The following is a 288358-nucleotide window of genomic DNA, read 5'->3' as shown; positions in this document are numbered from 1 at the left end:
ATGTTTGCCCATAGAGGATGTAGGAGTTGACTGTCACAATTAATCCAGAGATGCATTTGTAACTGCAATATAATAGGGTACATGAAATCTTGCCTAGAGCCAATACGTCTTTAGGCTGGAACTCAATAATGATGCGCCTATAAAAAATGTTCCAGCTCTTACCAAAAACTCTGGCAAGCTGAGGGGCTCTTTTCACAGCCAGCCCTCTGGGTTCTCCAGTGACTCAATGTATCCCTGCTACACCCCAGCTCATTAAGCTGCTGGGTTATACAGACAGACATTAATTACTCAGAATTAAGTGCCTGCTTGTAAATGCTTATTTTGGATAATTCAGAAGGTTATTTTAAAGAAGTACCATTAACTGCCTAGCAATTTTGACTTGTGTTCAAAAAGCTTAACTTGGGAAGGCCAGTCCCTCCAGTTGGATGACAATTCAGTAAAAAGACATCACACTTGACTCAACTGGTTTGCTTTCCAGTCTTCCTGGCTCTCTTCTCTGGAGGATCCTTAGCATCTGAGAAGACTGTGTCTCCAAAGATTCATTTACTTGCCTATATCAGCACCCCTAAAAAAATGTCTGAATAAATACCTGAATCACTCTCCCACTGGCTGCTGTGTTGTTGGCACAGCTTTTCTAAGCAGCCACATTATGGTAGTTACAATAGAAAGCTTACTTAAAAAGCAAGATAAAGTATATGAAACTCTGTCCATACACTGCCCATCAGCACAGCTACTTGCTTTGATACCAGCAGGCTTTTCAAGACCATGGAGATTTAGGTGCTTGAGCACAACGTTTTTAAACCATCAAATTTATATATTATTTTAATTTTTTGCCCAAAAGGTACATTTTTAAAATTAATATCTGCATCCAATTTAAAATTTTCCTATTAGATGGTTCCTCCCCTACATCCACCCCTTGCCAAGATATTGACATTAAGAGTAGTATCTGGGAATTAAATCATAAAATCCACATATCACAATAAAGATCTTAATCACCTTGATGAGATGATGGTTTCCAAGACCAGGAGACTCTACTGTAAACCTGGCAATGGCTATATGCACTACAGCATTACAATCACAGAGCTCTTGTCTTGGGAGTTCCGTGGTGGTCTAGTTGTTAGGATTCAGCACTTTCATTCCCATGGCATGGGTTCAATCCCTGGTGGGGAAACTGAGATTCTTCAAGCTGCATGGGGCAGCCAAAAAATAAACAATAAATAAATAAATAAAATGTTCTTACCTTCCCACTTTACTTTTGACATTTTGCTTTTTGTACCTCAGTTTATGCCTCTTTAAGATGGTAACAACTCGATCTCATAGGATTGTTTGGGGTATCAATGAAAGGATGCGCTTAGCATAAGGTCTAGTTCATAACAGGCACTCAATAACTGTTAGGAATTATTGCTATCCATTGAAAAAATAAGTATTCACATTAAACACCAATGTGTACCTTGTACTATGAATGAAAAGGGCATAAATCATGAAATTTCAGAACACAAGAGATAAAGAAAGGCATCTAGTGGAGAGGGGAAATCCAGACAATGAACAAGGAACTGGAAACCAGAATGATGTCAGACTTTCTCAACCATGACCAGTGAAGCTATAAAAAAATGGAAGAATGTCTTAAAAATTTGGAAAGAAAAAGTGATTTTCAACTTGGAATTCTGTGTAGAAACAATCTAATTATCCAGGGTGATAGGAAAATGATACATTAGTATCAATATCCTCAGAGAGAAAACACAAGATAATGCATTTGTAAAACAAAAATAGGATGCCATGAAAAGGGATGAATGTGAAAAAAGATAAAGAGAGAAAGAATTCTTGAAAAACTTTTAAGAAAGTTAATATAATAATTCAAAAATAAGGTCTAAAATATACAGTCAAGAAAATATCTCAAAAATAGGGGAAATAATAAGTTAAAATTAATGACAATAGAAGATAAAAGAAAAGTAGCCAAGTCAGAAAAAAACATCCGACTAATAGTAGCTCCAAAGAAACAGAAGATAGAAAAGGAGGGAAATAAAATTATCAAGCAAAAATTACAGCTTCTCAGAACTGAAAGACATGAGTTTCCAGATGAGAACATTCTATCCTGTGCTTTACTATGGGTGACCAAAAAAAAAAAAATTCTATGAATGAAGAATGTATATAATCAGAAAAATTCAGAAGCATTGCAAGAAAAAAAAACCAAATGACATACAATTGCAAATCAAAATGATGTCAGATAACCTAATATAACTACTGGAGACAGGAAAATAGAATAATGGAATGATGGATGTTTAGGTGCATAACTGGCCTGTCCATCTAGTATAAGAAGAGGCACATGTTCAGAGCTATGGGTGAAATTTTTTATTTCTTTCACACCTTTTTAGATATACCTACCAAGGATTCATTCCAGCAAAAGAATGCATGGTCCAGTTAAAAAAAAAAATGGAATGAGATTTGTAATTCAGGAGATAGGAATTCCATTATAATTTAATGACAAAGAAAAGTCCTATTTTGACAGATGAAGAAATTCCAAGAATAGAGCAGTGAAGCAGGCCCAGTATTAAAGGTAAATGGGATCAAAAGGGTAGATGATTTCAGGAGACTTGGGGGAACTGAAAAGGAAAGTGAAATTGACATTATGATTGTTTGAGCTTTTGTAAATAAAATTAAAAGGCAGCTGGCAGATCTATTGAAACATTTGGGAAAAATTAGATAGACACATAGAAAACCAAGCAAATGAAAACTAAAACAACCTAACTTTAGATTATGATTTCTAAATGCTGCTGCTGCTGCAGTCAATCTGAATGCAAACCTATTCAAACCTGGCAACAAAGCCTATGTTCTTTGGATGAGAAGTGAAAGTGTTAGTTGCTCAGTCGTGCCAACTCTTGGTGACCCCATGGACTGTAGCCTGCCAGGCTCCTCTGTCAATGGAATTTTCCATCAAGAATACTGGTGTAGGTTGCCATGCCCTCTTCCAAGGGAATCTTCCCAATCCAGGGATCAAACCCGTGTCTCCTGCATCTCCTGAATTGCAGGCAGATTCTTTACTGCTGAGTCACTAGGGAAACCCTATAATTTCTAAATACCATTCCCCAATAAGAGGAACCAAAACCCTTGGAGAAATGGCTGATTCTAGGGCAAAGTGGATAAATACAAGACGACACTGGATCATCTTATAGTGCCAAAAAGTGGGGAAGTGCTCAAAAAACATAAGCATGGAAGCACGTCAAAGGGATGCAGGAGTCAACCTGGAAGATATCCCAATAGCCAAAGCTGGAACAATTTGAGCAAGAAAATAAATAACCTAATATAGAATGATAATCCAAAGTATAAAATAGAAGTCCATGGACTCATACTGACATAAATAAGTGACTGAGTAAATACATGAAAGAGAAGAGAAGAAATCCAAACAGTTTATATAAATATAGTTCTCCCTTCCAGGAGGTGAAGAGTAGTTATATCCTTCCATGGGTGTAAACCAGGCTTTGTGATTTGCTTACAAAAAATAGAATGTTGGGGAGGGGGACAATAACTTTACCCTGGAAAATGCTGGTGAACACTACCTTGGCCAGGTGGTTAATATTAGCACCACCAGTGATGACTCATGTTGATAGCATGAATCCGCTGATATGACGATGAAAAGGGCATTCATCGCTGTATCTGTTCTTCCCAAAACACTATAACCCCAATCTAATCATTAAAAAAAAATCAAACAAACCCATGTTGAGAGGCATTTTACAAAACACTCAACTAGTACAACTCAAAATTCTCAAGATCGTGAAAAGCAAGGAAAAACTAAGAAACTGTGACAGACCAGATGAGACTAAGGAGATGTGGCACTGAATACAATATGGCACCCTGAATGGAATTCTGAAACCGAAAAAAAGACCGCCGTCTCTGGGATTCTCCAGGCAAGAACACTGGAGTGGGTTGCCATTTCCTCCTCCAATGCATGAAAGTGAAAAGTGAAAGTGAAGTCGCTCAGTAGTGTCCGACTCTTAGCGACCCCATGGACTTCAGCCTACCAGGCTCCTCCGTCCATGGGATTTTCCAGGCGAGAGTACTGGAGTGGGGTGCCATTGCCTTCTCCCCAGTGAAAAAATGAATGAAATCCTAATAAAGTTTGAAGTTTACTTCATAGCAATATACCAACATTGGTTTCTCTGTTCTGATAATGTATCATGATAATGTAAGATGACATTATATTATGGAAGGTATACAGAAATACTCTTTACTATCTTTGTGACTTTTCTGGAAATCTAAAATTATTCTAAAATTAAAAGCTGACTTTTTAAAAAAGTACTCATTAACTGTAGGAAAGCAAACAGTTATACAAAAAGAAAATATTATCCATACTAGCTGGCTGTGCAGTAAATTATACTTGTATTGTTCATGATAAAAAAAAAATCCAAACACTGATTTAACTGAAAATTGTGAGATCACTATTATAGAAGGATGGAAGGAAAAAAGCAGAGGAGGTGTGTGAAAGAAATTTCAGTTCAATTTACCATAGGGAGTCCATATGTAATACAATATTGATAAACTACAAGATAGTGCTGTACACATAGTATTTTCAAATACGGAGGTAAATACCAGTAGAAGTTGGACCATAAAGAAAGCTGAGCGCCAAAGAACTAATGCTTTCGAACTGTGGTGCTAGAGAAGACTCTTGAGAGTCCCTTGGACTGCAAGGAGATCCAACCAGTCTATTCTGAAGGAGATCAGCCCTGGGATTTCTTTGGAAGGAATGATGCTAAAGCTGAAACTCCAGTACTTTGGCCACCTCATGTGAAGAGTTGACTCACTGGAAAAGTCTCTGATGCTGGAGGAATTGGGGGCAGGAGGAGAAGGGGACGACAGAGGATGAGATGGCTGGATGGGCATCACTGACTCGATGGACGTGAGTCTGGGTGAACTCCAGGAGTTGGTGATGGACAGGGAGGCCTGGCGTGCTGCAATTCATGGGGTTGCAAAGAGTCGGACACGACTGAGTGACTGATATGATCTGATCTGATACTTCAATAAAAGGTAAAATAAAAATTAAAGTGAGATTTATACTATAAATAAGAAAACTACCTAGATTTTTCCCCCTCATGGAATAGAGAGAAAGTAGATTCAAGAAAGAAAATTATTTTCAAGTTTATACAAGCAGTATCTAGAGAGAAGACACCCCACCTGTGAAAACACTCCTGTGTCCTGTAGTATCTCTACTTTATGCCTAGTGTTTTTCTCCCATAGTAGGTCCACAGATTTTTTTAACCAAAGAAGTGAGTGTATGAGTTATAAGGGGAGCTCCCACTATGTGCTAGTCACTAAATATACATCACCTCATTTAAATTCAAAGAAAACTGCAAGGCAAATGCTATTTCCACTTTGCCAATTATGAGATTGATGTTTAGAGGTTAAGTATTTCGCTTATTGTCACACAGTTAGTAAATGGCAAATATGATCTAGACCCAGTCCTCTCTGGCAGTAAAGCCAAGTTCCTTAATTGCCTTTCCCACCCCACTTCCTGTAAGCCCCAAGGAAAGAACAAGTAAAGGATCAGAATGATGAGCAAGCAGCTTGTCCGGAGTCTTTTTGGAGAACTCAGACCAGAAATAACCAGAAGGAAACAGCAGGGTATTCATAATTTATCAAAATAAAATGGTGTAAAAGAGCAAGACACACAAGAAATCATATGGTGACCTGCTGAGCAGCAGAATAAGAGTGAAAGGGACATGGTTAATGATTCAAATGCTTGGTAACAAGCTGTGATGGCTTCATTCATGTTTTAACCATGACTCTTCTAAAGTTAACAATGAGACTGAAGTTAGACCACCTAATTCAAATTTCAACTCTGCCACCTTAGGTAAAATACTGAACTATATGTGCCTTGGTTTCTTCATTTGTTAAATTAGGAAAGTAACTGTAAATTCCTCATAGCATTATAGTGAGGATTAAATGAGATAATCCATTAAATGCATAAGACTGTGCCTACCACATAAAGAGCTCAATACATACTGCTCTAATTGGTTCTTAGTTGACTAGTCATAAAATAAAGTTGGTGCACTCTTCCAGCTTGGCCTAGGACATCTTTGTGGTGTTGCTAACTGGTTGGAAACAGAAGATGCTGCCATTGTATTTTCATGGAGTTAGGCGTTTATTTTCTAGCTGTCCCCCAGCAAACCCTGGTTCTTCCCACAAAGCTAATCTCCCTCTTCAGTAAAATGAATGAGAACAACAGGCCATTATTGCCCTGCCCCACATCTAAACACAAACTCTGTTACATTCCTTTCATTCATTTTTCATCCTTTTGATTGATCAAAACATTTTATAGCCACTTACCATAAGCAAGGAACTCAGCAAGTCCTGTGACAGATATAAAGATATAAAGTTTGGTCTTTATTACCTCTTGCCTGGGCTCTTGCAAAGCATCATTACTTATCTCCTGCCTCCTGTGTCTTACCTGTCTAATCCAATTTATATAGAGCTTTACATAACTCATTTTAAAGTGTACAATTTGAATCATGTCGTTTTCAGTTCAAATATATTTTGTGAATGTCTCTTCTTTCCCAACTGAAAATCAAACTCACAAACTTGTCATTTACAGTCTTCTAGCACCTGACCTAAATCCACAATTCTTATCTCTTTATAGTTTTACTACATAACTCACACATCCCTAAATTGCGCTGCCTCCAAGGATCCCACACTTTACCTGAAATTCCTCCAGCCATTCCTACCTCATGAAATACCATGTATCCTTAAAAATTAGCTCAAAAGACCACTTTCCCCTTATAAGCTACATTCATCTCATCCATCTATTCTACCAACAAACCTATGTTGAGCATTTGCCATGTTCCATGTACTACACTAAGTGCAAGGGACACACAAGTGAATAAGGTAATACTACTGCCTTAAGAAGCTCACAGTCTAGTGAGGGGAGACAAAATACAGTCAAGTAAGAGTGATCTAAATAGAAAATATTTACACAGTGAAATGAACCACAGAGTGGTTCACACAGGTCAGTGTGACCTGCTGGGTTCAGCTCTAGTTTCAAAGAAGATTCAGCATTTGGGTTAAGTGTTGAATAAGCAAGTGTTTACAAGACAAGCAAGGTGATAACAAGGAGAGCATGGTGGTGCAAGATGGTGAGGAGAGCTTGAGTCTAAGAACAGGGCATGTACCTGCATGGCAGCCTCAAAGACTCTGAGTGGGTGGGTTCAGCGTGGAAAGTAAGAGACAAGCGGAAGAGAAGACAGGGCTGGTCTTAATGTGCCACACTAAGGACACAAGATGTTTTTTCTGGGGTCCATGGGAACCATTAAAAAGCTTAAACAAAGAGGTTATATAATAAGATTTCAATTTTAAAACATATGTCACTCTCTGGCATCCGGATTAAGGATAAATTAGAGAGGGGATGATGATGGAGGAAGGGAGACATGGTGGAATTCCATCCCCATGTTCCAGTGAGAGATGAGAAAGGCTAAACTGAGGCAGTGGCAATGGGCACACAGTGCAATGAACAAATTGAGAAATGGTGAAGGAAGGAGAATGGAGAAGATTTGGTCAGAGTCAGTACACAAAAGACTCAGGAAACAGAAGTGGAGGATGACTCTGAAAGTCACCCTCTTCCAGAGCTCTGTCCTCTAAGTGGAAAGGGAGCATCTGCTACACAAGAAAAAAAAAATGTAAGAAAAAAATGAGTAACGGGTGTCTATTTTTGAGGAAGAAGTTTTCACATATTGAGGGATGGGAAAATCATTCTGGTTTATACATGATTGAAAGTGAAAAAGTGAAAGTGTAAGTCACTCAGTCGTGTCTGACTCTTTGTCACCCCATGAACTATACAGTCCATGGAATTCTCCAGGCCAGAATACTGGAGTGAGTAGCCTTTCCCTTCTCCAGAGGATCTTCCCAACCCGGGGATAGAACCCAGGTCTCCTGCATTACAGGCAGATTCTTTACCAGCTGAGCCACAAGGGAAGCCCAAGAATACTGGAGTAGGTAGCCTATCCCTTCTCAAGGGGATCTTCCCGACCCAGCAATCGAACCAGGGTCTCCTGTATTGCAGGCAGATTCTTTTACCAACTGAGCTATGAGGGAAGCCCTTATACATAATTAACTGCAACTTTTTGCTAACTAGAACAGCCTGTTTTGTGACCTATTAAACATGCTTTGTACATCTGCTTTAACCATTAAAGAAAACAATGCATTTAAAAATCAAGGTGGAGTAACCATGGTTCAGGCATCCAAAATGGAGTTGGGTGACCACTAGGGATGTGGTTTCAGACACATTCCTGTATTACTGAGAACTTGACTTTTCTGAACTCTATCAGATTCAGGGATAACACCAAGTTCTCAAAGGAGCATCTACTGCCAGCTGCCAGCTGCAACCTCATGACCTTAAGATCTCCTCTTCTAACTGTGCAGTCATCCTGGACCACAACCTGTCCTTGTTTAACAAGCACCCTTAATTCTTGCCAAATTCAATCCTAATTCTTGAAAAATAAGTTAAGTAATTTTGACAGTTTTGCCTGTATAAGCCTCCCATATTTTGTAATCTGGTAAAACACAATCCAAGTGCTTTTTGAATCTGTGTCTCCCAGGCTAAGTCCTCAGTCTGTCTCAAGTAAAACTCTTTTCCATTTCTACTATAGATTGTTTGTTATTTCCATTGACAGTAGTGATACGTTTTTGTGATTGAGAAGAAGAATTTCAGTGACTTCTTCAATCCAGAGCATCCATTTCAAGGTAGTTTTCTGCATCCAATTACACAGAAGAGGGAAAATGTTTAAATCTCTAAAACATTTAACTTCTACCTCTCCAAATATCCTGTTTAATATATGCATACCTTAATGGAGGAGACTGTGCCCTATTCATTTTGGAGTCCTTATGTTACCTCATGAATAATTCTCACTCCAAACAAAATGGGCCTAAAAATTCTGAATTACAAAAACATCATAAAAAAACCAACAAGGACTTACTATATAGCTAGCACAGGGAACTCTACTCAGTGTTATGTGGCAGCCTGGATGGGAGGGGAGTTTGGAGGAATGAATACATGTACATGTATGGCTAAGTCCTTTTTCTTTCCACCTGAAACTATCACAACATTGTTAATTAGCTATACTCCAATACAAAATTTAAAAAAAAAAGTTTTTTTAAGTTTCCTAATTTACTTTTTCAAACGCACTGAGTAGTTAAAAATTCTTTTATTTAGTTGTAGGTACCACAATTGCCTATGTCAATGAATTTGAGGCAAAGTTAAGTGCCAAATATTGTTTGAGAACCTACTATGTGTCAAATAATTTCACCAAGTGCAAATATACCATAAGGCACCACATTCCTCTGAGATAGATTTTTGTTGTTCAGTCACTAGTCACATCTGCCTCTTTGTGACCCATGGACTGCAGCATGCCAGGATTCCCTGTCCTCCACTATCTCCTGGAGTTTGCTCAGACTCAAGTCCTTCAGTCTTTCCTGGCATCAGGCAGTTGGCTCTTTACATCAGGTGGCCAAAGTATTGAAGCATCAGAATCTGTCCTTCCAATGAATAGTCAGGACTGATTTCATTTAGGATTGACTAGTTCGAGCTCCTTGAAGTCCAAGGGACTCTCAAGAGTCTTCTCCAGCACATAAGGTTTAAAAAAGAACTTGCCCAAGATCCAATAACTTATGGTAGAATATGAATGCAAAACTATTAAACCTGGCGCCAGGGCCTATGTTCTTTGGGTGAGAAGTGAAAGAATTAGTCGCTCAGCCATGTTCGACGTTTTGTGAGCCCATGGACTAGAGCCCACCAGGCTCCTCTGTCCATGGAATTCTCCAGGAAAAAATACTGGAGTCAGTAGCTATTCCCTTCTCCAGGGGATCTTCCTGACGCAGGGATGGAAACCAGGTCTCCTGCACTGCAAGCAGATTCTTTACCATCTGAGCCATCAGGGAAGCCTTATGTTCCTTGGGTAGCCTACCCCATTTCTGAAGCATCAAAAGCAGAGCAACAAAAAAGAGAGTTCAAAGGCCCCTACTGAACAGCATGGCAATGTAAATCAGGTGCAGATCAGAAAACACAAGGATTTTGATCACAGAACATTTAGACAGAAGCGGGTTATCACTGGTTGAGATATGAGATAAATACTGAAAAGTAGTGTATTTTGCCAGGAAATAATATTTGCAGCATAAGAAGATGAAATATTAGTACCCAGAAAAACATCTACTTCTGTGTCATTGACTATGCCAAAGCCTTTGACTGTGTGGATCACAACAAACTGGAAAATTCTTCAAGAGATGGGAATACCAGACCACCTTACCTGCCTCCTGAGAAACCTGTATGCAAGATAAGAAGCAACAGTTAGAACCGAACATGTAACAACAGACTGGTTCAAAATTGGGAAAGGGTATGTCAAGGCTGTATATTGTCACCCTGCTTATTTAATTTACGTGCAGAATACATAATGCAAAATGGTGGGCTGGATGAAGCACAAGTTGGAATCAAGATCGCCAGGAGAAATATCAACAACCTCAGATATGCAGATGATACCACCCTTATGGCAGAAATCAGAGAGGAATGAAAGAGTCTCTTGATGAAGATGAAAGAGGAGAGTGAAAAAGCTGGCTTAAAACTCAACATTCAAAAAACTAAGATCATGACATCTGGTCCCATCACTTCATGGCATATAGATAGGGAAACAATGAAAGACTTGATTTTCTTGGGCTCCAAAATCACTGCAGATGGTGACTACAGCCATGAAATTAAGAGATACTTGCCCTTGGAAGAAAAGCTATGACAAACCTGGTCAGCAAATTAAAAAGCAGACATATTACTTTGCCAATAAAGGTCCATATAGTCAAAGCTATGGTTTTTCTAGTAGTCATGTATGGATGTGAGAGTTGGACCAAAAAGAAGGCTGAGCACGAGAGAACTGATACTTTCGAACTATGGTGTTGGAGAAGACTCTTGAGAGTCCCTTGGACAGCAGTGGCCACAGGACTGGAAAAGGTCAGTTTTCATTCCAATCCCAAAGAAAAGCAATGCCAAAGAATGCTCAAACTACCACACAATTGCACTCATCTCATATGCTGACAAAGTAATGCTTAAAATTCTCCAAGCCAGACTTCAACAGTACATGAACTTTGAACTTCCAGATGTTCAAGCTGGATTTAGAAAAAGCAGAGGAACTAGAAATCAAATTGCCAACATCCGATGGATCATCAAAAAGACAAGAGAGTTCCAGAAAAACATCTACTTCTGCTTTACTGACTATGCCAAAGCCTTTGTCTGCGTGGATCACAACAAACTGTGGAAAATTCTTAAAGAGATGAGACAACCAGACCACCTGACCTGCCTACTGAGAAATCTGTATGCAGGTCAAGAAGCAACAGTTAGAACTGGACGTGGAACAACAGACTGACTCCAAATCAGGAAAGGAGTACGTCAAGGCTGTATATTGTCATCCTGCTTATTTAACTTATAGCAGAGTACATCATGTGAAATGCTGGGCTGGATGAAGCACAAGATAGAATCAAGATTTCCAGGAGAAATATCAATATTAAAAGATGCTTGCTCCTTGGAAGAAAAGCTATAACCAACCTAGACAGCATATTAAAAAGCAGAGACATTACTTTGCCAACAAAGGTCTGTCTAGTCAAAGCTATGGTTTTTCCAGTAGTCATGTATGGATGTGAGAATTGGACTATAAAAGAAAGCTGAGTGCCAAAGAATTGATGCTTTTGAACTGCGGTGCTGGAGAAGACTCTCTCGAGAGTCCCTTGGACTGCAAGGAAATCCAACCAGTCCATCCTAAAGGAAATCAGTCCTGAATATTCATTGGAAGGACTGATGCTGAAGCTGAAACTCCAATACTTTGGTCACCTCATGTGAAGAACTGACTCATTTGAAAAACCCTGATGCTGGGAAAAATTGAAGGCAGGAGGAGAAGGGGATGACAGAGGATAGATTGGTTTGATGGGATCACTCATTCAATGGAAATGAGTTTGAGTAAGCTCTGGTGGTTGGTGATGGACAGGGAAGCCTAGCATACTGCAATCCATGGGGTCGAAAAGAGTTGGACATGACTGAGCAACTGAACTGGACCGCAAGGAGATCAAATCAGTCAATTCTAAAGGAAATCAAGCCTGAATATTCATTTAGAAGGACTGATACTGAAGCTCCAATACTTTGGCCACCTGATATGAAGAGCAGACTCATTGGAAAAGACCCTGATGCTGGGAAAGATAGAAGGCAGGAGAAGAATGGGACAACAGAGGGCCAGATGGTTAGATGGCATCACTGACTCAATAGACATGAGTTTGAGCAAGCTCTGGGAGATGGTGAAGGACAGGGAAGCCTGGCATGCTGCAGTCCATGGGGTCACAAAGAGTCCAGCATAACAGAGCAACTGAACAACAGAATATTCAAAGAACTAAAAGAAAAAGATTGTTGAGTCATTAAAAAATGGGTAGAAGAGCATGAGTCAGACTTTTACAGAACACAAAACACAAATGACCCTTAAATATATAAAGATCCTCAACCTCATCAATCATAAATATATGCAAATTAAAATATCTCAGTGGTATCTAACTTTACATCCACTAGATTAACAAAAATTTGAATAATTTGAATCACAAAGAGATGGCTAGGATGTAAAAGAATTCTCACTAGCACAGGGAGTATAATTTGGTGCACACTTGGACAAAGTTTGACATTACCTAGTGAATCTAAGCTTTCTTACATTTTGTGACTAGAAATTTGACTCCTATACTTTGAACATATCCAAGAGAGAAATTCTTGTATATGTGTGTACTAAGATATATGTCCAAAGCAACAATGTGCAAAATAACAAAAAGAAAAAATATGGAAATAATAAAGTGGATAAATAAACTGTGGCACTTTGATAAAAATGGAGCACTCTATAATACTGGAAATAAATTACCCACAACATTAACATGGATGAATCTCAAAAACAAAATTTTAGAGTAAGAGAATAAGTCACAAAGAATATACACAGAATGACACAGGTCATATACAGTTTTAAAACAGGCAAAACTATAGAATCTGCCTCTTAGAGATCCATATATAGGTGATATAATTATAAACACATGAAAATATTAACACAAAATTCAATATAGTGACTTTCTGGAGTGTGATTGGGGATGGCTGTAGGAGACTTTTAATCACTGATAATGTTCTAGGTTTTAAACTAAGCGGTGAACACAAGATGTTTGCTTTATCATTATTCTTTAAGAGGTACATATATAGCATAGACATTTATACTATAATTTATTCACAATGAAAATTTTAAGCAATTATACGCTTAAACCAAAGATATGACAACTGCACATTTTCACAAAGAATTCCTGTCGGCTCTTTACCAACATGTGACCCAGCATAAGTGGGCTCCAGGAAGCAGGTCTCCTGCAGGTGCCAGCAGGGAAGGCAGAGAGCGTTCATGGCAATTGTCCATGGTGATTAGGATCCTGTGAAGAGAGGGCTGCTTCCCAGAGCTAAAATTTCTCCACACCTGTCTGCTGGAATCTCAAATCTGAGACAGCACACAAGGAGCCAAAGTTAAATACTTCAGTGACCAGTGATCAGAATCTATGATGTGATCATGGGAGAAAATAAGCCAAGGCAGTGGCCTGGAGAATCCAAGTGGAATGATCAAAACCTGTGCACTCTCCACCCATCTTCTCTTTCAACTTGCTTTTAAACCACTCAAGGGCCAAGTCTGTCATCTCCTTTAACACCCCGGGTAGCTTTCAAGTAAAGATATACTGTGGCTGTCCATCAATGGGATAGGTTACTTGAGAAATACAGAAGGTCACTCCTAAAAAAGAATGGTCCACATTGGCACGTAACTCACTCCCCAGCCAGCAGCCTCGATCAGTCCCCAAATGTGGTTATTTTTATTTTATTTTTAATTGGAGGATAACTGCTTTACAATATTGCATTTGTTTCTACCATACATCAACATGAATCAGTCATAGATACACATATGTCCCCTCCCTCTTGAACCTCCTTCCTGCCTCCTATCCCATCTCACCCCTCTAGGTTGTCACTTGCAAGGTATTTTATAAAGTTCTTTTTACAAGTCATATACACATGCAAATGTACAAAAATAAGTCCTTAATTTAAAAGTTATATCTTTCATTTTACTGAAACAGGATTGTTCATTAGATCAGCACTGGGTTCACTGGCATTACACAGAATAACAGTGCTTCCCAGAAAAGAATGTTTTGGTCTCTTCAGTTCAGTTGCTCAGTCGTGTCTGACTCTTTGTGACCCCATGAATCGCAGCATGCCAGGCCTCCCTGTCCATCACCAACTCCCGGAGTTTAGCCAAACTCATGTCCATTGAGTCGGTGATGCCATCTAGGCATCGCATCCTCTGTCGTACACTTCTCCTCCTGCCCTCAACCCCTCCCAGCATCAGGGTCTTTTCCAATGAGTCAATTCTTCCCATGAGGTGGCCAAAGTATTGGAGCCTCAGCTTCAGCATCAGTCCTTCCAATGAACACCCAGGGCTGATCTCCTTTAGAATGGACTGGTTGGATCTCCTTGCAGTCCAAGGGACTCTCAAGAGTCTTCTCCAACACCACAGTTCAAAAGCATCAATTTTTCAGCACTCAGCTTTCTTCACAGTCCAACTCTCACATCCATACATGACCACAGGAAAAACCATAGCCTTGACTAGACAGACTTTTGTTGACAAAGTGATGTCTCTGCTTTTCATTATGCTATCTAGGTTGGTCATAACTTTCCTTCCAAGGAGCAAGCATCTTTTAATTTCATGGCTGTAATCACCATCTGCAGTGATTTTGGAGCCCCCCCAAAATAAATTCAGCCACTGTGTCCACTGTTTCCCCATCTATTTGCCATGAAGTGATGGGACCAGATGCCATGATCTTAGTTTCCTGAATGTTTAGCTTTAAGCCAACTTTTCACTCTCCTCTTTCACTTTCATCAAGAGGCTTTTTAGTTCCTCTTGACTTTCAGCCAAAAGGGTGGTGTCATCTGCATATCTGAGGTTATTGATATTTCTCCCAGGAATCTTGATTCCAGCTCATGCTTCTTCCAGCCCAGCGTTTCTCATGATGTACTCTGCATATAAGTTAAATAAGCAGGGTGACATTATACACCCTTGACGTACTCCTTTTCATATTTAGAATCAGTTTGTTTTTCCATGTCCAGTACTAACTATTGCTTCCTGACCTGCTTATAGGTTTCTCAAGAGGCAGGTCAGGTGGTCTGGTTTTCCCATCTCTTTCAGAATTTTCCACAGTTTACTGTGATCCACACAGTCAAAGGATTTGGCATAGGCAATAAAGCAGAAATAGATGCTTTTCTGGAACTCTCTTGCTTTTTCGATCCAGCAGTTGTTGGCAATTTGATCTCTGGTTCCTCTGCCTTTTCTAAAACCAGCTTGAACGTCAGGAAGTTCACGGTTCACATATTGCTGAAGCCTGGCTTGGAGAATTTTGAGCATTACTTTACTAGCGTGTGAGATGAGTGCAATTGTGTGGTAGTTTGAGCATTCTTTGGCATTGCCTTTCTTTGGGATTGGAATGAAAACTGACCTTTTCCAGTCCTGTGGCCACTGCTGAGTTTTCCAACTTTGCTGGCATATTGAGTGCAGCACTTTCACAGCATCATCTTTCAGGATTTGGAATAGCTCAACTGGAATTCCATCACCTCCACTAGCTTTGTTTGTAGTGATGCTTTCTAAGGCCCACTTGACTTCACATTCCAGGATGCCTGGCTCTAGGTCAGTGATCACACCATCAGGATTATCTGGGTTGTGAAGATCTTTTTTGTACAGTTCTTCTGTGTATTCTTGCCATCTCTTCTTAATATCTTCTGCTTCTGTTAGGTCCATACCATTTCTGTCCTTTATCGAGCCCATCTGTGCATGAAATGTTCCCTTGGTATCTCTAATTTTCTTGAAGAGATCTCTAGTCTTTCCCATTCTGTTGTTTCCCTCTATTTCTTTGCATTGATCTCTGAGGAAGGCTTTCTTATCTCTCCTTGCTATTCTTTGGAACTCTGCATTCAGATGCTTATATCTTTCCTTTTCGCCTTTGCTTTTCGCTTCTCTTCTTTTCACAGCTATTTGTAAGGCCTCCTCAGGCAGCCATTTTGCTTTTTTGCATTTCTTTTCCATGGGGATGGTCTTGATCCCTATCTCCTGTACAATGTCATGAACCTCCATCCATAGTTCATCAGGCACTCTATCTATCAGATCTAGGCCCTTAAATCTATTTCTCACTTCCACTGTATAATCATGAGGGATTTGATTTAGGTCATACCTGAATGGTCTAGTGGTTTTGCCTACTTTCTTCAATTTAAGTCTGATTTGGTAATAAGAAGCTCATGATCTGAGCCACAGTCAGCTCCTGGTCTTGTTTTTGCTGACTGTATAGAGCTTCTCCATCTTTGGCTGCAAAGAATATAATCAATCTGATTTCAGTGTTGACCATCTGGTGATGTCCATGTGTAGAGTCTTCTCTTGTGTTGTTGGAAGAGGGTGTTTGCTATGACCAGTGTGTTCTCTTGGCAAAACTCTATTAGCCTTTGCCCTGCTCATTCCATACTCCAAGGCCAAATTTGCCTGTTACTCCAGGTGTTTCCTGACTTCCTACTTTTGCATTCCAATCCCCTAAAATTTGTTCTATTAATGTTAGGTAAAGATTGTGCTTTAGGCTCCAAAATCAATTCCATCTTGGGTGCATTTTCTAAAAGTCCACAAACAACTGAAGGATAGTAAGTTAAAAAAAAAAAAAAAAGAGGTCTAGTGTTGGATTCCGGAGAAGGCAATAGCATGCCACTCCAGTACTCTTGCCTAGAAAATCCCATGGATGGAGGAGCCTGGTGGGCTGCAGTCCATGGGTCGTGAAGAGTCGGACACGACTGAAGCAACTTAGCAGCAGCAGCAGCATTGGATTCAGAAGATCTGAGGCTGAATGCAGGTCTGCCTCTCCTCAACTGTGCTGTTACCTTGAACAGGTCTCATTTCTCTAGGCCTTAGCTTCCAAAACAACTGATCTTAAAGAGTTGGCTAACTCTCTGAAATGGCTGCTGGGAGAACCAAGTAAGAATTATATGAAATTACTTTGTAAACTGTTAAATACTGTGTAAATGTAAGAGTTGTAATTATAAGCCTAGAAAGCATGAAAAAAGCATGAAAAAGTTTTTAATAACAGATAAGGCTTTGCGGTTAAAGATCTTTATATCCACTTTCCAAACCTACTAGCTGACCCCAGATAAATAACATAATCTCTTTAAACTTTGGTTTCTTTAGCTGTAAGATTGAATTAGTAATAGTACATACTCTTGGTGCTACAATAAAGAACTAAATAAGATAATTGAGGTGGCACAGTGGTAAAGAATCTGTCTGCCAAGGCAGGAGACTCGAGATGTGGGTTTGATCCCGGGTTGGCAAGACCCCCTGGAGAAGAGAATGCCTACCCAGTCCAGTATTCTGACTGGAGAATCCCATGCACAGAGGAGCCTGGCAGGCTACAGTCCATGGGTAACAGAGTTGGACACAACTGAGCACAGCATACACACACACACACATACACACACACACACACACACACACACACATGTAATAATTAAATCTATTCCTGAAAATAATGAGTGCAAAATAAATGTTTATTGCTATTATGTGTAATTAAAGTCCTCTTTTTTGTGGTTTCACCCACACAAATTAGGCATTCTCTTTTCCTAGGATCATGAGTTCATTCATGAAATCACTAAAAATTGTATTCTTTTTAAAATTGTAAAACCAATAGCCATGAACACACACACATGTATATAGCCATATCCAAAATCACTTCAACAAACAGCTACATTTTTGAGCCTTTGCATCAGATGCCAGGCACTTTACTAAACATTTTACAGACATTAGTTCTTTTAGTCTTCACAACAAGCCTACCAAGGGGTTACTATTGCCAAGTTTTAGAGAAGAAAGCTAGCCTCAGGGAGGTTATGGAATTTGCCTGCAATCACACAGCAAGTCAGAGATGAAGTCAAAATTTCAACTTAAGTGTCTTGTCTGACTGCTAGTCCCATGATAGTCTTTTCTTTCATCCTCTAGTCTTTTCCATCCTTTCTTCCTTTTCTTTCATTGTTCAAAGTTTTACTATAACAGTTATCTACCTCAAATGCAAATCATTTAGTTTATACTGATTAATGCTAGCAAAATCAGCTTATCTTGAATCTTTTCTGCTGTTAACTACATGTGAAACATTGTACAAAATAAAGATTGAGGGTGGAGTAGTGGAAGGTACAAACTATTGAATGTAAGATAAGCCATAAGGATGTATTGTACAGCACAGGGAATACAGCCAATATTCTGTGATAACTGTAAAAGGAGGACAGCCTTGTATAAAACTTACCAGGCATACACACTGAGGAAACCAGAATTGAAAGAGACACCTGTACCCCAATGTTCATCGCAGCACACAGAGAAATGCAAATCAAAACCACAGTGAGGTACCATCTCATGCTGGTCAGAATGGCTGCTATCAAAAACTCTACAAACAATAAATGCTGCAGAAAGTATGGAGAAAAGGGAACCCTCTTACACTGTTGGTGGGAGTGCAAACTAGTACAGCCACTATGGAGAACAGTGTGGAGATTCCTTTAAAAACTGGAAATAGAACTGCCATATGACCCAGCAAGCCCACTGCTGGGCATACACACTGAGGAAACCAGAATTTAAAGAGACATGTGTACCCCAGTGTTCATCGCAGCACTGTTTCTAATAGCCAGGACATGGAAGCAATCTAGATGTCCATCAGCAGATGAATGGATAAGGAAGCTGTGGTACATATATACAATGGAATATTACTCAGCCATTAAAAAAATTCATTTGAATCAGTTCTAATGAGGTGGATGAAACTGGAGCCTATTATACAGAGTGAAGTCAGTCAGAAAGAAAAACACCAATACAGTATACTACAGCATATATAACACATATATGGAGAAGGCAATGGCAACCCACTCCAGTACTCTTGCCTGGAAAATCCCATGGACAGAGGAGCCTGGTGGGCTGCAGTCCATGGGGTCGCTAGGAGTCGGACACGACTGAGCAACTTCACTTTCACTTTTCACTTTCATGCATTGGAGAAGGAAATGGCAAGCCACTCCAGTATTCTTGCCTGGAGAATCCCAGGGACGGGGGAGCCTGGTGGACTGCCGTCTATGGGGTCGCACAGTCGGACACGACTGAAGCGACTTAGCAGCAGCAGCAGCAACGCATATATATGGAATTTAGAAAGATGGTAACAATGACCCTGTATGCGAGACAACAAAAGAGACACAGATGTATAGAACATAGAACAGTATTTTGGACTCTGTGGGAGAAGGCGAGGGTGGGATGATTTGAGAGAATAGTATTGAAACATGTATATTATCATATGTGAAACAGATTGCCAGTCCAGGTTCAATGCATGAGACAGGGTGCTCAGGGCTGGTGCACTGGGATTACCCTGAGGGATGGGATGGGGAAGGGGTGGGAGGGGGGTTCAGGATGAGGAACACATGTACACCCATGGCTGATTCATGTCAATGTACGGCAAAAACCACTACAATATTGTAAAATAATTAGCCTCCAATTAAAATAAATAAATAAAAAACTCATTGTGGTAAACATTTTCACAGTACATAGGTGTATCAAATCATGTTGCATACCTTAAACTCACGCAATGTATATGTCAATTATATCTCAATAAAACTGGAAAAAATAATATCACCAAAAAACAAAATTGTATAAAACTTTATTGTTGTTGGGGCTTTCCTGGTGACTCAGATGGTAAAGAATCTGCCAGCAATGCAAGAGACCCGGGTTCAATCCCTGGATTGGGAAGATGCCCTGGAGAAGGGAATGGCAACCCCCTCCAGTACTCTTGCCTGGGAAATCTCATGGACAGAGGACCCTGGTGGGCTACAGCCATGGGGGTAGAGAGTCAAACACAACTGAGTTACTAACACTTTCACTTTATTATTGTTAGAAGATATTATTAAAGTAGATTGAGTAGGTACAAATATATGTTGTGCTGCTCTGACTGCTCACTCTTTGGGGACTTTTTTCCTGTTGTGATACTCATTGATATTTCTATGTAGGGGCAAAGAGTTGCCTTTACTGTACTGCAACTTCATCAGCTCTGGGCCTATATAGAAATAGCTAAGTCACCCCTGACTCTGACTTCATGTATTGGGAACAGAACTTTTAGAATTTACAATCATTCACCTTTGAAGTATCAATCAAATATTGATTGAACACCACTCTTGAGCAAGGGGTTGTACCAAGTACTAAAGATAAAAACGTACTTAGTGAAGTAAGCCAAACAGAGAAAGACAAATATCATATGATATTGCTTACATGTAGAATCTAAAAAAATGATACAAGTGACCTTATTTACAAAACAGTAATAGCCCCACAGACAGAAAACAAAGGAGAAGGTGGAGAGGGATAAATTAGGAATTTGGGATTAACATATATACATTACTATATATAAAATAGATAACCAACAAGGACCTACTATATAGCACAGGGAACTCTACTCAATATTACAGAATAACCTATAAGGGAAAAGAATCTGAGAAAAATATATATTATATATAACTGACTTTGCTATACACCCGAAACTAACACAAGATTGTAAATTCAACTATAATTCAATAAAAAATGAACATAATTAAAATTGATGAATAAAAGTTGAAAAAAAAATTAAAGCAGGCCCTGTGTTTGGCAAGACAATAGAGTAGAATCTGACTTCTCACACTGTGATGAACAGAGTCTTAAGAAGAAGCATTCAGCCAAGATCTGAGGTATACAAAATTTCAATATAAATATGAGAGTAGCAGAGGGGTATCTTTATTTTTTAAGAGTTTGTTTCAGTAATGAATAGAAATGCTTTGAGTTTACCCTGAGGAAAACAGCCTCTGAAATCATAATGCAGCCATGGAAGGACTTATATGATGAAAAGAGGCCACGGATAAGAATCCCATCATTCCTCCACTCTTGTCTCATAAGCAGTGAACATGGCTGACTCGCTAGTCTCTTTGTTCTCTTCAGTCGGCCCAAAGGCAGGTAACAACACTATTACTCTCATCTTTTACCAGTGACAGTATCTTAAAACACTTCAAATCATGAGTGCACATATTCTTATCACATATTTGATTATAGCAGTCATAACAAAGATGTTGGAAAATATATGCAGGTACCAGTCAAAGTTATTTAATAAGAGTCTCTCTGGACTTTACTGGTGGTCCAGTGGTTAAGAATTTGCCTGCCAGTCTTCAGGATACAGATTTGATCCCTGATCTGGAAGGTTCCATGTGCCATGGGGCAACTAAGCCCTGCGCCATGACTGAGCCCACCTTTAGAGCCACGAACCATGACCGCTGAAGCCCGTCTGCCCTAGAGCCTGTGCTCAACAAGAGAACCCACCACAGTTAGAAGCCTACGTACCACAATGAAGAGCAGCCCTGACTATCTGCAAATAGAGAAAGCCCATGCACAGCAACCAAAAAAAGGTAAATAAGGCCAATGACCATGTTTTCAAAAAACAGAAACAAAAAGCCTCTCTCATATGTAAAGACACTAATTCATTTTGTTGATTGAGTTTGATGGGACCAGGGACATGCGAGTAGGTGTTTATGAAGGACTTATCCTTGATGGCTGTCCTTGAGGATTTCCTTGAAAATGTTTCTCTCTTCATATGAGACCTTTGGTTGCAATCCACCAATGGATCAACATTAAATATGCTGGCAGAGAAACTGAATGACTCCAGAAGAAGTGGAAATGTGTTATCTGAATTTATTAGAAATGTAAGAGTAATGTGGTAATAGGCACTCTCACTTCAGCCACAAGCAGTCAAAAAGAACAAAGTCTCTAATTTACACATCAGATACTGGCCATAAATATGGAGAACAGGCTTAATCAGAATGATAGGTAAGATGCTCTCAACTGGGCACCTCAAGACTCTGGCTCTGCAATGTACTGAATGTGTCCCTGCAAAATTCAATTGCTAAAACCTTAACTGCACTGTGATGGTATATGGGGGTGGGGCCTTTGGGGGTATTTGGGTGGAGCCCTCATGAGTGGGATTAGTGCCCTTATAAAAAGAAGCCAGAGAGTTCGCTCTTTCCACCATGTAAGAATACAGCAAGAAGCTGAATATCTGTAAACTCATCAGAACTTGACCATATAGGCACCATGTTCTTGGATTTGCAGCCTCCAGAACAGTGACAAATAAGTTTCTGTTGTTTATAAGCCCCTCTGTCTATGATGCTTTTGTTATAACAGCTCAAACTGATCAAAACAGGGCCCTACTGGAGAAATATGAAAGAAATATTTAGATAATCAACATAATAATTCCATTATAAAAAAGTAGTATATACATTTCAGAAGTAATTAAAACAGTGTGTAGAAATTTGGGCACAAGGGAAAATCAGATACAGATCCTATCCTCAAACAATCTATGACCAAATAAGAAAAGATAAAATATGTAAATAAATAACTATAATGCAAAATAGAAGCTTAAAAGTAACTCAAATAATGATAGAGTTAGATTCTGTGGGATTTCAGAAGATGAAAAATTCCTTAAAGTTAGAGAAATCAAAGTGAGATTTATGAGAGAAAGAATATTTGGATGACAGGATTTGATACATGGAGAAGAAAGGAAAGATAAAAAAGAAAGCAAAGGTACAGAGATGTTTTTTCAAAATTTTTAAAGACTTTTTTTTAAATGTGGGCCATTTTTAAAGCCTTTATTGAATTTGTTACAATTTTGCTTCTATTTATTATTTTTTAGCCAGGAGGAATGTGGGAATCTTAGCTCCCCTGCTGCTGCTGCTGCTGCTGCTGCTAAGTCGCTTCAGTCATGTCTGACTCTGTGCGACCCCATAGACGGCAGCCCACCAGGCTCCCCCGTCCCTGGGATTCTCCAGGCAAGAACATTGGAGTGGGTTGCCATTTCCGTCTCCAATGCATGAAAGTGAAAAGTGAAAGTGAAGTCACTCAGTCGTGTCTGACTCTTAGCGACGCCATGGACTGCAGCCCACCAGGCTCCTCCGTCCATGGGATTTTCCAGGCAAGAGTACTGGAGTGGGGTGCCATCACCTTCTCCGTTAGCTCCCCTACTAGGGATCAAATCCTCTCTGCCTGCATTGGAAAGCAAAGTCTTAACCACTGGACCACCAGGGAAGTCCCCAGAAGATGGTTTTAATACAGCAAACTAGCTCTTCGACTAGATTAGAAGACAAAGATGAACCTACTTGCAGGGCAGGAATAGAGATGCAGACATAGAGGACAGACTTGCAGACACAGCAGAGGAAGGAGAGGGTGGGACAAGTTGAGAGAGTAGCACTGACATATATACTTACCATGTGTAAAACGCAGCTCATAGGAAGCGGCTGTATAGCACAGGGAGCTCAGCTCCGACTGCGACTGCGTAAAGGGATAAAATTAGGGCGGGGTGGGAGGGAGACTCAAGAGGGAGTGGATATTGGTATACTAATGGCTGTTTCACATAGTTGTACAGCAGAAACCAACACAACAGGGTAAAGCAATTATCCTCCAATTTAAAAATGAAAAAGAATATAAAGCATCAGGGCAAAAAGTTAAGAGAACTAAATCACACAGAATGTTAAGGCTACTCACAACAGGGCCTGAAGCAGACCTCCCCCAGCTCCCCTTTTAGTCTTCCTCTGTTTCCAACAGGGCTCTTTCCAGAAAGTTCCCATTTATGGCTCCCCACTCAATGCCATGGCTTTATTTAAATCAGACCTGACACCCAACACCTCTCTCCTTTCTTCCCCAAGACATTTCCCTTCCAGCCTTGACAGGATGCACGGCCACAGTGCAGACTGAGCACCAAGCTCCCACTTTTGCAGACCTTCCTGTGAGACGTGTGGTGTGGCAGCTTGCCAGGCCCTGATCACTTAGCCCGGGGAGCCTGCCATAGGGGAGTTCCTCTGACTGCAGAATGAGCCTCCATGCTCCCTCTCCAAAGGCACTGAGAGGGCATCGGCGCTAAATTGTACCTGACATTTAATTCCAGCTTTGGGCAGTTTCGTGTGAAACTTGACTTCAGCGAGACATTGATCAGCCTGCAGCCCTTCATGAGCTTTGACACAATCAATTTTCTCCAACGGATTGGACGATCATTAGCTGCCTCACAGAAAGGCCTGGGTCACGCACAGCTTTCCGCAGGCCACAGAACTGCACGCCGGGAGGAAATGATGAAAAATTGCTGTTGGCAAGTGACTGCCCCTTTCCTCACAGAACACAACCAACAAGCGTTATGAAGAGACCTACCTTCAGTCTCCTCACCTCAGAAATCTGGGTCTCTGAGAGACTTAAGGAAATCAGTTAATTTAGGAACTAAAGACAAAGTTGGGTGAGACTCTGCTTGAGATGTCCTTTACAATCATGCCTTATTGTCTTAAATATCCTTAATTCACTCACCCCATCTTTACTTAACTAGAACTGTCTGGACGGGAAACAAAAAATAAGGCTCTTGATTAACGTGGGTCCAGATAATTTATTTGCTTCTCTGGGGGCTCAGCGGTAAAGAATTTACCTGCAATTCAGGAGACACGAGTTCAATCTCTGGGTCTGAAGATCCCCTGTAGAAGGAAATGGCAACCCACTCCAGTATTCTTACCTGGGAAATCCTACAGACAGAGCGGCCTGGCAGGCCATGAGGTCACAAGAGTTGGACATGACTTAGTGACTAAACCACCATCACCGTATAACTTATTGTGGTGTTTAAGACAATGGATCAACAACAAGCACTTATCAGGTACTTGGAAACATTGCGAAGGCAAAACAGTGTTTTCAAGCCACTAACTCCCACCTTTATATGCAGAATTGCCCTGCTAACAAGACAGTATAGAATGACTCCCTGTATTAGATGATTCATAATATACAAACAGGCTTGCTTCTCCAAAAACATGAACTGCAGTATCAGAAATCATGTCAACATTTGCTCCCACCTCTGTGCCCAGTGGTCAGCTAGTACCTTCCACAAGATCAGCACTCATTAAAAAAAGGAAAAGAAAGTTGAATAAATGAATGCATAATTCAGGTGCCACATTTCTGATACTGAAGTATTTCCTGTGGTGAAAGCATTACTAAAAGTGTTTCTAGAAAGTTCCCATTAAAAGCATAAATACAAGCTTATTTGCACACTTGTATAAATTAACACAGCCTAGCTTGTATTCAATAAGTATTTCCTGAGTGACTGAACCTTGTTTATTCAGTCATTTTGGAAAGTGAAGTAAGACAGGCAAATTTGAAGGTGAAGGAGCAGTCTTAAAGCATTGCTGCATCTGTGTCTGTGGGGACACAGGTAGGAGCTGTAGGAAGCTGAGATTTCTGGAGCAACTGGAAGCTTTATAACTACACAGGAATCCCCTGCCCTCCACCCACACCTTGAAAAGCTGTTAATTACGGTGTTTCTTGAGCATGTCTCCTGTTCTTCCCTACCTAAACCCACAGGTCCTTCTGCATTCTCATGAGGAGATGCAGTTTTCATTCCTTTGAATGAGGAAGGTCTAGGGGGCCTGAACCAAATGGACTTTGGATTACCTCCTCAAGGAAAGCTGGCAGCATCTAAAGTGAGTAAGTGAAAGTTGCTCATTTGTGTTTGACTCTTTGCAATCCCATAGACTGTAGCCTGCCAGGCTCCTCTGTCCATGGGATTCTCCAGGCAAGAATACTGAAGTGGGTTGCCATTCCCTTCTCCAGGGGATGTTCCCGACCCAGGGATTGAACCCATGTCTCCTGAGTTGCTGGCAGATTCTTTACAGTCTGAACCACCAGGGAAGTCCATCATCTAAGGCAGAATCAGTTTGCCAGAAACTGGCAGATGGTACAAGACAGGCCAGGCTCAGCACTGCCAGGCACTCGGAACTCAAGGTCTGGAACATACTAGGCATTTAGTAGATATTCAATAAAGTTTGCTGAGGGAATTAACCTCATTTCATTAGGTATTTTAAAGTGCATTTTATTACTTGTAGAACAGATGTTCTCATACATCTTAAAGCAGCATGTCAGAGGGGGGAGAGTTTTAATTTTAGAATTAAAGACATATTATATATTCCAATACTGGCTCTGCCTGTCCTATCCTTAACTTATTTTGCCTCAGTTTCCTCAGCTATAAAGTGGGTATGTCTTCCTGGCAGAGTTTTTCTAGGGATTAAATAAGGAAATAAACATGAAAGCTCCGTGGAAAATTAATTTAGGGGATAAAAGAAATGTAAGTTTTCATTAATATATAAACAATATAGCTTAACAGTACAAATAATTTGTATTTGAAGTTTAAATGATATGGTTGGCACATTATTTTACATATGCTGCTGGAAAACCCTAATTAGCCTAATAAGCAAACCGCTTAAAGAAAAGAGGCACAGTAATAGTTTGGACAAGATTTCAGCTGATCCATTCTCAGCATTCTCAGAAAAAGTCACTGGGCTTCTTCAAGATTCAGTTCCTCTACCTCCTAAAATTGGTAATACCTGTCTCATTTATCTCACGTATAATAGTGAGAGTCGATTCAGATGGTAGATAGGAATACACTTTGAAAAGCATTAAGAACAATAAAAATGTAAGGCACCTTTTGTGTTTTCCCTTAAAAAATACAGAACTTTCTCTGACATGATCCAATGGAAAAAACCATGTTTCCTCCTTTGATGTAAGTCTTCCCTGAATATGGATTCTGGCTTAGGAATTGACTGCCTCTGAACACAGTTTCCCTTTTAATTTAGGATGACTAGGAAGTGTGTTCATCAATATGGAAAACTTCAGCCATAGGTATTGGTCAGCGTTTATTCAAAATACTCAATGGAATGGAAATAAACATCCCTGGTTTCCATGGTCTTTCCCAGGTCACCACCCAGGTACAATGTGTCCCTTGGAAAGAAACAAACTCACCAACCATGGGTCACTTTGTCTATCGAGCCAATGACACCAGCAACTGTAGAAAGCCTCCAATTTCTAGGAGCTTAATACAGCTAAAGATTATTTCTGACTTATATTACAATCCAGTGCAAGATGGTTCAGGCATGGATCAATGGTTAGATGGGGGAAGGGAGAATATGGAAAAGGCATGTCAAATACTCATCATGTCAGCCCTATAAGTGACAAGTATCACTTCCCATGACCCATAGGCTACACTAGACTCACAGCCAACTAACAAGAGACTGGACAATGCAGAGGTGCAAGAGATAGCAGTGAGTATGAGTAGTCTCCATGGAGTCCATCATTAAGAGCCCTAGTCCTAGTTCAGCAACCCTTTTCTGATCCTGTAGACCTAACTGCAGCACAATCCACCAAGATGGAAGCACTCGGTAATGTCATTCTTCATTAAGATGGGATGGGATGGATGCAATGGGAAGTGATGAGGTAGGCTGGGTAGACTGAATCCTTACAAATCCTCAACAGTGCCTGCAAAGTATCTGGCTTATAACAAATGAACAGTATGTATTCGTTGATAAACACAACAAAAGAATGACAAGAGAGAGTGACTATCCAAGAAAGGTGTCTCTCTCACCAAACATGGCCTTAAGTTGTGTGGCAGGCCAGGATTGTGAAAGAATCAATGAGGCTGAAGAATAGAATGAGGTGAATCAGTGATCTTTTTTTCTTCTTTTCTATCTTAATTTGGCTCCACAATCTCTAAGCAGGTATGAACTATTTTCTTCACTCCACTCCTAAATTTTCCAGTGGTCTCCTCTCTCACTGTCTGCTTTCCTCTTCAGCTCCAATTTTCTCTCTCATATCCTCCTCCTTGCTTTGCTTCCCCTTTCCTAGTACCAAGCTGCATAAGGACTGGAGAAGATGTGGTCAAAATTTGAAACGTGGTTCAGTTCAGTCGCTCAGTCATGCCCGACTCTTTGCAACCCCATGAATTGCAGAACGCCAGGCCTCCCTGTCCATCACCAACTCCCAGAGTTTACCCAAACTCATGTCCATCGAGTCGGTAATGCCATCCAGCCATTTCATCCTCTGTCATCCCCTTCTCCTCCTGCCCCCAATCCCTCCCAGCATCAGGGTCTTTTCCAATAAGTCAACTCTTCACATCAGGTGGCCAAAGTATTGGAGTTTCAGCTTCAACATCAGTCCTTACAATGAACACCCAGGGCTGATCTCCTTTAGGATGGACTGGTTGGATCTCCTTGAAGTCCAAGGGACTCTGAAGAGTCTTCTTCAACACCACTGTTCAAAAGCATCAATTCTTCAGCGCTCAGCTTTCTTCACAGTCCAACTCTCACATCCATACATGACCACAGGAAAAACCATAGCCTTGACTAGATGGACCTTTGTTGGCAAAGTAATGTCTCTACTTTTGAATATGCTATCTAGGTTGGTCATAACTTTCCTTCCAAGGAGTAAGCATCTTTTAGTTTCATGGCTGCAATCACCATCTGCAGTGATTTTGGAGCCCCAAAAATAATGTCTGACACTGTTTCCACTGTTTCCCCATCTATTCCAATGAAGTGATGGGACTGGATGCCATGATCTTCATTTTCTGAATGTTGAGCTTTAAGCCAACTTTTTCACTCTCCTCTTTCACTTTCATCAAGAGGCTTTTGAGTTCCTCTTCACTTTCTGCCATAAGGGTGGTGTCATCTGCATATCTGAGGTTATTGATATTTCTCCGGGCAATCTTGATTCCAGCTTGTGCTTCTTCAAGCCCAGCGTTTCTCACATGGTTAATGTTGGACAAATGGGCAAAACTGAAAGTAAGATCAGTCATTAAAGAGAATGTCAGGTCTAAAAGGGAATCTAAAGATTGTAGGATTCATAACAAGTAGTACAGATAACAAGTTCCTATTCAATAATTATGATTAGAATCTTATTCATTCATATTATTTCCTGATGATATTGATTTTTTATTAGATTCTGTGCTAAAAAGTGGTGATGTAGACCAGTTCTCTTTTTATATATGTGAAAAGAATGAGCCATAAAAGAGAAGGTAGCTTAGCCAAGGTTGTATAGATAGTGAGTACTCAGGATGGTCTGGAACTGCACTGCTCAATGTAGTAGCCACTAATTACATGTTGTATTGAACATGTGAAGTGCAACTAGTCCAAACTAGTAAAATACACACTGAGTTTCAAAGACTCAGTATAAGAGGAACATAAAATATCTCAATAACATTTTGTTCTGATTACATGTTAAAATAATATATTTTATTACACTGAGTTAAAGTATTATTATTAAAAGTAATATAACCTGTCCATTTATTTTTAATGGAACTCCTGTTCATTTATTTTTAATGGAACTCCTGTTCATTTATTTTTAATGGAACTCATAGAAAATTTAAAATACATTTGTGCCTCAAAATACATTTCTATTGCACAGTACTGAACTAGAATGCAGGCCTTTTGCCTTCATGGAAGTTCTTTTCATACCACTATACTAATTTCCTTTGCTGTGTCTACCTGATTATTTTCTTGAGCACCAGTAACAGTTTGGTCAGTACTCCATCGTGTTTTTCAACTTTAAATCAAAAGAAACATAAGAAAAGAGTCTCATCATTCTGCTTTATTCCAAATATGAACATGGTCTTCTACAAACAGACAGTTATTTATCTGTACTCCTGTCATTCTACTGTTGTCTAGCTAAGAAACAGGTGGCCTTAGGGAATAATTTCCAGGTTTTAATTTGCCCCTTGTACCACAGATTCAGCTAGGCCTAGTGTTTGCTAGCAATCACATGCTCCGGGAGATGGTGAAAGTGAAAGTGAAAGCCAAGTCGCTCAGTCGTATCCGACTCTTTGCGACCCCATGGACTGTAGCCCACCATGCTCCTCTGTCTATGGGATTTTCCAGGCAATAGTACTGGAGTGGATTGCCTTTTCCTTCTCCAGGGGATCTTCCCAACCCAGGGATCGAACCTGGGTCTCCCACATTGTAGACAGACGCTTAACCATCTGATGGTACGGGACAGGAAAGCCTGGCATGCTGCAGTCCATGGCATCACAAAGAGTCTGACATGACCGAGCGACTGAACAAGTGTTTTCTAATTCAGTGAGAACCCTGTGGAAGAAAGGACCCAGAAAAGGCCAAGGTTGCCCACCACTCCTCATCCGTTGGGGAATTTGTTGTTATTGACACAAAGAAATAATTGCTAGTCCAACTATTCAATCTTCTATCCAGTCACCAGCTGATTTTTGTATCTTGAGTTTTTATCTTTTTTGAGTTATTTCTAAATAGGAATTAAAATAGGAAAGAACTCATAGGGATTGGAATTGGTGCTTTCTATTCCACTGTGAACTCAGAGAGGAAAATCTAAAGAGAAAAATAACCCTAAAAGGAAGCAGAGGAGAAAAGCAGAAGAGATTACAACCTCTTGTCTTGTCTCCCTTTTCTTGGCCTCTTGTTCTTTTTTATTCTGGCTTCATTCTCTCATTTATTTTGTTTGGCATGTTTGTCATTATAGTTTGGACAATAGAAAGAAAAAGTATCCATTGATACAGCCAACAAACAGAAGCTATCTAGTGTGCAAAGATAGGCCACTTGCCTGCTTTAGCCAATAGGATATAGTCTTTCAATCAGACAGAATCTGATTGGCCTACCAAAGGTGAAAGGCCAGGTGTTGTGTGGTGTTCTGTAGGGGAAAGAAACTGACCTCATAGAGCTAGCTCTGCAACATCACCATCCTATGACATATTCAAGTGTTTCATCCAGCTATGTATTCAGAAGAAAGTGAGAAGGCCATCTTCTTAAGATTACTTCTGTACACACTGTCCTTGGAACTTAAGCTCAGTCAGAGATACTTGATTAATGACTGGACTTTTTACTTTTATTAATTTTCATCTCATCGATGCTTGCTATAATCCTTTAATAGGAGCTTCTCTTTGGCAATGTCATGGATTAGAGGTTTAGTTGCCACCAAAGACTATTAATATCCTTAGTAAACCCTGCCCTTCTGAGTTCCTACACTGCAGGTAGGAACTCAGAAAATTTTTCTTTAATTTATTTAACTTTTGGCCATGCCAGAATATCCAGGATCTTAGTTCTCTGATCAGGAATCAACTCATGCCCCCTGCATTTGAAATGCAGAGTATTAACCACTGGACCACCAGGTAAATCCCTGAAGGTGTCTTTTGAATGACCTTATCAACTACTCTTGAGTGGCCCTATGACTTTTGCAATAACTTCAAATGGAAATATTTTTCTTAAGACATATGTTCTGGAGTTTGCAAAGAAAGTCAGTGTGTGTTACCTAAGTAAGCATTTTTCACTCCTTGTGTTCAGCAGAAACACAAATGTTGTTCACTTAGCAACCACCTCTTCCCTTGACCCAAGAAATAAGGAATAGAGGTGATTTTGGAAAAATAAAGATAGCATGTTCCAAACTCAACTTTTACTGCTACTCAGAAAGACTCTAGATTCTAAGATCAGATCAGATCAGTCGCTCAGTCGTGTCCAACTCTTTGCAACCCCATGAATCAAAGCACGCCAGGCCTCCCTGTCCATCATCAACTCCCAGAGTTAACTCAGACTCACGTCCATCGAGTCAGTGATGCCATCCAGCCATCTCATCCTCTGTCATCCCCTTCTCCTCCTGCCCCAATCCCTCCCAGCATCAGAGTCTTTTCCAATGAGTCAACTCTTCGCATGAGGTGGCCAAAGTATTGGAGTTTCAGCTTTAGCATCATTCCTTCCAAAGAAATCCCAGGGCTGATCTCCTTCAGAATGGACTGGTTGGATCTCCTTGCAGTCCAAGGGACTCTCAAGAGTCTTCTCCAACACCACAGTTCGAAAGCATCAATTCTTCGGCGCTCAGCCTTCTTCACAGTCCAACTCTCACATTCATACATGACCACAGGAAAAACCATAGCCTTGACTAGATGGACCTTTGTTGGCAAAGTAATGTCTCTGCTTTTGAATATGCTATCTAGGTTGGTCATGACTTTCCTTCCAAGAAGTAAGTGTCTTTTAATTTCATGGCTGCAGTCACCATCTGCAGTGATTTTGGAGCCCCCCAAAATAAAGTCTGACACTGTTTCCACTGTTTCCCCATCTATTTCCCATGAAGTGGTGGGACCGGATGCCATGATCTTCGTTTTCTGAATGTTGAGCTTTAAGCCAACTTTTTCACTCTCCTCTTTCACTTTCATCAAGAGGCTTTTGAGTTCCTCTTGGTGATGGACAGGGAGGCCTGGCGTGCTGCAATTCATGGGGTCGCAAAGAGTCGGACACGACTGAGCGACTGATCTGATCTGATCTGACCACTTTCTGCCATGAGGGTGGTGTCATCTGCATATCTGAGGTTGTTGATACTTCTCCCAGGAATCTTGATTCCAGCTTGTGTTTCTTCCAGTCCAGTGTTTCTCATGATGTACTCTGCATATAAGTTAAATAAACAGGGTGACAATATACAGCCTTGATGAACTCCTTTTCCCATTTGGAACCAGTCTGTTGTTCCATGTCCAGTTCTAACTGTTGCTTCCTGACCTGCATACAGATTTCTCAAGAGGCAGATCAGGTGGTCTGGTATTCCCATCTCTTTCAGAATTTTCCACAGTTTATTGTGATCCACATAGTCAAAGGCTTTGGCATAGTCAATAAAGCAGAAATAGATGTTTTTCTGGAACTCTCTTGCTTTTTGCATGATCCAGCGGATGTTGGCAATTTGATCTCTGGTTCCTCTGCCTTTTCTAAAACCAGCTTGAACATCAGGAAGTTCACGGTTCACATATTGCTGAAGCCTGGCTTGGAGAATTTTGAGCATTACTTTACTAGCGTGTGAGATGAGTGCAATTGTGCGGTAGTTTGAGCATTCTTTGGCATTGCCTTTCTTTGGGATTGGAATGAAAACTGACCTTTTCCAGTCCTGTGGCCACTGCTGAGTTTTCCAAATTTGCTGGCATATTGAGTGCAGCACTTTCTAAGCACAAACCTAAATCCTGATTCCCCATCCCCTTTTTCCCTCACCCCCCCCAAAAAAGAGCAGAGGAGATCCTTCCCAAATGGCTACCAAAGTCAGGTCATAAAAACAAAAGCTGTCACTTGGGTCCCTCACCTCACCCTCCCACTTCTGCATGCCTTCTAGGGTGATCATCAACCACGTTTTGGTCCCCAGCAGATTCTCCTGCACATTCTGCCATGTGACTCCCAAGTGCATTTGCTCAGAATCACTACTGTATCACTTTAATTCAAATAACTTTATCCCTTCTTTACTCTGAATGAAAACAAGGAAGGAGGTGGGAGGCGGGTGGAGGGAGCAAGGGTGTGATTGGTGAGTAAAGCAGATGTTGTGTTACGGTGTGACTGCCTCAAAAACAGAAGAGAAAGGAAGAGGGAAGAATTAGTAATGAACCCCAGTAAATCAATTTGCTGAATTAGTAGACAAGGTCAGGAGTAAGTCTTGATTTTATAGAAAGTATAAAGCAAAGATGTAAACCCACCTTTAGGAAATGATACTACAGTCTCATCCCCTATATTAGTACTGTGCTGCTGCTGCTGCTGCTAAGTCGCTTCAGTCGTGTCTGACTCTGTGCGACCCCATAGACGGCAGCCCATCAGGCTCCCCAGTCCCTGGGATTCTCCAGGCAAGAACACTGGAGTGGGCTGCCATTTCCTTCTCCAATGCATGAAAGTGAAAAGTGAAAGTGAGGTCTCTCAGTCGTGTACGACTCTTAGTGACCCCATGGACTGCAGCCTACCAGTCTCTTCCATCCACAGGATTTTCCCGGCAAGAGTACTGGAGTGGGTTGCCATTGCCTTCTCCTATTAGTACTATATTACCATGTAAATATTACTCTAAAAACTTACAGGCTCAAAAACAACATTTGTTATTTCATAGTTTCTTTGGATCAGAAATGTGGGCACAGCTCAGAAGGGTACATCTGGCTCAAATTCTTTCATGAGGTTGCAGTCATAGGCCAGGGTTGTGGTCTCATCTGAAGGTCTGGCTGTGAAGGATCACATGGTTGCTGGCAGCACATGATCTCTCACTCCAGGGATTCTCCTAGTTCCAGTGGCTGTGCAGAATAGAATACCAGAAAATAATACTGAACTTGTCCAAATACCCTCAAGAACACCTGGCCTATGGTGTGGGGAGTTTGCTGTAACTGAAACAAAAAAATACTGACTGGTCCAATGACTCGGTCTTCTCCCCAGTCCCAATCTGCTTTTTATATGATCTTTATATTGAGGTCTCTCCACAGGAATGTCCGATAACATGCCAACTGGCTTTTCCCAGGGTGAGTAATCTGAAAGATGGCAAAAGAGTATTCCTAAAATAGAAGCCACAGTCTTTTTGCAACTTAATATTAGAAGGCTATAAAAGGCTCTAAAAGAAGGGTGCAACTTACAAGTTATATCCCATAACTTTTGCCATGTTCCATTCAATAGAAATATATCAGTTAGCCCAGGTCACATTCAGGAAGAGAGAATTACAAGAGCCTGAACATTAAGGATAATTAAGACCATCTTGGAGGCTGCCTTACATCCTCTATCTAAGTTCATGTTAATTTAAAGATTTTGGTTTTCGCATGGATTTACAGAATGCGTTGGGCTTCCCTGGTGGTTCAGATAATAAAGAATCTGCCTGCAATGCAGAAGACCTGGATTCTATCCCTGGGTTGAGAAGATCCCCTGGAGAAGGGAATGGCTAGTGTTTTGCCAAAAGTTTTCACTTTTGACTCAAGTTCAAAGGATTTGTTAACAAAATAAGCCACTCGTTATATCCAAAGAAATAATCAGATTTTTATTAGGGAATTATCTAGCTTACTTTCAACATACTAACATTAAAAGAAAAGAGAAACAGAAAGATCAGAAACTACATCACCAAATTGAGTTTTGACCAATACCCAGACCTGTGCAGCACTGGAAAGTCCTATGTCACAACACATGTGGAGTCCCAGTTGGGAAAGGGTCCCAGGCAATGCATCTGCTCCATGGGTGAGACTTTAAAAATTGCATTTTGGGGTTCCCACTTATAATACTAGAATGGTTGCAAATTGATATTATCATCAGTCTGTGACCAAATTGCAGCTCTGGTTTCATGTTAACACTGTTTTGTTGCATAAAACTTGGAATGTAGTTAACCCTGGGGCTTGGCTGGTCAGGCCCCCTCCAGGGGCTCAACAATCTCAAGATTTCTCCCCCATCTTATCTATGGTGCTGCAAATCTTGCACACAATGCAGGCAGTCACTCACAGGTACTCACAGTCAGGGCAGTATCCAGGCAGGTTAGAAGCAAGGTCAGAGACCTGCTCTGCTTTGTCTCTGAAGCCTAAACTAGATGATTCATTTAATTTCCCTAACAGCTACCCACTCCAGTATTCTTGCCTGAAGAATTCCATGGACAGAGGAGCCTGGCAGGTTACAGCCCATGGGGTCGCAAAGAGCTGGACATGACTGAACGACTAACACTTTCACTTTTCACAGAATGTGTTTCTTAAAGTTTTATAGATCAGTTAGAGGAAGGTATAAAGAAAGACTTCTTCATGATTATCTAGCCAAAACCATCTGGACTGAAAGCAATATTGTTGAATTAGAATGTTTCAACAATTTGGTCAAAACTACATCCTAGTTACTGGAGAAGTAAAAATCTGAAAGCAAATGAAAATAGAAACTTCCCAAATACTGAAAGGCAGATGAAAATTCCAAAGAATTCATAAGGAATTACAAGAAAAACTTTTCATGATATACCAAAATAAACCATATCTTGGAACTAAATATGGGCTATTAGTATTCCAACAGAATATCATATTGGTCAGCTTACTTCATAAGAAATTGCATTTGGCAAAATTTCAATCAGCTAAATCACCCTATCTCGTTAGAGAAAAACAGTGTAACTCATTCTAAAGCAAGCTTGTTGCCAGCATTTTATATCAAGATTTTCAGGATAGGTACCTACCACTGTGAGGCTGGAAGATGGTGCTAAGTAACAAATTATGCCCAAACCTAGGATTTAAAACAACAAAAATAACTTAGCATTGCTCATAGCTTCTATGGATTATGAATCTAGAAAGGATTCAGCTAGCAACTCTTACTTAGGGTCTCTCATGCATTTGCAGTCAGATGTCAGCTGGGGCTTCAGTCATCTGAGAGCTGGAGCTGGGGCTGGAGACACTTTCTAAGTGTCTTAAATACATGGTTGCCAAGTAGGTCCTGGTGGTTGGTGAGGACCTCAGTTTCTCTCTGCTCACAACATGTTCATGAGCTGCATGCATGCATCATGGTATAACAGTTCAGTTTCCCCAAGGTGAGAGATAGAAGACATCAAGGTGGAGGCTGCGGTGCCTTCTGTGACCTGACCTCTGGAAGTCATGTACTTTTACTTTTACCATAATCTATTGGTCAGTCAGAGCCAGCTCTGATTCAGAGTGGGAGGGCAGGACACAAGACTGTGAATTCTAGATGTGGGTCATTAACAGACTGGTTCCAAATAGGGAAAGGAGTACATCAAGGCTGTATATTGTCACTCTGCTTATTTAACTTATATGCAGAGTACATCATGAGAAACACTGGGTTGGATGAAGCACAAGCTGGAATCAAGATTGCCAGGAGAAATATCAATAACCTCAGATATGCCGATAACACCACCCTTATGACAGAAAGTAAAGAAGAACTAAAGAGCCTCTTGATGAGAGTGAAAGAGGAGTGAAAAAGTAGGCTTAAAACTCAACATTCAGAAAACTAAGACCATGGCATCTGGTCCCATTACTTCATGGAAAATAGATGGGGAAACAGTGGAAAAGGTGGCAGACTTTATTTTGAGGAGCTCCAAAATCACTTAAGATGGTGGCTGACTGAAGCCATGAAATTAAAAGACACTTACTCCTTGGAAGGAAAGTTATGACCAACCTAGACATCATATTAAAAAGCATAGATATTATTTTGCCAACAAAGCTCCATCTAGTCAAAGCTATGCTTTTGCCAGTAGTCATGTATGGATGTGAGAGTTGGAATAAAGAAAGCTGAGTGCCAAAAAATTAGTGCTTTTGAACTGTGGTGTTGGAGAAGAGTCTTTAGAGTCCCTTGGACTGCAGGGAGATCCAACCAGTCCATCCTAAAGAAAATCAGTCTTGACTATTCATTAGAAGGACTGATGCTGAAGCTGAAATTCCAATACTTTGGCCACCTGATGCAAAGAATTGACTCATTGGAAAAGACCCTGATGCTGGGAAAGATTGAAGGCAGGATGAGAATGGGATGACAGAAGATGAGATGGTTGGATGGCATCACCAATTCAATGGACATGAATTTGAGTAAGCTCCGGGAGTTGGTGATGGACAGGGAGGCCTGGCATGCTGCAGTCCATGGGGTTGCAAAGAGTCGGACATGAATGAGCGACTGAACTGTAGGTCCGCAAGCATATAAATAAAGAAGATGGGCCACACCCAGCCAGTTTTCTACAGATCCTTCTCTCTGTCTCCTTACAGAGATAAATACTGGCCCTTTCTTAGCTTCAGTGGACCCTAAGTCAGGGTGAGTTCAGGCCTTTACATCCACATGGAAACTGAAGTAGACTTTATGGGAAGTGTGAGTCTTAAGAGCTGCCTGGTGGAATATCAAGAACGTAAGGGAGGGTTCTTTGCTAGTAAAATATACTAAGGACTCTGCTTGGGAATAGAGCTAAATGCCTCTAGAAACAGGCAAAATGCTGTTACACATTTAGAGGAAAATCTAAAAGTGCATGCACCCCAGGGAGAGGTAACATGCTGGTCTAAATTTGTGTCAAGGTGTGAATGATTGGTGACAGATCTCTTCCTGAGAAGAAACTTTCATAGTGGTTGGACAACAAATAGAAAATGGAAAGACTCTACCAAAAAATATGGGAGAGGCTTCCAGGGAAGTGAAAGTCAAATCACTGACATCACCATTTTTCCAGGACCTACACTTATCCCACAGCAATTCAAAGAGAGAATTACAGAAACTAAGATAGAGCAGCCAAAGAATAGTAATGGGCACTAAAATAGAGTGCAGTTAGGAACTAGTCATTGAGGGAAGTGTAATTTTTTAGGAACTATAACTTATTTTTGCCTTTTGACAAATGGTCTTTCCATGCATGTAGCTCTGCTGTGTTAGACCTTTAAAGGCTCTTATATAAGGTGTCATTATTAGGAGCAAGATTGAGATAGAAGAGACGGCATAGAGTTCTGTGGAGATGCAGTCATAAAACCGCACTTGGACCAGAAATAAATGATCGTTGCCATACTTTTGCCGGTCCTTCACACCACCTGGAATTGTCTCAAATGGGCAGAAAAAAGTATACCAATGTTGGCCTATATTCCCACAAATGACTAAGAGCTGGCTGGCTGTGGAAAGAGTGTTTTTAGGTCAAATCCCATGACAATGAGCTTCAAGTAGTGTGGAGGACTGCTCGAATGCTTCCAGGGTTCTGCAATTTGGTTGTACCAAATATGGCTCAAAAATCACTCCCAAATACCTGAAAACCATTCCAAGGAAACAGGCCCTATTTGAAGTAATTATGACTTAAGATATACAGCTTACAGACTATAATTTTTAAAAATTTGGATATTGTGATACCTAACTCCCTTGCCATGGCTTCCTTTTTCCTGCCAGAACCAACTATGCCACCACATTCTCTCTTTCTGCTAGAAAAAAAAAAGACTTCCATCTCTCTTTTCCCTGTTAGCCATGGCCACAGATATCATTTTTGTCATTACCAGTGAGTACTCTCATGGACAATATTGTCCACGTATTTCACCATGCAACTAAATTTTCATTTTTTTTGGCTTTAGAGGAAAATCCACTGGAACAATTAGAAATTCTACACACACCAAAAAAAGAAAGAAAAGTTGCTAATTGGAATACTAGCCTAGATAAGAGAGCTTTCCTCAGTGGAGCCCTACTTAAAAGAGACACTATTTGTGAAATATTTGTCTCTGGCAAGAGATCCCAGAATGCAGAACTCAATGTGTAGAATTTAAAATGATGTGTCTTTGCCTTCTTCTTTCAACTAGACTTTAAAGGATTGTATCTGTCTTGTTCACTACTGTGTCTTGATAAGTAACAAAGTGCCTAAGATATGGTAAATACTCAATAAATGTTTCTGAAATGAATAAATGTGGATAAATAATGAATGCATCAATGGGTCAGTAAAATGTTTTAAGATTCTTCCTTTTAACTGTGACCTGCTAGCCCACAAATTCTCTGGAAAAATATATTTTTCCAAACCCTAGAATCCAGCTCTATGACCAAGACTTGTCTGGCTTTCCAGCACTCTTTCCTCCATCCTCACTAGCTGGCCCTGGTTTCCAGACACCAGGACATCTCCTTTATCCCTTCCCAACCTCTTTCTATTTCCTACTGATCCCCAAAGATAAGACAAACACTGTTCTAACTCCAATTTCAGAGCAAAACTAAAACACATTCAAGAGAAAACAGCACCCAGGAAAAAATACCTATTTGCCTTGCTATGCTCCCCTTCAAACCTTAATTTCAATCATTCATGTGTTCATGGACTAGTTCATTCATTCTTCTCACAAATATTATATGTCAATTATACCTAAACTTCAAAAATAGAAATGCCTCAATAAACATACAAATAAACAAAATTTAAACACTGAGTTACTTTTCAGCACTATTAGCAATACTGATACAAAGATACTTCCAGGAGTTACAATTCAGTAATCAAAAATCTGGCAAAAGAGAATTTATTCCTAGCGCTGATGTGCCAAGTTACTCCTAGTGCTGAATCCCATTTCACTGATGATGATTATAGGGAAACCAACATTACTGAGCCTCTCCTGTGTGCCAGGCACTGTACTGGACACTTTTCACATGTCATAAAATATCATTATTATGGAGCATGGATGATGTCCTTGGATACTGTTTTATTACACTGAGTCTGCATGTCCAGGAGAGTCCTCCAGCTCCCCACACTTCCAGAGTCCCCTGGTTGCTGTGAAGCCAATAAGTGAGTCATAGCTAATACAAGCAACTGTAGCTATCCAGTCACAGATGTCACAGATCTTGCTTGTATTTACAGAAGTCTGATCCCACCAGGATAAACACTGGTTTGGGGTATTATTTAATGTTATAAGATTTGTTGTTGTTCAGCTGTGAAGTCGTGCCCGACTCTTTGCAACCCCGTGGACTGCAGCATGCCAGGCTTCCTTGTCCTTCTCTATCTCCCAGAGTTTGCTCAAACTCATGTCCATTGAGTCAGTAATGCTATCCAACCATCTCATCCTCTGTCTCCCCCTTCTCCTCCTGCCCTCTATCTTTCCCAGCATCAAGGTATTTTCCAATGAGTCAGCTCTTCGCATCAGGTGACCAAAGCATTGGAGCTTCAGCTTCAGCATCAGTTCTTCCAATGACGGTTGATTTCCTTTAGGATTGATTGGTTTGATCTCCTGGCTGTCCAAGGGACTCTCAACAGTCTTCCTGCATTACACCCAGGCTTTACAAGAAATCTGACTGCAAGTTAGTCACAGTGGATAACTGAGTATCTGAGAATGAACATTTTGGGATAAGTCTTTGACTTTATTAAACTTTGACCAAAGGAGCATATCCATATCTCTTTTTTTTGTTTGTTTATTTGTTATTTTTGCCTGTTCCTCCCTTCCCTCACATCTCTTTTTCTTTTCTCATTTGAGCCTCTGCCTTCCTCTTCTTCCTCCTCTGCCTTATCCTCAGGTCCCTCTCCCCATCTCTGAATGTGAATGGTTGTTTTCATGACTCTTGTGTTTGGGAACATTCAACAGAGTTCACCATCCAACATGCCTCTAGGTCTGAAGACCTCCTTTGGAGCGTCAGGAAAGTCAAGGTGGTTTTCCAGGTGTGTAAGTCCTAGTGTGTGCCAATGTAATGCACCAAATCACCTGGGGAAAGAGTATAAGATTTTCCAGTGTCCAGATGAGCCAATGAAATATGCTTTAAATTCCTGAAATATAGATTGACTACATTTTGTGAAAAGATTCTCTGTTATAACTGAAACCTGGCAGAAGGGGGAGCAACCGGAGGGGACTTTCTCCTCTCTGCCTTGAAACCCCCCAGGGGAAATAAGGTTTCACTTTTAAGCACGTCTGGTTGCCAGTGAATTCAGTATGATTGAACTTCACACTTTAGATTCCACGAAATTTCCTTTAAAAATAAAACTCTTGAAATTTGACCTTTTATAGCCATAAAATTCCACACTATTTAACACATTTACCAGCACCTGAAATGATGAGTGTACATCTTGATTCATTTTAGGATAATAAGTATCTGATAAAACAGGCCCCTTAGGGGCATCTCTGAGGTTTTATAATTAACTTGAGCTGTCATCAGTGCATTATCTCTGTTATCTTACTGATTAATTATGCTTGTTACACAGCCAAAGCGAATGTGGGTAAAATGGTGAAAGTGAAAATATTCTTTTTGAATAGGTGAACAGGCCTGAAACAGACACAGAAAGTCTAAACGCTAAATGTCAGAGTCAGAGATGGCTTATCTTTCAACTGCCCCTCTAAATTGGCATTATTTCACAAAATCTTCCATTTCCCACAACCCTCTCTTTCAAAAGCATAAATCAATAAATGTGATGTGTTGGAAGACTGCGCCATTATATGGATGTCTATCTATACTAAATAAAATCATAATTTCCCAATATTTCAGAATTTCAAAATATTCTTGTTTGTAACCCAACCAAGCCCTGATGTACAAGTACTAACAAAATCATAAGGCATGCCTATTGTATCGGATTCAAGAACTGAGACGATTATCCAGATAATTCATTGTATAATACTATCATCAGCAATAGATTCTGGCTCCTAAGCTCCTCTTCTGCTAAAGGTAATACTGTATTTGGACGACAATGATGACCCACACAACCCCAATCACATTCTACTTATTTGTGCCTAGGCGATCATAAATGCTAAGGATTTCCTTACTTCTAGTCTTCATATGAATATAAAACTGTACAAGGAAATGCACCCAAATATTAGTGACAGTTAACTATGAATAGTGGTATAAAGAGTTATTTATTTTTTTAAATAAAAATAAAGTCTTCAAGTTTTTTTGACTAGAATAATGGATCACCTTTCAAATAAGTAGGACAGGTTGACAAAAGACAAAAAAGAAAATAGACTGAAAAGACCACAATAATTGTAGGCCCCAGAGCTCTCATTTAATTGGCTTTTCTCCATCTAGATGAGTTTCAGTTCCCTAGAATTTGTCTACAGTGCTCTGTCTTCACCCATGATGAAGGACTCCCAAGTCTTCATATCACAGCCCTGAACTCTACCCCTCATCTTTCATTAGTCACCTCTTCTAAGTACTGACTGCATGGAATCTCCCTCTAAATTGCTTCTGGACTCACATACTTTCTCAATGACAGTAAATGTAGGTAGCTAAAATCCTCTCTTCTCCATCTCCTACCTGTGTATGCCATAAGGTCCTGAACATAAGACCTTGATCATTTGCACTTATTTGACTCCCACTGATTGAAAGACTTGGCAGATTCTAGTCTGGCAACAATATATTTAAACTCTGTCTCTTGAAACCATAGAGGAAATAGGATACAGAATTCATTCCATGTCTGCAAGTGCTAGGAAACAGCATTAAGCAGCTGCTGCATTCCACCTCAAATGTAGACACATGTAGTAAAAGGTAGAATGAGTCTAACAATGAGAGTTTATACTTGAGCATGGTGGAAATTTTAAAGTGCTTTAAGATCTTCCAGGATGGAAATATGCAGCTTTTAATACCCTCTAATTAAAACACATAGGCTTTGCTGGATTTGAACATTCTTCTTAATGGCCATACCTACTAGCTAAATGAAGCAGACGGACAGAAGGAAAGTGACAAACAGCTTCAGCAAGGCGTTGGATTGCAAAAAAAGACCTGTTTGGTTGACTCAAGTTTTTTTTTTTTAATCAACCTATTTTGATACTGAGTAGATGGAGATCAGCCCTGGGTGTTCTTTGGAAGGAATGATGCTAAAGCTGAAACTCCAGTTCTTTGGCCACCTCATGCGAAGTGTTGACTCACTGGAAAAGATTCTGATGCTGGGAGGGATTGATGGCAGGAGGAAAAGGGGATGACAGAGGATGAGATGGCTGGATGGCATCACCGACTCGATGGATGTGAGTTTGAGTGAACTCCGGGAGTTGGTGATGGACAGGAAGGCCTGGCATGCTGCGATTCATGGGGTCGCAAAGAGTCGCACACAACTGAGCGACTGAACTGAATGGAACTGAACTGAGATGTATCTATTCTGGAAGAAAATGGAAACTAATGTTTTCTGAGGTTGGCTAAAGATTCCTTAGGACTTGATGAGAGGATGTGGAGGTCGCAACTGTGTGGCTACTGGGGACCAACCAGTAAATAATATTTATTGGGAGAATACCTGAGAGTAAAATCATCTTCCTTTTTTTTATTCATTTTGGGCACCATGGAATGAATAAGAATATATGAGACAATCTCTATTTTCTCCCCAAATGCTTTCCATCTTTTGTCTGAAACAGCCAATATGAATTTTTCCAATATCTCAGAACATTAATAGATCTTAGAAGAAGTTACTATGGGACATTATTTTTAAAAAAGCAAGGGAATTCCAAAAAACACTGACATCTGCTTCATTGATTGTGCTAAAGCCTTTGACTGTGTGGATCACGACAAACTGGAAAATTCTTAAAAAGATGGGGATACCAGACCACCGTATCTATCTCCTGAGAAACCTGTACATAGGACAAGAAGCAACAGTAGAACTGGACATGGAGAAATCCACTGGTTCAAAATTGGGAAAGGAGTAGATCGAGGCTGCATATTGTTACCCTGCTTATTTAACTTATATGCAGAATACGTTGTGCAAAATTCTGGGCTGGATGACTTACAAGCTGGAATCAAGATTGCCAGGAGACATATCAACAATCTCAGATAAACAGAGGATACCACCTAGTGGCAGAAAGCTAAGAGGAACTAAAGAGCCTCTTGATGAAGGTGAATGAGGAGAGTGAAAAAGCTGGCTTAAAACTCAACAATCAAAAAACTAAGATCATGGCATATGGTCCCATTACTTTGTGGCAAACAGGGAAGCAGTGAGAGATTTTATTTCCTTAGGATCCAAAATCACTGTGCATGGTGGCTGCAACCATGAAATTAAAAGGTGCTTGCTCCTTGGAAAGAAAGCCATGACAAATCTAGAGAGCGTATTAAAAAGCAGAGACATCACTTTGCTGACAAATTCCATGTAGTCAAAGCTATAGTTTTTCTAGTAGTCATGTACCCATGTGAGAGTTGGACCATAAAAAAGAGTGAGCACTGAAGAATTGATGCCTTCAAACTGTGGTGCTGGAGAAGACTCTTGAGACTCCCTTGGACAGCAAAGAGATCAACTAGTCAATCCTAAAGGAAATCAACCCTGAGTATTCATTGGAAGGACTGATGCTGAAGCTCCAATACTTTGGCCACCTGATGCGAAGGGCTGACCCATTGGTAAAGGCCCTGATGCTGGGACAGATTGAAAGCAGGATGAGGAGGAGTTGGATGGCATCACCAACTCACTGGACATGAGTTAGAACAAACTCCAGGAGATAGTGAAGAACAGGGAAGCCTGGCATGCTGTAGTCCATGTGGTCACAGAGTCGAACATTACTTAGTGACTGAACAACAATGGAACATTAATCAATAAGCCTATGAAACTAGAACTAACTTCTAAATTTAAATGCCGTAATAGGTACATCTTGGACAGGCTTAAAAATTCTGATCATTAGCCTGTGGACTATAGCAGGATTGTAGACCTGCTGACTGCACCACACTGTGAAGACAATCCCAATAAAATATTGATATATAAAGCTGCCTTTGGTGAAACTGAAATAAAATGCTTAGGTTTTATTTAACATCAGAAGTAAATCTTGAATTCATAATAATAGCATCAAGCGTTATAAAAAAATGTAAATTTTATCTAAGAGCAACCCTCAGTCTACCTGGAGGCCTTTCAAATAATACTATTATACAAGAATCATGGATCTAAGGGAAGGCAGGCAGAATGAAAAACCTGGAAAAATATCTATGTTGAACCTTACCTGGGTCATCTCACCTCAATCAGATTTTCTATACATGAACATCAAGGTCTACATATTTATATACTAAGCATCTGTATTCTACCTGTAAAGGGTGATTCAGAAAAAATAAATGGCCCTCTGGCCTCAAGTTGTACGTTTTGATTATGTAGATCCATTGCCACATTTGAAGGAAATAACACAACTCAGTATCTGACAGGGTGTAAAAGTAGCTCTTTTATGATTGTTCAGGGTTGGAGCAAATATCAACCTCTTATTTTAAAAAAAAAGTTTTATGATAAAATTAAACCCTGCAATTTTTGTCTTTTAAAAAGCTCTTCTTAATGGTTCCAATTTCAAGTATTTATTAGATTATAAATAGTGTCAACAGAAATAACTTTTCTTTCCCCATAAAGGAAACTCAGGAAAGAAGAAGGCCTCTCAGGAACCTAAAATTTACAAAGGACAAGCATCCACTTCTGAAAATATTATTTGAGCTTTAGAACTTTATACATAGAATTTCTCTCAGATATATTTTCTTAAAAGCCATGTCTCCACAGTAAAAAGAGGAAAGCCAACAGTAAGAGCAACTAGGGTTCATTATGATTTCAGGAGGATTTCTGGTCCGCACTGAGGTGCTGACGGTGACCACTGCTCTGAGTGCTAAGTCGTTCAGTCATGTCTGACTCTTAGCAACCCTATGGGCTATAGCCCAGTAGCCTCCTCTGTCCATGGGGATTCTCCAGGCAAGAATACTAGAGTGGGTTGCAATTTCCTCCTCCAGGGGATCTTCCCCATTCAGGGACAGAATCCACATTTCTTATGTCTCCTGCATTGGCAGGCAGGTTCTTTACCACCAGAGCCACTTGGAAAGCATTGCTCAAATTCCTACAAAAATTAAATAAACTTCCACTGGACAGATGTAAACCCCATTTAGGCGGAAAAGCATTAAGAGAAAGCTCCCAGCAAAACACTAACTGGATAAACTTTTATTTCTGATGCCACAGCCAGGATGACATCTGAAGGGTTTATACAATAGGAAAAAAAGAAAAAGATTTCCTAATTATTGACACAGAATATACTGGACAACACTAGGCCAGACAGATATGTATACAACCTTCCCACTTGTAGAAAATAATATTTGAATTAACAAAACGCATTTGCACATACCAACATTACTGCAATTTTGATGAGATAGAGCCCTCATGTATGTTGAATGTATATACCTTGATTTCAGTTTCCAATAAAGTTATAATGTTTCAACCAGAAGAAAAAAACTATCTTTTTTTCATACATCTCTTTCACCCATTCTTACTAGAGCTCCTTTAAAGTTCTGCCTAGATGACATGATCCTCTATATAGAAAACCCTAAAGACTCCACCAGAAAATTACTAGAACTAATCAATGACTACAGTAAAGTTTCAGGATATAAAATCAACACACAGAAATCCCTTGCATTCCTATACACTAATAATGAGAAAACAGAAAGAGAAATTAAGGAAACAATTCCATTCACCATTGCAATGGAAAGAATAAAATACTTAGGAATATATCTACCTAAAGAAACTAAAGACCTATATATAGAAAACTATAAAACACTGGTGAAAGAAATCAAAGAGGACACTAATAGATGGAGAAATATACCATGTTCATGGATTGGAAGAATCAATATAGTGAAAATGAGTATACTACCCAAAGCAATTTATAGATTCAATGCAATCCCTATCAAGCTACCAACAGTATTCTTCACAGAGCTAGAACAAATAATTTCACAATTTGTATGGAAATACAAAAAACCTCGAATAGCCAAAGCAATCTTGAGAAAGAAGAATGGAACTGGAGGAATCAACCTACCTGACTTCAGGCTCTACTACAAAGCCACAGTTATCAAGACAGTATGGTACTGGCACAAAGACAGAAATATAGATCAATGGAACAAAATAGAAAGCCCAGAGATAAATCCACGCACATATGGACACCTTATCTTTGACAAAGGAGGCAAGAATATACAATGGATTAAAGACAATCTCTTTAACAAGTGGTGCTGGGAAATCTGGTCAACCACTTGTAAAAGAATGAAACTAGAACACTTTCTAACACCATACACAAAAATAAACTCAAAATGGATTAAAGATCTCAACGTAAGACCAGAAACTATAAAACTCCTAGAGGAGAACATAGGCAAAACACTCTCTGACATACATCACAGCAGGATCCTCTATGACCCACCTCCCAGAATATTGGAAATAAAAGCAAAAATAAACAAATGGGACCTAATTAAACTTAAAAGCTTCTGCACATCAAAGGAAACTATTAGCAAGGTGAAAAGACAGCCTTCAGAATGGGAGAGAATAATAGCAAATGAAGCAACTGACAAACAACTAATCTCAAAAATATACAAGCAACTCCTACAGCTCAACTCCAGAAAAATAAATGACCCAATCAAAAAATGGGCCAAAGAACTAAATAGACATTTCTCCAAAGAAGACATACAGATGGCTAACAAGCACATGAAAAGATGCTCAACACCATTCATTATCAGAGAAATGCAAATCAAAACCATTATGAGGTACCATTTCACACCAGTCAGAATGGCTGTGATCTGAAAGTCTATAAGTAATAAATGCTGGAGAGGGTGTGGAGAAAAGGGAACCCTCTTACACTGTTGGTGGGGATGCAAACTAGTACAGCCACTATGGAGAACAGTGTGGAGATTCCTTAAAAACTGGAAATAGAACTGCCTTATGATCCAGCAATCCCACTGCTGGGCATACACACTGAGGAAACCAGAAGGGAAAGAGACACGTGTACCCCAGTGTTCATTGCAGCACTGTTTATAATAGCCAGGACCTGGAAGCAACCTAGATGTCCATCAGTAGATCAATGGATAAGAAAGCTGTGGTACATATACACAATGGGTATTACTCAGCCATTAAAAAGAATACATTTGAATCAGTTCTAATGAGGTGGATGAAACTGGAGCCTATTATACAGAGTGAAGTAAGCCAGAAAGAAAAACACCAATACAGTATACTAATGCATATATATAGAATTTAGAAAGATGGTAACAATAACCCTGTGTACGAGACAGCAAAAGAGACACTGATGTATAGAACAGTCTTATGGACTCTGTGGGAGAGGGAGAGGGTGGGAAGATTTGGGAGAATGGCATTGAAACATGTAAAATATCATGTATGAAACGAGTTGCCAGTCCAGGTTCGATGCACGATACTGGATGCTTGGGGCTAGTGCACTGGGACGACCCAGAGGGATGGTATGGGGAGGGAGGAGGGAGGAGGGTTCAGGATGGGGAACACGGGTATACCTGTGGTGGATTCATTTTGATATTTGGCAAAACTAATACAATTTTGTAAAGTTTAAAAATAAAATAAAATTTAAAAAAAAGAAAATGAAAAAATAAATAAAGTTCTGCCTATTTAATGGCCTAAATTTAATATCTCATTATTATTTGAATTTGTGTTTCTCTACTAGTAAATTTTAGCATCATTTTACTGGCTTGTAGCCATTTGAATTTACTCATAGTTATTAGAATTTTTAATTGTGTAAAGTGGAAGCATAAAAAAGTTAAAAAAATTAATGTTACATTGTAATGTAAGCAATGTACCCACTCTCCAGATTTAACACTTTGATATTTTGCCTATTTGCTACAGTTTTTTAAATAAATAAAATTTTCAAATATGGTTGATGAATTTCCTCCCCTACTACATCCTATTCTTTCCTTTTCTTCTAAAAAAAATAACCAATATTCTGGAGCTAGTGTACATTCTTCTCAGTATTTTCATACTTTTACCTAAAATATATTAATCCAAATTTGCATTTTTAGTTGCTCTACTGGTCTGGACATTAGACCTTCTATTACTACTTTTTATCCAGTTCAGTTCAGTTGCTCAGCTGTGTCTGACTCTTTGTGACCCCATGAATCGCAGCACGCCAGGCCTCCCTGTCCATCACCAACTACTGGAGTTCACTCAGACTCATGTCCATCGAGTCAGTGATGCCATCCAGACATCTCATCCTCTGTCGTCCCCTTCTCCTCCTGCCCCCAATCCCTCCCAGCATCAGAGTCTTTTCCAATGAGTCAACTCTTCACATGAGGTGGCCAAAGTACTGGAGTTTCAGCTTTAGCATCATTCCTTCCAAAGAAATCCCAGGGCTGATCTCCCTCAGAATAGACTGGTTGGATTTCCTTGCAGTCCAAGGGACTCTCAAGAGTCTTCTCCAACACCACAGTTCAAAAGCATCAATTCTTCGGCACTCAGCTTTCTTCAGGTACCTTCTAATTTCAACATGTGTATTTAACATAAAATTTAAAGCAATATTAAAGAATCAATATTCTGTCCTTCAGAAAAATGCAGGACCCTGAGTTCATTAACTATGATACCTACCTCCCATATTCTGTGATTTTTAAAAATCTACCTGTTCATTGATTACTTGGCATTCTGTTCCTTCTTACAGCTTTCTCCTTCTTTTGAGTCCCTTCCTTCTGCAAAATGGCCTTTCAGTGAAATATATGAATTGACAATACTCTTGAATAAGAGTTTACAAATCTAGGCTGATGGGACTTCTGACTTAGCTCTTTATGGGTTTTACTCTGTTGACTTTATCTAATTTTTCCTTTAGACAGCTTCTTTAGTCTCTTGTTACATTTAACTGTCTTTTTTTTATTCTTCGTAATACAGTTTGTTTGACTATAAAGTTTAAATATATTTTTCTTAGTCTTGCTCAAGTACATTTTTAACAGATATTCAGAATTTTTCTTCTGAAAAAAACCTTTGTAATTACTTATTTTTGAATATTACCTGTCCTTTAGTCTCTCAGTTTTCCACCTCTGTAGCTTCTGTTAGATATATATTATCCTTTTATTTCTAACCTCCATGTTTCTTACTCTTGTTCATATTTTCTATGCTTTTGTGTATCTATGCCACATTCTAGGCAATCACCTCATCTCTTCTGTTACAGGGATTTGCATTTCAGCCCTTCCCTTTCATGGGTCTACAACTGCTTCTAGTTTCTTGGACCTATACCTGAGTCTAATATCCCTCTGTACTTCCAGTAAAGACAGTCATGTCAATATATACAAAGTAGAGAAACTCAGATGGTGACAAGTGTCAAAATCATGTCAAGTAGAGTGTTTATTTGTCTGAAAGATAGCTTTATTTTATCCTCACTCTTAAATCTTTTACTAGGTAAAAAAAAAAAAAAAGACTCGAGGTGTACATTTTTTCCTCCTCAGATTCTTGAAGAGTTTGGCACAGAGAAAAGACTAAATGTGGATAATATATATTCTTTTTAAATAGCTGAAGATTTCTCCTACAGAATAATTATCAAACTCTCCATGTCACCTTGCAATACAGAACTATGGTATAAGACATCTGCTAAAAGGAAAGGACTTCTGGTTTACATAGGGAGGAATCTTCCAGCATTCAGACTGCCAAAGATGGTGTGGACACTCTCCAAAGATACTAAGATCCCCATCGTTGGAGAGGCTTTCAAGTATAAAGAGGACAACCAAAGCAGACAAACATTTGGCAAGAATGTTGCAGAAGGGATTTAAGTATCATATGACGGCTGAAATGATTGGTGTCCTAGGTTTCTTCCAGAACTGAGAACCTCTAATTCCTTTCCATGACTTAGATACAATTCCATAGTATTTGCTCTTATTGAGTGGTTCAATATTTATTAATTTGGTGAAGATCTCTATATTACTCAGATCCCCAATCTCAGTGCCTTATAAAAACAAACATTTCTTTCTTTGCTCACATTACACAAGATTTGCAGTTTGGCTGTGGTTCTGCCAGACTGTGCTGAAAATAGCTCAATTTAGGCAGCTCTGTGTGTCTTCACATTCCGAGACCAGGCTGAAGAATCAGTCATTAACTGGAGCTGTTCTCAGAATGGAGGGCAAAAACTCAAAAGGGGTGGGAAGAGCGGAGCCAAACCTTGGCTTGGAGTGCCTTGTGTCATCTACTTATATTCCATTGGCCAAAGCAAGTCATATGGCCAGACCCAAAGTCAATGAGAGTGGGAAATAGGCAACTACAAGAAAGCTTAACAAGGACAGAAAAGAGGCAGTGGTGTGTTGAAGCCAGCTTATACTGACTTGCAAGAGCCAATATTTTAATTTCAGGAATTTGGCCGACTGGTTGTTAAATCACCAGTATTTTGAAATCAACCATGATGGAAATATTTACACCATGAAAGTTGTAAAATGCTACAAATCAGACTTCTGTCTGCCCTAAGAGCCACTTGTTAAACACTTACCAGCACACCACTAGAAGGAACCAATAGTGGTAAACAAAACTGTCTACCATTATTTCCTCAGCAACCAGGGCCTCTAGGAGGCCAACAGTAGCACTGAACGAATAACACATAAAAATCCTTCAAGGTGTGTCTCTTCTCCGTAGCAGGAGGTCATAGTACTGGTTTTCTTGGCTCACTGGAAAGAAATCAGTGTCCTGTAACCCTCTTAAATCACCTTCTGGCACAATAAGCTGAAGCAAAACCAAGAAGGTAAAAACCCACTTACCCCACCCTATCTTTAATGAGCTCAGTTTAGGGTCTTCTGTTTCCTTGGCAACATACCTGACACTAAAACTACTTCCAGTTCCCACTTTTCTTAGCTGCTTTGAGTGTTTCCAGTAAAATACTTCCATGCCTTTCCGCTCTCTTGGCATACTCTATGGCTGTCACCCCACATGAGCTTTTGGGATGGTTTCCAGGCTGGGCCCCTCACTTTAGCACATAGTCCCTTCCTTAAACTGGGCTCTAATTGAGTCCAACATTTTCTTTCCTGCAGTGTGGGCTGGATAGTGCTAAATGCTGTCACTTAAGGAACCCCAGGTGCAAAGGGTGGACTTCTCCCACCCCACCCTGTCATCTGTCCACCTCCCACACTCACCAATTGACCTATACTGTCAAGAATTCCTAAGCCAGTGTGTGAAGTGGGAGTATTTGTGGATTCCCTCTGGAGACTGTCCCATCCTAAGGATGATGAAAGGATTAAGGAGAAACCAACTTGAAAGGATACCAATAGGTTTCGGCAGAACTGCCTCCAGAAAACACCAAAGCTGTGTTTCTGCACAAAATCCATGGCCATTTGCCCCCTTTGTCCTTCCTCTATTGCTCCCAATTTCCCTCTCTTGCCTCCACCCTGCCCCCGCCCTCGTCCCAGAGGGCTGGTTCCAATTGCAGAGCCATTCCCGCAGCAATCTCTGGCAACTGGAGTGAAAGGTGCCGACAAAGAGGCCCTCTCCACAGCTCCCTTTTCACAAGAAGCATGTATCCAATTAAAGGATTTTAATTAAAATGCTTTCTGTAGCATCCTGTTTCTACTCACTGTTATAAATTAAACTTGACATTCTCTGATTTAACAGGTGGGTGAGATTATTCTGAAAGCTGCCAGATGAGAGGAAATAGAAGGGAGGCTGAAGCAAGCTGTGTGCCTGGGAGCATGAGCATGTGCGTGAGAGTGTGTGCACAAGTGCGTGCTTGTATACAAGTGCGTGATTATGTGTGCATGTGTCTGTCTTTAAATTGATATTAAAGTGTTTGATTTTGAATGGAAAAGTCATGATATGACAAGGAGACACCAAAAGAAAGCAGAACCTCAACGGAAAAATTAGAACCTCATGCAATATCCTGAAAATCTCAGTCAGCCCTCCCCATTTGCACATTTCTCATGATGACATCTTTTCTAAGCATCAGCTCAGAAAGACCCATAACTCCATTTGTTGATTTCCATAATGATGTTTTAATCTATGCTACTTTATGCAAGGGGATAGGAGGGAGGGAGATTCAGCACTAGTATGACAGGTTTCAGCCATTACAAGTTTCACTTACAAGGTGCTTTATAGTCAGTCCCCAAATTAATGCTTCAAGGAGTTAGCATGGGCTATGCATTGTACCTTTGGAATAATCTGGCCACTTCTAGGGCCTCCTATGTTCCAAAAAAAGTAGTTTGCTCTCTAACCCTATACAGGAAGTGTGCTATCTAAACACATGTTGTTGCCCACATCATTCTCCCTGCCTGCCTGAACCACTTCTCCCCAAAATCACTTTTTCCTTCCAGATTCTGCCCCATCTCCACTCCCCCATGACATTCTTCTTGACCACTCCAGCCATGCTTTCTGCTTTAAATACCTAGCACATTCAATCATTTACTCAACAGGATCAAGAAATGTTGTAGGTGCTGAAGGTATATCAGTGAACAATAAGAAACTAAACCAACGTAAAATTTGTTCAGTGGGGAATATATGCTGGGCTTCCCTGGTGGCTCAGAAGTATAGACCCTGCCTGCCAATACAAGAGACCCAGGTTTGATCCTGGAGATGCCCTGGAGAAAGAAATGTCAACCCACTCCAGTATTCTTGCTGGAATGGTCCCATGGACAGAGGAGCCTCATGAGCTACAGTCCATAGGGTCACAAAGTGACCTGGACATGACTGCTGGACATGCTTGAGCACACACAGATACATGCTAGGAAGAGATATGGAACAAGTTTAAGTGGGCAGAGTGTTGTTTCTGTTTTACCTAATTCTGTTGTCATTATTTAAAGTTTTTAAGTGTACATCCTATTTCTACAATTGGGTTGTAATTTCCTTGAAGATGGGAATTATGTCTAATACTTAAGCATCATATTCAAAATATTTAACACAACTATAGCAGAGGTACTCTTCAGTCAGAGTGGACCTCAACCATCCTACTCTGGCCAGCACCCCTACTAAACTTCCTTGTATCCTCCAGGCTACATTATTGCTCAATATATTTTGGTCAACATATTGACTTCATAATAGCATTTGTTTCCTCATATTATCTAAATGGTACACCAGTGGCCTGAAAGAGTTAATTAATTTCAGAGTCTAGCTTATTTTTATGAAGAATATGAAGGTTAGGCATTCCTCAAGCAAGGCCAGGCAGTTACTATTGCTGGGTGAATTTCCTTGTCAATCTTGACAATTCATCAGAATTCCTGCCCACTTAGGAAAGATTTTCAAAGAAAAACAGGTCTTCCAAAGTCTCTTATCTGGAAAAGTCCTAAAATTCCAGCTTTACCATTTGAGTGCCTAAGGGAAAGGTGCTCTTACTGTATGTTAGAAAGATAATCGACTTTGGATTTAAATAAATCAGGGTTCAAATCCTGGTTGTTTGTCTTAGATACCCAGCCTGGGTTAATTAACTTTTCTGAGGCTTGGTAACTGTAATTGTAAAATAGAAAGCATAATACCAAGCTAGTAGTGTTGTCTTGGAAATTAAATGAAACAAAGTTATAAAAGTGCATAGTACCTTCCTGATATGAAATTGATGTTTGTATTGAATGGTAGCTATTTTGTGGTTGTTCTCATTCAGTTCAGTTCAGTTCAGTGGCTCAGTCGTGTCCAACTCTTTGTGACCCCATGAATTGCAGCACGCCAGGCCTCCCATCCATCACCAATTCCCGGAGTTCACTCAAACTCACGTCCATTGAGTCGGTAATGCCATTCAGCCATCTCATCCTCTGTCATCCCCTTCTCCTCCTGCCCCAATCCCTCCCAGTATCAGAGTCTTTTCCAATGAGTCAATTCTTCGCATGAGGTGGCCAAAGTACTGGAGTTTCAGCTTTAGCATCATTCCTTCCAAAGAACACCCAGGGCTGATCTCCTTTAGAATGGACTGGTTGGACCTCCTTGCAGTCCAAGGGACTCTCAAGAGTCTTCTCCAACACCACAATTCAAAAGCATCAATTCTTTGGCACTCAGCTTTCTTCATAGTCCAACTCTCACATCCATACATGACCACTGGACACACCATAGCCTTGACTAGACGAACCTTTGTTGGCAAAGTAATGTCTCTGCTTTTGAATATGCTATCTAGGTTGGTCATAACTTTCCTTCCAAGGAGTAAGCGTCTTTTAATTTCATGGCTGCAGTCACCATCTGCAGTGATTTTGGAGCCCCCCAAAATAAAGTCTGACACTGTTTCCACTGTTTCCCCATTTATTTCCCATGAAGTAATGGGACCAGATGCCATGATCTTTGTTTTCTGAATGTTGGCTATTATCATATAAAAGAGTACAACCCCACATGTGGTCAGATGGTAAATAATACATATAGACTCACCTTCACACATCTGTGGATACCTATATATGACTTATTTTCTCCAAAAGCTCAGAGCTCCAATTTTACTTAGCTTCCACCACCCCTTATGCAGCAAAGAGAAGAGATATCTACACCTCAAAAATACAGCATCCCTCAATAACGCAAGGTCTTTGAGAACATGCAGCTCAACTTCCCTTTCTCTGTATCTTCTTCCCATCACATGTCTATGTCATTCCTGGTGTAAGGCTCCACCTACAATATGAAATACAACATGGAGCTGAAGAGCAGGAGAAGAATAATTGACATGATTGAAGGACCTATGGAGTGAGTGATCAGATGAGCTGCTAAGACTTTTGAACAAGACTGAACAAGAACATGCTAGGATCTACTGAATCATATCTGTTCATCTGGTGAACACACCCTTTTACAGGAGACAACTGCCTCAAGCTGGAAAGAGGCAAACCTAGAGGAAATAAATAAATGTCAACTTCCACCATAGATTCTATGATTATGGAACTTATTACTCCCAAGAAGGGATGCAAGATGAAACTATAAATGGCTGCAAAAATGAGTGAGAAAAACCCATAAAAGACTGACCTATCTTAGAGTATGTTAAAGGAAATGGGAACCCGTAAGGTGTAGTGGCAACAATCAGCAAGCATTTACTAAAGCCAGGACTTGGGCTAAGTGTAGATGGAGAAGCAAAGAAGTAAAGACAAAGTCTCAGGCTGAAGAGATTATAAAATAAAAGTGAGATGTGCCCACACTTGGCCACAGGCAACTTAGAATATGATCAGCAATAAAACGCTCTGGACAATTAAAAGGGAGAGTGCTGTGCCTTTTCATTTGAAGGCTTCAGAAAAAGGTAGCATTCCACACTGAAGAAGGGGTGGAATCTGTGCAGTTAGAAATTAGAGACAGGGCCATTGAAAGGAGAGAGGAAAGATTGAAGTGAGATCGATACTCAGTGTAAGGGGGCCCAACTGCTTTTCTACTGCTAGGCCCATTCCTCCTCACCCACCCCATTGGTGGGGACAAGGGTGAGGAAATGAAGGAAAAGTTAAGACAAAGACAAGAAAGGTAAATCCTGAAAGATGACACTGTGAAAGTGCTGCACTCAATATGCCAGCAAATTTGGAAAACTCAGCAGTGGCCACAGGACTGGAAAAGGTCAGTTTTCATTCCAATCCCAAAGAAAGGCAATGCCAAAGAATGCTCAAGGTACCACACAAATGCACTCATTTCACACACTAGTAAAGTAATGCTTAAAATTCTCCAAGCTAGGCTTCAGCAATACATAAACTGTGAACTTCCAGATGTTCAAGCTGCTTTTAGAAAAGGCAGAGGAACAAGAGATCAAATTGCCAACATCCGATGGATCATCAAAAAAGCAAGAGAGTCCCAGAAAAACATCTATTTCTGCTTTATTGACTATGCCAAAGCCTTTGACTGTGTGGATCACAATAAACTGTGGAAAATTCTGAAAGAGATGGGAATACCAGACTACCTGACTGGCCTCTTGAGAAACTTATATGCAGGTCAGGAAGCAACAGTTAGAACAGGACATGGAACAACAGACTGGTTCCAAATAGGAAAAGGAATACGCCAAGGCTGTATATTGTCACCCTGCTTATTTAACTTAAATGCAGAGTCAGATCAGATCAGTCGCTCAGTCGTGTCCAACTCTTTGAGACCCCATGATTTGCAGCACGCCAGGCCTCCCTGTCCATCACCAACTCCCGGAGTTCACTGAGACTCACCATGAGAAACACTGGGCTGGAGGAAGCACAAGCTGGAATCAAGATTGCTGGGAGAAGTATCAATAACCTCAGATATGCAGATGACACCACCCTTATGGCTGAAAGTGAAGAAGAACTAGAGAGCCTCTTGATGAAAGTGAAAGAGGAGAGTGAAAAAGTTGGCTTAAAGCTCAACATTCAGAAAACAAAAATCATGACATCTGGTCCCATCACTTCATGGCAAATAGGTGGGGAAACAGTGGAAACAGAGGCTGACTTTATTTTTCTGGGCTTCAAAATCACTGCAGATGGTGATTGCAGCCATGAAATTAAAAGATGCTTACTCCTTGGAAGAAAAGTTATGACCAACCTAGAAAGCTTATTTAAAAAGCAGAGACATTACTTTGCCAACAAAGGTCTGTCTAGTCAAGGCTATGGTGTGTCCAGTGGTCATGTATGGATGTGAAAGTTGGACTAAAAAGAAAGCTGAGTGCTGAAGAGTCGATGCTTTTGAACTGTGGTGTTGGAGAAGACTCTTCAGAGTCCTTTGGACTGCAAGGAGATCCAACCAGTCCATTCTAAAGGAGATCAGTCCTTGGTGTTCATTGGAAGGACTGATGTTGAAGCTGAAACTCCAGTACTTTGGCCACCTGATGTAAAGAGCTGACTCATTTGAAAAGACCCTGATGCTGGGAAAGATTGAGGGCAGGAGGAGAAGGGGACGAGAGAAGATGAGATGGTTGGATGGCATCACCAACTCAATGGACTTGGGTTTGGGTGGGCCCTGGGAGTTGGTGATGGACAGGGAGGCCTGGCGTGCTGTGGTTCATGGGGTTGCAAAGAGTCGGACATGACTGAGCAACTGAACTGAACTGAACTGAACTGTATAATCATAAGGGATTTGATTTAGGTCATACCTGAATGGTCTAGTGGTTTCCCTACTTCAGTTTAAGTCTGAATTTTGCAATAAGGCATTCATGATCTGAGCCACAGTCAGCTCCCTGTCTTGTTTTTGCTGTGTAGAGCTTCTCCGTCTTCAGCTGCAAAGAATATAATCAATCTGATTTCGGTATTGACCATCTAGTGTTGTCCATGTGTAGAGCTTTCTCTTGTGTTGTTGAAAGAGGGTTTTCTATGACCAATGTGTTCTCTTGGCAAAACTCTGTTAGCCTTTGCCCTGCTTCATTTTGTACTCCAAGGCCAAATTTGCCTGTTACTCCCAGTATCTCTTGACTTCCTACTTTTGCATTAAAAAAGCAGAGACATTTACTTTTCCAACAAAGGTCTGTCTAGTCAAAGCTATGGTTTTTCCAGTAGTCATGTATGGATGTGAGATTTGGACCATAAAGAAAGCTGAGTGCTGAAGAATTGATGCTTTTGAACTGTGGTGTTTGAGAAGACTCTTGAGAGTCCTTTGGACTGCAAGGAGATCAAACCAGTCAATCCTAAGGGAAATCAGTCCTTAATATGCATTGGAAGGACTGATGCTGAAGCTGAAACTCCAATACTTTGATCACCTGATGCAAAGAACTGACCCATTGGAAAAGGCCCTGATGCTGGCAAAGATTGAAGGCAGGAAGAGAAGGGGACGACAGAGGATGAAATTGGTGGATGGCATCACCAACTCAATGGACATGAGTTTGAGCAATCTCTGGGAGCTGGTGATGGACAGGGAGGCCTGGCGTGCTGCGGTTCATGGGGTCACAAAGAGTTGGACATGACTGAGCTACTGAACTGAACTGACACTATTGATAAACCTTCTTGGTGAAAGGGAAGTTGAAAATGAACTAAATTATCCTGAAGGGACCCTCTTTTCTTCTTTTCAGTCAATTCAGTTCAGTCAGTTCAGTCGCTCAGTCATGTCCAACTCTTTGCTTTACCAAGGAATAAAATACAGTTTCTTAGTGTATATGTATATGAAAGGTGTGGTCCAATCTTTCTGTTTTAACTTTAAGGTAGTCCCATAGTCTCTTGTACATTTAACTGATGATCCTTTCACAGCAGATGAGTAAACATTTCTTACTAGGCCTGAACTCTACTGCTGAATCCTGATATTCTGAGTCTAGGTTTCTATTCTTTGCTGTCAGTATTTACACTGCAAGAATTTTATGGGTAATCACTGAGTCCCCTCTTGAAGAATCACAAGCAGATTTTATACCCTTCTTACTCAATGCCGAAAGAATGGACGGAGTGTCATACATAATCCCTCAACAAATTCATCTTTTACTAATGGATCAGACATGGACTCTCTCATAAGCAGACTTCTTCCTGGAATGAAAAGCATGGTGCATCTCGGGAGAGTTCTTGGGAAAGTTCATTTCTTTCGGTGCTTTGGAGGAAAATGTTTTGACCCATAAATAGATTTCACTCCAGGGACTTAAAGGGTGGATGACTTGCATGACCATCTATGCTTTAAAACTTGGTTTCAGGGTTTACAACAATAGCATTCTAAAGTATTCTTCTATATATCCCATACAGTCTCCTATATATCCCATATAGTCTTTTACATATGCTTCTGAGAGGTAATCCATGTGAAGGTGGTGGTTAAATGGAAAGGGAGTGAAAATAAGTTGAAAGATGATGTTGGGAAATCGTTTGTGGAGTTAAATGTGGCATTTGGGGTAAATTTAGAGCTCTTCCAAGAAGAGGGTTGGAAATGTTTACCAGCCTTTCTCATGTCACCCATCATTTGCCCTCTCTCAATGAACCATGATCTGTTTCTGTAGAGTGTATAGCATGGATTATAAGTATATGTTTACCTGTGTGTTTATCTGTTCAATGTTCAGTCCTCATATAGCCGCTGATCCTGTCCCACGTGCTTTACAATGTTGGTTACTCTTTAGTTTAATAGTTGCTTAGTTTCTTCCTGTTTGTGTGGCCATACACTAAGCCCCTCAGAAATGGGAGTTCATTGTGTGAGTGTATTGGGGGCCAGTGAGTTGGGCAGGGAGTTAATTCCTTTCAGGCAAGAGTTAGTTGTCAAATAAATTAACGCACTTCTTGAGCTGGTAGAGATTCTAGATGTCATCTTCTTTAACCTCCCCACCCCTTCTACTTCATAGACATATAACCTTCTTGTCATTTACCATTCTTTAGTTCAGTTCAGTTCAGTACCTCAGTTTTGTCCGACTCTTTACAAGCCCATGAACCGCAGCACACCAGGCCTCCCTGTCCATCACCAACTCTCGGAGTTCACTCAGACTCACGTCCATTGAGTCGGTGATGTCATCCAGCCATCTCATCTTCTGTCGTCCCCTTTTCCTCCTGCCCCCAACCCCTCCCAGCATCAGAGTCTTTTCCAATGAGTCAACTCCTCACATGAGGTGGCCAAAGTATTGGAGTCTCAGCTTCAACATCAGTCCTTCCAATGAAGACCAAGGACTGATCTCCTTTAGGATGGACTGGTTGGATCTCCTTGCAGTCCAGGGGACTTCTCCAACACTATAGTTCAAAAGCATTGGCTCTTTGGCACTCAGCTTTCTTTATAGTCCAACTCTCATACCCATACATGACCACTGGAAAAACCATAGCCTTGACTAGACAGACCTTTGTTGGCAAAGTAATGTCTCTGCTTTTTAATAAGCTGTCTAGGTTGGTCATAACTTTCCTTCCAAGGAGTAAGCATCTTTTAATTTCATGGCTGCAGTCACCATCTGCAGTGATTTTGAAGCCCAGAAAAATAAAGTCAGCCTCTGTTTCCACTGTTTTCATCTATTTGCCATGAAGTGACGGGACCAGATGCCATAATCTTAGTTTTCTGAATGTTGAGCTTTAAGCCAACTTTTTCACTCTCCTCTTTCACTTTCATCAAGAGGCTTTTTAGTTCCTCTTCACTTTTTGCCATAAGGGTGGTGTAATCTGCATATCTGAGGTTATTGATACTTCTCTCAGCAATCTTGATTCCAGCTTGTGCTTCCTCCAGCCCAGGGTTTCTCATGATGTATTCTGCATAGAAGTTAAATAAACAGGGTGACAGTATACAGCCTTGACGTACTCCTTTCCCTATTTGGAACCAGTCTGTTGTTTCATGTCCAGTTCTACCTGTTGCCTCCTGACCTGCATATAGGTTTCTCAAGAGGCAGGTCAGGTGGTCTGGTATTCCTATCTCCTTCAGAATTTTCCACAGTTTATTGTGATCCACACAGTCAAAGGCTTTGGCATAGTCAATAAAGCAGAAATAGATGTTTTTCTGGGACTTTCTTGCTTTTTCGATGATCCATCGGATGTTGGCAATTTGATCTCTGGTTCCTCTGCCTTTTCTAAAAGCAGCTTGAACATCAGGAAGTTCACAGTTCACGTATGGCTGAAGCCTGGCTTGGAGAATTTTGAGCATTACTTTACCAGCATGTGAGATGAGTGCAATTGTGTGGTAGCTTGAGCATTCTTTGGCATTGCCTTTCTTTGGGATTGGAATAAAAACTGACCTTTTCCAGTTATACAGTGGAAGTGACAAATAAATTCAAGGGATTAGATCAGATAGACAGAGTACCTGAAAACCAATGGACAAAGGTTCGTGACATTGTACAGGAGGCAGTGATCAAAACCATCCCCAAGAAAAAGAAATGCAAAAAGGCAAAATGGTTGCCTGAGGAAGCCTTACAAATAGCTGAGAAAAGAAGAGAAGCTATAGGCAAAGGAGAAAAGGAAAGATACACCCTTTTGAATGCAGAGTTCCAAATAATAGCAAGTAGAGATAAGAAAGCCTTCCTCAGTGATCAATGCAAAGAAATAGAGGAAAACAATAGAATGTGAAAGACTAGAGATCTCTTCAAGAAAATTAGAAATACCAGGGGAACATTTCATGCAAAGATGGGCACAATAAAGGACAGAAATGGTGTAGACCTAACAGATGCAGAAGATATTGAGAAGAGGTGGCAAGAATACACAGAAGAACTATACAAAAAAGATCATGACACAGATAACCACAATGGTGTGATCACTCACCTTGAGACATACATCCTGGAATAGGAAGTCAAGTGGGCCTTAGAAAACATCACTACAAACAAAGCTAGTGGAGGTGATGGAATCCCAGTTGAGCTGTTTCAAATCCTAAAAGATGATTTTGTTAAAGTGCTGCACTCAATATGCCAGCAAATTTGGAAAGCTCAGTAGTGGCCACAGGACTGGAAAAGGTCATTTTCATTCCAATCCCAAAGAAAGGCAATGCCAAAGAATGTTCAGACTACCACACAACTGCACTCATCTCACACGCTAGCAAAGTAATGCTCAAAATTCTCTAAGCAAGGTTTCAATAATATGTGAACCATGAACATCCAGATCTTCAAGCTGGTTTTAGAAAAGGCAGAGGAACCAGAGGTCAAATTGCCAACACCTGCTGGATCATAGAAAAAGCAAGAGAGTTCCAGAAAAACATCTACTTCTGCTTTATTGACTTTGACTGTGTGAATCACAACAAACTGTAGAAAACTCTTAAAGATATGGGAATACCAGACCACCTGACCTGCCTCCTGAGAAATCTGTGGTTAGGTCAATAAGCAACAATTAGAATCGGACATGGAACAACAGACTGGTTACATATTGGGAAAGGAGGACATCAAGGCTGTATATTGTCACCCTGCTTATTTAACTTATATGCAGAGTATATCTTGCAAAATGCCAGGCTGGATGAAGCACAAACTGGAATCAAGACTGCCAGGAGAAATATCAATAACCTCAGATACTCAGATGACACCACCCTTATGGCAGAAAGTGAAGAACTAAAGAGCCTCTTGATGAAAGTAAAAGAGGAGAGTGAAAAAGTAGACTTAAAACTCAACATTCAAAAAACTAAGACCATCACATCCAGTCCCATCACTTCATTGAAAATAGATAGGGCAACGATGGAAACAGTGAACCAACAACAGTGTGGTTTGTCTATAATTTTAACAACTGGTGTGTTTCAGACTTAGAACATCAGCCGATTCTTACTCTGGGACACCTGCTGATAGCATCCCAGGAACACAGAAGATAACAGCAATCCTTCCCTCTGCTGGTCCTCTTGCTACCACACAGGTAGGGTGACTAATGGTCCCAGCCCTGGGATTGCCCCAGTTTTAGCACTGGAGATTCCACACTTGCGGAAAGTCCTCTGTCCCGGGGAAGCCAGAGCTGGCCGTCCTGTCAGACCACACCAAGTCCAGTACTGACACACCACTGAGGGGTGCGTCAGGACTGGGGAGTGGCATGGAAACGGTAAAGGAAACGATGTACTAGACTGACTTTGCTCCATCACCATCTTTAAGGGCCTAGGTCTTCACTGAGGAAAACCTTTAGTCCGGTTTTTATTTGGGACTAAAAGGTATGAACATTATAAAACAGGAACAATATTCAAAACTTTTCCTTTACTCTGGATAAATCAGCATGTTCCTGACAAGAAACCATAAAACAAAGGTCTCATCCTTTACTTTAGCTGTACTAGCCCTCGTAGTGAAATAGTGAAATATTGAAAACGTTTTTGAGATAGTTTGAATTTCTGTTTCATGAATAGCAGAAAGTGAAAACACAATTCATCAACTGTTCATTGAATTTTATTAAATGGAGAGACATTGAAGAATAATCTGAACTGGTTACAGAAAGCAAAGTTACCAGTTACTGAGCTTCTATCTTATAATCAAGAATGGTTTGAAAACTGGGAAGAATGCCATTAGGAAGGAAATTTATTCTGAGATGGAGACAAGGTAATGAAAGGTAATTCATGTTTTTCATTCCTCAATATTTCCCATGGATTGGCTACATCAAAATCACTTGGAAAATGTGTGGCACAGATTACGACACCAATTCTAATAGACACTGGTTTAGGTCTGGATGGACCAGGGAATCTCATTTTAATAAGCTCTCTAGGTGAATCTGATGAGCAGCTAGTTTTAGAACATTGACTTAGACAATTAAAATAGTTTAGTGGTTTAAAGTGGCATAAATTGGCAAATTCACATCGGTTATTCTCTAAGGTATATCATCAAGAGGCAATGGAACTCAATGATTATGAGACTGGGATATAATATCTCTGGGATATATATATATACATACATACTATCTCTGGGATATATATCTCTCAGGATATAACAGATCCTAATAATCTAGGATATAATCCTGACTCTGAACCTGTTAGCTCCACGAACTTAGAAAAGTAAATAAGCTCTTCTGTTCCTCAATTTCCCATATAAAAAATAGAGGCATTATTAGTCACTTCCCAGAGTTGTTGTGAGGTTTAAATAAGTAAATGCATGTCATACTCTTCAAAAATCTCATGTCACATAGTAAGTGCTCAATATATGGGTGTAGTTTAACAGTTATTTTGGCTGTACTGGGTCTTCATTGCTTTGCGTGGGCTTTTTCTAGGTGGGCAAGTGGGGGCCACTCTTCACTGCTGTGCACAGGCTTCTCACTGCGGTGGCTTCTCCTGTTGTGACGCGCTGGCTCTAGGGCATGCAGGCTTCATGGGCGCTAGAGCACGGACTCTGTAGTTGTGGTACACTGGTTTAGCTGCTCCACGGTATGTGGAATCTTCCCAGACTAGAGATCAAACCCACGTTCCCTGCATTAGCAGGCAGATTCTTATCCACTGTATCACCAGGGAAGTACCTAGGCATAGTTCTTATTAATGCTGAAAAAGCCAGCAGATGAGAGTTCAGAATCAGCATCAGTGATTCTATGTGCATTCATGATAGAAGAAAAGTGGAGGAAGACTAAAGATAACTATACCAACTAATCTTCAGAAAGAGCAAAACAATGCTTTTGAGAAACTCAAATGGCTTCTAAAATTCTAGAGCAGATGTGTGCATTAGATTATGAGTACCTACAGGAAAAAAAATCACTAGAAGCTACTGTAGGTTCATTCACAATACATAATGCATGGACTTCAGACATTTCAGTTGTCATTAGCAGCTGTTCTTTTATTTTTATTTCAGGAAGTCTTCTCTAATGTCTTCATGGGCATGGTGAGTTGGAGCTCAGATGAGAAGTGTCTAGAGGTAAACATATTCAGAACGAACTCTTAATCCCTCTTTACCATCTAACCTAACTCTACCCCAGTCTTCCCCATTGCAGAAACGATAACCACCATCTATGCAGAAACCTGGGAATCACCTTGCTCTCTTATCCCACACAGACATGCATGCAGTTGATCAAATAACTCCCATAAATCCTACTTCTAAATAGTATCTTGAATCTATCCACCTGTCTTTAACATCACTGCTACCATCATGGTGCAGCTCACCATCCTCTCTCATCTAGAAGTTCAACATAACCACCTAATTTGCCTCCTTATTTCCACTCCTGTCCCTACCAGGCATTCTCCATGCAGCAGCCAGAGTGGACTATAAAATGTATATTTCATCACACTCCCCAGCTTAAAACTCTGCAATCCTTTCCCATTGCACTTAGAACACTGTCTAAATTCCCTGCCATGGTCTATGAAGCCCTGTATAACATGTCTGTCTTTTACCCTCATCCCCAAGTACTTCTCCAACAGAGGTTCCTGCCACTCCTCCTCCATCATACACACTAGCCTTCTTTCAGCTCCTCAGCACATACAACTCACTCCAGAGTTCCTGAGCTTGCTTGTCCCTCATTCTTCATGCTCTTCCCCCAGCTTTTCCCATGGCTGGTCTCTCCTCATTTCTTGGGTCTCTGTTTAAGCATCTCTTCATAGAGAAGACTGTCTTCACTATGTCTAAAATGTGGCCCTCCATTACTGTACATAGATGCACTCTACTTAGCTCTACATGTGCTAACACGCACGCACACATGTGCTCAGTCGTGTCCAACTCTTTGCAATCCCATGGACTGTAGCCCACCATATTTTTCTTGCTTGAAATTCCAAAGCAAGATAAACAAATCCCTTAATGAAAGAGGTAAATTCATAGCCAAGTAAACATCCATAACCAAAGATTTGACTAATGTTTTTACTTTTAATAATATAATTATGTGGAGGGTTTACTATACATCCTTAGAGTACAATTGCAAGCATTAAGGGGAAGCAGCTGAGATGTCCCTGAAATTTCAGCACAGTTGCCTTTTACTCATCCTAAGATCACATTTGTGAATGCTATTTAATTTGAATCTTCTCTCCTTGGACTTCCCTGGTGGCTCAGACCATAAAGAATCTACCTGCAATGCAGGAGACCCGGTTCAATCGCTGGATTGGAAGATCCCCTAGAGAAGGGAATGTCTACCCACTCCAGTATTCTTGCCCAGAAAATCCCATGGAAGAGAAGCCTAGTGGACAAAAGGCCATAGGGTTGCAAAGAGTCAGACACAACAAGCGACTAACACTTTCACTTTTTTCAAGGTCTAATTTGTGAACATTATTTAATTCGAATCTTCTCTCCACTCTGATCCTGCACAATGCTTGGCCAGATCCACAGTTAATTAAACCAGCCACCAGTGGAATGTACTGAAGTGAATAAAACATCATGGAGCAGAATAAGCTAATGCAACCAACACTTAATGATCTGTGTTGGGGGTGGGTGAGGCCAAAGTGGGTAGTTCAGTTGAATAAAATCGCCCATGCTAGGGATCCATTACTTTGTCTCTAAGTTACTCCCCCCAACAAAACCTACATGAGTTGCTGGCAAGGAGCCAGAAGGTCTGATGAGCGTTCCACACCCACTCATTCCTTCCCATTTCCGGGTCTCTGGTGGAGGTGCTAATGAGCAGTAAAAAGGCCAGAAGGTGATGAGGAGGATGAGGAAAGAGAGCCTGGATTATCCACGACCGGTATAACCAGTCCCTGAAGATTTGACAACTAGATTCTCAGAATCCTCTTTCCACCCAAAGGCCTGTGAGAAATTCAGAGAAGATGGGTAAGTACCAGGAGTTGAGACACTGCCTTGTTTTGAGTGTGCAAACATTGACACAGGTTCCATAAAATGTGCTTTGTGGGGGATACAAGATAGATACTAAGTGCTTGTCAATGGGAGCTCTCTAACTGTGGAATGTCTTACAGCTCATTCAGTCACAAAAGCTAGTATGATACACTTGGGGCTAAAATTTCTGGAAACAATTTCACTTCACCACTCCCATGGCTTAATGCTATAGTCATCTTCTTCAGAGAAGTAGTTTGGCAAAGTACAACACAATGAAGGGTAAAATAAAGTCTCCAAAGGGGACAAAAGCATTAGTTTGTAGAATCTGCAAATTTCCAGGAGGTAAATATAGAATTTCAAACTACCAATAGGATGTCACTAAAGACAGGGTTGGAAAGAGGTGGGCAGAATCCATAGTCGTGAATTGGAATGAGCTGGCTTCATCATATCACTGACACACACATGGATTTTAGGAGTCGAACAGTAAACTCCAATGCCTGTTCTGCCCCTTCCTGCCTATGTGACCTTGGACAAGTTAGTTAATCTCTCTGAGCCTCAGATTCCTCATCTTTTAAACAAAGGTAATGAAAATAAAACACTTAGTTTAAAATACAAATCTAAATTAAAATGTTGAACATATGATAAAGTGAAGTCTCTCAGTCGTGTCTGACTCTTTGCGACCCTGTGGACTGTAGCCCACCAGGCTCTTCCGTCCATGGGATTCTCCAGGCAAGAATACTAGAGTACGTTGTCATTTCCTTCTCCAGGGGATCTTCCTGACCTGGGGATCGAACTTAGGTCTCCTGCATTGCAGGCAGACTCTTTAACCTCTGAGCTACAAGGGAAGCCCGTTGAACATATGATAGACACTCATTAAATGCAATGCAGGAGATGCCAGAGATGTGGGTTCAATCCCTGGGTCAGGAAGATCCCCTGGAGGAGGAAATGGCAACTCATTCCAGTATTCTTGCCTGGAAAATCCCATGGACAGAGAAGACTGGTGAGCTATAGTCCGTGGGGTCACAGAGAGTTGGACACAACTGAGCAGCTGACCACACACACATAGACACACACAAAAGTGAGTGTTACTGATTATTAACTTCAGCTAAAAGAGCCATAATTATTATAGAAAACCAATGAGTAACCAATAGTTCCTGAACTAGAAATATTCACATAACAAAGTCCAAAAAAGTCACTGTTTAGGCACAAGGGCCACTAGACTCCAACCATTTTTCTTGAGAAGGAATTGAAGAAAGAAGAAAAATTATAACTCTTTACTAGAGATGTAGCTTGAATTTTTACAGCAAGAAATGTTCATGTTTTAAATGTATAGTTACTTTTAATGTTTTAAGAAAAGCTATGGAGAGAAAATTCCAGAAGCAATGCTTTCTGAGTAACAGAAATAAGCACTGAACTTTAACACTGTCAAAGCTGAAAATGATATACAGCTTACTTATTGTGATTCTTTAATATAGACCCAGGTAAAATTCCTAGGAAAATCTTACTGAAAACTGTGAACTTGGACAGAGGAATACAATAAAGAGGTAGCTTCAGTGGAATCCCTGGAATGAATTTTTACAGATGAAAAGGGGAGAGACACTCCACTGTAAATTGTAAAAAATAAAAATAAAAAGTAATGATCACAAAGCAAACTAAAAACAAAATTCAGTTTGAAAAAGTGTCAAGATAGTGCTGAGTGAAATATGTTAACCTTCACAAATCACAGCTGACAGATATCCAGGCTTATATAACTAAATCACAAAGTTTAGAAAATGATTGTAGAGTATTTGAGGATGTTTTACAAAAAGAATGAATCAGGATGATGAATTTCAGTGACAGAGCAGTGTGATTAGTTAACAGTTTACATTTCACAGTTTCACCAGTCCAGGTATCTATGAACAGACATTTCATAGCCAACAGTACAGAGGTTTCTCAAAAAACTAAAAATAGAGTTGCCATATGATCCTGCAAACACACTCCTGGGGATATATCCAGAGGAAACCATAATTCAAAAAGATACATGTACTCCAGTGTTTATAGCAGCAGTATTTACAATAGCCAAGACATGGGAACAAGGTAAATGTCCATCAACAGATGAATGGATAAAGAAGATGTGCTGTGTATATATATATATATAATGGGATATTACTCAGCTATAAAGAAGAATGAGATAATGCCATTTGCAGCAACATAGATGGACCTAGAGATTGTCATGCTAAGTGAAATCAAAAAGACAAATACCATGTGAAATTACTTGTATGTGGAATCTAAAATATGAAACAAATGAACTTATCCATGAAACAGACTCATATACATAGAAAACAGACTGTAGTTTCCAAGGGGGAGAGGAGTTAGCAGAGGGATGGATTGGGAGTTTGGGATTAGTAGACACAAACTATTATATATAGAATGGATAAACATCAAGGTCCTACTGTATACCACAGGGAGCTATATTCAATATCCTGTTATAAACCAGAATGGAAAATAATGTGAAAAAGAATGTGTGTGTGTATGGATATATATACATGTATATGTGTATGGATATATATATATATATGAATCACTCTGATGTACAGTAGAAATTAACATAACATTGTAAATCAACTATACTTCAATAAAATAATTTCAAACAAACAGAAGAACCTTGACATTTTACAATGGGGAAATCAAATCATCTACTGACTTGTATATGAATCACTGAAGGCTGACCTGGGGCCACAGGTATGTATGATGCGCATGCAATCTCAAGGGTACCCCAGGATGAGTCTAAACACCACCATTACCCAACTCCTTCATGAAGTCCTGAGTCGCAGCAGATCCCTCTAGATCAGAGCTGGAGGCAATTCCACCAGTATGGTGTTTGGACATTCTTTGTCTTACATCTTGGGAACAATGGCATTATTTTTCAAGACACGGGTAGCTGTATAGTCCCCAGCACCTTGACTGGAAACCTGGACAGGAAGCCACAGCAGTGGAAACTTTTCAGACCTGGCTTAGTAAAGTACTTCAAGACAGAGTTCAATGGCAAGGGAGGCTGCAAGGAGTGGTGGAAACTCAGACTCAAGCTGATCCAGGGTGTTGAAATATATCTACGTGTATATGATGGCTAGTTTAAGAAAAGCCAAGATATGGAAGTCTGAATTGATTTAAAAGATAAATCAGGATCCAATTATCCTTGTCACAAATGGAATCTTTCTCTATAAAACTATTCAGAATAGAATTATTTTATTTATCCCATTCTTTGCTACTGTTAAAAATATACTTGATTCACAAAAACCAGATAGAATCACCTTTCACTGAACTTTCCTTTTCTATAAAATATAGTGAAGCTGTATTTAAATGAGTTTAAATAAACAAAAATTGAATTTGTTTAACATTCTGTTTAGATAATATTTTGAGCTAGGGGCTCAACACTTTTTACAAATATGAAGTTCCATTCTAGTTCAAATTGATTCATTAAGAGTGTTTTTATTTCTTCAGTGTACATATGTGTGTGTTGGGGGTTTTATTATCATTATTATTGTTGGAGAGGCTTCAATTCAGTTCAAGGTTCAAAATGAGATTCATAATTCAGCCAGAGCTTCCCAGTTTAGTTCAGTTGGAGCCCATGTATCTGTGTGTTGTGCATATGGATGTGTAAGTGTCAAATATGTGCAAGGACACATATATACACAGTTAGAACAGGACATGGAACAACAGACTGGTTCCAAATAGGAAAAGGAGTCTGTCAAGGCTGTATATTGTCACCCTGTTTATTTAACTTATATGCAGAGTACATCATGAGAAATGCTGGGATGGAAGAAGCACAAGCTGGAATCAAGATTGCCCGGAGAAATATCAATAATATCAGATACGCAGATGACACCACCCTTATGGCAGAAAGTGAAGAGGAACTCAAAAGCCTCTTGATGAAAGTGAAAAAGGAGAGTGAAAAAGTTGGCTTAAAGCTCAACATTCAGAAAACGAAGATCATGGCATCTGGTCCCATCACTTCATGGGAAATAGATGGGGAAACAGTGGAAACAGTGTCAGACTTTATTTTGGGGGGCTCAAAAATCACTGCAGATGGTGACTGCAGCCATGAAATTAAAAGACGCTTACTCCTTGGAAGGAAAGTTATGGCCAGCCTAGACAGCATATTCAAAAGCAGAGACATTACTTTGCCAACAAAGGTCTGTCTAGTCAAGGCTATGGTTTTTCCAGTGGTCATGTATGGATGTGAGAGTTGGACTGTGAAGAAAGCTGAGCACTGAAGAATTGAGGCTTTTGAACTGTTGTATTGGAGAAGACTCTTGAGAGTCCCTTGGACTGCAAGGAGATCCAACCAGTCCATTCTGAAGGAGATCAGCCCTGGGATTTCTTTGGAAAGAATGATGCTAAAGCTGAAACTCCAATACTTTGGCCACCTCATGCGGAGAGTTGACTCATTGGAAAAGACTCTGATGCTGGGAGGGATTGGGGGCAGGAGGAGAAGGGGACGACAGAGGATGAGATGGCTGGATGGCATCACTGACTCGATGGACATGAGTCTGAGTGAACTCCAGGAGTTGGTGATGGACAGGGAGGCCTGGCGTGCTGCGATTCATGGGGTCGCAAAGAGTCGGACACGACTGAGAGACTGAACTGAACTGACTTTATTTAAGCTCATTTCACCCTGTCACTAAGCACTTAGCTGTTGGTTGTTTAACGAGACCTCTAGCTGCACAGGAAAGCCTGGAGCTTTATAAAAAGTAAAACAGTGCCCTGTGGCTGTGATGGAAGGCCACTAGAGGCAGCAGCCTAGGATGAATGCCTCGTGGATGACTGCCTCCTGGGACGGCACTCACCTCACACAGTGTTCAGGCAGTGTACCACTAACTGCTGATCTGGCCCCGGTTGCAACCTCTTCCGGGGCTCTCATATCTACTTGGAAGAGGAAAGACAGAGGAATCAGTTCTATAAAATTAGTCCATTGAATAGCTCTCTGAACATTCATTAATATCATGAAAGTGAAAAGCGAAAGTGTTAGTCACTCAGTTGTGTCCAGCTCTTTGTGACCCCATGGACTGTAGCCTGTCAGGCTCCTCTGTCCATGGAATTCTCCAGGCAAGTACACTGGAGTGGGTTGCCATTCCCTTCTCCAGGACATCTTCCTGTCCCAGAGATGGAACTCAATATTATAAGCCAGGCTCTATTTTAGGCTCTAATGATCAAGCATTAAATAAGACAGATACATTTCCTTCTGTAATGGAGCTCACAGAGCTATTCACTGAGATACTGACCTCCTGAATTCTGAATTATAATAATTTTCAACAATGGGGTGAGATAAGTTATCTATATGTCATATATATATATATTTAAATTTGTGTTTCATATCAGATCAGATCAGTCGCTTAGTCGTGTCTGACTCTTTGTGACCCCATGAATCACAGCACGCCAGGCCTCCCTGTTCATCACCAACTCCTGGAGTTCACTCAGACTCACATCCATCGAGTCAGTGATGCCATCCAGCCATCTCATCCTCTGTCGTCCCCTTCTCCTCCTGCCCCCAATCCCTCCCAGCATCAGAGTCTTTTCCAATGAGTCAACTCTTCACATGAGGTGGTTTGTGAAAGATAAAGATAAAGCTACTATTTAGGGAGCACAGTTTAAAGCTTACCTCTCTCCAGTTAGAAGTCCATAAATGGCCACCTTACTGGATGCTCACTATTAAATGAGATGATTTCAAAAAAAGAAGGACCCTGAAATGCAGATGATCCCTGGGAGGTGTTTAGGTCTATGCTACTTTTATGTCAAGTGTAAGACATGACTTCAAGAGTTATTGTATGTGGAGAGAGGATCAAGATGGTGGAGCAGGAAGACCATGAGTTCACCTCCTCCCATAGGCACAGCAAAATTACAACTACTTACAGAGCAACTATCTCCAAGAATGACACAAAAACAAGCAGGAAATATTCACCACAAATAATGGCATAAAGGAGCCATAATGAAATGGGTAAGAGTGACAAAGACAGGGGGTAGTCAGGACCCACACCCCCAGGTTAGTGACTTACAAGTGCGAGGGATATCAAAACCACAGAGTTACTCCCTGAGGAGTGAGGGGTGTGAACCCCACATTGGGCTTCCCAACCAAGGAGTCCTGCATCAGAAGATAAGTTCTCAAAATATCTGGCTCTGAAAATCAAGACTCTAATCTCAAAGGGCATGGGCAAAATGCTCTGAATCCCAATGTAAAGGTAGTAGTTTAAGAGGTGCCTGAGCCACACCTAACTACTGAAGTAAGAGAGCCTCTTGAAGAGGCAGGAGGCAATTGAGACTCCTCAGGGGAACTGAGAGACTGGCAGCAGCCACTCATAATCTCATTCTACTGTGCTGGTACTTGCACCGGCAGGCACCATTTTGGAATCTTGAACCCACTAATCTATTTGCACAAGGGCCCTGCCCTGCCCACCAGCATACCCACAGCGACACCAGGGGCCTGCTCTGCTCAACAACACTCCTGTAGCAACAGCATGAGGCAAGGTGGGGAGGCCAGTTCCTCCTACCAGCACACCCACAGTAGTCCATCCTGCCCCAACAGAAGAGCACGTGCAGCCCACATTGGTGACATCCTTGAAGCATATAGCTCTGGTGGCCTGAGGACATCTGCTAGGACATCTGCTCTAAGATTGAGACAAGTAACAGACCTACCTAATACATAGAGAATTAGGCAAAAAGAGGAGGCAGAGGAGTATATTCCAAGTGAAGGAACAAGACCAAAACCTCAGAAAAAGAACTAAATGGAATGGAGATAAGCAATCTACCTAATTAACAGTCCAAGGTAATGATAATAAATATGTTTACTGAACTCAGGAGAAGAATGGATGAACACAGTGAGAACTTGAACAAAGAGTTAGGAAGTATAAAAAGGAACCAATCAGAGCTGAAGAACACAGCAACTCAAGTGAAAAATACACTAGGAGTAACCAACAGCAGATTAGGTGATAGAGACGAACAGTTTAGCAATCTGGAAGAAAGAATAGTGGAAATCACCTAAGCTGAACAGAAAAAAGAAAATAAAAACTAATAAAGATAGTTTAAGGGACCTCTGGACAACATCAAGCATAGTAACATTTGCATTATAGGATCCCAGAAAGAGTAAAGAGAGAGAAAAGGGCAGAGAATTTTTTCAGAGAAATAATAGTTGAAAAATTCCCTAACCTAAGAAAGGAAACAGAAACCCAGGTTCAGGAATCACAAAACATCCCAAACAAAGTGAACTCAGAGAACCACACAAAGTCACATTGTAATTTTAATGGCAAAAATTAAATATAAAGAGAAAACCTCAAAAGTAAAAAGAGAAAAGCAACTAGTTGCATACAAGGGAATTGCCACAAGAGTATTACCTGACTTTTCAGCAGACACTTTGCAAGCCAGAAGGGAGTGGTATGATATATTTAAAGTGATGAAATTTAAAATATACAAACAAAAATACACTACCAAGCAAAGTTATCATTCAGAATTTAAAGGGAGATAATGAGTTTACAAATAAGCAAAAGCTTAAGAAGTTTTGGCCTTATAAGAAATGTTAAAGAGACTTCTCTAAGCAGAAAAGAAAAAGTCACAACTAGAAATATAAAAATTATAAAATGAAAACACTCATTGATAAAGACAAACATATAATAAAGGTAGTGGATCAACCACTTATAAAGCCAGTAGGAGGGTTAAAACACAAAAGAAGTAAAAAAAAATCATCTGTATCTACAATAAGCAGTTAAGCAAGTGAAAGTGAAGTCACTCAGTCGTGTCCAACTCTTCGTGACCCCATGGACTGCAGCCTACCAGTTAAAGTATACACAAAATAAAAAGATGTAAAATATGATGTCAAAAATATAAAATATGGAGGGAGAGTAAAAATGTAGGACTATAGGAAAGGAAAGGAAAAGGGAAAGTGTTAGCCACTCAGTAGGGCTATGGTTTCTTATAAATGAACCTCATGGAAATCACAAACCAAAAATCCATAATCAATACATCAAAAGGATCCTACATCATGATGAAGTGGATTTATCTTAGGGATACAAGTATAGCTTAATATCCACAAAATAATCAATGTGACACAGTATCAACAAACTGAAGAATAAAAACCATGTGATCATCTCAACATATGCAGAAAGAGCTTTTGACAAAATTCAACATCCATTTATAATAAAAACTCTCAAAAAAGTGAGTATAGAGAGAATATACCTGAATATAACGAAAACCATGTATGATAAATCCACAGCTAACATACTCAACAGTGAAAAGCTGAAACATTTCCTCTAAAATCAGGAAAAAAAAAAACAAGAATTCCCACTCTCTTTACTTTTATTCATTATAGTATTGGAATTCCTAGCCACAGTCATCAAATAAGAAAAAAGAAATAAAAGGAATCCAAATTGGAAAGGAAGAAGTAAGACTATCACTGTTAGCAGATTACATGATATTATATATAGAAAATCCTAAAGACGACACCATAAAAACTAGTAGAACTAATAAATGAACTCAGTAAAGTTGCAGGATGCAAAATTAACATACAGAAATCTGTTCTGTTACTTACTATACACTCATAACCGAGGTCAGGGGTGGCGACGAGAGGAGTTACCCCGCGTCCAAGGTCAGGGGCGGCAGCCGGGAGGAGCTGCCCCATGCCCCTAAGCCCAAGGCCAGGGGCGGCGGTGGGGAGGAGCAACCGCTCCACCGAGGCCAGGGGCAGTGGCCGGGAGGACCAACCCCACGTCCAAGGAGCCGTGGCTGTGCGGGTGCAGGAGGGCCTAGAGGAGCTATCCCACATTGAAGGTCAGGAAGGGCGGCAGTGAGGAGATACCCCTCATCCAAGGTAAGGAGCAATGGCTGCACTTTGCTGGAGCAGCCGTAAAGAGATACCCCACGCCCAAGGTAAGAGAAACCCAAGTAAGACGGTAGGTGTTGCAAGAGGGCATCAGAGGGTAAACACACTGAAACCATACTCACAGAAATCTAGTCAATCTAATCACACTAGGACCACAGCCTTGTCTAACTCAATGAAACTAAGCCTTGCCCGTGGGGCTACCCAAGACAGGCAGGTCATGGTGGAGAGATCTGACAGAATGTGGTCCACTGGAGAAGGGAATGGCGAACCACTTCAGTATTCTTGCCTTGAGAACCCCATGAACAGTATGAAAAGGCAAAATGATAGGATACTGAAAGAGGAACTCCCCAGGTCAGTAGGTGCCCAATATGCTACTGGAGATCAGTGGAGAAATAACTCCAGAAAGAATGAAGGGATGGAGTCAAAGCAAAAACAATACCCAGCTGTGGAAGTGACTGGTGATAGAAGCAAGGTCCGATGCTGTAAAGAGCAATATTGCATAGGAACCTGGAATGTCAGGTCCATGAATCAAGGCAAATTGGAAGTGGTCAAACAAGAGATGGCAAGAGTGAATGTCGACATTCTAGGAATCAGCGAACTGAAATGAACTGGAATGGGTGAATTTAACTCAGATGACCATTATATCTACTACTGCGGGCAGGAATCCCTCAGAAGAAATGGAGTGGCCATCATGGTCAACAAGAGTCCGAAATGCAGTACTTGGATGCAATCTCAAAAACGACAGAATGATCTCTGTTCGTTTCCAAGGCAAACCATTCAATATCGCAGTAATCCAAGTCTATGCCCCAACCAGTAACGCTGAAGAAGCTGACGTTGAACGGTTCTATGAAGACCTACAAGACCTTTTAGAACTAACACCCAAAAAAGATGTCCTTTTCATTATAGGGGACTGGAATGCAAAAGTAGGAAGTCAAGAAACACCTGGAGTAACAGGCAAATTTGGCCTTGGAATATGGAATGAAGCAGGGCAAAGACTAATAGAGTTTTGCCAAGAAAACGCACTGGTCATAACAAACACCCTCTTCCAACAACACAAGAGAAGACTCTATGCATGGACATCACCAGATGGTCAACACTGAAATCAGATTGATTATATTCTTTGCAGCCAAAGATGGAGAAGCTCTATACAGTCAGCAAAAACAAGACCAGGAGCTGACTGTGGCTCAGACCATGAACTCCTTATTGCCAAATTCAGACTGAAATGGAAGAAAGTAGGGAAAACCACTAGACCATTCAGGTATGACCTAAATCAAATCCCTTATGATTATACAGTGGAAGTGAGAAATAGATTTAAGGGCCTAGATCTGATAGAGTGCCTGATGAACTATGGAATGAGGTTCGTGACATTGTACAGGAGACAGGGATCAAGACCATTCCCATAGAACAGAAAGGCAAAAAAGCAAAATGGCTGCCTGGGGAGGCCTTACAAATAGCTGTGAAAAGAAGAGAAGCAAAAAGCAAAGGAGAAAAGGAAAGATATAAGCATCTGAATGCAGAGTTCCAAAGAATAGCAAGAAGAGACAAGAAAGCCTTCTTCAGCGATCAATGCAAAGAAATAGAGGAAAACAACAGAATGGGAAAGACTAGGGATCTCTTCAAGAAAATCAGAGATACCAAGGGAACATTTCATGCAAAGATGGGCTCGATAAAGGACAGAAATGGTATGGACCTAACAGAAGCAGAAGATATTAAGAAGAGATGGCAAGAATACACAGAAGAACTATACAAAAAAGATCTTCACGACCCAGATAATCACGATGGTGTGATCACTAACCTAGAGCCAGACATCCTGGAATGTGAAGTCAAGTGGGCCTTAGAAAGTATCATTATGAACAAAGCTAGTGGAGGTGATGGAATTCTGGTTGAGCTATTCCAAATCCTGAAAGATGATGCTGTGAAAGTGCTACACTCAATATGCCAGCAAATTTGGAAAACTCAGCAGTGGCCACAGGACTGGAAGAGGTCAGTTTTCATTCCAATCCCAAAGAAAGGCAATGCCAAAGAATGCTCAAACTACTGCACAACTGCACTCATCTCACACGCTAGTAAAGTAATGCTCAAAATTCTCCAAGCCAGGCTTCAGCAATATGTGAACCGTGAACTTCCTGATGTTCAAGCTGGTTTTAGAAAAGGCAGAGGAACCAGAGATCAAATTGCCAACATCCTCTGGATCATGGAAAAAGCAAGAGAGTTCCAGAAAAACATCTATTTCTGCTTTTATTGACTATGCCAAAGCCTTGGACTGTGTGGATCACAATAAACTGTGGAAAATTCTGAAAGAGATGGGAATACCAGACCACCTGACCTGCCTCTTCAGAAATCTGTATGCAGGTCAGGAAGCAACAGTTAGAACTGGACATGGAACAACAGACTGGTTCCAAATGGGAAAAGGAGTTCGTCAAGGCTGTATATTGTCATCCTGCTTATTTAACTTATATGCAGAGTACATCATGAGAAACACTGGACTGGAAGAAACACAAACTGGAATCAAGATTGCCGGGAGAAATCTCAATAATCTCAGATATGCAGATGACACCACCCTTATGGCAGAAAGTGAAGAGGAACTCAAAAGCCTCTTGATGAAAGTGAAAGAGGAGAGTGAAAAAGTTGGCTTAAAGCTCAACATTCAGAAAACTAAGATCATGGCATCCGGTCCCACCACTTCATGGGAAATAGATGGGGAAACAGTGGATACAGTATCAGACTTCATTTTTCTGGGCTCCAAAATCACTACAGATGGTGACTGCAGCCATGAAATTAAAAGACGCTTACTCCTTGGAAGGAAAGTTATGACCAACCTAGATAGCATATTCAAAAGCAGAGCCATTACTTTGCCAACAAAAGTCCGTCTAGTCAAGGCTATGGTTTTTCCTGTGGTCATGTATGGATGTGAGAGTTGGACTGTGAAGAAGGCTGAGCACCGAAGAATTGATGCTTTTGAACTGTGGTGTTGGAGAAGGCTCTTGAGAGTCTCTTGGACTGCAAGGAGATCCAACCAGTCCATCCCAAAGGAGATCAGTCCTGGGTGTTCATTGGAAAGACTGATGCTGAAGCTGAGAAACTCCAATACTTTGGCCACCTCATGCGAAGAGTTGACTCATTGGAAAAGACCCTGATGCTGGGAGGGATTGGGGGCAGGAGGAGAAGGGGACGACAGAGGATGAGATGGCTGGATGGCATCACTGACTCGATGGACATGAGTCTGAGTGAACTCCGGGAGTTGGTGATGGACAGGGAGGCCTGGCATGCTGCGATTCATGGGGTCGCAAAGAGTCGGATATGACTGAGCAACTGATCTGATCTGAACAAAAAGAGAAACCATGAAACAATCTCATTTATACATGTACCAAAAAGAATAAATGCATAGCAATAAATTTAACCAAGGAGATGAAAAACCTGCACTCTAAAAACTATAAGTCATTGATGAAAGAAATTAAAAACCACATAAATAAATAAAATATATACCATGTTCGTGGACTGAAAGAATTAATACTATTAAAATGTTCCTACTTCCCAAGGCAATCTATAAAGTCAATGCATTCCCAATTAAAGTACCAAAGGAATTCTTCACAGAATTAACAAGTAATCCTAAAATTCGTATGGAACCACAAAGGAACTCAAAGAGCCAAAGCAATCTTGGTAAGTGATGGTATCATGCTCTTAATTTTAAACACTACTGTAAGCCTATAATAATCAAAACAATATGCATAGATCCATGGAACAGAATATATAGCCTAGAAATAAAAACAGACTTCTAGTCAATTATTCTATGACAAAAGAGGCAAGAATATACAACAGGGGAAAAACAATCTCTGCAATAAATGATACTGGAAAAGCTGGACCGCTCCATGCAGAAGAATAAAACTGTTACAGACTAAAATGTAAGACCTGAAACCATAAAATGCCTAGAAGAAAACAGAGTCAGCATACTCTCTGATAACACTCTCAACAGTATGTTTTTGAATCTGCCTCCTCAGTCTAGAGAAACAAAAGCAAAAATCAACAAATGGGACTACACCAAATTTAAAAGCTTTTGTGCATTGAAGAAAACCATCAACACACAATGAAAAGACAACGTACTGAATAGGAAGAGATATTTGCAAACTATATATCCAGTGAGGGGTTAGTAACCAAAATATATTAAAAAAATCATACAGCTCAACACACACACACACACAGACACACACACACATACAAAGCAACTAGATTTTTTCAAAAGGACAGAGGACCTGAGTAGACATTTTTCCAAAGAAGACAGATGGCCAAGAGACACATGAAAGGGTGTACAAAATTACTAATTATCAGGGAAATGGAAATCAAAACCAAAATGAGATATCAACCTCACACCTGGAATGGCTGTCATTAAAAAGGCAGCAAGTAAGCTTTGACAAGAATGTGGAGAAAAAATAATTCTCATGCACTCTTGGTAGTTATAAATTATTGCAACCACTATGGAAAACAGTATTGAAGTTTCTCCAAAAATTAAAATAGAACTACCACATAAACCAAAACTTCCACTTCTGGGTACACATCCAAAGAAAACAAAAAGATGAATTCAAAAAGTATGTATGTACCTCTGTCTTCATTGCAGCATTATTTACAATAGTCAAGATACTGAAGCAACCCAAGTGTCCATTGATTCATGAATGAATAAAACACATGTAGGGGCTGCAGTCCATGCAGTTGCTAGGAGTTTTACATGACTAAGCGACTTCACTTTCACTTTTCACTTTCATGCATTGGAGAAGGAAATGGCAACCCACTCCAGTATTCTTGCCTGGAGAATCCAGGGACGGGGGAGCCTGGTAGGCTGCCATCTGTGGGGTTGCAGAGAGTCAGACACTACTGAAGCAACTTAGCAGCAGCAGCAGCATTTATATGCGATGGAATGTTCAGATAAGATCAGATCAGTCGTTCAGTCGTGTCCAACTCTTTGCGACCCCATGAATCGCAGCACGCTAGGTCTCCCTGTCCATCACCAACTCCTGGAGTTCACCCAGACTCATGTCCATCGAGTCAGTGATGCCATCCAGACATCTCATCCTCTGTCGTCCCCTTCTCCTCCTGCCCCCAATCCCTCCCAGCATCAGAGTCTTTTCCAATGAGTCAACTCTTCGCATGAGGTGGCCAAAGTACTGGAGTTTCAGCTTTAGCATAATTCCTTCCAAAGAAATCCCAGGGCTGATCTCCTTCAGAATAGACTGGTTGGATCTCCTTGCAGTCCAAGGGACTCTCAAGAGTCTTCTCCAACACCACAGTTCAAAAGCATCAAAGGAGTAAGTCAAGGCTGTATATTGTCACCCTGCTTATTTAATTTATATGCAGACTACATCATGAGAAATTCTGGGCTGGATGAAGCGCAAGCTGGAATCAAGATTGCTGGGAGAAATATCAATAACCTCAGATATGCAGATGACACCACCCTTATGGCAAAAAGTGAAGAACTAAAGAGCCTCTTGATGAAAGTGAAGGAGGAGAGAGAAAAAGCTCAACATTCAGAAAACTAAGATCATGACATCTGGTCCCATTACTTCATGGCAAATAGATGGGGAAACAGTGGAAACAGCAACAGACTTTATTTTTCTGGGCTCCAAAATCACTGCAGATGGTGACTGTAGCCATGAAATTAAAAGATGCTTACTTCTTGGAAGAAAAGCTATGAACAACCCAGACAGCATATTAAAAAGCAGAGACATTACTTTGTGAACAAAGGTCCATCTAGTCAAGGCTATGGTTTTGCCAGCAGTCATGTATGGATTTGAGAGTTGGACAACCTAGATGTCCATCAGCAGATGAATGGATAAGAAAGCTGTGGTACATATACACAATGGAGTATTACTCAGCCATTAAAAAGAATACATTTGAATCAGTTCTAATGAGGTGGATGAAACTGGAGCCTATTATACAGAGTGAAGTAAGCCAGAAAGAAAAACACCAATACAGTATACTAACGCATATATATGGAATTTAGAAAGATGGTAACAATAACCCTGTATACGAGACAGCAAAAGAGACACTGATGTATAGAACAGTCTTTTGGACTCTGTGGAAGAGGGAGAAGGTGGGATGATTTGGGAGAATGGCATTGAAACATGTATAATATCATATATGAAACGAGTTGCCAGTCCAGGTTCGATGCACGATACTGGATGCTTGGGGTTGGTGCACTGGGACGACCCAGAGGGATGGTATGGGGAGGGAGGAGGGAGGAGGGCTCAGGATGGGGAACACATGTATACCTGTGGCGGATTCATTTTGATATATGGCAAAACCAAAACAATATTGTAAAGTTAAAAAATAAAATAAAATTTTTTAAAAAAATGCATCAATTCTTTGGCGCTCAGCCTTCTTCACAGTCCAACTCTCACATCCATACATGACCACTGGAAAAACCATAGCCTTGACTAGATGAACCTTTGTTGGCAAAGTAATGTCTCTGCTTTTGAATATGCTATCTAGGTTGGTCATAACTTTCCTTCCAAGGAGTAAGCGTCTTTTAACGAATGAAGTTTTGCCATTCATAACAACTGGATGGATCTAGAGAGTATTATCCTAAGTGAAATAAGCGACAAAGAAGGCAAATAGCACATGATCTCCCTTACATGTGGAATCTAATAAACAAAAAACAAAGAAAAATGAAAATAGATTCATAGATACAGAGAACTAATGGGTGGTTCCAGGAGGCGAGAAGGGTTGAGGGTTGGGTAAAATAGATGAAGAGGGTAAGAGGTACAAACTTCCAGTAATAAAATAATCATGAGGATGTGATATGCAGTCTAAGAAATATGGTCCATAATACTGTAATGACTTTGTATGCAGAGAGATGGTTACTAGACTTATCGTGGTGGTCACCTGGTAATGGAGTTAAATGCTGATCACTGTGCTGTGCACCTGAAACTAATATAATATTATACATAAACCATATTGCAAAAAAAATAATCAAGGGAATTACAAGTACAAAATTGGGGACAGTGGTTACTTCTGGAAACAAGATAAGGAAATGGAATAGAGAAGGACGATATAGGTAGATACAAATGAAATAGTACAAAATAAACAAGATAAGAAGTAGTAGTCAGATATTGAGATGCTTGAAATTAAGATTCTGAGGGGAATAAGATTCTTAGTAAAGACAGGAACATGTGGGTATGATCATGAGAGTCAATGGCTGAGGTAAGATGGAGTATGAGATGTTTGGAGGAGAGGAGGTCAAGGAGCTGAAAGGCCAGTGTACTGGAAGATTCAGCAAGATAAGATGTTGAAATTGTCAAGGATATAATGAGCATAGTAATGGAGAAAGAGACTGGGAGCCAGGAATGAGGAGAAGTGATGCTGGGTCAGTAGATGGTTGCCCAGAGGAAAGTGGCTGATGATATCGTCCAAGCTTGAGTTTCAAATCTGGATGCTTTTATGGAGGAATGTGGGACAGTGGTTTGGGACCAGCAATAAGAAGGAGAATATTTATCCTGCTCCAGGCCATGCGGTACCAGGAATGTGGGAGAGAAATCAGCCACCCTGAGAGAGGACCACGAAGGGAGTAATATCCTTAGGGAACAGTTAAACAAGAGGGTACAACAGAGGGACATTAGGAAGCAGTGGATTTTCCATTTATACACTGAGTTCCAGAGACACAAGGGGAATAGCTTTGAAAAAAAAGGTATTGTGTGTTAAAATCTGTTAAAAGAACCTGTGTGAGTAAGTAGCACAGTAGATTTGGGGATAAAAGTAACTTTTACTTTATTATAAATTTGTTTTTTCTCATTCTGTGACTCAAAAATATTTATTGGGCCATTTCTCTGAGGTATCTCAGGCACTGCTATCTCAGGCTTTATTACAAATGTGTTTATTACCTGAAATTGTCCTGAGAATTACCCTGTAACACAGAAAAGCAATTATTATTATTATTATTATTGTGTGTGTGTGTGTGCTCAGTCAGGTCCAACTCCTTGAGGCCCCATAGACTGAAGCCTGCCAGGCTCCTCTGTCCATGGGATTCTCCATTCAAGAATACTGGAGTGGGTTGCCATTTCCTACTCCAAGGGATCTTCCCGACCCAGAAAACAAACCCGCATCCCTTACACCTCCTACATTTGCAAGTAGTATTAGATCATTATTATTCCTATCCTGAGTACTAAGGCTCAGAAAGGTTCAGAATGCCTTCTCAATAACAACAGAGCTGAGGAGCAGTGCAGGCAACTTGGGCAGGGGATATAAGCACAGATTCTGGAGTTCTACTGCTTGGGATCAAATCCTGTCCCTGCTGTGTGGCCTTAGGCCAGTGATAACATCTCTGCGCCTTGGTTTCCTCATTGGAAAATAGAGAAGATGATGGTTCCTTCCTCATACACTGTTGTGAGCATTAAATCACATATTTCAAATCAGACATTTAGAATGGTGTTTGGCAGATGGAAAGAACTTAATCAGGCTTTGTCATTACCATCAAACTCAGTCTTCTGTTGTCAACACCCCTCTCTGCTGTCTCTGTCCATAACTCCAATCTGATTGCAGTTTTCAGTGCCTTCATTCCCTCAGATCAGAAGCATTTATATTTCAAACTCTCAAATTCCTCTGGAAATTCGGAGTAGGCTAATCAAAACCATTATGACAAAAACCTTAAGACCAGTGACCATGACCAATACAGTCTAACAAGTTTTTCACTTTCCAAAGGAGAAAAAAAAAGTTATATTTTCTGAGTCCATCCATCTTCCCTCATGGATTCATTTTGATATTTGGCAAAACTAATACAATTATGTAAAGTTTAAAAATAAAATTAAATTAAAAAAAAGATAAGCAAAGCCAACAACAACAAAAAAATAATAAACTACTTGGGATTCCGGTAAACATGATATTCTTTTCATTGAAGCACTAATTATTTTCTTTGTATAGTAGAGGTAAAATTTGACCACAGAATTGATATATGCTTTAATATTCAATAGACAAGGGTCCCTTGGGGATTTTTTTTTTTTTTTAAGTTTTAGTTCGGTTGACAAGAACTTCTGTGATTTCTGTTTTTACCAAGTGACCCCTTAGCTCGCAATCAGTTCATCAGCACACATTTCCTGAACACTTATCTTATGCTGAGCCCTACAGTAAATCCTGGAGATTGAAAGATAAAAGTTCCTAACATCATGGTCAGAGGGAAATTGGAGAGGCAGCCACCCTCTGAGTGGGTATCCACATGTGCCTATGAGTTACCTTGTTTGCAGAAATCTGATTTGGAAAAAACATTTGAAAATTGCATGCTGAGCTCACTATCCCCAATGCTTTAAGCAAGTTGAAGGTGCAAAGAAAACTGATCGATCTCATAGGTACAATGACCTCCATGGCTAGCACAGAAAATATTGGATCCATTCTACATTCAGAGTCATGAAATTGGGGAGAGGGGGAGTCCTGCAGTCTCATGCCCAGAATGGAAAGATGCTTTGGCGAGGTGGGGAATCCCATGAGGTTGGCAGAATGTTCCCCTGTGGGGCTCTCAGTCTCAAAACTCATGTTTTCTTGGCAAAATAGCAACTTCCTGCTTCAAAGTAAATAGGATTTAAAGGCTTATGGAAATGGTTCTGAAAGGCACTTGGCTATCCAAAACATTTTTTGCAAAATAACATCTCGATAAGTTAAGTGTGAAAGAATCAGAAACAGATGGATTAAGTTCTACACAGAATGCCCAGGGTTTACCAATTAATCAACAAAAAAAAGGAAGAAGGGAAAACGTGTTTGCCCATTGAAGGGGGATTTGGGGTGTTCTGGCAAACACCTAGCGTTGTCAAGTCCTTTCTTTTCTACACACCACCACTATGGAGACTTCCACGAAATTAAGTTTATGTGCTGGTGTATGCTGCCGCCTCCTCCAAAACATAAACCATGATACAGTCGGATGACTCTTAGCTGTTTGGCCACCTGATGCAAAGAGGTGACTCATTGGGGAAGACCCTGATGCTGGGAAAGATTGAGGGCAGGAGGAGAAGAGGATGACAAAGGATGAGATGGATGGCATCTTCGACTCAATAGACGTGAATCTGAGCAAACTCCAGGAGATAGTGAAGGACAGGGAAGCCTGGTGTGCTGCAGTCCATGGGGTCACAAAGAGTCAGACACAACTAAGCAACTAAACAACAACCTAGTGTGGTAAGCCCCCTCTATACAAATCTTCAAGGTGCAAACTTTCAAAGATGCGAACACGAATCTGGTTCTAAAGGAATGTCAAGCTCTGAGCCCTCAGTGTCAGATGTGAGTGAACTTGCAACTTGCCCTCCGTCTCCTATGGTCGATGGTCCTTCTGCTCTGCCATCTCCTTCCCCCTCTTCTTCCTCCAGTCCTCCACTCTTCTTGCCTGTCCACTCGATGCTAGCCCCTATATGCCAGCTGTTGTACTGTACTTTTCAAGATACTATACCATAAGATTAAAAATGTTTCTTTATTTTTTGTGTTTGCTTTTATGTATTGTGTGACAAGTATTATAAACCTATTACATTACAGTACTATATAAATGATTGTGTTAGCTGTGTACCTAGGCTAACTCTGTTGGGCTTAAGGACAAATTGGACTTACAGATGTGCTCTCAGAACAAGACTCATTTGTATGTAGGGGTCTTACTGGATGTGCTCCATGGACCACAGGCTCCATGAGACTCAAGCCTCCATGCCCTTGCTCACATCATCCTCCAGCCAAGGAGGGCCTTCCCCGCTCACGGCCTTCAAGGCACACCTCCAGGGCCAACTTCTTCAAGACATTTTCTTTGACCTTCTTTCATCCAGGTCTCCCACACAGCCTGACAACTACGATTCCAATTGGGTAGCTCCAGACATCTGGCACTAAAGAGAAATCCCTGCTGCTGCTGCTAAGTCGCTTCAGTCATGTCCGACACTGTGCGACCCCATAGACAGCAGCCCACCAGGCTCACCCATCCCTGGGATTCTCCAGGCAAGAATACTGGAGTGGGTTGCCATTTCCTTCTCCAATGCATGAAAGTGAAAAATGAAAGTGAAGTCGCTCAGTCATGTCTGACTCTTAGCGACCCCATGGACTGCAGCCTACCAGGCTCCTCCGTCCATGGGATTTTCCAGGCAAGAGTACTGGAGTGGGGTGCCATTGTCTTCTCCAAAAGAGAAATCCCAGTTGCCCACAAACCAGAGAAAGAGCAAAGGCCAATGAACACTTCTGAGAACTAAGCCTGCACTTCAGTAGTACGCCAGTGCGCAATTTCAAGGCACATCAGTAACACTTGATTCTATGAAAATGGCGCTCTCTATTGTTAGTGGGTGTTGGTCACTCAGCATGTCCAACTCTTTGCAACCCCATGGACTGTAGCCTGCCAGGCTCCTCTGTCCATGGAATTCTCCAGGCAAAAATATTGGAGTGAGTAGCCATTCCCCTCTCCTGGGGATCCTCCCGAGCCAGGATCGAACCCAGGTCTCCTGCACTGTAGGCAGATTCTTTACCATCTGAGCCACCAGAGAAGCCCTCTTTATAGCTAGCAAAATACAATTGCACGATCCCTCCTGAGTGTGTGCAGAAAGGCAGCTTTACTGTACTCATTCAGGGCCTTACTTCCTTGCACTTAGCCATGTACATTGATGGTCATGCTACTCAGGACACAGCTGGAACTGGAGTACACACTGTGGTTGGAAGTAGAGGGAAAAGTAGGACCCAATAGTTCCAATGGGAAAAACCAAGATTGGAATGGCCCATACATTGGTCCAGATTGAACATGGGCCAGTATTTCCTAGGGCTTCTCTGATGGCTCAGCAGATAAAGAATCCACCTGCAAAGCAGGAGACACTGGAGACACAGGTTCAATTCCTTGTCAGGAAGATCCCCTGGAAAGAGGAAATGGCAACCCACTCCAGTATTCTTGCCTAAAAGAATCCCATGGACAGAGAAACCTGGCAGGCTACCATCTGCTAAGTCACTTCAGTCATGCCCGACTCTGTGTGACACCGTAGACGGCAGCCCACCAGGTTCCCCTGTCCCTGGGATTCTCCAGGCAGGAACACTGGAGTGGGTTGCCATTTCCTTCTCCAGTGCATGAAAGCAAAAAGTGAAAGGGAAGTCGATCAGTCATGTCCGACTCTTTGTGACCCCGTGGACTGCAGCCTACCAGGCTCCTCCATCCATGGGATTTTCCAGGCAAGAGTACTGGAGTGGGGTGCCATCACCTTCTCCGAGGCTACCATCCACAGGGTCACAAAGAGTCTGAAATGACTGAGCAACTAAGCACAAGCAAGCAGCATTTCCTAGGGTCTATTCTGTAAGTTCTATTCTATTCACTTCTATTGAAGTGTTATGCAAAAGTAAGATTCTTGGACTTGCCTGGTGGTCCAGCGGTTGAGAATTTGCCTCCAGTGTAAGTCTGATCCCTGCTCCAGGAAGATTCTACATGCCACAGGGCAACTAAGCCCGTGCACCACAACTACTGAGTGCACACTCTAGAGCCTGTAAGCCACGACTATGGAGCCCACATGCCACAACTCCTGAAACATGAGTCCCCTACACCATGCTCTGCAACAAGAGAAGCCACTGCCACGCGAAGCCTGCACGCTGCAACTAGAGAGGAGTCCTTGCCCGTCACAACTAGAGAAAGCCTGAGCACAGTAACGAAGACTCAATGCAGCCAAAATAAATAAAATTTTTGAAAGATTCTTTTGTCAAATTAATTTGGAATTTCGCCAAGATTTCTTAGGGTATGTAATACACTATTTTCCATCATAAACTTCCAAAGTAGAAGTACAGAGAGAATTCTGTAGTGTTTCCCAAACTTATTTCACCAAGGAACCCATTTTTGTAAAATGTGGTTGTGGCTTTCTGAGAACCACATAAAACAAGGAAAAAAGCTATGGTTTCCTGCCCTTTTTACAATATCCCATCTCTGTCTGACTGCCTCATTTCAGTCCCATAACAGTTACTCTGCACCAAGTGTCCCTAATGTGAGGCTCATGGATGGGTTACAGGAAGTTTGTGAATGCCCTGAAATTGCATGCAAAATTGTATTTGTATATATATTCTTAGGAGGATCTTCAGGCTTGAAGAGAAGGCCAAGACCCCAAAGTAAGATAATTCTTTCCAGAGTCCCTCTTCAACATCTTGGTACAGTGCAAGAGGCTGGGGCGAGGAGTTCCTTTCATGCTCAGGTGAATGAGTGTACAGTAAAAACAAAACAAAACTCAAGAACATAAATGTTTATCTTAATATTATTACCCCCTCATCTGTAACGATGTTCCTAATTTGGTCCAGAGTCCTTTCCTAGGTAAAATGTGGAATTTCTACTCCAAAAGTCCCAGTTTAGTGTTTAACCTCATAATGAGTATTCTGATTTCCAAGGCCCTCTCCTCACCCTCTGCTGTTCCACCAATAGGCAGGCTGGCAAGGACATGGATGGCAAATTCATCCAAGGGGCCCCAGATGCCTTCAGGCATCACAGAAAAAGGCCCTATTGTACAGGAAAAGGATCCAAGAAAAAATGAGGGAGTTCAAAAGATCAAGATGCATTTTCATTGATCTTGGACTTGTAAGAGCCACACCATCAATCACAGTCGTTTAAAAATTCCTATTAATGGTGCAGAGAGCTGGAGCTCCCATATGGTTTGTCTTTGTAACATTTGGTTTGGGCATCTCTTTAGAAATCAGCATGAGAATCTGTCAGTGTCAGATTCAGCCCCGTGCCTGCCGCCTCACTTGAAGCAGCAATGTAAGGGAGGGAAGGAAGAATGTGGGCTTAATTAGCTGCGTTAAGACAATGGATACCGGGGGCTCCAAGAAGGAGCTGGAAGACTAAGAATATCTTGTTCCTGGGAAAAGACAGAAAGCTGAAGCAAGATTCAGCCAGGCCAAGGAGAAGGTCCTAGGATGTGTTCTGAAATGATGGTGAGGAATCAGCATGTCTGGAAAGGAATTCTGCTCTGTCCCATGCACTGCAGGTACCAGGGTCAGGGCTGGACATGATGCTCCTGGTAGCTCAGTGTGTATTTGAGGGGCTGGGATGAATCAACAGGAACTGAGAGAGCATCCGAAGGCATAGTACAAAGGGCAAAGGTCTTCCTTTCTTGCTCCCTCTCCTGACTTCATTAAAGTAGTGCAACACACACAGGCTTGACACAGGGAAAGTTCAGCCATGGTCCGTCCAAAACGGAAGCCTCTAGTCTCTCCTGAGTGGAAGACTTGATGCAGCTAGTCTCAAGTTGAGATGTGCTGTACATGTAACTGCTGCTGCTAAATCGCTTCAGTTGTGTCTGACTGTGTGACCCCATAGATGGGGGCCGACCAGGCTCCCCCGTCCCTGGGATTCTTCAGGCAAAAACACTGGAGTGGGTTGCCATTGCCTTCTCCAATGCATGAAAGTGAAAAGTGAAAGTGAAGTTGCTCAGTCGTGTCCGACTCTTAGGGACACCATGGACTACAGCCTACCAGGCCCCTCTGTCCATTTGATTTTCCAGGCAAGAGTACTGGAGTGGGGTGCCAGTGCCTTCACCAGCTGTACATGTAAAACACACATTAAATTCAAAGATTGTAATAATTTTATATTGATTACATGTTTAAATGATAATTTTGTTTTCATTTTTCGGCCTGATTTTTTTAAGCAGCTGTATGAAAGTGAAAGTGGAGAGTGAAAAAGTTGGCTTAAAGCTCAACATTCAGAAAACGAAGATCATGGCATGCGGTCCCACCACTTCTTGGGAAATAGATGGGGAAACAGTGGAAACAGTGTCAGACTTTATTTTTCTGGGCTCCAAAATCACTGCAGATGGTGACTGCAGCCATGAAATTAAAAGACGCTTACTCCTTGAAAGGAAAGTTATTACCAACCTAGATAGCATGTTCAAAAGCAGAGACATTACTTTGCCAACAAAGGTTCATCTAGTCAAGGCCATGGTTTTTCCTGTGGTCATGTATGGATGTGAGAGTTGGACTGTGAAGAAAGCTGAGCACTGAAGAATTGATGTTTTTGAACTGTGGTGTTGGAGAAGACTCTTGAGAGTCCCTTGGACTGCAAGGAGATCCAACCAGTCCATTCTGAAGGAGATCAGCCCTGGGATTTCTTTGGAAGGAATGATGCTAAAGCTGAAACTCCAGTACTTTGGCCACCTCATGCGAAGAGTTGACTCATTGGAAAAGACTCTGATGCTGGGAGGGATTGGGGGCAGGAGGAGAAGGGGACGACAGAGGATGAGATGTCTGGATGGCATCACTGACTCGATGGACATGAGTCTGAGTGAACTCTGGGAGTTGGTGATGGACAGGGAGGCCTGGCATGCTGCAATTCATAGGGTCACAAAGAGTTGGACATGACTGAGCGACTGATCTGATCTGATCTGATTGAGGTATAAATGATATACAAAAATTGCACATATTTAATGGGCACAATTTGATGAGTTTGGACACATGCATACTACCATGTACCATCACCACAATCAAGGTAAGAAATGTACTTATCACCACCAAAAGCTTCCTCACAGCCCTTCATGGCATTGTTGCTTGCTTTCTTTGTGGTAAGAACACTTAACATGAGATCTATCATCCTAATGAAAAGTGTTAAGAGCATGGTGCATGCATGCATGCTAAGTCGCTTCAGCTGTGTCCAGCTCTTTGTAGCCCTATGAACCATAGCCCACCAGGCTCCTCTGTCCATGGGATTCTCTAGGCAAGAATACTGGAGTGGGTTGCCGAGCCCTCCTCCAGGGCTTCTTCCCAGCCCAGGGATTGAATCCGTGTCTCTTACGTCTCCTGTATTGGCAAGCAGGTTTTTTACCACTTGTGCCAACTGGGAAGCCTTAAGAGCACAGTACACATTGTAAACTATAGGCACAATGTCATAGAATAGATCTCTGAAACTTATTCATCCTGTATAAATAACTGACATAGGTTAAATAAAATATATTACTGAAGTTAATTTACCCTTCTGACTTTTTTAATGAAGCTACTAAAACTTTTAAAATTATATATGTACATCCCATTATCTTTCTGTTCGAAAACGCTTTTTCATGGCATAGCTATGTTAGTTTCCTAGAGCTACCATGACAAAGTATCACAAACAATGTGGCTTAAAACAAAAGAACTGCTTCTGACACTTCTGAAGGCCAGAAATCTGAAATCAAGGTGTCATCAAGCTCGCTCCCTTCTTCAGGGCTCTGAGGGAGAGTCCTGTCTCATGGCTCTCTTAGCTCTTGGTGGTTGCTGACCACCCCTCGCATTTCTTCACTTGTGCATGCATGATTCTAACCTTTGTCTCCATTGTCACATGGTCTTCCTAGTGTGTCTCTCAGTCTGTGTCTTTTTCTTTTATAAGGATGCTAGCCATATTTAGGACCTACCCACACCAGGATGGCTTCATCTTAACTTACTAGTTACGTTTGCAAAGGTTCTATTTCCAAACAAAGTCACATTCCAAGAATCCATGAAGAACATGGGTTTTGGAGACACAATCCAATATAAAGGCTTTTGTTGCTGTTCACTCACTCAGTCATGTCCAATTCTTATAACCCCATGGACTGTAATCTGCCAGGCTCCTCTGTTCATGGGATTTCCCAGGAAGAAGACTAGAGTGGGTTGCCATTCCTTCCACAAGGGGGTCTTCCCAACCCAGGGATCAAAAATATGTCTCCTGCATCTCCTGCATTGGCAGATGGATTATTTATCACTTAGCCACTTGGGAATCCCAGTATAAAGGCTAAATTTGTTCTTTTAAGGAAACAGGAGCCCATGCCCTCCCTCCATGGAGAACACTCAATTTCTCATCATGGCGTGCTGAGGTATACCTACCACGTCCCATTCCAAACTCATGCTGTGAACCCCAAAAGAACTGCTGTCTGATGAAAAGCTTGCTAAGGTAAAACACACTTAAGACAGGAAATTAGGAGAGCTGGATTCTAGCCCTAACCTTATCACTAACCATCACAGTGGTCATCAGCAGAGATGCTAAACTCCTCTGAGCCTCAGAATTTCCCTATTTCAGAAATGGAAATACAGGCCCCTACACTTCCAAATTCACAAAATAGCTGTGATAATCATGTTGGATAATTGTGAAAGTTCTTCTAAAAGTACTAGATGTGGTACACATATACAATGAAATATTACTCAGCCATTAAAAAGGAATGAAATTGGGCCATTGTGGTGATGTGGATGGACCTAGAGTCCATCATACAGGGTGAAGTAAGTTGGAAAGACAAAAACAAGTATATATTAATGCATATGTATAAAATCTGGAAAGATGGTACAGATGAGGCTGTTTGCAGGACAGGAATAGACATATATAGAGAACAGAAATGGAGACACAGTGGGGGAAGGGGAGGGTGGGAGAAACTTAGAGAGGACTGATATATATACACTATCATATGCAGAATAGATAGCTAGTGGGAAACTGCCATACAGCACAAAGAGGTCTGTTTAGTGCTCTGTGATGAACTAGAGGGGTAGGATGGGGGAGTGGGAGGAAGACTCAAGAGGGAGGGGATGTGTGTGTGTATATATATATATATATATATATATATATATATAGCTGATTCACTTTGCTGTGTAGCTGAAACTAACATAATGTTGTAAAGCAATTATACTCCAATTAAAAAAATTACTAGTAACCTATATGTACATAGCTCAGTTGGTAAAGAATCCTCCTGCAATGCAGGAGACCCTGGTTTGATTCCTGGCTCAGGAAGATCCCTGGAGAAGGGATAGGCTACCCACTCCAGTATTCTTGGGCTTCCCTTGTGGCTCAGCTGGTAAAGAATCTGCCTGCGATGCAGGAGACCTAGGTTCCATCCCTGGGTTGGGAAGATCCCCTGGAGAAGGGAAAGGCTACCCACTCCAGTATTCTGGCCTGGAGAATTCCATGGACTGTATAGTCCATGGGGTCACAAAGAGTCAGACATGACTGAACGACTTTCACTTTCACTTATATGTAAATGTAAGCCTTTGTTACAGGCTACCCACTCTGGTCCTTTTTCTATAACTTTGAGAGAAACAGGAGAATCAGTCTGAATGCTGGGGGATCCAGGATGTCTCACCCTCAAGCACAGTTGGAGATGGCATCCTGAAAAATCTTCCCTACAGAATCATCCCTTTTGATCCATTCTTCCTACTACAGCTAGAGAGTTATTCACAGTTTTTAAAAAATTTTAATCATGTTACTTACTCCCTGCTTAAAAGCTTTAATATATATATATATATATATATATATATATATATTTTTTTTTTTTTTTTTCCCCCTAGAGGAGGGAATGGCAACCCACTCCAGTATTCTTGCCTGGGAAATCCCATGGACAGAGGAGCTTGGTGGGCTACAGCTCATAGAGTCACACAGAGTCAGACACGACTGAGCTCATATATACACATATTTAAATAATGAGTTGCCTAATTCTGATGCAGAGAGAGGAGTTTGGGATGGTCTTCTGCTAGCCTCCCTCTGATTGAGGCACTAGGATTGGAATCAGGCAAAATAAACAGAAGATCTCAGTTGATGAAAGATTTGAAAAACTGTCTGATGTGGGAAGGAGGAAATGAGCACCATGCTACCTGGAATACATGCTGCCATTCAGAAGAGACCCAGGACAGCCAAGCCAACTGTGAACCAGGCCCAATCATCTGGACAAGGAGCAGCCCCTTTTGCAAGACCAGGTTCCAATGGCCCATCAGAGAGAAGAGGCCCAGAGGAAGCCTGAATTAGAAACACTTGCTGTTTCTCATTAGGCCTAAGAAAGTTATTTATTTTGTTTTTCCCAGACTGTTTTATTTGGCAGATCCTGGGTGAAATGGCATCCTCTTTTCCCAGGGTCCTTGAAGCTGCTTATTTGTTTTTGCAATTGGCCGTTTTACAAGTAGGGGTCACGGGCACTCACATGGAGACCTGATGCCACTGGTGAGCATGTTACTTTGCAGAAATACAGGGCTTGGGTAGGGTCAGCTGAATGGCAGGAAGACCTGGTCCCAGAATGGCAACGCATTTCCCACCCACATTATTGGTGGCTACTGTTTGCAGCTCCGCCAAGGAGCCTTCCAAAGCCCTCCTCCCTCACTGAGCACTGAAAATCTCCAAGTCAACTGAGAATTTGCTGTTGGTGCCTCCTATATCTCTGGCAACAGTCTCTATCAATACCACCTTCTTCTTAAAAATCCCAATCCTGCAGAGCCATCCCAACCAGCCTGTTCCATGAGAAGCTAAGCCTATGCCATCCAAGTAGGGTGACGAGATGTCTCCAGCTTACCTGGGACAGTTCTAATTTATACTTGCTATGCAGATATACTAATACCCTGGCTTTTCTCTCTCAAAACTTTCAATAATAAGGTTCCTTAAACTAAAAATAGAACTGCCATATGATCCAGCAAACCCACTCCTGGGTTATGAAGAAGTAAAGTGAAGTGAAGTCGCTCAGTCGTGTCCGACTCTTTGCAACCCCATGGACTGTAGCCTACCAAGTTCCTCCGTCCATGGGATTCTCCAGGCAAGAATACTGGAGTGGGTTGCCATTTCCTTCTTTAGGGGATCTTCCCGATCCAGGGATTGAACCCAGGTCTCTTGCATTGTAGGCAGATGCTTTACCATCTGAGCCACCAGGGGAGTCCTGGGTTATACCCAGAAAAAAACATAATTCAAAAAGATATAGGCACCCCAATGTTTATTCCAGCACTATTTACAACAGCCAAGACAGGGAAGCAACCTAAATGTCCATCAACAGAGTAACAGATAAAGATGTGCTATATACATATACAATGGAAAATTACTCAGTCATAAAATCAGATGAAATAATGCCATTTGCAGCAACATGGATGAACATAGAGATTATCATATTAAGTGAAGTAAGTCTGAGAAAGATAAATATCATACGATATTACTCATGTGTAGAATCTAATTTTTAAAAAATGATACAAGTAAACATATTTACAAGATGGAAACAGACTTACAGATATCGAAACAAACTTATGGTCACCAAAGAGGAGATGTGGTAGGGGAGGGATAAATCAGTAGCATGGGATTAACATACACACACTACTATATATAAGGCAAAGATCTACTGTATAGCACAGGGAACTCTACTCAATATTTTGTGATAACCTATATGAGAAAAGAATCAATATATGTATATGTAAAACTGAATCACTTTGATGTACACCTGAAATGAATACAACATTGTAAATCAACTATATTCCAATAAATTTTTTAAAAAATACACCAAATTTTCAAGTACGTATTTAATATTTTAAAATATTTCATGTAAACGAAATTATATACCTTTAAATATTGTCAAAAAACCTTTCAAAATTGTTCTGGCTTGGATGAAAAGTTATAGGGACATTCTGTTTCCCATGTATGTTTTCTAAAGAGTGTTCTTTTGAATGATTATACCAGGAGATATCTAGAGCAATAAGTTTCCTTATGCAGTAAGTTTGGAAAACACACACACCTTGTTTTAGCCACAGTTTACATTAGCAAATTAAGGGCTCTGATCACTGACTAAAGATTTTTGTTTCATTTTGTTTAACCTAATGTTCCCAATTTATTTATTCAACCACAGCCCTGATTTTTAATAAACACCTAATAACAGTTTCTTGGAAAGCAGTTCGGAAAATGCTTTCCTGAAGTATTAGAGACCCAATCACTGATCCTCTCAGGTACCAAATTTCAAAGAGATCCCTCAGAGAGAATCATACATCATCTGAAGGGGAGAAGGTGTCCTTTGCAAATTATTCACATGTTCATAATCATAGTTTTAGAACTAAAAATCAGGCAATGTGATCTGACACATAGTCTAAAAATGAGACAAGAGATGTGAAATCAGGACAGACCTAAACAAATAAGAGTCTTCTAAATACAACCTTCCCTCCATTCTCCCTTACAGTTGGCCTCAGCCCCTCACCAGAAGCCTGGGGGCTGGTGCCACTAACCTAATCCCAGATTACTTCTGAAATTCTCCCAGGGCAATCATGAGGTTCCCCTGCTCCTCCCAGAGCATTGCCTCCTATGCTTCACAGATATGAGCCACTCAGAAGCCAAGTGCATAGGCTGTGGGAGCTTACGGATTCTTGCAGAGGCCTCTCCCCATGAGGTTATAACAGCGTCCTCTCTGATTCATGGGATAAAGATATAAAGGACCAGAGCTAGCCAACAAAAGACAGCCTACCTACTCTGTAATAGTTGCCATGGAAACAAACCCACTCTCACTATACTTCTGACAAACCTGGGTGTCTAAAAACAAGCCTTAAAAAAATAAATAAATAAAATAAAAACAAGCCTTACCCTATAAGGCTTAAGGATAAGCCTATAACCTTATCCCCTTGTGCAGTGCCCAGAACATGGAAGGCATCTGCAAACACTACAAACTGAAGACACAGACTAATAAAGTAAACATCTGTTTTCTTAGCCAAAAATATAGGATTTTTGTCATAATTTTTTTATTTCTCCACTTAGAAGATCTATGCTAACAAAATGTTCATGGCTTTGAAAAAAATTTTCCCATTTGTTATAACTTGATCATAGTCCTATATATTGCTTTTAATATTCCTCTGAAATCATAAACAATACTTAGGTGATAGGCCACCTTTTGTAAAATGACTTCTCCCTGACCCTCACAGAGAGAGTGAAATAAAATAGACTGAGTATTGGATATAATTAGTGAATGATATAAAAAACTAATCCAGAAGTGGGCCTCTGGCAATCTATAATCTATGATGATCTGTAGAATTATTTGGTGACATTGGCTTACCTTATCCTGGTTCCCAAGACATAGGTCCCTTTTGATCTTTGGGGGAGTTTTTCTTCTCACACAACCTGGACACTAAATCATATACCACCCAGAAGAATTTTATAGAGCTGGATACTCCTGGCTCTATCAAGCCATGCTGACTGCATCCTGGCCTCCTCGATATTGAGAACTAAATCCAAAGAATGAACTCTTTTGTTGGCCAATTTTCTCTGGAAATTTCCAGGAAGAATATTGGATATAGCCAAACAGTTGAAAAATAAAGCCAGCATGACTTTATTAAATAGATAAGAATTGTTTCTCTGTGAAAAGTGAAGGCTCAGGAGAGTCTGCTCTTTGTTATACAAAAATGATGTCTAGGGACTTCCCTAGCTGACCAGTGGTTAAGAATCTGCCTTGCAATATAAGGGACACCAGTTGGATTTCTGGAGCAACTAAACCCGTGAGTCACAACTACTGAGCCAGCGCTCTGGAGCCCGAGAGCCACAACTACTGAGCCCACGTGCTGCAACTACTGAAGTCTGCAAGCCTAGAGCCCACGCACCACAGCAAGAGAAGCCACCGCAATGAGAAGCCTGCACACCACAACAAAGATCAGCCCCACTCGCCACAACCAGAGACAGCCTGAGTGTAGCAATGAAGACCCGCCACAGCTAAACAAACAAATAAATCTTTAAAAAAAGAAAGAAATGATATCTACATTTCCACTGAAGCCAAAATAAGAATAAGTTGGAGTAGGAAACAGTTTGGTTCTGTGGAAGGATGTTGGGAGAAAGACTTTGGATATGGGATGCTTCATTTATTCTCTTCTTGCCAATCCATCACTTAATCAAAATTTACTATGGTGTGGATACTGCAGTCTCCAAGCTTCTGGAGACCAGAGAGAACTCCAGTTCTTTAGATACACACCCACCAGTTGGGAAGACAGCATGCAAATGAATGATGAACACGTGTGAGTTAGTACTGAGAAGGGAATGAGAGCCCAGAGGATGGAGCAAGCAATTGACACACTCTCAAAAGAGTAGTTCTTTCCATGGACAAAGGGGATCAGAGCATTCCCAGCCAATTAAATGTTCTCCACAAAAGTAAATAAGTATAAAACAGGATAGCATTCATTAGCACAAAGAGCAAATAAAGAAGTGGCGAGAGATGAGGCTGGTGCTAGATTGCCCAAAGGCACAGGAGTGGACCACTAAGGTACTCCGCTATTCAGTAACTGCAAGATTCATGACTATTTTCCACCAAGCTGTCACCAGCTTTTGTGCCATGGAATGATGTAGTAGCTCTTGTTAACCATGTCAAAAGCTCAAAGTGGAAGGTCAAACCAAAGCCAGAATGAGGACAATGCTGATGGATTTCCCTGCACAGTTTAAGAGGATCCGTATGCTCACTAAAAACTAACCAAGGGCCAAGATCATGTGCATGTATACTTCAGGTTGCTTTACTAGAGGGCTTCCCACATGGTACAATGGTAAAGAATCCACCTGCCAATGCAGGAGACACGGGAGACGCAGGTTTGATCCCTGGGTCGGGAAGATCCCCTGGAGGAGGAAATGGCCCCACTCCAGTATTCTTACCTAGAAAATCCCATGAACAGGGGAGCCTGATAGGCTGCAGTCCATGGCGTTGCAATAGTGACTGAGCACGCATCATTGGAGAAGGGATAGGCTACCCACTCCAGTATTCTTGGGCTTCCCTTATGGCTCAGCTGGTAAAGAATCTGCCTGAAATGTGGGAGACCTGGGTATGATCCCTGGGGTGGGAAGATCCCCTGGAGAAGGGAAAGGCTACCCACTCCAGTATTCTGGCCTGGAGAATTCCATGGACTGTATAGTCCATGGGATTGCCGAGTTGGACACGACTGATCGACCTTTCCTTTCACGCATGCCTAACAAAGAGGATCATCTAGGTTTTTCCTGAAAAGTGGATATTTGACCCAAACAAAGATGCCCCCAACCACATAGGAAATCATATGGTGATTTGCCTGCCTTAATGTTTCATAATCATGCATTCTACATCCAGGCACCCATAATGAGGCTGCTTGAATCTAAGGCCTCCACAGAACAATATTGCCATCCATCTGGTTAAGCAAAGTGGGTGTGAGTTTCTGCTGTCGCAGACTTAGTATTTGGGCCATACTTGAAGAAAGCAGCACTGTTCTCAAGAGAGCAGACTGCCCCCAAAACAGAGCCCAGAACTAACTGAGCAGGTACAACTTTATAGCTCAGTGGGGAAAAGAACAGGGCCTGTGCTTTTCCATGAGCTATGCCTTAGGACAGAGGCCCCCAGTGCCTTCAGAAGAAGCTGAGGTATCCAGAGCCAGAAATACTGGAGCTGGTAAGAAACTGCTACAGACCTCATGCTCACTGGCTCATGCTTTGTTATAAACGTTACTGAGTCCCTTTGGCTCAGCAGCCTCTGTTTTTGTTTGAAATATAGTGACTTCCCCTAAAGATCTCCAGAGGTCATTTTTTTTTTAATTAGAGAATAATTACTTTACAATATTGCAATTATTTTTGCCATACATGAATCAGCATTAGGTCACTTCTGGGGCATTGAGAATACCAGGGTTTAAAGCTTTCTTTTCCATATCACCTCTCCAAACAACTAACTTTTTGACGTATTCTTCTAGAAAATTTCCTACAAGCTCAATATGATTGCCCCTGTATTGATATTTCACCTGCCAGGTTGGCTCTGTGAGTTCCACACTCAGAAAGGATCACACTTGGTTAAATGCTCTGCTATTCCATGCTGAAATTCTCAATACACTTTCCACAAGGAGACCCACATTTCCATTTTGCACTGAACCCTGCATATTATGTAATGGCCCTGACTGCAAAATGGAAATATTAATCTTTGGCTTTGGAATAACATTTTTTACATTTTCAAAGTGTGTTCATATCTCTTGTCCCATAGGATCCTCACAATTAAGTAGCCAAAAGAGAAGAGAAAGTGGTAAAGAAGATGTAACCTTGAAGACAAGAGAGATCTAGGTTCAAATCTAGGCTCTGCCATAATCCTGGGCTAGTGATTCCATTTCTCTGATCTTCAGCTTCCTCTTCTGTAAAAGAGCAGTACTACCTGCCATGTTACAGTTGATGTGATTATTATGCAAATCAATGAATGAGAAAGTGCCTGGCCCATGGTAGACACTGAATAAGGCCTTTCCCTCTTCTACGCCTTTTTTCCATCCCCTGACTCTCCCAATTTGTGAGATATAAGGATTGAAACTGAGAGGTTTAAATGATCTGCCAAGTACAGAAGTCAAGCTGGGATTAAATGTACACTGATTTAATTAGGAGAATGCCTGTGTGAGTTAAAATGGAGAAGGAGCCAAAAAAATAAAAGAGAGAGCTGTCAGGCCAGGAGGCAAGTCTGATTCTGAGTTAAAGGAAGAACAACAGAAAGTTGGGCAAAAGTTTCCTAGACTCCTATGTCATTTAAGAAAGATTCATCAAGGCCACTGGGGAGTTCTGACGCTAGCTAGAGTCAACCATTAGCAGAATCCCACATCTCCCAGGCATGGTCTTGCCTTAGTATCCTAGCAACACCATCTTTGAATGGAGCAGCTCATGGGAGGCACAGCCTTGTATCAAACAGGCTGTGGATTTCAGGGAGCAGCATTTAGGTCCTTGGTCAATTGTTCTGCCTGTATTTGGAAAGCTGTGAGCTGAACCTTGGGCTTCCCAGGTGGTGCTACTGGTAAAGAATCCACCTGCCAATGCAGGAAACATAAGAGATGCAGGTTTGATCCCTGGGTTGGGAAGATCCCTTGGAGGAGGGCATGGCAATCCACTCCAGTATTCTTGCCTGGAGAACTGCATGGACAGAGGAGCCTCATGGGCTATAGTCCACAGGGTCTCAAAGAGTCAGACACGATGGAGGTGACTTAGCAGAGAGCAGCACAGAGCAGCATTTTCAAGGCTACAATGTCACAGTTCACTGAGTTGATGCCAAAGCAAGATACACCTGACTCTTTCCTGCAAGGAATTCAGCTAGCCCAGCATCTTTGGAAAATGTGAAGGAAGTTGTTCTTGAGCCATTGCTTTCTCAAAGAGCAGGACAGCTTTCTTTTTTTTTTTCTTTTCTTTTTTTAAAATTTATTTATTTTAATTAGAGGCTAATTATTTTACAATATTGTATTGATTTTGCCATACATCAACATGAATCCGCCATGGGTGTACACGTGTTCCCAATCCTGAACCCCCCTCCCACCTCCCTCCCCATACCATCCCTCTGGGTCATCCCAGTGCACCAACCCCAAGCATCCTGTATCCTGCATCAAACCTGGACTGGCTATTCATTTCTTATATGATATTATACATGTTTCAATGCCATTCTCCCAAATCATCAACCCCCTCTCTCTCCCACAGAGTCCAAAAGACTGTTCTATACATCTGTGTCTCTTTTGCTGTCTCACATATAGGGTTATCATTACCATCTTTCTAAATTCCATATATATGCATTAGTATACTGTATTGGTGTTTTTCTTGCTGGCTTACTTCACTCTGTATAATAGGCTCCAGTTTCAACCACCTCATTAGAACTGATTTAAATGTATTCTTTTTAATGGCTGAGTAATACTCCATTATGTATATGTACCACAGCTTTCTTATCCATTCATCTACTGATGAACATCTAGGTTGCTTCCATGTCCTAGCTATTATAAACAGTGCTGCGATGAACATTGGGGTACACGTGTCTCTTTCAATTCTGGTTTCCTCAGTGTGTATGCCCGGCAGTGGGATTGCTGGGTCATATGGCAGTTCTATTTCCGGTTTTTTAAGGAATCTCCACACTGTTCTCCATAGTGGCTGTACTAGTTTGCATTCCCACCAACAGTGTAAGAGGGTTCCCTTTTCTCCACACCCTCTCAAGCATTTATTGCTTGTAGACTTTTGGATCGCAGCCATTCTGACTGGCGTGAAATGGTACCTCATTGTGGTTTTGATTTGCATTTCTCTGATAATAAGTGATGTTGAGCATCTTTTCATGTATTTGTTAGCCATCTGTATGTCTTCTTTGGAGAAATGTCTATTTAGTTCTTTGGCCCATTTTTTGATTGGGTCGCTTATTTTTCTGGAATTGAGCTGCAGGAGTTGCTTGTATATTTTTGAGATTAGTTATTTGTCAGTTGCTTAATTTGCTATTATTTTCTCCCATTCTGAAGGCTGTCTTTTCACCTTGCTTATAGTTTCTTTTGTTTTGCAGAAGCTTTTAATTAGATCCCATTTGTTTATTTTTGCTTTTATTTCCAATATTTTGGGAGGTAGGTCATAGAGGATCCTGCTGTGATTTATGTCAGAGAGTGTTTTGCCTATGTTCTCCTCTAAGAGTTTTGTAGTTTCTGGTCTTATGTTTAGATCTTTAATCCATTTTGAGTTTATTTTTGTGTATGGTGTTAGAAAGTGTTTCAATTTCATTCTTTTACAAGTGGTTGACCAGTTTTCCCAGCACCACTTGTTAAAGAGATTGTCTTTTCTCCACTGTATATTCTTGCCTCCTTTGTCAAAGATAAGGTGTCCATAGGTGCATGGGTTTATCTCTGGGCTTTCTATTTTGATCCACTGATCTATACTTCTGTCCTTGTGCCAGTACCATACTATCTTGATGACTGTGGCTTTGTAGTAGAGCCTGAAGTCAGGAAGGTTGATTCCTCCAGTTCCATTCTTCTTTCTCAAGATTGCTTTGGCTATTCAAGGTTTATTGTATTTCCATACAAATTGTGAAATTATTTGTTCTAGCTCTGTGAAAAATACCATTGGTAACTTGATAGGGATTGCATTGAATCTATAGATTGCTTTGGGTAATATACTCATTTTCACTATATTGATTCTTCCAATCAATGAACATAGTATATTTCTCCATCTATTAGTGTCCTCTTTGATTTCTTTCACCAGTGTTTTATAGATTTCTGTTAGAGTTGGCAATCCTGCCTGCTCTTAGACACAGAGAGCCTGTTGGCTGAGGATGCCTTTGTCCTGTCTCTCTGAGGAAGTGAAACATTTCCACAAAATTCTTCTGGGACTTCTCAACACAACTATGGGGTTTTGGAGCCCAGGAGAGGAGATTTATTCAGTCATAGAGACATAATTCCATTCAGGGTCATTCAGGGGAAATTGCTCAAAAATTATCTTTTGGCTCTAATGGTCCATGAAATAATTTTACAGAAAGAAGTAGAAAGAAAGAAATAAAGAAGGAAATAGAGGTGAGGGAGGAGGAAAGAAACTTCTTACTTACAAGGAACATTCACCTAAATCACTATGTTGACCCATCACTCTGTGAAGTAGGTGAAGACAGATCAAGTGATCTTATTATTCTCATTTTAGAAATGTGGAAATTGAGATTCAGAAAGGTTAAACCACTTGCCCAAATTTCCATAGCTCATAAAATGCAGAGCTAGAACTCTAGCCCTGCCTTCTGCCCTCCTCCAGAAAGACTGGGTCTACACAACACCAATAAAGGCCTTCAAGTGAATCATAGAAAATATTAGTCATTTCAGCAAAACATTATTCTGGCAGCTCAACACCATCCCCCAGTCCCACACACTCCCTCCCAAGCTTTCTTAGGGCTCTAGAGCCCAGGATATATAATCACAGCTACCTTTCGTGGGAGGGAGAAGGGAAGATGATAAGAAAGCAGTCAAACTTCATTAATCCAGAGTAAGCAGATGGTGGGCAGAGGAGAAGATGGAGGAGGAGAGAGTCAGACGTCTACACCTAAATGGGCAAGAATCCAAATACAGGAATGTATTCAAATTCAATTCACTTTGACTTTCTTGTTTTCACCTAAGTGAAGTTTTAGTAGAAATTCTTCAAAGATTTGCCCTAAGGAACAAGAGTTATTTATAGTTCATGTTTCTGATTCACTCAACTGTTCCTAATTCAGAATTTCTCATGCTGACAACAGGGCCTGAAATTTAGTTTTTATTTCTAGCATACATTGAAAAAGATGATCTAACAAATTAGTGAGGGGGCATAACAAGAATATGGGGAAATTTGCTATTAACTCACTTTAATGAAAATTAAAAATTATTTACTCATTTAGAATCACTGATTTATTTATCAAAAAAGGAAAACACATCTTAAGTTAGGCTTGTTCACTAAAAACAGATATAAAAAGAGGTAAGATTTAATCAGGTTGAAAATAATAGAATAAAACCAAATACTTTTTAAAAACATTCTTTTATTCATTCTTAATTCATAATACAGACCAACTTTCTTATATTCTACTTCCTTTTTACCAACACCCTTACAACTTCATACATACACACCCTGCTCTGTTAATTTAAAGAAATTTTACTGTGCTTGCATGGTAAATTTGTAGAAGCCTGTTTCTATCCATAATGCCAGTGAGAAAATGAAGGCCCATGCTGGAAATTTAATAATAAAAAAAAGCATCATGTCTTTTATCCCCCCACAAAATCATAGAACAAAGTTTCTACCCAATTTGGGAGGCCCCGTAACAATATCCTTCAAAAGTACTACTGTCTTCATAGGAACTCTCTGGGGACAAAGACCTCTTAGCAATGCCAGAAATTGTGACTTTTTCAAATGACTCCAACTTCTAGAAAATTATTTCTTTTAAGTCAAATAAACTCTTCAATTATTTGAAGATATTTATCCTAGCATCCATTCATCTTTTCCCTTCCAAGTTGCACATAAACAGTTCTGTCAAACTCACACGAATCCATGAAGAGATTGGTCCCTTTTCTCTAAAATATTAAATTTGTCTTGAATCTTCTTTAAGTGTAATACCGAGCTCTGAACTGTTACACCACTGAATGTCTTTCCCTTCTTTAAAATGGGATTAATAACAGTATCTACCTCATAGATATGTGTTCAATAGGAAAATAAATGATCCAGACTCTTAGGGCTTACCTGCATCTGTGTTCTGTCCATCCTCCAGGGCACACAGCTGGAGTATACATTCCAATTTCCCTTGAAATTAGAGGAGGCAGGTCACTGAGTTCAGGCAATGAAACATGGGCAGCAACAATGAGTACAACTTTCAGATCTGTTCTATTTCACCCCCAAAATTTCTTGCAGGTGATTTTCCTTTTATTTTGCCATCTGCCTGTTGAATGAAGAGAATTCCAAGGAGCTAGAGGAGGATGGAACCACAGGATAAATAGAGCCTGAGTCTCAGCACGACTGTATCCCTTCATCCCCAGCTCTCCTCCCTGACCCACAAAGGAGTGTAAGGTAAACAAGAATAAAATTGTATGATATTAAGTCCCTGAGATTTTAGCATTGTTTCAGCCATTAGTCTAATTCTTCTGTGTATACTAGACTAATTCATTCATGTAAAACCGCATGTTAGGTACAGAAGAAGTGTGCAATAAATATGAGCTACTGTTACCATAACAGCACTTTTATCAATACTAATATTGCAGTTACCCCTACTACAGACCGAATCTGAGTGAATCTACTAATTTATGAATCACAGCATGTTGTTGTTGTTTAGTTGCTAAGTCATGTCCGACTCAGAGAAGGCGATGGCACCCCACTCCAGTACTCTTGCCTAGAAAATCCCATGGACGGAGGAGCCTGATAGGCTGCAGTCCATGGGGTCTCGAAGAGTCGGACATGATTGAGTGACTTCACTTTCACTTTTCATTTTCATGCATTGGAGAAGGAAATGGCAACCCACTCCAGTGTTCTTGCCTGGAGAATCCCAGGGACGGGGGAGCCTGGTGGGCTGCCGTCTACGGGGTCGCACAGAGTAGGACATGACTGAAGCGACTTAGCAGCAGCAGCATGTCCGACTCTTTGAGACACCCATGGACTTTGGCCCACAGGGCTCCTCTGTCCATGGGATTTCCCAGGCAAGAATACTAGAGTGGGTTGCCATTTCCTTCTCCAGGGGATCTTCCCAACCTAGAGATTGAACCCACATCTCCTGCTTGGCAGACAGATTCTTTACCACTGGGCCACCTGGGAAGTAAATCACAGTATACTCTGACTTAAAATGAAATTTTAGACAACTCTTAAAAGAAAGATCCATATCTTTTTTGCATGTGCTTCTTTCCAACATAGTCCTCCCCTTTTTTTGTATTTTCAAGATGTGAAAATTTTCAAATTTTAAACTAAAAATAAATATGCATCTCTGATAGTTTTGCTGATCTTCCTTACCAGTCCATTTTGAAGATGAGCAATATATTTTTGAATCTTGATCATTTCATTCAATGTGTTATTGATATTTTCCTCTTTCAGTTTTTATATGTGCTTTGAATTTTTATGACATATAATCTGTTTTCATCCAAATTGCTGCTAAAGATGTCAATGAGGATAAGACCAAGTAAAGAACCCTGTGGCATAACCTTAGTGGTTCCCTCAAGAATTGTTCCCTCATCCACAATATTTGAGTTCTATAAGCCTGGCTGTACTATCATTCAATTGAAGCCTCACCATCTTGTCCACAAAATATCTTGAAATCTTTGTCAAATGTCACATCAATAGTGTGATTTGCTAATCCACAGCATTTACCTAATTGATTAATTTAAAATTTTGAGACAAAAGTTAAAGTGGAATTTACTTGGAATGACTTTTTTCTTAACAGTTTTGGGCTGACTTCTAGTAATCATTGCTATCTTTTCTAACCATCTAATTAATATATTATAGAATTTTGCCTGGATTTGACACTAAGTCTATAGCATTGAATCTCTCTTTCAACCACTCTTTCAAAATAATGATGCTTGCCCCTTGCCCTTCTCCAATTTTTCTAGGACCTCTCTCAGTATTTGTGAATTTTTAACCATTACCAACAAGAGTTTCCCCATCTCATGTATAAATTCTCCTGGTACCCAGGGTATGACTCATCTTGATCTAAAGAACTGAACTTACTGATGTCTGAAACCCCACTCCCCTGGTCACAAAAAGCTCTTGCAGCTACCAAATACTGTAACCATGACTACAAATAATTCCAGAGATAGGTCAGGAAACTCTATCTTACTTAGGAGTACCTTCAGGCTGAGAAACCTGCATGCTCACTCAGTTATGCACTCGGAGTGTGCAATGTGCCAGGCATTTAACACACATGCTTCATTTAATCCCAACCATGAAAACTGAGGTTCAGAAAAGAAAGCTGACCAAGGTTACACAACACAAGTAAGGCTGAGTCAAGAGTCAAACCCAAGTCTGTCCAACTCCAGAACCTATGTTCCATCCACTGAACCATGCCTACTTTCTCACTAGGACTCTAATTCGCTCTTCCCACCTATCTTGGCCTTCAATTTCCTTTTAATTACATCTGTTCTATACTTTACAGTTGAGACACTTCTCCTTGGTGAAGAAAATGAGAACTTGTCAGAAACTGAGGTGCTGGGACTTCCCTGGTGGTCCAGTGATTAAGAATCTGCCTGCCAATGCAGGGAACACAAGTTCAATCCCTAGTCCAGGAAGATCTCATGTTCTGTGGAGCAACTAAGCCCATGGACCACAACTACTGAGCCTGTGTGCCTAGAGCCTTTGCTCTGCAGCAAGAGAAGCCACCACAATAAAAACCCTTGCCCTGTGGTACATATACACAATGGAGTATTATTCAGCCATTAAAAAGAATACATTTGAATCAGTTCTAATGAGGTGGATGAAACTGGAGCCTATTATACAGAGTGAAGTAAGCCAGAAAGAAAAACACCAATACAGTATACTAACGCATATATATGGAATTGAGAAAGATGGTAACAATAACCCTGTGTACGAGACAGCAAAAGAGACACTGATGTATAGAACAGTCTTATGGACTCTGTGGGAGAGGGAGAGGGTGGGAAGATTTGGGAGAATGGCATTGAAACATGTAAAATATCATGTATGAAACGAGTTGCCAGTCCAGGTTCGATGCGTGATACTGGATGCTTGGGGCTGGTGCACTGGGACGACCCAGAGGGATGGAATGGGGAGGGAGGAGGGAGGAGGGTTCAGGATGGGGAACACATGTATACCTGTGGTGGATTCATTTTGATATTTGGCAAAACTAATACAATTATGTAAAGTTTAAAAATAAAATAAAATTAAAAAAAAAAAACAAAAAAAAAAAGAAAGCAATGGGAAATTCCTCACTAAATGCATAAATAAATTAATTCATCTACTTGTAAAAAAAAAAAAAAAACTCTTGCCCTATAATAAAGAGAATCCCCAGCTTCCCACACCTAGAGAGAAACCGCACATAGCAACGAAGACCCAGTGCAGCCCAAAAAAGGATAAAAAGAAACAAACTTGAGTGCTTTGCTCCCTTCTATATCTGCCATTAATTCTAAGCATTCTCCAAATGAGTGTGTTCTAACAAAAGGAGCTTTATCCTTTTTTTTTTTTTTTTTTCACAAACTTCTTATTCTACATGTTCATCCCCCATTAAAATCCTTTTGTGTTGGTAATATTTGGTTCCTCAGGGTCCTTGGGATATGCCTTCTTATCAGAAGTGAAAAAATTTTATACCAATCCTGTTCTTTGAACCCCATCCTCCCATGCCCTTCTTTCTATGTAGTCCTGGTCTTCAAGTGGAAGGACATCTCAGTCCCCACCCTCCTTCAAGTGCATTCTGTACCCACTTGGACTACTTATAAGCTAAAAACATAGGTGTCAATGAACGATTCTTTAGTATCAGCCAATGAACATGCCAAGTCTCCCCTTGGGTGTATGTATGCTCACTCATTCAGTGATGTCTGACTTTTTGCTACCTTATAGACTATAGTCCACCAGGCTCCTCTGTCCATGGGATTCTCTAGACAAGAATTCTGAAGTGGTTTGCCATTTCCTCCTCCAGGTGATCTTCCCAATCCAGGAATCGAACCTGTATCTCCTGCATTAGCAGGCAGATTCTTTACCACTGAGCCACCTGGGAAGCCCAAGCCTCCCTTTACCTGGAGGCATTTTCAGTTTTGAAAGTGACTGATAAAGCCAGGGACAGTGGTTCCAGGCAGAACTTCTGGAATGAGAATCTTCGTTAACGGGAAGCCAAGTCCTGGCTTTACTACTTACTACCTTTGTGAGCTTGAACAATTCACTTAATTTCTCTGAACCTCAGTTTATCTATCTGGAGAAGAGGGGTAATAATTCTGCTAGGGTAAATGTCGCCTCTTATCATTGAGTGAATCTTAATGTTAGCATTTTTGCCCTCTAGGTAAATGAAAGAATAAATATTTGAGAGTTGGGAGGCCCAAAGTTTGCCACTAATTCATACTGTGTGAGTGGTTAGCTCATCTGCTTAGCCATGAGTAGCCACAGAACACCTGGGTTGTCAATGTCATCACATCCTAGCCAGAGGCCTGCAGTTACAGGCTAGGGAAGAAGACCAGAGGAAGACTGTCAAATTGGAGCGCTCACAACCCTACTGAAGATGGCAGCCCTGTCTGGCCCCCACATGAAACTGTGGTCTTGGTGGTGCCAAATCTTTGCTTTTCCCCCCAAAGATACCAGAAGTTCAGAATTTTATGACAAACCTCCCAATTTTTAAATGTTGGCAAATTATTTATTTTTACTATTTAGCATTCTACATGTTTACTGACAACATACCAGAAGTTTGCAACCTCTGGCCAAAAGCCTGAAGTTAGAAGCCCCACTCCCGTAGTTACAGAAAGCACTTGTAGCTATCACATGCTGTAACCATGGCTACAAATAATCCCAGAGATACGTCAGGAAACTTTATCTTATTTATGGAGCACCTCCAGACTGGGAAACCTGCGTGTCTACTCAGCTATGTGCTAGAGTCACCCTTTTTTTGCCACAGATATTAATTTACCACAAGACTACTCTTGTCAGATCCCCCAGCATCTCCAGGTCAAATTCCTGGCCCATCCCAAGATTCCAGGCACTCACCGGTGATCTTATTTATGGTGTCAATTACTAATGGTGCTGAGATTAAGAACCTGGTGAAACAGATGCCAGGCAGGCTGTTGCTAAAATTGTCTATGTATGGTTAGAGGCAGGGAGAACCTGTCCTATTCTGTGCATCTGTGGAAGAGAGGGGGAGGTTTTTGGAGCCAGAACCTAATTTGTTCATAGTCAGGTTAACTGAAGCCCACAAGACAACCCTTTTGGGGAAACCAGGGCTGGTGGCAGCTGTTGGGTGAGCCTTGCTCATTTGAGGATTATGAGAGATCTGGAGAAGTCTTGATAAATCACTAAGAGTCTATCTTTGGAATATACAATAGATTTTCCAGCAGATTCAACCCATAAAGGCTAGAACCTGGGTTTTCTAAGATTTAATGCATACAAGTGGCCAAAATATATATTTTTAAATTTTTATTTAAACTTTGTCTGGATTTTCAAAACAAATGTATAAAATAAAAGCAATCTTAATGTTTATCTGTAGAGAACTGGTTAAAAATTATAGTGCATCATGCTATAAAGTAGTACAAAGCCAACTATAGGATAAATAAAATTAATTTTAAAGAGCTATCTATAGAATATTATCTATGGTACTATCACTTTTTCATTAAAAACAAGTAAAGGAAGGAAATAAAATCCATGAGAATGTATCAGTTCAGTTCAGTTGCTCAGTTGTGTCCGACTCTTTGCGACCCCATGAATTGCAGCACACCAGGGCTCCCTGTCCATCACCAACTATATAAGTGTGAGTAAATATATGACTGTATGGGCTGAACAGGCTTAGGAAAATCTAGTAAGATATATACTAAAGAATTAACAATAGTGTGCTATATTTTCATTGAATATTTGTTGGCATTTTATTTCATTGAAACAAGAAGTCACTTTGTAAATTTTAAAAAGTGAATATGTAAAGAAAATACTTAATCCTTATCAAATCAAGTCAACTCATAATTAATTTAGCACCTATTGTGACTCCAATATTTGCTACATATCAAGAATAATATGAGAAAAATTCCTATCCTTGAGTATTATAGTCCACGAGGGGAATATATACATATAGAGAAGTAGGTTGATAATAGATGTTGATAAACACTCCAGGGTCTAAATCCAGGCATCTTCACTACCAAACTCCTTAAGCTTTGGAGTTTTATATTTCTTAGTGTCATGACTGTGAAGAAAGGACATTGCAACAGAAACTAATGAAGAAACATTTAGAAGTACTTGAGCAGAGATGAGACACCCGTTTTCCTTTCTGTGCAAGTGAGATTTTTCAGCTTATTGTTGATCTATCTTTTCACTTATTAAGTGGAATCTGTTCCAAAGATGGATCATGAATGAGACCCAGCTACCTTCCACAGAACATCAGAAATGCCAGAAATCTTCCAAACCACCTCTTGTGACACTTCTATTTTAAAGACAAGAAAAAGGGGCCTAGAAAGGCCTGAGGACTGTAATAGAGCTGATTGAAGACAGGATTGGAACATAAAATTTCTACTGCTTCAGCCTACCCACATTATGCTCATTCCCATGAATGACTCAGTAAGACATCAAAGTAGAATTCTTCAGTACCCCAGTTTACCAGGCAGGTGCTCCCACCAATTGCAGTCTGACCTAGGCAAGATTCTCACTAGTTCAAAATTTCCTAGATCAACTTTAATGGAGCAGGCAGGAAAGCCATCCTAATCATGTCTTTTTTAAAACAGTTTTTGCTCAATGTTATTTTCTATCAGGAAGACAAATGGACAAACACCAGCATAACCAGCATGTCTCAGGTGCCTGCCTTCTCTGGTGGCTCAACCAGTAAGGAATCGGCCTGCAATGCAGGTGACCTGGGTTTGATCCCTGGGTTGGGAAGACCCCGTGGAAAAGGACATGGCTACCCACTCCAGTACTCTTGCCTGGGAAATCCCATGACAGAGGAGACCAGCAGGCTACAGTCCATGGGGTTACAAGAGTCGGAGACGACTTAGCGACTAAATCACCACCACGACCCTACAAGTAGAACTTTTGATTACATTATCTTTTCTCAGAAATACATGATTATCTCCATTTCACAGAACCAAAGACTCAAATCCAGGCCTTTAAAAATATGTCTAGGGTATGTTCCTTGTATGTTGTCTGCCCTTGTATAGCAGAAAAAGCCCTGGATATGGCCCAAAGACTGTAGCAAAACACACTAATAAAAGTCTCTGCTTCTGTGGGGGAGAGTCAACTGAAATCAAATAAGAGTACATTTCATTCTGTCATCTCCTGACCTATAAAAGTGAGTTAGAAGACTGGACTCCTGGAGAGTTGTTGCCTCTGGGCTCTACAAAAGTCTCTGTTCACTTCTCATTGTTGCAGATTTCTGAATCTTGTCTTCAGGCCAGCTTCCTTCTCTCTTGTAATCACAACAGCACTCCATTCTGTACTTGGACAGTCTATGAAATCTGTCTTCTCTTAGAACAGATGATAGAGCTCAGGTTTCAAAATTCAATAAATCTTGTCCTGTGAGATTCTTGAAGTGGGCATTCAGGAAAGCAGAAGCCAAAAATAGATGTTCTTCAATTAAGCCTACAATGAAGGTGTTAGTTACTCAGTTGTGTCCGACTCCTTGAGATCCCATGGACTGTTGCCCGCCAAGGCTCCACTGTCCTTGGAATTCTTCAGGCAAGAATACTCAAGTGGGTAGCCATTCCCTTCTCCGGCGGATCTTCCAGAACCAAGGGGTCAAACCTGGGTCTCCTGTATTGCAGGCAGATTCTTTACCATCTGAGTCACCAGGGATATGTGTGCTATGTGTATTAGCAAGTAACTCTAAGGGTTGCTCTGTCACACTCCCACTTCCTCCTTAATGTCTCCTAGTTCTGATCAGGGTTAAAGCAGTGGAAGAAAAAAGATGGCTTTTTGTGCAGCAGCATGTCCCGTTGGAGCTTGTGTGCTGCAGTACAACTCCTTACAAAGCAGCATTTTCCCTGAGAGAATGAGCTGGAGTGAATGTACCCCCTACTACTGGTTCTTCTTTATTTCTTGAGACAGAAAGGACTATGTCATTCAAAGTATAAAACGCACCTAAAAAAATATTCTTCGGTGAAGCCCAATGGAATTAAGGTGTGACATCCCCAAGAACAGCCAAGTCACAAAAGAGCTAGTCATGCTCACGGCCAAGTTAAATAACGCATAATTTTGGATCTCTGGGTCCTGCTAGCACTCTTTGAGTGTGGGCTTAGGAAATGCCTGAACTGAACAGGCTGGACGGCTCCTGTTGAATCGTGCTCGCCTTGGCCCTGGCGTGGGTAACTCTCCTGTGATTTGGCTTCCCCCACACATATCACACCTTCCCACAAGTGACCTTTTCACTTAGTGCTCAGCTTTTCTGTGGTGGCTTAAGTGCCTGCACACATTTGCGTCATCAGGTTCATGCTGTGAAGATGACGTGGCGGCTGTCCATGGTGTGGCTCTCCAGATAGGTTAGAGTGCTGCTAGGGTTCCTGCAATCCTTTCTGGGATAAACATGGACATGGCGTGACGATGTTTGCCTGACGTGTCTCCATGATGCTGCTTCCTGTAGCGCCTTCTGCTGGCTAGCACTCTATATTTAATTTATCAAACTGAGTTTCCACAGATCTAATGGCACCTGGTTCCTTGAGCTTTAAATCTTCAGCCAAGTTTTGGGATTTCCAAATATTCCACATCTGCTGATACAAAATTTCCCAGAATCCCACTTGCATACTGCACCATGTATCAGTGGGCTTCTGCACTTCCTTGGAGCATCAATACAGCCATCTTGACTACAATCACTGGTCTTCAGCTTATCCTACATCTGTGTGAAGCAGTCTAGCTTTTAACCACCTATTAGTACCCAAAGGATGTCTTCCCTGAACTCTGAATTGACCCAGCTACTTCTCTTCTGTGCTCCTGCTGCAGCCACCTTTGTCTCTACAATCTCATTCCTATAAAACACGACACTAATTGCTTCTGTTTATGGTCTGTATCCATACTAGACTGTGAAGCCCTAAATTGTAAGGACTATATATTAACAATGGGATTCACTGGTAAAGAATCCACCTGCCAATGCAAGAGACATGGGTTTGATCCCCGGGCCAGGAAGATCCCCTTGAGAAGGAAATGGCGACCCACTCAAGTATTCTTGCCTGGGAAACCACATAGAAAGGAGGAGCCTGGTGGGCTATAGTCCATGGGGTCACAAAAGAGTCAGATTTAGGAACTAAACAAGAACAACAATATATTACCAACATCTAGCACCATGTCCTGCACAAAACAGATTTTCAGGACATGTTGATGAGCCATTGCAGGCTTAATTGAATGAGTTTAGATGAAAATTATTTCCAGGCCTGTGAATTAATTATATTTCAGAAGCATTTTTTGTAGCACTTTGTCATGAAATGTTACATATGGCTTATGTTTACACATGGAAGGACACACATCCAACTACAGTTACCACAGAAAGACTAACTAGTTTAACACTCAGAGGATAACTGTATTTAGCAGGTCTTGCAGAGGCCACATGCAGGGGGATGACTGACTTCCCCTACACTCTCACCTTATAGGAGGCAAGAAATTAGCAGCTACTTTGGATTGGTCTATAACCCAGTATCCTCTGACAGTATCTTCCTTAAATCCTCCTGAAAGGCTCTGCTGGGATTCATATATGTTATGAAATCCAACTGTCTGTTATGACATATGGATGCCTCACCCTCTGCATCGGCTTTCCAGCCTCATCCTCACAAGCGTGTTGGTGTTCCTGTCCTAGATACAGACTGAGAACCCCAGAGATAATCTTTCCCAATCACAACACCTTCAGTTTGCTTGAGGATAGTCCTGTTCAGCTACATAATAGAGAATGTCCTCAGATGATTAAGTCTCTAGGAATCTTGCATCCTGGAGGTTTGTATTTAAAAAAAAAAACAACAAGTCTTTCCAACTGTGATCCTCTGGCTTTTGCCCTGATTGTTTCAACTAGGGCCTCAGTCTTCTCTAATTCTGAACAGTTAAGGAAGCCCTTCTCAGGCCATGTTTCAGAAGAATTAACCCATGTTAGAGTGAGGCTTGGAGAGCTCTAAGGAAAAGATGCATATATTGCAAAGAAACAAAACCAGAATTTAGGGAAAAGGCTCTATTGATGAAGCATGAAACACTCCCTAGAACAAAACATTCTAGAAATAGGAAATGGAACCTTCATGTTTCTGGGACCCACTTCTGGATGAAGGGATTGTTGTACCAGCTCTCCTTGGAACAGACAGCTAACTGGTGAGCAGACCAAGACGGTGGTTGGCTTATTCTACTGGGTGCCTTGCTTTCTGAGCTTCCTTTCTGAGGGTCATCACTAGCCACACTCTGAGACAAAAGTGTGGGTGTTATCATGGGGTTACACAAAACCTAGTTCTAGAAACTTAGTTTGGAAGCCATGCAAAAAAATTTTACTGGATCTTTGGCAACTGCACAGAACATTACACAACAAGGCTTTCTGTGCTCCTACTTAGGGATAGAAAGGGTCATTCCACAGGCCTACAGAACTGCAGGCTGAAGAGATTGGGGGAGAATGGATACATATATATGTATGGATGAGTCCCTTTGCTATTCACCTGAAACTATCACAGCATTGTTAATTGGCTATACCTGAATACAAAATAAAAAGTTCAAATAAAAAAATACTGTGATCCTGAAACTCTCAAGATGGCTTCCATACCTGTGTCTATTTCATGTTGTCTCAGCCTATGAAAAGTGATGTCATCAACTAGGAATAATGATGTCATCAACTGGGGGTGCTCACCTGGGCCCTACTTGCTGTGAGAAGCCCCCACAGGCTTTTCCTCTCCAAAGCCAATGTTGTGACTGAACCACAATAATAAGAACCACTCTTGTGGTCCTTATTATGATTGCAAGATGCACCTTAGCAACAGCCACTGGGGAACTTTGACAAAACAAGGTTTCTTCCCAAGTCCTGAAAAGTACATGGCATGCCCAGAGCCACACAAACAGGTCATGAATAGAAAGAGTGTGGACCTTGGGTTCTGCCTCTGTTGGAATTGAAGGTGGGGTGCATAACGTTTTGTGGATTCACCAGCTACTGGTGAAATTAAAACTTAAGAGCAGGAATTAAGGTGTTAGAAGGTCGAAGCATGGTTACTCAAGCCCTCAGTTATCTAGGTGACTGAGGGCTTTCTAAAAGGGGAAATTTATGTGTGGGGTGGGCTTTAGCTATGTAGGTGGCAATACATTTGTTGAGGATGGATGCCTTTGAAGTGGATGCCTTAGTAATCAAAAGCATATACTGAGGTAAGTCACTTCAGGTGTGTCTGACTCTTTGTGACCCTATGGACAGTAGCCCACCAGGCTCTGCTGTCCATTGAATTCTCCAGATAAGTATACTAGAGTAGGTTGCCATTTTTTACTCCAGGGGATCTTCTTGACCCAGGGATCAAACCCATGTCACTTTCATCTCCTGCATTGGAAGCACTTTACCACTAGTGCTTCCTGGGAACATTAAAACCAAAAAAGTTAATCCTTAGGTACTCACACTACAGTGTCAAATGTGGCATCTTTTTGGATGAAACCGAGTAAGAGGCTGTTCCTAGGTATCCCATGCTCTTCATTTGTAAGAATTAATATTGTTAAAATGGCCATACTACCCAAAGCAATGCACAGATTTAATGCTATCCCTGTCAAACAACATTTTTCACAGAACTAGAATAATCCTAAAACTTATTTGAAACCATAAATGACACAGAAATTACAAAGAAATCTTAATAAAAAAGAAGTCTGGGCATAACTCTCCCATACTTCAGACAATACAGTGAAGCTACAGTAATCAAAACAGCATGGTAGTGGCACAAAAACAGATATGTGGATCAATGGAACAGAAAAAAAGAGCCTAGAAATAAACCCACACACCTATGATCAATTAATCTTCAACAAAGGAGGCAAGAATATACAATGGAGGAAAGACAGTCTCTTCAGCAAGTGGTTTGGGAAAGCTGGATAGCCATATGTAAATCAACAGAACATACCCTCTTGCAAAAATATACAAAAAATGGCTTAAAGACTTAAATATAAGACATGACACCATAAAGCATAAGCAAAGAATTTTCTGGCATAAATTGTAGCAATGTTTTTTTTGGTCAGTCTCCCAAGGCAAAAGAAATAAAAAACAAACAAACGGGACCTACTTAGAAGCTTCTGCACAGCAAAGGCAACCATAAACAAGATGGAAAGACAACCTACAGAATGGGAGAAAATATTTGCAAATGATGCAACCAAAAAGTGCTTAATTTCTAAAATATATAAAAAGCTCATATAGTTCAACAATAAAAAGCCAATAAACTATTCAAAAAGTGGGCAGAAGACCTACATAGACACTTCTCCAAAGAAGACATACAGATGACCAATAGGCATATGAAAAGATTCTCAACATTGCTAGTTATTAGAAAAATGCAAGTCAAAACTACAGAGAGATATCATCTCACACCAGTCAGAATGGCCACTATTAAAAAGTCCACAAAGAATAAATGCTGGAGAGGATGTGGAGAAAAGGGAACCCTCCCTGGTGGCTCAGACAGTAAAGAATCCACCTGCAATGCAGGAGATCTAGGTTTGATCTCTGGGTTGGGAAGACCCCCTGGAGGAGAGCATGGGAACCCACTTCAGTATTCTTCCCTGGAGAATCGCATGGGCAGAGGAACCTAGCAGGCTACAGTCCAAGGGGTCGCAAAGAGTAAACACAACTGAGCACAGCACAGCAGGCATCATGGGCTTCCCTGGTGACTTGGATGGTGAAGAATCCACCAGCAATGTGGGAGTCCTGGGTTTGATCCCTGGGTTGGGAAGATCTGCTGAAGAAGGGAACAGCTACTCCAGTATTCTGGCTTGGAGAATTCCATGGACAGAGGAGTCTAGCAGGATACAGTCTAAGGGGTTGCAAAGAGTTGGAACAACTGAGCGACCTTCATTTTCACTTCCTACACTGCTGATGGGAATGTAAGTTGGTGCTGCCACTATGGAGCACAGTAGGGAAGCCCTTTAAATTAAAAAGTAGAGCTACCATATGACCTAGCAATACCACTTCTGGGCATATAATCAGAAAAAAATGAAAACTCTGATTTAAAGATACATTCACCCCAATGTTCATAGCAGCACTATTTATAATAGCCAAGGCAAGGAAGCAACCTAAATGTCCATCAACAGATGAATGGATAAAGAAGATGTGGTATGTGTGTGTGCATACATGGAAAGTCATGAAAGAATGATATTCTGCCATTTGCAGCAATATGGATGGACTTGAAACCTAGAAATTATCATACTAAGTGAAGTAAGAAAGCTAAAGACAAATACGATATCATTTACATGTGGAATCTAAAGTATGACACAAATGAATGTATTTTCAGATATAGACCCACAGACGTAGAAAACAGATTTATGGCTACCAAAAGAAAAAGGGGGGGGGGTGGATAAGTGAGGAGTTCAGCTCAGTTCAGTCGCTCAGTCGTGTCCGACTCTTTGTGACCTTGTGGATTGCAGCAGTCCAGGCTTCCCTGTCCGTCACCAACTCCTGGAGTTTACTCAATCTCATGTCCATTGCGTCAGTGATGCCATCCAACCATCTCATCCTCTGTTGTCCCCTTCTCCTCCTGCCCCCAATCTTTCCCAGCATCAGGGTCTTTTCAAATGAGTCAGTTCTTCACATCAGGTGGCCAAAGTATTGGAGTTTCAACTTCAACATCAGTCCTTCCAATGAGGAGTTAAGGATTAGTAGATATAATCTACTATATATGAAAGAGATAAACAAGGTCCTACTGTATAGCACAGGGAACTATATTTAAAATCTTATAATAAAGTATAATGGAAAAATCTGAAAAAGCATGTATACATGCACACACATATATAACTGAATCACTTTGCTGTATATCAGAAATTCATACAACATTGTAAATCAATTATACTTCAGTAAAAAAAAAAGAAAAAAGAGGCTATTCCATCTATTAAGTTTTCTAGAGCAGGGAACATGACTTATCTATTAATATAGCATTCTCAGCATTTTGCTGAGTAAATAAATATAAAAACAAATGAATGCAAAAGCCTGCTGTAACTAACATATTAAAGAATAGTGAAGGCTTTGAATGGGACTGATTGAGTGTGCCCTTGGACAAGATTCTTAGCCTCTGTATATTTTCTCTTACCTGCAATATGGGCATAATAATGATAGTAACTATCTTAGAAGATTGCTGTTGATAATTAAACAAGATGATGTATGTAAACCACTTAGCTGGCATGTAATAAGCACTTGATAAATATTTATTGTTTTATAGTTATTACCACTTGAGAAAATCTCATCTGCAATTTTGTAAACCCTCAAGATATTTTAGGAGAGTGGAAGGAACTCCTAAAACATATATCTTACTGATGAACTGAACCCTAATGGGGTAAAGCCAACCACTGCAGGTTGTTTTGCAAAACAGTCAAGCTGGGACTAGAAGCTAGCCTTACTCTTACCTGCTGGTTTCATAGGAAAAGCAGATCTTAGGAAATAAGCCTAGATCGGCTCACGGACTTGCAGAGACTCCTAATTCATACCTAACACACGTTTCCTTTCCTTTCTCGGTGCTCAACTAGACTATATATCCCAGCTTCTCCTGCTGTTAGGTGTGGTTAGAGTTCTAACCAAAAATGGAGAAGGAGTCAGGTAACCAGTTTCAAGCCTGGCTTGTAAATATCTCCTATGTTCAAGTTTCCATTACTCCTCCATCTGCTGCCTGAATGGAGAACTACCAAGCTACATGCTGAAGATAGTGAAGTCTGGTCGGAGCCTGGTTCTCAGAATCATTGCTTGGAGAAGAGCCATATAACCAGGAAGCCCATGTAGACTGTGAAGTGAGTGAGAAATAAATATTAATTTAACATGTGGGGGGTTATCTGTTACATCATCTAGAGACAGCTTAGGGGGGAATTTACATGCCCATGGGTGGGAGAAGGATGTGCAGTGTGGCAAGACATGGACAACTCCAAGACTCCTCTTCATGGAGTCCAGGAACTTCTCCTGGAATTAGAATTGTATGAAGGTTGACCTGGCCATTCTTTGGCAACCCACTTCATTTTGGCTTCATTGAATGAAAGTACTAACAAGGACTCAAAATCTCTTTGGTTTTCTGTGCCTATACTGGACTTACAATGAAAGTGAAAGTCACTCAGTTGATTTTGACTCTTTACAACCCCATGGACTATACAATCCATGAAATTCTCCAGGCCAGAATACTGGAGTGGATAACCATTTCCTTCTCCAGGGGATCTTCCCAACCCAGGGATTGAACCCAGGTCTCCCGCCTTGCAGACAGATTCCTTACCAGCTGAGCCAACAGGGCTTGCAATAAAGTTCAACAAAAGCAAACAGTATGAGTATGCAGCATCTGAAGTAGGAAATGTTGTTAGGTTGGCCCATGAAAGATAAGTGCTCTGAACAGCCATAGGGATGGAAAGTTTCCCCTCTTGCTTTCTGAGTTCTTTAGCTGATTTAATAATTAAATTAACATAAGACAGATTAACAGGGCTTCTCAGGTGGCACTAGTGGTAAAGAACCTGCCTGCCAATGCAGGAGATATAAGAGAAACAGTTTCGATCCCTGGGACAGGAAGATCCCCCGGAGGATGGCAAGGCAACCCACTCCAGTATCCTTGCCTGGAGAAACCCATGGATAGAGGAGCCTGAGGGCTATAGTCCACAAGGTTGCAAAGAGTCAGACATGACTGAAGCAACTTAGCTCACACATATGCAAGACAGATTAACAGAAGGAAAATAAATTTAATTCTGTCTCTGTGTGTGTGCTCGTTTGTCTCTGACTCTTTTGAGGTCCCATGGCCTTTAGCCCGCCAGGCTCCTCTGTCCATTGAAATTTTCCAGGCAAGAATACTGGTGTGCATTAGCCACTTCCTTCTCCAGGGGATCTTCCCCACCCAGGGATCAAACCAGCGTCTCCTGAGTCTCCTGCACTGGCAGGCAGATTGTTTTACCACTGAGCCACCTCTGTAAAGAAGCCCCCAGAGATATGAAACTAAGAGCAAGTAGGGCAATTGAGGCCTTAGGAACCTTCCTGAGCTAAGGGATGTACTAGGAGCCTGGGGCTTCAAAGGGGAGGAGGGCAATTCATAGGAAGTTAAGAGCAGATGATGCTTGGTGGTTAGAAGTTTGCATGGAGCACAAGCAATCAGATAAAAAGGTGTCTCTCATAATAGGATTTTTTTTTTCCTGGTCCATTTCCTCTGCCCCCCTCCCCCATCTAAACTCATGTAGGTATTTAAAGGAGAGGTAAAAGCTTTTCTCCAATCCGTAGGGCCTTGATTGCCTTCAGCTGAAAATAATCCACACACCAAAGTGGCATATTTTGGGGTAGCATATTCTGCTCCCCTTCACAGTGCAATGAGCTAAGAAGGAAAACATGATGAATGTTTTCTCAGCCTTAAGAAGCAAGATTCACCTTTCACCATCCGTATGGCACAGCATGCACAGCTGGAGAAAGCAACAGGCTAGTGCAGAGCTGGACACAAGGAGTGTGGCAGCTGCACCTATCCCTGGGGACTTGGTGGGAGCGGGTTAGACCAATGGGGTGGGAAGGTTGGGAGGATATAACATGACTCTTCAATCACCCCCTAGTCCCCACTGGTCCTTTCCAAGGTGAAGGTTCCCACTGAGACACTGGAGGGAATCCTGAATTGCCCAAGTTAGAATGTTGGGCTGCACCCTGCAGTCCTGGAAGCTCTACACTTGCCCACCTTCAATGGTTTAGCAGGGGTCCCCAACCTCAAGGCCACAAACTGGTACCTCCCGTCTGATCAGTGGCGGTGTTAGATTAGAAATTAAGTGCACAATAAATGTAATGTGTTTGAGGGTTTCCCTGGTGTCTCAGGGGTAAAGAATATGCCTGCCAATTCAGGAGAAAGGGTTTTGATTCTTGGTCCCAGAGGATCCCACATGCAGTGGAGCAACTAAGCCCGTGTGCCACAACTACTGAGTCTGTGCTCTAGAGCCCGTGAACCACAACTACTGAGCCCACATGCGAGAACTACTGAAGCCCGCAGGCCCTGGAGCCAATGCTCCACCACAAGAGAAGCCACCAGAATGACAGCCTTGCACGCAGCAACTAGAGAGTAGCCCTCACTCGCCACAACTGGAGAAAAGCCCAAGCAGCAAGAAGACCCAACACAGCCAAAAATAAATTAATTAATTAATAAAATTTTAAAAATAAATGCAATACACTTGGATCATCCCGAAACTGAGGTCATTGTGAAACCTCAGTTCAGTTCCATTGTTCAGTCGTGTCCGACTCTTTGAGACCCCTTGGACTGCAGCACACCAGGCCTGAAACCTGGCCCGTGGAAAAACTGTCTTCCACAAAACTGGCCCCTGGTGCCAAAAAGGTTGGGGGCTGCTGGTTTAATGGACAGCGGGGATCTTACATGTCTGAAGCAAGATCCTGGAATGACACCCTGCCGTGTGCAGCCCGTGGTGAGTAGATCCTGGTGGCAGGCTTCACTCCCAGCAGCGTAAGGGGGCAATTACCAGTTACAGGAGGAATTGAGGTCAGGTGGGCTTCTAATTTACCAGGGAAACCAGCAGAGGGGCACATACCTCAATGCCCCTTTGATAAGCATAGTGGAGAATTCCGATCTAAAGCTTGAGCAATCCTTAGCTGGGGCCTGGCATGAGTATGTAGGGAAGTCAGTCTGTGAGTAGGGTGTAGCTGAAGCAGGCACTGGTTGAGCTGGGGTTGTCCAGAGAGCAAGAGAACAGCCATCTTGAGTGGCCTGACCATCCACAGAGCTAGAACAACTCATATCAGAAAAGGGAGTCCAAGGTCACGGTACTGGGGGCAGCAGGGAGAACATAGGACTTGTGATTTTTGAGATCTGACTTAAGACAGCAACAATCCTCTCCCCCAGTCCCATCACCGTAACTCATAGTCCCATAGAGATTACTTGTCTTTGCTGCACTGCCTCCCACCATCCTCATTTCTCCTCAGTTTATATGGCTTCTATGAATTCTTCAAAGGACTATTCAAGCTCCACCTTCTCCAGGAACACCTCTCTTTATTATTAACCTTATAAATCTAATTTGGGGAAAAACATACTAATGGAAAGGTCTTTGTTGGAGCCCTCTCTTTGTTGCATACAAGCTCTGTTCATTTTGTGCGCATTGCTGCTGCTGCTGCTAAGTCACTTCAGTCGTGTCCGAATCTGTGTGACCCCATAGACGGCAGCCCACCAGGCTCCCCCGTCCCTGGGATTCTCCAGGCAAGAACACTGGAGTGGGTTTGTGCACATTACTAAACCTCTATTAGTTTCAGTTTCCCCATCTGTAAAACTGGGATTTAAATACAAATCCTAGAGGATCGTTGCAAGGATTATAGGATAACCTTGCATAATGTGTAACATATAACAAAGACTCACTAAAAATTTGCTTCATTCTAAAATTCTGCCATGCATCTGGTCTCTACCACCACCAATTTAATGGTTTCATTGTTGACTGCTTTATATGCATATATCTTGACTCCTCAACCAGGCTGAAATCTTTTTGAAAGTATAAGTTTTCAATATCTATCACACAGAATAGTTCTGAGAAAACTAGAATACTAAGCTGTATTTAGTATTTTTTCTTATTTATTGTTGTTCATTATTAATCTGTTATTAATTAATTGGTTGCTTGAGCATTTATTTTAACCTTTTAATAAAGTCAGAGAGAAGGAATGACTCTCCTCCTCCACCAAGGAAGTCGTGAAAATAAAACTTTATTGGGACCATGTAGAAGATAGATTCAAATTTGAGGAGTCAGTAAATGGCCCCAGTTTCAGAAGGTCAGCAGCAGGGCATTGGTAAATAAGCATCAGTGCCATTAACACAAAGCCTTTGGAAAAGGACAACAATGCCTGGCTTCAGCTAACACAAAACTAGCAAAGCACATCTTCCAGTGAGGACATGGCTGCCTTGGCAGAAGTAGGAGTAAGTAAACTCTAAAATAAGTCTTCATTTGTACGAACTCAAATGTAGCCCTCTTAGTAATGTTCATTCATGCTAAGTCGCTTCAGTGGTGTCTAACTCTGTGCGACCCTATGGACAGAGGAGCCTGGAGGGCTACTCTCCATGGGGATTCTCTGGGCAAGAATACAGGAGTGGGTTGCCTTGCCCTCCTCCAGGGGATCTTCCTGACCCAGGGATCGAACCCCGGTCTCTTATGTTTCCTGCACTGGGAGGCAGGTTCTTTACCACTAGTGTCCCCTGTGAAGCCCCAGCCCTATTAGTAACCCTGTTTTCAGGGGTTATTAAGGATGAATGTACCTTCATCCTCATTCCCCAATCATTCTTTATCATCTTTTTATTTTAAATTTCCTCAAAATGATGTTTGCCATCTGAAATTACATTATTAATTTGCTAGCATATTCTATGTCACTCTCACACCAGATCATGGGCTCCCTGAAGACAGGATCAAGTTTAATTGTTCATTTCTATGTCCAAATAATCAAGTTCTACCTCTGCAGTGAAAACAATCCCAATTTCACCTTCTTACACTGAAAATCTTCATTGAGTTTTGACAGACTTTTTCTTTAATTTGCTTCACATGTGCATGACTCCCTGAAAAGTGAACACTTTCAGGGACAAAACTATGACATGTATTTTTTTTTTAATTTTATTTTATTTTTAAACTTTACATAACTGTATTAGTTTTGCCAAATGACATGTATTTTTTTTAAGTCCTCTATTATATGTAATGGATTCTGTCAAGCTAGAATCTAAAGTAAATTTTCCTTACTCTGTCACAGAACGCTGTGTGAAAAACAATAAATCTTTAATTTGGGTCCTATTAATTTGGAGTGAATTCAGCCATGTAACCATTTTGCACTATTGAAAAAGTTGGTTTGGCCAATAAATTCAACAATAAGAATGACTATGTATTAGGATTCATACTGGGCCTTGAGAATCAAAGGGGAGCAAGACAGCCTTTTCTCAAAAACATGAGCATCTTAACTCAAAGGGTAAGCTTTCAATAGCCCTTTGTATGCAGTCATTGTGCCAATTAAAACAAGCTTTCATCATTTCATTAAAAATAACTGCGTAGAATATATTCTTGACAACCCTTATCCAGTTTGTGTTGAAAGTTTTTTATTACTTTCTCAGTTACAGAGAGAAATATATGCCAACTCAAGTGTATATGCCAATTCAAGTGTAACCAACTTCAGTTCAGTTCAGTCGCTCAGTCGTGTCTGACTCTTTGCGACCCCATGAATCGCAGCACGCCAGGCCTCCCTGTCCATCACCAACTCACAGAGTTCACTCAAACGCATGTCCATTGAGTTGGTGATACCATCCAGCCATCTCATCCTCTGTCATCACCTTTTCCTCCTGCCCCTAATCCCTCCCAGCATCAGAGTCTTTTCCAATGAGTCAACTCTTCACAAGAGGTGGCCAAAGTACTGGAGTTTCAGCTTCAGCATCATTCCTTCCAAAGAAATCCCAGGGCTGATCTCCTTCAGAATGGACTGGTTGGATCTCCTTGTAGTCCAAAGGACTCTCAAGAGTCTTCTCCAACACCACAGTTCAAAAGCATCAATTCTTCAGCGCTCAGCTTTCTTCACAGTCCAACTCTCACATCCATACATGACCACTGGAAAAAACATAGCCTTGACTAGATGAACCTTTGTTGGCAAAGTAATGTCTCTGCTTTTCAATATGCTATCTAGGTTGGTCATAACTTTCCTTCCAAGGAGTAAGCGTCTTTTAATTTCATGGCTGCAGTCACCATCTGCAGTGATTTTGGAGCCCAAAAAAATAAACTCTGACACTGTTTCCACTGTTTCCCCATCTATTTCCCATGAAGTGATGGGACCAGATGCCATGATCTTCGTTTTCTGAATGTTGAGCTTTAAGCCAACTTTTTCACTCTCCACTTTCACTTTCATCAAGAGGCTTTTTAGTTCCTCTTCACTTTCTGCCATAAGGGTGGTGTCATCTGCATATCTGAGGTTATTGATATTCCTCCTGGCAATCTTGATTCCAGCTTGTGCTTCTTCCAGCCCAGCGTTTCTCATGATATACTCTGCATAGAAGTTAAATAAGCAAGGTGACAATATACAGCCTTGACGTACTCCTTTTCCTATTTGGAACCAGTCTGTTGTTCCATGTCCAGTTCTAACTATTGCTTCCTGACCTGCATATAGGTTTCTCAAGAGGCAAGTCAGGTGGTCTGGTATTCCCATCTCTTGAAGAATTTTCCACAGTTTATTGTGATCCACACGTCAAAAGCTTTGGCATAGGCAATAAAGCAGAAATAGATGTTTTTCTGGAACTCTCTTGCTATTTCGATGATCCAGCAGATGTTGGCAATTTGATCCAAGTAACCAACTTTGACTGTTCTAATTTATCCAAATTATAGATATTTTCAGTACTTAATACTCTTGCATGATTATTGCTCTTTAATAAGAAAGAAATAAGGTAAGAAATTGTTTTTACTATTGAATGAAAATATGGAGCTTCAATGTCATTTGTTGCTCAGTATATTATGCTTTCCTATTACTTAAAACCTCAAACACTGGTAGACCAGTGAACAATATTTAGTATGCTGCTAACTCACTAGGAAATAACAATAAGTTTCATATATTGTTGTTCTTGGTCTACCACTGTGAAACCAAGGGTTGACTGCTAGATTTTCAAATAGGAGTGTCTTCTTATATTTTGAGATGTCACCCAGAGAGCTTACAATCCATGAAGATAGTCAATCAGCTACTGTCCTGGCTATGTTAGCAATGATCTGAAGGCTAATTGGGTTTCACAGTGGTAAAGAACCAGCCTGCCAACACAAGAGACAGAGGCAGGTTTGATTGCTGGGTCAGGAAGATCCCCTGGAGCAGAAAATGGCAACCCACTCCAGTATTCTTGCCTGGAAAATTTCAATGGACAAAGGAGCCTGGCAGGCTACACTCCACAGGGTCACAAAAGAGTCAGACACAACTGAGCTGATGGCTAATGGAGTTAACTGGCCACTCTTTGAAATTATTCATTAAACCAAAGCCAAGACTAAAGTTTTTTTTTCCCAACCCAAGCTCCATTTCCACTGCAAGAGTGTGGTGGTCCAGCAATTTCAGCCCCACGAAATCAAGCTTTGGTGAAATGGATCCGTGAGCATCCAGTGTAACTGTCCACTGGGAGACAGTCTGAGGTAGGTGCAAGAGCAGGAGATTTTAAGTCCTGAAGGGCTGATGCCGAAGCTGAAGCTCCAATCCTTTGGTCACCTGCTGTGAAGACCCGCCTCATTGGAAAAGACCCTGAAGCTGGGAAAGAGTGAAGGCGGGAGGAGAAGGGGACAACACAGGATGAGATGGTTGGATGGCATCACTGACATGATGGACATGAGTTTGAGTAAGCTCTGGGAGTTGGTGATGGACAGGGAAGCCTGGCGTGCTGCAGTCCATGGGATTGCAAAGAGTCAGACCCAACTGAGTGACTGGACTGAACTGAACTATGGCTTCCCAGTGACATTTCTGTATGGACAGAACCCAACCTTCAAAATCCTAGCCTTCCATTTTTAAAACAACAGTTTCTGCCCTGTTCACCTCTCCTGGTTATTGTGAGGCTCCAATGAAATGATGCGTAAATGCTTACAAATGGAATAGCCCTGGGCATGTTATTAGTCTCTAAAAAGTCATTTGATGCCTAACAACTCAAAATCACTCCTCTTGTGCCAGAGGAGCACATTCAAGAGGAAGGATATACATTTATGATTAAACATCCTAAGTAAATCCTGCCTCAGAGAAACTCTGGCCCCAACCCCTCAGAATTCTTTCCTGATGGTCCCCGTGCATTCTGAGTCTGCTGGGGCTCCAGCAGAAAAGCATAATGCTAATTACACAGACCCTGAGGTCAAACTGCGAGCTTAATCACTTGCCTGAGGGCCTTGGTCAAAGACTTTAACTTTTTTAAGTTGGTTTCCAAATCTATAATATGATCATAAAAAAATACCCACTACAGAATTGTGGGAGGATTGGATGAGGTATCTACGTAAAGACACATGGTGTAATATCTGGCACTTGGCTACAATGAGGATTGCTATTAGACTCACGGGTTTTGTTTTTTAAAAAATGGCATATAGATATATTCTTGTTTCTACAACTTTTCATGAAATAGATTATATTTTTTTATTTTAAAAATTTTATTTTTAATTAGAAGATAATTGCTTTACAATGTTGTGTTGGTTTCTGCTGTACAATGTGAACCAGCTATAATTATACATATACCCCCTCCCTCTTGAGTCTCCCTCCCACCCCTCCAGTCCCACCTCTCTAGGTCCTCACAGAGCACAGGGTTGAGCTCCCTGTGTCCTACAGCAGCTGACTCACAGGTTTTTGCAGCTAACATGAAACCAGGTATCCCACTACAGTCCTGGCTTCATGTCCTAGTTTTCTCTCCATCGGGCTGTATAATCTGGATAAATCAGTCCCTATGAAGCTTAGTTACTGATCATTAAATGAGGATGGTAATACAGACTTCGTGTGTTCTGAACAAGATCATGTTAAGTAGTAGAGATGAGAATGCTGTGCTTATTATGCACAGCACAATTCAAAGGCATGGGCTGCTGCTTGCTTATTCCATATGAACGGATACGCAGAAAACAATTGCAAAGATTTTATTTAGCGGCTTTCTGTGCTTGGCACTTAGAAACAGAGTTCCGTGCATAAGGGCAAATTTTTATACACCTTTTCTTCATACATATTTTACATACCCTTTTTATTGCCCCCTTTTTTAATATTCATAATATTGGATTCCCCACTAGGCACATAAATACATTTATCTACAACACCTCAAAACCAAAAAAATCTTAGTAATATCTGAATTCTTTTACTTGGTACTATCTTCATTTCCACACCACTTAAAAAGTTTAGCTGGCACCAAACTTCACTTTTCTTATCATTAAAGGATTTGAAGGGGAAGGTAAAGATGAAAGGAAAAATCCAAAACTTCAAAATTGCAACGAACTATTTGATTAAAAAAAAAAAAGTGGCAATCTAAGAGCAGATGGAAGGATGTATTATAGAAGGCCCATTCTCAATTCTCTGGAAGGTGACAGGATTCCTCCTGCCACAGGGGAAATGGGGAAAACAATCCAGGTCAGGCATCTGGATCTGGCATTCAGAAGGCCAGATCTCCCTGTGTTGCCTCTGTTCTTGGTATCATCTGTTGAGGTTATAAAACCCTTCCTTTCTCACACTCCTTCTGTTTCCCTTCCCCTGCCAGGCTGCGTGCTCTGGAATCGGCACTTCCTGTGTGGTGCCCCTCTCTTCTGGCTCACAGTGGTCAGAACTGTGGGACTGAGACTCATGCCCTGCCTGAGTGCTTCTCACCCGTGCCCTGACCATGCATAGTGTCCCAGAGAGGTATACTCAACAACTCCATGGTTCTTTCCATAACCTGGGGGGCAGGGGTGAGGACCAAACCCATTTCCTCAGTGAATTTAAACTCTCATCACTGCTCTCACTTCCTCATTCAGTCTTATTCTCCACCTCTCTCTTGCTCTATTCTTTCCCCTTCTCTCTCTTTCAGCTGCTCTTACTCCCTCTTTCCACGGGCACCACTGGGAACATCAATGCTAGCATACAAATCGAAGAGAGCCGAAGTTCAAAGGCCATCTTTTTCAGGAAGCCAAGTCTGGTTGTAGTACTGATGTCTTTCCACCCTCATTGATGGGAACGGGTTTCAGGATACATGGTTCATTCCAGAAAAAGGGTAAGCTGCAGGAAAGAAATGTTGGCAGGCAGCTACTGCTGACCCAGTCCGCCTACTGCTGTACATAGACAAATTTTTGGTGAAAGCACCCATGCTGGGCTTCCCTCCACAGAGTTCACCCAGTTCCGAGTCACTGTGCATGTATGTTTGTGTATGGATGAGTTTGTGTATGAATATATTTATGTACGTGTGTATGTATGCATGCACATATGTATGTGTGTATGTAAAGGTAGGTATGTATCTGTGTGTGGGTAACTTTTCATGGCTGCTACATGCTAGCATCTCCCTTAACATTATAAAACGATTATTCAGTTTCTTCAAAGGCCACTCTGAGTAGACAGACGATGCTAAGATTTGGGAAGGCAGGAGAATGGCCACTGAGTCAGAGATGATTCCACTGCAAGTATTCCTTCAGTGGCTTTAAGTGTCTCTTGTTGTTGTTGGGTATGTGCTTTCCTCCTCCAAAAGTAATAATAATAATAATACACAGTTCCTGTTTTTCAAAGGCGTTGGGCTCCCATAGAGGAGGATCTGCCCCCTGGAGACTCTGGATGTGCCTCGGCTGCTGTTGGCTCCGTGGTGCTGGGACTGGCCACTAAACCATGTGAACAGACATCTGGGAGGAGGAGCCTGGGACCGCCCCATACTGCCGGCCGTCACAGGTGTTAGTCGCCTGCTGATTATTGGGGGAAGGGCTAATCATGTGCATGCCGTGCTCCATCCCCGTAGGCAGGTACTGCCGCTCTCCAAAGGCCCCATTGGAAGGAGAAGAACAGAGTAAAGTGCTTTGAGAGGCGCTCAGTTTTTCTGGGCTTGCAGCTAGCCTAGGGGAAGTAGGGAAATTGTATCCATACAGATTATAAGGATTGTGGAGAGAGAAGGCATTGTAGGAGCTCTGCTGCATATGGCTGCCCCCGAACATGTGTGGTGATGAGGAGCTGGAAGCTGCATTGCCTGCCTGCATGACATACTGAAACTGGGAAGTAGGGAAGGACCCCAGCTGGCCACCATAGGCTTCCATCTTGCTGTTGCTAGGCAACGAGGGAGGCGTTGGTATTCCTGAGATCAGGGATGGAGTCCTCTGAGGCATGAAGGTTTCAGAGGGCTGAGCAGCCGAAGTGGTGCCACTCTGGAGCCTGTTGTAGCCACTGTCACTCAGCCCTGGGTAGCTCTGCAAGGCAGCCATGTTGCTTCGGGCACACGGTGGATAATCGGAGAGGTTTAGATTACACAGCTGGCTCTCTCGGCAGCCCACGTTGAAAGTGTTGGGGGCCAGATGAAACGTTGGAGGAGAACAGGATGGAGATAAAAGATGAGAAGAAGCTGAAGGGGATGGTGTCCCAGTGCTGGAGGTGGTTGGGGAAGTGCCTGTGCTGCCCCCTGAAAAATAAAACATAAATTCTTTGGAGACATGAGAATCACCTGAAAGGCTTGTTAGAACACAGATCACTGATTCCACCCCCAGAATTCTCATTCTGTAGATCTGAGACAGGCTTCCCTGGTAGCTCAGTGGTAGAGAATCCACCTGCCAATGCAGGAGACTCAGCGATGACCCAGGGTTCAATCTGTGGGTCAGAAAGATCATCTGGAATGGGAAATGGCAACGGCTTCAGTATTTTTGCCTGAAAATCCCACGGACAGAGGAGACTGGTGGGCTACAGTCCATGGGGTTGCAGAGTCAGACATGAATTAGCGACTGAACAAAAACAAGGTCTGGGACAGAGCCTGAGGATTTGCAGCAAGTTGTCAAGTGACCCTTGAGGCTGCCAGTCCAGGGACCACTCTTTGGTTAGATGATATCCAGGACCATTTTATCTCCTAAAATCCCTGAATTTTATTTGAGAGAGCTGCTCTAATACCGCAGATGTTAGAATTGCATTGGTGGCTGATGCACAGATAGACAAAGGGCCAGTTCAACCCAATCTACTTCAAATGTGTTCTCAGGTAGTTTGAACGTGAAAGTGTTAGTTGCTCAGTCGTGTCCAACTCTTGGCGATCCTATGGACTGTAGCCCACCAGCCTCCTCTGTCCATTGGGATTTTCCAAGCAAGAATACTGGAGTGGGTTGCCATTTCCTTCTCCAGGGGATCTTCCCACCCAACCCAGGGATCAAACCTGGGTGTCCTACATTACAGGCGAATTCTTTACCATCTGAGCCACGAGGGAAGCCCTCAAGTAGTTTAAGAAGATCAAAAATGACCTTTCTGAGCCTCCCCTTTACCAGACTGTGAAGAGCAGTGCTGCACCCACTTCCTGTCCCATCTACTGGAAGCTGAAGGCAGTGATGAGTGTCAGGACTGCTGAGCCTTTCAGGTGAACTCCAGAAGGAGCAGCCACTTTGTCTTCCATTGGGACTCTCCCCTCATGGAATTTCTCTTTCAGGGCAAGGTTGGGACTTGCCCAGAATTGTTGAGAGCTGTGATTCCCCAAGGAGCACTGTACCCTTTAGGCCATCCACAACTCATGCAGGGACTCCTGGTAACTTGAGCTGCTATACAAGAGTAAAGGAACTTTAACATGGAAAGGAGCAGAAATAAGGTTTTTGTCAGTGAGGGAAAAATGTGAACAAAACTAGCAGGATTCTAGAGATAATGGGATCCAAAGAAGCCAGCCACAATGTACAAATGAAGAAGGTCCACATATGCAAGTTGAGAGGCAGATACCTCAAAGAGAAACCCAAAGCTAATTTTTAGCACAGGGGGTAAAAAAGTCTTAGCCTACCTTCACAAGTATTACAGTAGTTTTGGCTGTAGAAGCATAAATTTAGCTCTTGTTAATAGTTTTTTCAAAGTTAATTTTTTACAAAGCCCAACCAACATCTCTTGCTTGGTCAAAAGAATTTCCCTAGGTAGAACTGGATTTAGATATCAATAGCTCCTGATTGTAGAATCATTTCAGGAAATTCTCCTTTTTGTTTCTTGTTTAAATCTTAAATTCTCTTTGATGTTGTTCAGTCACTAAGTCATATCTGACTTTTTGTGACCCCATTGACTTCAGCACACCAGGCTTCCCTGTCCTTCACTATCTCCTGGAGTTTGCTCAAACTCATATCCATGGAGTTGGTGATGCCATTCAACTATCTCATCCCCTGACTTCCCATTTCTCCTCCTGCCCTCAACCTTTCCCAGCAACAGGAAAATTCCCTTAAGAGAGGTAAAAAGATGTTTATTCCACAAATTGAGATAAGACCAACACTGTAAATACCTCTAAGAGAAGTAAGCCAGAGCTGACCACAGAAAGAAGGGCATCAAACCTGATTCTAGGTTCACTGGCCTCCATCCAGCTCCCATCCATGGGCAGGGCAAGCTACGTCTTAAATCTCCTCACCTGTGAAACAAGGGCTCGAACTGATAGGCTTCAGTTTCTGTCCTTCTCAGAATTATATTTATGTCTGGCGGATTACATTTCTGTTAAAGTGTGAATTGCTAGTAACAAGTACTTTCCCAGGAGTCATTTAAACACAATGAAGTTCTTGAAGGGGAAACGAGGATGAGCGAGAACACACTTATTAATTTTGTGCCACTGAGTGGCCCAGCCTACGGACCCTTACATGAAGCTCAGGGATTCATTTTCTGCAAGCATGTGGTTCCTCTCTGAGGCATCCTACATTTTTTTCTCCCTCTTCCACCCTAACTACCAGGCACGTCAGTGAAATAAGTGCTATGGCACAAATGGAGAAACTCGACTCCAGCTGTAAAGAGATCTGCGTTTTATGGGATGTGTATCTGGTCTCCTCTCTTTGAAAGTCCATCCTGGCTCTTCCAGATCTGATGTTTATGTGGTCCTGGAAGAGACCCCCTGTTCAGCATGCCGTATCATCCCGTCATAGGTATTCGCTCCACCAGGCCAAGCTTGAGCCCTGCAGCAGGAAGTGCAAGATGGAGCAGATGACTTTTTATAACTCTAAATGCTTTTCTTGGAGGGCCCATGATGGAACGAATGGTACTGATTTAAGGCCTCAATTGGTTTCACTAGAAAAAAATAAGAAGGGAACTATTAACAAGTTACAGGGATCTCTGCCGAGCAGATGAGAGGCACATGTTAAAAAGTTTGTAGTCAGCTTGCTCTGGCTTTTAAATGACACTCACTGGAAATGAGGCTTGGTGGCCTGCTGAGCTTCAAGGGGTGAGAGCCCCCATACAAACTAGTGTTTGAAGGGGGAGAGCAAGGCTGTCTGAGAGAAGGTCACGTTGTTTCTATCCACTTTGAAGAAATGCTCTTATGTACTTAAAATAGTCAATAAAGATAACAGCTATTATTTCAAAGTCCACACAAAAGAGAGAAGACTATGGCATTTGTTGTGCCGAGAAGCAAACCAAGATATTGAGAAGTCTTTACTCTCTTATGCTCTAACAGCTTGTCAGCTGTTAAACAAGATTGGGAGTGCCAGCCAAGTGCTAAATAAGCATAAGGAGGCAAGCTGCCCTCCCTGTGCATTTCAACACTTAGCTTCCTAGAGGCCTCTCAACCCAGAAGAGCCAGGGCCGAGTGGGAGGCCAGGCCTCTCTGATACACAGCAGTCAGAGCTGTCTCTCAAAGGAAATCATGCCTCGCTTTCCTGTGTAGCCTTGTCTTTGTCCCCATCTGCTCTGTACAGGCAGGTCTGGAATGCTCTAAGAGTGTTGATTTAAACATTATTTAATGGATGAACAGGGGCTATAGAGTCAAACAAACCCAGTTCTAATCCCAGTGGTCTTTCTAATGATGGGACCTTGGCAAGTGGGCTTCTCCATATAGATGGAATTTTGAATATCAACATTGTAAGCATGTACAGAGAAATGGATGAAATAATATATTATCCTCTTGAAAAGCAAGATCAAACAGTCAATCCTAAAGGAAATCAACCCTGAATTGGAAGGACTGATGCTGAAGATGAAGTTCCAATACTTTGGCCACCTGATGTTGAAGAGCTGACTCATTGGAAAAGATCCTGATGCTGGGAAAGATTGGGTCCTAGTGGGGATGGCTGTTGTGGGTTGGCCCCTGTTCATGGAGCTGAGCATCCTGGCCACTCTACGCTGTAGGAGGCATTATGTCACAGCGAACTGCCCAGATGTAACAGGCTTTTGGAGTCTTTAAGGCTGTGAATGGTGGAGCACTGGACACCCACCGGGTCCATATCCCAAAGGCTAAATCAACTGTTTCCTCTCTGAACTATCTGCCCCTTCCCTCTCACTCCCCCCTTGGGATGGAAATAAGATGCCCCATGTCTCCATCTCTCCTCAGATCAGATCCAGCAAAGTGAAATTGAATACAAACAATTTAGGTAAGTGGGTGTCCTTCTCACTGTCCTCAGAGATCTTAATCCTTCCGAAGTGTGAAGTCACTCAGTCGTGTCCCAAACTTTGCGGCCCCATGGACTGTATGTAGCCTACCAGGCTCCTCTGTCCATGGAATTCTCCAAGTAGCCATTCCCTTCTGCAGGGGATCGTCCCAACCCAGGAATCACATCTAGGTATCCTGCCTTACAAATGGATTCTTTACCATTTGAACCACTAGGGGCCCCACTTCTGAGAGATGATTAAAATGTAATGCTGTAAGTAGCTAAAAGTTCTCCAGCATTTCAGGACCAATCCTCCACCACCCCACTTCCCTGCAGGCTATTCGACCCACAACCCAAAGTGAGGAGGTACTCAAAATTCACTCCAATGTTAACTTGCTCCAACGTTCAAGGCCAACAGCCAAAATAACCAAAAAGAATACATGTTTAGCAGTGATTCCATACAAGGGCAATAACCTAGAATATACTTGTGTAGCATGAAGACAAGTTAAATGTGACCATGAAAATCCTGAATACCAAACCTGCTGACTTTTGCATCTTTAGATTGATCACTTCCAGATTGTAACATGGAGACTTTCACAAACAGTGTCCTTGTGGGTTTATTTTGTTGTGCTTCCCCCAAAATTGAAAAACAGTGAAACAAAACCCCATCTGGGCTAGTGAAGAATAAATTTCCATATAATTACTTGGTTCCATGAGCCAGGCTCTTCTCTCATATAACTCAATGGCATCTGTCCCTGAGGAGTGCCGATCCACCAGGTGCCCTTGAGCAGCCTTCTTCAAGGCTTTCAAACAGGTAAGAGGTAGAACGTCAGAATCCTATGGATGAATGCCAGAGAATAAACCCAGAGGCCATAAAGCTTAATGATCAGACCCCTGTTTATCCCAACTAAGGAATAACCCTTAGTTGAAATGAGCACTCTTCTCAAAACAGAAATATAAACATTATAGTGTTAATGGGAATTATGTGGTTTCAATCCTAGAAAGAGTCTTTATGAGTCTTTTCAATCCTAGAAAGAGTGCATCTCCCATAAAGTTTAAAGATATACATTGTTTCAAACCTATTCCTTTTAAAACAGTTTTAGATTCACCCAATTCTCATTTTTCACATTGGTTCTCTGTGTTCTGAGTCTCTCTGCTTCTTCAATGCCCCTATTTCATACCTACCACATTCCCCACCACGTTCATACCTACCACAGAATGTTCAAACTACCACACAATTGCACTCATTTCACATGCTGCTGCTGCTGCTAAGTTGCTTCAGTCGTGTCCGACTCTTAGCGACCCCATGGACTGCAGCCTACCAGGCTCCTCCGTCCATGGGATTTTCCAGGCAAGAGTACTGGAGTGGGTTGCCATTGCCTTCTCCGATTTCACATGCTAGCAAAGTAATGCTCAAAATTCTCCAACGTCATAGAAAAAGCAAGAGAATTCCAGAAAAACATCTACTTCTGCTTTGTTGACTATGCCAAAGCCTTTGACTGTGTGGATCACAATAAACTGTGGAAAATTCTTAAAGAGATGGGAATACCAGAACACCTTACCTACCTCCTGAGAAACCTGTATGCAGGTCAAGAAGCAACACTTAGAACCGGACATAGGACAACAGACTGGTTCCAAATTGAGAAAGGAGTACATCAAGGCCATATACTGTCACCCTGTTTATTTAAATTATATGCAGAGGATATTGTGCAAAATGCCAACTGGATGAAGCACAAGCTTGAATTAAGATTGTCAGGAGAAATATCAATAACCTCAGATATGCAGATGATACCACCCTTACAGCAGAAAGCTAAGAGGAACTAAAGAGCCTCTTGATGAGGGTGAAAGAGGAGAGTGAAAAAGCTGGCTTAAAACTCAGCATTCAAAAAAATTAAGATAATGGCATTCAGACCCATCACTTCATGGCAAATAGATGGAGAAACAATGGAAACAGTGACAGACTTTATTTTCTTTGGCTCCAAAATCATTGCAGGTGGCAAATGTAGCCATGAAATTAAAAGAAGCTTGATCCTTGGAATAAAAGCTATGACAAACCTAGACAGAGACATCAATTTGCCAACAAAGGTTCGTATAGTCAAAGCTATGGTTTTTCCAGTAGTCGTGTATGGATGTGAGAGTTGGACCATAAAGAAGGCTGAGTGCCCAAGAACGGATACTTTTGAACTGTGGTGTTGGAGAAGACTCTTGAGAGTCCCTTGGACTGCAAGGAGATCCAACCAGTCAATCCTAAAGGAAATCAGTCCTGAATATTCATTGGAAGGACTGATGCTGAAGCTGAAGCTCCAATACTTTGGCCACCTGATGCAAAGAGCCAACTTATTAGAAAAGACCCTGATGCTGGGAAAAATTGAAGGCAGGAGGAGAAGGGGACAACAGAAGATGAGATGCTTGGATGGCATCACCGACTCAATGGACATGAGTTCGAGCAAACTCTGGGAGATGGTGAAGGACAGAAAAGTCTTGCGTGCTGCGTGCTGGGGTCGCAAAGAGTCAGACATGACTGAGGGAACAACAATAACCATATTCCCTAGGTGGCACACTCCCATTTTTTCACTTTCCATTAACTTGCTTATTTTCTCTGATACTTGTTTTACTGCCTTCTCTGCTGCAGTTTACATCTGCTATTACTGTCATTTGGAATCCTGCCTCGTTCCTGGCAACAGCATCCACTTTTCCCTCTGAGAAACACTCCCTCTCCCACTCACCCTTCACCCATACCTCCAAGGAAGGGATGTGACTCAGGCCTGGATGAGCTAAGCAACCCATCCCTGCCACAGTAATTAATTCAGAGGCAACTCAGTTAGAGTCAATGAAACTCAGTGAGATTGTGCTAGAAATCTTAAAGAGAGATACATGACCTTTCCCATCTAATTTAAACCTAAAAAGATGCAGGTCCAGGAATGCTGGCAGCTAGGTCACCACCATGGGGAGCCTGAGGATGAAGTCTGGTGAGAGATGATAATGACTTGGAGTAGAGTAGTAACAAGGGAGATTAGAGATGTGAGCAGATTCAAGAACTTGGTAATGGCTGGATATGGTGGGGACAGGGAGGCCTGTAGTGCTGCAGTCCATGGGGCTGCAGAGTCAGACATGACTGAGAGACTGAGCTGAACTGAACTGGATATGGTGGGTAAGGAGGGAGGGAACTGTCTCAGATGGCTAACGGGCAGCAGCGTCCTTCCCCCAGGAGAGGGCGCCAAGTCTGTGAGGCGAATCATGGGCTCCGTTTTGGATGTATTGAGCATAAGGGACTATAGGACAAAACAGAATATGTACCCAATAACCACTTGCCCTGGGGCTTCCCAGATGGCTCAGTGGAACAGAACCCACTTGCCAGGGCAGGAGATGCAAGAGACTGGGGTTCCATCCTAGGGTCAGGAAGATCCCTTAGAGGAGGAAATGGCAACCCACTCTAGTATTCTTGCCTGTAAAACTCCATGGACAGAGGAACCCAGCAGGCTATAGTTCACAGTGTCGGGAAGAGTCAGACATGACTGAGCAACTAAGCACCAGAAGCACGAGCAGCTATTTGCTCTATGGATTGAATTGAGACACTCTCCAGTACTCGTCAAGAACTCCTCTCGGACATTATTTCTTACCTCAGGGATAAATGAGATCAGCATAAACTGGCTATCTTTGAAACATTGTAATGATCAAAGACCTCTGTCCACTGAACTTTCCTCCATTCCCAATCTCTTTACTAGTATGAATTTTCTCAGTATTTGATCTCTTTCACTGACCAACCTCTAATCAACACAAATTAACTGGTAAAAATAAGGACCTACTAGAGTTAACGCTCAAGTTGTTGACAACCCCAACAGAGCCCTTCACGAGCCTAACTTTTAACTGCCTGATAAACACTAAAAAACGCAAAGGTGCTGAAATCCATCTAGTGATGTCTGCCACCAGTTGAGGGGAAGGGAGTTTTCTGTTGATGGCAGGTCTCCTTACATTCGCAGATGGAGACGTATGACCAGCTTTGGAGCCACTGGTCCTGGATGGTTCCTTTTCACATAACCGTTGTCAGATCACTTGGAGACTCCACTCACAAAAACCCTCTCAGTATTGGTCATACAAGTAGCTCCATTGCGTATATTATCAGAACAACCTCATCACAACAACAGGATTAAACTTGGCTATAACTGACCTGGGCTCTTATTTCTTTTTACTTCTTTGTCTGTGTTGCCTCCACTTCCATAAGCACAACTTACTTGGTTAGTTTTCTTTGTCCCTGCCACAAGCAGTGTTTAGGCAGAAGCCATTCCTGAAATATAATTTCTATCTCCAGACTATCCAAAAGTATAAACTCCCTTGCTGATTGTGAAGATGTCTGAAAATAAAACCATACACTTGACTTCATAAAAATGAAATATGGATTTATTATTTATAGAGCTAATGCTCAAGTTGTTGACAATTAACCATCAAATGGATTAATAAACTGTGTGTGTGTGCGTGTGTGTGTGTGTGTGTATGGTAAGTAAGAAGGAAGAAAGTCTGGTGGAAAGGAAAGTGCCCAGTGAAGCAGGAGATCCACTGAGTCCTCAACTCAGTTCTGCCAGCACTTAACTGCAGATACATTCCTAGGCTGCTCTATGCCTCTGTTTATTTTTGTGTTCAAGTCAAAGGACAATGACTCCCATGCATTCTTCTCCATAAGAGGAAACAACTATTTAGAGCATCCATTCGATGTATTTTTTAAAATAGAAGGATTCGGATTTTTTTAAAACTGTGGTTAATTCACCTAAGCACATTCCTTGAAATGTTATCAACAGATGGGTCTTAATGAAAGAGAAATTTAACTGACAACAAGATGGAAGAGCACCCTTCACTTCATCTAAGCAGAATGGCTGATCCAGCCTCCAGCAGCAGCACCACCACAAAACTGTCCCAGGGCTAAGTGTTTGACATCCAGATATTCATGTGCTTGAAGCAATGAGGTAATGTGGACACCTGGGTGAGTCGATCACTGCTTGGATCTTTAGTCGGGTGCCAACATTCCCAATAGTCTCTTCACCAAAAGGGAGTTAGCACAAAACCTGTCTGCCATTGAAGCTTCCACTAGAAACTCACCACTCTTTACTTCTAAGACACAAAACAGTGTAACACAGACAGCTATGTCTCTTTTGTTCATTTTATGACTGATACTGTCCAGAGTTACTGGAAACCTCAGTTTTTAAAGGAAGAGGGAATGAGTATTGTTACTTTTACATCCTTTGTTAATGTCAAGAAACCCAAGCCACGTATTTTTAATAATGAGAATCTGGATCAAGTTCAATGTATAGTTCAAAAATATATTCCAATTAAACTATTGAATAGAGTCTTGGCTTTTCCTCTAGCACCATCTCACCACCATATGTATCCAATAATTCTATGCTCATTTCCCCCCATCAGTATAAAAAGAGACTCAATAAACAAGTGTGACATCTTGCTCTGCAAGTTCAGTTTCTCTTAAACCATTGTTTCCCATGTGTCAATAATAAGTCTTCAGATGGATAAATTTTCAACAGAAGCATCATGAACCCTGCTATGCTGCACTCCTTAGCAATGCAGGTTCCCTTTCAGCTTCCCCATTCCTATTGCACCTGCCCAGCGGTTCTACATGCTGGCGATATGTGGGTAGCCACCCCCAAACATTACTCCACATCGGTATCCATGCCCACATCCGGAGACTGTGCTCCAAGATTTAACTGGATGGTGACCCTGCCTGCCTGAGCCATAGTGCCACCAAGCGATCTCATTCACTATTCATTAAGCACTTCCTGGGTGCCAGGCCCTGGGGTAGATCTTGGGGACACAGCAATGAACACAATGTTACCACCCATGCCTGCTCTCAGGAACTGGCACCCCTACCACCCTTCTCATACCAGCCTTCATGATACAAACTCCTGCTCAGCTAGGGCTTGGAAAGTCAATGAGCAAAGAAAAGGCAGATAAGCAAGGAGACACCTCAGAAATAAAGAGGATCAAGTAAGTGTCTCTGCATGGCAGCTTCATTTATAAAGCATGTTTATGTAAATGCCCTCACAAACACACACACACAAAATCATCACTCTTCGGGATAATTACTTTTCTTTGAGATGAGGAAATGGATTCAGAAGTAACTTGCCCAAGGTTATATAGACAGTTTAGTGGCCATCAAGATGAAGGCCCAAATTTCCCAACTTCCACAAACCTCTGCCACAGAAGGGCCATGAAGGCATCAAAGCATCAGCAACACCCTGAATATATATTGACAGCATCAGAAGGAGCAAGATGCTGCCAACAAATGGCTTCCATTTCTCCTCCATTTATTCAGAAAGGAAATAAAAGGACTACCCTGGCAGTCCAGTGGTTAAGACTCTGAACTTCCAATGTCAGGGGTGTGGGCTTGATCCCACATGCCATATAGCATGGCCAAAAATAAAATAGGCCTCCTTGTTCTCTCATAGTAAAAAAGCAATATAAAATAAAGCAAGAAAAATTTTTTTAAAGAGATGGATATTCTGGACCACTTGCCTCCCCAGATCCCTATGAAGATGAATGGTCTAATCATGTTATGAATAAATTATCAGAACAGCAACATTTTCTGTCTCTGGTGTGCTTTCTTCTCTGGTATTGATATGAGGGACATAGGGGGTGAAGACAATGACAACAATGATGATGATGACGAGAATGGCAGAAAGCACATACTGAGGGCTTCATTTGATCCTTCCATGAATTCTATTACAATCTCCCATTATGCAGATAAGAACACTAAATGTCAGAAAGGATGAGGGACTTGATCAGTGTCACCAAGCTAGCAAAGAACAGTGATAAGAGCCTAACTCAAGCTGTCTGACTCCAGAACCTATGCTTTTAATCACTATCTCATGTTAAAGCCTGAGGGAGTTCAGTAATTCACATCATAAAACTTAATTCAGTGTGCAGACTGCTAGAACCTCCCTGAGAAGGGGGTGAAATATAATATGTTATCAAGTCCTAGAAGGGATTCCTATATCACTGAGCCATATTTTAAAAACTAGGACTCTATTAATAGCAACTATTTGATAGAATGAGTTCAAACTAATTTTGATCACTGTCACTTCAAGACAAGAGGAGGCTGGAGAAGAAGACTCATTAAGCATCTGACATTTGGGAAACTTTCACTTGGGTACCCGGTGAATGGGTGCTGCCCCCAGGAGAGCCAGTGGTTGGACTGAAAAGGTGAAATCAGCCCATGAGCCTGTTCACGTGGCCACAGGCTTCCCAACCTGAGAAGAGAAGGGAGATTAGAAATCGGATGAAAAGCACAAAGCAGTGGAAGAAAAGTCTACTCTGCCCATCCACTTGAGATGGGTGAGGCTCCACACCAGCAACAGGAGAAGGCACAAGTGAGAAGATTCAGAGGGGCTTGCAGCAGCCCCCGCCTCACTGTCAGACTTGAGTGATTCATTCCCACTGTCCGAGGCTAAGTTGTTTCTTATCTACAAACTAGAATAAGAAAACAGATAAGGCTGCCATGAGTAATAAATGAAATTATTATTATCTCCCAGTCTCCACCCCTGGTGGCTCCCTGGTGGTTCAGTTGGTAAAGAATCTGCCTGCAGTGCAGGAGACCCAGGTTTGATCCCCTGGAGAAGGAAATGGCACTCCACTCCAGTATTCTTGCCTGGAAAACCCCACGGACAGAGAAGCCTGGTGGGCTACAGTCCATGGTGTCACAGAGAGTCGGACATGACTGAGTGACTAACACTTTCACTTTCCAAATCCTAAGGGCTACATGAATGCTTAGTGATAGAAACAATCATCTTACCACCATTGTGATCATGAACATAACCTTGCTTAGGGAAAAGGGAGAGGGATCTGGAGGTGCCAGGTAAAACACTGCCTCTGAAACCAGCTTATCTGTACAATCGGTGATGCTCTGGTTATTTACGGAGCTATCTGGTACTCTTCGTTCCAGGAGAGTCCATGTAACTCGTGGCTTGGCTTGGGGCCAGCTGTGCTATATTCAGTTCAGCTCCCACTCCCTCCCCCACACAGTCTCTAAGCAGAGGCCTTGCCCGGGGCTTTACCTTGCTGCTTTTGCATGGTGGTGAAATCTTCAAAGGTGAGTGTGCGCACAGGGGGTCTCCAGAATGCATAAGTCTCCATGATGGCTTCCAGTCCCGTTCTACAGAGAGAAGAGCCAGCAAGTTGTTAAATAATCCCCAGAAATTCATTGACTTAAAAAAAAAAAATCCTGAGGTGGTTTGGTGACAATCAGTATATGCATAAGAACTGAGCGGTATCATCGCTGGGATAAACTGGTCTGGAAGAGCACAGGTACAGATGTTGCTAGACTACAGGAGAAAGAAGAAATTAACCCAATTCAGATTATCTGCAAACGAGTTATAGCTATGATAGAATTTCACTCTGACCTTTCTTCAGAGAAGGTTTAGCCTGCATGAAAAATACACGTTAAATGTTAAAGGTCAAGGCCCCTGGATGTCATGAACAGATCCGAGCAGAGAGCAGCAGTGACCATTTCCCTACAAGACAATGTCATCAACACTACCACAGTGCACCGATACAGTCCGCCCCAGAGTCAACTCCGCCACCAGCTATGTGGAGTCAATGAAACCGTCATATTGCTGTGCCTTTAAAGGCTTCTTAAATCAACCGAGACAGGCAGGGTAATAGAAATAGAAGGAGAGATAAGTGATCAAATACACTTGAATTTCTGCTGCATCAGGAAATGCCTACTTGAAGGCACAACAAGTGTTTTGGTCCCTAAAATTATACCTCAAACAAAAGGACCAGTACATTTCTGCAAATATTTATCTGCATTCTGTAATATAATAACCAAAGTGGTCTTTGAGAGTCATATACTTGGGACTTCAGGAACAGCCAATATTTTTATAATATATTACTTTAAGGCTTCTGCTTCATTGATACTGGAAATTCCATTAACTGAACTGTGTGCACACTGCCTAGTTTATCCTTCAATAAATTCTGTTATATATATGTATATATCTTTAGGGCTTCCCTGGTGGCTTAGTGGTGAAGAAGCTACCTGCCAATGCAGGAGACAGGGGCTCAATCTCTGGGTCAGGAAGATCCCTTGGAGAAGGAAATGGCAACCCACTCTAGTATTCTTGCCTGGGAAATCCTAGAGACAGAAGGAGTTTGGTGGGCTATAGTCAACGGGGTCAAAAAAAGTCAGACACGACCTAGCAACTAAACAACAACAATTTATGAGATTGATAGACATTGTTTCAACATAATTATCTAGGTTATCTGGATAATCTTAAGTATATTACTGCTGATATTCCATAGCCTCAAAAGAGAATATTGGTTGGTGCTTTGTTTACAGCTTTGAAACACAGCTTCTGATTATTCACTCTTTAAAACTAATTGTTTCACTTCCAGCTACATGGAGGCAGGGGAAATTCTGGCAGAAGGTAGAAGAAGAAAGTTAAAGAAGAGTAGGGAGCATAAATCCTTTCATTGCAAAGTCACTGGAAAGGAACACAGTGTCCCTTCCTGGAAAAGATACGCTTTCCTCTTGAGATGAAATTTACGCTGCCTGTCCTCCCTAGGTAATACATATCCAGCATTCTCTTCAGTCCGGCACAGCAAGAATAATGTGAGAAGTTTTATTTTAAGTGGGAACAAATATCCTTCCCTAAAAATGATTACAACATCCCCTGAGGTTCTTCTCTGATGAGCTGCTGATACACTGATTGACTCTTTGTGTTGTAAAATTTCCTCTCTGAACTGGCCATACTTGCACAGTTAACTTTCTAAAGTCTTCCCTGGAATCTTGGAGGCTTTAAATACACCAATGTTGGCAAATCAAACTCTGTATTTTTAGAAGAGGTTGAGAGGAGAGGGTGTTGCATGGTGTTTATTAGCTGTTAATCTGTTAAAAGTAGGAATAGAAGACATCTCCACATAGTCACCGTACATTAATGCTGAATACAGTACATGAAACTATTTGTGGAGAGAAACAGTCCAGGCAATTAGGGAGTTCAGAATAATAAGGGGATAGACAGATAAAGCCATGCTGAGCCTTGATGAACATAAAAAATAGACAGGCCAGGCTTAGCTCTTACTGCCTTGTTTTGGAATGTTGGGGGCTCACCAGAACATCTTAGGATTCTCTTTAATGGCATGAGAGGCTCACTGAAAATGGCCAAAGTCTCTATTGTTTCACCTCCTATTCCATTCTTCCCAGCAACATGTACCAATGATGGGGACAAAATATTAGTTCAAGGACAAAGAACAGTTCCTTCTCACTTCATAATAAAGTGATAGAACACTGTGCAGAAGTCACAATACACTGATTTTACTGCCAATGTTATATTTGTTAAAGGAATAAAAAATGAACATTAATCTTATTTACATAACAGGCAAAAAGGGCAAAGGTATTAATAATTTTATTTAAGTAGTTAACTTTAAAAAGGATAGCAGACATTCATCCATTATCCAAATCTAAAATCTCCTCCCTATGTTACCATCTATTAGATGGAGAGTTATCTAGCCTTGGTTTGAGTATTTCCCAAGGAAAATATATAGTTTTGTGACAGATCTATTAGAAAGTTCTTTCTGACCTTGAGCTGAAATCTCTGATGTAACCTTTTCTTGTTAAAAAAATAAACATTTTTAGTTTAAAAAAAAAAGCATTTTAAATTTTGGAATACTTATAGATTTATAGAAGTATCAAATGTAATGCAGAAAATTGCAGTGTAACTGATGTAACTTTTACCCTCTGGTTCCATTGTTGTTGTTATTGTTGTTGTTTAGTCACTAAGTCCATCCGACTCTTCTGCGACCCCATGAACTGCAACCCACCAGGCTCTTCTGTCTATGGGATTCTCTGGGCAAGAATACAGGAGTGGGTTGCCATTCCTTTCTCCAAGGGATCTTCCTGACCCAGGGATGGAACCGGCATATCCTGCATTAGCAGGCAGATTCTTTACCACTGAGCCACCTGGGAAGCCCCTGGTCCTATTGTGCTGTATGCTAAGTCATTTCAGTCGTCTCCAATTCTTTGTGACCCTATGGACCACAGCCTGCCAGGCTCCTCTGTCCATGGGACACTTCAGGCAAGAATACTGCCAATGAGTAAACAGAAAGAGTGCCAGACACCTTCCATATCCTCATCAGGAAAAGCTTCCTTAGCTCTTAACATAATGTACGACATGCCACATATAGACATGCCCGTGGTCCATCTAGTCCAGGTGTCTGTCACAGGAGGGTTTTCTGGTGGTGAATTTGGGGTTGGGCATGACAACCAAAAACTAACAGCTAAGTCCATACATTTCTGACCACACTTTACTAATGCTCTGTGGATCTATCTCTTATAGATTCATCCTAGACCTTACTGAATCTTATTTATATATTCAGATTGGGTCTCTTTTTTAAAAAAATCAATCCTGTTTACTATGAGCTTCCCTGGTGGATCAGATGGTAAAGAATCCACCTGAAATGTGGGAGACCTAGGTTCAATCCCTGGGTCAGGAAGATTCCCTGGCGGAAGAAGGCATGGCAACCCACTCCAATATTCTTGCCTGGAGAATCTCCATGGACAGAGGAGCCTGGTGGGCTACGGTCCATGGGGTCACAAAGAGATGGATCTGACTAAGCACAAGCATAGTTATTGTTTACTATATGCCACATCATATCTGTCTTCAGACTTCACTAAGCTTTATTGTATAGATCAAATTGTTCAAAAGCACTATTTTTTTTCTTTATCAGGATTTGGTAAAGTGCCACAGCAAGGTAAGTATTAGCTAATTTACTTTCCACCATATTTTTAAAATTTATTTTTGGCTGCCCTGAGTCTTCGTTGCAGCACATTTGCTTGCTCTGGTTGTGGAAAGCAGGGGCTACGCTTCCACTGCGGTGTGTGAGGCTTCTCACTGTGGTGGCTTCTCGTGTCAGGGAGCATGGGCTCTAGGGCTTGTGGGCCTCAGTCGCTGTGGCACATGGACTTAGTTGCCCCTCGGCATGTGGGATCTGCCCCAATCAGGGATCGAACCCATGTCCTCTGCATTGGCAGGCGGATTCTCAACCACTGGATCACCAGGGAAGTCCCACAACCATGCTTTTCTATGTCCAATACTTAGCACAATGCCTTTTACATGGCAAGATTTCAATTTATATATATTAAATTAATAAATGAAGGAATCATTTTTATTACTTATTTAATATTTATTACTATTTTTATTACTGAGTCACTATTTCCCAAACTTTAATCAGCATTCATTTTTCCAAGCCTAAAACAGGAAAACAACTTGATATCCCATCAAGACTCTGAAGACAGAAAGAATTCTCTAGTACTAGAGACGGGAATTGCATCTATGTATGGCTGTTTGTGTCTTTCTTGACTCAGGTCCCAGAGAGGTTTCAGTTTTTCTTTGGTTTCTTCTGTTCTGGTCATGGAATTTCTAACCTTCAACAGAGTCTGAGTCCCCTAGCACAGGCCAGTCATTTCTACCCTCATCTTCTCTTATAAGAATCCTTGCCAACTACCCATTAACATCTTCAGCCACTTGGATATCTATTCAAAGTTTATACTAAGCAATGACATGTTGTTTACTTATTCATCATCATTATATCCCAGTTTTTAAAACTTCATCTCAAAGGTTTTAAAAGTGAATTCATTCTCTAATAGATAAAAAAAAATAGTCTTAGGTAACCTACATGTCATTAACATGTTCCACATGGTGGGCCTCAGAGGGTCTGCTAAACACTAGAGACCTGATGTCATCTCTGAAGCTTCCAATCAAAGATGATCAAATTGGCCAGTGTCCCCGTCTTGCTTACTTTCCCCTCTTTGCTCCAGTGACAACAGAGACCATATCTAAACCCACTTTGTTCAGTCATTTGGCTGTAATCATCTCTCTGATTTCCAGGCCTCTCCTCTTTAGACATTTCCGTCTGCTCACTGGCCAAGCCAACAGCACACACTGAAGAGGAGGGAGAAAGGGAAAGCAAAGAAGCAAGTCAATGAGCTCTTCTGTAAATTGATGATGCCTTGAGATCAACTGATTTGGAAAAACAGCCAAAGTGAAAAGAAATAGTCTTCCAATCTTCTCATTCCAAAAAAAAAAAAAAAGGTGAGACCATCCCTTTGCTGCTGCTGCTGCTAAGTCGCTTCAGTCGTGTCCGACTCTGTGTGACCCCATAGACGGCAGCCCACCAGGCCCCGCTGTCCCTGGGATTCTCCAGGCAAGAATACTGGAGTGGGTTGGCATTTCCTTCTCCAATGCATGAACGTGAAAAGTGAAAGTGAAGTCGCTCGGTCATGTCTGACTCTTAGCGACCCCATGGACTGCAGCCTACAAGGCTCCTCCGTCCATGGGATTTTCCAATCAAGAGTACTGGAGTGGGGTGCCATTGCCTTCTCCGCCATCCCTTTGAGGTTTATCAAATATTTGATGATTATAATAATTACAACTACATTCATAACCTGTCAGATAACACATCTATGCATAGTTTCTGTTTTTTATTTATCTTCAGATAGAAAATTATTTTTTATGTTTCTTTCATTTATTTTCTTGGTAATTCTGACATCTTACTCTTTGCTGGTGATTCCATTAACAAGGGGAACTTATGCTAGGGATTGTTAAGATAACTGATTAGCTCTCAATAGAAGACAGTCAAGGACTAACGGAAGTCTACTGAGGTGGGGTCTTGAAGTCAAAAAGAGGTTATTCAATCAGGAAAACAATTATGTGCTAGTTTCAAGAGATATAAAGGCAAAAAACACCCCCAGGGTCTTTACTCTTAAGGAGAATTCTGCTCAATAAAAAGATAATGACCTGTAAATTACTGATTTCTGAACTGTGTGACACATGCTATACTGGAGATATGCAGAAGATGCCATGAGGCACTGAGCACGATGTCTTGAATACACCTGGAAAACGCAAGTGCAGGGGGCTGTTCCATAAAAGGCCAGTTATTTAAGCTTAATATTATAGGGCACTCAGTAGTTTTTCACACAGATAAGAGGAAGAAAGAGCTTTCACAGTAGAGTTAATAGTATATGCACAGACTTGGAGGCATGGAAAAGAAGATGTATTCTAGGAACTGAAAATAGTTCAGGGTGACTGGAGTTCCAAGTGCAAGATGAGGAGGGTGGAGGATGTGGGGGCCAGACACCATGAGTATTTATTCCATGTTAGGTTCTTGGGTTATATCCCATGGTCAATACTGAGCTTCAGAACTCTTTTCCTTTCTCCTCCTGTTCCAACATTTGAAAAGACACAAAACTAGAATGTTCTGTTTTCTCAAGTCTAATTACCACATGTCAACTTTCTAATCCTTTTTCTTAGACTGTCCTTGGTCCACTGTGGTCAGGTCCACATGTCCTTCTCCTTCACTAGACCTGGAATCTTCTCCTACATTAAGATTCCTCAGGGTATTTGTTCCCCAGGGATAGTCTTAAAGACCTCCCAATGAAAGTCTGCAAATTGGCAAAGAAGCCATCATTCAAAACTAGGAATAAAACTACCATATGACCCAGCAATTCCACTACTGGGCATATACCCTGAGGAAACCATAATTGAAAAAGACATATGTACCTGAATGTTTATTGCAGCAGTGTTTACAACAGCCAGGACATGGAAGCAACCTAGATGTCCATTGACAGATGAATGGATAAAGAAGTTGTGGTACATACATACAATGGAATATTACTCAGCCATAAAAAGGAATGCTTTTGAGTCAGTTCCAATGAGGTGGACAAACCTAGAGCCTGTTGCACAGAGTGAAGTAAGAGAAAGACAAATATCATATATTAACGCATATATATGGAATCTAGAAAGACAGTACTGACAATCCTATTTGCAGGTCAGCAAAGGAGACACAGACATAAAGAACAGACTTTCGGACATGGGGAAGGGGGTGGCGCAGGGTAGGGGGAAAGAAGAAGGTGGGATGATTTGAGAGAGTAGCACTGAAACATATACATTACCTTATGTAAAACAGATAAAAAGTGGGAGTTTGATGTATGACACAGGGAACCCAAAGCCAGGGCTCTGTGACAACCTAGAGGGGTGGGATGGGGAGGGAAGCGGGAGGGAGGTTCAAGAGGGAGGGGAATTATGTATACCTATGGCTGATTCAGAGAAGGCAATGGCACCCCACTCCAGTATTCTTGCCTGGAGAATCCCATGGATGGAGGAGCCTGGTAGGCTGCCATCTGTGGGGTCGCACAGAGTCAGACACGACTGAAGCGACTTAGCAGCAGCAGCAGCATGGCTGATTCATGTTGATATATGGCAGAAACCAACACAATATTGTTAAGTAATTATCCTCTAATTAAAATTTTTTTAAAAAACCTCGGCTTTAGGTGTGCAATAAATACATCTACCTGATGAACTGATACTTTACAATGGTTTGAAAGAACAGGTGTCCAGTGGACAGATGATTAGAGTTGAGTTAAAACTGTTCCTTACCCAGGGATTTCCAACATGGGAGTGCTGTAACCACTTGGAGTCTGAATAAGTAGAGTAATGCTAAATTACACAAGGCACAGATTAGCTTACTGGTTAAAAGCACAAGGTCAGGAGCCAGGCTGTTGACCAGGGTTCCAGCTGCAACCCTGCCACTTAACTGGCGCAACCTTGCCAAGTTATATAACCTCACACTCCTAAAGCTCCCTACCTGTAAACTGGAGACACTATTACTCCATCTTAATTGGTACTTAATAAATGCATACTGATCAGGACTAAATATTTCAACACAAGAGAGAAAATACAATAAAAGCATGATGACCACTGGTCTAACTCAAGTAACAGAAATCCCACCATCTGCTCAGGTTGTGATATGAAACAAGAGAAAACATTCTTATTTAATTGGAATACAAAGCTTTGTCAGCCCTCTGGTTCTGGATCGAATGTGGAAGGATCCGTACGTTTCCTAATTTCGTTTCTCATTCTCTCCTCTAAGAACCAAAAAAACGTGTCCCTCAAGCCTCTGTAGGCCTCATTATCTTGCAGATATTTCAGACTCCAATATGTTAGCCATTAAACAGACGTCACTCTGTTAGATGACACCATCGCTGGGCAAGAGCCATAGATAATAAAACAACTGCCAACTTTCTCTGGCAAACCCACATGGCCAAGAGGACAATAGGGGGAAAGATTCATGACACAGGAGGGAGAACAAATAACAAGGCAGAGAAAAATGTTAAACACTGGCTGAAGGACCGTAAGCCTGGGGACGTGAAAACCAGCTATGGCCTGGATGAACAGGAGGAGTCTGGAAGGATGCTGCTGCCAGAGTCCACTATGAAGCCAGCTACCTTCAGCTGCAGATGCAGCAACGCCTACCAGGGAGTCCAGCACTGATCACTTCCATAGATCTGTTGAATGACACCCGGGCCAGGGATAACAAAAAGAGTATACAAAATCTCCAGGGGCTAGTGAGATTGCCAGGAATGAGCAGGATGAGACTGGCTGGAAAAATACAGCCAAGGGCTCAAGGGAGAACAAACAAAAACTATAGAAATTTAAAGTGAGGGAAACACTTGGAAAGTCCTGCCGATTGAAAGGAAGACAAGCGGTCAGCTCTTTGGCTCTAAGCTTACCTTCAGGAGTGACAAGGAATCAGAGGTGGACAGGGGCAAGTGTGTCTGCTGACCGGCAAGTGATGCCTGTCGGAGGAGTGTGACACGATTCTCTGGATGCTGTTACCGGCAGATTTGCCAGCTCTAAAAGCAGCTACCTCACTGTACTCAGTCTTACCATCAGTAAAATGGGAAACTCAATCAGCTCCGAGGTAAAAGTAGAAAACTTGGACCATGGATACTAAATGAAATGATTACTACTACTATTTATATACTACGATTTGAATGCCTAGAAATAAATATACAAGGTTGAACTGCATGAAATAGCTAATATCTCACCATTTTGACCTACAACTAAGGAAATTTCATATGTTCAGCTGAACAGATAGATACGTGTGTACACAGTATTCGAGATACTTGGTTATACTAGAGAACTCAACTAACAGATTTTAACTGAGACCCACATGCACCTTAACTCCCAAAGAAAAGTTTCTTTCAGAGGATGTGGCCTTGGGGCTAACCTTTTCCCCTTTTTCCTCCTGTTAATTTTCAGCACTCTAATTCCTCATCTCACAGTCCTCTTTCTTGCCAGGAAATGGCTTTCCATTCAGTGAACATGGCCTTGGGACAGCAGCTGCTTAACTGGGGGGACCACAAAAAAACTTTACTCCCAAATACTTTCCCCACCACCAGTAGAGATTCCTTCCTTTGCATTAAGTCTCAGCCTCGTTAAGCATCCTCTTCCAGTAAACAGACACATCCATTCCTGTAAGGCAGTCAATGGTTCCATTTTTAGATCACCGTCCCCCAACACATGTAAGGGACACTAGGCACCAGGAAACACTACCACCAGTCACATTCCCAGAAAGCAGCAGTGCTTGCTGGAAACACTCTGAGAATTAGCTCAGACTCAGTACAGGCCCTATTGTGTTTTTAGTGAGGGGCAACCTATTAAACTCAACGTTAAAAAATATTAAGATCATGGCATCTGGTCCCATCACTTCATGGAAAATAGAAGGGGAAAAAGGGAAAGCAGTGACAGATTTTCTCTTCTTAGGCTCCAAAATCAGTATGGACTGTAGTCATGAAATTAGAAGATGGCTTGCTTCTTGGAAGGAAAGCCATGACAAACCTAGACAGCAAATTAAAAAGCAGAGACATCGCTTTGCTGACTAAGGTCCATACTGTCAAAGCTATGGTCTTTTCAGTAGTCACGTGACTACTGAATGGATGTGAGAGTTGGACAGTAAAGAAGGCTGAGCACTGAAGAATTGATGCTTTACAATTATGGTGCTGGAAAGACTCTTCAGAGTCCCTTGGACAGCAAGGAGATCAAACCAGTCAATACTAAAGGAAATCAACCCTGAGTACTCATTGGAAGGACTGATGCTGAAGCCATACTTTAGCCACCTGACACAAAGAGCTGACTCATTGGAAAAGACCCTGATGCTGGGAAAGACTGAAGGCAAAAGGAGAAGAAGGTGGCAGAGGATGAGAAGGTCTGATAGCATGACCGATTTAATAGACGTGAACTTGGACAAACTCTGAGAGAAAGTGAGGGACAGGGAGGCCTGGCATGCTGCAGTCCACAGGGTCACAAAGAATTAGATAAAACTTAGTGACTGAACAACAGTGCAGGCCCTATTGTGTTTTTAGTGAGAGGCAACCTATTAAAGCTACTTTCCCCTGAAAACCAAGCTCCCCATAATATAGGGCCTGCCACTGGCCCTCTCTGACAGTCCCTGCCTTGTGGAATTTGAGTGTCCTGGTTTAAGCCTCCAAGGGCAAACTCCATCGAGACAAAGACACCCTCCCAAAAAAACTGCAACAACTCCCTGGGCTGCAGAAGGGCAACTCCCAGGGGGACCTGTCATGGAAGCACAACAGTGACTCTTGGAGCACCATGCCAGCAAGGGGCATCTGGAGGAAACCACGTCACCTGGGACAAGCCCCCTGTAGTTGTCGTAGACTGTACGGAAGCTGGGAGTATAGGCAAAGGCCAAGGTCAGAGACAGGATGAAGGCTGCTAACAGAGGAGAACCCAGGGTCACACAGTTCACACCACTTCTAAAACAAGTTCACAGAACCTTCATTCCATCGACAGGTCATAATTTTAATCCTCTCCTCTTTGTGTATGTGTTTGCTTTGGAGGAAGTCCCTGGGAACTATATAGATGTTCCCAAACTAACTGAGGCTTTCTGTAAAATCTTATAAAATCCTAACAGGAACAAGGTTTTCACTTTAGATGTTGGCTGAGACCTGCAGAGTCCTCTTTCCTGCTGCTCCTCTGTCTGTCCCCTTTCAAGTGCAAGGTCTCTGCCGTAGCAATGCTCCCTCTAGCTGCGCACATGGGCTCTCCAGGCACGTGGACACATAAGACCTCCCAGGCTGCTTCTCGACTATGAGACTCAGTGCAAAGACTCCTGTTTCTCTTCAGCCTCCTGACCTTTGTCTTTGCTTTGGACAGAGATGCCCACTGGGGTGGTCATCGCCAAAGATGTAATTTTGATCTCTCAGTTTGCTCCTGAATGACCTTTCTCAACCAAAACTTACTCTGCTTGGGCTCATCTTCTGGGAGCCCATCTTCCCTGAGGCTCACACCTCTGGAACTTGCTGGATATTCTCCTTCTTCAGGGAGCCAGGCAGCCCAGACATGCCCTCACTGTACAGGGCCAGTTCAAATGGCCTGAACATTGCTAATCTACAATTAAGCTAAATCAGTGTCTTACCGCAGCAGTCCATCTCAGATTTGAATTAAAATTGCCCTTAGTCTTTCCTACAAAGACTATTTATAGATTCACTCTTTATTCCATTCTTAGCGCCCAAAACCAGCTCCCCACTGTTGTTCTACCTGACTCACCCCTGGTTGGCTTAAGGCTTTCTTACTCCAGAGATCCCAATTTTTAACTTCTCTGCCTCTCATCAACTCTGTTTAATGTCTTGTAACTAAAGGAACAATTATTATTTTACTCTATATACCTGGCACTACAGGGGGAAAAATATAAGAATAAGAACCTGAAAAAGGTAGAGCCCCATCTGCAAGGAGCTTCATTCTAGCAGGGAACAAACAGAGCCCAGGAGCACAGATCACAAGACAAAACTTAACTCAAGCTAAGGGCATCTGTTTTCCCTCAGCAACAAGAAGGTGTTACTGCCTCCTCCTTATGAGGAATCGCCCAGAGGGGATGCTGGATATTGCACCCTGGGCTGGGCCTGCTAAAGGTAAACGCATATTGATGCTTCCACCCAAAGCTGTGTTTGGGCTACAGAATTTCTGAGAAATCTAGAAGGAAGAACAACAGAAATAAACAGTCTCCCTCCCATTGCAGAGACAATGCCTGGAAGCAAAATCTGTCAGTGTTTTCACTGCAAAAGGACTAGATGTCTACTACTCTTCTCCATAACATGAACACACACACACACACACACACACACACACACACACTTTGGTAGACACTTCTATTCAGGGACATAATTACATGGGAATGAAAAGTAGGAGCTCCATAAGTAAAGGTCAAAGGGCAGTGACCTTCTCACACTGTAGCGTGTGAATGATGCTTCCTAAAGAAGCAGGAGGAACCACTATGGGCTCTGATGATGTCACAGGGCTGACACAGTGAACTCACTGGGATTCCCACTGGGGTTCTGGAACGCCCAACGGTTATCACCCCTTGTCCTCATTTGAACTCAGAATAAATTTCTGAGAAAGACCTAGGAGCCTGATGCCATGGAGACCAAAACGCCTGTTTTACTATTGATAAAAGTATTTGAAGATGACGGCACAGGTACGAAGGCTGAAAGAGTGTGCTGGAACCCCCTGAAATGAGTTGACTTCCTGCAGGCCTCCTCTGCTGGGCTTACCATGCAATGGGAAGAGCCCCAGATTGCATACTCTCTGCAGGCAAGCAGTCCTAAAGAGTTCCAGACTCAGCAATCACATCCATCACCCTGGTTCCCACTGAGGGGAAGGAGAAAGTGATGGGGCTACAAGCCACGAATACTTGTCATAGACCTCTCCTTTCATTCAAATAAGAATGGGAGGACTTCCCTGGTGGCGGCAATGGATAAGAATCTGCCTGCCAATGCGGAAGTCACGGGCTCCACCCCTAGCCCAGAACGATCCCACATGCCACGGAGGAACTAAGCCCATGTGCCACAACTACTAAAGCCCGCGTGCTCTAGGGCCGGTGAGCCACAACTCCTGAAGCTCTCATGGCTACAGCCTGTGCTCCACAGCAAGAAAGACCACCTCAGCGAGAAGCCCGTGCACCGCAAGGAAGAGTAGCCCCGCTCTCCGCAACTAGAGAGAGCCCTTGCAAAGCAGTGAAGACCCAGGGCAGCCAAAGATAAATAAATAAGGATGGGAAATAAGTGTCTTCACAAGAGCTGCCTCAAGTGCTTCTCAAGCCTCAGAGGACGCTGCTGTCACCCTAGCCACGCTCTGTCACCCCAGCACTGGACTGAGAGGTTTATGAGCCTAGGGAGACTCATGAGAGGCTTTTCAAGAGAGTGCAGTGGCAGCTGCGTCCTCCCATCTTTCCTCGTACACGCCCCTCTGGAACCTCAGGATCACACTGGGATTGATGGAGATCGACAAACCTGAACGTGTTTTGGTTTGAGGTCTGGCAATTTCTGTAATTCCACAGTATTCCACAAATGTTTTGTGTTCTACAAAACCAAAAGACACTGGCCAAGCACTTTCCCTCCTAATTTTTAAGCCCATGTGTCTTTAAAGGAAATGTAATCCATATGTTTCGGGTACATTTCTATGCAACTCATCAAACCATGCACGTCTGTATGAGTCATCTGATGTCTAAAATTCATGGGGAAAATCATAGATTCTTAAGAACTCTGTTAGCACAGGAAAGGCCATCAATGAGCCACTGATTAGAAGGTGATGAACTAACTGGATTCTGGTGTTGGCATAGACCACCAGTTCCTGGAGATTTATAAATAATCCTCTATATCCTCACCCATCAATTTTCCCATCTGCCAAACAGCGTTAATAATTCTTGCTGTCATGCTGCAGGCAGCCAGTAAGAATTAAAGTGTGGTTAACAGGCAATTTTGAGCTTCTTAAAGAGAAAATACAGGGACTCCTGTATTTGCCCCAACAAGTTTATTTTAGTCTAGCTTCCCAGGGAGCTGGAGGATAAGAATGGCTTCTACCTTCGCTAATTCATCCCAGTTCCTTCATGACACAGATGACTTCACTTTCATCATATCACAGTTTCAGTTGCTAGGGATGTTCAGCTTGACCTCCTGTCCTCTACTAGGGACCCCTTATTTACAGGAATATGGGCAGTAAATAGGGTTTCTTTAGTGGCTCAGTCAGTAAAGAATCTGCCTGCAATGCAGGAGACAAGGGTTCAATCCCTGGGTTGTGGAGATCCTCTGGAGACGGGGCGTGGCAACCCACTCCAGGATTCTTGCCTGGAGAATCCCATGGACTGAGAAGCCTGGTGGGCTACAGTCCATAGGGCTACAAAGAGTCGGACACAACTGAAGTGGCTGAGCGCATGCACTCACGCACACACACACAGAGGAGGTAAATGACAAAGTCATGGTGAATAACCTGCATAGACAGCCAGAGAATACTGGTTGATTTATTTGGCAAAGGGAAAGTTCTGGCTACTTGAGTAGGATCTTGAAGTAGAAGAATGATTTTTAGAGAAAGAGCTCTATTCTCCATATCTGTTGAATATAAAATAAGCAAGATTAAACTGCTAGCATGATAAAGCTTGAAGTGCACAGACTTTGATGTGAGGTGGACTTGGGTTATCTTCCCTACTCCCAGATTTACTGTGTGACATTAGAAAAGCTGCTTAAGCTCTCTGAGCCTGTTTCTTCATTGGTAACAAACAGGTTGCCTTAAAGATTAGAACGGAGAAGGCAATGGCACCCCACTTCAGTACTCTTGCCTGGAAAATCCCATGGACGGAGGAGCCTGGTAGGCTGCAGTCCATGGGGTCGCGAAGAGTCGGACACGACTGAACGACTTGGCTTTCATTTTTCACTTTCATGCATTGGAGAAGGAAATGGCAACCCACTCCAGTGTTCTTGCCTGGAGAATCCCAGGGATGGGGGAGCCTGGTGGGCTGCTGTCTCTGGGGTCGCACAGAGTCTGACACGACTGAAGCGACTTAGCAGCAGCAGCAGCAAAAATTAGAAAGAATATAAGTAAAAAGTCTGGAACACAGTAGTGTTCAATAACAGATAACTTCTATAATTACTGATATTACTGAAAACAGCCTGCAGGTTTTAATACGACATAATAAAGAATTTCCATGCTATCAGAAATTAATAAATAAGACACTCACATGGGCTAATGAGGATCTCTAGTTCTATTTTCCTGGCATTCTTACAAGGAAGAGCAGTCCATCACTCAGGACAAACATTTGTCTGTCCTAAGCAGTAAGATATTCACCAGCCTTAAGGCAGACACAGGCCATGGCCAAATGATGTGTCAAGGTCCTTTCTAGCCTAGTGAGGAGACAGGAGACCCTCAGGACTTGAACTGAGCTGTTATCGCAATTTTCTAACCAGAGATATATGCTTCATGACACAAGGTCTTAATCTCAAGATTAAAGTGTGCCTCCAATTCCCAGTGCAAGCTCCAGTCCTGGTCAATACACCCTCTCTGTTCTAATTTTCTCTTCTAAGTCATGCCTCTGAAAAACAAGGAATCCAATGGGAAGACAAAACAAAGGGAAAAAGGGGAAAAAAAGAAAGCATTCTTTGGAATGCCAAGAAAATAAACATGAAATGCTGCTGAAGATACAGAAGGAAAGAAAGTAATTGGATAACTAAAGTCACTAGGATTGGTCTCTGGAGACAGATGGTGATGTCTAGAGAAGAAATTCTTAACTTTTTGGTCACAGATATTTTTTGAAAATTTGAAGAAAGCTATGGACCTCTCCCTAGAAAAATGCACACCTGGTCATTCACTCACAACTTTTCCTTCACTATCTGGTAACTCACAAAACCCATGAAATATACATGGACCCCAAATAAACACCTTAAACACCACAGAGGCTTATTTATGAAAGGCCAGCTTCTATTTTGAGCTCCTCTTCACTAACAAGGTTCTCAATAAGCCCAGAAGGCAGAGGCCCAAAAAGGAGGCAACAGGAAACATCTTACAAGCATGTTCTTGACTTGACCATTGGGCACGGAATAGAAACCATTCTTCATTAGCTACATTTTGAAAACAAAGGCCTTTGTCTTATTTTAAAGACTCATTAACAGGAAGGCATTTTCCTTAGGCTATTCCACTAACTGGGCTTCCCAGGTTTCACTAGTGGTAAAGAAGCCAGCCACCTGCCAATGCAGGAGACACAAGAGACAAGAGTTCAATCCCTGGATGGGGAAGATCCCCTGGAGGAGAGCGTGGCAACTCACTCTAGTATTCTTGCCTGGAGAATCTCAGGGACAGAGGAGCATGGCGACAGAGTGCTACAGTCTGTGGGGTCACAGTCAGACACGACTGAACACAAGCACAAATTACAAACAAAGAACTGAATAATTCAACCTTTGGGAGGCAGCTTTTTGATTCCTGAACAACTACCCATTTCTCTTGGCCTGCATCTGTCTAACGTGCAAATGTTCTCCAAAAAGCAGGAGCCAGAGCCACCAATGGGGTGTGGGGAAAATAAAGCCACATAGAAAAGAAAGGTCAGTGAGTCTTATCCAGTTTGCTCACCTGTTTCTTCCAGAATCTCTGAATCCTTTAGCAAAAGGGTTTCGGTCAATTTTTAATCTGGTGATCTGGAAACAAACAAAAAAGGATGAACTGTATTTATATTAACTGATTTCTTTTTTGGTTGCTCCTAGAAAGTTAACAAAAATCACACGGTGAACAACAGCTGTTATTTTTATTTAACTTCCTTTTAGTTTGAGATTTAGATTGAAGTTGACATAGGACTTGGGCCTGGCACACAGATGTCTGACCCACCTGACCCACTTCTTCCTAAAAACCAAGGTCTTCCCAGTATGTGACTCTGTAAACTCTCTTCTGCTCACCTTCCTTGCCCCCAAATGGTGATAAATCATTTGCCCAGACAAACAAAGGTATCCAAATGGAAAACCGGACAATGGTCAGATACAAGACACACAAGAAGTACCTGAAAAGTGCTTGTTAAATGAATGAGTAAATGAATGAGTGAGCAAGTGAGTGAAGAATGAATGAATGGATTCAGTCAATCCAATCAGGGGCAATTAGACTACCAGACAACCTGCCTCAGCCTGACAGAACCAAATAATTGCCTGCATTTCCTGTTCCACTTAAGCTGTGCCTTTTTTGCCTTTGTGTATTGCTCATCTGATATGACCTAAAATGATCTTGTAGACAACACAAAAAAGTAGCTAGACTTTTGTCAAGGCTGCACCCAAAGAAAAATCCAGAAATGGAGGACGGGATGAGGCAGGATGCAGGGCATCTACTCAGTCTCTTAAGTCCCATAAGTTAATCAAAAGAAACAAAGAAGCAGCTTCATAAGGCTGAGCAAATCCAGTGCAAACAATTGTAACCCAAGTTGGATGGGTCTTTAGGAGTCATCTGGTTCAACCACCACTCAGCACAAGATTCCCCCTCAACTGCATTCTATCTTCATCCCCTCCCATTCTGCCTCGGTGCATAATACCCTATTGCCTTCAGACCAGAACAGGCCTGACCAACAAATTCCATCTGCGCTCTTGTGTTTCTGCCTTTAATCTTTGTCATGGGAGGCATTTTGATATCTTCTGTCTGAACCGGATGGTAATGACTCACTACATTCAAACAACAGAGACTTAGAGGTGGGGCCTAGAAAGCTCAGGAAAGGAGGAAAGTCATCCTCAATGGTAATTCTAGAATTAAGGAAATTTCATTTTTAAGATCATCTTCCCATTTCTTTTTTTTACCTTTTTAAAATTCATTTATTTTGTAAAATGAATTTTAAAATTAATTCATTTATTTTTTAACTGGAGGATAATTTCTTTACAATGTTGTGTTGGTTTCAGCTTTACAACAACACGAATCAGTCACAGTTATATATATATATATATATATATCCCCTCCCTCTTGAGCCTCCTGTCCCCTTCCCATCCCACCCCTCTAGGTGGTCAAAAAATGAATTTGAGTCAGTTGAACTGAGGTGGATGAACCTAGAGCCTCTTATACAGACTGAAGTAAGTCAGAAAGAGAAATACAAATACTGTATAGTAATGCATATATATATATGGAATCTAGAAAAATAGTACTGATGAGCCCATCTGTAGGGAAGGAATGGAGATGCAGACATAGGGAACAGACTTAGGGACATCTTCCCATTTCTGATCACAGCAGAACTTATCACTAGGACGTCTGAACAGTGTTTCTTACATTGCAAATCTTTCCAGGTCCCTCTTCTGTCTCCCTTTGTCACAACAGAATTTCCTAAAGCCACAGTCTGAAGGTCTTTAAAATACAATGTGAGATTCTGAAAAAGAGACTCTGCCTTGAAAGTACCAAAGTTTATTTTTTTCCCCCTAAACATTCCTTGCTTCGGAGTGGCACACTAATAATGTAGCACTAATAATGAAGCAAAAGCAATTTCACATCTATTTTATAGACCAGAGCAGGAGCCCAGAGCTTGGGCTTTCTAAAGTCTAGTGTCTGCCCTGCGAGTACTGTATTGACTTTTAAGACTGTCACTGCTTTTCTGTTTTTGACTTAAAATCAGTTTTCTTCCTCCATACTACATAGCAATAAACCACACACCATATTTTCTTTTCAAGTTGGAGTTATAATATTTTATATTCTCTTTCAAGTTGGCTTATCCTGTCCGACTCATTTACGATAGCAGCTTGTGATATATGATTGCGCTGCTGTGTTTTGGGGGCACAGACCCCTGTAAATATAATGACATTCTATTTAATGGGCCTGGGAAAAACGGTTGAAAACCTGTTTCCCACAGTTCCCTGTATCTCAGGCCAAGGAGTCTGCATGGAGATTTAATAGACAAATACCACCAAATGTTAGGAAATACAACACTTTTCTACTTGTTTCAGTTTTTAATGTGGGATTTAGAGAGTTTTATGAAGAGAGTGATGGTGCTACTCCTTATTCATTTATTATCAAGGGTTTTCCAGGTGGTGCAGTGGTAAAGAATCCGCCTGCCAACGCAGGAGCTGCGAGAGACACAGGTTTGATCCCTGGGTCAGGAAGATCCCCTGGAGAAGGAAATGGCAACCCACTCCAGTGTTATTGCCTGGGAAATCCCATGGACAAAGGAGTCTGATGGGCTACAGTCCACGGGGCTACAAAGAATCAGACACGAGTGAGCATACACATTGCATTACATTTGTGTGCAAAACCATGTGACCGGTTGCAATTGCAGAGTGGTGGACAGTCAGTACTGTGTATCATCTGTGTCTTCCCCAATAAAGCTTATCTTCAAGGAGAAAAAAGAAGATATATATATGTATTAATAATTACAACAAAAAACAAAAAGTTATAAGGTTTCGAATAAAGGCAAAGTGCCATAAGAGCTTAGAGGAAGTAATAATTGCTTCAAGCTAGCAGAAGGGCTCCCAGGTTTCACCTTAGAGGAAGCATGTAAGCCAAGCTGGGAAGGATGCATGGGATTTTAATGAAATCTGCAAAAAGGGGAGAAAGGAACAAGGGAAGCATTTAAGAATAAAGCTCTTACGTAAGTCATAGAACTGAAGTGGGAAAGAACGAAGCATTTGCTTTGGCTGCATTGGTCTCAGTTGCATCATGTGAGATCTTTGTGGCGGTGTGCGGACTTTCTAGTCGTGCATACACCTAGTTGCTCTGTGGCATGTGGGATCATAGTTCCTTGATTGGGAACCAAACCTACATCCCCTGTACTGGAAGGCAGATTCTCAACCAGCAGACCACCAGAGAAGTTCCAGAATGAAACATTTGTAAGAATCACTGAAGAGTCTGATGTAACCGGAGCACAAGGTACAAGAAGAGAACGTGAGAGAGAAAACTGAGAGGTTGACCTCAGGCCACATCATGAAAAGCCTTTACTACCCTGCAGACATTTAGTTACCCTGTAGGCAGAAGAGAGCAATATTAGATATCCACACCAATGTATGACCCCGATTAATGCTTATGCCAACAATTTTGGCTATGGGTGAGTTTCCCAGGTGGTTCAGAGATAAAGAATCTGCCTGCCAACTCAGGATATGTGGGTTCTATCCCTGGGTCAGGAAGATCCCCTGGGGGAGGAAATGGCAACCCACTCCAGTATTCTTGCCTGGAGAATCTCATGGACAAAGGAGCTTGAAGGGGTCGCAAACATTCAGACACGACTGAGCATGCGCACACACACAAATATCAAGGGTAACATGGACAGTATTTTGGAGGAGTAAATCAATGTATTCACAACATCGATAATCCCATAGTTCCCATATCAAGAGCCACCTGGTAGATTCAGTATAGTGGATGCTAAGTCACTTCAGTTGTGTCTGACTCTCTGAGACCATATGGACCATATAGCCCACCAGGCTTCTCTGTCCATGGGATTCTCCAGGCAAGAGTACTGGAGTAAGTTGCCATTTCCTTCTCCAGATTCAGTATAGAAAGGGATGCAAATGACAGCTTGCTGTCCTACATAAGGAAAGATGTGACATGAGATGAATTTTCATCAGGTAGAAAAAGAAGTAAAAAAAACCCTCCCTTTCTACTCCAGTGGGACATGAGAAAAGAGGTGACAGACAAAAGAAAAGCAAGTAGTTAGGTTTACATGTGCTTTTGCTCTCTACTCAAACTAAAATCCAGGGGCAGGGCTGGGGAGACTCAGAGGCACCCTGGCAGGTCACCTCCATACACACACGGGGTGGCTGCACCAGCACAAATACAGAAGAGGCCTGAGTTAGGATTCCCGAGCCTTCCATGGCCCTTCTGCAGTGGGTCAGGGTCTCAGAGGAGAAGGCAGGGTGACCTTGACGCAGAGGTGCTGCAGTCCAGACAAGAGCCAGAGGACCTAGATGAAACCTGAGGTGGAGCCGAGCTATCCAGGGAAGCCCGGGAGGTCTGACTGAGGCAGGAACACAAAAGCACAAGTTGAACAGTCTCCTGTTGGTAGAGCATATCAACACAAGGAACCCAAGGACCAGCCCAGACCTGGCCCCAGGCCACACCCCCCGGCAGAGGCCAGTGAGGACCAGAGGACAGCACAGGGACCCCCAAGCAACCACAAAGAGGACTCATAAACCCCAGTGCACCCATCCCTGCCCATGCACTGTACATCTGGAGTAGCAGGGGAGGCTCGTTTGAATACTTCATGATCAGCCATACCCTTAATGGTGTTTATTTATTATGATCAAATAGGACTGCCGACCTCTGCCTTCCCATCTTAGTTAGACCAGGTCACTGTCGTCTTTTGACTAAACTACTCTAAATACCCTTCAAACTAATCTCTCCTCTTCCACTCTTGTGTGCTAAGTCACCTCAGTCATGTCTGACTCTTTGCAACCCTATGGACTGTAGCCCGCTAGGCTCCTCTGTGCATGGGAATTCCCTAGGCAAAAATACTGGAGTGAGTTGCCATGCCCTCCTCCAAGGGATCTTCCTGACCCAGGGATTGAACCTACATCTCTTATGTCCCTGTCCAATCTCTTCTCTTCCCTTAGCAACCAAAGTCATCTTTGTTAACACATAGTCAGACCATGTCATTCTTTCAGTGCTTACCACTGGACTCAGAATTCAATCCAAGCTCTGCCTGGCCTTGCAGGGTCAGCATGCCCTGGCTCCTGCCTGCCTCTCCATCCCTCCCCATTGTTCCCTAACTCTGGTCCACAGGCTCCAGGCAAACTGAGCTGCTCTCAGAGTTGGAACGTGTCAAGCTCTTTCCCTGCTCAGACCCCTCACATGCATTCTGTGCTGTGCTTAGTCGTTCCAGTTGTGTCCAACTCTTTGCAACCCCATGGACTATAGCCCATCAGGCTCCTCTGTCCATGGGATTCTGGCAAGAATACTGGAGTGGATTGCCATTGCCACTCCATTCTCCAGGGGATCTTCCCAACCCAGGAACTGTACCCGGGTTTCCCTAATTTCAGGCAGATTCCTTACCATCTGAGCTACCAGGGAAACCCATTCTACCCCCAGACTAAAATGTTTTCTTCTCTACTTTTCATATAACTGCCTCCTCACCCTAAGTCTCAATCCAAATGTTAACCTCCTGAGAGAGGTCTTCCTTGATTACCCCTCCAATATAGGGTTCTTCTGCCACTCTCTTAACTACACTTTCTTTATTTTTCCCAAATTATATATAATTTATTTGGGTTTTTTTCCACATAAATCAATTATTTAAAAGGGATATTGAAGAATTGATAAATTCTCTTATATTTTTCTCATAGCTAGTTTATCTCCCATCGATCGTAGTGGTAAATCAAAATTTGCACTTAGCCTAACATTATAATATGCAGGTTACAATTAAATAAAATGAAATTTATTTTCAACAATATTAAAGATATATTTTATTATTTACAACAGCATCCATAAAGATTTGGGAGGAAAATATATATCTATATATTATAGATAGATATATGTAAATATAGATGTGGGTTCAATCCCTGGTTAGGAAGATCCCCTGGAGGAGGAAATGGCAACCCACTCCAGTATTCTTGCCTGGATAATCCCATGGACAGAGGAGCCTGGTGGTCTACAGTCTACAGGGTCGCAAAGAGTCAGACATGATTGAGCGTGCATACAGCCACAGCCAGCCAAGATGACATGCTATTTGTGTTCAATGAATGCATAGAGTGAGGGAGTGAATGAATTTCATTCATTGGTGAAACAGAAATCACCAGTCCCAAAGCCATAATAAACCTTAGAGAATATAGACCAAACAACTCCCCCAATCCTATTTGCTTTCACTATAGGGATTACAGACAAAAATCTTAAATGCCTTTCCCATCAGAACAAGGTCTATTAGTAACTTCCATTGTAACTAAAGCTATTCTACAGCAGTTGTGTTCAAACTTGGTCCAATGATAATGAGGCAATGTGGAAAATACAGGGGTTATGGAAGCATTTTTCTTCACTGATTTTCTTTCCATAACCTTATACTGATTTGTGTAGTCTGAGTTATTGAAGACAATGGCACATAAGGGGGTGGTTATGGCTTGCCACTATTCATTTTAATCATTTTCCCTCACTGTTTTGCCTAGTAACATAGATGTAGTTAATAAATCAGGTATACCTCACCATGCACAGTGCAGACATAAAGAACACAACCTACAAAGAAAATCTGAATATCCTCAGTATAATTTCACCAGACCAAGGCTCAAAGGGACTTCCCTCATTAACATACTCTTATTTTTTTTACCAGATTGCTTGAAAAAGTATTCCATAAGGATAAAAAAATTTTAATCCAATATGAACAAAAATTCTATACTAATTTGATTGCAAAGTTAAGGCAAAACTGGCTCAGTAGTTTGGGGTATAATGAGTGGCTCAGAATCCTATTGGATTTGCTTACACAAGCCTGGCCTGGCTGTGGTTTCATGTAGCCAATTCTCATCAAGAAATAAGACTGTGTGACCTGAGGAAGACAGGGCTGTGCCATTTTGAAATCTAGTTTCCTATTTGGAGGGGAAAAAAAAAATCAAGGTTTAGCAGTCTTTTTCCCTTAGAGAGGACAAAGACTCTGCTATGGAAATTTCCTGCTAATTCCATGAGGACATATATTGGCATTAGCTTCTTCCAAGAAAAAGCATTAAGGGTAGAATCATCTTTATTCCCACTTCTACCCTCTTGTCCTTCTCGATGAGAGTCTGGGCATCGTGTACTTTTCTCTCTGCCATGGGCCTGCCAAGTTGGCGCTCCAAGAGCAAATAACAGCAATAATAACTTCAGTATGTTAGCAGCCCTGGGAGTCTATGTGTCAGTCAGCAAGGGTGAGTAGAGAGAATGGGCAAGAAAAGCATCAATTATTTCATGAGAAAAGAAACTCTTTCTTCACATGCCACTCCTATTTTTATGCAAAGAAGCAGAATCACAGATACTTCAGGAACCTGGTAGTAGAGGTATGTTGTCATGTTCTAAGCATATAGTCAGCGCTGCATGGACTATAAATAGCTTAGAATTATGGAGATGGAAGAGTCTTTCCTTCTAATTAGTGGTTTCAGTTTTAGGGCATCCCCGGTGGCACAGTAGGTAAAGAATCTGCCTGCAATACAGGAGACATGGGTTCGACCCCTGGGCTGGGAAGATCCCCTGGAGGAGAAAATGGCAACCCACTCCAGTATTCTTGCCTGGGTAATCCATGGACAGAGGAGTCTGGTGGGCTACAGTCCATGGGGTTGCAGGAGTCGGACATGACTTAGTGACAAAACCACTGGCACCATGGAGATGGAAGGGTCCTTCCTCCTAATTAGTGGTTTCAGGGCTTCAAAATGCCACAGGCTAATTCCAAAACCTCCCCTTCCACCATGTGAAGGATCAATATTGATATTGCAATTTTTTATTCTACCAAATAAAGAGAATTAATAGCTCCCCACTATCTCTTCCTGCCATCACTATTTCTTAAAATAAATGACATTTTAATAACACATTGAAGCCCCAAAAGACAAAATAACTTGCTCAAAGTGACACAGGGAAGCTAGTGGAAAACGTAGGACTAAAATCCAGGTCTGCAAATGTCTAGCCCTTTGCTGTATGTGGAGCAATGCACTGCCTTTCCCTAGGACGGCTGGACAACAGTTCACTTCAATTCCATCCCCTCCACTCTCCTTCCTGCTGTGTGCTCCTCCGGACAAGTCCCTGAGAACAATGAGAATCTATCCCTGACTCTTTGCTCTTTCCTTACTCATAGCCCTCCCTAACCCTTCCCTTAAAAAAAAAATATGAAGTAAACAACTTTGCTTTAAGGTATTATTTGTTCTCAATCTAGAAGGCTGAGGAAATAAAACCACAGTAATCACTGAATGCAGCTCACAAAAGAGAACAGTTTATGCTACCCAGCATCTTCATGACAAGTTTGAAAACTATTGGTACATAACAGATCTGCCTTATAGGATGCAGCCCTCTAGATTCCTGGGGGAGAGACCCAAGGTTAGTTTGCTTTATTAGAAGGCACTGTGTTATATTAAATCATATCTACACAGCCAAAGGGAATGTTAAACAATCATGCTTATTGATTTATCCAGGGAATGGAGGCTTGTTAAACAGGCAAAAGCCGTTATCTGGATTTTAAAATGGGTGGAATTGAGTATGACTCATCTATTTCGAATGTCAGCACATCATGAATTCACCAACGTGACATGAGAACAGAGAGATCAAAGTAGTTACCTATTGAATATAATTCCTTCAAGAGCCCATGTACCTCCTCCAGTCCCCAAGAATCCTCTTTCTCCTTAATAAGAAATTTATTCTTTAAAATTGCCTCTATTCCCCCATTATCTTTCATGCCTGTGCAGACCCAGGCATTTAGCAATATAGGCTGACTACTATTAATTAGATGCCAGGTTTATGTCAGTGACAGTACATGTCCCCTCATCTAGTCCTAATAAGGTCAGGACACTTTCAGGCCAGGAAACACAAGATGAGAGGAAAACACAAATTGTTTGACCTTGCTCAAGGTCACACAATTTGCCAATAAAAAGGTAGAAACCAAACAGATAGGTTTACTACCAAATCCCATGATCTTAGTCATAACATCCTACCCCCGCCAAACTACCATTGCCCCTATTCAAGTCCATACGTGGGCTACCCTGGTGCCTCAGTTGGTAAAGAATCTGCCTGCAATACAGGAGACTCAGGTTTGATTCCTGGGTTGGGGAAATCCCCTGGAGAAGGGAATGACTACCAATTCCAGCATTCTGACCTGGAGAATTCCATGGACAGAGGAGTGAGGCAGGCTACAGTCCATGGGGTCACAAAGAGTCAGAAACGACTGAGCAAAGTTCACTTTCTCTTTCAAGTGCAGATATAGGCAAAATATTTATATGAGTAGAATGTACTCAGATGCTGGAACATTGTCTATGAAATGCAGAGGAACTGAACGAGATTTCATGCTCATGCTTGGTTTTCTTTCATTGTCTAGTGAGTTGTCGAGTTTTAGCTTTAGCTTGGGTTACAGTACTGACTCTCCTGGCCTCTAGAATGGATCTCCGTGAGGCAGTGGAAGGGTCATTCAACAGTGTTCTACTTTGCTCTACAAGCTACATTCTAGAGTCATATTTATTGCCACGTCTCTCCACCTGCACGAGAAAGTAATAACTAAAATGATGGCTGGTGTAGTCTTGGAAAAAGTTCAATTATTCAAAGAACTTCTATTTCCCCTCTTCTGTAATACAATTAATCCCAAAGTCCCAACTGCTCCAAAAGTCATGTTGATACTGCTGCTCTATCTTGTATCAGAGCTTAAGAAATCTCGATTATTAAAGTTTTTTGTAAGAACCCTCCATGGCCTCTGCAATTTTACTATCTGAGGGGTTTGAGAGAGTTTAAACAATTTTAAATAGCGCTCATCGCAAAGTAAAGCCCTTCTGCTGCTGCTGCTGCTGCTAAGTCGCTTCAGTCATGTCCGACTCTGTGCGACCCCATAGACAGAAGCTCACCAGGCTCCCCCTGGGATTCTCCAGGCAAGAACACTGGAGTGGGTTGCCATTTCCTTCTCCTTCTACTTGAGATCAAATACAGCATCTAAGAGGAAAGTCTGAAGTTGGGAACACTTTACAGCTGCTGAGAAAGTGCAACAACCATATAGTACTTAACCTTTGTCTGACTAAGGGATTGTTGTGTATCAAATTCCTCTAAGATAAAAAGTATCCAAGGAATCTTACCAGGATGTACTATGAAAGGTAGAAAAAGTTTCTATATGAACTGAAGATTGTGTAACATACCTTCACCTGCCTGGCACATAGTAAGCCCTCAATAAATATTTAGGGAATGAAGCTTTCCTATTTCTTTCTTTGTTAGAGCACAGTGCCCAATATAAAAGGTATTGAGTTCTATAGTATAAGTCCATTTTGCTCCAAGCAGGCCCAAAACAAAAGTATGCAGAGTTTCAAGTAAAATAAACAAGCAAAAAAATCTTTGTTTTGGAAAAGAATTCACTGCAGGATCCTATTAATTAGACAATTTACCAAAATGTGAAATACCATCTAACTTACAAAATGAGGTTCATATGTAACTTTTAGAGAACTGCATAAAGTGAGACAACTTGTAAATCCATCAAGTCATTCTCTTAAAAAAAAAAAAAAAAAAAAGAATGTTTTTTAGAAATGCCCACAGTAATCCTAGACTTGGCCTCTCTCTTCCTCTCCCCCACCAACTAGCTAATTTCTATGTGTGTTTCAACAACAGAAAAAGCTTCAGTTCTTCCAGGAAAACTTCCCTCATTTCCCACACCAAAGAAAAACAAACAAATAAACAAACCAAACCAATACAAAAAAACACCCTGTCCACTTCTCTGTTATTCCACTGTATTATCATTATATATTTATGTATCTTTCACTCAACTTAAACTCTTCTTTGCTTAGGGAGAAATGAGATTAAGAAATGAGTCTTAATCTGCTAAGCTTAGACTATTATAAGTTCTCAATAAATATTAACAATGAATGAATATATTACTGACATCAAATCATACAGATCTTAGGGTGTGGCTGGTGAGCACAAGCCAACTTTGTCTGAAAGTATAAATGGAAGTGGTGAGTCTGACATAGAGTCTGAGAGACTTGATGACTTTGATGTAGCCTGATGGAGGGCTCCCCGGAGAGGATAAAAGGGAAAGAATGAATCAAACCTCAGGAATTTCAAGTGATGAGGAACATTTGCCAGGATGTAGTAGAGATCATGAAACATGGGTACAAGTACAGAGAGACCTGAAAATGACTTAGGTTTGGTCCTCTTGGTCAAAGATCTTGTCTCTGATCTAAATCTAGACTCTGACAGCTGCTACCAGGCATTACCGCCTTGTCATCACCAGGGCTGTCTGCGGGCCACCAGCCTGGTGGCTCTCACTCCAGCATTTCAGTGCCATGGAGAAGGACTAAGCAGTTCTTACAGAAGGATGAATAAACTCCATTAAAGGCAGCTGCAGCAGGCGACTCTCAAAGGCAGCCTCGTACCTGCTGGTTCTGATAGGCTGTGACGGTAGTGAACACTGTCTCAGGAAAGTTGAATGTCTTCACTCCATCCCCAGCAGGGACGGGTTTGGTGGGTGAAAGATCACTGCTGAAATCCTTGCGAATCACGTGTACTCGAGGCTGGTATTTGTGCATAGAGTGAAGAATGATCTGAAATGAGAAGGGGACACATTACTCCAGGGTTGCCTCTAAGATCCCTACGTCTTTTCTAGTTCTTATGCAAACAAATTACAGGATAAAAGCATTATAGGAAAACACAGATTGGAGGTGAGACGTACAGGAAACTGGAAAGCAGTGTACTTGCCCATGGCTGGAAGGACTAAGTGACTGGAGCATCACATCACACAGAACCCTGTAGCAGAGGATCTCAATCATAGGTGGTGAGTGCAATGTGTCTTCTTCATTTGGATAAATACTGAGCGAATTGGTTCTGATACCAGTAGACTCCACTCCACTAAAAGGTCTCAGAACCCCTGCTGTGTGACTGCTGTTCCTTCCTGCTTCACATTTTCAGGATGGGCTCCTCTGTCTTTAAATTTTACAAGCCATTATTTGAACTTTGTTATTGATTTTATGGACATTCTCTCATGTTATGGGAGAGCTAAGGGTATATGGGTGTTCTCTCTTCCTCAGAAAGTTACCATTTCCCTAAAGATAGGAGCCATGATTTTAGTTTCTTCAGTCTTCATGCATAGCATCCCGTGTGGATTCTGGCATTCAGTGAAAATTCAGTGTGTTAACCGCCAAAATTAAATCAGGGGCACCAATTACACCTGGCCAGCGGACGGGGGAGCCTGGTGGGCTGCCATCTATAGGGTCGCACAGTCGGACACGACTGAAGTGATTTAGCAGCAGCAGCAGCAGCCTTAAGACCTAGACTTCTCTTATAAATTCATAAATTTCTTGACCAATCAGCCAGAAATGCCCCTACAACAGTTTCTCTGAGTTTATTGCCCTCAGAGGATAATATGAATTATATGGTACGAATAATAAGAATTATTCTACTAAACGATATGATTTATTTCAGCATTTTGAAATGTGTCCTGTGTTTCTGTCTGAATTCTCCTGACTTGACAGTGAGTTCCTGGAGCACAAGAACTCTGTCTGATAAACACAATCTGATACATAACAGACAGTTGCTAAATGTTAGATGTGTAATAAATGTAATTTCACAAGAGGAAAAAAAAAAACTTTCATGCTTGCTTAATTACTTAAAATGACTCAAAATAGCATAGAGATTCTTTTTTACCCATTTGAAACAGCCTGGGACTAGTCAGTTCTAGAGGAAAAAAAAGGGAAAGAGGAAGATAGAGGAGATGGGGTTATTTGACTCACATGTCCTTGATCATCCAATTCATTGTTGGTCAGCTTGAGTTTGTCAAAACTGACCACCTGTCTCATCCAAGTATCTCCAGAAGCTAGAGAATCAGGGTGTATATAAACTCTTGGGGGCACGGGGGAATCAGCGTTGCCAGCCACCATCCACTTGGAGCTGTGATACACATATCTGAGACAGAGAGGGAGAGAGGAGAATTCAGAGACAGATGCAGGGGAGGAGCAGAGACCCAGGAAACAATTAGGGACAGGAGGGAGGAGACACAAATGAGGAAAAAATGGAGGAGGGAGGATTAAACAGAGAATACAAAGGAGCAAAAGGGAAGGGTGGATAACCAGGGAAAATGAAATAGAGATGGAAATGGGAAACAAGATGGGTGGGGGAGGGCAGAAAAGTGTTGTGGTTAATGATCAAAGCCGCAGCTCTCACAAGGAAAACATTCTCACAGTTCCTTTTCTTTCTTCTTCCTCTCCTTGCCTTGCACCCCTGTGTGCACACAGGCATCCTGAACCCACGTGTTTAGCTATGGAAAAGGTATTTTACTGCAACCTTTCACCTTTCAAATGCAAACCATATAATCCATTGGCCACTTGCTCGGGGTTTGGTTCCTTATTAAAAACATCTTCCATATTGTCCTATAAAACACAGCCATGTGCAGAGACCCTCCAAGCCTCTCACTTGTTAACCATTTCTTAGCTAAGACTCTGAGTTTTGAAGCATTTTGATGAAAACTTAGTTTTGAACATCCACATTATTTTCCCACAAAGTCACTGGAATGAGACTAGGTTAATCAAAGAAAACTAACTGGGAAGTCCTGGTGTTTCTGGGAATGGCTGCACTAAGACCGCGGTCTCCATTTTCACTGAAATGAAGGAAGTTTTTAAAGAAAGGAGCATCTCCCCTACTAAGTCCAACATCAAGACCACTTTTTTCTTAACCAGCACTCCCTCTAACATACAAGTAATGAACTTCTCTATTCACCTCTAATCTCCAAATTCATGGGCTTAGGGCCAAGTTCTGAAATATCTCAAAAATGAGCCATGACTCACTGATTTGATTGAGAACTCAGGAGATCAATTAAGCCACAACCTGTTTCCGACAAGAACTATATGTGAGACATGTGGAGACTATGCTGCCTTTTAATGGCTCTGAGGAAGGTTATTTAGCAAACTTGTTCATAATCCATATTAATTACCAATAATTCCCCTAAATAGATATTCTTCTGAGGCCTTACCCAATTCTCCCATTCTTCCCCTCCATCAACAACAGGATAATCCACCATGTATATAATTGAATATACTGTATAAATGCACTTCTCTGACCACTTTTCAAAATAAATCATCTCAGCTCACTTAGTATTTCATAAACCAAATCATTCAATACATTAATCACTTTCAATGTTAACTGAATTAGTTTTAGACTTAAGATCCATTTGATTTTTGCTACCCTGGCATACACTACACAATCCCACTTTAAAAAAAATTATTTATTTTTGTTTTTTTGGCTGTGCCATGCAGCATGCAGAATCTTAGTTCCCTGACCAGATATGCCCCCTGCAGAGGAAGCTTAGAGTCTGAACCACTGGTCTGCCAGGGAAGTCCCTATATAATCCCAGTCTTTACAGAAATGTTAGGAGGATCCAGACCAAACCATTACTGGTTCTGACTCCCTGCCTCTCTCCTGTCTGATGTTCTGCCACAGGCCATTGGCATATCCTCTATCCTTGTTCCCCACTCAGTACATTGTACAGTTCAGTTCAGTTCAGTCGCTCAGTCATGTCCGACTCTTTGCGACCCCATGAATCGCAGCAGCACACCAGGCCTCCCTGTCCATCACCAACTCCTGGAGTTTACTCAGACTCACATCCATCGAGTCAGTGATGCCATCCAGCCATCTCATCCTCTGTCGTCCCCTTCTCCTCCTGCCCCCAATCCCTCCCAGCATCAGAGTCTTTTCCAGTGAGTCAGCTCTTTGCAGTGTACTGTTAAAATGTGTCATCTAATGAGTTTACAGAACATCCTGGGTGCTGGTGATGCCCACAATTCCACATGCCAGTCATCATTACCTGTATCTTTTATTGTCCACAGGTACAATGTCCATTGCTATGTAGTACTGCTGGTGTGGATCCAGGCCGGTGATTTTCACTCTCATGGCAGGAAACATCCTCCTGTGATGGGAAACAAGGCAGGAAGCTCAGCAATCAGAGGGGAAGAAGTAGCAAGAGTAAACACTTGATGAGTCTCTTCTTAAAAGGAAGCACGTCGAAATCCCATATCCTTTAATTCTCAAAGTTGGCTGTTTTTTTTTTCAATTTGAAAATTATCACTATCAAATATCCTGAGGATTTATACTGCTGAAATAACACCTCTTCTGAACTTAAATTGAACTGTTTGATTATTCATACACTCAAAGATCTTATACCATACCATGCTTTACATTAATCTTTAATGTGAGATAGATGGAGAGACAAGAGATAGATAAAATGCATGTATATACATTCCCTATTAGACTGTAACATTCTTCTTCTCTTTTTTTTGGCTGCACCATGCAGCTTGCAGGATCTTAGTTCCTCAAACAGAGATTGAATTAGGCCACCTGAGTGTTCTTGCCTTGAGAATCCCAGGGACGGGGGAGCCTGGTGGGCTGCCATCTATGGGGTCGCACAGAGTTGGGCACGACTGAAGCGACTTAGCAGCAGCAGCAGCAGTGGAAGCATCTCCTAACCACTGGACAGCCATGGAATTCCCTAAAACATCTTTAAATATACTTACACTTTTATACTTAATACACTTGAATAACTTATATTCTTATTCCCTAAGTAGCTTATCACAGTTAATTGCAGTGATCATGAAATACTTTTCGATTGTCTACTTGAAAATGATCACTCTAAAAATAATATCTCAAGAAAAGAAGAAAAGAAGGAAGGTGCTACCAGTTCTCAAACAAAGGACCACCAACGTTTTTTTTTTTTTTTTAACACATAAAACTGTAGAAAAATTTCTGCAAGTTCTCAGGCTGTCAACGTGTGTGTCAGAGGAAGGACCCTGTGGAATAAGAAGCAAATACCAAATGAATTCTAGTGGCCTCTGGGCAATACCTTGTTTCCACCACAATGGCTTGTTAAACTTGCCAAAGCAAGCGAGGTCAGGATATGGCACTTTACAACTACTCTCATAAGTGAAGAGGAGGAGAGGGAGCAGCCCCAAAGAGGTATTGAGTTTCAAGGAGACTAAAATAAAATTTGCCATTCTTCTTTAACCATAAGAAAGAAGAAAAACATCAGGCTATTTTGCATGTCATTCATTTAGGAGCCAGACATAAAAAGTGTTCAGTTTTTTAAAAAATGTGGATTGCCCTGAATGTGCTCTAGGGTACTTGTACACAAAATGCTGCATTAAGTTTAACCATCTGGGGCCAGTTAGTTGAACTGGGCAGAGCACGGTGCTAATGAGGTCAAGGTCACAGGCTTGATCCACATATGGCCTAATTGGCTTTGCTCCATTTCACAGCCATAGACCATACCCTGACCCCAGACAGTCATCTCACAAATGTGCATTGGTTGTTTACATGAGGGGCTTTCTGTGCTAGTCACACACTCTACTACTCATCAAAAATTACTCAGAAAACAAAAGTCCTCTGGTTATAGGTTGGTGACATCATAACCTTGTTTGAGGTTAAAGCACAAGAGTGACCATAGATCTTCAATAGCGATGGTGGCTGTTTCTTAAATATTTGCAAAGAATAATGTCAGTATTACCAATTCTTCTTCTTCACTTTATAACTTTCAGAAGCTTCTATTGGTATTTCAGTTTTAGATTTTCTTTCTCTATTCTTAAAGTTTAATTAGAGTGTCTTCTATTTTAGTATTATGGCAAGCTAATGAAATTTTATTGTGGGCTGCTCATAATGACTAAATCTATCATTCACTGTAGGTGAGGCACTTTGATTCACATTAACTCTTGCCAAAAATTTGGGAACCTTGGTATATACATGTACATATAGATCATTAATTCCCTTCTTAATAACAGTGACTTATGATTGCCCTGTCTATATAAATGTTTGGAGAACATCTTTCTGGGGGTGGAAAAATCCTCTCTCTTACTACCTGAGATAAGAAAATGTGGTTTCTGTCAGCCAGCAACAGAGGGCTACACTACACTAAAAGAGATGAATTTATTTCCTGATGACTTCAAGAAAAAGGGTCAGATGGTTTTAAATTCAATACCTGTTTTGTCCAAAACATTTATATGACCTTGAGTGGAGATGCTACCTGTCTTTTTCCAGTTCTTTAGAACTTAAGTTCTAAAATGAATGAGCTATATGGCTCTGGATAAGTCATTTAAATTCACCATCTATAAAACAAAGGAAAAGAACTAAACAATACTTACAGTGACTCCTGCTTTCAATTCTATGCTGATATTTGAATTCTCTCATTAAAATCTTACCAAAGTTGCTTTTTCTTTTTGTCAGTATTTTAGCACAGAATATCAAGCAACGTCATAACACCCAAGGAAAAATTAATCTTTCATATTCACAAAATGAGATGAGTTTAGTTTTCATTTTATGCCTAAATTTAGGTCAATTTTTTTGACTTCCAAACCCATTAATCCCTACAAACACCTCTGTCCATGGTGCTGACCATGCAGGTTCTGTTGGTGCACTCAAAGATTGAGGGTTCTGTAGACTACAGTAGTTCTGAATCAACAAGTTTACAGTTTGGAATGTGAAAAGAAGTAGATGGTGACTAAGGTCTGAGAGGGGAAAAAGAACAGAGAGGCATACATAACTAATACAATGGAAACTGAAATTAAAACTGAAATGGACACTACATAGGAAGAAAAATGAAGTGACAAGGAAAGAATCAATTTCTGGGATGGGGAGGGAATGAAGAAAATTTACAGAAGAGAAAGACTTCTTTGCATGTTTCTCAGTGGTTCCAGAATTACTTGAGCAGAGTTACTGACAATAACATTAATAGCTGAGGCACTTCAACACGGAAGCAACAAGTACAGTTTCTAAACCTAAACAAAGGGATATGAATAAAGAACAAACTGCACGTCTGTGCTCAGAATGCCTGGATATATTCAGGTTGTTGTTGTTTAGTCACTGAGTCATGTCTGACTCTTTTGTGACCCCATGGACTGTAGCCCACCATGGCTACATGGCTCCTCTATCCATGGGGTTTCCCAGGCAAGAATACTGGAATGGGCTGCCATTTTCTTCTCCAAGGGATCTTCCTGACCCAGGGAGTAAACCCACATCTCCTATAAGGGCAGGTGGGTTCTTTAGGCAGGTTCTTTAGCACTGAGCCACCTGGGAAGCCCATATATTCAGACCAAAGTGAATTTGTGAAGGTAGAGATACAGAAAAGAAAACAATGCAGAATAAATCATGAAATGACATCACAGGAGAGTTGTCAAGGAAGTGTTCGAATAAACTGAATTCACTGATGTGTAGGGAACAGGGAATGATATCAGGAACAAATGTGATTAAAATACACAGACATAATGTTAATAGTAGTAAGTATACTGCCCCCCAAAGAAAACTGGAAAATCTGATAGACAATAAAAGTAGTATTTCCCCTCTCACCAAACTAATGCCCTTAACAAACACTAAGAAAAAGAATAAAAATATCTTCCTTGAATTGCTGTTTCTGTCCAAGTCATAATATCTCAAAATGTAGAATGAAACTCACGCAACAAAAAGAGATGGCTTTTGAAAGTAATTCTGAATAAACGGTGAAGTCTTACTGTATAGCACAGGGAACTATATTCAATACCCTGTGATAAACCATAATGGAAAAGAATATTTAAAAGAATGTGTATATATATGTGTGTGTGTGTGTGTGAATATACTGAATTACTTTGCTGTACAGCAGAAATTAACACATTGTAAATCAACTATACTTCAGTTTCTAAAAAATAATTCTGAAAGGTATTGTGAAAGTAATTCTCCTTCAATTACTCAAATTGCTCCTCCAAATAAAGTTTTTTTTTTAATGACTTTATTCTCTAATAAAACTTAAAGAAGGAAGGGGGTTTACAGGGGAGGGTGAAACTGAATAAGACTTCTGGTTCATTTTAAGATCATCTTTTTGTAACATCTTAATGAGAGGTTTCTCTAAATGCATATTCAAGTGAACTGCTGCTGCTGCTGCTAAGTCGCTTCAGTTGTGTCTGACTCTGTGCGACCCCATAGACGGCAGCCCACCAGGCTCCCCCATCTCTGGGATTCTCCAGGCAAGAACACTGGAGTGGGTTGCCATTGCATGAAAGTGAAAAGGGAAAGTGAAGTCGCTCAGTCGTGTCCGACTCTTCGAGACCCCATGGACTGCAGCCCACCAGGCTCCTCCATCCATGGGATTTTCCAGGCAAGAGTACTGGAGTGGGGTGCCTAGACCCAGTCAAAGCATGCTTTTGCTTTAAATGTCCATGGTTTACGATCAGTGAGATGAGTCTTTTTGGTCTCTGTGATGTGAGACTACGTCGATTGACTCTGTAAATATGAAACCACTATAACTGTTTTAATTTCAATGAACTATTCTTATACACTAAAAAATTCAGTACAGATTTATTTTCATTTGAATTCAAAGGGCAGAACAGACATAAATACTTAAGACAATTGTTTTGGTGCCAAACAGATTTGTGTAGAATTCTGAGCTGTCCTTTACTACCTGTGTGGCCTTAGTCAAGTTAATTAACCTCTTCCAGCTTTTGCATCCTCATCTATATATGGGATTATCATATCCTCCCTCAAAGGACTCCTGTGAAGTTTAAATAATGTAATACATGTTGAATATCTAGCACAAAACAGATACCTAACTCTGAACATATGTAAAGATACCAATAAAGAAGTAGCTTAATTAACGGGGTTTATTTCAAGAAATGCTGTGTTTTTAAAACTTTTATCATCCTACATAAATTGTTTTGAAAGAGTTTTCAGTAGGTCCCATTAAAGTGATAATTTAAAGCCAACAGTAAAACACAATGAATCAATCAGCAGAGTTCCAAAAATGCACTCACCAAGCCCAAATTTTACCAAAAACAAAATTCTTACAAAAATATCTGGCTGATTTAAATGCCTTAGAAGATGCAAGCTTTTTCTCTTGAAAACACTGGTTGATGAAGTAACACTAGCTTTGGAGATCTATTGTTTGACTGTTAGGTACCATGGATCTCTAGTACTGGCTGGAACACATTTGCAAGCAGAAAATGTTTGTGAGGGTAGAGGTGATTTAGGTTTGAGTGATTCTTGGAGGAAAATAGCAAAATCCAATAAACACAAAAAAAGCATTTTATTAAGATATCCAGATGCTGAAAAGTGAATGGGAGTGGCTTTGGCTTCACCAAGGCCACCTACCGCAAATAAATAGAAAGAAAAATGTAACAGCTCCTAAGTTTGTTCTCCTGGTCTTCGAATCTGGCTATTAAAGGAATTGTCCTCACCTGCCTGCTTTGGTGATAATCATCTCAGTTCCAATGTCATGGAACCTCTTCCAGAGGTCAGCACATTGTAGCTCCACCTGAATCTCTTCCATGGAAGACATGGTGGCAGGCACAGGGCCTGCAGCACCAGGGCCCAGGTCAGCGTGAGTGTCAAAGGAGCAGGAAGTCCGCTCAGTGAGCACCTCGGAGTCGGAACCTGTGCTCTGCTCGGAATCTGCAAAATAAATAATTGAGCCTTAGGTGAGAAACTGCTGACTCCCCCCATGCCCCTGGCCTCAGAAAGATGGAGGCAGGGTGGGGGGCACGATGGGGTGGGGAGAAGGGTAACAAAAGGAGGCTTAAAGCTGGGAAGCTTCAGTGCACAGTACTCAGGGTATTTTTTGTGTGCGTGGTTTGTTTTTGTGATTTACGATCTTCTTTCGGGTTTCATGTTTCCAACATGACATCTGGCATTTTAGTAAGTTCTAGCAACAGCTGAAGAAAATTGGTCCACAATAGGCAATAGAAAGAGTGTGAATGTCACCATGTTGAAGGGAATAAAACCAAACTGGGGCAACAAAATAAACAAAGGCCAAATTTTAAGAAAGAATCATCATCACAGACTCCAGCTGCAAACCCAGATTAGACTTTTCAACTTCGGGGAAAAGATTCCATGCTAACAGCAATGTATTCTTTAATTCCATACCACACAGTATCACTGTCCATCAGTCAGTTACTTTTAAACACAGCAACTTTTCCTCCATTTATATATCCTGGTCATCACAAGTAATGAAAAGCTGTTAGGGATCTTCAGAAACACCTTGTTGTATATTTGAGTAAATGGCTTTCCCTAAAGCCCAATCAGGCCATTTTGGATTAAAAAAAAAAAAAAAAAAAAAACAGTCTGTTGTGAGGCAAGGATGTAAGCATATGGAAAAGGTTACCCCAAGAAGGCAGTTAAAACAAAGGGAATAAATGAGTTTAGGAGACACCTTGATTGGTTTCTAAAGTATGGGTAGAGGGGAGGGCTGATGCAAACAGGAAGGTAGGATTGAGAACAACCAAATAAAAAGCTGGCATGCTGGGCCAGATGGTCCTTTCCTCCTGTGTCTTCTATTCTCAAAGAAGAGGTCGGGTTGGGGGTGGGGGAGTAGGGAGGATGCAGACCAAAGAGAATGCTAGAGGCAGATCTGTAATTTCTCAGAATTTACTTTTAGAAGAATTGTATCTCCTAATATTTTCCAAACTTGGAGTAGCTAGTAGTTTATGTCAAATGATACTGCAAACCAAGCCTAAGAACCTATTTCTTCCACTCACCCTTAACATCTAGGATTCTGATTTCTACCCCCTAATTAAATACATACATAAAGAAAGGTTAAAAACAACAATGTCTTACTCTGACAACTGGCTTTTCAATGCTGTCAAAGGTCAGGACCTCTTGGGCACCAGTCCTTGACATTAACATGACGGAAGAAGGCCGGGACACAATGCCAGACCATCTCGCGGCCATCCTCACTAACTGGAGCAGGTTTCCAGGCCTGTGAACAACGCCTCTCACGACACCTTTAATTTTCTTTCCTTCCAGTCCTAAAGTGTTCCTCTCTCAAGCCCAGGCAGCATTTCTAGCAAGAATCTATCACAGCTTTGCAAGCCCATGGGAAGCCAAGTGTCGTTTTTCTCCATCCTCCCCAATTCCTCACCCTCACTGCTGAAGACATTCAACACACCGCAGAACTGAACCAAGCTCCCAAACAACAGGGAAGCCTCTGCCCATAATCTTTAGTTTATCCACAATCACTGATCCAGTCATCATCTTCATCAAAAACATTAAAAAGTTGTATAGCCAGATTTTCCATGTCTAAGCATATCATTTTATACCTTGGACTAAACAGAAGCTAATGTTGGTCTCTTCCAAGTATAGAAAAACAGAGCTACTCATCTAAGGTGAGAGCTGTAGTTGAGCGACAAATCTCTATCCCAGCCTGATTCAGTCTGCCTTTCAGCAGAGCCATGACATCATCACACACACTCCAAACAATAGTAATCCAACCCCCTGAGGTCTGGATTCCCAAATCCCATTTTGTTTCTGTGATACGCCAAGAGCTCCTTGCTTATCACTAAAACTGTGACTTTTTCAAGATCTTCTCAAAGCAAGATTTTTAAAAAACAGTCTTGTCCTACTTTTGGGAGCAAAGTACTATGAAATCTCCCTATCATAGCATGCTATGATTGTGAAACAATTGGAAATAAACAACCTAAGTAGAGCCCGGCAAACATTTTTGACACATGATTTCTCTAGCATGTGTTTAGGAAGGAGGAAACAAAGGAAAGATACTGCTGCACTAAGTGATCAATTTCTAAAGGTAGCCAAATTGAGGTAGGGATTAGAATGGGAATGGTGGCTGCAGAGTAAGGAAGTAAAAGTCTCTGCTCTTAACTCCCTTCATCATCTGGAATAAAATAGGTATTCAGAATGTAACATTAAATGGACTAATGAATAATCCTGGGCAAATTATTTAGCCACATTGGACCTATTTCTTCATAGTACAATTAGAAGGACTGAACTGAAAACTTTCATAATCTCTTCTACCTCTAGTGGTTTGAAGAATGTAAGAATCCTTCTTAAGGCAACTTTCAGGATTAACCCAAGCTACCTCAATTAGAAGCATCATTTTTTTTAAATTCTACTTCAAAACTTCAGGAAAAAGTCCAAAACACATGTAAATAAGTCAAAAGAGATAAGCTTTTTTAAAGATCATTATACAAATTGCTTAATTGGGACTTTAGTTCTAAGTACTCAGTGGCCAACTATTTCCAATAGATTGTTAGCTGTTCAATGTTTGTTTGTTTTTTTAGATAAAACACTAAAACCATGATTCATGAAAGAAAAATTTGATAAGTTGGACTTGAAAAAAAATTGCAGAAGCATCAAATTATAAACTGTCTGGGCAAGATAATGAAAAGAGGAAAAGACTGAGGATCCAAATTCACATTATCATAGGAGTTGAAGAATTGAGTATTCTGTTTATAGTTTCAATCAAATCCATCAATAAGCACCTATCAGCATGTGGCCCTATACAAGGTACCATGTAGATAATTTGAAACAGAATCCAGACCTTGAGAAATTTCCCAGTTAGTGTTGATTAATTACGTGTTTATTAAGTGCTTATTATGTGCCCGGCACTGTGCTAGATTCTGGAAAATAGTGAAGTATACAATGGATCTCTTTACAGAACAAGTAGAAACTGGAAATGTTCATAAATAATCAGAGACCGAGATAAATACTACCATGCAGTTCTCCATACCATTACATATTTTTCTGTATGTCACATAGGAATTCAGGGAAGAAAGAGATCTAAGAAGGCTGGAACATTCCATGGTTACTAAGAAAGGAATGGACAAGATGTGGAGGCAGAGGCACTATTTTCCCATGAAGAGGATTTTCAGAAACAGTTGTTTTCCTGGAAATACTCTGTGCTCCTGAAGTCTCACTCCCTCACAAAATAAAGCCCAAATGACTTCTACATACAGAATGCAGGTACCAGCTCACATTTTCAATCACACGAACGCAGCATGTAATTTTCTATCCTTGGTTGTTTAACTGTCACAGGTTGGAAACAAAATTAATATTATAGCTTATATAGTTTGTTTTTTCATAAAGGAACATGTATGTTTTATTATAGAAACTATAGATGATCAAAAAGAAAGAAAAAAACAAATCACTTTTAATCTCATCATGTAGAAATAAACACTTTTGTGAGTGTAGCATTCTCGGGTATTTTCTGCAACTTTTATTTACCAACTTCATCTTTCTAAAAGATTAATTTACATTTATAGATATTAACTGACACATAACCTAATGTTAGTTTCACATGTACAACATAAAGATTCAATGTATGTATATACTGTGAAATAATCATCACAATAGATCTAGTTAACATCCTTCACCACACCTAGTGATCTTTGTGTGTGCAATCAGTGTTTTTAAAATCTCTCTTCCTAGCAGGTTCAAATATACAGTACAATATTATTAATTATAGTCACCATGCTGTACACTATATCCTCAGGACATATCTATTTTCATAACTAGAAATTTGCACCTTCTGACCATTTTACCAATTTCACCTCCCCTCCAGCTCCTGACTCTGGTAACCAACCAATTTGTTCTTTATAGCTAAGAGTTTGGGAGAAGGAAATGGCAACCCACCCACTCCAGTACTCTTGCCTGGAGAATCCCATGGATGGAGCAGCCTGGTAGGCAACAGTCCACGGGGTCACAAAGAGTCGGACACGACTGAGCGACTTCACTTTCACTTTTCACTTTTCACTTACATGCACTGGAGAAGGAAATGGCAACCCACTCCAGTGTTCTTGCCTGGAGAATCCCAGGGACGGGGGAGCCTGGTGGGCTGCCGTCTATGGGGTTGCACAGAGTCGGACACGACTGAAGCGACTTAGCAGCAGCAGCAACTAAGAGTTTAGGGTTTTTTGTTTGTTTTGTGCTTTTTGCTTTTTAGATTCCACACATAAATGAGATCATGCAATATCTACCTTTCTCTATTTGATTTATCTCACTTAACATAATGCCCTCAAGATCCATCTGTGGTGCTGTAACATAATAACAGTTATTAAAAATTACATTTTCAGTTATTAAAAAATCAACAGAGCTTTCCTTTTTATGTCTGAATAATATTCAATTGTGTGTGTGTGTGTGTGTGTGTATATATATATATATATCAATCACTGATTCTATATAGTTGGTTTTTAACTCCTAGAGCAGTGAGGGCTACCTGTGACATTAACTACTCTACAGTACCCTTAGAATTGTCATCTCAGAGTCCAGATCAACAGTCGAGGTAAAAATAAAATTTATTCCTTTGTAAAGTACATTTCCAAATCATAGTTACATAAAATATTTAGGCTAGCCAGATAAATTATTTCATCTGCTAATCAGAATGTACACTCAAGTTACCTAAGTGCATAGTGAGTACGTTATTTCAATTAAGTCAGGTCCTCCATTCAGAAATATAATGTCTTTTGAAGATCAGAAAATACTTCTGTGTTTTCAAGGTTCTTTCATTCTTGGCAATTTATGACTTCCTGCCTTCAAAAAATAACCATTAGGAACTCATTTGAATGACCTGGATAGATGTTTTGGCTATCAGATGTCTCTTGTGAACAATATTGTAATGAGGGAAGTTTTAGGAAGTCAGGAACATAAATGAAAAGTTACACATAACTAAGGAAGTTAAAAGAGAAAACTTTGGGAACCTGCACTAAGCTAGTTACAAGTCACTGGAGAACAGCATGTGACTCAGAGTCAAACCAACATATCTATTGCTTTCCAAAAGAGAATCTAACCATCAGTTCATAGGGTCACTCATTTTCTATCTCTGACCTATTTTGTATAGACAAGCTGGATACTGTAACACTAAGTTCTCAGAGAAAGCTCAGTTTAGCTTAGAGAGATTCCAGTTCTCAATTGATGCAAAACATAGCAATAATAGTTTCTTTCTAATAGTTTCTAATAGATAGTATTAATATACTATCTAATATATGGCATATTATGTTTATGTCAATTTTGTGGATGAGGAAATTAAGAAAAACTAAAAACAACATGGCCTATGAAGTTGGTCTTCGGCTTCCTGAATCAATGATCAGGTCTCCCCAAGATCATACTACATTCATCCTTGGCCAAAGCAGTCAGCAATTCTGTAACACCCTTCAACTGTTTGGCTGGCCATCCTTACAACTGAAATGGCTTAAATGTTTGATCTCGGCCAAATCACATAACTGGGCTTCCCTGGTGGCTCAGTGGTAAAGAATCTGCCTGCCAATGCAGGAGACACAAGTTCGATCCCTGGGTCAGGAAGATCCCTTGGAGAAGGAAATGGCAACCCACTGTAGTATTCTTGCCTGGAAAATCCCATGGACAGAGGAGCCTGGAGGGCTACAGTCCATGGGAAGGCAAAAGAGTTAGACATAACTTAGCGACTGAATAACAACAAGAAGTCACATATCTATTCTGGTCCCTATTTTCCTTAATCTTTATAGCACAGCACATGAGCATATAATTAGGGATACTATAAAGTCCCCTTTAAGTTTAATGTTTAATAAAGGATTTGTAGTACAGCTTAAAGAACACCAAGTCTAACAGCAGCAACCCAACCATGATAAACTGATTCAGTTGACATGTATAGGAAAAGCCTGTATTATGTGTTCTTTGACTTAATTTCAAAATTAGATATTATGAAAACATATTTCATGGGCTTCCCTGGTAGCTCAGCGGTAAAGAACCTGCTTGCAAGTCAGAAGGCGTGAGTTCAATCCCTGGGTCGGGAAGATCTTCTGGAGGAGGGCATGGCAACCCACTCCAGTATTCTTGCCTGGAGAATTCCATGGACAGAGAAGCCTGGTGGGCTACAGTCCATAGAGTGGCAAAGAGTCAGACATGACTGAAGCGACTTAGCATGCACACACTGACCAAACATATATCAGAGTCTGCCAGGTGAATTTCATCTCCACTTCACTAATAATTTTAAGTAATCATTTATTACTACAGTTAACAAGGCATATTTACTTTTGGGGCTTGAAAAACCAAGAGTAGGGTCTTGTAAAGCCACCTCATTTTGCAGTACCTCAGTTTCCTTATCTTTACTATCTCCTTATTTTACTATTAGAGTCAAGGGAAAGATACCTTCCTTCTCAAAAACTACATTTATATCTTTATGATAAAAACAGAATCTAATGTTATCAGCAGAATAACTTTGGACAGTGAGATAAATATAAGCTCATAAGAACTGTCCCAACCAAAGAATTAATGTGTGCATACTAAGTCACTTCAGTTGTACCTGACTCTGCAATTCTGTGGACTGTAGCTCGTCAGGCTCCTCTGTCCATCAGATTCTCCAGGCAAGAATATTGGAGTGGGGTGCCATGCCCTCCTCCAGAAGATCTTCCCAACTGAAGGACTGAACCTACATCTCTTACGTCTCCTGCATTGGCAGAAGATTCTTTACCACTAGCGCCACCAGGGAAGCCCAAAGAGTTAGTAGTCAACATATATTGAGCACTTACTGGCATTCTGCTAAGACTTTACACACATATCATCAGTTAACAAAACAACTCTAAGAGTTACTAGTATTCTCTCCATTTCAAATAATATTGATAGCCTAATTCAGATTACATCAGTTCTACCTCCTAAGGATTGCAGGCATATTAAACTACATTTACTGTCAGTTTTATTCCACCAAACATTTCTGCTTTGTATAGATCAGGTTGTATATGAATGTGCCAAGACAGATAAAACCAGTTCTTGCTCTGAGGGAGCTCACAATGCTGGAAGGACACAGAACCTGTTAAAGACAGTGGTCTTTGATAGGTGCTCTGACAAATGTAGGAGCAAAGCGCTAGTGGAAGCTCTGAAGAGCAAACAAGCCAATGAATGAGAGGATCGGAAATTTTATGAGGTGAAATTTAAGAGTGGGCTTGAAATCTCTATGAGCTTTATATGCGTTCAATATGAGCAAGCAAAGAAATTATGGAGACAGAATCTCAGGTAGTGAGAATAGCATTAGGAACTTGTCATTTTTAGAAAATTACAAGCACACTGATACAGCAAGAGCTTAAAATACATAAGGGAAGAGGGAAAGTGAGATAAACTGGAAAAATCAGGTTCAACTCAACTAGATAATGACTTACTGGTATATAATAAATGTACCAATTACTCTTCTATCAATAAATTCTTGAGACATCATTGGAGAAAAAACAAAAAACCCTGGCTTCATGGAGTTTATATTTTAGGAGGAATGTGTGTGTGACATAATATGGAGTTTAGACTTTATTTTGTTTACACCAAAGTTTTCTTTTAAATGAAAGTGAAAATAGCTTGGTGTTCCCTTCTAGACTATGAATTCCATAAACTGAGCTTCACACTTTGCTACATCTCCTGAATGAATGATACATGATAGCCTGGTTTCAGTGTGGAAGACTGGTGGTAGAAGCCTACTCTAGAGGCAGATAGGAGATGCTGAATTTTCTGAGATTAGATGGACAGTCACTTCCATGAGACTGGACTTCAGGTGTCATATTTTAAGCCAAGGTAAAAAGTAGTTTGAGACAAAAGAGAAAGACCCAACCCAGATGATAATCAAACAATCGTTCTTGGTTTTGTTTCTGCCAATAACTGGGACTTGCCTATATTGAGCAGTACCCTCTATCAGATACTGCTAGAGCGTCCACTCCTTGATCTACATCTTAAGTCCCAAAGTCTCTGAAACCAATACCCCCCCAGTCATCTCAGGGCCCCCATTCATACCACTGCAGACATCAGAAGCTTATAACCCAGGCAGCACTCCCTGTACCTGGCTCAAGTAATTCCTATTTCCAGAGGACCTCTACAGTGGAAATTGGTCCTGGGACATCAGATTTTATCAGGTAGCTTAGCAAAATCTGGTGATGAAACTTTTTATAGAGTAATTCTAAATACAGCAGAGGCAGAACATTTGGCACGGACCTGAGTGCAGACTGAGCCCAAATTTGATACCCCTTCCAGAGCTTCAAGGGAATGAACTATAACCCAGGTTGGATTAAACTAAAATTATGATGATAGCAAACACTCAAATGAGCCTGTTAGATGACTTTAGTAATGGAATGAAGTCTCTGAGCCCTCCATGCCATCCAAGTTTTATTTGGGAAAAGGGTTGGGGGTGGGGGCGGTAACCTGAAGCCTGCAATTCCCATGCCAATAATCCAATTAAGGAGACTGAGAGCACATATCCTTCAGCTGCCTAAAGCACTCTGCACCTGACAACCAGCACCTCTCTCACTGACAAGCAGACCACAGGCAAGGACCCAATGTCATCCCTGCGATCTAAGCCTTTTAAAGAGGCTTTGCAAAGAAGTGGCAGCAGTCATTTTTATATCTGTTTCTTGTTGATCAGACAAAGGCTCAATGTCACCAAAGGTTCAGCCTCTAGTGCTCCAGCTGCTTTAAAGGTGGAAGCAAACAAAAGAAGAGAAATAGCAGGCACTACACTAAACAGTTGGTATACATTTATATGTAAGCCTCATGCAATTTTCACAGAAAATCCTACGGAATAAGCACTACTGCTGCCATTTTATAAGTGAGGAAACTGAGGTTTGGCAGGATGAAGAAGCTTTTCTCACGTTATATGACTAGCAGGGGTCAGAGTGGGATTTGACACTGCAGGCAATGCTCTTTCCACTATCGACCATTGCCCAGTTTTTAGAGCTAGTCCTGCAAAGTTGTGAGCTTCCCACTCTGAAGTGGGAAACACAGAGCTAATGTTCAGGCTGCTGGGTGAGAAGATAGCTCTGCTGCTGCTGCTGCTAAGTCACTTTAGTCGTGCCCGACTCTGCGCGACCCCATGGACTGCAGCCCATCAGGCGCCACCATCCCTGGGATTCTCCAGGCAAGAACACTGGAGTGGGTTGCCATTTCCTTCTCCAGTGCATGAAAGTGAAAAGTGAAACTGAAGTCGCTCAGTCGTGTCCAACTCTTCGCGACCCCATGGACTGCAGCCCACCAGGCTCCTCCGTCCATGGGATTTTCCAGGTAAGAGTACTGGAGTGGGGTGCCATTGCCTTCTCTGGAAGATAGCTCTACGGAAGCTAAAACATCCTTAGAAAAGAGAAAATTCAAACCAAGGTCAGATGGGAATTTTCCTTTCTCAGTCAGAGGGCAGTTATGTTCAGGAATATTTTAGGTCTCTTCACCAACTTAACATTATTTAACACATAAATACAAATGTAAAAGGCCCTTTTTGTTGTATTTCACCTCCTGTTTCCAGCCGTCGCTGGGTAAAAGATCCAAATGTGACAGATCACTAAAGATCACTCTTACGCTTTAGCTGAGAAATTAAGTAAAATAACATTAGAAGATACTTGGATTGGAAAATGTTTGGACTTTGTGAAATGTGAAATGACAGCATGGAAAGACAAGAAAACACAGCTGAAGTAGTTCCTATTTGTGCATAATTTGGTTTATTTAGGCTGAGGTCAGAGTTCAGGGCACAAAAGCTTTTGATAGTCTTAAATGTATACCTATATTTAAGGAGCGGAGAAGGCAATGGCACCCCACTCCAGTACTCTTGCCTGGAAAATCCCATGGATGGAGGAGCCTGGTGGGCTGCAGTCCATGGGGTCACTAAGAGTTGGACACGACTGAGCGACTTCACTTTCATTTTTCACTTTCATGCATTGGAAAAGGAAATGGCAACCCACTCCAGTGTTCTTGCCTGGAGAATCCCAGGGACGGAGGAGCCTGGTGGGCTGCCGTCTATGGGATCACACAGAGTTGGACACGACTGAAGCGACTTAGCAGCAGCAGCATACTTAAGGAGAAATCATCTGATAATAACATGTGAGAGCACTTTATAAACAGTAAAGCATCAAATTAACATATAAGATTGCAAGCCAATGATCAAGTTAGTTGGGAAGGCTAAGAATAAATAAGGACAACTATGGGTCCTGGGTTTTTCTAGAACAATCCTAAGTTCAAATATTTTATTTCTTTCCCCCACCCCCATAAAATTACAAGTTTTGAGACCAACTCTTGGTTCAAAAAATATTCTTGATCAAAGTACAGAAAATGCATAAATGGAATAACCAAAAATTGATCATAAGTTACATGGCAATATTGAAATCTAAAAACCTCTTGCCCCAGAGGTCTTCCAAAATTTGATCCTGGTTGACTGGGTGGTCTTCAAGATTGACTAGTCAATTTTAGGCCAGCAGCTGTCAACACATGCCCCTCCCCGAGGCTCATGGCATTTTTTCTGGGTGAATTGACACATTAGCTCATCCCTAAGCCAGTGCTTGTTTGCTCTTTGCAACCACAACTACTCCCAACCTCCCAACACCACCCCCACCTCCACTGCAGCCACCACCATAACACCATCAAATATCTGCCAAATTTCCATGATGTGAAAAGGAGGCCTTCCCCTAAAGGCTCTAGAAGAACTTGCTCTACCTTGTTAGGCTATTCTCACTGAGCAGCAATAAAAAAAAACAAATCCATGCTAACATGCTAAAGGGAAAGAATTAAGCAGCTGACTTGCAGTCAACAATTGTAAATTAACTATGACTCCTGGAGTGAGTGCACTTGGAAGTGGCAATTTCAAACATGTAAGTAACATAGACATTCAAAGATAGCTAGGAACATGCCATATCCTTCGATTATACTCAGGACACCACCAGCTACACGTAGTTTAAAATCCACCCAACCTATCAAGGCAAATATAATGGACCATCTTGTTTAATTAATAGAAGAGCCATGTGGCTAGAAAATGTAACAACCTCTCCAGTAATTTTCTAAATTTATCCATTCAATCAAGCACTCATTTATTCAACAAATACTTATTGACTATCTAGCCTGGGCCCACAAGTGTGTAAGATACTGTGAAGGCACAAAATGAAACAAGCTACGCTCTTATGTCCTCAGGAATTTACAAAATCACTTAGGAGATAGGTCAGGTTAATTAGGAATCTAATATTAATTGAACAGTTACAATCCAGCATAGCATACAGCATGCTGAGCGACTGCAATTCAAAAAAACCAAGTTCTGAAGTTCATCTCTTTTTTCCCAACTGTCTAATCTTGAACAAGCCATTTAACCTCTATAAGCCTTAGTTTCATCATTTACAAATTGAGGATATCATTAGTACCTACTTTGTGAAATTGCTATGAATCATTAACAAAGTGTGTGTCTGGGGGTTTATGTAAATACTTCATCAGTACTGAAAGAGATTGCTGTGTTGTTGTTATTCAGTCACTAAGTCGTGTCCAACTCTATGAGACCCCATGGACTGCAGCCCGCCAGGCTCCTGTCCATGTGATTCTCTAGGCAAGAATTCTGGAGTGGGTTGCCATTTCCTACTCCAGGAGTTGCCATTTCCTACTCCAGGAGATCTTCCTGACCCAGGGATTGAACCCATGTCTCCTGCATTGGCAGGTAGATTCTTTACCTCTGAGCCACCAGGGAAGCCCAGTAAAAGGGATACATAAATGCTGATTTTCATTATTATCTAAAAGGAGTATCAACAAAATGTTGTAGGAATTGTGAGGTGACAAGAACCTCGTCCAGCGCAGGGGTCTTTTCTGCACCTAATGAAGAGATATCTTCAAGATGAAAAGGAAGAGAGAGGGAAAGAAGAAGAAAGATATTCCAGGGAAAGGGAATTTTATGGCAGAGGCATGGTAGTAAAGTCTACCAGACAGGTTTAGAGAACAGCTAGTAATTGAGACCACATCTGTGTGATTTCTCTTGAATCCTCAGCACCTGGGACAGTGTCTGGCATCTATTGTGCACTCAATAAAATGTTGTTTTTGTTGACTTCATGAATGAATGAAGGAAGTGCTATATGTTTAGCAAAGCAAGAGAAGAGGTGAGGCCAGAGAAGGCTGGAGCCATATCAAGAATCTTGAATGCTATTCTTCTTCTGATTTTCTTCAGGAGACCAAAATATCCCCACTAATGAGATGTCTTAATTAAATGCCATGTTCCCAATGAAAACCCAACAGGGTCACCTCCAGGCATACTTTAAGTTTTTCGAATCCCATTAGCTAGTCCTTCCAGGACTATGAGTTTTATTAAAACTAATTGGCAACATCTAACCTGAAATCTTTCAGGGGCATCAGGGAATTCGGTCACCTCTATGAATAGCAATCAGTCAGTCATCTTAAAAATTCCTGACACTAACTCTCCTCCACATGAACTTAAGGAGAAAAGGTGCCTGTGATAATGAGAGTAAAATGAGGAAAGGAGCAAGCCCTTCTACAAGTGCTGGAACTGGTGATGCTTGTGTGTGTGTGTGTGTGTGTGTGTGTGTGCGCACATGTGCGCACACACTCTTTGGCAGGATTGCGGGGTTGCAGAGATGACTTCACCTTCAGGAAAATGATGGCTCCTGCACACAGAGCTGCTGCACCCTCCAGACCCTCACAGCAAGCGTCCCTGCTGTCTGTGATGAAGTGGGCTTTCCAGAGACGCTGCCAAGAAAGGGAAGGAGCACAGTCCCTCTTCAGAATCACGAAGACCCAGCTTTATGACTTTGGCCTAGTGATTTAACCTGCCTGAGTCAATTTCCTCAGTAAAGCAGGTATGTCCATGGCTCTCAGCAAAGCCTCCGGCACACTGCGGGAGTATATTAAATGTTAGTTCTGTCCATAATTTGGAAAAGGAGCTGGCCACAGGGTTAGATCTTTCCCCAATCGCTTCCCAATCCGTATTTGAGAGGGAAGGTTCTTTCAAAAAGAGAAAAGCAAATTCTAGCAAAGAGAACTTAGGATGTAGAACTGAAAAATATCACATAATGAAGACAACAGTTCAGGGCCTAGAACAAAAGCTATCAGAATTGAATGTGTTAGAAGGAGAGATTGTGGAAAGGCAGAAGGAGGGAAAGCAAAGGAACAGTGGAAATGCCAGCTAAGAAGGCCGGTTTTCATGTGGGTCTAATCCCTTGGACTGCAAGGAGATCCAACCAGTCCATCTTAAAGGAGATCAGTCCTTGGTGTTCATTGGAAGGACTGATGTTGAAGCTGAAACTCCAATACTTTGGCCACCTGACGTGAAGAGCTGACTCATTGGAAAAGACCCTGATGCTGGGAAAGATTGAGGGCAGGAGGAGAAGGGGACAACAGAGGATGAGATGGCTGGATGGCATCACCAACTTAATGGACATGAGTTTGGGTAAACTCTGGGAGTTGGTGATGGACAGGGAGGCCTGGCATGCTGCAGTCCATTGGGTCTCAAAGAGTCAGACATGACTGAGCGACTGAACTGGACTGAATCCTGGTTTGTGATGGCTGCCGCACTGGTTGAGAAGGAAAATGACTAGAACCTGAAAGAAGAGAAAACAGGGTGGACCACTGAGAAGAGATGTATGTTGGATCTTCAGTAAGGAAATGGGGCCAGGGAAGCAAATTCTAGCCCTGAAGAGAAAAGCAGAGCGATCATCCTTGGCTGAAGAAGCAGCCCAAGGGCACTGCTCCACAAGAGGTGGGAACGACAAGGAAGAGCTGGGAGCCGGCAGGGTCCCCTGGCCCCAGACTGACAACCTTGTCAAAAGTGCTTACGCTCTGGCTCAGGCTGAGGAAAACACACCCTGAGGAGGCAGCAAAGGTCTGGTGCCTAAGGGAGTCTTCCAGAGAGCACGCAGGTGAGACCTAAGATTGTGCATTATAACCCCTTTGACAGGTGAGATTACTGAGACCTAATCTAGGTTCCCAGGGCCACTTACACAGGAGCATTAGAGACAAGAAAAGGACTCCGGTCTCTCTTACCCCAAAGCTGGAATTCATCCCCCATCCACTCCACTCCACTTCATCCATCCCCTCCAAAAATTCTAAAATTGAATTCTTTAACAGTAGAAATGAACCCACTTTGGGGACACAGGGTAAGCATTAAGAGTGAGACAAACACTCTGGATTAATTGTATTCGTAGCAGTATCTTTATGTTTACAATTTACCAAGCTTGCCAATCTTAGAATCCCACCCTCATGTCCCAAGTTGCCAAAGAAATTCCTCTGCAAACCCCACCTCCCAAGTCTCTCCTGTCTTCTTTCTTTCCTTCAAAGCCCTCCCCAGAGAGAGTGAGTCAAAGGAAGCTAACCTGGTGGATTTTTTTGGTGATAGCCAATAAAAGGGTGGAGCAGGGTTAAAAAAAGAAAGAAAGAAAGCCTAACACTGTCTTCTAGGTAAAGGTTGCTTTGGGAATCCCACGGTCAATATTCCTACCCCCACTTCTGACTCTTTGAGTCATCTTGACCAGGTCACTTAATTCCATTCATTCCTCAGCCAACACCTTGGCTATACAGCATGCCTCTGTTTTTCCCCAGGCCTACCTACCTTGGACGGTCAGAATGACCTTTGAAGAAACAGTGTCCTCCAAGTGTGTCAGCAATTCAGAAACTGACAGCTTCTAAAATAGCTGGTGTGTTGTTGGGTGTCTGTTGCCTTCTGAAGGAGTGGTGGTGTCGCCGAGGCAGCAGGATTTCCTTGCCAAGGTTGTTCCTACCCTCCTCCCTGTGAGGCTCTGCACAGCCTCTCCCTATTCCAGCCCAGAAAGACTTCGAGCCCAGGGGCCGTGGCATTTAAGCACTGTCAAAGTTCCCACTTCAATCCCCATCATGGTGCCAGTTCAGCAACTGTCATGATGACCCAGCCTGAACTGTATTTAGAAGCTTTGGACTTGGTACCATGTCCTAGCCCATCTCAGAGTGACAGGAGATTTCCTGAGCACCTGGGCCTGTGATTCAAGGGCTCCTCCTCCCAGAGAATGAGAGTCAAAAGCACTTTCTTAATGGTCCATTTCCTTCTCAGGAGGGTACCCATTTGTTGGAGGATTCTCTTTAAGAGTCAATCTCCATCAACATTATTATACAATGCTATTTTAAAAATCGGTAATTCTTTCATAAAGTTTATAAGATGTGGCAGAGGAAAAAGAGAAAACCAGTTAGAAAGTGGGTTTAGTGCTCTGTTTATGGACTATGCTTACAAAGATACATTTCCCTGGGATTACACCCTGGGAATGCTCAGAATCTACCAGATATTGCCAGTGAATGGAGAGACCCAGCCTATGACTCAGCTTCTAGGGACACTGCATAATAATTCACCTCATCTTCTCAGCAGGCTCTGTGCCAGTCTTGAAAGGAGCCTACTGGAGTCCAAAAAAATTTATAAGGGATTCCTGGTTAGTGGTTAACAAAATAAATTTTAATTTATTTACACTTTAATGGAATCTCCACCAGGCAGGCAGACTGATAATTATATAACACTAATAGGGTGGGCTGTCAGTTTTGAGAGTCACTGCACAGACAGTGGGTCTAGGTGCTCAACTCTGCTAGACCACAGGAGAGAGAAAGGCCTTTTTTCCCAACTGACCCTCAACTCTCTGCCCCAGTGTCCCTGAGCAGAGTCCCTTGGAGATACCCTGTCATTTAAAAGGCATCAAAGTTTGGCCTCTTCCCATTTCTGGGCAAGGGCCCAACACTCAGAGAATGTGGTTTTAGGATCATGGCATCTAATCCATTCAAGGATTATTTTTTCCCCCCTACTGCTCAGATGGGTGTGTTAATCATCACCTCCCTTTGTTCTGTAATAAATTCAGCCCTGGCTAATTCCAAGCCTCTGTGCATCACTGAAGTTTAAAGATGGCGTTTTGACAGGTCAGATATTTAGAATCAATAGACCACCAACCAGTCAAAAACCTTAAGGAGTTTTAGGAACATGTGGAAGTAATTTTTTCTAAGAATTCACAAGTCTGAAGCATGAGATCTTATTGATGGCGTGTGGGCTGTTGTAGGTATTAAAGTATTATTTTATATGCCATATTCTACATGTAATCAAAATTGATTTACAGTGAATTCCTTATTATACCAAATACTGCACATTATCAGATATAAATTACAATGGAATACACACTATGTCACATCTTTAAGAGAAACCAATAAAAGACAGAAATAAAATTATATGTGAATGTGCAATGACTACATATGTAAAATACAATGACATAGGATAGGGAATTTCAGAGAAATCAGAATATTTTATGTGACTTGGCTATATATCTACATTTTAATTATAATCATCTCAACTGTATGTACTGAATCTTTTTGTAAAGAAAAAATTATCCCATAAAATGTTAATTTCTAAATTTTTATTTTATTTTTAAGAGAAATATTGGTTTTAATTAAATATAGGGTAAACTCTAGCCTAAAAATTAGCAAAATTGTTTAAACAAGACACAATTTCCACCTCCCATACTTTCTTATATGGCTTCAATTATTAAAAAAAAATTATGAAAATGTTAAAACAAAAATAGAAGCCTCAGATTTTTTAACTGTATAAAAACTCCCACAAAATCTTTCAGCACTGTTTCTTATTTAACAAAATAGCATCAATAGGAAGAGTAAAAAGTGTAAAAAACCATTATGACAACATTTCTGAAATTAGGGATAAATTTCTAATTTTTTAAATTGAGAGGTCATTTACCTAAAATCAATGAATGGGCTTTGGAGTTTTATAGATGACATAAAATTATAAGTTAAATTTGTAGGAGCTTGCATTTTTCTGGGAAGAGGATAAATGGTATTCATGGAATTATCAAAGGAATCTACTGACTCTAAAAGGACAAGGACCACTGATTTAATAGGATTTCTTCAAGTGGATAACTGTTTATTTTCCAAGCTCTCTTCTGCTGTAATGTAAAGCATTTTCCTTTAGCTGGACGTTTCCAAAGGAAGAAATATTCAAAGGACTGTTACACGGAATACTAGTGCTGCATCCTAATAGAAACACACACACACACACACACACACATATATTTTCTTTGTCTCCCTTACAAACTAGTTGTGTTGGCCAGGAGTGTTAAATGGTCATATGAGACCACCTCAACTTTCTCTGTATGATCCCTTAGTTCCCATTTATCTTTATTTCAGCCACATATACATGCAAGTGAGGGCTTCCCTGATGGCTCAGTAGTAAAGAACCTGCTTGCAATGCAGGAGAGCTGGGTTCCATCTCTGGGTCAGGAAGATCCCCTGAAGGAAGAAATGGCAACACACTTCAGTATTCTTGCCTGGAAAACTCCATAGACAGAGGAGCCTGGAGGGCTACAGAAAGTCCATGGGCTCACAAAAGAGTTGAACACGACTTAGTAACTGAACAATGGCATGCACCTGTGATTTTTTTTTTTACTATAATCCATATCACATCACGTTGAAAAGTAGGGTGATTATAAATTATCTTTACGTGAATGAAAATGGGGCTTTTCCTTTAGGCCTGGCTACTTTTACTCTTTCATACTCTCTCAATTTCCTCCCCCCTGCCCCTCAGAGAAACCTCAGGGGCACAGAAACCCCAGGCTCCCCAGGCTATTTCTCCTTCTGTGTGCCAAAACCCAGCCCGCTCGCTGTTGTGGACATGTGGTCCAGTCCCAACATCAGGGACATGCTCTCAGCCCACGAACCCCACACCTCAGAAGAAATCCTGCCCCTCCCCACCCCCAAGCCCTGCCTGTGTCCTCTAGGGCAGTGCCTGTGTCTGGCCTTGGAGCCAAGAGGCAGCTTCTCAGAGAAAGCTGGACGTGGCGAGTAGGTGACGCTGCCCTCGGCAGGACTGCCAAGGCTTTCCTAAAGGCCACAGCAACCGAGTCTGCCTGCGAGAACATTTTGGTGAGCTCAGTTTGTTTGCTACCGAGAACCTCCTCGTCCTCACAGTCTATTTTTACCACGCCGTGACGCTGAACACTCTGCTGTCATTAAAGTGAATGATATATAGAACCAACTCTCCATGAGCTATCACTGTAGGGGGAAAGGAACCCTGGATTCAGAATCAGAAATCAGGAGCTTGACCCCTGGTTTTGACCTTGGTGTGACCTTGAGGAAGCCATTTAACCCTGCTGAGTCTCAGTTGAAATAGCTGTGGAAAGTGGATTAGGAATCTCACTGCTTACCCAATTCAGGGAGTCATCAGCAGGGTAAAATAATGCAGATGAAAGCACTTTGTAAACTACAAATGACTTGGAAATGTAAGTAATCAGCATGGCATTTAATCATTTAATTCACAGAGATTTCTCCCTGTGCTCTAAACAGCATGCTAAATCCACATTTCTTTTATAGAGCCTGTTAAAGATAGGAAACTGAGGCTCAGAAGCAGAGTGGTGACATGAGAAGACCTGAATTTCCTCTTCTCATTCATCTGCACCTCCCCTACACTGCACCCTTAAGGTACTCTGAGCAACTATGATCTTTATTTTTATTTTTTAATTTAAATATTAAAAAAACTTATTAGCATATACTTGCTTTACAGTGTTGTGTTAGTTTCTACTGTACTGCAAAGAAAATCAGCTATATATATATATATATACATATGTCCCCTTTTGGGGTTTCCTTTCCATTTAGGTCACCTGGAGAAGGGAATGGCAATCCACTCTAGTATTCTTGCCTGGGAATCCCATGGACAGAGGAGTCTGCGCAGCTACAATCCATGGGGTCGAAAAATTGGACACAGTTGAGTGACTAACACTTAGGTCACCACAGATCACTGAGTAGAGTTCTCTGTGCTGTACAGTAAGATGATTATCCCTAGCTCCTGTAAGGCAAAGATCTAGACACAATGACCTCCCCATCATCTCATTCCATGACCCATGATTCCTCTAGAGGTGAGCAAAGTCACAGAGTACCTAGTGACGGAGTGGCAACTTATTAATGGCACCCGGATCTGATGACCAGGAACCCCATCATATCCTTGCTGCCCTGTCCTCTTGAACCCCAGCACCTGCTCATCTTCCAAGTGATAGCTCTGTGATATGACAAGATCCTGATTTATCAGCAAGAAATCACAGTACAGTTAGGGTGTCTCCCATGATAAGTACATTTTACTATAGATTCTCTGTTAAACAAAGTGTGTAGCACCTTTTCATTGATCAATAAAAACAGCCCACCATCTAGTGAGGCAGGCAGATTCCTTCTCTAGATGATCATTTACAGTCCATTCCAGGAGGTCTGCTCTATCACATATCCCTTTATATAGAGGCCATGAGGCTATAGGAAAGCTATTATAACCAAACAACTTTAATCATTACCCGTGACAGAAATTTTGTCCAGTCCAAAGGCAAAACATTTTGTGCATTGCTGCTGCTGCTGCTAAGTCGCGTCAGTTGTGTCCGACTCTGTGCGACCCCATAGACGGCAGCCCACCAGGCTCCCCCGTCCCTGGGATTCTCCAGGCAAGAACACTGGAGTGGGTTGCCATTTCCTTCTCCAATTAGGCCCATGGAATTCCCGTACCTGCAGCAGAGTCAGGCTGCTCCCATTCTATGAAATGAAGGCCCCTCCCAATGAAACCTGAGGTTTTTCAAAAAGTTACTCAGTTTCTCCAGGGTCCAACATTCCTATCTCTGTTCTCTCCAAGCCTCAGAGTAGCTCCTCCCTGGAAGTCTGTCTCACTTTTTTTTTGCCCACAGAGTTACTGTTGTGGCAGAACTCAACAATGTCTACAACTTTCTTTAACCTCCAAAGGAAATGCCTAATGATGGAGGAGGACCTTCTGGACATGCTGCTGACTGTTCAGAGGGGCTGACTTTCCTCCCCATCAGAAAGACCCTTCCATGGTTTGGATTGGGATAGCACATTAGGATCCAGTTCCTGAATCCAGGATAAAGCTGTTTATCCCTGAAGTTAGATGTTCTGCTAACTTAGTCTTTGGAAGAAATAATGTAACATGTCTCTTGTCTGCTCCTGAACTACCTGTGAAAGACTTTCTTCTGTCATTATTTGCAATTTAATGACGAGTTCATGTGGTCCATGATAAAAATACATCCTTTTAGACAAAGAGGATAAATGCATTTCAACATATATGTCAACTCTGGTCATTTGATGGTGGCAGTGAAGATCACAAAACTGAGGAGTATAAAACCTGATTCAAGCTTAGAGAGAAGAGTGCCAGATCAATTAATGAAGTCTGCCATCGGCATGATGGCAGGAGATTAGTAGCCCACAGGTTATTACATATTCGCTATCATACTCTTTCCAAGGCCTCCACTGAAATGCTGCCATGCATGAATTACAATGCTGTTCCTCTTCCCTACTTTAAGGGAATAAAGGCTATTGCGTCCTTGTGCATATTTTGTGTCATTCTTTCCACGTGGACCAGGTTTTCCAGAGGCAGCAGATAGGCCACTAATCTCTCTTCTCCTGCAATAAGGTCATCATGTTAGCAAACTTCCTCTGCTCTGACACAGTTGTGGTTTTAATGGAGAACTAATGTCTTCATCAGTATCTGTGCTATTTCACACTTCATTTCCTTCCCCAACTCTTGGATGGAAACCATCCGGTCCTGGTGATTTACTTTGTGGGAGTTTCTTTCAAGTTAGTTTCCTTCTCTGGGGATGCCACGCAAGCATTTTCAGGGCTCCAGCTGGGGAGCACCCAGCCTTGAAACATCAGTGTGTGATCAAGTCATTCAAGAAAGCCAAAGGCCTTGGCAGGGATCTGACAGCAAGGCCCTTAGCCCAGGCCTTCCAGTCTGAGGGTAACAGAAGCAGCTGCTAGTTTTTCTGCCTCTCAGTCAGCACAGTGTCTTGAGGTGGTCCAGATCACCAGAACCCAGAGAACTGTGAGCAGATGGAAAGAAAACACAAATGCTTTGAAATTGTGATCCAAGACTCAAGCTGTCTCCAGATCTCTCAATGAGGTTCACAAAATCTCTAAGCAACCTCAAGGCATTCCTGTCTCTTTTCTCTCGGAGCCTCAGAATAGCTCTTGCATGAAAGCCTGTCTCCTTTCTTTGCTGTGGCAGGACTCAGCAATGTCTGCAGCTTCCTTTAACCTTCTCAAGGAAATGCCTAATAAAGAATGCTTGATTCTTGATTCTCATTTATTTTCTATGTCCCATAGTTGTAGCCATCATCCAACCCAGATTTCTCTAAAACAGTCCTAATATCAAGTAGTCCATTCTGTGGCCCTTGAAATACATCTGCATTTAAAATTTAAAGATAGGAGATAATATCCTAATATCTAGCTTGAAAAACCATCCCTTAGCATAAGTACAAAACAAATACTTTACTTTTGATTTAGTGCATTCTGGCTACAAGGCACAGCTGGGAGGAATGAATAGGGAGGGAGAAGAAAGACGTGTCATGATTCCGAAAGATTTGTAAAGGGCTGCTTTTATGGAACAGAAGCAGAAAATACCCCTCCACCGGACATGACACAGTCCTGGTGACTGGGCATGTGTGGCTGTGGAGGAGAGATTCCCCTGCTAATGTGAGGCCTGAGGCTTCACAGGAGGGCAGGACTTTGTTTCTCCACTGGGAGGGAACATGAGGGGACAGAGGGGATGAAGGACCCAGAATGAAGCCGGCTAATGCAGAGCCAAGAGCCAGGGGCATAAAGAGGACTGCTATATTTAAAACAGATAATCAACAAGGACCTATTGTATAGCACAGGGAACTCTGTTAAATGTTATGTGGCAGCCTGGATGGGAGGGGAGTTCGGGGGAGAATGCATACATGTATATTGGAGAAGGAAATGGCAACCCACTCCAGTGTTCTTGCCTGGAGAATCCCAGGGACGGGGGAGCCTGGTGGGCTGCTGTCTATGGGGTCGCACAGAGTCGGAAATGACTGAAGCGACTTAGCAGCAGCAGCAGCATACATGTATATGTATGGCTGAGTCCCTTTGCTGTCCACCTAAAACTATCACATTGTAAATCAGCTATAAGCCAATATAAAATAAAAAGTTAGAAAAAGAGAACCTCTCTCTTCATGGAGCCTTAGGGCAGAAGCCCTCACAGTGTGGTCTCATTTTTGGCCACAAAGATAGTTTAAATGAGTACCACATTGGACCACTGAGGTATCTGCCAAAAGCAGTAGAAAACATATGACCACCTTCCTCGCAGAACAAATTCTAAATACAGGGCAGAGCTGAGGCCCTCCAGAAAAACCCTCTTTAAGGGGCACTGGTCTAAGCTGCATGACCGCTGATATGGCTTTGCTGTTACTGTTCTGTTACTTTTTTTCTAATGAATATCTGATATTTATGCCTTGATAATTACAGGGCTAGCCCTTACCATTCTACAGAAAGTAAGATTTAATCAAAACACCAGGTAGAACTCAAATACCATTACCAAAAAACAAATAAGAAAGAGACAGCCTCAGTCACTCTAATCTGGTTCTTTGCCAAATGAGGCAGTGAAGACAGGGGAGCTGGGCATGTCACTGTGGCACTCTGAATAGGTACTTCCATTTATGCCACCAAAAAGCACACAGGAGCAATTTTCATACTGCAACAAGTGTAAACTTTTAAGAACAGCCAGACTCATTCATTCGGATGCCTTCCAGCTATATTCAGTAAGAGTAGACTATTTCAGGAAAACAACAACTAGACATAAACTTTATCAGTAATGTCATAAAACACCTAGTTTGGAATAAATTTACTTGACAGCAAAGATTCTCCTTTCCCAGAGACTTATGCATGCATGCTCAGTTGTGTCCAACTCTTTGCGACCCCAGAGATGGCAGCCCACCAGGCTCCTTTTCCCATGGAATTTTCCAGGCAAGAATACTGGAGTGGGTTGCCATTTCCTACTCCAGAGGATCTTCCCAACCCAAGAATCGAACCCCAGTCTCTTGCATCTCCTGCATTGGCAGGCAGGTTCTTTACCACTGCACCACATGGGAAGCTCTTGGAGACTAGAAATGTTCAAACTGCAGCTGTCAGAAGATTATCAAATAATTAGGAAGAAGTTCATCTCCCAACAGTGTAGGAGATACCGTCCCCAGTTGGCTTGATATCCTAAGTTCTTAGCAGAGTTCCACACTGAGTTCTGTGGAGTTTAATATGCAGGCAACTGCTAATATGAAATTCCCCAGAATAAGAAGCAGCATGTCTCTCAGTTAAAGAATAGGAGTAGCCTGTTCCTCCTACTACTTCTCCCAGCTGGAGAAGGGCGACTGGAGGAGTTTTGGGGTAACAATAACAACAGTCCTTGGCCCTGAGCCTGGAGCAGGAGATCTGTGGAATCCCAGGCCTCAGGCCTCGCCTTCTGGCTGGCAGGGTCTCCAAATGGCTTTTGAGCTCTCCTTGGCAGTCATTACAGTTCACCTGCTGCAACCGCAGGTGCCATTTTCTGCTCAGCCTCATGGCCTCGGTTGCAACACCCCACTGTCCCTGATCCGTGTGCTGAAACCTGAAGGTCACCACTGACCTCAGCCAAAATTGCTTCCTGCTCCCACCCCTGCCAGTCTGTATCACATACTCCGAAGGTTATGGCCTGATGTCAGTGCCCCCTGTCTCGACATGGGCCTTGCTTCCCCAGACCTACAGCCCCTATAAAGTTTTCTCTCTTCCCTGTGCCGCCCCTCCTGCTGCAAGTGTGAAAGGGGCTGGTCCCCACCAGTGTTAGAAATCTGAATGTGACTCTCCAGCAGTGCCATCAGTTGCTGGGAATGTGGGCTGGGAAGATGATACAGGTCTACACAAGGAATGTAATTTGTTAAAGAATTTTCTGTGCTTTTGAATTTTTTGAATGGAATTTTTTGAATCCATGCATTCAAAACAAAACAAAAGCAGGGCTTCCCTGGTGGTCCAGTGGTTAAGAATTCGCCTTACAATGTAAGGGACATTGGTTTGTTCCCTGGCCTGGGAGGATCCCACATGCCATGGGGCAACTAAGCCTGTGCATCACAACTACTGAGCCCCTACTCTAGAGTCCATGAGCTGCAACTGCTGAACCTGTGTCCTGCAACTACTGAAGCTCGCTAGCCCTGGAACCCATGCTCTGCAACAAGAGAAACCACTGCAACGAAAAGCCTGCACACTGCAATGAACAGTAGCTACCACTTGCCGCAACTAGAGAAAGCTCATGTGCAGCAATGAAGACCCAGTGCAGCCAAAAATAAAAAAAAGAACTTCAGTGAGCCTCCAAAAAAAAGTTAAAAACAACAACAACAAACAAACAAAACCAAAAACCAAACACGCCTTCACAGATTGAAACCAAGACTCTCAATTATTTTAAGTGCAAGTTCCCCTCTCACCCAGGGCCTTTAGAGGCAACAGCCTTAGGTCCATTCTTTTTATAAGACTTTTTACAACCCTGGAGCCAACCATCAGTTCAAGGTGTTTAATTCCTCTGTCTCCTGGGAAGTCTGCCCTAACATAGGCTTGCTGCTGCTGCTGCTGCTGAGTCGCTTCAGTCATGTCTGACTCTGTGCGATCCCAGAGATGGCAGCCCCCCAGGCTCCTCTGTCCCTGGGATTCTCCAGGCAACAACACTGGAATAGGTTGCCATTTCCCTCTCCAATGCAGGAAAGTGAAAAAGCGAAGTCGCTCAGTCGTGTCCGACTCCTAGCGACCCCATGGACTGTAGCCTACCAGGCTCCTCCGTCCATGGGATTTTCCAGGCAAGAGTACTGGAGTGGGGTGCCATTGCCTTCTCCAACACCCACAAATGCCCAGACTGGGCACCCACATGAGTATGGCTGAATTTCCCAAGTGAACTACCTTTCACTCAGCAAATAGAAACACAGCTACTCTTGGGCTCCCAGAAAGCTGCCAAGGACTTTTTCTTTGGCTAAGAACCTGCACCGAAGCCCACAAAAGACAGACATCGAGTGCTTCTTTTTCTTGAAATTCTGCTGTCTCAGAAAACCAAGAGCAGGAAACCATCAGGAAAGGCTCTTAGCACCTGAAGCAACAGTACATCCCATATTTAGATCTACCCTCAGCTCAGCCCTCTGAGCAGTATGAGACAGAGAAAGTAGCCACAAAAGAAGGCTGGAGAAAATGGGGACATTTCATTTTTTAAAAAATATTTAGACCCAGTACTGGCATTTTTTCCATATTACAAGGAATTGGTTTCTGGCCTGTGGACAGCTGAGATTATACTCTTCAAAACTGGATTTTGTAACAAAGCCACTGATTCTAATTATAAAACAGATTTTAAAATTCAGTTTCATTATTTCACAGTTCACACCAGAAGATTTCAGATGGGAATGGATGATACATGAGAAAGGCCATGTGCTTATAATATGTATGATGTTACACATATGGGAATTATCTGAAATCAATGTCTTCTTAACCCAGCACTAATGTTTTACACACAGGTTGTTTCACTTTTCTTTATTTCTTCCTTCCTTTCTTTCCCTTTCTTTCTTTCTCTTTCAGTTTATCGACCTTTACACTCAAGAAAGTCAACAATTCTCTTCCCTAAATGAAAAATTTTCATGAATTTTGGTGAAGATTTTCTTGCCCCCTACAAAGGTAGACATTCTTTCAGGAGACCTGAATTTGTTCTAAATAAACACTCTAAAATTAACCGGGCCAAGCAGTTGTCTTCATTTGAAGCAGGAGTGGACTTAACACGAATACTATAAACTGAAATTAGTGGCCCTTGCCTGCCTTTCTAAGTTCTCAGGAAGACCAAATGAAGCCCAATGTACTATTCCTCAAGAATCATTTTATCTCATGACATCCAGATGATGGCTGGGAGGAATATTAATCTTCACGTGGACGCTTGGAAAAGCATCAGTCTCATCAGCTACTTTCCAGGAGACTGTCAAAGCTTTTTATTTTTTATCCAACCAGCAACCAAAACAATCTGTATTTTGAAAACTAAATGCTCAAATTCTCAAACTCAGATGAACTTGGGGGTACCAAGGAAAGCTAAGGCATTCTCCTACTTGACTTGTTGCAGCAAGGATCAAAGGAAGCTTGGAATGGGTGCAATATCACAGCCCTGGAATGGAGGTCAGGTATTTGGCCTTTCCCTGGCTTCCGATGATATCGAATACAACAGATAAATTAAGATCAAGGCACACTGCAGTTCTAAAAGCACCAGCCTGTCCCCAGGAGATCCCAAGGGAGAGTCGTCATCTACCACAGGCCAGGTCTTGTCCTCACTTGGAGGAATGCCTGTTAACATGGGGATGGATTACCTACAATAACGTGTAATCAAAAGCCCTACAACATGATCACAGAAGGAGGCAAACTCATCAAGTGCATTCACTTGAACTTGGCCAAGGAAGAGATCCCAGTGCGGCACAGGACATAGCCGACAAGACTCACCCTGCTCCGACTCCTGATGAAGCATGCGTGTGTGGAGAGGTGGTTACCCGAAATAGCAAGAGAGCTCAAGTGCTTACGGGAAAATCTGACCCTTTAACTTAAGGCAAGCATGGCCTACCAGCAAATCTCAAAGACAGGAAATATTTCTGGGCTTAATAACTCAAGTCAATATTCATTTCAAGTTGGAGGATTTCCTTGATCCAACTGTTGGTTTCCACGATTGATATATGCAGGCATCCTAGCTGGGAGCACTGCATGACTTAACAGGTTCTTATTCAGCATAGACTTAAAGTTCCACAAGATCTAACCATTAAGAAGGCAGAATTCTAAGTACCACCTTGGTTGGAAGAATTATAAGATACCAAGCTTCAGGCTTCATCAGGCTCAAGAGTAAGGCCCATGAAGGGAGTATGGGGAATCTGAGCCATCTTTCCAGAAGCCACCTTCATGGACAACATAGAATCACCTACATAGTGTCACTTTAGGGTTGCCAGGAATGCCTCCCTCACTCTAAGTTAGCCTACAGCCCACCACTGGAGGTCATCTAGGTCATGGTTTTATTTTTATTTCAAAGAAACTTTTCAAATATAAAGGCCCTTTTCTTTTAAAAGGTCACCAGCATTTTAAATAGGGAAGACTACATTAATATATATATGTAGATAAATACATAAGAATATGTTAAAATATATACTGTTTTTGTTGTTGTTTAGTCAATCAGTCGTATCTGACACTTTTGCGACCACATGGGCTGTAGCCCACCAGGCTCCTCTGTCTATGGGATTTCCCAGGCAAGAATACTGGAGTGGATTGCCATTTTCTTCTCCATGAAAAATATATACATGTACATATATATATATATATATATAATAGAGATATATGTGTGCTGCTGCTAAGTCACTTCAGTCGTGTCCGACTCTGTGCGACCCCATAGATGGCAGCCCACCAGGCTCCCCCATCCCTGGGATTCCCCAGGCAAGAACACTGGAGTGGGTTGCCATTTCCTTCTCCAATGCATGAAAGAGAAAAATGAAAGTGAAGTCGCTCAGTCCTGTCCGACTCTTTGTGACCCCATGGACTGCAGCCCACCAGGCTCCTCTGTCCATGGGATTTTCCAGGCAAGAATACTGGAGTGGGTGGCCATTGCCTTCTCCAGAGATATATGTGTATGTATGTGTAAATATATATATTGAAAAGTGAGGTCTGGAACTACTATAGTGATTTTTATTCTGCCATGGAGAATGTAGAGCCACTCCAGGGTCACAATGTTAAGCTAACACAGCAAAAACTTTAAATTTACAAGAGTCAACAAATTTCATCATTCTGTCTCCTATCACACACATCCCAAAGCAGTCAGTGTTTTTCAGAAAACCAGTCAGTAGATGGATAACTCATGTGGGGGGGGCACAGGGAATGGGGAATGCCATAAAATATAATGCAGGGCCCTGCCCCTGAAGAATTTACAACCAGAGGGTAGACAGTCTGGAAACACAAAATTGTTCAGTCAGAAAAAAAAAAAATTCTGTCATGCTTTTCTGCTATCAATAGGTAATATTCTTTCTGCAAGGGTCTGGAAACACAGCTCACAGAACAATTTCACAAAAAGAAAGTGCTTTCCCCTCTAGGATAAGCAGGGAGTGGGAAAAAAAAAAAAAAAAAAGAGAATTACTTGGGTCATGGTCTCTTGCTTCAACTCTATGACCTTGTTCTAGGCTCCAAGGAATGCTTGGGTCTGGAGATTTAGTGAGACCCAAGGCTTAGTGACAGCAGCCCACTCTTCCCTATGTGTGTCCCTTCGAGATTTATACGCCCCATGTAAAAATTCACCTATACAGCAGTTCATCTTTCCAGGCAAGGTAAATGTGCAGAGTTTATCCTAGGTCTGTAAAGACCTCCTCTCCTGATGGCTATGAGCTATAGGATCTTGCCTGCCTTCTCATTCTCATCAATAACTTCCTTCTCAGAATTGGTACAGACTTACTCTTGTTACCTATAAAACACAGTGATGATTTACATACTTTAATATGACATTGGCCATGGCTTAGTATATGCTCATCTTCTCTTCCCTATAAGTATATAAACTTCTTAAGATCAGGAACCATGTTTATGCTCTACAGACTCTATGAGGACTAACCAAACAATCAACCATCACTAGACAAAAGCATATTAAGTTAATTGGTGGATTTATTGCAGTTCTCAACAAACATTCAAATAAATCAATTACCTAAATCAAAATTATACATTGGGCTTTCCTGGTGGTCTAGTGGTTAAGAATCCACCTGCCAATGCAGGGGAAATGAGTTCAATCCCTGGTCTAGGAAGACCCCATATTCTGTGGGACAAGCAAGCCCATGGCCACAGCTACTGAAGCCCACATGCCCAGACTGTGCACCACAACAAGAGAAATCAGTGCAGTGAGAAGCCCATGCACCACACCTAGAGAGTAGTCCCAACTCACAGCAACTAGAGAAAGCCCAAGTGCAGTAATGAAGACTGAGCACCGCCAAAAATAAATTAGTTAATAATAATTATACAGCCATGCACCTGTGTAAGTCACACCTAGGCTTGAAATGTTGAACCAAAGAAAATTCAAAGAAAATTAACTAAAGACCTTAGAGTAAAAGGTCAACTAATAAACAGAAAAGAAATGATGGAGATAAAAATATCCTTACCAATAGACCTTGAAGTCATCATTCCACTTTAACAACAAGTGAAAACCTGAACAAACTGAAAAATCAACAGATTTGCTTAGATATGTCAGAGAAATGAGGCCACAAGGAGAATCACTCTCCCAATCAAAAAGGGGGTGGTGGCGATACTGAGAATCACAACTTAAGTACAGCAGAAACCCGTGAGCACAAACCTCTGCAGGAACTGGTGCCAGAGTAGGAAGACCTAACCTGTAACTGACCAACTGCTGGAGACAACTCTGGAGAGCCAGTTATAGGTGGTATCCCACACTTTTGTGAGTTTTACTTCCAGGAGCTCTTTTTTAGTGACTATCATAGAAAAATTCCCTCATACTTCCAGCATGGAAAGGGAACCATTCTGAAATACACCAGAGCATTCTCTTCCCAACAAGGCCTTCCCTAAGAAGTAACTATTTGCCAGAGCATAACATATCTGGATGAAGGAAATTACCCAAATTCAGCACCCCTCTATCCATCCTGTCCCACTCAAGGGAAAAGGAGGAGAAAACTGAGAATCACTGGTGAAGTTTACAGTCCAGGACACAGGCTCATCTGTGCCCCAATTACAGAACTAATTCTTTCTCTCCCTTCCACACCTACCACCACACCACTAAAAGCCTATTTACTACAGTTCCTTTCACACAGTACAACATGTCCAGATTCCAACCAAAAATTACAAGGCAGGTGCTGTACTCAGTTGCTTCAGTTGTGTCCGACTCTTTGTGACCTGATGGACTAGGCAGTATTTGCCAGGCTCCTCAGTCCATGGAGAAGGCAATTCTCCAGCACTCTTGCCTGGAAAATCCCATGGACGGAGGAGCCTGGTGGGCTGCAGTCCATGGGGTCGCTAAGAGTCAGACACGACTGAGCGACTTCACTTTCACTTTTCACTTTCATGCATTGGAGAAGGAAATGGCAACCCACTCCAGTGTTCTTGCCTGGAGAATCCCAGGGACGGGGGAACCTGGTGGGCTTCTGTCTCTGGGGTCGCACAGAGTCGGACATGACTGACGTGACTTAGCAGTAGCAGTCAATCCATGGGATTCTCCAGGAGAGAAGACTGGAGTGGGTTGCCAGACCCTCCTCTAGAGGATCTTTCTGATGAAGGGATTGAACTCGCATCTCCTGTGTCTCCTGCACTGCAGGTGGATTCTTTACCAGAGTCACCAGGGAAGCCCCTATGGCAAACTAAAAGGCAAAAAACTACAGTCTGAAGAGATTGAACAGCAGCACAATGAGAGTCAGATGTTGGATTCAGGGAAGTTGGAATTATCAGGCTAGGAATTTAAAACAACTATGATTATTGTGCTAAGGGCTCTAATGGAAAAAGGAGACAATGCAATAATAAATGAATAATGTAAGCAGAGAGATGAAAAGTCTAAGATAGAGTCAAAAGAAATGCTACAGATTAAAAATACTGTAACAAAATGGAAAATGGTTATTCAGTTCAGTATAGTTGCTCAGCCGTGTCCAACTCTTTGTGATCCCATGGACTGCAGCACCCCAGGCTTCCCTGTCCATCACCAGCTCCTGAAGCTTGCTCAAACTCAAGTCCATTGAGTCTGTGATGCCATCCAACCATCTCATCCTCTGTCATCTCCTTCTCCTCCTGCCTTCAATCTTCCCTAGCATCAGGGTCTTTTCCAATCAGTAAGTTCTTCACATCAGGTGGCCAAACTATTAGAGTTTCAGCATCAGCATCAATCCTTCCAATGAATATTCAGGACTGATTTCTTTTAGGGTTGACTGGTTTGATCTCCTTGCAGTCCAAGGGACTCTCAAGAGTCTTCTCCAACACCACAGTTCAAAAGCATCAATACTTTGGTGCTCAACTTTCTCTACAGTCCAAATCTCACATCCATACATGACTACTGGAAAAACCATAGCCTTGACTAAACAGATCTTTGTTGGCAAAATAACATCTCTGCTTTTTAATATGCTTTGGAAAATGGTTGTAATGGGCTTATTGTTGCTGCTGCTAAGTCGTTTCAGTCGTGTCCGACTCTGTGCAACCCCATAGACGGAAGCCCACCAGGCTCCCCCGTCCCTGGGATTCTCAAAGCAAGAACACTGGAGTGGGTTGCCATTTCCTTCTCCAATGCATGAAAGTGAAAAGTGAAAGTGAAGTCGCTCAGTTGTGTCCGACTCTTAGCAACCCCATGGACTGCAGCCTACCAGGCTCCTCCGTCCATGGGATTTTCCAGGCAAGAGTACTGGAGTGGGGTGTCATTGCCTTCTCCAATGGGCTCACTGGTAGACTGGAAAAGGTTGAGGAAAGAATCTCTGAGCTTGAGGATATAGTAAGAGCAAATTCCAAAACGAAAACTTAAAGAGATAAAGACTGAAAAAAAAAAAAAGAACAGAATATCCAAGAACTGTAGGACAACTATAAAAGGTATAACATAAACATAATGAGAATACCAAAAAAATAAGAGTAATAGGAATGGAAGCAATATTTGAGGCAATAGTAACTGAGAATTTCCCCCAAATTAACGTCAGACACCAAATTATAGATCTAGGAAGCTAACACCAAATAAGATAAATTAAAAAACAAACAAAAAAACCGTACCTGAACACAAATATTCCAACTTAAAAAATCAAAGATAAAGAGAAAAACATCTTGAAAGAAGCCAGAGGGGGAAAAACACATTACCTATAGAAAAATAAAAATAAGAATTACTGCTGATCTTTCCCAGAAACCATACAAGCAAGAGGAGAGTGGAGTGAAACAATTAAAGAGTTGAGAGAAACAACCAACCAACCTAAATTATCCTTCAAAAGTGAAGGAAAGATTAAAACTTTCTCAGATAAAAATTGAGGGAACTTGCTGCCAGAGACCTGCCTTGTAAGAAATGTTGAAAACGATTCTTCATAGAGCAGAAAAATGAAACAGGTCAGAAACTTGGATCTATGTAAAGAAAAGAATAAATAAGTGAAGATAAAACAAAATATTCTATCTTTCTTATTAATTGATCTAACACGTAATTGGGATTTCCCTAATGGTATAGTGGTTAAGACTCCCGCTTCCAATGCAGGGAACGTAGGTTCGATACCTGGTCAGGAAACTAAGATCCTATGCGCCTTTTTTATTGGGTCTTCCCTGGTAGCAGAGCTGGTAAAAAAAATTCATCCACAATGCAGGAGACCCTGGCTCAATTCCTGGGTTAGGAAGATCCTCTGGAAAAGGGACAGGCTACCCACTCCAGTTTTCTTGGGCTTCCCTGGTGGCTCAGAAGGTAAAGAATCCACCTGCAATGCAGGAGACCTAGGTTAGATCCCTGGGTTGGGAAGATCCACTGGAGAAGGGAACAGCTACCCACTACAGTATTCTGGCCTGGAGAATTCCACGGACTGTATAGTCCATGGGGTCGCAAAGAGTTGGACATAATTGAGCAACTTTCACTTTCCCAACAGGTAATAATAACAACAATGTATTTGATTATGCATGTTTATGTATTTCTTTATGCTTATATGTATATGCTTATTTTCATATGCTTATGTGCATATATATACATGCAAAAGCATTTATATATATATATATATATGCCGATATACAAACATATGCTTATGTATAAGTGAAATGAATGACAGAAATGTTTCAACAATGGGAGGGAATAACCTGGAAAAGAATCTGAAAAAGAATATATGCATATATATGTATGCATGCATGCTCAATTGCTAAGTTGTATCTGACTCTTTGCAATCCCATGGACCAGGCTCCTCTGTCCATGCGATTTTCCAGGCAAGAATACTGGAGTGGGTTGCCATTTCCTCTTCCAAGGGATCTTTCTGATCCAGGAATTGAACCTGCATCTCCTGCATGGGCAGGTGGGTTCTTCACTGCTGAGCCACCAGGGAAGGGCCATATTCAAATACACACAAACACACACATGCATATATACATACATACACACACACACACACACACGTGTGTCTGTGGGTATGTTAGTCATTCAGTCATGTTCAGCTCTTTGTAACCCCATAGACTGTAGCTCACCAGGCTCCTCTGTCCATGGAATTCTCCAGGCTTTAATACTGGAAAGGGTTGCCATTCCCTTCTCCAGGGGGTCTTCCTAAGCCAGGGATTGAATCCAAGTCTCCCACATTGCAGAGTCTTTACCATCTGAGCTACCAGGGAAGTCCACACATACATATATACTCACACATTTATACAGGGCTTCCCAGGTGGCTCAGTAGTAAAGAATCTGCCTGCCAATGTAGGAGACATGGGTTTGATTCCTGGGTTGGGAAGATCCCCTGGAGAAGGAAATAGCAACCTACTCCAATATTCTTTGGAGAAGGCAATGGCACCCCACTCCAGTACTCTTGCCTGGAAAATCCCATGGACGGAGGAGCCTGGTAGGCTGCAGACCATGGGGTCACGAAGAGTCGGACATGACTGAGCGACTTCACTTTCACTTTTCACTTTCATGCATTGGAGAAGGAAATGGCAACCCACTCCAGTGTTCTTGCCTGGAGAATCCCAGGGACGGGGGAACCTGGTGGGCTGCCATCTATGGGGTCACACAGAGTCGGACACAACTGAAGTGACTTAGCAGCAGCAGCCAAAAAAAAAAAAATCCCATACTATAATATTCCTTCTTTAACTCTTCCTGATCTATTTAGTGGTTAGGATATACACTAAGAATGAACAACAGGTGAAAGAGAGGGGGCTGCTATTCCAGAGATAGAAAACAGCAACTAAGGCACAAAGGTACAAAATGAGTAAAAGCATAACGAGGAGAGAAGTTAGGCTGGGTCAGGAAAATCCTCGAGAGTAGGAAATGGCAACCCACTCCAGTATTATTGCCTGGGAAATCCCATGGACAGAGGATCCTGGTGGGCTATAGTCCATGGGGTTGCAAAAAGTCAAACACAACTTAGCAACTAAACAACAATAACATCTGAATCACTGTGCTACACACCTGAAACCAACACAACACTGTAAGTCAACTACACTTCAATTTTTAAAAAGAATGGAAAGAAATAATTAGGAATATTTGGTTGTTATAAGAAATTATCAGGAAATTCCCTGGTGGTTCAGGGGTTAGGACTCAGTGTTTTCACTGCAGGGACCCAGGTTTAATCCCTGGTTGGGAGCTAAGATCCCACATGCCTCATGGTACATTCAAAGAAAAAGAGAGAAAGAAAGTATCACTCACACTACCCAGGAAGTAGTATAATATTACTTGAAAGTACACTTGGATTAGTTGTAAATGTATATTACAAATTCTTAGGCAACCACTAATAAAAGCAAAAATTTTTAAAGATGTATAATTGATATTCTAAGAAAAGAGAGAAATGGAATCATACTTAAAACCACAAAAGGCAGAAAAAGTATACGAGACAAAAACAAGATCAAAGAGCAAGGTAACAAATAGAAAAGCACCAAATTGGTATATATTAATCCAACTATATCAAAAATCACTTAAATATCAATGGTCTAAATATATCAGTTAAAGATTGTCACAATAAAGACTGTTATAGGGAATCAAAAAACAAGAACCAACTCTAAGTTGTCTATAAGAAACCCATTTAAAATATAAAGACACACATAGATTAAAAGCAAGTAGGTAGAGAAAAACATACCATGCTAATACCGATCAAAAGAAAGCAAAAGTAGCTATATTAATTTCAAACACAGCAGATTTCAGGGCAAGGAAAATTATCAGGAAAAATGAAGGTGATGACATAGCACAGGTCAATATTCCAAGAAGACATAACAGTCTTTCATGTATATGTGCCTAACAACGAAGCATCAAACCACCTAAGGCAAAAAATTGACAGAACTACAAGGAGAAACCGATGAATCTACTATTACAGTTGGAGACTTCAATATCACTCCATCAGAAACAGACTCAGAGGTTGAAAAATCAGTAAGGACACAGTTGAATCCAATAGTATATTATATCCATCAATCAACTGGATATAATTGACATCTATAGACTACTTCATCTAACAGCAGCAGAATACTCATATTTCTCAAGTTTACATGGAGCATATGTCAAGACAGACCATATTCTAGGCCATAAAACAAAGCTTATGAGTTTAAAAGAATAAAAATAATAAAATGTCTGCTTTCATGCCACAATATAATTAAATTAGAAATTAATAACAGAATGATAGCTAGAAAATCCCCAAATACTTGGAAATTAAGCAACACACTAATAAATAACACACAGGTAAAGGAAGAAATATCAATACAAATTTTTAATATTTTGAATGAAATAAAAATGGAACAAAATCATCAATGGATGCTAAAACAAGTGGGTCAAAGTTAGATTAGGAATAAGATCAGTTCAGTTCAGTTCAGTCACTCAGTCGTGTCCGACTCTTTGCGACCCCATGAATCGCAGCACGCCAGGCCTCCCTGTTCATCTCCAACTCCCGGAGTTCAGTCAAATTCATGTCCATCGAGTCAGTGATGCCATCCAGCCATCTCACCCTCTGTTGTCCCCTTCTCCTCCTGCCCCCAATTCCTCCCAACATCAGGGTCTTTTCCTCTTTGCATGAGGTGGCCAAAGTATTGGAGTTTCAGCTTTAGCATCAGTCCTTCCAATGAATACCCAGGACTGATCTCCTTTATAATGGACTGGTTGGATCTCCTTGCAGTCCAAGGGACTCTCAAGAGTCTTCTCCAACACCACAGTTCAAAAGCATCAATTCTTCGGCGCTCAGCTTTCTTCACAGTCCAACTCTCACATCCATACATGACCACTGGAAAAACCATAGCCTTGACTAGATGCACCTTTGTTGGCAAAGTAATATCTCTGCTTTTTAATCTGCTATCTAGGTTGGTCATAACTTTCCTTCCAAGGAGTAAACGTCTTTTAATTTCATGGCTGCAATCACCATCTACAGTGATTTTGGATAAATAGTATCAAAATATCTCTCCATAAATAGTTTATTGAATGCTAAGTAAAACAAATTAACTGTACAGTGGAAAGAATTGGTTGATAACACCCTAACCAAGTGATCAATGTAAACATCACCAAGACAAATGTGTTAATTACCTTATTGTGGTTACTCTTTCACATGAATACACATATCAAAATCAACAGATTATGTATCTTAAACTCACACAATGTCACGTATCAATTATATCTTATAATACTGGACACAAAAAGACTGGAGAGGAAAGCAGCTAGGTGGTGTCTGCTTAGCAACAACAACAACAAAAAAGGTAATATCACCAAAATTGGGAGAAATCAACATCATGCACTTTAATACAGTGTACTGAGGACAAAGCAGTTCTGTGGTGTTTCTGCCCCAAAAGTGTATAACCTGAATCTAAACCTGAGGAAACATCAGATAACACAAAATAACTGATCTACAAAATAACTGGCTTGTGCATTTCAAAAAAGTCAGAAAAGATAAAGAAAGGCTAAGGAACTATACTGCAGATTAAAGGAGATGAAAGGAATTGAACAATCAAATGCAATGCATGATCTTGGATTAGATCTTGAATCAGCAAAAAAGAATGTCTGTGATAAAGATTAGGACAAATAATGAAAATTAAATATAGACTTGGTTATATAGCAGATGTCATCAATGAATGAGGTCTCTAATTTACTCATAAGTGGTTCAGAAAACAATTATATATGTGTGTGTATGTATGTGCATGTGTACACAGAAAAAAAGCAAATGAAACAAAATATAATCAATTGGTGAAACTGAGTAAAATGTATAGACAGAAGTTCCTATAACTTTTCTGTAAATTTAGTATTATATCAAAATCAGAAGTTTTAAAATGTTTAAGAAAATATTTTTAAAATTTCAAAAAGTCACCATAATATCAGAGAGCTGAAGAGTGAAGACCTGAAGAGCTGAAGAGACATTTGTAATCTTTAAAATTAGGCCAAATCTGTTGACATACTGAAATTACAGAAGTCACCACCAGTTTGATAACAAAACTGAAGATTCAGAATGGGTTCTCCAGTTCCTACCTACCTTCATTCATAGGAGAAATTCAGGAAATTAGACTTGATTATGGAATATTATATTTAATTATCACAGTGTTGGATGAAATGCAAACAATAAGGGGCTTCCCTGGTGGCTCGGAGGGTAAAGTGTGTGCCTGCAATGTGGAAGGCCTGGGTTCAATCCCTGGATGAGGAAGATGTCCTGGAGAAGGAAATAGCAACCCACTCCAGTACTCTTGCCTGGGAAATCCCATGGACAGAGAAGCCTTGTAGGCTATAGTCCATGAGGTCGCAAAGAGTTGGACACAACTGAACAACTTCACTTTCCACTTTTTGTGAAATAATAAAAATAATCAAGTGTTGAAAATGCAACCATACACTTGACAATAAACAAGGAAGAAGAAGGAAATGAAGAATTTGGTCAGCATTGGACAATCCAATGAGTGGTCAGACCTTGATCCTTTAGCTCAGGGTGATGCCTTAACCCAATGCCCCACCCCAGATCCAGGAGTAGTGGTTTCCTTAAGGCAGGGCCAGGAATGAAAATTTTAAGGAAGCACCAAAAAATTCAGTAATCCAGATAAATGATATTTCAATGCAATATTTTTAAAATTAATACAATTAGTGATGAAAAATATAAAAATATTAAAGATAGTGATTCATACCCCTATATTTAATATAATTAATTATATGTGTTATATTTTATATATTATAATTATATAACTATATTTATAATATAATTTATATTATATATTACTATATATTATATTATTATATTTATAATATATTATATATCGGAGAAGGCGATGGCACCCCACTCCAGTACTCTTGCCTGGAAAATCCCATGGATGGAGGAGCCTGGAAGGCTGCAGTCCATGCGGTCGTGAAGAGTAGGACACTACTGAGCGACTTCACTTTCACTTTTCGCTTTCATGCATTGGAGAAGAAAATGGCAACCCACTCCAGTGTTCTTGCCTGGAGAATCCCAGGGACGGGGGAGCCTTGTGGGCTGCCATCTATGGGGTCGTGCAGAGTCAGACACGACTGAAGCAACTTAGCAGCAGTAGCAGCAGCATATAAATATATAAACTATATATAATAATTATATATAATAATAATATATAATTATATATTATATATTATATATATTATAGTATATAATATATATAATATATAATTATATATATTATAATCTAATATAAACTGCATGTTTATATTCCTGCCAAAATTCATGTTAAAGCTCTTATTATGTAATTATATTATATATATTTAAAATATATATTATATAAATATATAAACTATATAATTGTATAATTCTATATAAGTCTATATATTATAGTCTAATATAAAATGCATGTTTATATTCCTGCCAAAATTCATATGTTAATGTTCTAACACCAATGTGATAATATTTGGAAATGAGGTCTTTGGGATGTAATTAGGGCTGGAGGAGGTCATGAGGATGGGGCTTATAATAGGATTAGTGCCCTTATAAAAAGAGACACTAGAGCTCTCTCTCTTCCCCCTACCCACCACCATGTGAAAACACAGTGAGAAGGCATCCATCTGTAAGCCAGGAAAAGAGCTCTCGCTAGAAACCAATCCTGCTGGACCTTGATCTGGTATTTCTCAGCTTCCAGAACTGTGAGACATAAATATCTGTTGTTTCAGCCACCCAGTCTATGGTATTCTGTTATGGCAGCCTTAGTGGACTAATACAGAAAAGTTCAGTACTCCTAACTTTTCCTTTTGCTTCAGGCTCAAATATCACTCCAATATTTTGATATTTAGTTCACTATGGGTTTTTTCACCTTAACTTTGATATTGTCAATACTTCACTAAAGTAATATTGTCTATCTTGATTAGCGTAGTATACCTTTTCTCACCCTAGTCCCAGCCCCACCATAGGGAGCACAGTCTAGGGCTTCACTCTGCTCCCACAATATTTCTCACATATCACCACCAGCCCACTCTCCCCACAAAGTAACCAAATCCCCATGGTTCCAGCCCACATTTTACAATATCTTGCCTTGTTAGGTGACTGTGAGGTGCTTACCAACTCCCTACCAACTCCCCTCAGCCAGCCCTGACTCTTCTGCATTCCAGTGACTGTTTTCAAACAGATGTCTCACCCTAGGAAAGGCAAAGATAGAGATTAGGGATGTAAGTGAGATGGGCAAATTCATTAAAAGATCAGAACAAGACCATGCTTAGTGTTTCAGTATTATAAATACTATTTAATGGAGAGTCAAACTCAGAGAAAAGAAGTCATACCATCATCAAAGAGCATAACATCTTCCATTATATATATATATATATGTAATGAGAAATTAATTGCAAGTCCTAGTAACTTTCCTTGAGAGAGAAGGTAGGAATAAGGCAGAAAAGGGAGGTGGAGTAGAGGAAGGAAGGTCAACAATTAAGTGCCTAGAGAAAGACAAATACCATATAATATCACTTATATATGGAATCTAAAATATAACACAAATAAACATATCGAAGAAACAGAAACAGGCTCATAGACAAAGAGAACAGACTTGTGGTTGCCAAGGAGGGTACAGAGTAAAGTATTGGAAGTTTGAGATTAGCAGATGCAAATTATTCTATATAGGATGGATAAACAAGGTCCCACTGTATGGCACAGGGAACTGTATTCAATATCTTGTGATAAACCATAAAGGAAAAGAATATGAAAGAGAATATAAATATAACTGTATTACTTTGCTACTACTACTACTACTAAGTCACTTCAGTCGTGTCCGACTCTGTGCGACCCCAGAGACGGCAGCCCACCAGGCTCCCCCGTCCCTGGGATTCTCCAGGCAAGAACACTGGAGTGGGTTGCCATTTCCTTCTCCAATGCATGAAAGTGAGAAGTGAAAGTGAAGTCGCTCAGTCGGGCTCAGTCGTGTCCGACTCTTAGCGACCCCATGGACTGCAGCCTACCAGGCTCCTCCGTCCCTGGGATTCTCCAGGCAAGAACACTGGAGTGGGTTGCCATTTCCTTCCCCAATGCATGAACGTGAAAAGTGAAAGTGAAGTCGCTCAGTCGTGTCCCACCCTCAGTGACCCCATGGACTGCAGCCTTCCAGGCTCCTCCATCCATGGGATTTTCCAGGCAAGAGTACTGGAGTGGGGTGCCCTTGCCTTCTCCATTACTTTGCTATACAGCAGAAATGAATACAGCATTGTAAATCAAGTATATTTCAAAAAAATTTTAAAAACATCAACTGTCTGATCTGCACCAGGGTCTGTGCTAAGTGCTTCCCACAATGCCTCACTGAATCCTCCCAACTTTGAATGCTGGGCTATGGGGGATACACGCTGCCCCTATACGAGAAAGCTTTCGAGTATGTGAGAGTATGTATCTACAAACATCTGTGAAAGAGACCATCATCTCTCTGTGTTGGAAAGCAAAAAGCTGTGGTCTGCCAGGTGTGCAAGGCTTTTGCATCTGAATATGAAATGTACAAGGTGTCTCAGGCTGGTACCTGAGAGATGAAGGTCCTGGACATTCCCAATACCTGACCTCTGTCAGCACTGCAGAGGCTCCAGTCTCTATAGCTGGAAAAAAAACACACCATTCCTGCCAAGCTGAGCTGAGCCCTCCCTGGAGTTACTGCTGCTACAGCACCTGCTTCATTACTCTTGTATTTTACCCAGCTCCCCAAATCACCTTAACATTCTGAGCACTAGCGAAGTATAGAGATTTGTTCTTCACTGTCGGTGGCAGTCCTACATCAGTCTCCTAATTCATTACTACTAAATATAGCGCTACCCACAGACCAAAGGAGAAAGAGATGAAATCTGACTTCCAAACCAGAATAAGCACAAGCATCTGCCATAAATTCAACACATCCAAAAACACTCTTACGAAAACCTAAGCTGAGAGCCAATTCCTCCTCCTTGGTCAGACACCTGGGATATACTGTGTTTGGGCTGAGCAGAGAGGCATGTTTCCTATGGCTTCCTAGAAAGAAGCCATTGGAGGAGACCAGCTTCTCTGCACGTCTCTTGCAGTCCAGGAAAAGACCTAGCCACTCCGAGACCAGCAAGACAACCGTAGTCCTATAGGCTAACTGAAGAGTCCCTAAAGCAAAATACAACTTGAAGAGAGAAAGAAAAACCAAGAGAAGAAAGCGGAAGGCAGAGCAAGAGAGAGGAATGTTTGGCAGGAGCTGGTGGGTTTGAGTGAAGCAAGATGGGGACCCCTGAGCTATTTCTGCCTCTGCTTTTGGCAGTGTCTCCATCTCTCTGTGTTTATGGGCCTGACGTGACTTTCCACCCAAGTACACTCACTAGGCTTGCACTGGAAAACCTGCCACCTTCCACACAGTTCAGGTTTCATCTGATTCACACCAGCAAGCTCTAGTTTCAAGAGCCTGATGCATTTTTGCAACTGGATGGAAACAGTGATGCAAATCAGACCCAGAGAACACCTGAAGCTCTTCACCACACTTTTACCTTCATCTTTGCCACCAGCTCCCCCATCTTCAAGGTCACTGACTCAGTGGCCAGACTCCATGCCCAAGCTTCTCCAGGCTTTGATGTCCACAGATGCCAGCTTCCCAGGACCACAGAAAAAGGAGCTGGTCCCCCAAAGCACCAAAGTTTACATAACAAGGTAGGGTGACCAGGAGGCCAAATTGGAGGTTGAAAGGAAGGGCTGCAGGAATGCATGCCAGGGCAAGAGGCACAGGGTTGTCATTTATAGGACATGACACAGCCTCCCAAGCAGGCTAGTGTGTGAGCCGTCAAGAGTTCCCCTCATGATCAGGCCTTCATGTTCCAAGCTAAGCGGGTGTGAGCAAATAGGGACAAGTGGCCACTCTGACTCAATCATAGCAAATTTTTGCTATTCATTTCTTGGAAGGGAGGAGGGAGGGCAGAAACCAAGATCTGGTCAGCACAGGAGTGGCTGAAGTGCAATTTTAATTATCCTGGGCTTGGCCCAACCCACCCTCTCAGTGTGAGGGGGAAATAATTTGCTACTCCTGCCGTCATGGACACTGGCAGGCAGAGCCAGAGCCCACAGGAAGCAGTAGCAAGAGAGGTTAGGGACAGAACAGGAGTGGCCATGGTACTGAGCTGTGGGGGCAGCAGGAGAGGGGTAGCTGCACAGGGACTGCAATTCACGCCAGGTCTTCCTTCATCTAGACCCCACTTCTGGGAAATGCGGTGGCAATCAGGAAACTAAAACTGACTTCCTGATATGGCACATTTACACGATAAAATACGGGTGGTGGTGGTTTAGTTGCTAAGTCATGTTCGACTCTTGCCCACCAGGCTCCTCTGTGCATGGCATTTTCCAGGCAAGAATCCTGGAATGGGTTGCCATTTACTCCTCCAGGGGATCTCCCCAAACCGGGGATCAAACCCAAGTCTTCTGCATCACCTGCATTGGCAGGCAGATTCTTTACCACTGAGCCACCAGGAAGGCCCCCACAATGGAATATTACTCAGCCATATAAAGGAATGAAACAGTGCCACTTACAGAGACATGGTGGACCGAGAGACTATCGTATAGAGTGAAATAAGTCAGAAAGGGAAAAAACAAATATAGCATATTAATGCATATATGTGGAATCTAGAAAAATGGTACAGATGAACCAGTTTGCAAAGCAGAAAGACAGACACAGACGTAGATAACAAACATATGGACACCTAGAGGGGAAAGCATGGAGGGATGAATTGGGAGATTGGGACTGACATATGTATACTACTATGTATAAAACAGATAAATAATAAGAACCTACTGTATGCAGGGAACTCTACTCAATGCTCTGTGATGACCTAAATGGGAGGGAAATCCAAAAGAGAGGTATATACGTATACTGTGGATGGTTCACTTTACTGTACAGCAGAAAATAACACATTGTAAAGCAACTACACTCCAATAAATTTCTCTTAAAAATAACTTCTTGGCTTCTTCACAACCCAGACTGGGTCAGGGGTTCCTGCACATGCTCTGTTGGAGCACTCATCACCTTGTATTACATTTCTGTGTTGGTCTGTCTGTCGTCTTGAGAGCAGGGACTGTGTGTTTTCATCTTTCTTCCTCCCAGCACCTAGTGGCCTATCTGCCTAGGTTAATGCTTGTTGAATGAGTGAATGAACTACTACTATGATTCAAGTCTGACTCATTCCTTCTGCTGAAACCTGAGCAGGTGCTGCTGTGTTGTACTGCAGTCTCTCTGCATCCAAGGCACTAGCTGGGATAAGGTAGCCATCTTTGCTCAGGCAAAAGAGCATCAGTTAGGGTTTACTCATCGCTGCCATGTGACCTCACCTATCCTAACTAAACTCTGATCTCCCCATTCTCATCTTTCCCCATTACACATTTTATCATTTTATTTATTGAATACTGCTATCATACAGCTCTTCCTAAGGCACAGTCCTGGTGACAAAATATGTTTATATTAATTGATCACTAACTATGGATTCCTTTATGTAATTCTTATAACAGACCTAAGTAAATAAGGAAATTGAAGTCAAGAGGAGCTAAGTAAGTTTTTGGAGCCAGTAAGGGACAAAAAAAAAAAAATCACAACTCAAACCCAGCTGAACCTTATAACCACTATCCTCAAAATCTTTCAGAGGCTACAAATACTCTTTTATTCTTTTTCTCTAGATTTAAAGTACTTCAGCTCAGTTCAGTCACACAGTCGTGTCCGACTCTTTGCAATCCCACGGACTGCAGCACGCCAGGCTTCCCTGTCCATCACCAGCTCCTGAAGCTTGCTCAAACTCAAGTCCATTGAGTCGGTGATGCCATCCAACCATCTCATCCTCTGTCAACTCCTTCTCCTCCTTCCTTCAATCTTTCCCAGCATCAGGGTCTTTTCCAATCAGTCAGTTCTTCACATCAGGTGGCCAAACTATTAGAGTTTCAGCATCAGCATCAGTCCTTCCAATGAATATTCAGGACTGATTTCCTTTAGGATTGACTGGTTTGACCTCCTTGCAGTCCAGGGGCCTCTCAAGAGTCTTCTTCAACACCACAGTTCAAAAGCATCAATTCTTCAGCACTCAGTTTTCTCTATATTCCAACTCTCACATCCATACATGCCTACTGGAAGAAACACAGCTTTGACTAGATCCATCTTTGTTAGCAAAGTAACATCTCTGCTTTTTAATACACTGTCTAGATTGGTCACAGCTTTTCTTCCAAGGAGCAAGCATCTTTTAATTTCATGGCTGAAGTCATCATCTGCAGTGATTTTGGAGCCCAAAAGAATAGTCTCTGACTTTCCATTGTTTCCCCATCAATTTGTCATGAAGTGATGGGACCAGATGCCATGATCTCAGTCTTCTGAATGTTGAGTTTTAAGCCAACTTTTCACTCTCCTCTTTCACTTTCATCAAGATGTTTAGTTTTTCTTCACTTTCTGCCATAAGGGTGGTGTCATCTGCATATGTGATTAATGATATGCAATCTGATTATTGATATTTCTCCTGACAATCTTTATTCAAGCTTGTTGTGCTTCATCCAGCCCGGCATTTCACATGATATATTCTGCATATAAGTTAAATAAGCAGGGTGAAAATATACAGCCTTGACGTACTCCTTTCCCGATTTGGAAGCAGTCTGAGGCTCCATGTTCAGATCTAACTCTTGCTTCTTGACCTGCATACAGATTTCTCAGGAGGCAGGTCAGGTGGTCTGGTATTTCCAACTCTTTAAGGATTTTCCACAGTTTATCGTGGTCCATACAGTCGGAGAAGGCAATGGCACCCCACTCCAGTACTCTTGCCTGGAAAGTCCCATGGATGGAGGAGCCTGGTAGGCTGCAATCCATGGGGTCGCTAAGAGTCGGGCACGACTGAGCGACTTCGCTTTCACTTTTCACTTTCATGCATTGGTGAAGGAAATGGCAACCCACTCCAGTGTTCTTGCCTGGAGAATCCCAGGGATGGGGGAGGCTGGTGGCTGCCGTCTGTGGGGTTGCACAGAGCTGGACACGACTGAAGTGACTTAGCAGCAGCAGCAGCAGCACACAGTCAAAGGCTTTGGCGTAGTCAATAAAGCAGAAATAGATGTTTTTCTGGAACTCTCTTGTTTTTTTTGATGATCCAAAGGATGTTGGCAATTTGACCTCTGGTTCCTCTGCCTTTCTAAATCCAGCTTGAACATCTGAAAGATCATGGTTCACATAATGTTGAAGGCTGGCTTAGAGAATTCTGAGCATTACTTTGCTAGTATGTGAGATGAGTGCTGGAGAAGCAGCGGCACCCCACCCCAGTACTCTTGCCTGGAAAATCCCATGGACAGAGGAGCCTGGTAGGCTGCAGTCCATGGGGTGGCTACAAGTCAGACATGACTGAGCAACTTCACTTTCACTTTTTAGTTTCATGCACTGAAGGAGGAAATGGCAACCCACTCTAGTATTCTTGCCTGGGGAATCCCAGGGACAGGGAAGCCTGATGGGCTGCCGTCTATGGGGTCGCACAGAGTCGGACACGACTGAAGCAACTTAGCAGCAGCAGCAGCAGAGATGAGTGCAATTGTGCAATAGTTTGAACATTCTTCAGCATTGCCTTTCTTTGGGATTGGAATGAAAACTGACCTTTTCTAGTCCTGTGGCCACTGCTGAGTTTTCCAAATTTGTTGGCATATTGAGTGCAGCATCATCTTTTAGGATTTGAAATAGCTCAACTGGAATTCCATCACCTCCATGAGCTTTGTTTGTAGTGATGCTTCCTAAGGCCCACTTGACTTTGCATTCCAGGATGTATGTCTCAAGGTGAGTGATCACACCATCATGGTTATCTGTGATCTTTGAAGATCTTTTTTGTATAGTTCTTCTATGTATTCTTACCACTTCTTAATATCTTCTGCTTCTGTTAGGTCCATACCATTTCTGTCCTTTATTGTGCCCATCTTTGCATGAAACGTTCCCTTGGTATCTCTAATTTTCTTGAAGAGATCTCTAGTTTTTCCCACTCTATTTTTTCCCTCTATTTCTTTGCATTGATCACTGAAGAAGGCTTTCTTATCTCTCCTTGCTATTCTTTGGAACTCTGCATTCAAATGGGTATATCTTTCCTTTTCTCCTTTGCCTTTAGCTTCTCTTCTTTCCTCAGCTACTTGCAAGGCCTCCTCAGGCAGCCATTTTGCCTTTTTGCATTTCTTTTTCATGGGGATGGTCTTGATCACTGCCTCCTGTACCTTGTCACAAACCTCTATCCATAGTTCATCAGGCAATCTGTCTATCAGATCTAATCCCTGGAATCTATTTGTCACTTTCACTGTATAATCATAAGAGATTTGATTTAGGTCATACCTGAATGTGCAAAAGAATTGATGCTCTTGAACTATGGTGTTGGAGAAGACTCTTGAGAGTCGCTTGGACTACAAGGAAATCCAACCAGTCCATCCTCAAGGAGATCAGTTCTGGGTGTTCATTGGAAGGACTGATGCTGAAGCTGAAACTCCAATACTTTGGCCACCTAATGCAAAGAGTTGACTCATTGGAAAAGACTCTGATGCTTGGAGGGATTGGGGGCAGGAGGAGAAGGGGATGACAGAGGATGAGATGGCTGGATGGCATCACCGACTCAATGGACATGTGTTTGGGTGAACTCCGGGAGTTGGTGATGGACAGAGAGGCCTGGCGTGCTGCAATTCATGGGGTTGCAAAGAGTCAGACATGACAGAATGACTAAACTGAACTGAAGGGAACTGATACCTGAATGGTCTAGTGGTTTTCCCTACTTTCTTCAACTTAAGTCTGAATTTGGCAATAAGGAGTTCATGATCTGAGCCACAGTCAGCTCCAGGTCTTATTTTTGCTGACTATATAGAGCTTCTCCATCTTTGGCAAAGAATATAATCAATCTAATTTTGATATTGACCATCTGGTGATGTCCATGTGTACAGCCTTCTCTTGTGTTGTTGGAAGAAGGAGTTTTCTATAACCAGTTCATTCTTTTGGCAAAACTCTGTTAGCCTTTGCCCTGCTTCACTTCATACTCCAAGACCAAATGTAAAGTCCTTAGGGTGGGACTATTCCTCACTCATCTATACACCATAAGTGTTGAATAAATAGTTGTTGAATTTAACTGAATGCACCATTTGTCTTTGGCCTCTTGTACAAACAACCCGAAGAGCTTGTGCATAGATCAAGGAAGGCAGCAGCTCTGGGATGGAATGAGCAGCCTGGATCATAACTACTCACAGCCATTCTTTGGAGGAAGGTGGGAACAGTCATGTAGGAATCATACTCTGAGTCCCCCTCCAGGCTTTTCTAGTGGCTCCACCTCTTTCTACTACAGGAAGGGATAAACACCCTTCATATATTTCCTCTCACCCCCAACTGCAAGGAAAATAGTAACACTAATTAGTTGTAACAGGGTGTTCATTTCACACAGTTCTCAGCAGGTTGCCCTGCTGTTCTTTGAAATGGTCTGGAAACAGCCTTGATTTTAAACATCTGAAGATAATTGAACCAAAGTGGCACCCAGAAAGCCTGAGTGACATGCCTTTTATTCTCTCCCTCACTAACAAGAAATGTTTGCTGCCATTTCTTATTGACTCAACACCTTGAAAGCCTCCGGCAACGATGACTTGCACCCCAGGATCCTAAAAGAATAAGTTAAAGTAATGATTGGTAATAAATGCAGGAACAGGGAAGCCTGAGAGATTAAATGAAACCCTCTGCCTATTTTAAGGGAAGAAGGAATTGCCCTAAAGCCCTATAAACTTAAGTTCTGTACCTTGAAAAAATAGGGAAGTTGTGGGGAAAGCTGAAAAGAATTTATGACAAGATCAATTTGCAAACATTTTTCAAAGACAAGGATATTAGTTAGCAAAGATGGAAACATTTTCTAATATACTGTTGGCAAGTGGGTGGGAAACTAGGCTGTCATGTCCTGTGGGTGGAAGTGTAAATTGCACAACCTTTTATGGAGGGCAATTTTGGAACATCCATCAGAATTTTAAATGACGTAACTTCAACCACACAACTCTACTTCTAGAATTTATTCCATAAATACTATCAAAATGCCCCCCTCACATAGTCTAGGAGCTTTATTTACAGAAGAAAATGACTGAAAACAATGTAAAGGTCCATTAAAGTAGTCTGGGTAAAAATTATGATAAATCCACACACTGGAATACTATGGGACTTTTAAAACAGCAGGAAGGGGAAAACCTGTAAGTATGTCTATTTAACAGTCTCCAGTATAACAGTTTGAAACTAACTTCATAAAGTCCAAAGTACTGGGTATATTATGCCAAAATCTGTGTTTTGATTTTAAAGGTTTGTATATAAACATATGTATGTAAGTGTATATAATGATTCATATAATGAATAATCATATGATTATAATCATATAATCATATTATTATAATCAATGATTATAATCACTCATATAACGACTCATATACATTATACCTCTACCTGGAATGATACAAAACAAAGTGGTAACAGTGACTGACCCTACAGTGATAAACTAGGACACTAGCGATGGGAGATTAATTTTCACTTAGTGCATTTCAGTGAATACTTCTTATGCTATTTGAATTTTTTAATATGTGTACAAGTTATTTGAGTATTTTTAATTTGTAAGAAAAAAAGAAAAATAAGTAACAACTGTTACATTCTATTAAGGAATGGAATCTTGCAGGACAACTATGACCTCTAAGATACAGAGGTGAGCCTGGTACTTTTAAGAGGAAAAATACAGAACCTACCTTGTGATTCTTAGGCTTTGACTCAGCCTGTCAGGGAAAACCTACAAACACACTTGCCAAGAAGTCAGTGATTTAACAGGTATACAGGTAACAGAAGCCCATCCCCAGAAGGAGGTACCTAATGATCACTGTCACTCAGCAGGAATTTAACAAGTAATACAGAGCAGGTGCTCCTGAGCCTACTGGGCAGCAGCTAAGGAAATGGACAGGCAGATATTCTGGGCCCAGAAACCGTGACTCCTCAAAAAGAATGAAGGAAACTCTCCACACCACTACTATGTACTTACAGGCCAGCTCAGCCCTGTAGAACCAGAGGAACCTCAGTGTACATTCAAAGGCCCTCAGAGTGTAAAGCTGCATCCTACCCGCCTCCAGTTCACCTTCCAACCCAGGGTAACGGAAGAGGGGGTACTGAGTCTGGGGGGAGGATGCTCATGGAAAATCAATGGTTTTCTCCCAGGGCTCTGGTCACACCTGGCTGTGATCATGGGCCATTTGTCTCCCCACCTCCAAAATACGGTGACTAGTGGCTCCATTTTGTATGGTTTTGAGAGAATCAAATGAGATTATCGTGATTTTCCATCCTAGGACAGACAATGCTCTGAGAAAACAAACTGCCATACAAATATAAAATATTAGCAATATGACACTGGTGATCTTTTTTGGTGAAAAGCCAGCAACTTGACTGAATTATAAAGTCATTTCAGTTCAGTTCAGTTTAGTCACTCTGTCGTGTCCGACTCTTTGTGACCCCATGAATTGCAGCACGCCAGGCCTCCCTGTCCATCACCAACTCCCAGAGTTCACCCAAACTCCTGTCCATCAAGTTGGTGATGCCATCCAGCCATCTCACCCTCTGTCGTCCCCTTCTCCTCCTGCCCTCAATCCCTCCCAGCATCAGCGTCTTTTCCAATGAGTCAACTCTTTGCATGAGGTGGCCAAAGTATTGGAGTTGCAGCTTTAGCATCGGTCATTCCAATGAATATTCAGGACTGATTTCTTTAGGATGGACTGACTGGATCTCCTTACAGTCCAAGGGACTCTCAAGAGTCTTCTCCAACACCACAGTTCAAAAGCATCAATTCTTCAGCGCTCAGCTTTCTTCACAGTCCAACTCTCACATCCATACATGACCACTGGAAAAACCATTGCCTTGACTAGACGGATCTTTGTTGGCAAAGTAATGTCTCTGCTTTTGAATATGCTATCTAGGTTGGTCATAACTTTCCTTCCAAGGAGTAAGCATCTTTTAATCTCATGGCTGCAGTCACCATCTGCAATGATTTTGGAGCCCCCCAAAATAAAGTCTGACACTGTTTCCACTGTTTCCCCATCTATTTCCCATGAAGTGATGGGACCAGATGCCATGATCTTAGTTTTCTGAATGTTGATGGTTTAGTCAAAATAGTCAATCAGGTAAACAAAACCCAAAGTTATGATTGTTCCATTAACTGCCATGCAAATATTTTATTATTATTATATATAACTATATAGGATTGCAAGGTGAGGGTGGTATGAGGACTGCAGATAACAGCCTAAAGACAGATTCCTGACCTATAGGAAATGCCAGGTCTAGTCAAGAGGACATGTGAACAACTGTATCCAATATCACCATGCCATATTCTATTAGAGGTACTGGAGAGATGCCATGGGAGAAAAACAAAAGGATTGACCCTGTGATGCTTAGAGGATCAACCTCCAAATACAGACTCACCAACTACCTAGGGATACAGACGAGTGACAACTGCTCGCTAAAGTACATATTTATTTGTTAAGGAATCTGCAAGCAATTAACAGTGATTTTTGTAACAGAAAAGTTAATCAACATATTTGTTTAATATTGTTTGGATTTAGTCAAGTCTCTCATTGAATAATTGCAAAACTAAAGGACCCAAAATGACCCCACAATTAGTAGTCATTTCACATTTCACAGTGGTAGGAACACCGAGTAAAAATTAAAGAAATGACCTGTCAGTAGTAGCACTGTTAGGCAATATTCAATCAAGATAACTTCAAATAATATGTTTACCACCATCAAGCCCAGGGCTTATGTTCCCATATGCCTAACAGATAGAGCTGTATTCCACCAAAACAGCAACTCATCCACCAATTCAGTGGATCCTAACCATCAGTTAAAGGCAGAAAAGGGACAAAGGGAAGATAAAATAGACAAATCAGTTATTTAAAGCCATGGAGACAAAAGAAAAGGTTAACCAAATGTTTCATTTTCAAACCTGTGTTGCATTCAGCTTGGTGCTTCATTCAGCTCTAAACATCTTTCTAAGAGTTGCAAATGCTGGGCAGAGCTCCCTGAGTTAACCTGCATAAAATTAAATTTAATTCTAATTTAATTCACTTCCAGAATGGTATTCTGTTGCCAATGTTAAAACCCTGAAGGAGTTTCATTTTCCATGACCTCTATAAAATAACAAGTTGTATTTGCCACAACCAGAAAAACATCCTGAGCCTCATTTGCCTAGGGAGCCTGTAATCAGATCTTACTTTACTGCTCCACATTATTTCAATAGCCACAAGTCATTCCTATTAAAACAGAAAGTAATTTTCTGTCCTTGCTACAATAACGAATGTTCTCAGTTATGACATTTATTTGGGTGCTGGCAGAACTATTACAATTGCTTTAAAAATACAGGGTCCAGAGCACTCATTTAAGATGCTAAACATGTACTAACCAGTCCCTTGTCCCCTAGGCATTCCTAATGAAAAGATAGTGGTAGAGAACAGTAGTTTCCATACCTGTTGCCTGTCAAAATCATCTGAGGACTTTTCTAAAATACAAGTTTCACCCCCTCGTCCTCATCCAGATATTCTGAAAGGAATATTTGGATTGGAACCCCAGAATCTAGCCTGGTAACGTACCCTTCAGGTACACAGGGCATCAGCCCCAGTGTAGAATTCTGTTGGGTGTGTGGTGTCATTAAAAGAACCAACTAGGCAAATCAGAGAAGAAAAGTTGATAATAATGAGGGCTGAATAGTTTCTGGACAAATCAAAGACAGTTGAATGTGGGCTAACTAAGATTATATCAAGAAATTAGTATCAATCATGTTATATGTGATGATGGCATTGTATTTAGGTCAGAAAATGACCCTTCTTTCGAGGTCTACTCAAGCACCGAAGAACTTTGTTGTAAAATGACATAAAGTCTGAGGTTTGCTTTAGAATACTCCAGCCAAAAAGTAGAAATAAAGATGGGGACAGGCAAAAATATTGGTGGCACTGAAGATGGATGACGGGTTCATGAAAGTTCATGGAATTTTAAGGTTGAGAAATTTTCATAATAACATGTTTTTAATTATCTGAAACAGAACAATAATAATAACCAGAGCCCATCTCTACCATAAAAGTCTATTTTCCACAACCTCTGAAAGACAGCTAATTGGCATGCTGCATTCTCTCCCATTCTCCACGGAGGAATAAGAGTGCAGAAAGGATAAATGACTTCCCTCCATTGCCAGTTGCCTGTTACCAATAGTAGGTGCCATTTTTCCTTTAGAGGAGCCTTTCCATTCAACATCCTAACTATACACATGGAATTAGGGCTTTTCCCTAATCATAATTTAAGCAATGTTTAGAGGCTGACCTTTGTGAAATATTTTGAATTTTTCTTTAAGAAATTATCTGAAAATAGATGCCGATATTTTCAGTTAGAAATACACTGAATCTCTGAGCATGGTAATGTAGGGAGGTAAAATCTAAGCCATCAAGTATACAAAACAGGTCCATTTTCAAGTCTCAACAAAGAATACAGAATTGGTCATAGGAAGATATGACTTTTAGCAAATTTGGTATATGAAAATCTAGCATTACCAATATGCTAGGAATTTGTCATTTTATCTATGGATTTTTTTTTTTTTTTTGCCCTCATAGCATTTCATTCTATAATACCTATAAACAACAAACATCCTTTGAACATTGAAAAGTAAGTCTATCCTTCAAAGAGTCCACGTATGCATTTGGTGAAAATTCATGTATCTCAAAAAATATACAGCACCTAGCTGTAAGTCCCAGTGGTTAAAATTAAGTATAAATTTATTTACAGAGACTACTCAGATATCAGAGGAGTTGGTGCTGATAAGACTTTATGCTAAGTAAACAGGCTGTTTTGTTGTTGCTGCCAGATTAAGAAGGAAAGACCTAGAAGCTCTAAAAGCATAGAAACTACTGAACAATTTGAGGGGTTGCTGGTTCTGGCTTGACCTTCTGAAAAAAGGGTGTTGGTGCCACGCTTCCCATCTGTAGAGAAGCATGTGATGTGGATGTTGGATTACAGTCTGTAAAGAACATGCTCCCTGAGCCAAGTACAGGGAGCTTCCCTGTTTGCCCAGATTCACTGCCAGATAACAAAAACAAGCTTCAAATTCAATCTTGAGTTATTGGGTGTTTCAAGCTTTTTTGGAAAGAATAAATGTGTGTGGGATTAAAAGTCAGTTTTTGGATTGCCCTGAGACAAAATAGCCCAAATGTCATAATCACTATATCACCTAACAGGGATGGTTAACAAGATCTGGGTTAAGCTGTCTGGTGAGTCATGAAAGGCAAATGACACAGCAATCAAAACACCTCTTTTCCCAGAGTATGTGCACCAAGTCCCTGAGTATCCTGGACAACTCTACTCACCCTCTGTACCTAGTGCAGCTCAAAGGGGAGGCCTCTCCCAGAATCCTGAAACTCAAGATCATCCCACCTTCTCCTCCACTTGATGGGGACAAAGTCTTTCCAATGAAACCAGAAAGAACGCCATCTGTGTGAGTATTAAGGGACTATGCAGCAGTGACCTTCTGGGCTTACTATCTCTAATTATTGATCCTGACCTTCTGGACTGTGAGAGATCTACAGGGAAGCTTAACATTCAGTTAAGGATCGGGATGTCTATAAATGAGTAATGAACTTTTAAACTCGTATGGGCAGCACATACCCATCAAGATGCACTTCAGTGTCTGAAGAGCCCAGCTGTCCTTCAGAGATATGCAAATATGATACCTCAAGACTGACAGCTAGATCTTGGTGAGCTCTCCTGGGTACCCCTCCTAAGTCTGAGTTCCTGGGTCACATTCCCTTTCTAAAGAGGATTCAGAATAAGCCTTAGGTTGGAATGTTGGAATCCCAAAAGATACCAACATTTCCTAAAATCTGTTGGCTACTAACATTTAGGGACCCACAAACTCATTTTGAAGAAGCATCTTCATGATTCAGGAGCAAAAATAGTCAACTAGAGGAAGACAGATTCAAAATCATCCTGCTGTTTACATATAAACCATAATTCAAAAAGATTAATGCATGTCAATGTTTACTGCAGCACTATTTACAATAGCCAGGACACGGAAACAACCTCCATGTCCATCAATAGATGAATGGATAAAGAAAATGTGGTCTATATATACAGCAGAATATTACTCAGCCATAAAAAGGAATGAAATGATGCCATTTGCAGAGATGCAGATGGACCTAGAGACTGTCATACAGAATGAAGTAAGTCAGAAAGAGAAAAACAAATATTGTATATTAATGCATATATGTGGAATCTAGAAAAATGGTATAGATAAACTTATCTGCAAAGGAGAAATAGAGACACAGACACAGAGAACAAAGATACAGATACAAAGAGGGGAAGGGAGGATGGGATGGCTTGGGAGATCAGGATTGACATATAATAGACATAAGCAGTGAGAACCTACTGTATAGCACAAGGAACTCTACTCAAAGTTCTGTGGTGGCCTAAACGGGAAGGAAATCCAAAACAGAGGGGGGATGTGTGTGTACACATAGAGCTGATTCACTTTGCTGTTAAAGCAGAAACTGACACAACATGGTAAAGCAACTATGCTCCAATAAAAAATAAATAAATGAACTGCGGAGAAGGTCTTTTTTCCCACAGCTTGGAGCTCAAGGCATCAACTCACCTCAGGTCTGTCAGCTTTCATGGGAGTTTGTTTTCCCTCTGCTGTGTTTTAAATTTAATGATGGTTTGAAAGCCCTGAGCCCTGCAGAACCCACGATGATACTGGGTCAGTCCCAACAGTCAGCTGCCACCATGAGCACAGTAAACCAAGAGCCCAAACAAAGACAAGTTTGGAGAGCCATATCCTCTAAAGTGAGTTCCAGCCACACACGGCAGTGAGACAGGAAATGAGGAATGAAAAGAAAGAGTGAAGTGAGGCTGTTTTTCTCCTTGACGGCCTGAGTCAGTTCCCAGACAGTATTAACGGTCCTATATGTGATTTGACAGGTACCAAAAAGTACCTGTCACTTTGTGGATCTCAGCCCCTGACTCTTCATTATGATGGTGCTTGTTCTGAAAAGTATTCTCAGAGCTTCCACACATCCGCCTCTCCATCTTCCTCAAAGATTCCCTTGTGTCTCAGAGGGTTTCCTCCTTTTTCCTCCTGACGGTTCACCTTCATTCCCAGCATGGGACCGAGCCCTGAGCTGGGATCTCCTGCCAGTTGATTCACGTATTCCTGCTGCTCATGGAAGGAATGACCAGGAGAATTTCTATCACTCTGCTTCAGCTGAACCCAATGCTACTTTCTCAGGCAAACTTGTGCAATCTGTCTTTCATTTAGAGATATTTTTGTCCTGTTTAACACTGGGGGTTTTCAGATTGCCTTTTATTCTATTTCTTTTTCTCCCTTGCTGGGCAGAAAGCAGAGGCTGCCATGGACATAAGACCTGAGACATATACAGTAAGATGAGGCAGTTACTCCTACAAACTAATTGTGCTTCCAAATGCTAATGCCTGGTCAGAGAGAGAGCTCTGAAATAGACTCCAAGCAGACAGCACTGGGTGAATCCTAGCTACAAAAATGTCTTGTTAATGGGACAACTAGAAATTCTTTCCTTCTCGCTAAAATCTGATGATCTTATCTCCATTAGAGACAGAGACTTAAGAGTATAACGATATCAACTCACATGTCTAAGACTACACGTAGAGGCAACTGACAAACACCTCAGGTTGTTCTCCAGGAGCATCTAGAAGCCAAATCATCTCCAAAGCGGCTGTTGTGCTTACCATACCCCTCACTAAAGTTTGACAACTACTGATTCAGTTTAGCAAACGTTCATGGAGACCTAATAGGGATTCAAAGTTGAGAGAGACAGAGCTCTCCAGGGTTTTCCAGTCTAGTTGGCTTACAAAACAAATATGCCGTCCAAAAAGTTATCACTCAAGGCAAAATGTGTTAAGTGTCATAAGAACGGTACAAAGTATTGATGTTTACAGGCTTTGACTTTACCTCTTCTTCTGTAACCAATTTTAAAATGTAGAAAAGACCAGTCAAAAGTACTGTGAGAGCGTACAAGCGTGTGCATGTGTACAACACAGAGAGGGCCACACAAGAGAGACAGACAAAGTCACTGTCTTCTTGGCTGAAGGCATCAACTGCCCGAGTGTAAAGATTAATGCCAATCTATTAGGATAACAAGAGGATAATAGGTATAAATGATGTTAAGGCAAGAAAGAGCTAAATTCAAATTACTGCCCAGCTCAGGAATAGAGACACAGACATACAGAATGGACATGCAGACATAGTGGGGGGGGGGGGTGGGATGGATGAACTGGGAGATTGGAATTGACATATATACACTACTACTCTGTGTAAAATAGATAGTTAGAGGGAACCTGCAGTATAGCGCAGGGAGCTCAGCTCGGAGCTCTGTGACGACCTAGATGGGTGAGATGGAGGGGGGTGGGAGGGAGATCCAAAGGGAGAGGACATATTTATACATATGGCTGATTCACTTTGTTGCATAGCAGAAAACCAGCACAACATTATAAAGCAACTATACCCCAATAAAACAAACAAACAAACAAACTAATTACTTCCCTGCTGGCAATGTGCAGCTTGCAGAAATTCTGTGAAACCAGAGGCAGAATGGGAGTCTTCCTCATAAACAGTCTAAATCAGGTTACTTGGTGAAGACCTCCCCTCAAGAAGAGCTTTGTGATAATGAAGGCCAGTGGGGGACCTCTGTATTTTTACCATGTTGGCTACACACTTGATAGTTGTAGGCTGTCTAAATGAGACTGCCTTATGACTATAAATCACAGCAGCACGTTGGCACAATTTTGAGAGGAAATTACAGACAGGCCCCTAAAAGAGGAGTTCCCTACAGTGGACTCCAAATGAAGATAAAATTGGTGACATCTGAGAAATTCATTCCCTATGGCAATACCCAAATTGTACATGAGCTCTGCATGGATACATGTAATTTTCTTCTGAAGTCACCCTATGTTTGATTCTGTACATCATGCCAATTAACATTTATATCAAATTATTCTTTTTCATCTTGGAATATTCCTGTTACATTAGATGCTTAGGATAGGTCTCAGAAGCAGTATTAACTTTTTTCAGAGGAAATTTCAGGGAAGGAGAGGCAAAAAGTACTCAAAACAGAAGGAGGAGCAGAAACAACTGCATGGAGAATGATAAAAAGTTAGGCCTCTGTCCAGAGGAATTGCAGTATTCCAAAAAGAGATCTTACTCCTTGGAAAAAAAGTTATATAACCAACCTAGACAGCATATTAAAAAGCAGAGACATTACTTTGCCAACAAAGATCCGTCTAGTCAAGACTATGGTTTTTCCAGTGGTCATGTATGGATGTGAGAGTTGGACTGTGAAGAAAGCTGAACGCCAAAGAATTGATGCTTTTGAATTGTGGTGCTGGAGAAGACTCTTGAGAGTCCCTTGGACTGCAAGGAGGTCCAACCAGTCCATCCTAAAGGAGATCAGTCCTGGGTGTTCATTGGAAGGACTGATGCTAAAGCTGAAACTCCAATACTTTGGCCACTTCATGCGAAGAGTTGACTTATTGGAAAAGACCCTGATGCTGGGAGGGATTGGGGGCAGGAGGAGAAGGGGATGACAGAGGATGAGATGGCTGGATGGCATCACCAACTCGATGGACATGAGTTTGAGTGAACTCTGGGAGTTGGTGATGAACAGGGAGGCCTGGCATGCTGTGATTCATGGGGTCGCAAAGAATCGAACACGACTGAGCAACTGAACTGAACTGAAAAAGAGATCTCCACTCCCATGTTTGTTGCAGGATTATTCACAATAACTAAGACATAAAAACACTAAGTGCACAGGAAACCATATTCAATATACTTCGATAAGCCATAATGTAAAAATATGAAAAATGTATATACATGTATAACTTTGCTGTACAGCAGATAGTCACACAACTTTGTAAATCAACTATACTTCAATAAATTTTAAAATAAAAGAGACTTCCCTGGTGGTCTAGTGGTTAGGATTTGGCGCTTTCACAGCTATGGCCAGGGTTCAGTCCCTAATCAGGGAACTGAGATCCCACAAGGCGTGTGCCATGGCCAAAAAAGGCTAAAATAATAATAATAAAAGTAAAAAATAAAACAAAGTGTCCATCAATAGATGGATATAGAAATGGGCATATACATATATATACCCATATGTGTGTATGAATATTATACAACCAGGACAAAGAAGGAAATCCTACCATTTGTCACAATGTGAATGGACCTTGAGGGGATTATGCTAGGTGAAATAAGTCAGACAAAGACAAATACTATATGATCTCACCCATACGTTGCATTTTTAAAAAGCTGAATTCATAGAAACAGAGTAGAATGGTGAGTAGCAGGGGTGGGGTGGGGGAATTTAGATGTTAGTCAAAGGGTGCAAACTTGTAGAGAGAAGGTAAACGAGTTCTGGAGACCTAACACACAGCATTGTGATTATATTCAACAACACTCCATTATGTACCTTAAAGCTGCTGAGACCAGATCTTAAATGCTCTCACCACAAAAGGCGGTCATCATGTGTCAGTATATAGATGTATCAGATCAACACATTGTATAACTTAAACTTATACAATGCGTATGTAATTTTTTAAAAAGTCAGCCTGTGTAAAGGGAATAGGGCAAGCAGTGGAGATAAGCTAAGAAGGGTAGTTCGGGACAATGCTGTCTGACACTCACCAAAAGGTTTCTCATAAGAACACTAGAGAGTTTCTGAGTTCTCAACTTACCAACAGTTTAACTATGAGCATGGAAATACTGAGCACTTTCCATAGGCCTGGCACTGTGCCAAGCACTTTGCATTTGTTATCTCACTTAACTCTCACAACAGCTCTGCAGTGTGTGTTACTGCCCTCATTGTACACGGATGCACTGGAGGCACAGAAGTAAGTCACTAACTTCAGGCTACACAGTCAGAACCACGTCCACTGGTCCAGTCTCCCTAACCGGCACCCCATGCTCTTCTCCACTGTACAAGGCTGCCTCTTTGGCTTCCATCTGTTATCTTAGTTTCCCACACTGGCTGGTTTCTTCTGCTTCTAGGATATGAAGGACCATCTGCTTTCTACAGAATTTCATACTCATTCCCCAACAGAGGCCATCCAATACAGTATAGGGTTGGTACTCAGTTGGCAAGATGATGGATTGAAAAAAAAATCCTCAAAGTTTAGGAAAGATGCTGGATGAAAACATCTCAAAAGTCTACCTATACACATGCCCCCAAAATGCCCCTGCCTTAAAGCCAGATCTGTCATTCTCAACACTCACCAGCAATGAGCCACGCAGCTGTACAGGCCTAACAATTTGGGCAGGAAAACAGACAGGCAAAGAAAAAGAAGAATGTAGTCAAGCCCCAAGGAAAAAATGTTAACATCCGGAACCAATTCGCCCATGCAGGCTGGGGAACCGTTACACCCAACTCTCCATAACACCCCCCAGCCCTCCCTATACACAGACACACACACACACAGAGTCACTCTCTAGGCCATGGTGTACTATTTGCTCGCTCCCACGGCAGTCAAACTGTCCTGTGTCCATAGGAAGTGCCTTCTGTCGTACCTACCACCCAGTCAGAATATCACAGAGATGCCTTAAATCTCTGTAATGTCACAGTCTAATCTGGGTAATGCACGGTTGCAGCAGATGGGATCTAACGTTCCCAGGATTAATGTTGGTCATGCAACCAGTGCTCCGAACACTGAAGGAACTGAAGGAACACTGAACTGGCCAAGGCCTGGCTGATTCCAGATACTGAAGCATCTACATTTCTAAATGGACGCATCTCGTGGATGAAATCCAGCAAATCATCCAAGACTGCAGCATTCATCTCATCCTCTGCCACACTCTATATTTCAAGAGTTTGGCTCCACATGGGTTCCTTGGGAAAGGAAATGGGCCCAGAGATCCATATGCTTCTGTTGCTGTGAGAGCATATCAAATCTCATCAATCACTGCCGGCCCAGAGCAAGGTGGGCAAAAGGAGAAAGTAAAGCTTGAAAACAGAGACTGACTTGACATCTTTCTCTTTTTAGCTTCTAAAAGCCATTTTTCTTTCACTGTGCACAATAGACAGGAATATGATAGACCTTACCATTAAAGGGCCAAGAAACACATTAATACTAAAGTCTACACACTGAAACTGGGGGTAGGGGTGGGGGATTCTTTTTCCTCCAAATCCCTGTTGGAGGCATCAGACTTCCTAAAAGAGAATGGTTACTCTGAGTGAAGGAGGGGGTGAGAAATGATGGAAAGACAGTGAACAGGTCAACCAAAAACCCTTGAAACCCACTGCTAAGTTTCCTGAATCATACCCACTTATAGTGCGTCAGAAGAGTAAAGGAGTTCTGGGTTGTAAAAGTTTATCGGGATGAGAGACTTCTGCAAATAACCGATCCCATACGGAACTAGACTGCTCTAAATAGAGCTGTTACAAAATAAATGAATCAGAGCAGTCACTCAGAGGTTAAAGTTAAAGCCGTGACTCTGAGAGCGAGTGTACTTGCTGTGGGTCCTCAAGGCAGTTTCCTAATCCTTGGGCATTAGAAAGAAGCCACTGTGGAAATCAGAATCTCCTCCTTGGTAAATTCAATCCATGGCAAAGGGATTTCAGCTGTGATTGCTGAGTTTGAAAAAAAAAATCAACAGCACTTAGAAATGCACGAATTGCTCGTCACTGCAACTGATATGTTTCTAAGCTGTTCCATTTTGAATCAATTACCAATAAGATTCCATCCATCCCATTGTGAATGGAGAAAGGAATGGGTAAAACAGAGCAGTTAAAGTTTCCCCTGAATTTCACTGCAGGAGGGGATTTAGGATGGGGAGGTTTTAGATAAAATTCAATATATAGCCACTGTATTTCAAACATTGAGATTTCTGTGCATTAAAGTCAAAGCAAGTCATGCTGAAAAGGCTGTATTTGTCCCATTTCAAAAATGGCTTATATGACTTGAGTTTATGGCTTATAAACTCAACCCTGAATTGCTGTCACAGAGGCCTCTACAGCAGGTATGAAGAAGGCATCTTAGGGCTTGTTGTTGGTTGTTCAGTCACTAAGTCATGTCCAACTCTTTGCGACTCCATGGACTGTAGCCCACCAGGCTCCTCTGTACATAGAATTTTCCAGGGAAGAATACTGGAGAGGGTTGCCGTTTCTTCCTCCAGGAATCTTCCTGACCCATGGATCAAACCCAAGTCTCCTGCATCACAGGTGGATTCTTTACCACTGAGTTACCAGGGAAGCCCACCTTCGGGCTAGAGGGACTTAAAACAGGAAAGGAAGATAGAGAACCAGAAACTATAAATGAGATCTCTCTTATTTACGATTTAACAATCACTTTAGGGGAACAGCACAGACAGCAAGCATAAGTTTCCATCTACAAAAGTACAAAGTTCTCTCTAAAGCACTGAAGAGTCATCCACAGTGGGGAGCAATACAGTCTAATGGTTAAGACATTGATTCTGGAGCCATGTGGAGCTGTGTTTAAACTCTGGCCCAGCCAGCTAAAGTGACCTAGAGCTGTGTGCCTGTGGGCAAGTTATTTTCCTCATCTGTGGGCTTCTCAGGTGGAGCTAGAGGTAAAGAACCCACCTGCCAATGCAAGAGACATAAGAGACACGGGTTCAATCCCTGGGTCAGGAAGATCTCCTGGAGGAGGGCATGGCAACCCACTCCAGTATTCCTGCATGGAGAATCCCATGGACAGAGGAGCCTGGTGGCCCACAGTCCATAGGGTCACACAGAGTCGGACACGACTGAATTGACTTAGCAGCATGCACGCATCCTCTTCCGTAAATGGGGAAACAATTACTTCCCTTGGAGGACTATACAGTGTATAGAGTGTATACAGTAAGAGAAGGTGAGTAAAACCATCAGCATGGTGACTGGTACAGGGTCCACTCTCTAGCCATGAAAGCTCTTAATGGCTAGCACTGTGGGCATGCTGAAATAAGATGATGCTTGTAAGATTGGAAGTATGGAAACATCTGATCAAATGTGGAGCAGAGAGTCTATTTTGAAGACCGAGACCTGCCTCCAGCCAGGGCAAAGTAGCTCCCTCCTCTGAATGGCCAGGAAGGACCTGAGTGCTGCTGGTGAAGGGCCCCAGCTCCTTGAAGGAGGGAGGCCTTGGGAGGGATCCTTTCTCTATTCCTCTTTCCCCAGGAATGCACCTTCTCCCACTGTGGTGGAGAATCAATATAAACAAAGTCTGAGGTGTAGCTATATTTTTTTAATAGTAAATGATCAAATCCAGCCTTCTGTTTTCCAGAAGGAAGAAAACTGTGCAAAAGTGTGCAGCCAGATATGAGTTCTCACAGAATGGCTGCATCTTCTTCTGCTTCACTGGAAAAAGACTCCCCAGTGTCTTCTTTCCCAACAGTCAGCTTAGTTATAGGATTCCCTTTCATTTAGTCCCTTTACTCTCCCTCTCTCTTTTTAATTCAACCAAGCAGCACCTAAAAATCCTTCACAGCAGCCTCAGCTCACTGGTTAAACTGGCCATTCTGCCCAGAATCCTGGGGTACATCAGAAGACAGGCTTTACAAACAAAGCCTTATGAAGATGAACATTATTTCCTATACGATAAAACCTGACCTTTGTGGGATTTCTGGGCTCCAAAAACTAACCAAAGAGAAACACACAGGAGTTATTCCACTTCCCTGCATCCAGAAAGGCCCCTCTGTCTGCTGCCAGAATGGAGTTCCTGAAGAGCTGGTAAAGCTGAGGCTCCCCAGCCATAGTCCCTGCCCAGACCCTCTTCCTACCGTTTGCCAGCTGGCTGATCCCCACCCTTGAAAGCCCTCTGTCCCTCCCTCCGGTGCTCACTCAGGTGCTGGCTTCCTGCCTCAGTGGAACCCTGAAAGCAATGGCTCTCAAAGTTCAGTTTGACTTAAGCCATGCACACTTAAAATCCTGTCCTCTGTCTCCAACCATAGGCTATGTACACCAAGTGGGGATCCCACTTCAAACATCCCATTTAAAGCAAAAGACTGGGGGAGAGGGATACTGGCTATAGTAATTTACAATCTTCAACAGTTTCTTATGTAAACTAGTCACTAAGGTGAGTAATCACTATCAGTTCAATTGATAGGAATAATAGGCACCATGCTAAATTCTTTTTCTTTAAATGTGCACTATCTCATTTAGTCCTCACAACCACCTTCTGATGAATACATTTCTTACTACCGATGCAGAAACTGGGGTTGATAGAGATTAAGTAATTTGCCCAAGTGTTGGAACTAGGGCTCAGACACAAGCTGTTTAACCCCAGAAACCTGAGCTTTTAACCATTCTACAATCCACCCATTGTAACAAATTTAAACGATAATACAAATAACTATCTCATTAGAGTGTTCTGGAAAATCTACATACATATATAATTGTTATATATAATTATTTGGAATATATATTGTTATATATCGCATTACATTATTATACATAATATATAACAATATATATTTATACATATTACATTATATTGATAGTATATAATTATATAACAGCACAGTGGCTGGCACATAGTGTTCAATAAATTGGTTATCATTGCTCTTATTGCATTATCATTATATTTTTATTATTTACTGTTTGCTCTGTGCCAGCCACCTGCACCAGGCTCTAGACATATAAAGCAATGAAGACAGCCCCACAGCAGTTTATAGGGCAATAGTGAGAGAGGATGACCAGTAAATCTAAAATTCCATAACAATAGAAATTCTGCACAGGGGCTAGAGCAGCAGAGAACAGGGCAGCAACTGAGGGGGGGAGCTGTCACTGGGGTTCCAACTGTAGAAGTCTATAAGGAAATAAAGTCCTACAAGATAGAAACATGAGATACCCTCCTCGGTGTGTCCTGGGCCCAGTCTTTTCGTCTGACCCTGCCCTCAAGTTCAGCAGCTATGAATAGAGGTCTTGAATGCTAAGCTGTCTTCTGATCTATCTTGTTGACAAGCGTTTTGCCTGTTACTAAGTCATCCTTTTAGCATTCTCACATCTCTGCCAGATCAAGATCTCGGCTTAGCAGACTGGACATGGAAAATAGTTCCTAGTGCTTTCTATCAGGCTCAGATAGAAAAGAGGGGCAACTGATTCTTGGGGGGTGGAGCCAGGTGGGAGGGTGGTCCACCAATTCAGTTTACCAGTGCTTAAGTTGCTTTCCTCAGTCTTCATTTTTTTCAAATCCATAGAATTTTTCCAGCTATTTCTGAGAATGGCAGAAAAAATGTTAGAAGCAAAAATAACTTGTATTTCTTTTAAATTCAGTAATGCCATAGAACTCTTTTGGCAGGAGAGTCCTGGGCGTTCACACAAGCAACAATAGGTTATATCAAACACAAAGACTAGAAATCACTGATCCGGGACTTCTGAACATATGATATTAATCTAAAACTTTTCAAGAGCTTTATGGAAGCTCTTAATTCTAGCTATAAAAATCTTTTTTTTTTTTTGGTCTTATGCTGCTGTTACTTTCTACAACTGCAGTAAAACTTCCCTCATTCCAACAAAGTAAAGGATGTCAGTTCAGTTCAGTTCAGTCGCTCAGTCGTGTCCGACTCTGCGACCCCATGAATTGCAGCACACCAGGCCTCCCTGTCCATCACCAACTCCCGGATGAGTCAAGTGATAGCTAAGTTGTATTAGGAGGAAAAAATAATTTTTTTTTAAGTTAACAGGATTACAGAATCTTATAGCTAAAGGGGCCTCAGGTGTTATTTAAGCCTCTCTCGTATTTCATGAACTAGGAACCAAGGCCTCATCAGTGGCTACGAACCAACTTTAAAACTTTTTTTTTCACCATTTATATGTCTGCCTTTAAAACCAATATCCTCAGTTCCAACATTAATAACAAAGCTTGCACTAGAATCTAGTCTAATTTAAGTTAGTGTAGTCCACTTCCTATCTTAATACATGGATATAATCTAGAATACAAGGGCTTGTGTCGAATGTAGTGTAGTGAAGACTCAAAGATAGCCATGTAAGCAATTAAAGTTTCTGAAATGTTTCACAATTCAGTATGCCTCTGCAAGCTTGCGTATACAATTAATTTTCTAACTAAGCCCTTTCTTTTCATATACAGTGCATAGATATATATACACGGAGCCCTTCTCCAGTTTTGCTGCAAACAAAGAAATCAAAGTATTAGGCAAGTGAATTAAGAAAGATTTATCATATCCAGGGAGAGCATTGCTGCATTCACAACCACTTACGGCCCAAATGCTTGCCCCTCCCCACTGTGAAAAGCGAGTATTTTTCAGTAGCAAGAATGGGAGGCCTGAAACAGCCAAGTCACCTATCCACTAGGTTACAATTCTGGGCCCTGGGACCTGGTGTGATTGATGCTTGGGAACCAGGATGCCTCGAGGCGGGACTTCCCTCGCAGCGAACGCTCAGCTCTTGAAGGGAGGCCATCTGGCTGGCTTCTTGCAGAATATAGTCATTTCTCAGTCTACTTAGTAAAGCTGAGTGATTTCTTTGCTTTTCTGAGAAACGCATTACTTCATTGTTTCAAATCTCCAAGAACAGCATGAAGAACAATTGCCTGCTGTCCCTTTGTCTCGGTGGGCAACGCGGGCTTCCTGAAAAGAAGAATATCTGGGTTATGAGTCCCACGCATCCGGGAATCATCTGCGTTTCGAACGGACAAAATGACTTTCCTTTTTAACGGGCTGGCTATGATAGTGACTGACCCTAGAAATCACCCATTTGGAAATGGTTAGGGATTTTAAAACTCTACGAGCCGAGGGCTTCTTGGTTTCTAATTGCTGATGTTTGAAGTGCGTTTGATTCCCCGAAAATGTGTTTAGCCTGATGAAAGCAAAAGCTCAAACTCCCCCAGGGCGCGAGGTGTAAGATCCTTGGATCCAGTTTGATTTGAAGTTGGGTTGGGGTTCCCCGCCACCACCGCCTCCGATTTTTCTTTGGGAGGGGGGACGGGAATCTTTCATCAAAGCCCTCCTGATTACCCCCACAGTCCCTGCATTTCTCCAGAATGTAAGCAGAGCTGAGAAATGCACCCACTATCCCTCAGTATGCCGGCCCTGGTTTCAAAGGCTCCGCGGCAACTGCGGGCCCACGGATCGGCCAGGCCCAGCCTCGAGAGCCGAAGCAGGGAACCCCGCCCGCGCGCCCCGAGGCTCGGCCGCCGCTCCCTCGCCGAGGCGGCCGAGACCCGGGCAAGTAGCGAGGGGCGGAGGGCCGGCAGGCGCGACCGCTGCCCAATTCGCCGACTCGTGACAGTCACCCGAGGGGCCCTGGTTTCCCACGGATGGTTTCACATTAAGAGATGCAATCCCAATGCCTTCCTCAATGAAACGTCATCTGAATTTTTTTTTTTTAAGGGGGTAAAAATGAGCGACCGAGGTGTGTGTAGGAGGTTGGAGTAAGGGAAAAGGATGTCGGGGTGCGGGGAGGTGACGGGAAAGGGGAAAGTCAAAGGGAGCTAACTGCTTTCCAAGCCCCGATCTGGAGATTTTGACATTACGCTCTGGGCCGTGGGATAGCAAAAGAAAGTCAGGGGGTGTTCGGGGTCAGAATTTTGGTTCACCCGGTGGAGAACTAGGCACTGAACTCTAAGGATCCAGCTAGGTGTATAATGATGATCTTGTAAAAGGAACTCTACTGTTATCTGTAGCGTTTTGGTTTTTAAAAGAAGGCTATATTAGGAGATTACTCCTGCAATCCACAATTAGGGGGTTGATGCTTTGCTGTTGCAATCCTCTAAAGTGTGTGACAACTGGGAAATAGCTCAGCAAATATACTGCAGACAATATAAAGACAAGATTTTAATACATTTCCTATATTCTTAAATTATTTCCCTCAAATCACAGTGTTTCTCTCATGATTTCTATTAACCATCATTATTATCCAGACTTCTCTTAGTGGTTCCCTTAAGTCTCCTCTTGGGAGAAGATGAAATTTCTCTTCGGAATACAAGGCAGCCTCTGTCCATCCAAAAGGAAGATGGCATTATTCACAAAATAAAGAAAAATTTAGACATTAGAAAAATTTCCACTCTCCTTGTTCTTTTCAATTACACCTGCACAGTCTCATTTTCTGGTGTTTTCTTTTAGCCTTTAGTCAAAATCAATTAATTTGAAAGTTAAATAAAAATTCCAGTAACTATAAGTTTCAGGTCCGGGATACCCTTGAATTGTCAAAGGATATCTAGATATGACAAAATCTCTGGCCCCCCCAGATTTTAGATATTCCCAGTTTGTTAAACTGGCTCCAAACAGGAAAAAAAAGAAAAAAAAAAGCAGTTTCTTTTCTCTGAAATTTTATCTATGACCTATTCAGAACTTGATGTTCACGCATAAATTTGTATATAAACACATGCAAATTTTACAGAATAAAAAGTAGTGATTTCAGGGCCTATTTTCACTTCTGGCATCAAAAACTCATCATCAGTTTGTAGTCAGTAAAAATGTCCTGCCCTGCCTCAAAGTGAAGCCATTAATGGCAGGGAATAAATGTTGATTTGTTGTCACCAGTTGCAATTCCCCACCTCTTTCCATTTCACCTCCGGTCCTCCCTACTGAGTCTCATTTTCCACCCTGACACTTAGAACAAGGGCCTCACTTAAATTAACTAATGATTATCCATGCCCGGAGAAGTGTAAACAGACCTTAATTTCTAAATTTGCTAATTGCTCTAACCAGTGTAGACCCCTGAGTATCTCAGTCATGCACATATAAAATTCAAAGCTCACTAGAAACCAGAAAAGGCAAAGCAAAAATAAATCACCTGGATGAGAGGAAGAAGGGACAAAGATTCCACGTTCCATCAGCTCCCTACTTTTCTCTGTGAAAAAATATCCCCAAAAGTTAAAACTTAAAAAGCCACTCAAATATTCTCCCCTTGCTTAACTACTTTGTCTTTTGGGAGTAAGAAAGCAATAACCAGTTACACCCTTGAACAATCATTGGACAGATTTCTGCATTTCCAGAAAGGAAAGTGAAATGCCAATCTGTTCTTTATCCCTGTGGAATTTGCACAGTCCAGCCTGGCTTACAAAAAAAAAAAAAAATCTACCATCACCTAGAGAAGAAACTTTCAGATTTAAGAAGTAATCATTTTTCTCCTGGGGTATGAGAAATAAACTTCTGTTAGAGTCCATAACCAGGATCTCAAAAAAAGTGCTCTCATCTTACTAATATTATAATTTTGGCAATACAGAAAAGGATTGTGACAGACCTGGAATATTTCACTCTTTAATGCTAGCAATGCCCTTAGAGAGGCTTGGATGAACAAAATGTTTCGGTCTTCTGAGCCAAAATGTATTTGTCCCTCCCTCTTTGTGGCCCAAAATGAAGGATTCATGATGAGGGACTTGCTTCCATTAAACTTGTCCACACAAAGGAAATTATACAAATATATCGGGGTACACAAACCACCAATACCCAATCATTTCAGTTTTAGCTCCCAGGTTAAGCATTTCATACCATTTTTGGCTTGCTCCTCACGTGCCAGGTATATTAATTAAATATGCTAATCTAATTTTCTTTAATAATTAAAAGATGTTCAAGACACCATCTGAAGTAATGGGGGAACGCACAGGAAATGGCAGCCGATATGCAGATATACATATCAATATAATTTAGATCCAAATTCCACTGTAAGAAATTTAATTCCCCTTTCCCCCTGCATGAACGTCACCTCGTGAACTTTTCTTTCTGGGAGTTTTTGCGTATAAAATCAGGAAACCCAAAGGCGCTAGTTCTGAATCCAAATAAAGTGTTCTATAAGAAAGAGCGTTGGGTTGGGCGTGGAAGACGCGAATTTAGAATCGCTGCGCACCTAGGCTGTAAGCTGATCTGTCCAGGAAAGCCTTCACCGCCCATTAGGCTTGTGCTCTTCGGACCGGTCTCCGAGAGGCAGGAGCCAGCCGGGCAAGGGGCTGCCCTGCACCGAGTAGCCAAGAAGCCAAAACACCGCCCCGCCCCACCCCCATCTCCCGCGCGCGCGCCTTCCACACGCTTTACACCCATTTCTGAAACCTCCCTCCCCTGCAAGTGGAGGTGGCGGGATACAAGGGGGCGACCTGCGGAGGTGCAAACCACAGCCCAATCCACTTTCCTTCCACCACAGTCCAAACTCTGGGCATCAGGATTTCCTCCATTCCCTGTCCTCCCCACTGTCCTCGAGCACTTTGCTCCATTCATGGGATAAAACGCGTTAAAATAATCTCCTTCCGAGTGCCTTCCGTCTTGCTATCACGCCAGGACTGGAGTTTTACGCAGAACGTCTCCATTCCCTTCCCCACCTCTCTGGGGACACTGCGGTGCGCTCTCCCAGACCGTGCAAAAAAAAGGCATTTGGCAGTCAGGCCCCAGCAAACCACCATCCTAACCCGGCCTACAACGAATTCAGACCTTGCCTACCCCTTCACTCCCTTTCGGATTCGTGACACAATGTCATTTACCAAAGAGGCAGCCACAGTGGAAGACTGTTTTGACCTGACACCCAGGTCACGTTCAGAAGGCCCCACACTTGGCTTCTTTGCAGGGCGCAGAGCCTGCACCTCTAGGCCTGCACGGGCGTCGGGACGCACGCACCACCAAGGAACAGAAGTTCTTCCGGAGAAAGACCTTTAAGCGTCTTGCGCCGCGCGCCTCCTACCCTAACACTAGAGTCCAAGCCGCGGCCTGCGCCCTGGCTGGTGCTTGCCTTGCACAAGTATATTCTCCCCCACAGTCTCAAACGCATCGCTTTTCCTCGTTACTTAAACATAAGTGAAGAATCATTTCCTCTGTTTTAAATCTTGGAGTTCTACTCTGAGCGAACAAACCATAAACTGGCAGATTAATCCCCGTGACAAGTTAATTTTGATAATTCGAAGGAAGCAAGGGCCCTGGGAACTGCGAGGGCTTTTTCTTGTCTTATTCTACTACAGGTTGCGCAGCCGGCCGCCTGGGAGAACGCGAGCGCCGGACGTGAGTGCACGTGCGTGCGGATCTCCCTGGCGTTATTGGGTGTGCCTGCTTTGTGTGCCCACCCGCGTGCGTCGCCACCTCCTCAGGCCGCCGCCGAACGCCTTGGCTGCAGAGGCTCAGGCCTACGGGCTTCGGAGGGGGAAATCCCTTCGCAGAAGGTTTAAATTATTTTTCTCCGCGGGGGATCGGGCTTCGGTCGCACTGGGCTGTGGATTTGGGCGGGAAAGGCCCAAACCGGAGCTGGGGAAGCCGGGTGGAGCAGAGGCTGCGGTCCGAACGCAGATGGCGCCGCCGCGTGCCCGAAATACACTTCCAAGGCCGCAGCCGCCGGAGCAGCTGTTCCCGGCGATCGTGGCTCCAAAGTTTCCTCCGTTGCTGTTGTGTGAGAGGCGGCGGGCAAGCCAACCCGAGAGCCAGGCTTTTCGGAGACGGGTTTTGAGACCCTCCCCAGCCCGCAGAGGCTGAGTTTCCTGGCGGCTTCTCCGAAAGACTAGAGCGCTGGCCTTGGTGTGAAAATGAGGGTACCTCGCAGGCCCTCCTCCAGGGCCCTGAGAGCCTCAGGGTCTGGGGGAGGCGGGGAACCACCAGGCTTGGTGGAAAATTTTGAAATACATACTGTGTGTCCTCTGATGTGTGAAGACCTACAGCGAGCAGGCCGGGCCGGTCCCCCGCTGCTGCAGGTTGGCGCCCCAGGCTGCGGGCGCGCTCGGCGCCAACTAAAGCCAGCTCTGTCCGGACGCCGAAAGAAAAACGGGCTGTGAAAAAGCAAAAGCCACGTCTTTGAGGAAAAAATAAATAAATAAATAAAAGCTGAGCATTAAAATCGGACCCCTAAGTTACCTGTAGATGCCGGGATTTTGAGGGAGGGCTGAAATGATGGTACGGGTCAGAGAGAATGATAAATAGAGAATGATAAATACAGCTGATCTAAGGCGGATGGCCAGTGTACGTGTGCATGTTTGTTTAATTCCCCCAGGCCCTTGGTAATATTCTTGTCGTGGTGGGGTTTTTTCCTGTTCCTGATTTCTCATCGGCCTAGGGCAGCTGAGCCCCACAGTGAGTCCAGCCCCTCTTGTGCTAATTGGGAGAAGAAAGTTTAAAGACAATGGCAAGGCCCAGCCGGGCAGAGACACGGCCCTGGGCATGATGGGAGTCCCTGCGCCCCCTTTCCCGCCTCCACCATACACACATCTTTACACGTGGCCCTGCCTTTGTATTGTTAGGGGTCTGTATTAAAGACAAAAAGAAAGGTCTAAAAGGAACCCCAAGCCCTCCAGTGTTACCCTCCAGGCTCAAAGCCCAAAGCTCTGCCTCCTCCACTCCCCTGACTGCAAAGCCTCCACATCGGAGCGCTCTTTGAATGAAAGATCTGTTTTTCATCCTACATCCTGTTTGTCCTGGTCCTAAGAGTCTTGGCCACTGCAGGGACCTTGGAGATTCCCCTGGTCCACCACCGAACGAGGCTCAGCAGGATGCAGCCCGGCTCTGAAAAAGGCACCTCCAGTGCTCTTGGCTTCCAGCTATTTCCTCCTCCTGGACCTTTGCCCCACAAACATATTTCGTTTTCTCTAACCCAAAGGCCCTTTAAAAAAAAAGTTATAAAGGTAATGGGAACTCATTACCTCAACTCTCTGTCAGGTAAAGTTCTCTATTAGGTCCTCAACCCCTACCCCCATCCTGGAGGATCGAGGAAACAGCATTCTGGACACCAGGTCCTCCTGTTCACATCCCTGAACTGGTCTCTCCTTGTTTCAAATCTTCATTTTTCTCTCCTCATTATTTTCTGAGAAGAACTTCAGAAAGAAAACTGCCAGCTGAGTCCCCTATTATGATCCGAGTGTTGATCCTTTTGGACACGCGACCCTACACCAGCTCCCTATGACCTGTATCCCCTCTCCCAGAGAAAAGTACCGGAGGACAGGACAGAGCGTCTGCATACTCAGTTAAGTAACTTCTCCCTTTTCCACCATCGCAAAAATAAAATAAAATAACCTCCCCAATTATGAGCTGTCCTAAGACCTGAAAGAACTTCCACTAAACTGTGTGAAGGCCCAAAGGAGATTTTGACAACAAATAAGTGCGGTGAGGAAATAGGGTCTGTCCAGAGATGGGAAACACACATTAGCCACGCGTTCCTTTCTGGATTGCCCACACAGGGGTCCGCGTGGACAGGCACCCGCATCCAAATACAGGGAAAGGCTTGAGCGGACGAAATAAATCTCCTTTTAATTTTCTTTTCATCGACTAATAAAAATAATTCCCCAGCACTAAACCCAAATACCGTAACCGGCCACAAGAACATGGAGAATTCATAAAACTCTGTCTCTGCAGGTCACCCGCTAATCGCGTTATTATTAGCCTCGGGAGCATGGAAATTGAACTGTCACTGCCGAAAGAGAAAATGTAAGCGACAGCTGTCTCTCCTTGGATCGGCCAGTTTTCCAGCCCCCAAGCTCCTTCCTGGGCCTCAAGCTGGGTCCCCAAGCTCGTGGGCCTGCGGCCGCCCTCATCTCTTTACGGTCCGCCGCCCCCTTCCGACTTGCCGGCGCTCTGACCCAAATCTACTCCCCAGCCCTAGCTGGTCAGCAGGAGCACCTCCCGAAAAGTTTTACAAATCCTGGCTGGAAAGTTTCTGAAGCGCTAAACCAAGCAGTGAGCGTAGCCTGAGTGTGTGTGTGTGTGTGTGCGCGCGCGCGCAAAATTCTTCCGACAACAGCTGTTCCCCCGGACTGTTTTGCACAGTTGAAATCTTGGCACTTAATACAAAACGTTAAGTTGTTCCCCGCCCATTCTAAGATTCTGTTAAAATATTGACATCGACATCCGCCCGGTGTTTTACATTTTATGTGCATATAACTGTGCATAGAATGCGTACAAATCCAACCCGTTACTGCACCGTTCCCCACAAATACGCAAAGACATGGGCTCTTTAGAGTGGTCCCGGGCGCAGCGTAAGGAGGCTAACACCCATTCCTCTTTCCACAAATGCGGACGAAGTAGAAATATAATTGTGCTCCCTCGTCGAAGGGAGTAGGAGAAACACAACAACTTGAGTCCCAGAAATGTTGGTGGGGGAAGGGAAAGGACCGAGGTTGCAGGCTAAATGGGACAAACGGCAATTTCCACAGGGATGTTAGGACGGAGAATTCCGTGCCAGTCCTCGGAGCTCTCAGAAGCGAGTCCCAGCTCCTCTGCGATCGGGCCGTTGCCTTCGATCCTCGCCCCTCTTAACCCCAGGGGCCTGCAGCCCTCTCAGCGGCGGACACGGAGAACACTGAATTCTGCTCCCAAAAAGAGAAGGGGATGCGAGCAAGTAGGCCTTCTGGCTTGAGGTTGGCGACGAAACTGCAAGGATCAGGCCAGTTCCCCCAAATTGGTTCCAGCGAATTAGGGGAAACCTCAAGGCATTGCGCAAAGAAAAAGAAACCGGCGTTGGACTAAGACGGCGTCACGGTCAGGGCCTTCCTACTCGCCACTCTCCCCGCCGGCTGGCCTCCCCGCGTCTCCCCTCCGCCCGCCTCCCGCGTTCCGGCTCCACGCACTCACCCGGGTGAGGCTCCAGGCCGTGCGCACCCGCGTCCTCCGCGTCTCCGAGTGGGCCCGCGGGGCTCAGCGCCTCCATGGACAGGTCCAGCCCCTTCTCCTCCCAGTCTCGCAGCTTCCGCTTTTTATTTGAGCCGATCAAGGCTTCAACGGAGAAGGCATGTGCTCGAGAGCTCAGGGCGACTGCAGATCTTCTCCTTTCACTCATCTTAGCCGCCCGCACCCCGGCTCCCGCTCGCCCCCACTGTAGAGGGAGCAGCCCGAGCCCTCACGCTCCGAGCGCCCACCGGGCCGGGCCCGGGAGAGGCGGCGGCGAGGCGGCCAAGACTGAGGCAGCGGCTCCGCGGGTCCTGGGCACCCTCCCCCTGCGCCCTGCACGGCCGGCTAGGACCGACGTCCTTGGCTGCCCCAGCCGCTAGGAACGTGCGCCCGGAGCGCCACCCGCTCGCTGCATGAGCGCCCGAGTCCTGCTTCCCACCCACCCGGGCAGGCGCTCACAGGCGGTGTAGACTGGACTTCATCATTTTTTTATTCTCTCTCCCTCCTCCCTCTCCCTTTCTCTCCTCCCTCTCCCTCTTCCTCTCTTGGTCTTCCCGTCCTTGCTCTGATCCAAACTTCTGGGAAACTTTTTTTTCTAAATTCCTCCCTTCCCGAGGAGCTGGGGGCAGGCGGTGCGCTCCTGTCCGAGGGGCAAGGGAGAGGGAGGGGGGAGGAAGAGAAAGACTGAGGGGGGGAAAAAAAGCCAGCCCCCGACCAATGGCGAAGAGGGAACTGGAGAAACCCTGAGAACGCGGGCCAATGAAAAGGGGGGAGAGACTGAGGCTCGCGCCAAGGCTCCGCGCTGGCTGTCCCCGGGATGCTCCTGGGCCGATTTTAACTCCTGGCTTCCCGGTCCCCCACGATTCCTCGTGGTGGGGGGTGGGGGTGAAAGTCGAGGTCAGATCTGTGCCGTTACAAACTCCTGTAAGTCCCAAATTCATACCTTTTCCTCTCAAATCTGCTAGGTCTCATAGTCGCTGCAAGCGTAGGGTCATTTTAAATGCGGAGCTGGAACTGAGGGGCTCCGACAAAACGTCAACCTGTCCAAATACACCAGAAAACGATTCCAATAAAATCGCGCTTGCCCCCCAGATGCTTTCAGATCTGCTAGTTCCCTCGCTTCATAGGTTCCTATTTTCCTGTTTAAAGATTTCTAAGTAACTCTGATTAAGGCAAAACGAAAGAAACAAACAAGAAAGCCTCGTTACTACCCAAGGTCTTGTCATTGGAAACATAAAGATCGCTGCCTCCTTCCAGCTCTACCTGGCAGAGAAGGTGACGTAGGCGCCCTCAAAGAGAGAGGCCGGCGTAGGGGCACCCGGCTTACCAAGCGCTTGGCAGGCGGATCCTGACTGTGCCCCCGCACGCAGCAAATGCTGTCCTTCCGTTCGGCGTGGATGCTAAACCGAGCTTCGCCTGCTCGGGGCGCTGGCTCTGGAGAACCCGCCGAGAGGGGCTGGCCGAGGGCAGACGGGAACTTTGACAGCGCAGACGGAGCTTTTTCAAAATTCCCTTCAAACCCGATCACCTCGGGAGCCCGGCTCTCCCCGCCCCACTGATCCTCCCCATCGTAAAAAAAAAAAAAAAAAAATCTTTCAGGACAGCGTGGTTGTCGGGATTTCTAAGGGACTTAAATCCAATACTTTGGGCCATCCTGATTTCACACACTCCCTCCCAGGTTACGCTACTGGTCTCGGGCCGCTGGAGACCCCGAGCGCACGCAATCCAGGGCAGAGCGAGTTTAGAGGGGCCAAGAAGTTTATCCTGCCAAGCTGGCAAAAGTCTCAGATTTCGCGGAGGACGGCCCAGGCTACGATCCGATCGTCCCAGCGCCCTGGTCCAGAGCTTCTATCCCAGTGCAAGAAAGAGGCAGGAAAGAGCCGGCTCCCGGATGCGAAGGGCAGACCGAGAGGCCCCAGCAGAAGAGTCATGCCGACACCCAGGCTCTGAGCAGGATCTGAACCCTAAAGCCTAGGGCAGAGGAGCCCACGCTGTTCCACAGCAGCGCCCCCAACCCTCCCCAAGAAGGAGCGCTCATCGGTCCTTCCACCTTTGGGGAGAGAAGGGAGAGCCTGATGGACCTTTGAAAAGCCACATTCCCCTACTGACCACGGAAGAGCCAGGAAATCTAGTTCTTGCTATTACGGTTAGATGTGCTCTGGTTCTGGAGGCAACCATGTATGTCCTGAATGTACCTTGGGCCTCTCTGAGAGGAGAGAGAAAAAGGCCAGCTTTGGAGCCCCCTCCAATGGGCCTCCAGCATGGAGAGGATGAAGCTATCCCATTCAGCCAATGCAGAAAGAATAATGGAAAAGCCACCGGATAAGGATGATTCAGCTAGGCTTGGTCTCCTCGGCATTCCAGGAGCCTGCACCTCAGGCTTGGGGGTCCCTGAGCAGCACTCCAAACCCTGGGATGCCCTCAGCATCCTTCAGCATCTTCAGCATCTCCCACCTCACTGCCAGGCAAAAACCAGGGTGACCAGGTGCAGGGCCTCCTACCTCAGTTCACCACTCAGGGTTGCTTTTAGGTGACCTTGCCAAAAGAGACCACTGTCCGGGCTTCCACCATTTCCAGGGGTTGGACAGAAGGTAGGCCAGGAACCCGCAGTTACCTTCCCCCTACAGCTCAGACCTCTCTGTTGGCTCCCAATTCTGATATAACCACCCTTGGCCAGCACCTGCCAGGATCAGTCCCGATGGAGTAGCAATGGGGCAGGCCTCTATTCCTTCCCAGCATTTTCCTCCTCCCCTGCCCCCTGTATGTTCCATCTCCCTCTGGTAGCCTCTTGCCTGCCTTTTTCTCACAGATCTTGAAACCCAATGTGAACAGCAGACAGAGAGGCCCCAGCAGGTCTTTAGGGTTCAGACCCTGCTCAGAGCCTGGGTGTTGCACCATAGGCCTCACACCCACTCTAAGGTCATGAAAGTTTCTCAAAAAGAGGACATTTTCGTTACCCACCACCTAGATGCAGATCTAGAAGGCCTGAACGATGTAAATGTCCATACACACATGTCCAAGAGTTGTACACAGAAAAATGAGATGTTCTTTCAACATCCTGCATTTGCACCCCACGCCAGAGCATATAATCTACACAAAGTTTTCAAAGGAGCTCCTATACCCTTCCTTCAGGTTGCAAATACCTTGTCTCACCCCCATCCCCCATACACATGTATCCCAGAGTTGTGGGTTAGGCCATTAAAACAAATTGGATGGTAACAAAGCCACACTCGTTTAGAACAGCCATGAAAATAGGACTTTTCCTCTAGGTAAAAGGGAGGGGCAGGGAAATTTTCTTTCTGTGAATACAGGGATCAATTTTAAGTTTTTCCCAGGGGCATGCACTTGATGTGTGACCTTGTGCTGACAGGGGAAAAGGTCTGGAGAAAGATTCAGCAGGAGGGCTATGCAACTAGAGAGAAGAAGAAAAACAGAGTTAGGGGGTATTAAATGTAATTATCTGGGAATATGGTCTGCATTTTCCTTCTACTCGCTATATCAAGGGGCTTTCAAAATCCCTCTTGTTATCTCAATTTCTCTCTCCTTTAACCTTTAGGAATGAGAGTGGGGTCTCCAATATTTGACTCTAATTCCTAAGGCACTCCCCAGGTTTCCCCAACATAGGCTCCACCCTTGGGCCTTGTTTCACCCTTGGGTGAAATCTACAGGTGGTAAGTCCAGTTCAGGTCTATTTCAGGCCTAAGGATGATTGACAAGGACCAAGCTGGAAGCCCTACTCTACCCACTGCAGGGTCCCCAAAAGGATGAGAAAGTTGTTGAGCACCTGAGATGTCAGAGGGGCAGGGGAGAGGGAAGAGCCGCTCAAGGACCCCCATCGAATAAGGAAAGTGGACGTTCAGGCCTAGCCTTGACAGGAGGAAAGTCAAGCCACGAGAAGGGCAGCTTAGTGCCTGCTCACCTAAAACCGACTGTGTCCAGGTAACTTGATTTTTCAAAGGAACATCAGAATTCTGCAAGATAGGAACAAAAATACAGGAAATGGAACCCTACATCCTCCACATGCCTTGTCCTTTCCTTCTGTTTCTCCACACTAAATACCTCTAAACACCACCACTGTGAAAGCCATAATACTAAGGTGATCCACCAAATGCTGTGGCTTTGCAGTTTTGAGGAACGAACTAAAAACAAAAATTTTTAAACAAAAATTTCAAATCGGTCTATAAGGCGATTGTGGGATTCAAGGAAACCATTAGAGGACTTCAAGGCAGGTGGAGCCTAGCAACCAGGTCCCATTCAGTTCTAAGCTATAGGACCTTAGGCACATGGATGAATGCCCCATGGACTCAGTTTCCCTGATGGCAGAGTGAAGGGGTCCCAAATACCTTTGTTGTTGTGTTCAGTCGCTCAGTCATGTCCGATTCTTTGTCACCCCATGGAATGCAGCACCCCGGGCTTCCCTTTCCTTCACCATCTCCTGGAGTTTGCTCAAACTCATGTCCATTGATTCCGTGATGCCATCCAATCATCTTATTCTCTGTCGCCCCCTTCTTCTCCTAAATTTTACCTTACAACCAAGCAAAGCAGGCAAGATAATCGGTAGGAAACTGGGCAGATCTGGGGTTTTGTTACTGTTGTGCTAGAATTTTCAGGGAATGTGAGGCCAATGGACCCACTTTTCACTTCTTTTCCCAAATTGGCGCCCAGTTATGGGGTGGCACAATTGGCCTGGAGCCCTCACGTGGGCGTGGGCTGGGAATGGATTTCCGGAAAGTCCTGCCTAGTGCTGGTCCCGAGAACCAGCCCGGGCTCACTCCTGTGGACCTCATCTCCAGTAGCTAGGCTCCGTCCAGATACTGGGAACTGTGGGGCCGTCGTTCGTCTTCGACTACTCAACCACCCCCTCGCACTTTTTAAAAATAAAAGTCCGTGGGGGCAAAAGGGTCTTTAATGATGTTTTTTTGTTTTCGCGAAATAAAATCTTTTGTTTTTATTTTAAACCAGCAGCGTGCCCACCTCTCGGTCCTTCCAGATGTTTGCAATAAAATCGCAGGTTTTGCCTTTGGGACTGGAAATAAAATTTAACGGCCTTCACCCTGTAATTATTCTCTTAGCTCGCCCTTCATAAATTTATCTGCTTTCTATCGGCGTTGGGGTAGGGGGCGAGCGTAAGGGGAGAAAGCCCCGATTTTATATTTGCGACTATAAAAAAGCGCCACCCGGTTTCCTCGCCTTCGGCGGCCGTGGTGTAACCGGGAGAGCCTGGCCCGGCGGGCGGCAACATTGCGCTATTGTTCGCCTACTTCGTTCTGCGCCGGAGACGGGCCCCTTCACAAAGGGGGCCTTGTGCGGCCGGGCCGAGCAGCCGCGCCCAAGAGGCGAGGAAATCCTGTTCCCCCAGGTCCGGCTTCTCTCTCCCCAGGGCGTCCCGTGCGAGCGGCAGCCTGCCCTGGGCCTTCGGTGTGCGCCCGCCGCCCCAGGCGCCGGCTCGGCCCGGCCAGACTTCGCAAGAAGCGAAACCTCGAGCCTGCGCTGAACCCCCTTGAGCGCGAGGGAGGAGCCAGCCTCTGGGTACCGAGGCCCTACTGAAGGCGGGCCTGGGGCTCCAGGCGAGAGGGCTTCCTGGAATGCCCTCCATCCCCTATTCTTCGCCTTGCTTGGTTTGGGCTGGAAGGTAACATTCCGCATCCTCAGGAGCGCAGGGTTGCTTGGCCGCCCTAGGCAACTCAAATCAAAGCGGATTTTGAGGCCGCCAGCGAAATATCATGCACCTTGAAATAAATGCGGGTACACCGGCAACCACTACGTTCTTTTATAGGAAGCTCGTAAGTACAAGGCTCATGCATTATTTTGCGTGACCAACACAAAGTCATGGTTACAGCTATCTGGCAGCACACACATGCTAGTACACACAGTGTACAGCTACACGCGTGTAGCCACATGCCTTTGTAGAATCAAGCATGCATGTAGGAACAAGACGTGCTTGGGTATATACACAGTATAATACACACACATGGGGGAAACATCTTGGTCACACACTCAGCTGACCCCAAAGGCTGCAAAAATCTACAAGCTTTTGGCCCGTGGGCAGGTCTCCCCACCGCAGTTCCCCACTCCACAGCTCCCTGGGGCTCTCCCTTGCCTCCGGAAGGTTAATTTCAGGTGGCTGTTCCCTAGTCCGCTCTTTTTCATCGCACAGAGATGGTCAAGGTTTCTCCAGCAAGGAAAGAAGGGGAAAATGAGGAGTACCCAGCCTTCAGGCCTGAGAGGGTCACACAATGCATAGTTGAGACCAGGACACTCTACAAAGTGCAGGAGCCCGGCAGGGACTGGGAGCCTGGGCCACAAAAAACAGCAGGACCAAGCAGAAGCAGTAGGATTTTGTCTTGCTTGGTTTTAATTGCCTGCAGCCGCTTCCACCCTTCAGCCAGCCAGCCTCCCCAAACCTGGGAAGCCAGATACTAACCAGGCAGAGCATTTTTTCAAGTTCTTTCTGCCCTGCCGCCTCCCAGGTCTTCCAGGTCTGCCCCGTAACTGTGACTCCCCATCTCACCCTTCTTGCTAGATTTGCAGGTGCTTAGCTAAATCAAGGCTAAGAGTCCTCTCCAGTGTTTCCACTGAGAGGAAGGATTATCTAAAGCTTGTGGAAAGAAGCACCAGGCCCCACAACCTAAGACTGCCTGCGGACAGGGACCTTGGGATCAAGAGAGTTCCCTGAGATCCCTGAGGGGGAGCTGAGGCTGGCGGTAGTGAGGCAAGGGAGAGGGACTCCTGAAACACTGAAATAGGGCTGTCCACAAGGACCAGCAGCTAAAGTCAAAGGATTTGTGGTATTAGGGCCTTGATGTGATGACTTTTTTTGCCAGAATTGTTTACATTTCACAAATACAAATCGGCCACCCAAGAGCAAAATGTCCTCGATAGAACTACACCAGCTAACCAGGCCCCGAACTGTCACCCAAAAATGAGACCAAGTAGAATTTTCAGCCTCCTTACAGATCATTCTCTCCCTTCCCATGACTGGAGAACAAACTGTCCATCATGGAAGAAAGACTGGAAAACAGCTCTCTGACCACGAAGCTATGAGGAAGGGCTGAGGAATTGAATTCTTGGGGTAGCTAGGGTGGCCAGAGGTGTGCTTGACTCTGTTCTCAGGCTGCAGATGAAGGGCTGGTAAAAGGCGTTAGCAAGATCATAGGAGACTTTTCCTTAGTTTTGGTCCATAATTGATAGGCCACCTCTCTGACCCTTCTTGGACAAAACCAAACCAAAGGGGGTAGAAAAGAATCTGGAACGCTCCGGTTACATGCATTGAGTCCCTGGCGACACCTAAAGTAGCAGAGGTAGGGAGATTACCAAGGAGGAAAGCCCTATTGTTTGGACAAACGAGCCCTGAAATTGTTTTTTATATATGTTAAAAATCCACTTGATATGCATATATTATATGCCATATTATACAGATGGTATATGTTATATACATATTATACATATATCATATAAAACCATATTATATACCATAGAATGTAAAACCATGTTACATACCATAGAATATAAAGCCATATGGTTTTATATTCTATGGTATGATGTATATAATATATACCACATGTAATATGGCATATAATATATGCATATCAAGTGGATTTTTTACACATATAAAAAACAATTTTGAGGGCTCATTTGTCCAAACAATAGGGCTTTCCTCCTTGGTAATCTCCATACATGCAATATAAAAGCAATTATGTATATTGTTTTATAACTAAACAAACTATATGCTTTTTTAAATAACTCAAAAAGTCTTTTGGAACAAAGAAACATGATGGGTGTCTGGAGAGCCAGACATTGCCAGAGCTCCAAGGCCAGCCACTGGGAAAGAGGTAGGTGAGGGGAGTCCCACTGCTGGTCGCATTCAAACTGCAGAAGACCTTGCACTCTGGCCCACAGCCACCTACTCCAGAAAACCAGGGGCGAGGAAAGTTGTCTATCCCTAATTAGGAAAAACATTCACTTAACGTCACATGCTTTCCAAGGATCTCATAGGACAGTCAACAAATTCAGGTAAATGAAAGCATTTCCAGGACAGGACAACCCATGAACCCGCATTCTCCTAATTCTCAATGGTCTGTGCAGCACCAGGGGCGCAGGAGGCTTGAGGTTCCTAAGGGGCAAAGGCCAGTGGCCTGGGGGCGGCCTGGAACTGCGCCACGGACACCTGCCCCTAGTATTGCTCTCCTTGGCTGTCTTCACTGGGAAAGAGAACTTTTGACCCAGCTCAATAAAACAACAGAAGGCAATGCCATCCAGGGGCCCCTGCTTCCAGGAAAGGCAGAGATAAAAGATGAGAAGAATTGCAGCCTTCTTCTCTTGCTACCACATCTCATTTTGTATCTCTGCTCTTTCAGGTCTGCACCTCTTATGAAGAGCTAGTATTTACTGAACCTTTTATTCTGAGTCAGGCCCTGTGCTAAGCATTTTATGCCCACTAGCCTGTTTTACCCATTTCAAGTTCTATGAACCAAGAATAGTATTACCAGCCCAATTTAACAAATGAAAGAACTGAGGTAGGGAGTTTAGTGCAGCTTTTAGTGCAGGTAATCTAACTCTAGGGGCTTCCCAGGAGGCTCAGCGATAAAGCATTCGCCTGCTAGTGCAGGAGACTGAGAGTTCTATCTCTGGGTTGAGAAGATCCCCTGGAGAAGGAAATGGCAACCCACTCCAGTATTCTTGCCTGGGAAATCTCATGGACAGAGGAGCCTGGCGGGCTACAGTCCATGGGGTCATACAAGAGTCAGACCAAGCTGAGTGACTGAGCACACACACAGGTACACACAATCTAGCTCTAGAGCTAGAATTCTATACCTGCAACTGAACAGAACTGAAGCCTCTCTTGGTACAAAGACACATAAATACAATTTGCACACCTAGGTTCCCTCTGCCTATGACTTGGGTGAGGGTGTGGGTTCAAGAAAGGGACTTTGATGGAACTGTAGTCTACTGGTCAAAAACAAAAAGCATACTCTCATTTAAATTACAATTAGGAGGCCTTCCCAGCTAGAGTGCAGCATCCTTTCGGGCTATGAGACAAAAGGGCAGGAGCTCCCTTTGGGATTTTCCTCAGTGCTCACTTGGGTGGTGAGCAGAACCTGAAGGCTATTGACCCTAGCAGGCAAGCTCTGGTTAGGCTCTGGTGGCTCCATGGTACTGTCTTCAAGCAGGCTTCTGTCAGTGGACTTGCAGCCCTGGGCCAGCTCTTGCCACAGCTCCCAAACCAGTTGGGTTGCTTTGCTAAAGTGTTGTTTTCTTGGCTACAACCCACTCTCACCCCCAACTGCCCCCAACCACCTATTCCTTAGAGGCTTTCTGCCTGTGTTCCCTCCCTCAACCAGATAATCTCCAGGCTGCCATCCTCACACACTTCTGGGCTGGTAACTGAGCTATTAGGAGCAAACCTTGGAGCCCCCAACTCAGTTCCAAGCACCTGTCCTTCTCCAGTGGAACCTGTCCACACCACTGTGGAGGTAATCAGTGCCATGCAGATGGTCTCTGCCCTCAGACTGGGAGCTTCTGAGCACAGGGTGTGTTAATTCAGCATGGGAGCCATCTCCAGAACTCCATGGTCACTAGAGAAATGCTGCTCTAGATAGTGGCCCCTCAAATGTCTCCAAACAGAGTTTCCCTCCATCCCCGCCAGCTGCCATACACACATTCCCCAGGCTCAACTTCAAGATCAGCAAGGCCCTTCATTTATTGTAGCCCATGTTTCTACAGTTCAGATCCAGATGAAATGCAGATAAGGAACAGGTCCTGTGGCTTGAGACCTGATTGCTATCAGTCTTTTATTCCTCAGAATAACTGAGGACTTGGAAATCTGATCTGTCTGGGGAAGTGGGAACAGGGAGGAAAAACTCCTAGGTTCTTGGGGACAGAACTCCACAGAGTTTTCAAGAAAAACCTCAGCTTGGGAGAGAGAGCTTCTGGCTTAATTTGGTGAGAAAGGGGAGTAAAGCAGAGGTCCTCCGTGCCCAACAAGAGCTACCCGTGCTGGACAGGAGACACCAACTCCCCATCGGAGTCTTCACCTCAGCAGAGGTGCCACCGAGTCCCATGTAACCTTTGGGCTCCAAGGAGGCTCATATTGAGCTGGCTCTCGTTTTTCAGCGCCTGAGGCTTCAGCATCTTTCCTCTACCCCTCCCCGTCCAGGCAGAAGGCTGGCCTGGCAAACTGGGGCTGTGGGTGCTAAGGGAGCTGTGGGGAAGAACAGTCCCTAGGAAGGCCCAGCTGACTATTTCCCGTGGGATCCAGAAAGAGGGAAGTGGGTGAAATGCAAGAAGACCTTCCCTCCTCCTTTTCCCCTTTTCCAGATTTTGGTTTCTCTATGGAATGTTGGCAGCCTCTCTTCTTGGGCTATTTTTTTTTCTCTCCCCCTGATGGCAAATGCAGTCTCACTGGTGAACTTGCTCTAAGCTGCTTTAAAACTTCTGTGCAGCCAACGGAGTGTTGTGCGGGTTTCCTTGGTGTGGGGGCTGCCCAAGGCTTGAGCTTCTCTGTTCTTTAACCTCCCTCCTGCCCCTCACCAGTAATCTTTACCCATATCCAACCTGCCAGGCAGTTTCCCTCCATGCCGCAGAAGCAGTTTTCTACCCAACCAGCGGGCTTGACTGCTCCCCTACCTGCCTGGGGAAACTACTAGCCATCTTTCCATCTATTTCCCCTGAATTTTTACATTATAACTGGAAGTTGAGCTCACATGTATCTTGTGAGGAAGACTGTGGGGAGAAACATGAGCAAGCGGGAGTGTGGGTCAGGTAGGTGAGAGCAAAGGCATGTGCAGGGAGGCCCCAGCAAGTCTGTCTCGGGAGCCGTGGGCCCCAGGGGCCCCTGAGCTTCTGTCTAGAGCTGCCCCTTTCCCACACTGCCCCCACTGCAGGCTCTATCTGGGTTGAGCAGTGGGGGAGGGAAGGCTGCTTGGTGGGCTCTTTATTTTTTTTAAGTTTTTGGTGGGCTCTTTAGAGCCTGAAAAACCTGGAGTGGGGCTTTAAGACTGAGAAAGGCTGGATAAAGCAAAAGCCAGACAAACATGAGAAGGAAAGGAAGGTCAAAAGGAAAAGATAAAACTTAAGAAAAAGGGGGGGGGTGGAGCAAAAAGGGAAAAAAGGAGAGAAAAGGAAAAAGAAAGCAAAGAGAAAGGAAGGTGAAGAGAAAGAGGCCAGAACTGCTTCAACTCCTGAAAACTTAGTAGTGGGCTGGCCGTAAAGTCAGGGTCTGGAACGCTGATCTGTCTTCCCAGGGTAGGATTCGAGGTGACTCAGGACAGAGAATTATGGAGGGGGCCTGGAAAAAGAATCTTTCCAGCAAGTACACCAAGCACAGCAGAGCCCTAGTGACCTAGGTGTTGAAGCCCTCAGGGAAAGGTTCTTAAACTGACTCCTTCAGAGAACCTGGCTGCCTAGCAGGAGGAGCCTGCAGAATGAAGGGAGGTGGGGAACGGGTCATGCTGCCCCACCCCGACCACCCCCCTTACCATCCTTCCCACCTCCCCCCAGCTTCGCCTCACCTTCCACAAGCACTGGATAGTCTCCTGGGAGCAGAGGAAGGGCAGAGAAGATATTTCAGGTACAGTAGACAGAGAACAGTTATAGAGAGAAAAGGGCTGAGAATCTGAGGACCGCAGGGAATGAGAGACCCCAAGCAGACCCTAGTGTGGTGGGAGTTTGGCCAGGTCTGCCTAGTCAGAGAGGGGAGGGTTGTCCAGCTGGGTGGGAGGAGTTGGTGGGAAGCCCAGGATATTTGTCTGGTGCTTTCTGTAGTTTTTCTCCTGAATCTTAATCCAATTTGAAGTTACTAGGCAAAATGCTGGGAAAGGTTGCATGTCGATTTTATTTCATTAAATCCCCAAGGCAGGAAAGATTGGATGTGGACTGCCTGGTGCTGGTCCTCCTCCCGCTGAGGCCGCAGCTGCCCATACTCCTTTTCTGGTGGGGAAGAGGCTGAAGGGCACAGAGTTCTCCTGTCCTGTCGGACTCTTTGCGACCTCAAGGACTATACAGTCCACGGAATTCTCCAGGCCAGAATACTAGAGTAGGTAGCCTTTCCCTTCTCCAGGGGATCTTCCCAACCCAGGGATCGAACCTAGGTCTCCCGCATTGCGGACAGATTCTTTGCCAGCTGAGCCACACGGGGAAGACCCCTCTATAAGGCAGGAGGTATTTTTCCTCTCTGAACTCCTTCTCTCCTTCCTTACAGTTCAATTCACCTAACGTGGAGTGTCCACTTTAGCTTTTCCTAAAGCTGCCTCCTCTCCTCCACACCTTCCCTCTCAGCATCTCTAGGTCCCACAGGCAAATAAAGCCCAGCTTCTTGCCTGGGGTGAATCACAGGAACTGGGTCGCCGGGGCGGAAAGAAGAAACCAGCGGAGAGAGTAATGCGCTGCAAACCCGAGCGAGCAGATGTGCCTGGCGCCTTGGGCCCAGCCCTGGCCGGCCCAGAAAATCTCTCCTCAGCCCTGCGTTCGCGGAATTACATTATATTCTCCCAGATCCAATCATCATTTTACAGAAAAAAAAAATTTAAAGAAATATAAATTGCTGCTTTGCAAGATCAAAGCGCGGCTCTCTGGTGCATCTGGTTGAGCGGGGAGCTGGGGGAGGGAGCAAGAGAGAGTGGCGCAGTCACAGCCAACTTCAAAGTGTTCTCAACAGTGAATTTTGACCAGTGTATTTGAAATTATCTTCCCCTTCAACTTTGAGGGGTGCGCAGCGGGGAAGCGCCTAGCTGGTCCTGGGCGCGTGGAGAAACCTCGACTTGACCAATTCCACGCGGGCGTTAGAATCAGAGCCCCGAGGCTCCTGCGCGTGGGTGAGGGTGGCTAATCACCGACAGGACGTCGGGTCATCAGATATCTACATAAACCTCGGAGACACCACCAAATCGCCTTGTCCCTACTCAAGTAGCTGCCAGAGGCTCCTTGTCAGCCTCCCCTGCGCTCAGGCTGCAGGTCGCTTCTGCGCTGCCAGGACTGGAGTGAACTAGGATAGGATTCGAATTATTCGGGGCTTCCGGGTCAATCCCAGGCTCTCTGGGCAGAGAATAGCGAGGATCTTGACTGTGGATATGTGGCAGGCCAACTAGGCGACTCTGCAGGCCTGGTCGATTAGGTTGGACTCCTTCCGGCTCTCAATTGCTTTCCTTAAGCGAAGCGCATTCGCCACGCGGAGAACTCAGCAGTGTGGCCCGAGTGCCTTCGCCGCGAGGCACGCGGGGTGCGCCGCGTGTTCTCAGAGCTTGGGAGTTTGTGCGGCCGAAGAAGCTGAATCCATGTTGGGCTGAGTCCTGGAGAGGGGCTGACCTTCTCTCCGTTTTCACTGCACGGTTATTGTGGAGCCAAGAGGCGGAGTGTAGTTGTTTTTTCTCTCGCGTGTCTGCAGAGCCTACTTTCCTGCAAGACGCATGGGGCGCCCACCACGTACCCACTGGGCTTCCTGCGCTCTTTGGGGCGGGCCCCAAGGGCAAGCCGGAAGACTTGGCTTCTTCCAAACCCCCGAAAGTCTTTTCCTTTCCTGGAAAGACCAAGAGTGCAATATCACCTCGATTGCACTTGAGTTGTTCCTGCTTGGACATTTCCGATGTTTTAAATTTCAGATTTCCCTGCCAGGGAAGGAAGAGTTAAAACAGCCGACAGCGCGCCTCCTCTCCTGCTCTAGATTCCGTGTCTCCCCAGCCTCCCGCGGAACTGCATCTCAGAAAACAGAACTATCATCCCCCAGGATGGGCAACATGATGTTAATATCATTTCTAGCCGAGAAAACCAAGATTCCTAAAACTTCGTTGACTTTTCCTATGTTTCTGAGTGGCAAAGTTAGGACTCGTTACCCAGATCACCTAAAAATTCTTGTTCTTACCGCTCCCTTGGAGATGATTCCACCCCTCTAACACTCCCTTCTCCCGCGTCACTCGAGGTCATCGCCCCAGCAGCTTGTGCGCACCGCCCTGACCACGCGCGCCGGGCATCTCACCTCAGCCAGGCAGGTGCAGAGGTGGCGGCGCGGCAGAGGTGGGTCATTCGGCCGAAGGGCAGGAGTCGGCTGGCCGCCTCTTTCTGCTGCCCGGTGGCTGAGGGGGCAGAGAAGCGGGGTGGGGGGGAGGGAGGGGGTGTCAGCAGGTCCCAGCCCCGCCTCCCAAACACAATGTCCAGGAAATCTCGGAACTTCCCATCGTCTGAGGAGCTTCACTAAGCACATTGTCCCTATAATTACGGGGCCACACAGAAGGATAACTGAGGGGGTTAAGGAGAAAAGCGGGCCTGGCCCGGCCCTGGAGGAGCCCAGTGCCCGGAGCCTGCCTGCTGGGATGTGTGACGGGAACTCTCCACCGCCCCGGGCCCCGAAAGGAGGGAAGCCCCGAAACACCTCAGTGCTTCCCCAAGCAGCAGTTTGGGAGCTGAGCACCGGGGAGGAGGGGGGCGTCCGGGCCTGGCCTCCCGGGTTCTGGATGGCTAGGGGCCAGAGTCCCGCAGCTACGGACTTCTGGGAGAGCCGGAGCGCTTGTCGCTTGCAAGACACGGTGCCGGAGAGCCGATCCCAAGTGCCAGGCTTCCCAGATATTGAACTTGTAATGACCCCCACCCTACACGGTGGTGGGCGATGAAACTTCCCTTCCTTTTTCGCGGAGAAGTTACACTTGCCCCCTCCAGGTACACGCTTTCCTATCTCGGCAAATCTCGCGCGTCCCACTTGGCCCCCGCACTCGCCTTCCCGCAGCGTGCAGTGCCCTTAACCCCACCCCGCGCTAGGAGGTGAGTTCCTAAGAGGTTTAGACACTCTCCGAACGCAAATCTTCTATTCTCACCACACTGGGTAAAAAACAGTCAGCCTTCTCTCAGGCAAGAGCCGCGGGTGGGCGCAAACCCGACTCACTGGGCCAAGAAGTCGTCAGCTAACCTTGCACGAGTCTCTTGATTACCAAGTCCACATTTCCCGTTTGTAAAATTAGAATAATTGGGGCAGCCTAAAAGAGCTTTATGGTTCCCGAGGCGCGTCAACTGTGGCGCCCATTCGGAGCACATCCGACACGTGTGCACGTCTACGTTTGAATCCCACCACCTGAGCCCTTTGAACACCAGCGGCACAGAGCCACACTGTCTTTCTGTCCCTCTAGCTACTTTTCCTGCTTGCCGGGCTGGTTTCTGCTGGGTGATTAACGACCCCAGATAGTGTAAGGAATTTGGCTTCTCAAGCTCAGCATTTTCAATTCCTTAATTTGTCCCTAGGTGATCGTTAGCGATCGCGGCTGTAGATCACATGGAGGGGGGGCGGGTCAGGTAGAGTGAGCAGCTGATTCAACACTGTTGAGTTGGGGTTTGGTTTCGATTTTTAAAGGCGGTTCAAAAAGCGGCCCCTGGAGAACTTCAAGAAGGCGGCAGGCGGCAGGCTGCGGAGGTCCCTGACTAGCCTTTGGGTTGTCACCACTCTCATTCTTTACAAACTGTAAAGCGCTAGCTAGCAAGTCGCAGACTCCCTGGGGCCTTAGTCTCTGATGTAGGTGGGGCAGACAGGTGAGGAAACGGAAGATCAGAAGTGTCCTGCCCCTAAATCCAAGGCCTCACTTTGCTGTGGGTCAGGCCTGTTCCTCTAACCTATTCACCACAGAGCAGCAACAGAGGCTACTCCAGATGCAGCCTCAGTTTGACATTTTTCTAGCTGCTCAGGTTAGAAACAAGTTAGACTGCCCCCCACCTCCTCAGTCCTGACTGCTGTCATCTCGCTTAAAGAGGAGTTACTGTCCCTCCTGAGGGGCTGGGGGTGGGGTCTGGAACATTACAGGTTGTCCCAAACAGCTGTCACAATTTCTTTGGCAGTTTGGCTTTAGAGGAGCTTTAAAAATACTCCTTTCCTGCCCCTGTCCCCCTCTCCTTCCTGAAAAAGCAAAGCAAAGCCTTTAGAGGCAGCTCCTTTCAAGGACCTCCTGGACTTCCAAATGCTAGGAAGAGTATGAGGGGAGAGGTGGGAGATGAGGAAGGAGAAACGGAACGAGGAAGAATCTTTGTCCTTGTTTTCCTGGGTCTTTCAGGCTGGGGCAGACTGTTTCTGCTCAGAGGGGGCAGAAATTTGCTCCTTACCTCCCCTGTGGTGACAAGGGCACTGGTAGGCTGCTCCTTCCAGCCTGCTATGCCTCTGATGGGGTCTGGGGGCAGAAGGTGGTGGGAAAAAGAGGGTATCAGCATCCTCTAGGTGGTAGCTGGTTGTCTGGAGCACAGAAGAGGAACCTCCGACTCCCACAGAAGGGTGAGCATCCGCAGTCTACTGGAGGGCAAGAGTTTGATCCACTGGACTCTCTTTTCTGAGGTACCAGGTTTGTAATGTCTGAAGTCACACCGCACTGTGATTAAATATACATTTTTATAAAACAAACCTAGAACATTAGACTTGTCTCAATCAGATTGGAAACAGTGGCTTTTTTCTACCTTTCCAAGATGAAGACCCCAAGCATTCCTGAAAACTTCAGCCAGTCTGTGAAAATGCTGACTGAGGCCAGGCAGGTTAATAGGGAGGACCAGTCCTTCTGTAGGCCTGTGAAACCCAGCAGTATACCTAGAGATGTACAAAGGAACTTGGGGGTGTGTGGGGTGAAATCAGTCGAAGAACCTTTATGAAAATATGAGTGTCTGTGAGGGAAGGAAGGAGGTGACCAAAGTAATGCATTTGCTTTTACTGGTTGACTGACAGGCTTTGGTGCAGGTTGGATAAGTTTACCAACTGGTTGCAGAGATCAGTGCCTCAGGCAGGGACATGGGTGAGGGAGCTCCTCAGAAGAACTGGAAGGGAAAAAAAGAGGCAGACACCAAAAAATTCTCCTGCATTCTGGGATATGTGACACAATTCCTTGTCACATATATATAGCACATACACATATACAAATTCATTTAGCTAAAAAACCTTAACCTGAAAGAAAATAAACATTCACAAGTTCATTCATTCACTCAACAAAAATATCATTGAATGTCTATGGTGTGCAGGGCATTTTACTATGCTCTCCTTTGTAGAAATGCATGTGTGTCTCTGTACAAGTTCATCCTGGAAACTCTGCTCCGGCTTCATGGAAGGTTCATGAGAGTTTCAACTCTCAACAATCAGAATGATGGGGGCTCAGACTTCAGGATGCACACACTTTGGGTCAATGCCAGAGGTGATAAAGAGTCTGCTGGCACCCTGTGAGTTCGCGCTTTTCCTCCACTGCATTTGTGGAAGCTCCAGTCTGGCTACCATGGGGTGGGAAATGCTTAGAAACAGAGTATGCTAAATCCTCTGTACACAATGCTTTTCGTTTCTAAAGCCTGTTTTCCTTCCAGGAGCGGTCTAAGGAGCTTGGGAATCACAAACTCTGCAACCAAAGAAAATCCTTCCAAAGCATATGCCAGAAAGGAGAGACTGATTTAGGGTAATTTCCACAGGTGCACACTTCAATAGCATGCTCACACACTCAAACATATATATATATATATATATATATACATAAACACACAAACATATATATATGTATGTTTGTACATATATATGTATATATATACACACACAAATACACACATTACTATACAAATTCATTTACATAGCATGAAATCATATTTATAGAAAAAGCAGAATGGGAGAAGGGTGCCTTCAGTTTTCCCTACTAGGCAAATTCAGAAACTCTTCCAGTAGGCTCAAAATATCACTGAGTTTTTTAGCAGTCTTTTTCATAAGTCCCTATCACCTTATTTGCTTTATCGGTGGATTACCAGCCCAGAAAACACTACCCTAAAAGGGTAGCAACAAATGAGCCAGTGGCCTGCGGCTTCTCAGCATAGTCGGTGAAAATCAGATTTATACTCCCTGGTAGCAGTGCTCAGAACCTCTGAGATCTAACGGAACTGGTGATGAGATTCCGCAGCTTTGGTGTAGGTATTTACATGTACAAGCATATTCCTGGGCTGTGACTTTGAATTCTAAGTTCCAAGCCAAGCAGAGAGATACCAGTATAAGGATTCTGTCTAGAAGTACCTTTGGGGGGATTTCCACCTGGGGGAGAGTGTAACACAGGACTAGAGAGGAAGGTAAGATGAACCCAAAATAGGAAAGCTGGCTAAAAGCCGCAATAGAAGAAAACGCTGCTGGAGAGACGGGGGGCAGAGGAGAGGGTGGGAACTGAACGCCACCGGAACTCGTCCAGATGCTGTTGCGTTCAAGCAAATGCCGCACCAACGGCCGAGGCGGGTACAATTTCCCCCAACGCGAAGGTAGGGAGGAGAGGGTACTGGGAACCGGAGCTTTTCCTTTTACGGATTCACAGGTCAGCGTAAACTGCACAAGACCTCCCTAAATGTCCATTCGCCTTAGCTTTGTCTAGTGAAATAGACAACGGAGAAAAACATCCAGCCCCATCAAGCTGAAAACATTTTCACTTTTACCCTAAATAAATGAGATAAACGGCTTTTCCTTTTCTGAACATCGCTCTTATTTTGCTATCTCGATTTTGGAAATACAGCCTCGAAATTAAACGCGCACAATCATTTCCACTACACCTGTACAGGTGAGTCACGCTCTCACCCCCTGCGACGTCGGATCCCTAAATGACCGAGCTGGGCGGCTTCCGCCCAGAAGGGAGTTTTGGCCGCGAGCTTCCCTCCCGGGCCTGGGTTCAGCGGCAGCGGTGCGGGCCGGTGGGAAAGGCACGGCCGCACCCTCAGGCGCAGGAGCCGGGCTGAAAGAGCCCGGCCCCGGCCGCTCCGCGCAGGAAGCGGGGCAGTGCTAAACGCAGCCTTCGTGGCTCTGCGCTTTCTCTCGGTCACGGGGGAGAGTGGAGGCTTCCTCAAGTCCTGCGTGCCTGCGATATTCAGACGCAGACCAGGGTGGGGAGCCTGCCTTTGTTCCAGGCGGGAAGCCGCAGCGCGGAGTTCGGGTGGGGCTGCGGAAAAAAGGAAAAAGCGAGAGGAGGCGGCGGGGCCGAGCTCCCGACTAGAACCCTCTAGGAAGCCCGCTCTGCGTCCCACTGCGCCTTTCGGTCCCGAGGCCTACTTGTACCTGACGCTCCTCGGGCCTTCACACGCACATGACCTGGAGAAGTCTTGGATCCGGGCGCCCTGGAGCCCTGTGACCCCTCGCGAAGTTTCCGAGCGCCTCCCCCCACCCACCCCGCCAACACGAGCGGGCTGCGAAGGCGTGTACGGCACCCCCCCCACCCCCCACCCCCACACACACCTTATTTCTAGGGTCTAGAGGTAGAGGAGGGTTGAAGCTCAATATCTACCCTAGCCCGGCATTGTCCTCTTCTCCGTCTTAAGCAGGGAAAAAAAAGAAAGAAAAACTCTTTGGAGCTTTAATATCTTGCCCCCCCTTCCCCCCTCCCCCCACCAGATTTTGAAAAGCGGCTGCCTCCTCCTCTTTCCCAACAAAAGCCTGTCCCGCAGGGCACAGCTTCCGGAGAAATGGGCCCACGCGGTGAATTCTGTAGAGTCGGCGGGCCAGGCCCCGATTGACCAGTTGACGCTGCGCGGCAGCCAGACTCGGAGCGGGCTTGTGGTGAAAGCCGAGGCCCAGCGCTCGTGGAGCCCACTTGCTCCGAGTTCCCGGCCTGACATTCCCCACCCTCCTCAGGAACGTCCCCTCCTCCTGCCGGCGGAGGGTGCCCCCTTTTTCAGCGCGGTGGGCCAGAGAGGGAAGGAGGTAAAACCTCGAGGAAGTCCTCGCTCATAAACCTCGAATCCCAGCCGTGGTTTTGTGGAGCGGGGTCTGGCTTTGTTTCGGCCTCAGTGCTCAGGGCTTTTACTTTACACTCGCGGCTCGCACGGCCGACTGCGCTGTTGCTCAGCCGGCTCGCCGGCCGCCCCAGCCCCTGTGCCTGGAAGGACAAGCCCCACCAGGCCCAGGAGCCCGCCCACGGCCCGCGGGAGGCCAAGCGCTCCGCTTTCCGTTCACCCGCTTTATCCTCTAGCACAGGAAGGTCTTAGGGGTTCTTGATGCTAAGACACTAACCCCCGGGCGTCGCACAGAGCACAAAAGTTGCCGTCTCTTGCTCCACTGCGAAGGGTGCGGCCGATGATCTTGGATCCCGCCCCGCCGCCCGCGGCCCCCGACCGGGCCCTGGCTGGAGGCGGGCGGCCTGGGCCGGCTTTGCGTCCCGGTGGCCCGCTGGCGATGCCCGGATTCCAGCCGAGAAACGCCCCGGAGCGAACCGATGAGTGCACCCGTTTGTGAACGAGAACTTCTGACTTCTGTGGCAGCAGCTAGACTTCAGGGCAGACCTGGGGGCCGGAGCCGGCATTTCCACGGTTGGAGTAGGCGAGCGCCTGGCAGGGTCCACACCCCTCTCTTCCCTTTGCTATCGAGTCCCCGCAAGGTTGTGGGCGGGAGCCGGGGGTCTTGGAACCAGAGGGGCTAGCGCGGCAGGGCAGGGACGCGTGTTCAGGCTCCGGGGCGTGAGGTCTCGGGAAAAGCCCCGAATCCCAGGAATCCCTGGCCTCTCGCCCTCGCCCTGAGGTCGTTAGCACCCCAGGACGAGCTGTCTGCGGCCGCCGCCCCGCCGCCTTCTCAGCTTCTGAACTTTTCCATTTCAAAGAACTAAAGGAGAACTGTTGTGACACATTTCCTGCACATTCTCGTGGAATCACCTCCGGTCGAAGAGAGGGTAGTGATCAGTTCCTAAATTGTCTCCTCCCTTGTCCTTTTTTCTCACCCCTCAACCTCGGGTAAAGAATTTGAGTACTTCGAAAGGAAAAAGTAGTAAAATGCGTACTAGAGTGAGGTGGAGGAAATTCAAGTCACAAGACTGCCCCCAGGTGATAGTTTTCAGCAACAGCATTTCTGCACGACTTCAGGTCGCTCTGTATCTATAACTGAGCTAATGTCATCTGTGGCAGAAAAGTTATTGAATCCAAACGTTTACGTTAATCCCGCAAGAAAAGGAGAAATGTCCCCGAGAAACCTCTTTCCCATAGATGCTGTGAAATTGTTCAATTTGTCTTTCTAGCCTCACTACCATTAACATTTGATAACTGCATTTTCAAAATCTAACTCTCCCCTCCCCACCCTTCTTTCCCCCACCCCTTCACCATTTCCTCCTTCTGAAACAATAGCAAGGGCTGCTGGAGTCAGTCTGATGATATAATCCTTAAGGCATTCACGGGCAGACCAAGGGCCAAGCTATCAAAGGGTTCAGCTTCTTCTTCTTCTTTTTTTTTAAAGCTGTTTACTATTCAGGAAATTTGGTAATTATTTTTTTTTCTCCATGTAGTGGTATTACCCTCTTCCTTTTGATATTAGATCCTCTATGGGGCCCTAGCTTCATGCTGTAGAGACAGGAGAAAGATGAAGGGGCTGAATTCTGCATCAGAATGTAATTTTCCTTTATGTCATCATTGCTGCTAAAGACCAGCTGAGGGCTTCCAATAGAACAGGAACCCCCGGAACAGGCAGAGAGTCCTCATGCTTCAGAAAAGAATGCCAATTTCATTTATTCTTTTACACCACAAACTTGGGATTTTTATATACTTCACTCCATCAAAATACTTTCAGTACTTTTATAGCAGGATTGAAAAGTCACCTCAGGAAGGAAAAGTGAAGATAATAACCAAATTTTAAAAATCATTTGTTTAGAATGCATCACAATGAATCATGTTTTTTTTTCAGGGGGTGTCATTGATAGGTATTAATATCCTTATGATGTTATCATGTTTATCTAGGTTTTCCCTGTGCCTAGCATAGTGCCTTCCTCATTGCAAGTATCAATGAATATATGTTGAATGAAAGGACAAATGAAATATAAAGCAAAGGAGTACAAAAGGGATTGGATAGGTAACTTCATTCACTTAAAACCCCCTCCATGACATATCTCTTGAGTGAATGTGTCATGCAAAGCAAAACTATTTTTGCTGATGGTGAGGGATTGACCATGTTAAATGGGCTTAAGTTTTATCTTCCAACTAAAGTGTCATGTATTGAGATCAGGAACTCAGTGTTAACGCTTTTGTTATATACAATGTCTTTCATATTTCTGGGCACCTTATCAATCATCTTAAAGTATGGGGAAGGGGAAGCTTCAACTTAAGATAGAAAATGTTAAGAGAAATGTAGTGTTAAGGCATCCCTTTGGGCAGTGCCAGGTATCCTGGTAGAGGCACGACAGGTCAAGGGGTAGGGAAATTTCTGTTCAGACTCCTCCTTTAATCAGGCCATATAGTCTCCTGCCCAGATTCCTCCCAGAACCAGTATCTTCTCCTCGGATACCTTCCCCCATAGGCTATGAAAGCATAGAGAACAGGATGTGTTAACCAGAGGATGACTCTTCCATGTTACATCCTGCCTCACTCCCACCACCCATAGCTTTTTTAGCCTCTCGAGTTTAAGCTCAGCAGGTTTGTGTGAGCACTCACCAGATCATCACAAACTTTCCATCCACTGGGGCACTAGTTTGGCCTATTTCAAGCACATCGTGATAATCTTTCCTATAAATTCAAGTTATTTGGCCAAAGGGAATTTGGAAAGCGCCAAAGCGCCTTAATATATTCTTACAGGAGATTTTGTTTTTGGAAAATATTTGCCAATCAACTGGATTTTGCCATAGGAGCCAAGTCATCACAGAGGTTTATATGCCTGTGTAACACTGTCTAATAAAAAAATAAAAGAGACATAAAATGTACTTCCAAGGAGCTTTCTGTTTTTCACCACTTTTTATATTTTTCATTTAAAATTTCCCCATGGCAAGCATAGGTAATCAGAATCAAGTTGTTCATCATTCCTTGTGGCTTTCCACATAGAAAGACTTTCTGCTTCTTAAGGAGCCATCTCATTATCACCCTGCACCTAGGCATAAAGCATGATACGCCAACATTTAAAATGCTGGCTCTCCAAACCATGAATAGTTCATCCTTTGATTCCTCACTGTGTTTCTGCTTAGCATGTTCAAAAGTCCCAAATACTTGATTTGAATGTTGGCTAAATTGGAGGCCAGTGTTGAGTCTGCTCCTGAATATACCAAGTCAGAAGTATTTTCTATCTCATCCACACATCTCATAACGGTGAGTAACAACTGTCACTAAGGCAGGCACTTTCCTTTGATCAGTTACAATTTTTCTAAAGGATTAAAGGATTGAAAGCTGACTAGAAAGCAATGGGGCTGATATTTTTTTTAAGTAACAAAATTTATTCAAATTGGAGTTGTCCTTTCAAAGAAGTAACCCTGGGATTCTACACCTTATTCAAATGATTGCTCAAGACATTTTTGGAATGCCTCTCTTGGAAATGTCTTTAGGGATAGCTTACTAGCCACATGAAAGATGGCATCACCACTTACTCCAATATTATTTTCCTCCTTGCTGGCTAAGACATGTACACTCCTGGAATTCAAAGCTGCCCAAACTGAGAAACTAACTCTAAAAGCTAGGTGTGTTAAGTGCAAAGCAACACTTTCCCCAGAGAGAGTAGTGTGTCACTTCAATGGTGTCCTTATGACAGACACACAGCAAGTAAAACAGTGGCAGAAGGCAACCGTGGGCCAGTCCCAACTATATCCAGTGACTCTAGAGCTCCAGAACAAAGCAGCTCCAGGAAGCCAGCAGATTCCTATGGGGATGCCTGCCTGGAGAGCCCCAGATGTTCCAAGAGTCCTTTTATTTGAGACAGAGCTTGTTCCAGGAAGCATCCCTATTTGGGAATTTTGAGATACCATTAGTTGGTCTCAAAGGAAATGGGCTAAACTGACTGTCAGGCCCTTCACCTTCCCAATCCCTCTAACAAAAACAAACAAAATAAAAAATAAAGAAACAAAAAACACATCATTTAGACTAGGAGTCACACTAGTAGGGCCAAACAACAGAATTACAAAACTTTGCTGACGGCTTAAATGATGATGGATCATCTGTAGGTTAAGAAATAACTGCCCAGTGACCAACCACATGTTTCTGAATGCGCCCAACATAATCTTCCAAAGTGCAGGCCAAGGAAAAACTCAATGCTCACCACCCATCAGGCCTCTTACCCTAGGAGATGTGGAGATACAGGAAATCTTGTGCTACAGCCTATGTACAATATTAGCAGCTAGAGGTAAAGGAAGTGTTCCCTTTGCTTCTCATTGATACTGCCAGATCATTCTCTCTCTCTCTATTCCCTAAAACTCTGATTTTGAAATTAGTCAGCCTATAGCCTCCTAAGACCATTCTCCTGCCTTAAAGATTTAATTCCTGGCTTACACTCACTTATATCCATTCTACTCTGGGCATGGTCTTTGTGCTTGCACAGTGAAATAAATGATGTTTGCAGTATTGCAGCTTCTTTGACCTTCTCTTCTCCAGAGATAATGTTTTCCTCCCTATATCAACAATCATTCCTCAGGCCATTCCCTCAGACTTTGTCAGTATCAAGAACTGCTTGCCCACAATCTTGAATTCAAAGTAAGATCAACATCTCCTGTCTCTCCAGCTTACCTTCTCAATTCTTTGACATCACTGGGGCCTTCGGTCAATTGATCTCGCCCTCTTTTCACTGTCTCCACATCCCTCACACCTTCACTTTCCCCTTGGCCCCATTTGGGTGCCATAGCTAATTATTATACACACTCTGGTCCTTAGCCACTTTGCTGTTTTGTTGCAGTTACCTAGCAAAGCCCAGTTCTAGGTTAATTTCCAGTTTCCCTACATACTGCCTACACCCACAAAGCAGAATGTGGCTGGAGCAAAACAATCAACTTTATTGGCTGCTCTCGTAAATTCATTCTCTAGTTTCTTGAGAGCCCTTAAATGCTGCCTGGAAATTCTACTACATGTCTCTGCTCCTTTCCCTTTCCTTTTCCCTATGGGACTACTTTACACCTCCCCCGTCTCTCTCCTCAAACCTCCATCGTGCCCTCCCTCATCCTAATTTTCTGCTTCAGACCTTGATTCCTTTTTCACTAAGAAAACTGAAGTGGTGAACAGACCTACTTGCTTTCCTATGACACACAAAAGTCCACCTGCATTCTGCATCCAGATATTCTTCCTTTTCCTGTCTCTTCTCCTGTCTATTTCCAACCTGTTCACAGGTGTCCTAGATCCCATCCTTTCTCACTCAAAGACATTGCTGCAGTAATTGTTCTCTCTCACTCCTGCTTCATAAAATTTCCTTCTTTACTGGATCATTCTCATCAACATACATACACACAATTATTCCCCGTTCCCAACTTAGAAGGTAACACAACTCTCCTGAATCCATCCGTATCAATGTCATACTGTCCCATTACAGCATCATTGTTTGCAAGTCTGTCAAGATGATCATCTCTCATGTCTCTTTTGCCATTTCCTCTTAAATCTATTAAACTTTTGACCTCACCATCCACACAAACTGCTTTGATCAAGGTCATCAAGGAGTCCCAAACTGTTAAAGCCCCCAATGGTCTTTTTTTCAGTCCTTACCTTACTTGAGGAAACTCCAAGAGATACTGGAGGACAGGGAAACCTGGTGTGCTGCACTCCATGGGGTCGAAAAGACTTGGATACTACTTAGCGACTGAAAAACACCACCTTACTTGACACAGATTAGTCCTTTTCCAGAAAACATCTTTTTCACGTGTCTTCCAAGGCAATACTCCCTCCTGGTTTTCCTTCTATCATACTTGTCTTTATCAGTCCTGTTGCTGCTTATTTTCTTATTTCCTTCTACCTTGAAACAAGGTCAGTCCTTAGTCCTCCTCTTTCCTCTGTCCATGATTACTCATTTAGAGACTTCATCAAGACTCTTGGCTTTAAATGCTATCTCTATATTGATGACTCCCAAATAATATCCCTTGCCTGCACCTCTCTCTGACCTCTAGTTTTAAATATCTAACTGCTCACTAAACATCTCCACATGTCCAAAATGAAATTCCCGATCTTTCTAAATTTGCTCCTTCTACAGTCTGTCCCATCTCAGCAACCAAGGACTCCATCCTTCTAACTGCTTAGGTCAAAACTCTTGAAGTTATCCTTGACTTTTTCCTCTCTCAAATATCACAACCAAACTGTCAGCAAACTCTGCTTTCACAAATATCACCAATTTGACCACGCCTTACAACTTCCATCACTATTACCGTTCTCCAAGCCTTCCTTCTTATAGGGATGATGAAAATACTTTCCTAACTGGTCTCCCCACTTCCATCTCTGACCCCTATAGTCTATTTTCTAACATAATAGCCTGAATGAAACCTTTGTAAGTTAAACCTGCAGTGGCTTCCCAATTCTATTGCTGCTAAGTCGCTTCAGTCGTGTCCAACTCTGTGCGACCCCATAGACAGCAGCCCACCAGGCTCCCCCGTCCCTGGGATTCTCCAGGCAAGAACACTGGAGTGGGTTGCCATTGCCTTCTCCAATGCACGAAAGTGAAAAGTGAAAGTGAAGTCGCTCAGTCGTGTCCAACTCTTTGGGACTCCATGGACTGCAGCCTACCAGGCTCCTCCGTCCATGGGATTTTCCAGGCAAGAGTACTGAGTGGGGTGCCATTGCCTTCTCCGTCCCAATGCTATTACCCTAAGGTAAAAGCCATGATCCTTAAATGTCCTATGAGGCCTTGACCGTGCTCCAGTTACCGTCTCATCAACCCCTCTCCCTCTCATTAACTTGACTCTGGCCACGCTGGTCCCCTTGGTACCCTTTAACAAGTTAAGCAGCCTCCTGCATCAAGGCTTTTGAGTTTGATGGTCCCTCTTTCTGCACTGGTCTTCCCCATATGTTACATCACTGTCTTCTTCACCTCATTCAGTGTTCTGACTAAATTTAACTCCAGCAAAATCATCATTTATAACCCTATTTAAAAGAAGTGCTCTGTATTAGTTTGCTAAGGCTGCCCTAACGTGGAGAAGGCAATGGCACCCCACTCCAGTACTCTTGCCTGGAAAATCCCATGGATGGAGGAGCCTGGTGGGCTGCAGTCCATGGGGTCACTAAGAGTCGGACACGACTGAGCGACTTCACTTTCCCTTTTCACTTTCATGCATTGGAGAAGGAAATGGCAACCCACTCCAGTGTTCTTGCCTGGAGAATCCCAGGGACGGTGGAGCCTGGTGGGCTGCCGTCTATGGGGTCGCACAGAGTCGGACACAACTGAAGCGACTTAGCAGCAGCAGCCCTAACAAAATACCACAGACTGCTAAACAATGGAAATTTGTTTTCTCATAGTGTGGAGGCTGAAAGTCTAAGATCAAGGTGTTGGCAGGTTCAGGTCTGATTTCTTCTGAAGAAGGTTTGACTTCTCCGCGTCCTGCAGATGGCCACCTTCCCCTATACAGTCCCCATGTGGTCTTTTCTCTGTGCATGAGCATTCCTGATATCTTTCTAATGTCCTAATCTCCTTTTCCTATAAAGATGTCAGTTAGATTGGATTAGGACTCTAATGACCTCATTTTACCTTAATTTCCTCTTTAAAGGCCCTATCTCCCAATCAGATCACTTCTAAGGTTCTGGGGGCTAGGGCCTCAACCTATGAATTTTAGGGGGTTGAGGAATAGACACAATTCAATCCATAACACATTCCACCCCCATTTTCTTTATATCTCTACATAGCACTCACCGCATTATGACTCACCATTTTCTTTCCTTGTTGGTTCATTGTCTGTCTGTCTCTGCTACAATTTCAGTTCAAAGAGGGCAGGGATTTTTGTCAATTTTGTTCACCACTGTACCCTCAGTGTCTAGCACTGCCTGGCACATAGTAAGTAGTGAAAAAAAAATTTTAATTAGTTAATGAGTTTACATAGTTTGGAGTCATTAAACTTGGCAGCTCCTAAACCCTCTCTGTCTTCTCAGGGCTGTTTTCAGTCAATAAGCATTTATTTCACACTTACTCTGTACCCAGTATTGTGCCCCAGACTATGAGTAGTTTACAAGATCAATAATAAAAAAAAAAATATATACATATTTTTGCAATGGTATGTGCTCAAAACAGTTACAAACAAGTATATATAAGAGGAAAAATAATAGCAATTTATGGCACAAACTTCAAGTGCAATAAATAGATTAGTTGGTGCTGAAGGACACAGGGAAAACTTACCTATAAAATGAGGATAACAATCCTTATGCTTGATACAGGTTTGTGAAGATGAACTATGGATATAGTTTACCAAACACTTCTTCATATGTTAAACTAGGAAAATATTAGAAATCCACAAGAATTAAGAGACTTCTGGGCTCACATAAACTCTCTTGTGGATGAAGAAGGAGTTAACCTGCCTGGCAGTGCACAGGGGTCTGATGGGTCTGGTCAGCCAATATAAGCAGATGGCTGTGATGTCATTCTTGTAACATGATTCCTCGCTGGGGTGCACCGGTGGGGCATATTGGAGCCTCACAGAGGAGCCCCTCTCTAGCCTGCACACATAGTTCAATTTACTCTCAATAAAAATGCAATAAAAAGCTCACTTGCCTTCAGACTGTTGAATGCTTGTGACTCCAGATTATTTGGAATAGAAATCCTGACTGACAGGATTTGGGAGAAGAAGATGGATGAAATATCCTTAAAGCGAAAAAGCAGGAAATGAAGGAAATAAAGTGGTTGTATTTTACCAAACTGGATGGTAGTTCAAAGACCCTGCAAGATTTTGGAAGTGTATAAGCCAGGGCTAAAATAATCTCTAGTAGCAAATGATGTTGTGTTCCTAATACAAGGTGGTGGAATCAAACCCTTTCTTCTAAAGATTGACATGACTTTGGGGAAGCTGGGCAACACTAACTGCCACCTCTTCATTATCGTAAAAAGTCTAAAGTTCCTGAGTCTCAAGATTGGTCAGTTCGAGGGCATGCTAATGCTTCTCCCATGTTACGGCATTATCCAGAGTGTTTAGCTCCGGCACTAAAACCGTAAGATCAGCTTGCTGTGTATAGTGGTAATAATATTTTGCTTAGCTTTTGGATTATCTACAGGTTTCAGTTATCTGTGTTGTCCCCTGTTTATATGAATAATAAACTGGCTTTAATCTGAAATCGTAACACATGCTTTCATGAACTGCATCCATTGTCTCCCTTATTTCTTCTACTTTTATCACCCATCAAATCTGAAGTGTGTATGGGTTTTATACAAAAGACACTAAGCACAGAAGTCTTTAGTCTCAGTCGTCTGCCTTTCCATCCCACCACCAATCCCACACTGGCCTAGTCTGATCTAGCGTAGAGTTTGGGACACTGATGATATGATGATAGGCACAGTGACAGCAAAGACTGCAGTTTCCGTTTATGATCTTGACGTCAGATACTTTCAGAAATAATTTAAACATTCCTAACTTGTGCTTAATGTAATTTTATGACTTTCTCACTCATAAATTTAATCCACACTCAACTGTTTTTATTTCTAGGCCATATAACCCTTTATAGGGTAATAAGTACTGTAATTTTACTACCCACAGTATAAAATAACTCCCTTTTCTTATTTGTCTCTCTTGGCTTCAGGAGACTTTCATTGGTTCTAATGTTGATAACCAAATTTGTGTTGACCTACAAAAGTAACTTCATTTGTTTTCCCTTTTTAGCATAGACCCAAATGACCTAAATCTTTAGGCTGTCTATAAATAATCATATATATAAAGAAAAATAGTCTAAGTTAAACTATTTTGAGTTAATCTGATGAAAAAGGTGAGTAGACAGGAAATAGAAAGTCAAGACAATAATTACGTTTTTGTGATTGGTTATCTATTTGCACGCCTTTTACTTCAATGTAAACTCAACTGAGGCTGGGTTTTATTCCTTTTTTATCTGCCCAGTATGTGATTCTCAAACATTAATGTGCATCCAGATCAGCTGGAGGGCTTGTTAAAACCAATTGCTGAGTCCCACCCCCAGAGTTTCTCATTCAGCAAGTCTGGAAAGCAGTCTGTGGGTTTGCACATCTAACAAGTTCCCAGGTGAGGATGATGCTGCTGGTCTGGGAGCCATACTTTGAAAACCACCACCTTACCACATAGAAGGCTCACATAAAATGTTGGTTGAATTGTAGTAATCCAATTGCAGGAAGACATTGGACAAAGAGGCCAGTAAGGTATTTGTTGGGGTAACAGCTAAGGTACTGTTACAGAGAGACCTCAAGTTAAAGTGGCTAAATATGATAAAAGTTTATTTCTCACATAACAGTCCCAAGGTACATGGGCAATCCAGGATAGAAAGGCAGTGCTTCTTGCCAAGTCCAGGGACCCAAGATGGGGGTTGACCCTCCCCATCTTTCTCTTGTGGCTTTCATCAGTGGGTCCAACATGCAGTTCCAGGAAGTGGGAGGAGGAAGTAATTTCTGTTTAAAAAGATGTGAATTGGAAATTTCACATGGGACTTCCCTGGTGGTCCAATGGTTGAGACTTCACCTTCCAATGCAGGGAGTGCAGGTTTGAAACCTGTTGAGGGAGTTACGATCACATACGTCTCCTAGTCAAAAAACCAGAATATAAAACAGAAGCAATATTGTAACAAAGCCAATAAAGACTGTTGAAAAAATGGAAATTGCACATAACACCTTTGCTCTATCCCATTGGCTGGAATAAATTTATACCTTGCTGCAGGGAAATGTAGTTCCTACCTGTGACTATGTGCTCTGCTAAAATGAAGGGTGAGAGTTCCATTCCAAAAGGGAAGAATGAGAGACTGGATACTGGGGCATAGTTAGCAGTCTCTGCCACAACTTTACAGCAAACCCATGTATAAAGCAACAAAAATCTAAAATACAATGAGAGTTCTTTATGTATCTGCACATATTATTTTCTGGGAGGAGAGGAGGGATAGGGTGGGGTGGAAAAACATTTATGCTTAATACAGAGGTTTTTACTTTGGAATTAAGATGGATTGAAAGGTAACAACTCTTTCATTTACCTTGACAAGTCAATATGCCAGTACATCAAAAGGACATTGAAAGGTTCTTTCCCCAATTCCCCTATGGCTGATTCATGTTGATGTATGGCAAAACCATCACAATATTGTAAAGTAATCATTCTCCAGTTAAATTAATTTAAAAAATGAAAAAAAAAAGAAGAAAAAAACAAAAGGAAGAATATGGAAGAACAGGTGGCTTGATGAATATGAAGTTGTAGAAGGTGTGACAATGGCATTGAAGTCATGATAGTGGCTGGTGCAGAAAGGACAGTGGGGCAGAGAATGGGTAGGAGTGATGTACACAATGGTAGTTATTGTAGAACAGTGGGAAGGAAATAAGGAGGAATACACAGATGCCCAGGAACTGGCAGAAGAAGCTTACATTGGCTATCATAATGTGAGACATCAAGGGCGACTTGAAGAGAAATGAAACATACACAGGCATCAGGGAAGATCTTGAAACAGCAGGGATGGGAGAGCTAGAAGAGTGCCAAAGTTGAAAGGTCTCAGGAGGAGGTGTGTTTGGCTTATTTGTTTCTCTAGGGAATAGTAGAAGCAATAGATACGAGAAATGACAGCAGTAGCTAGACTGGGCATCCATTTAGATATGGGCAGTGGGGAGGAGATGCCCAAGAGTGAAAGCACATGCCCCTTCTGCATGATGTGGTGCAAACTAGTTACCACAGAATTCTTTGTACTTAGCTTGCAGGAGTTTTAAAGATGATTAGAAAGTAGTGAGTAAAAAAGGCAGGCCTAAGAACAAAGTAATATAATAATTGTTGACTGAGCAACCACCAACCTCAGCAATTCCACTATTAATTAATCCCAGGAGAGAAATCCATCAGAAAGCAGTTTGTGGCTTTGAATTCCCATCAGTACTCACCTCCCCTTCCAATGTAAGAATAACCCTTCTGCCTGGTTCATGGTGGGAACACTTCTATCCCCAGGTCTGGCTCCCATGTCACGTCTGGACAAGCCACAGAGTTAAAAAAAAAAAAAAAAAAAAAAAAAAAAAGGTCACTGGACCTCCTTTTAGGGTGGAGGCTGCTGCAAACTCAGGGAACTCTCTGGACAGACTATTTGAACTTAAGTTGCTCTCAATGAGCTTCCTCGTGGGCCAGGCTAGTGTGGGATGTGGTTGTAAATGCCAGGCCCACGTGCATCTTCATCCTGTGTTCACAGATAGGACCAGGGACATGGCTTTCTTCCCAGGAAGTCTGTACTTTAAAATCTTATTGGAAAAAGGGATTAAGTTGGATATGATGAGTAAGACAGTGACTATGTAAAATCAGATCACTTTATTCTAAATAGAGTCCTATAAAGTCACATCATCTGCTTTTTGGAAACACTTCTAGAAAATGATGACCATCAGCCTGTTTTACAGTGTATGTGGGCAGGAGTAGAAAGGGAATATTTCAAAGAACTAGTTTGCATTCCATAGAACCAACATGGTTAAATATCAAATACTAAATATTCTGTCTGAGAACCACTGAGTACAACACTTAGAAGCCATATTTCAAATAATGCCTTAGTTGATATACCCTGAAGACATACAAGACTCAGAAGACTTTGGTTCTAGTTGCTTGTCTGCCTCTCACTGGCTTTCCACGCTCATCTCCACAGAGGAAACGGGGACTCTGAGGGTGGGGATTGTGTCTCATTTCTAATTCTTGGTGCTTAGATGGGGCCTGAAAAATAGGCACTCCACAAAATGCTTGTTCACTGGACACAGTGGGTGGATCCACATGCAACTTACTGCCAGTTTTTTTGGTAAAAAAAAATCAAATATTGACAGTTTAATATGGTTCAATCTAATATTTGCATTCTCATTTTGTTTACATACTGTATGGCGTTGCTTTTCCCTAAATGCAAATTTCATGTTTCTGGGTCATTTCCTAGTTGATATATGAAAGTCCTTTCTCCTATCCTATATCTGTCTTATTTCTTCCCTAAACATCTTGGTTAATTGTTCATTTCTCTGCTCATCCAATATTTGCTAGTTAGTATCTCTGTGTGTGGGCTCAGCGGTAAAAAAAAATCTTCCTGCAATGCAGGAGATGCAGGTTCAATCCCTGGGTTGGGAAGATCCCCTGGAGGAGGAAATGGAAACCCACTCCAGTATTCTTGCCTGGAAAATCCCATGGACAGAGGAGTTTGGTGGGCTACTCATAGGGTGGCAAAGAGTCAGACACAACTGAGACTGAGCCCGATATCTGTGTGTCTTCCTCTACATTATAGGCACATTGCATTTCCCCTGTGCCTTTCACAAAGCAGGCCCTACATAAACTTTTGTCGTAATGTTGAATCTCATATCCAAGGATAAGTCACTAATGCTCTGAGTCAGTTTCCTTCCTGGAGAAATAAGATAATCCCAGCCTGGCCAATATAGCAGAACTGTTGAAAGTTAACATACGAGGGCTTAAATGATTAACAGTAAAGCCTCCAGGTTGACTGTCTATGGGGGTGTTTGAAAATGTTACATGCTAGCAATAGGCAATCTGTTTTAAGCTCAATTACAGAGAGAAGTTGACTCTTCCCAGCCAAAAAAATTTCCAAAGTCCCCTCCAGTTGACAGAGTGAAAAGAGAATATTAGTTACACAGGGAGAACACATAGTCGATGAGAACAGACACAAAGTCATTATGTTAAAAAGACCAAGTGCTGCCCCACAGTACAATCCCTTTACCTAGAAACATAGGCACACAGTGTTGGACAGAGTGGACTGCAGGAAATGAAGGTGGGGAGAAATCAACCTAAGGAACACCCTGCATGCACAAACTAAGACCTTTAAGGGAATTATTATAAGAGCACTGAAGGAAGAAAGGAAGCAGGGAAGGAGATGTGAAGACTAAGATAATGGGACATACAGGAAAGGAGCAGAATCCAGAGTAGTCAAGAAGGGGCATGCCACTTCCTTGGGCACACTTAGAGTTAAGAGGTTCCACTGGGTTCCCAACTAGAAGAAACTACAGACTAATGGCAAATGTGTGAATCTAGCCAAGTTACTGAATCTTTCTTTACTTATTTGAAAAAGTAGCACTAATAGTTTCTGTCTTATGACATAAACAGTAAATGAGCTATTTCATATAAACACACAAAGTACCCAGCAGATAGCAAGTACGTATGTATTCTTACTATCTAAGAAACTATAAATACTAAGTTGTATCTGTATCTTCTGGGAAAGACTGAAGTCAGGAGGAGAAAGGAATGACAAGACAATGGTTGGATGGCATCACCGACTCGATGGACATGAGTTTGAACGAGCTCCAGGAGTTGGTGATGGAGAGGGAAGCCTAGCATGCTGCAGTCCATGGGGTCCCAGAGTCAGACATGACTGAGTGACTGAACTGAAGTTTGGGAAACTATCAGGTCTGTCATTCTCACCTAATCGCTTTGCTATCTGCATGAATTCTCCAGTTGAAGAATTCTCCAGGGAAAGTCCTCAACTGTAGGTGCTGACCTATTACAAGCAAAATCAGAAAGCTGAAGCCTTAAAGCAGCAGTGTCCAAGAGACATTCCTGTGATGACTGAGATGCTCTCATCTGTACTGTCCCAAGATGCTAGTCACTAGTGACTGAGGCTGTTGGGCCCTCGAAAGTGCTGCACAGGAAATGAATTTTTTATTTATTAGTTTTAATTAATTTAAATTTAGATGGACATATATACCATATCGGACAGTTCAGCCTCAGCACATGACCCCAAACACACCAGAAGACATTGTACAGGATCCACTGTGGCCTAGCAGCACCCTGGATCAGATGACCTGACTCAACCCTTGGAAGCTGGACTCTCTTAGGCAAATTACTCAACCTCCTATGCCTCGGTTGCATCCTTAATAATATGAGATTGACAATAGTTTCATTTTATTGGGTTATGAGAGCTAAATGAGAGAATTCATATGAAAGTAGTTAATTCTAGCATACATCAGAATTCCCTGGAAGGCTGTTAAAATGGATTGCTTGGGTCACCCTCAAAGTTTTGCTTCAGTAGATCTGGGGTAGAGCCAGAGAATCAGTGGAATCCCAGGTGGTGCTCATGTTGCTGGATCAGGGACCACATTTGGAAACATACTGTTCTAAGATGTTGAGTACCAGTGCCTGATACAGAGTGAGGATTCGAGTATTAGTTCTTGTTTTATGATTAGCACTTTTATGGTCTGCCGGAGAAGGCAATGGCACCCCACTCCAGTACTCTTGCCTGGAAAATCCCATTGATGGAGGACCCTGGTAGGCTGCAGTCCATGGGGTCACTAAGAGTCGGACACAACTAAGCGATTTCACTTTCACTTTTCACTTTCATGCATTGGAGAAGGAAATGGCAACCCACTCTAGTGTTCTTGCCTGGAGAATCCCAGGGACGGGGGAGCCTAGTGGGCTGCCGTCTATGGGGTTGCACAGAGTTGGACACGACTGAAGTGACTTAGCAGCAGTAGCAGTTTATGGTCTGCATCAAGAAGGTTTCTGAAAAAAAAAATCGATATTTCATTAAGACTCTGTAGCCCATGT

At 42.5% G+C, this 288358-nt stretch overlaps 1 protein-coding gene and 1 long non-coding RNA gene across 5 annotated transcripts; both read right to left on the bottom strand.

Annotated features, from left to right (window-relative positions):
* Positions 1 to 128617: 128617 nt before the first annotated feature.
* TBX15 (T-box transcription factor 15) lies at positions 128618 to 254430 on the bottom strand. Of its 4 annotated transcripts, XR_006641196.1 has the most exons (9): positions 253047 to 254327; positions 179401 to 179614; positions 174021 to 174122; positions 171955 to 172126; positions 170602 to 170769; positions 159236 to 159300; positions 143048 to 143145; positions 135698 to 135830; positions 130975 to 131110 (listed from the first exon to the last, which is right to left on the bottom strand). XR_006641196.1 is itself a non-coding variant. In XM_045166058.1 (8 exons), the coding sequence occupies exons 2-8, from the start codon at positions 179499 to 179501 to the stop codon at positions 130326 to 130328; spliced, it is 1491 nt and encodes a 496-aa protein (XP_045021993.1). In that variant the 5' UTR covers positions 179502 to 179614; positions 254410 to 254430; the 3' UTR covers positions 128618 to 130325. The 4 variants fall into 4 exon arrangements, 3 of the variants coding, with proteins under 3 accessions (XP_045021993.1, XP_006049426.3, XP_045021992.1); XM_045166058.1 differs by lacking the exons at positions 135698 to 135830; positions 253047 to 254327 and adding an exon at positions 254410 to 254430 and having other exon boundaries at positions 128618 to 131110; XM_006049364.4 differs by lacking the exon at positions 135698 to 135830 and having other exon boundaries at positions 128618 to 131110; positions 253047 to 254307.
* On the bottom strand, positions 244564 to 253035 carry LOC123334002. The gene is made up of 2 exons (XR_006551703.2): positions 247312 to 253035; positions 244564 to 245144 (listed from the first exon to the last, which is right to left on the bottom strand). It is a non-coding gene; the product is annotated as an uncharacterized LOC123334002 (long non-coding RNA).
* Positions 254431 to 288358: the final 33928 nt, after the last annotated feature.

The sequence above is a fragment of the Bubalus bubalis genome, chromosome 6 (genome assembly GCF_019923935.1).
Source record: "Bubalus bubalis isolate 160015118507 breed Murrah chromosome 6, NDDB_SH_1, whole genome shotgun sequence".
NCBI lineage: Eukaryota > Metazoa > Chordata > Mammalia > Artiodactyla > Bovidae > Bubalus > Bubalus bubalis.
The sequence above is the reverse complement of the archived record's forward strand: the minus strand, read 5'-3'. Positions and strand labels throughout refer to the sequence as shown.

What these genes read in the sequence shown, in the direction of transcription:
- TBX15 (XM_006049364.4), bottom strand. Translation starts at nt 253,251, where the DNA reads ATGAGTGAAAGGAGAAGATCTGCAGTCGCCCTGAGCTCTCGAGCACAT. An exon ending in AGAGATTCTGGAAGAAACAG is followed by an intron (nt 143,146 to 159,235) that starts GTGAGCAAACTG and finishes TTCTCTCTGTAG; the next exon opens with AACGGGACTGGAAGCCATCA. An exon ending in CACCATGCAAAAGCAGCAAG is followed by an intron (nt 131,111 to 143,047) that starts GTAAAGCCCCGG and finishes TTTATTTTTCAG; the next exon opens with GGGGCAGCACAGGCACTTCC.